This window comes from Mya arenaria, chromosome 1 (assembly GCF_026914265.1).
Source record: "Mya arenaria isolate MELC-2E11 chromosome 1, ASM2691426v1".
Taxonomy (NCBI): Eukaryota; Metazoa; Mollusca; class Bivalvia; order Myida; family Myidae; genus Mya; species Mya arenaria.
In genome coordinates, this window is record NC_069122.1 from 19,861,473 (window position 1) to 20,071,964 (window position 210,492).

General features: G+C 34.0%; 7 protein-coding genes, 2 long non-coding RNA genes and 1 pseudogene across 14 annotated transcripts; 5 read left to right on the forward strand and 5 right to left on the reverse strand.

Moving 5' to 3' along the window:
- Nucleotides 1-4,457, forward strand: part of LOC128225397 (zinc finger protein 862-like) — a 6,922-nt pseudogene extending 2,465 nt beyond the window's left edge.
- A 12,365-nt stretch (nt 4,458-16,822) lies between these two features.
- Nucleotides 16,823-22,026, reverse strand: LOC128241026 (uncharacterized). Its single transcript, XM_052958014.1, has 6 exons — nt 21,994-22,026; nt 20,609-21,407; nt 20,426-20,453; nt 19,826-20,264; nt 19,390-19,559; nt 16,823-19,123 (listed from the first exon to the last, which is right to left on the reverse strand). The coding sequence occupies exons 2-6, from the start codon at nt 21,400-21,402 to the stop codon at nt 17,825-17,827; spliced, it is 2,730 nt and encodes a 909-aa protein (XP_052813974.1). The 5' UTR covers nt 21,403-21,407; nt 21,994-22,026; the 3' UTR covers nt 16,823-17,824.
- Nucleotides 22,027-38,979: 16,953 nt separating this feature from the next.
- On the forward strand, nt 38,980-48,206 carry LOC128229809 (UMP-CMP kinase 2, mitochondrial-like). The gene is made up of 5 exons (XM_052941668.1): nt 38,980-39,719; nt 40,528-40,657; nt 41,546-41,747; nt 42,933-43,160; nt 44,260-48,206. The coding sequence occupies exons 1-5, from the start codon at nt 38,994-38,996 to the stop codon at nt 44,396-44,398; spliced, it is 1,425 nt and encodes a 474-aa protein (XP_052797628.1). The 5' UTR covers nt 38,980-38,993; the 3' UTR covers nt 44,399-48,206.
- Nucleotides 48,207-51,792: 3,586 nt separating this feature from the next.
- Nucleotides 51,793-130,339, forward strand: LOC128230886 (reversion-inducing cysteine-rich protein with Kazal motifs-like). Its single transcript, XM_052943316.1, has 23 exons — nt 51,793-51,970; nt 54,045-54,100; nt 62,117-62,191; nt 64,051-64,087; nt 92,576-92,658; nt 98,685-98,769; nt 99,179-99,382; nt 99,751-99,881; nt 108,620-108,754; nt 109,502-109,604; nt 110,928-111,104; nt 111,505-111,601; nt 113,639-113,772; nt 114,167-114,316; nt 114,929-115,129; nt 117,222-117,338; nt 120,620-120,788; nt 121,239-121,303; nt 121,677-121,798; nt 122,064-122,205; nt 122,612-122,716; nt 123,080-123,285; nt 123,733-130,339. The coding sequence occupies exons 1-23, from the start codon at nt 51,898-51,900 to the stop codon at nt 123,970-123,972; spliced, it is 2,907 nt and encodes a 968-aa protein (XP_052799276.1). The 5' UTR covers nt 51,793-51,897; the 3' UTR covers nt 123,973-130,339.
- Nucleotides 130,340-136,460: 6,121 nt separating this feature from the next.
- On the reverse strand, nt 136,461-165,289 carry LOC128230238 (transcriptional repressor NF-X1-like). 2 transcript variants are annotated; one of them, XM_052942350.1, is made up of 24 exons: nt 165,247-165,289; nt 163,575-164,741; nt 162,284-162,473; nt 160,460-160,603; nt 159,634-159,882; nt 159,094-159,196; nt 158,579-158,650; nt 157,312-157,451; nt 155,823-155,913; nt 153,437-153,645; nt 152,492-152,623; nt 152,169-152,254; nt 150,954-151,062; nt 150,451-150,570; nt 150,052-150,131; nt 149,284-149,388; nt 148,430-148,558; nt 143,535-143,611; nt 142,748-142,852; nt 141,773-141,907; nt 140,517-140,583; nt 139,668-139,813; nt 139,317-139,424; nt 136,461-138,124 (listed from the first exon to the last, which is right to left on the reverse strand). In XM_052942350.1, exons 2-24 carry the CDS (start codon nt 164,733-164,735, stop codon nt 137,845-137,847), a joined length of 4,038 nt encoding a protein of 1,345 aa, XP_052798310.1. In that variant the 5' UTR covers nt 164,736-164,741; nt 165,247-165,289; the 3' UTR covers nt 136,461-137,844. The 2 variants fall into 2 exon arrangements, with proteins under 2 accessions (XP_052798310.1, XP_052798300.1); XM_052942340.1 differs by lacking the exon at nt 165,247-165,289 and adding an exon at nt 165,054-165,234.
- On the reverse strand, nt 145,937-147,283 carry LOC128230246 (DNA ligase 1-like). The gene is made up of 2 exons (XM_052942360.1): nt 147,097-147,283; nt 145,937-146,466 (listed from the first exon to the last, which is right to left on the reverse strand). Exons 1-2 carry the CDS (start codon nt 147,266-147,268, stop codon nt 145,937-145,939), a joined length of 702 nt encoding a protein of 233 aa, XP_052798320.1. The 5' UTR covers nt 147,269-147,283.
- A 169-nt stretch (nt 165,290-165,458) lies between the features above and the next one.
- LOC128229186 (UPF0538 protein C2orf76 homolog) lies at nt 165,459-181,753 on the forward strand. Its single transcript, XM_052940918.1, has 6 exons — nt 165,459-165,544; nt 172,400-172,568; nt 175,007-175,057; nt 177,977-178,014; nt 178,706-178,787; nt 180,349-181,753. Exons 2-6 carry the CDS (start codon nt 172,436-172,438, stop codon nt 180,423-180,425), a joined length of 381 nt encoding a protein of 126 aa, XP_052796878.1. The 5' UTR covers nt 165,459-165,544; nt 172,400-172,435; the 3' UTR covers nt 180,426-181,753.
- A 1,007-nt stretch (nt 181,754-182,760) lies between these two features.
- On the reverse strand, nt 182,761-191,326 carry LOC128229203 (uncharacterized). Of its 2 annotated transcripts, none has more exons than XR_008260053.1 (3): nt 190,948-191,326; nt 190,714-190,822; nt 182,761-190,567 (listed from the first exon to the last, which is right to left on the reverse strand). It is a non-coding gene; the product is annotated as an uncharacterized LOC128229203 (long non-coding RNA). The 2 variants fall into 2 exon arrangements; XR_008260052.1 differs by having other exon boundaries at nt 182,761-189,445; nt 190,453-190,567; nt 190,714-191,326.
- A 46-nt stretch (nt 191,327-191,372) lies between these two features.
- Nucleotides 191,373-193,744, reverse strand: LOC128229190 (uncharacterized). Of its 4 annotated transcripts, none has more exons than XR_008260051.1 (6): nt 193,420-193,744; nt 193,204-193,323; nt 192,462-193,073; nt 191,972-192,332; nt 191,737-191,854; nt 191,373-191,452 (listed from the first exon to the last, which is right to left on the reverse strand). It is a non-coding gene; the product is annotated as an uncharacterized LOC128229190 (long non-coding RNA). The 4 variants fall into 4 exon arrangements; XR_008260049.1 differs by having other exon boundaries at nt 191,972-193,073; nt 193,420-193,511; nt 193,629-193,661; XR_008260045.1 differs by having other exon boundaries at nt 191,972-193,073.
- Nucleotides 193,745-206,848: 13,104 nt separating this feature from the next.
- Nucleotides 206,849-208,805, forward strand: LOC128240326 (uncharacterized). Its single transcript, XM_052956930.1, has one exon. It carries the CDS (start codon nt 206,888-206,890, stop codon nt 207,821-207,823), a length of 936 nt encoding a protein of 311 aa, XP_052812890.1. The 5' UTR covers nt 206,849-206,887; the 3' UTR covers nt 207,824-208,805.
- The last annotated feature ends 1,687 nt before the right edge of the window (nt 208,806-210,492 follow it).

The window sequence follows — 210,492 nt, forward strand, 5'->3', positions numbered from 1 at the left end:
ACATTATAAATAAAACAAAGTTTTTGAATACAAATTTTAGAAACTTAAAACATATTCTAGATACAAAACTAGGTACAAATAGGTTTGAGATTAAACATATTACCCCTTATGAAGTCCATACTATTATTGATAAATTAAATGTTGGAAAGGCCACAGGCATAGATGGAGTAGGCCCCAAAATTTTGAAGCAATGTGGTGATACTATTACACCTTGTATAGCATCAATTATCAACAGTAGTATAGCGCATGGAGTTTTCCCTGATAAACTGAAAGAAGCACGAGTAATACCAATTTTCAAGTCGGGCAACAAAGAGGACCCCAATAATTACCGCCCCATTTCAATACTCCCAACTATATCAAAAATCTTTGAAAGGCATATAGCGACACAGGTACAGCTGTACTTTGAGAAAACCGATGTCATACACAAAACACAATCTGGATTTAGAAAACACCATTCATGTAACACTGCTCTAATAAGACTTATAGATACTTGGCTTAAAGATGTTGACAGTGGTAAACTAGTTGGTGCGATATTTTTGGATTTGAGAAAAGCTTTCGATTTAGTTGATCATGAAATTCTTCTTTATAAATTGAAACTGTATCATTTTTCTGAAATAGCATTGAATTTGTTTAAATCATATCTTGAAAATAGAAACCAAATTGTAAAGATTGGCAAAATTAAATCGCAAAAACTCACTGTTACATCTGGGGTACCCCAGGGTTCCATACTGGGACCCTTGCTTTTTATTTTATACATAAATGATATTGCAGTTATGCATCCAACATTAAATATAGATCTATATGCAGATGACTCAACACTTTATGAATCTGGATATCAGTTGACGGATATTCAAAATAAATTACAACATCATTTAAATTATGTTAATAAGTGGTGTCAACTAAATAATATGTCATTGCATCCTTCCAAGACTAAATGCATGTTAATAGGGTCTGCAAATAAATTAAAAAACACTGGGAATCTTGAACTTTGTATTAATGATGTTCAAATAGTTAATGTTGTTGTGCAAAAGTTATTAGGGTTGTATATAGATAATACACTAAACTGGCATGTGCAAATCGATTATGTTTGTAAAAATCTGAATAAGAAAATTGCACTTCTAAAAAATATAATATATTTCCTCACACCTGATACTAAACGAATGTTTTACAATGCATATATTCTGCCAAATTTTGATTACGGCTGCTTGGTCTGGGGCAAGGGAACCAATTCATATGTGAATAAAATAAATAACTTACAAAAACGAATTGCAAAAATCATACTTGGTAAATCTAAACGAGATTCATCAACAAATCTATTTAAAGAACTAAAATGGCTAAACTTCTCGGATAGATGTAAATACCACGCAGCAGTATTAGTTTACAAGACGTTGAATAGCATGGCTCCATCATATATGTCAGAATTAGTAACAGTTTCAGACAATAATGTATATATGCTAAGATCAATGGCACACAAAGATATTGTTTTACAAACTAGACCTCGTACTAATTATATGAAAGCATCGTTTACATATTACAGCAGAATTGTTTGGAATAATATACCTTTGGAAATACGAGAATCAAAAAACTTTAATACGTATAAAATAAAGGTCAAACAGTACCTCATAGGAAACTTGTGATTATACAAATTGTGATGTTTTATTCATAATTATATTTAACTGAGAGTATCTGTCTAATATTGATTCAACATCATCATCATGTCATCATATGCATCATTATCGTCAGCATCAACAGCATACTTATAATCATCATCATCATCGTCATCGTTGTTAGCATCGTCTTCATGTTTGTCTTATGATTATTTGCCATATTTTCATTCTGGTTCAGAGGGCCATATCGAAAATAAGATTCTGTAGTTTTGTACATGATCTTAATATGTCACCTTCTTAAAAGAAAGATATTATTATTATTATTATTATTATTAAATGCATGAATACATGTAAATCAAATTTGTAAGTTAACTCAGTACTTCAGGAATTCTAACATTTTTGTTTTGTTTAACTATTGATTTTGTTGCAGGAGATGCACTGCCACGACCAGTTCCTGCATGTTCTATTTTCGCAAATAACTATCGACGAATTCGGGCATTTCGCATAAACATAATGTTTTTATTTTGAAAGTCTTAGGGATCGCGACTTTTCATTTTCTTTATGAACCGGATTTTTTATTGATTTTCTAGACAGCTTACTAAATGTTCCCTCAGTTCACTTACAACGAGTTTGACATTAGTATTTACGCAGCCATTCTTAAAACAAAATTCTACAGCATTCGCAATTGCAAAGACACAACAGGCATGTCCATTTGGTTGTTGTAAACAGGCGCGTAGGAAGGAAATTGAAATTGGGGCCGCGGAAGGGGTGTGCTGGGTAGGGGTGTCCCTCCCATCGAGATTTTATTTCAATTTTAAGCATTGAAGGACTCGATTTCCAGTGAGTTCAGGTTTTATTTTCGTGTTTTTATCTAAACCTTTTTTCGGTTAAAATAACATTGTAAGCAACAGCGACATGTTAATTATTGTGCAATCATAAATTATTATAAACACCAGTATTTATTTACCTTCAAATATTCATATTTGCACAGTCTCACAGTGTATGTTAAATAACTAATTAGCACAGTTTACCTCTTCATAGTGAAGCCACGAGTGACTTTGGAACCATTGCGAGTTGAATGCCCCGTGTTCGTTTTTTTAGTGCCAAAAGATCTCTTTGGAAATTTAAAACTTTTATGCAGATTTGGAACGTCCATTTTAAAGTCAAACTTTAATGTGACTAGTTTGAAATAATACATATTGCTGGCTATTTAATGACAATTCTATTTTAACGATCATGACGACTTTAAATAAAGATTCTTGTGTCTTGTAAGTTATATTTCATTTGTAAAATAGCCTTCTGAATATTTCAGTAGTTTATTAATTATTATTATACTTATTATATTTTGTAAAGGAACTCTTCATAACAGGTTTATGACAAACACAATAATGTCATACCATGAAAGGTGCAAATGCATTGTACAACGCGTGTCAGAGATTAGCGCATGTCCCTCGTTAAGGACATGATAAACGGATTAGCCAGTTTTATTACACACGCACGGCTTCTGTTCGGTTCATACCTTAAAAATATGGTTGTTTATTATAAAGGCAATTTTATAGAATAAATGATTGTTATGCAAAGGCTCTAATAAAGTTTAGAAATAATACGATAATAACATACAACCAAATTCAAAAATATTCAGCGTCAGATTTCTTAAACAGTTAGAGATTTATTGCAAACTTCAAGTTGACAAATAAAATATATTCTGCTAAAGTTGTGTAATAATGACGAAGGTATCGAATTTATTCAATGTTAGCGAATCGCCGTTCACACTAATAGCTGGACTGCTTAAACAATATAATGTCTGTTTGTTTTTAAACAGAAGAGGAAGAACAATAAACCAACTTGACAAAACATAATTTAAAAGGTGCAATTCTAAGTTACTTCATACTCTAGCCGTCCTCAATCCTTTATTAAAAAACATGAGCATTTTTATTGCCATCGCATCTTTCTCTACACCTTTAACAAATTGCATAAATAGTTTAGACCTATAACAAATTGCATAAATTAAGACATTATGTTTATATATTTTGTTACATATAAAAGCAAATAAGATTGTCAAATTAGGTTTACAAACATCGGCAACACAATCCGTTGCCTGGGGCCATAAGTTATGAACAGGGAATTATGAGACCGGATGAGACCGGATTTTACGAGGAGAGACCGGGAAATAGTTTCGCCCGTTATAACGGCTTTATTTTTACATATTGTTAAATAAGCATTTCAAAGAGTCCCCTACGTCACCTTTCCTACAAAAATATAAATCGGAACATCCGGCCATTATCGATCATATGTCTATCTCGAAGTTTTCCGGGGATTAGTTTAAACATATTATTATTATGCAGAAAAACAACAATACAGCATTTGTTACAAACATATAAAATACAGGATTGGAACGGTAGAATTAACTAATAAAGTTCCTTTCCTTGAATGGTTATTTGCAATAGTATTAAATACAGGTTTTACTAAATAAAGGATTAATATGATAGCTCTCAGAGTAGTAAGATGATGTTAGATAGAACGGTGGTAAAATTTCAAATTTAAAGGAATTTAATATCAGATAATGAAAAAAAAAGCAAAAGAAGATAATGATAAGCTATGTTGAGATAGGAGAAGGAAAGAAGAAAGGCAGAGTAATAGTCATAGGATGGATTTAAACTGGAGTCGATTAATCAAATATTTTTGTTAAGTGAATATATTGTCGGACTGCATCAAACAGTTTGAAATTCTGTTCTTCAGTCAGAGTGTCAGCACCATACAATAGTGAACGAAGAGTTACTTCAGTCAGTGCTTCCACTGAGTCGATCAGAGAAAGTCTATGATCGGAGTAGAGTGGACATAAAGAACTAACTGACTTGAGATACTCTTTGAAACCAGACACGGTATCTAAAGAAGATGCCTTAGCTGGAAGACTATTCCAGGAAGAGATAGCCGAAGGAAGGAAAGAGTTCATATACAATGATGTGCGAGTTCTAGGAATGGAAATTTTAGATGAATTTCTGAGAGATCTTGTTGATACTTGCCCTACTGTTGGGGGGTACCAAGTTTGAAAGATAATCAGGAGTGAACCCATTTTTCATTTTAAAGAAAAGGAGAAGTTTGTGCTTTTCGCGCTTAGTTTGTAAACTTTCCAAGCCAGTTTCAACTTCGAGAAGACGTAAGAAAACCAAACGTGTACAACCAGTTACAATTCTGGCACACTCGGTCTGGATTTTATCTAATTCATTCTTTTCATGTTGGGTGCAATTACTCCAAATAACGTCTGCATATTGAAGGATTGGTCTGACAAAAGATAAATAAATAACTTCTAAAGATCGCCTGTCTAATTGAAATCTTAGCCGTTTCATCACGTTGATCCGAGCCCAAGCTTTATCTTTAATATAATCAATATGAACATGCCAACTACAATCTTCAGATATATGTATTCCGAGATGTTTATGGGATTCAACAGAGGGTATCACTGTATTAAACATTTGCAAAGGAGGATGAAGGGGCTTTAATCTTTTTTTGGTTAGCACCATAGATTCGGATTTAGATGGATTAAATTTCACAAGCCACTTGTCAGCCCAATGAGATAACTTGTTGATATCGGACTGTAGTTGCTCAGCTGCAACTTGGGGTGTTTCGACTATGACAAATAGACTAGTATCATCAGCAAATAAATTGATGTTAGAACTGATATCATTTACAATATCATTAATGTATATAAGAAACAAAAGGGTGCCTAAAATAGAGCCTTGGGGTACACCAGCCTTAATCTCAAAAAATGATGAAGAGGCTCCTGGAATAACCACTCTTTGTCGACGGTTTTCCAAGTAATTTGAAAACCAAGAAAGAAGTGAACCACATATGCCTGCATGTTCGAGTTTGTACAAAAGGCCACGGTGCCAAACCTTGTCAAAAGCTTTACTTATATCAAAGAAAACAACTCTTATTTCAAGACCTTCATCAAGGGCATGGCAGAACTTATTATAGATATATGTTAGTTGATTAACGGTAGAGTCACCGGGCATGAAACCGGATTGAAAACATGTAAAGAAGTGAGTATCACGGAGAAAGTTAAAGACATGTTTAAATATAATCCGTTCAAAGACCTTTTCCATAGTATTTAAGAGTGATATTGGACGATAATTTGATGGGTCTGAAGGATCACCCTTTTTGAAAATTGCACAAACATTTGAACACTTCCAACTTGACGGCATAATAGAAGTATTTAATGAATCATTAAACAGATCACACAAAGGCTGACTGAGTTGAGCAGAGGCTTCGAGAAGAATGCGATTGCTTACTCCGTCAGGACCAGATGCTTTACCCACAACCAGGCAACTTATCGCATCTTTTACTTCAGATGGCGTAATGTGGATGTTATTAAGAATATCATGAGTAGGATTTGAATCAAGCAGAGGCAAAGTTTGACTGGATTCGTCAATGTATGTTTGACGAACAAAAAAATCGTTCAGAATATCGGCCTTATCTTGTTCGTCTGTCTTTAGTTCTCCATCAGCTGGGTTAAGGAGTGGAGGAATAGCTTTGGATGTATCCGGACTAATGAAGGATTTAAGAGTTTTCCACCAATCTTTCGAACTAATTTCGCTGGATTTGAGTTTGGAAACAAGATTATCAAAATACAAGGATTTGGACCGACGAATCAGAGCAACAACTTCATTTCTAAGACCACGGAACATTAACCAGTGTACTGGATTATTACTGGACCTAGCCTTTCTGAACGCCCTTTTGCGTTTTCGAATTTTTTTTCCGGGGATTGAAGAGTTGTTACGACTGCCAAAATTTAACTTTTTGCAGAAAGAGTATTTCATTTCTCTTAATCCTTATTACCGATTTGACTAAAAGCGGAAATCGAACTCTTACCGAGGACTAACTTGTCTAGTTGACCTGACAGTTGTTTTTGTTTTTTAAAGTCACTAATTTTAACAAATAATATATTATATTTTGAAGGAAGACTCTTTTACAGTATTGTGACTTACTGTAAGATGTTCACATGTTTGACTGCCTTTGTCATTAATCCCAAATATCCTACGTTACAGCAGGTTAGTGTGGCTCGTTTGCAATGTTACGTAATTTGTACGTTGCGGTTATATGTAATTTACCAGGGTAAACCCTAAGGAATTGGACTGGGTGTTTGGCTAAAATATGATCAAGAATCACAAAAACCTAAATATCAACCCAAAAGTACACGAAAAAAGCAATTCTCAATAAATATTATTACCACGGACCTATAAACCATGGATTGACAACTCTCGTCTGTGTTAATGCGATTAGCTTAAACTCATGCATGCAGCGCGATTTCATTCCGATATCTTACTGTGTGGTCATTTTCGAGACGTCCGAAAATTTACTCAAATGCGCGGTACGTTCATTTGAGTTGATAATAGTCCAATGGAATCTGATTAAAATCACAGTTATTAATTAAAATTAAATCTATAACGAACAAGGCATAACTGTGAGGTTGATTATAGGTATCTGTGTTTGAAGATGTACTGGCTTTAAAAGGACGACTATTTGATTTCTAAATAATGATCGATACATCATTTATCCTAATATTAATTTAATCAGGTACATATTAGGTTCTGATTAATACTTCGATAATTAGAGAAAATAACGACAAACTACAAACATATTACATGCGACATGTCGGTGTTAAAAAATAATTATCATCAGAGCTGGCAGAAATAACCGAAGATCGCCGTTAATCACCGATCGGAGATTCGGCGGAATTTTCCGATATTTGCTGAGCGCGCGCAAAGGATTGTGGGTAAATTATTATTTCTTATCGTTTCACCGATATTAGGCAATTGCCAATCCATGGTTTTTAGGTCCGTGTTATTACTTATTATAAATATTATAAGTAATAAGGCTCAAGACCACAGTTATCTGCCCCCCGTTTACCAAGATCCGGATTTGAATACAGAAAAAAGAGTGCTCGTGTTCAAGTATCAATATTTTATTAAAATTGAATGAAAAAGAAGCCAAAAATGTTCTTTTTGCAGAGAACTTGACTGAATTTGACACTCTATTGCTGAAATTGATAGTTTTCAGTGTAAATATTGGAAAAATCATAGCTTGTGGAAGTCTGAAAATTAGTTGTTTGTAGCCGATTGACTCCTTGGCGGAAGGGTTATGTATTTGAAGTCAATTTTGACAGTCGGGTCAATGGTCAACATGGTGTTTTCTTGTGATTATATTTCGTGTCTTGAATTGTTCTGGAGATGCCATGTCCTTGTTTTTTCAATTGGGATGTGTATAAAGTCAAAAGCCAGGTTAGTGTCTATATGAAACATATAGTAAAAATACCTGTGGTCTCACGCCATAAGGCTACCAGCATACAAATTGGCCTCTTACCAAATCGGCCCCTAGTTGAAACGGTAACCTTTTCGGCCTCTTACCAAATCAGCCCCACCGTGTAGACATTTCGGCCTCTGATTACGGAGACGTTTCGGCCCTTATTTTCTTTATTAATGTTACATGGTATATAAATATGTTTTTGTTAAAACTGTTAAATAGATGTAGATTAATTAAAAATAGAAAAATGGTCGTTGACCATTGAAGGCATTGTTTGTCAGGCAAACCATACCTAACTGTGTTTGAGTGTGAACAAGAGGCATTCAAAGACGTGTGAATGAATTAGTGTCTTTAAGTAGTAGGGAAATGGGGGGGGGTAAATTAACCAGGGGCCGTAAACCAGGAGCCGTAAACCAGGGGCCATAAACCAGAGGTCGTAAACCAGGGGCCATAAATCAGGGGCCGAAAACCAGGATTTTTTTAAAGCAAATTTCCATCATGATACAAGTATGACGTAGTCGAGCTAACCCTTACTCGAGTCCTTAACCCCGACCTTAACCCTAGAGGTGGGGTGTATATTGTCATACATGACGGGCGCTATACCAGGAGAGGCAACTGTATACTTCGTTTTCGCTTTACGCGCGATAGAGTCGCTTATCTTAGATCATATAGCTTATGAGCTCTGCTGGTCATTGACTCGGTATATAACTGGGATTTAAGTCAGCAATATCATCATTATACCGTTGAACATGGCTGACACAGAAAGGGGTGATATTTTACGACGGTATTATTTTAACAGTAGAAACCCTGCCGCATTTGCTGGACCTCAGAAGCTGTTTGACGCGATTGAGCAAAAGCATCCTGGAATTTTTACGAAGAAGTACGTTAAACAATGGTTAAATGATCAGGATGCATATTCTCTCCAGAGGCCGAGACGTCATAAATTTAAGACAGCAAATGTACGTGTGTCAGCCATCGGTGAGCAGTTAGATATAGATCTTTTGTCGGTGTTTAACCTAGCCGAGCAGAATGATGACGTTCGATATCTGCTTTGTGCAATTGACATACTATCGAGAAGGCTTTGGGTGCAATCGCTAAAAAGGAAGACTGCAAAAGAGGTTTTAAGCGCTATGAAGAAACTATTTTAAGGGGCAACGAGGGCGATGATGCGATAATTTTTTCGTACGAAGTCATACAATAGCAAAGGGTTTAAGAATATGAGATAGTATTTTGAGTATTACTCATACTTTGTAAAATGTGTATTGACCCAGTTGTCATGTTATCTATTCATACTACTTTCTACGGTTACGTTTACCTTGGTTTTAAACACTAAACAGTGTTAAGTTTCTTTACTCATTGATAAAACAGATTCGGTTGAAAGGTATTGAACGAGTTATTATAAATTAATGTTTATGTTAAAATATAAGCGATTGTTTCCCGTAAAACGAAGGAAAAATGCAATGTATAACAGTGGAATCTAAACAGCCGTTTTAAACTAACCTAATGGTATTATTTCCGGGTTTAGGTTTAATAAAGGAACATAATTATACGGCTGTTTAAAACGTATCTTAGGCTAAAGTTAATACTTATAATACATTAACCAAATCAGACGTCTAATTTCGATTCGAGTATTTGGTATTTCAGAATGATATTTGCGTGATAAGCTTTCATGACTCAACGATACTTATGATTTCGTTTTCGCACGTATACGCATTTGTATTCAATTATACTTATTTAATAATTGTAATGATATTCTCGGTTTCCTTTTTTTGAATGTTATAACACGATGGAATGACGCAACTTACGTTGATTTCGCGATATTAATCGTGCCACAAAGGGCATATAAAGATGAATTAGTTTTAAAACAGTAACGATATCTGATGTTATGTTTACAGCGACAGTTTTAGCAATTGTGTGTATGTATGAGGAGGGTGCATTTTCAGTCTCGTTAACGAAGACGTTTCTCAGTTATGTTATATAAAACGTTTTTAGTCTTTATGAGAAAGCATAAGGTTAGTTAAGGAGTGAGAGGTCAGGAAGCGAGGCATGGCTCTCTATTGCCTGTCTCCTCATTGCCTCCGCATTGTTTCATCACTACCTCATCATTGCCTCCTCATCCCTCCTCATTGCATTCTCATCCCTCCATATTGCCTCCTCATGCCTCCTCATTGCCTCTTCATCCCTCCTCATTGCCTTCTCATCCCTCCTCATTGCCTCCTCATACCTCCTCTTTGCCTCCTCATTGCATCCTCATTGCATCCTCATTGCCTCCTCATTGCCTTCTCATTGCCTCCTCATTGCCTCCTCATTGTTTCATCATAACAATGAGATGGACTTTTGAGGGATAGAAAACGTCCGCAAAGATGGAACGAAATGCGCAAGAAAATAGCATATTTCAATGTCCCAAATGCGCCTACGTGTTCTTCTTTTCGAGAAATCTTTTGCATCATTTAAGAATATGGCATACTAGCGCGTATTATTCTAATAAATGCGTATGCTGCGATAAAACGTTTCAAGATAGGAGAACATTTTTTGATCATTTGAAACTTGAGACTGGAAACTAAAATCTCGTGACACAATACTGGCGGATGTCGAGAGGTGAAGACGTGTATTTAAAAATGAATTTGTTCGATAAAAATAACAAGACGGCGAACAGGAAGTTTAAAAAGGGTGTTCGCAAAACAAATCAGGTGCCTTATTCTAAAATGGTGATTAGAATGGTTTTACCAGCTGAGCAGACGACGGCTATCGCCAAGAGTATGCTAAAACGTCAGTCAAAGCCTACCCGGACATTGATATATCTGGAGTTACAGCGAATGGCGGAAGCCAGTAAAAGACGAAATCGCAAAAGTCCCGGGGCCAAGTCGGAAAGCCTTCGTAAGAAGAACAACAAGCGATCTAGAAAAGAGGCGTCCTCTAAGGAAGAAAAGCCCAGGCAGAACTCCAACAAGCTCGAGTCCATCACGACCATTGGAGAAATATTAAGCTGAATGCTGTCCCGACTCCTCCTCAGTATCGTTCGAGACGTTGAGGACAATGCACCAGTGCGATATTTGTTTAAAATATTTTTGGAAGGCAAGATAATATGTTACGACACATAAAATCTGCTCATTCCGACGTGGACTCTGAAGAAGACGCGATGTCGGATACTAGTGTTCAAGAGGATATTTTTGGACCGGTCCCCGAAACCGTTTCCGATAGCAGCGACGACGAAGACGATGACGTATCTATTACCTCTGAGGACTCTGTCGATATTGATCCCTGGCAAGACATTGGTGAGGAAACGTTTGATAAGTGTCAGTCACAATTCGAGGCTGATGTAAATGGACTTATGGAGGAGGATGCAAATATGAGTGAGCGTGAAGCTAAGGTTTGAATTTGAAAAGACATAAGATACACTTAACCATAATAAAATATAGCCGAACTACTCATCTTTAAAATACTAGGTTATATTGCCAGGTGGGTTTCGCAATGTTTTAAACACAAAAGATGAATTTGCTTGTGGGTATTAGCTTTTCACAATCATTTTCACACATTATCCTTTGGAAAGATATTATATTGACATCATTTCTATGAATAGCTAGTAAATATTTTCTTCTTTCATTTGCAAAGTGTGTGCATTTCAGAATGTAATGAAATTCATCGCCAATGTTATTTAAGTTACATAAAGTACATGTTCGGTCATTTCTTTGAATACCATGCCAGCGACCCGTCACAACGGGCAAATAATTATTGCAAAGTCTGAAATTTATGAGCGGCTTGATAAACATTTCTGGAATTAAACCATAAAATCTTCAAACTTATGATCCGTTTTGTAAATCCTATAATTGTAACACTTTTGAGACTCATTTACAGTACTATTTCAAGATTGCTTGTATTGATCATTTAGCGAATTTTCAACAATATTTAACAAAATATTCCTTTGTACCGTCAAAGTACTGGTTTTTGCCATATAAAACTAAGTCCACATTCATCAAAAATATTCTTAACAACTAGCCACATATAATGCCTATTATTTCTAATTGAGTCATCATAAAGTAGTTTATACAATATCGACGATAAATTGTAGTTATTGTGAGTAAGTTTATACCAGAATCCTATAATCCGTTTCTTAATTAAAATACTGAGTGGAAATCTACCTAAGTCGCCATACAGCATAACATTAGGTGTGCCTTTCATTACTTTTAAAATATGCTTCATACAATCAGTTTGAATGTTTTCAATTGTGCTAAGGTCTCCAAATCCCCACACTTCACAACCATATAACAACATTGGTGCAACAGTATTATCAAACAATTTTAATTGGCAATCAATTGCTATATCTAAATTTCTTATTTTAACATACAGACTAAATAAAGCTTTTCTCGCTTGATCAACAACATGTTTTTGGCATTTGCAAATTTTCTATTCTTTGAAAATATAACACCAAGGTATTTAAAAGTTTCTACAACTTCAAACCTTTGACCTAACACTGTAATATTTCTATCCCTTCTAGCTCTATCGCCAAATACTAATATCTTCTTTTTATCTACATGTATACCTAACTTCTACATTTTGCTATAGTTAACAAAGTTTGCCATTGACAATATAAAATCGTTTTCATTTTTGCATCTGATAACTGTATCATCAGCATATAGAAGTACAACAAGTTTAAGATACACATCTAGGTTATCATCATCAATTTTCACACTGTGAGTAAATCTACCTAACATAAAATGCTCTAAATCATTCAGAAAGAGAGAAACAAAACAGGCGATAAATTTTCTTGGTGTTATTGTTCAACAATAGGCAAAAATTAATACCTTGGTACATGTTCTTAATAACTGATAACAGTTTTCCATTGACATCATATTTAATAAGTTTTGCCCAGAGGCCAGCACGCCAGACCAAATCAAATGCTTTCTTAAAATCTATAAAAGCACAGAATAAGTTATCTTTCTTATTCTTACAGTATTCTGCTAGCATATGGAGTACAAATACACTATCAACAGTACTTTGATTTTTTCTAAAACCTGCTTGGTTTTTATTGAGGAGTTTATTCTCTTCGACATAACTGGTAAGTCTTTGATATAAAATAGCCGTGAACAATTTGCCTAGGCAGCTCAATAATGTGATAGAATTCATTTTCATCAACTTCAACAGTTTTGGTTTTAGTATTAAGACTATTAATGTATTTCCAATATTCCCTGGGCGATTAACTTCTCATTTGTCTTATTTTCGTTTTAAATGACCGTCGGAAATTTGCGTTACGAATAACCTTTTAATATATTCTGCTAGCATTTAACATTTCATTTTTATGAGTATTTGTCTTAGATGCCGAGTATCTGTTTTTACTTCTATGAAAATCAGCTCTAGCTGCTTTACAATTCTGGTCAAACCACTTTTATGTATGAATTTCTTCTTATTATTATTTGTGCATTGCTTTTAACATAAATCAAAGCGCTTAAAGCGTTGAATGGCTTTCGGCATTGAGTAATTCTCAATATCATATAAAACCTTATCTAGAGCTTTGGTTTCATACACAATGCACTGCCACGGATAAAGCATTATGAAATTTTTAGTAAAATCTACTCTACACTTCAAACTTGACATAGGCGTATTTAATTTACTACCAGCGTATGGCAACTAAACCAAATGCATTGGACATATTAATTAGGTTTATGTTTAAGGCTTCTTTCTACAAAAATTCCTCTGGATCGAATCACCCACATACTATTTATTCCTTGTATGTTTGATGTACATGTATCTTAATAATGCGCTCAACATCTGTTACTCGAGGACAAAATGAACAGATTTATATCAGTTGCTTTTTAAATATTCATATGCGTTATGCTACATGCTCAAGATATTGGATTGAAATTACTGAGACAACTGAGAAATATTTACATACTTTCCGTTTCATTCGGCATTACATGACTATGACAACAAATGTAGCAGGTCGATAGCCTGTTCAACGCTTTACGCGATTTGATTTGAATGATAAAAGTGTATATTATTTATTATATTCATTTAGTAATGGTTGTTAGAACATGTATGAACTTATACAAGAGAATGGTTTTCATGATGCTACCACACATTTTACAAACACGAGTAAAAAGTAACAATCTCAATAAAAAAAAGGTCAAGTAATAGCCGATTTAGGCAATTTAAAACATAGAAAATATTCTTATAAATGAACTACAATCACAAAGAAACTGATTGTACGATAAAATGAAGTATCATAATTTAATTTAAAATATTATTAATTGGTACTTTATGCCGAATTAGCATTTAATTGCATCATAATAATCATAATACGATCCATATTTTTAGCGGATTTTAACTACTTCTCAGAGTTTATTTCCGGGGAATTAACCTGTCCGAATGCTATGACCCACATTCTATTCTCAACTACAATGTACATGTAGATAGTATCCTCAGCCGAAGCAAAATCTTAACACAGGTATACAATACATGTACTCATTTGATTCAGCACGCGTTCATTTGAAACTATTTGCGGGTTCTGCTTTTTTATATTGCGTTCTGTAACTCGCCGATAATAAAATAATTGCTTTTTGTACAATTTCAATTGCATTATATTACGCAAAACGCATCTTATCCGAACTATATTAACCGCATTACATAGACTGATAACTCATTACAGCGCTATTTATAGAAAGCTAATTAATATGCAGAACGCAGTCCATAGCAATAAGAGCAGATTGCTTACTAGGTATTTTCGATGTAAATGTTAATGTAAATTAGGTCGGTGACCACCGCGGTTCTAACCGCGCTGGGATTGATACGCCCGTGCGCGCATTAATTCGCCAAAAGTTAAAAATGTTATGTCGATCTGCCGATGCGATTTCCGAGATACGGTTATAAAAGTCTGCAGGCCTAGCGGCCTACAGCCTAAAAACCAAACGTATTCTTAGCTGACTCGACCAGTACATCGCCAAGCATTGAAACACTCTCGTTTATTATACGCTTATCATCTAGTATGTTATTGTTATCTAATAAAATGTTGATATCTTTGATCTTCTGGCCATCTAAATTGGCTAGAAAATCATCCTTTTTACTATCATCCCAAGATTTTGATTTTTCTAATTCATCAATATTAGCACTTTCAGGTAGCAAACCTCTAATTTTAAATCTTATTGAACATTGCACATCAGAGAGTATAGGACAATATTCTAAAACTACAAACTCAGAAAAAATACCAATAACACTTTTAAATATTATAGTATAGTCTACAACGGATGCATTTTTACATGTAAATTTGCCTATATCTTTATCAAATGAAGATCTACCATTTGTTATGACAAGCTCATGACCCTTGCAAAAATCGACAAGGGTTGTGCCATATCTTTTTATAATAATATCTTGGGACGTCCTCTTCATTGAAATTTTATTCGATATAAGAGACTGGCTAATAGAGTCATCAAAGACATCATTGGGATCTATATTAACTTGGTCATAGAGAAATCCATCGACGTTAGAAACGTCTTGCATTAAAATCTCCCATTAGAACTACATATTTATTATTTGTAGTAAAACTTTCAATTTCTTCGAAGAACAATTAATATATATCCCTTGAGTAATATTTGCTATTATCTGGTGGTACATAGACCACTCCGAAAAATATATCTTCGTTTATATTGAATAATAGTCTGTTACCTTTAAACCATTGAATATATTCGCAGTCAGTTTCAATGCTAGTAAAATTTTCAAAAATATCGTTCTTAACAAAAACACCTATTCCACCAGACTTTCTCATAGATTTCTGTTTGCGGCTTTTGGAAATAAATGTATAATTATTTATATCAATCCTATCATAACTGTCAAGTTTTGTTTCGGCGCATCCTACAATGTCGTACTTTGAAATATTATCGCAAAAATCTGGACATTCTACTTTAAACTTTAACCCACAAACATTAACAAAAGAGAATGACAACTGATCAGTCCTGTGTGCTTTGCCACCTTGGCTGTCCTATAGGTGCGTATCAATGGTCTCTTGACGATGCTGGTCTCGTTGGTGCTGGCGTGGAATGTCGTCCGGGTTGACTGCTTTCCCATTGACGGGGAGCTTGTTCCGGACCAACACAGCGCGTTGGATCTCCCTGCGTAATTGGCGCAACAGCCGTTAGAGCGCCTTGCGTTTATGTTCGATTTCCTCCGCAAACTGTTCATTTATGCCAAATCTAGACCCGTTCAGTTTGCACCCAGAACGGCGCACTATTTCACGTTCTTTAAATAATGTAAATTTCGCCACAAATGGTCGGGGGTCGGGGGTCAGGGCCGCGTTGACTCGGATGCTTGGCAGGACCCATTCGATGCACACGCTCAAACTTAATATCTTGAAGCTGATATTTGTTGCGTAGAAAATTGCACAATTCAAGCTCTGTATTTTCCTATATATATATATATATATATATATATATATATATATATATATATATATATATATATATATATATATATATATATATATGGCCCTTTATAATTCGACTTAGAAATTCTGGTGAAGGTTTTGCAAGTAACCATATTTAAGTCAATATTTCAGCAAATACATCATGTATTGCATTGGAACTTTTCAAGGGCTCCAAACAATCCAATAATGTTATATCATCAAGTTAGATAACTCTTTCTTGCATTTAATATAAATTTTGCTCATTTATCTGTTTTTTAAACTAAGAAATCTGGTTTAGGTTTTGCATGTTATTTAATTTTTCAGTGACCCATGCATGTTTTATATAAGTTTGCAATCCTTAAACTTAAAAGCGGCGTAATAGTTGAGCGCGCTGTCTCTGTGACACCTCTTGTTTAAAGAGCAGTAAATCTGATACAGTTTCGCGAAAATCAATCATGCAAAAATATGAAATGGATGTTTAAAAACGCTCAGAAGTCACATTTAAATTTGAATTAAAATACTTTTATTTCAGAAACACTCAAAATAGGTAACAATATATGATGAATAGATTTGGAAAGGAGTTCTTTTTCAAACGTTACCTAAACCCAAATAAAATCGAAATGCCTTCGTGATATTGTTAAAGCATGGTATTTTAGGGTATTTATTGCAGAGAAGTAAACTTTAGAGATCGAGTTTATTTAGAACAACACTTACATGAGGAATCAAAACGATAATACATTTTTCTGTAATAATTGGTACAACAACAAAAATAATCAAAAAGAATAAACACCTGTATAACTTTTAATAGTAACAGAAGTCATTAGCATAATGTTATATGAAAATACCCGAATGATCATATGAACTATGTGATTTCGAAGTGTATTTCTCAAACATGGAAATCAGAATCGAGACAAGAAGCAATGAACTAAATGGCATTCATTTGAGTCTTAAAAAATTGTTGATTCCGTGAATAGCCCAGTAGTGTTTCGAAAATCAATTATTTGATCACACTTTCGTCAAACGTCTTCGGAAATTCATCCGTCATTATTTCAAAATCACTTTCCACTAAACTTGACCTCCTCTCGTGCAATATTCGGATTTTACCCGAAGCAACGGTTAAAACATTACGAGATTAAAATTAATGATCGTACGTGTCATATTTTAGCCCAGATATCCTCGTACTGATCATTGTGATCGCACAGACCTTGTATCAAAATGTATGTTTATAGAGTTTGCTTAAATTTTGACATCGTCTTTCTTTTAATTCACCTTTACGTAATCACGTAAATGCGTGTCAAAATTATATATCGCCGTTCGCTGTGGATGCTAATTTCAAAATCACATATCGCCGTTCGCTCTGGATGCTAATTTTAAAATCACATATCGCCGTTCGCTCTGGATGCTAATTTCAAAATCATGTATCGCCGTTCGCTGTGGATGCTAATTTTAAAATCATATATCGCCGTTCGCTGTGGATGCTAATTTCAAAATTCTATATCGCCGTTCGCTGTGGATGCTAATTTCAAAATCATATATCGCCGTTCGCTCTGGATGCTAATTTCAAAAACGAACCAGCATTTTGTAGGGCACCTAACTGACTTTTTAATGTATTTAATCTGCTTATTGTTTCTAAGAAACGATGGGATTTAAGCATCTTTTCGTTTTCAATCATTATCTCTATCATTTCTTTGGCAAGTTTCGAATGTGGTGCAAGAGCCATCCTTTCCAAAGAATTTTCAAGCTCATCATGCTGTGCAATTAAGCGTTCTATCTCTGTTCGGCATCGTTGTAGCTGTGTATATGTATCACTTATTAAAGTTTGTAAATTCTTAGTTGTGTCAACAGCTTTCATGTTGCTTTCATACATTCGCTGATTCTTGCATCTTTGTTCCCTCTTAAGCATTTCATATACATCGGATGATGTTATGTGTGAATTCCATACGCAGCGACCAGGACATATTGTGCAGTACCCACTAATGTTCATAACATCGCATTGACGTTTCTGATGATCAAAAACGACAGTACAGATTTTGTGGCATGTCACGTTACAGTTTGAGCAAAAGGTAGACTGTTTGCCTGGAGGTAATTTTATATGATTTTGGTATTCAACGTAATGGACCGTTTCATAATTCATGCTAAGTTCTGTGTCCTTTTTGCTTTGTGCAATATCCCGTTTTAAGGTCTGCATTGTTTCAACAAGACTGAAACCATTGTCAACATAGGGCTGCAATTGTGTAAGCAGGCTAGAAATTCGCCTTCTTTCTTGCAAAACGTCTATCGTCAAGTTGAGTGTCGGTCCCTCGTTCCTTTCAAGTGTACCAAAAAAATCAAAAAAGCTTTTTAATCCAATTTCCCAAAAGAGTTTTAAAACCTCGCATATGCATGTTTCTGACTTATTTCCCGCAAATAGGCTTGAGTTGTTGAAAATGAAATGTCTTGCAAAACTAAATCCGGAGGCCTTTAATGATGCCAAAACAGGCGGGTCGTGGCTGGAACTTGTATCGGCAAATGTGATGAAAGCGTATACATTTTTTTCCATATCTTTCCCAAACAAAGACATAATAGAATCAAACACATATCTTTGTGAAACGGACAATCTTGCGTCTGGTGACTTGACAACAAATCCTACGGCATCAATACTGTAAATTCCCAACTTGTTACAGTTTTGAAAAAGCTCGCCAATTTGATGGACTATTTCCATGTCCCTTTCGATGCCTCGAGTGTCCGCAAAGCCGGGCGTGTCTATAATATTTACTTGATACTGAACTCTCCCACTATTTCCAGGGAACAAATGGTAGCAATTGATCCATTGTGTTTGGGATGAAGCCTGAAATATTAAAGTGTCATTTTGATAAAAATAACATGATGATGATGATGATGATGATGATGATGATGATGATGATGATGATGGTGATGTTTGTGGTGGTGGTATAAGTGATGATGATGATGATGATGATGATGATGATGATGATGATGACGACGTCGATGATGATGAGGAGGAGGAGGAAGAGGCGGAGAAGAAGGATGGATGCGATGTTATTGTTCAGTAGTGATCAAGTTGGTGGGTAGATACATGTAGGTTTTATTGATTACCTGGCTTTGTGTTGCAGTTAAATGTTCACCGACGGTAAAACGAACAGGATCCTTCCATTCTACCCCAAGAGCAAAGTTTACAATCCCATCAACCATTGTGCTTTTTCCCGTACCTGTTTCACCAATAAGCAGAATAGTCCTTTCTTGTACTGACTGGCATACAGCGTCACCTTTAACATTTCATTTGGTGATCAGTGATGTAAATACTAAGTAACTTGGATATAAGATACTATGATGTACCTATAGATAGCCTTTATATTGTTGAGTGTTCACTTTAAACAAGTGTAATATGAACCCAAGGTATCATCATCCCACACCGCCTAACGTATTGAACATTATTTAGTATTATTTGTGTATTTTATTTCTTTACATGTAAAACACTGTTGGTAAGGATTGCATAAATTTATAGCATAAATATTATGTATCATGTACTTACAACTTCCAATGGAGTATGCTTTAATTCGACCTCCGCTGTCAGTATTGACAGTGACCTCAGACATTGGCACAATATATTTCGCAGGCTCTAAGTTTGACTCGCTCGGTATTTCTATTGCCTGTTTGGCTAATTTTGAAACCTCAGATTCTTTCGTAACGACCCATTCACTTTCCCGGCTGTGAAAACTTTCATTCTCATTGAAAACTAAAGTGACTTTAAACCGATACTTCCTGTTTTCAGTTAAATCTTCCACTTTAACATTCTCATTACGCTCGATGCCTTCATCGTAGACTGACCACTGTTTTACACCAGGAGTGTTTGTGCTGATGCGATATCTGCCATTGTGAGGAAGTATAACTGGCTGGTTCCAAGAAAGTCTGACATGGTTTACCCCAACACCATCAATAGTGGGAATACCAGGAATAAAGAAACCATCACACTGAAAAAGAACGCTGTATTTGTTCATAACGTCAAGTTTGTGTTTGTAAATCCAGAAGAAATATGCCTGCAAATGGCTTGTTGTAGAAAATGTAAAAAGAAGTCAAAAACGAACTGCATTTCATTATAATGTACTACCCATACTCATATGTTTACACTCACCGTTCGTGTTTCCTTTGCTATTTCCAATCTGAAAAAAGGATGTTTTCGAACTTATTTTTTGTCTTTCCGTATGCTCAAACACTGATGAAAGTTTCCTGTTTATACTCATGAATGCCGTATTACAATGCCACAGAATGATTGATATCGTCACATTTCAATTTTAGTTAATATAAATTTATTTACCTTTCAATTTCCGAATCAATGTTTTCCATGTCTGTATGTAATTCATGGGAAAGTGCAATTTTTTGCCGCCCGTGGTACTTTGCACAGTCTTCACAAAACAGTTCAAAGTCGCAGGAAGTGCAGTAAAAAACTGCTTTGTTGATCTGTCTTCTGAGAAAACATGGCCCACAGGGAAAGATCCTACTGCATGTACGAGTGTTAACGTTGATATGCTTGCTTGGCCATTCGTTCTCGTGGTTCTTGGTGAAGCATGCTTCACAAAACACACATTTACAATGTGTACAGTACGTGAACGGTGGGTGTGCATGCGACCTTTGTTCAGTTTCGCCACACCCGCTGCATACATGCTTTGAGTGATCTTTGTTCACTCTATCAAGTATGTGTGTCTTGAGCACTTTGTTTCTTGTATGATACAATGAGCACTCTTTACAAAGGTAGTAACCACACTCAGTGCAATGCCTAAAAGCAATTCCCATTTTGCCACTTGTTTTGCAGATACTACAAAATTGAGACATGAGAACTGAACCCTCAAGACAATTTTTCAATCCATACAATTCATGGCAATCTTGACATTCAATGCAAAATAAGGTTTTGCAGATGTTGCAATAAAAGTTTGCTAGCTTGTACGTGCCTCCCCTCCTTTTGCAATGTTCACACCATGGTCCATCGACGAATAGCCATCGAATGATCGAGAAAAACAAAATTTTGATATGATAAAGCCACAGCCGAGAATTTCTCTGCAACCGTTGGTTTGAAAATGTTATGAATTTCACTATGCACTCCTCGAGAACCATGTTCACTGTAGAACACCAATTACGTTATACATGTACATGCATAATATCTGTGAACCAATTAAAGTAAAGGCCTTCCGTCTTACATTTACGGTCTGAAAATCAGTGCAAAACATTGAAAAATGCATATTAAAATGCTGATGTTTTTAATACATTACTCATGCACTTGCCAAAATGTACTTGAGTTGAATCTGGTAAACAGTTCCATAAGTGACCTAATCGCAACATGAGAATATTGATTGCATGTGTCAGAACAAAATCAAGGTTTGAAACTGTTTTAACGCAAGTTTGTAATTTGATATTATTTGTATAATTACTAATAATATATTGTCATAATTGTCCAAATGTTTAGACGATGTTTCATATGTCATATTTGATTTAATGATACAAGACGTTACCTCATTTTGAGAAGCGAAAGTAATCCGCCAAATGCCCTCAGTTTATCATTTAAGCCGATACATTTTGTACATTCAATAGGATAGTTCCTGTATGTTCCACTACAACGTATTGAGAATCGAATATAACAGTTAATATCATTATCACCCACGCATTCTGATACCGATAAATGTAAAAAAGAAGAAAAAGGCAACCTACCGTTGTTGTTAATGATCTCAAAGCGAAAGTAGCATACATTTTCCATATCACAGTTTCGATTCGTGCTCATGTTATATAAAACCCGCTTACTCAGCAATTATCGATATCGTCTATTTTTTGAAAACATGTGATGTCTCATTCAGATAAACAAATATTGTTCATCTAAGGAATGCGTTCAATGATGTCGCGAGGTGTTTTTAGGAGGATGTTGATACGCGGTATTCAGGGGGCTTTTTACGGAGTTTACAACATAATTGTGTACGCAGATATCAAATTAATTTAATATTATTTGTAACGCGTGATTCTAGTAGAAGATAAAGCAGTATTGGAATGTCTAAATAGATAATATTATAGACATTTCGAGATTTTCTGACTTTGTGAAAGTGCAGTAATTCATAGTTATCTAGCATAAAATAGTTGGTAGGAGTGACCCCTTTGATGAATCTGAAGAAAAAAATATATTATAGGTTAAATGTTACTAATTTTTTTACAGGTCAAATGACACCAAATAGCGGGCGCTCATTCCCACCAAATCACTGTTAGGGCGGCGACCTTGATCCATCATTTGCCATAACTAGGTTTACACTCCATATCCACTACATGATTTACGGCATGTTTAAGTGATCGAGCTCTGTTCCATCGTTGATTTAGTTTTACACCATACAATATGACCTTCATTCTTTACGGCTCGGCTAAGTTAAGTTGTAGCATAATTTTCCTTTGGTTTCATTAACACGCCATGTTTTCTACAACTGCTCACAGCTTGGCTTTATTTACACGCCTTGCTATTCAAAATTTTACTTGGGGTACATGGGTCAGATTATACATTTCCCCTTCAAGTGTTTCTCAACTATTCAAATATGACTCTCACTAATGACGGTCAATTTACGCCCTTGGCTATGATTTCAGACTTCTTTACCTTTTACCAATGTCTGGGTTCATAATTAGTTTATGAACCGCAACACATTATAATTAAATTTGGGAACCCTCTTTGGTGGTATCCATTTCTCAACATTTAACTTTCCTGTTCCTTTCAGATGACACCTACTGACAATCAAAGACAGGCACCACCTACTTCCTCGCCAAGTTCTTCGGAATCTTCTTGCCAAAGATACAAACAGGGGAAACAACCTTTTGTTCACATGATTGCACAGCCCCAATACACACGGACTGTTACCCATGCCACTACCACCTGCAGGGCTGGCCACACTATTTCGCTGTCACCAGTCTTCCCACCGGGACCTGTACTTCCTGAGACCACTACCAGGTTACATGGTTCTATTCCAGCTGGTGACAAACATGCACCAGCTCCGTCAATTTGCCCTCCTCAAGTCCCTTGTCTAAAACCCTCTCCCGGTGCTACGCTTCCACTCTGTGGTCAACCTCTTCATGATCTACAGAACATTCCAGTTGTTTCACACTCTCAACATCGCCTGACATTGAGTCAACCTCTCCCGCGTCATTTGCAGATCGACAGTGCTTCCGATTCTGATGATTCCATCACTAATGATTTTCAACACGCCATTCCCAATCACACAGCCATGCTGACAATTAATGGCATTCAATACACTGAGTTAATTACTACACCCATCCTCAACCAAATCAAGAGGTCAATCTGCTAAGATATTTGGAGAAATAAATTCTTCGACTTTTCTTCTCTACTACCCTCTTTCCCTTCGTCTACCTGCGATCCCCAATTCTCATTTCAACTCGATCAACACTCGAACTTTACACTCCGACCTTCCACCCGCGCCCAGAAAATCATAAACATAGAGTCCTGGACATCAGCTTTTATCAAATTCACAGCAGGGTATACAACCAAATTTCCCCATGAAACTGCACTGCTTATGAAGTACGCTGAAATCGTCGGGGACATTGCAGCTCGTTGTCCTGGTCTTGCTTTTTCCCATTACAACATCCATTTCAGAAGGTTTAGCGAGTCCGTCCCCCTCCCCTGGGATAGATTGCATACTGAGTTTTGGCTTAAGGCGTGTACATCTTTCCACCATCAACCCACTCCGTTTTCACCTCCCCCTCATACATCTTTTCATAGCTCGCACCGCCCCCGTATCCATAGGTTCCGTGACAAGACCTGCTGGAATTTCGACAAAAGAACGCTTTTTCACAATGCCAAATGCCCGCACCCTCACATCTGCGGTTTCTGCAGGGGGTCACACGCAGCCTACCTCTGCAAGTTCTCAAGTAAACGAGACACCGTCAAATTACCATGACACAGTATAACCAATTTTATTGGTCAAACATAAATTGCCCCCCCCCCATGTTTCAGGTGAACACTACATTGTGCTTAGTTCAGGCACTAAAAATTACGCTATTTACTCAAACCTCACTTTTCAATGCTCCTCTCTTTTTTGCCCTGTTCTGGTATACAGGTCACCAGCTTTGCATGCACCAACAACATCACTATTTCCCATATCTAATAACCTTGCCAGCGGCATTCCGCTGCTTCTCAATAATACAGGTCAACTCTCACACGTTGAAACTCTCCCCTCATGCTTACATTCCTACTTACACGGTTTTGGTCTGTCGGTTAAAGGCAGCAGATCTCCTCATCACTCTAAGTATTCCAGCTTATTGAATGCCATTACCATCGGTTAACACTACCCTTTGCATAAACACATTCTCACCGACGGTTTAAGGCCGCGGTGGTTTTTCAATTTATATTTTCCTGCTGTTATTTGCTGTATTAACATTAGAACCATTTCGCCGACGGTTTAAGGCCGATGTGCTCATTTTTATATGTTCGTTCACTGTTGGCTCAAGACCACAGTTATCTGCCCCCCGTTGATCCGGATGTGAATACAGAAACAAAGAGTGCTTGTGTTCAAGTATCAATATTTTATTAAAATTGAATGAAAAAGAAGCCAAAAATGTTCTTTTTGCAGAGAACTTGACTGAATTTGACTCTCTATTGCAGAAATTGATAGTTTTCAATGTAAATATTGGAAAAATGATAGCTTGTGGAAGTCTGAAAATTAGTTGTTTGTAGCCGATTGACTCCCTGGCGGAAGGGTTATGTATTTGAACTCAATTTTGACAGTCGGGTCAATGGTCAACATGGTGTTTTCTTGTGATTATATTTTGTGTCTTGAATTGTTCTAGAGATGCCATGTCCTTGTTTTTCAATTGGGGTGTGTATAAAGTCAAAAGCCAGGTTAGTGTCTATATGAAACATATAGTAAAAATAACTGTGGTCTCACGCCTGATATAGAGGAAGCTTTTGGAGGGGTGGCCTATTTTAAATTGTTATAAATTCTTAATTTATACAGCTATCTGGTTGAAATTTGGCCAGTTGATAGTGCTTAGCCATAGAATATTGGTGTTTGAGTATGAAATGTGAAAATCTTATATTACATAATATAAATTAATAATATATAATTTTCTTATATATTTTTGACATTTTTAAAATAAACTACTTTCACTTTCAATTTAATGTTTGGAAATAGTTCCAAATGATGGTAACTAATGAATGAAAGCCTCACTTTCAATTCCAAAGTATAAATGGAGGGATTTTTTTAACATAGGAAGCAGACCCAGGAGGAACTGTCTGTTGAAGACCCCCCCCCCCCCCACCAAGCTGCCCACCAGAGGCCAAGCTGTACTTGGTGTTTGCCAACATGCTGTAATTTGTAAGTACTTCAAGATAATATATTAGAAAATGGTATCCAAACTGAAGTACAAAGTGAGACAGTTTGGTCATAAAAGCCCATTGAGACTGTTTGTTCCATTCCTAAATGAATTTCTTTCATGTTGTCAATCATTTCTGATGTGGCTTTGATAATAATATTATGTTCTAATGAAACTGCTGACTTGTATCAGTCTTTGGTCTGTATTGTGCATCTATTCACACATTGTGTTTGCTCTTTTAAGCAAACATTACAATAATGGCAAATTCTATAAGCAATTAAACAAAACTTACTGCACATAGGATGCAGAATGATGTTTTATTTAGTGTGCATATGATTTTCAGCTTATGGACAAGAAAACATATACTTTAACAATCACAGCAACACAATGAGATCCCAATTTTAAAGAAATAATGCCACCTTTCATTAATTCATTCTATCAATCATTCATATATATTCATTAATTCATTCATTTATTCAGTTTATTTATTGAAAAACTTGACATTTCTCAAGGCAAAATAAATAAAAAGTGAGCAGCTTTCATAAAGAATAGAGCCTTTTCCCTTAATGCATTAAAAAACACAACCTTAATACAGTATAAATGTTTTAAAAACCCTAATTTATTGCTTATTTTAATAGCCAGCCTGGTTGCTGTAGCCACAGAGGAATTTTCAAGGACAAGAACCAGTGCTGGTAAAACTGTGGTCTCGTGTGGTTTTCCATACCGGCTCTCGGCAAGGATTTTCAAGAAAGGAATACCATCTCCAAGTAAGAAGAAATTCCAAGCATGTCTGGTTTGAATGCTTGCAAAATGCATCTGGGTACTCAATAAGATGAGATTTACCTTTGAGTTGTTAAAAACTGATTGCAAAATGTCCAAAAGACTATATATTCTATTAAATTTGTCCTGAAAATCTTTGAATTCATGAACTTTTCTGCATATTTATCACATTTATGACTATATTAAAGGTTGTGTATGCCTCAAATGAGTGTTTACAGGCCTTTTTCAAACTTTAACAGTAGTGGCAGATAGTTTTATTTGTGTAAAACATTGCTTTTGTGTCTTGCTTGCAGATCATGATGTGCCAATAAGCTCCAGTTAGCTGCGGCCTTTTCCCCAGGCGGTAGTCCTGCAATCTGAATCCAGGAGATGCAGCTCTGAATCCAATATTTCAGAAGAATGAAGATGTTAGTCAACTCTGTAGTGCTTGTTTGTGTGTAAATGATTCCAATGAGTGAGATTTATAGCAAATCAGGTGTAAATAAGCATCTTATAGACAATAGTGAAGTGCTGTACTCTGAATTTAATGCCAAATCTAGCCTTCAAAACAGATTCTTAAAGTAAAAATTTTTTAAAAATGGGCATAATAATGCTATCTCTGCATTTTCTACATCATGTAGCCACCTCATACATGAAAACACTAGCAGTTGTCATGAATCTTTAAGTTTTGGTGTGTTTTTTGCCATTTCCTTTGTTGCGCCATTTGTCCCGGAAGCCAACAATTTGGCATATAGTGTTGTTTAGACTGTCTATTAACACATTATCACTAAATTTCTTGTGTTAAACTGAACAGTTCTGTTACCTTTGTATATAAGTGGACCAGAAAAGCAAAATTTTGACAAGTTGAGGCATTTCAGTTGGGCTCTATGTCATTTTTTATATAAAACACTAAGCCGATGAAGTGGAAAAACCTTATTTTGTTTAGAAAAAAATCTTAAAAGAGTAGGCAGGCCAGTTTTGTGGTGCTGTTCTATAGACACCATTAAAAGCTACAAGGAAAACTTTACTTGGTCAAATTATTCCAATGCATAAGGAAATAATGGCTCTTCAAAGGTTTGCGGCTTAACATTTGAGGGAAATGGCTGTTTCTGCTTTTTATGAAAATACCACAGGTGCTAATACTTGTCTCATTCATTTAGTGTTTGATATATCATTGCCAAACTTTCAGTATGTGTTGCATATAGCCTGAAGCTGAACTATAGGAGTTTTGAAGTCTGTTTCTGAAAAAATGTTGCTTAAATAGGCTCAAGACCACAGTTATCTGCCCCCCGTTGACCAAGATCCGGATGTGAATACAGAAACAAAGAGTGCTTGTGTTCAAGTATCAATATTTTATTAAAATTGAATGAAAAAGAAGCAAAAAATGTTCTTTTTGCAGAGAACTTGACTGAATTTGACTCTCTATTGCAGAAATTGATAGTTTTCAATGTAAATATTGGAAAAATGATAGCTTGTGGAAGTCTGAAAATTAGTTGTTTGTAGCCGATTGACTCCCTGGCGGAAGGGTTATGTATTTGAACTCAATTTTGACAGTCGGGTCAATGGTCAACATGGTGTTTTCTTGTGATTATATTTTGTGTCTTGAATTGTTCTAGAGATGCCATGTCCTTGTTTTTCAATTGGGGTGTGTATAAAGTCAAAAGCCAGGTTAGTGTCTATATGAAACATATAGTAAAAATAACTGTGGTCTCACGCCTGTTGTAGTTCTAAAGATACACTAGTACTGGTTTACCCGACGGTTTAAGGCCGCGGTGCTCTTTTTTATGTGTACGTTGACTGATGTAGTTCTAAAGATACATTGGTTTTACCGACGGTTTAAGGCCGCGGTGCACTTTTTTATGTACATGTACGTTTACTGATATAATTCTATGAATTACACTGGTTTAACCGACAGTTTAAGGCCGCGGTAAACCTGTGCTAAATGTTTTACCACAACTGTTGTACACAGTAACACTTAATTGCTGTATTTATTTTGCTTTAAAGTATGGCTGTTTTGCTTTTTGTTTTTGTGTTTATAGTCTGACGGTTCAATTTTGCTTTAAAGTATTGCGTTTTTGTTTTTGTGTTTATAGTCTGACGGTTCAATGCCGCAGTTTTGATAAAGTGCCATGTAACCTTCTTTTACCTTTGATCTCAAACAGCATCTAAGGCCAAATTGTCATTCTTGCCAATTTTTTGTACAATCTCTGACGGTTAAAGGCCGCAGTTTTTATTTTTCATGCTTTTGCTTTCACCTTGTTGTTCTAGGCCGCAATCACTGTATCTATACTTTTTATTTATTTAGATGGTACAGTGTCGCATCTATATGCTTTCACTTATAAATGTTAATTTGTGATAATACTATACAATTTCTGACGGTTTAAGGCCGCAGTCGGATTGCATTGCTGTTGTTTTTATAGCATTTTCCTCATGTTCTCGACCACATCAATGTAATTGAATATGCAGTAAGCACATTGTGTCTGTTCGTTTTCCAGTGTTTTACCATTAATCATTTCAACTTTTTCTGCCTTTTTCTGTTTGCATTCACGAGCTGGGTTGAACTCGTAGTAATCTCAGTCCGGTCTCTCTGAGTGGCGGCGGAGGATTCTCCTTGTGGCGGTTTTTTCCACCCAGATATGTATTTCGGGAAATGTTATTATACACATGCTATTGACACTTATGTTTTATTTTACGATATTTCGTACAAACACTTTTATGGCATTAATTAATGCCCTATTTTCATTCAAAGCTTGTGTTACGTTTTCCCTTCATCCATACGAGTTCGACCCGGCCTGTCACTTAGTACCTTGACGTTGGGCAATACATAAAAATAATGGCTGTATGAACGGTATGTGCAATAAAACTTGTGTACAAATGGTATGTGTAATATAATATTGTATATGAAATGTATCCGTTATAGCTGGTATACGCGTTAAGGCTGATATGCGTTATAGCTTGTATGCGTTAAAGATTGTATGCGTTACAGCCGATGTGCGTTATAGCTGGTATGTGTTATAGCTGGTATGTGTTTTAGCTGGTATGTGTTATAGCTGGTATACGTTATAGCTGGTATGCGTTATAGCCGATATACTCATTATAGCTGGTATGCCACGTCATAGCTGGTATGTGTTTTAGCTGGTATGCGTATACGATAGTACGTTATAGCCAGTATGCGTATATGCCAACAACACCCCCTTAACGTGATCCTAGATCTGCATCTATCACCACCGCAAAGTACATATACAATCTATTAGTATGTGGGAGCTTCTCTCATAGATTTGGCCTTTATTCAAGAAACTAATTCCACTTTATAGAAGATGTATTATTGTTTTGTTTTCGTATGCGATCTTTGAAACTTCAGATGTTTGTACATGTATACTAGCTTCAATATTGCGACCTTACCTCTTTAATTAGTTCATGGTTTCTTAGACAATGTTTACAATTTCAATTCGAGTTCTTTATATAGGCAGATAAAATAATTAATTTTGTATTCAGCTTCATTTTACTTGACATTTACTATAAAACAGAAATTTGTATTTATTGGAAATCTTATTTGTTTGGTACCAAATTGCGACCCATTCCGTAACTCTCGATTCAAAATATCGATATATGTTTCAGATCAAAATAATATTTCACTTCATTTATCATATCGCATAATAATATTACAACACGGTCCATGAAAAACTATAGTAAAGAAGATTTTCAATCAAACTTGTTAGCTGCATGGTGATTGGAAAGGTATTATTCTTTGTGACAATGCATCTGTAGCTTTGAAACTTTTTAAGAATACTTTAATTTTATGTCAGTTATTGATAATATTGCACCAGTTAAACAACTGCGTATTAAACAAAGAACAGAACCTTGGATAAATTCTGATATCCTAAATACAATAAAACGGTGAGAGTCAGCTTTTGAATAGTAAGGAAAAGTCAGAAGTGACGAAAATTATAGTACTTCTAAATTATTACGTTACAAAACACAGTATTTGATTGATTGATCCAAGAAAAGCTTTTTTACTGAGACTCTGGAAGACAACAAAAATGATTCCAAGTCCATGTGGTCTATTCTTAAAGATCTTGGCTTACCTTCTAAGAAAGGGTTGTCTTCTTCAAATTCCAATATTTGTCTTAATATTGTAGTGTTTGTTTTGATAAGAAAACTATTGCCGACTCTTTTAACTCATTGCATACCACAGTTGCCTCGAAGTTGTTGATAAATTGCCAGTTTCTGTAAATAAGTTTGGAAAATATTTTGTGACAAAATTGTATGCCAATTTATGTGTGTTGTTAAAAAGCTATTCTTTTTCATTGGTTTCTGAAAATCAGATTTTGAAATATTTTACTCAATTAAGTGCTAATAAGGCTATGGGATTTAGATGGTATGTCTTCCCGTTTTATAAATGATGGAGCTTCCATAATTGCCGAACCTCTTGCTCATGTCATAAATTTATCCCTTATTCAAGGTGTGGTACTAGATTATCTAAAATCAACCAGAGTAGTTCCCATATTTAAATAGAATGACAAAACTTCTGTAGGTAACTACCGCCCGGTTTCTATTCTAAGTATTGTATCAAAGATTTATGAAATGGTTGTATATGACCAAGCTGAATCATACTTCAAGGTAGACAAGTTATTGTATAAATTTCAGTCCGGGTCTGAAGTGGTTTCTCAACAGTTTCAAGTCTAATTCATTTAACATATTTCATAAAGATGGAGAAGGACAAAGGTCACATAGTAGGTATATGATTCTTTTAGACCCTTAAAAGGCTTGCGATACAGTCGACCACTTCATCTATCTTATGAAGCTTTGATCATCAGGACTTGGCGATGACATTTTAAGATGGTTCGAATCCTATCTTTGAGACAGAAAGCAACTGGTCGATGTCTCAAGTACACATTCTACTACTTCTACTATTACATGTGGAGTTCCACAGGGTTCCATACTAGGCCCTATTTTATTTTTGATTTATGTTAACGATATGTTAGCCGTGGTTAAAAACAAACTCTTGTTATATGCTGATGATTCTGGCATACTTGTTTTAGGTAAATGTAAGTTTTCTCTGGAATCATCATTGAAAGATGACCTGCATATTGTCAGTCAATGGTTGGTTGATAATAAGTTGTCACTTCATTTAGGTAAAAACATAAAATAAGGTCAAACTCGACCCTTGATATAACATGTAATGGTATCACTATTGAACCAACTTCTGCTGTTAAATATCTTGGAGCAACTTTTGATCAGACCCCATATTTTGTTTATATGGCTCGTTCCATATTAAAAAAGGCTTATGCAAGGTTCAATTTCAGTAAATATCAATATCGGAAGGAAGGTTACCTTACAAAACACACCAAGAAACTCTTTGCCATGTCCTTATTTCAATATCATTTTGATTATGTCTGTTCTATGTGGTAACATGGTCTGACCAAGTTACTTAAAACCAAGCTTCAAATTACACAAATAAATTGATGCAAGATCGCTCATTGGCACAGAACACTTTAAATCACTCAACTGGTTACCTGTCAACAAACGTGTAGACCAGATTTTTCTGGGTCATGTCTTTAGAATAAATCAAAGCGCTGATAGCGCTGCATGAAGAGGGTTTTATACGGGTTTTCACCATAATGATTCACGATCATGTATGTATTAATAAGGTGCTGATATGTTGCACAGTGAATCTGAGAGTCCCCGTGTAAAACAACCTCATATGAACAAGCTAGGTCACTCCAACTTTAAATTTATTGTTTTTATTTTGGGCACAGCAATTTAATAAAGTTTGTTATCAAGGGTTACAGTGATGAGTTATTGTAATGCTAGCAAGACCAAGATTGTTCGATACATGGTGAAAGTCACCATATAATTCTTACCATATAACAACTAGTTATTTATCACATGTAATGATATTTTTATATTTTTCTATCATTGTAGAAGTGTATAGTGTTATTTTGTTCCCATGTAATCACCTCTAGTCAAATATCTAGTCCTTCTTATATGTACTTCATGTTTGACGTATTATAGGTTTATATATTTTGAAAATATTGTGTTTTTTATCGGTTTAAATTGTTTAAGGGATCACATGTACAAATACTGCATAGTAATTGCAACTTGTCCATTTGTTGTGTTTTTTCATCTGAAGTTGGATGTAAAATTAATTTTTTGCAATTATTGACGGCCGAAGATGCATCTATGTTATATCCTGTTGGCATAATGTCAACATTTTATTTCTTTATTCCCTTTAAATTGATATTAAATAATATGGGATCACAAGGAATCAAATTTCACATATTTGATGGTCAGATACCTTAAACTTTATAAGGAGTAAATTAGCATCAAATAATATTATTTATTTGAAAACAATCCAAGATTGAACTCTTGTTTTAAACGATGGAAAGGCTGAAAATCTAATTTTGCCTTTTTCCTGATTTTTGACATTAAGTCAAAATCATTAGCTTCCACTTTGGAAATAGTATGTGTTTTCATTTGTTTGGTGTCATTTGTACAGTTTGTTCAAGTTGTTTGTTTTACTGTGATCACTTTAAAACATAACATGAATATTTTCAGTGAATCAGCTGATTTTGCAGTGTTCATTTTAAAATGTTTTGTAATTGATCTGAAATGTTCAGAATTTATTAACTTTTTGTGAGCTGAAAGAGGGTGATTCCATTTTCAACAGGTTTTGTTCTCATGCCTGTAGATATCGTTCAAAGCCTTAACTTTACTTGATAAATACTTTAACTTTGAGCAACACTATCTAAATGTAGTGTAAACTATCACACCCTATAAACATAGATAAATTCCAACACTTTATTTTCAATGTGTATGATAGTCGTATCCATTTTAGCTCGACTATTGGAAGAATAAGGAGAGCTATAGTACTTTACCCTGGCGTCGGCGTCAATCATCGGTTAAGGTTTTGCGTGCAAGTACCAATTACATTATAACTTATTATCTACCATATGTATTGCATAGGAACCTTATGCAAGGCTTCCCAACCATCACACCAACTGCAATAATCAAGTATGATTACTCAATAGTGCATTTAATGCAAATTATGGCTCTTTATTTTTGTACTTCAAAACATATGGTTTAAGTTTTGTGTGTAACTATATCTCAGTAGCCACTTGATTTATCACAACAACTGAACTTATCAAGAAATATAACTCTTAATGCAAATTATGGCCCTTTCTAAAATTATTTATGCATTCATTTCAAAGACAAAGCGGCGTAGTGTCGAGCGAACAGCTCTTGATGGCATCTTTTTTATTCATTTCACTATGTGCATTTTTAAATGGGATGTTCTTTGTTGTAAGATGAGATGATGTGTAAAAGTATATGCTGTTGTCTTAATAAACTACCGTTTTTACAAAAACTTTGTTTCTCTTTGTAATTGAGGTTTAATCAAGCTTGTTACGAGCATTTAAAATGCTGGAATTTTGGTGAAAAAAAAAATGTGAAATAATTATTTCGGTGATTTTTGACGTAAATCATTAAAGTGATGATAAAAGGAGTATCGGACCTTTGACGGACAAATGCATTAAGTGATGTCTGCCCGATAACGACCCTGTGTATTGCCGACATTAATTTAGAATAGCCAAGATATCGGTCCGACTTGTAAGCAATATCGGATGAATACAGGACCAATGACGGATAGACGACTATATTTATAATATGCCCGATAACATGCCGACAAAATATTGGTCCGACTTGAATCCGATAGGCAAAGCGATATCAGATAGATATCGTATCTATCCGATATTAAATGTATATCGGCCCTACATCGGGTAGATATGAGTTTGCTGGTTGGGTTTAAGATACATAACATGGTGTGCGCATGCCCTATGTAGCTGACGATATTGTCATTATTTCTTATGTAAAAAGGGGTCTCGATGAACTTTTAGATGTCTGTTTTTACCATGCCGGAAAGGAAAGATATTATAATCTATCAAAATGTAAATTTGTAGTATTTAATGAAAATAAAAAGAACCCTAGGACCTGGAAACTTGGCGATTATTTAATTGATGAATCCGAATTGGAATACTTTGTAATAAACAATTAAATATCAAGGAAAACATTACAGAAAGCTGCCATAAGCTTCGCAAACGTTTTTCAGTGTGACCAATTGCGGAATCGGTAAAAACGGACTAAACCCAATCACCTCAAAACGCATTTACGAAACGAAAGTTCTCTCAGCCGCTCTATACGGGAGCGATCTCTGGAGCGGTGTCACTTCGAACCAGTTGCTCCCCTCGGAAAGAATCCACCGGCAATGCATTAAGTGGACCCAAGGGGTCCCAAAAGAATCACGCACACACTTTTTACTCAGTTGTCTTGGAATCCAACCAATGCAAAATATCATTGATTCGAAAAAAATAGAATTCTTATGTAAATTATGTCACGCTGATCCAAATATGAAATGAAATTGTTCTGCATAAGGTGTTCTTTTGTCCATATTTTGAAAATGAACGATGCCTGCTATGGTCCAAACTTATAAACCTCTTAGGTGAAAAAACAATTTAAACGCTTGATTTTATTAAATCTGAACCATCTACTTGTTGAGATGTTAAGAGGATTCACCGATCACGACATCACTGATGAATGTCGAATCCAGTGCTGTTATTGTCGTCAAATTTTGCAAGAAATATAAATTGACAATAAATGCCATTGTAGCCATTGTAACCACAATGGTAAACAGACTTTAATTCAAACAAACGATAAGCGTCAGTTCCTGTCAAATGTCAGAGCCAAGGTATTGTTTGTGTATATTGTAAATAACCCCATGCTTTATATGTGTCCATAACGCGGGTGTGTTTATTTGTTTTTGTTGTTATTTTTCAATGTCTATACATTGTATTGTATTGTTTATATTTGTGTATGTGTATAAGCTCTTCTTCTCCTCACATTTTGGAGGATAAACAGATTAAACTAAACTAAACTTACGCACACACACATGAACGTACGTATACGCTGAAACACACGTACGCACACACGCGCCACACGCACAAGCACGCATTCACATTAAGATAATATATATTTCAAATGGTTAGAATGATGATATTAATGTTTATGTTATTAGTGCAGTAAAATGCTGTTTTATTGTGTTAATCAACGTATTGTTTGTTGCCACTCTTTAATACCTTGTTATTCTGTTTTCCAGACCTTACCATGCACTAAAAGTCTCTGTTGCGCGTAAAGGCAATTTCATGAAACATTGTAGCAACGTTAAATGTCACACCAACGCAAATGTCGCAAGGCTGAAATGTCACAACCAAAGCTAAATGTCGCAAAACCGACTGACGTTATATGTCGCATCTGTAACCACGGGTGATGAACAAAAAAAGTATTGTGTATTGTTGAGGGTATACGTGTGTGTATTGTTGAGGGTATGCTTATGTGTATTGCTGAGGGTATGCTTATGTGTATTGTTTAGGGTATGCTTGTGTGTATTGTTGATGGTATGCTTATGTGTATTGTTGAGGGTATGCTTATGTGTATTGTTTAGGGTATGCTTATGTGTATTGTTGAGGGTATGCTTATGTGTATTGTTGGTGGTATGCTTATGTGTATTGTTGAGGGTATGCTTGCGTGTATTGCTGAGGGTATGCTTGTGTGTATTGTTAAGGGTATGTTTGTGTGTATTGTTGACGGTATGCTTATGTGTATTGTTGAGGGTATGCTTATGTGTATTGTTGAGGGTATGCTTATGTGTATTATTTAGGGTATGCTTATGTGTATTGTTGAGGGTATGCTTATGTGTATTGTTGGTGGTATGCTTATATGTACTGTTGAGGGTATGATTGCGTGTATTGTTGAGGGTATGCTTGTGTGTATTGTTGAGGGTATGCTTGTGTGTATTGTTGACGGTATGCTTATGTGTATTGTTGAGGGTATGCTTTTGTGAATTGTTGAAGGTATGCTTATGTATATTGTTGAGGGTATGCTTATGTGTATTGTTGAGGGTATGTTTATGTGTATTGTTGAGGGTATGTTTATGTATATTGTTGAGGGTATGCTTATGTGTATTGTTGAGGGTATGCTTTTGTGTATTGTTGAAGGTATGCTTATGTATATTGTTGAGGGTATGCTTATGTGTATTGTTGAGGTTATGTTTATGTGTATTGTTGAGGGTATTCTTAGGTGTATTGTTGAGGGTATGTTTATGTATATTGTTGCGGGTATGCTTATGTATATTGTTGAGGGTATGCTTGATATTTAGAAAATGACGTGAAAATCGTGGTTGGCCGTGCTTAGTTGAAAAACAAAATACCAATACAATTTAGCAACTTCACCCTGATGAAAAGGTTTTCATTCATTCATTCGTTCGTTCGTTCGTTCGTTCGTTCGTTCGTTTATTCATTCATTCATTCATTCATTCATTCATTCATTCATTCATTCATTCATTCATTCATTCATTCATTCATTCATTCATTCATTCATTCACTCACTTATTCACTCACTCATTCATTCATTCATTTATTCATTTGAGCATTCGTTTGATATTTCGTTCTTTTGTTCGTTCGTTCGTTCGTTCATCCATTCATACATTCATTCATTCATGCATGTTTTCATATATGCCCTAATTATATTGTTAAACACCTCACCCTTTTGTTGTTGTCAAGTAACTAATCAGTATAATCTATGGCGTTTCTAGTGGTATATATATATATCCTTTTTTCGAGTATAGGCCTTGAAGATGAGTAACTTAAACATATGAATATTTTTTTTATGATTCGTATAGCTTATATATAAGTTAGTATAGCCGACTCACTCTATAGTTATGATTTTTTACGAAGTATACCCTGAAAACGCATCTATTCTGTTAAAAGGATTTGTTTTATACTAAATAAGGTTGCAATGAAGTGGCCAGTGCCTATTTACAAGCCGCGGCACAAAAAAAAATGTTTCTAAATAAAGCCGCACGTTCTTGGAATGCGCCATAGTCTCATCCACACGTTCTTACAACAGTAGACATAGTGCTGGAAATTTTAAAGTGCCGCAGGCTGACAGTTTTAAATTAAATACTTTCTCTTATCAAGCAATCCAGGACTGGGCCAGTCTTCCAATAAAGTTAAAAGAATTGAAAAATAAGAATGCTTTTAAAAAAGAAGTGAAATCACATCTCATTGTTAGAATGAAGTGTGCAGAATTGGAAGATTTCATATTTTATTAATTTTTAATGTTATTCATTTAGTTTTTAAGCTTACATATCAGTTCTAAGATTTTTGTCATATTGTGTTAAAGTGTCATATGTTTTTTTACAGTCGGTTGCATTATAACTGTAAAAGAATTTCAATCCAAAACATTTAATAATTCTTTAACTAGTCAGAGTACATGTATGTTATTTTTTTGTATAAGAAAACCTAACTAGATCTTGGCAAATAATTATATTTGTCATAAGGACCCCATTGGAAATAAGTTGAATAACTTTAATGGGTTATCCTGTGTTATATATTTGTCACACTGAATTAAGTCTTTATTAACGCACGTGTGTATCCAAAGCATTCTATGTATGTACTTTTTGACGTCAAGATCTTTTTTTCCGACGTCGTGCTCCGGGTGTCCTTTATGTACTGTATTAATTCCAGTGTTTTTTGTAAACCATTTGATGTAACTTTAATTTGTTTTCTGTATTATATTTTATTGATGTTGATAATCATGCCCATATAAATTTCATAACGATATTCAGTTGTTTTTACCTTCTATAAACGTAGTCCGCGAATTCATCATACAGCCCTCGTAAGTCACCCCCAATAGACGAACTTTATCATTACTTGGAAAATATCACTGACAACGTCATTCACGCGAATGATACCGGATAATAACAACCCTTCTTAGGGGCTGAAACTGATGTGTTGAATAGGCCAATAGAACATGATGAAGTTAAAAAAATGATACTAAAAAGTAAGAATGGTAAAACATCGTCGCAGTTTGATAATATTATCAATGAATACTTTAAAGCCACACGCGTCGGTATGATCCAAACCTTCTGTACACTTTTCAATATAATCATTGACACTGGTATATTCCCAGACGTATGGCGTTTAAGGACAATAAAGCCAATTTTTAAAAACAAGGGCTCTCATTAAGCAAAGTGTGAACAAAAATACAAATCCTGTTTTCCCTAAAAAAATCTTATTCAGTCAATGAAGTGTTTTTCTTGATATAAGTCATAAAAAATAATATTTTAATGACTTGCTAAAATTAAACTTCAAAGCCAATGTTTTGCTCTTATTCTATATTGTATGCGTTTCTCAACACCTTCTTTGTGTATGTTGTATGAAAGGTTGAAAACCCTTCTTCGCCTTTGTTGTATGCATTACTACATCTATATGTTGTATGCTAATTAGTTTGTACCACAATGCAGAAGGGATAACAAACTGCATGAAAATAATGTTTTAAGTCAAACTTAACCATAAAAATAAAGTGTTTGATCTTTTTCAGTATACACTGAAGATTAGGAAATAAACACTTAATGGGAACAATATCACACTGATATTTTATAACGACAAGGGATTCTCTGTGTTTGTGTGCATCCCAAATTCCTGCTATTTGACATTAATCGATTAACTGAATTGTGAAAGTCGTGAATCGAGGTCAGCCCGATGTTTACACTGTTGTCCCGCGCGCTTCAAACTATTCTAATATATCCTATCAGGAAATGCAATTTTGTAAATATGTCTTCGACAGGCTACTCTTCAAATGGTGATTTATGGAAATATATTTACATTGGCTGTCCGGATCTACCAGTGTACCTAAAAAGGACACGTCAAAGCGAAATCGAAAATGAAAGTTCAAGAGTAGGCGTGTCAACTTTTTTTAAAACTGGTTCAATATTGCTGTTTCCAAACAATGAACAGTGTGACAACTCTACCAAGTTTTATTTACATTCAGCATGTGAATCCTATGAACTTTACAGAAAGTTAAATTTACAGAAATCCCTTTCTGTTGCACACAGTTTGATGTTCACCTCATTTTCAGAAAATGAAAACTGTCTCAAGCATGGTGTATTTGTCAACTGCCTTTCAGGGAAAGAGGAAAATGAATTGAAAGATATAGTTATGAAGCAATGCAAGGAAAATCCAAATATCAGAATATACGAACTTGTAGCAAATGTCAAATCCAACTGTCTCACATTGAAAAAAGTGCCTGACGATGTTGAAAGTATCGGTGATGGTGATGAAGAAAGAACATTTGAATTGGTTGATAGGAAAGATTTGCAAAGAGATATAGAAGGAAATGTACCTATTTATGAGTCTCCAATATTTAGACAACAAAACTTAACACCAGTTTACCATGACTTTCTGCGATCAAAGTCAATACTTCAAATGGTGAGCTGATTTGTAATTACTGTAAATGCCCTATTAGACAATGATGTCCTAATAGATGTGCAGGGGGTCTATTTTCCAATTCTGTGTCTTGAACAATGCTTTACTTAAGTCTTAAACTTAAGTAAAATGCAAACTGTTTTGCTGTAAAGCATTACATTGGTAATATTTGTTAATAGGTAGATTTACGGTATCACACTTTCAGGGGTTTTCCGTTACTAAAAATAGGTAGGCAGTCAAACTTTCGATAATCTGCATTACATAATATGATAATTAATAGTTGCATGTTTGTTTGATAACTATGATGTTGAAAAAATGTATTCTTAGGCTGCTGATATCATGCATACAATCCAATACCCTATAATACAATTTATGTTACACAATACATAACATAAATTGTGTGATTGGGTATTGGATTGTTGCATGACACCTACCTTCACAACTGAGCAAAACTAATAGGACATTTATGGTAATATGACTGGTGTGGGAAGAACTTAATCAAACTTAAAAGAATAAAATGATATAAACTGCCATTTAGGAAATCCTGGTATATTTTGGCAGTATTTTAAAAAAAATACTGTTCTGTGAGCTTAATGCTTTTAGTTGTTAGATTCATTCATGAAGCATTTCTGTCAAAAAGTCAGGTTGAGGAAGATGGTCTTATAGATATATGCAGTTGATATAGTTTTAATAATAAAATAAATATGTACATTACAAGCTTAAGCATTCTATTTTCCATACAAGTAAAACTATTTCTTCAAAAAAATAATATATATATATTTATATTTAGTTTGTACATGATACATTTTAGCTTAAATCGACCACAGAGGTTGAAGAGTTATTGAAGATTGCAGACCATCATGTTATACAGTCGAAGGTCACCGAAGCAGAGCAAGATCTGAAGTTTCCATTCATTGTTGTCGAAGGAATGGATGCAACGGGTAAAAATCACATAAAAGCATTCGTTAAATTGATTAGCACAAATAATCTGAGTGGCCATTTTGATCAATCAATGATTTCATATTTGAAACTGAATCATATGGAACATATTGAATGCATGGCACCTTCTACTGTTATTTTTGTTGTTTATGAAGGATGTAAAAGCATTATGTAAAAAGTTCTTTGGCAAATCATCAATATAATCTTAGGATAATAGGAAATATGTTTATCCTTCACCTTTGTTGTGAGAGCTGTCAATTGCAAGTTAAAGGTTAAAAAGTTGATAAAGTAAACAACCTATCAAAATCATCCATTCTAATCATTGATTCTAATGATAGTATAAACAGCTTATTAATACATGTATATGGAATTGTAAAAGACAAACTCTTAATGTTCACTTCTACAAAATTTTGCAAAACTAAGTTGTGAATATGACAACCAAAATGTGCTAAACCAAAAATAGTTGTGAATATGACAACCAAAATGTGCTAAACCAAAAATAGTTGTGAATATGACAACCAAAATGTGCTAAACCAAAAATAGTTTTGTGCAATATATTCTGACAGCAATATCAAAAACAAAGTAACTTTGTTGGTGCGTGCATATGTGCAAAATTAAGTGGAAGTGAACATTGCCATTTTAGATTCTAACTTTACAAAATGATATTATACCCTTTTTATAGCTTTTTATATCTTTATACTAAATTACAAGTATTATCATGTTTTTTTTAAGACCTGTATTGATTATCGGCCACCTCCATGGCAATGTTTTTACAACAGGACAACATTTATACTAGCATTTGAACTTATTATAAAAAATAATCTATCTAGTAAGCCCAATCACCTCCTTGATTGATGAAGAATTATAACCAGCTGTTAAACTATGTGTAGGAAAGACGACATTAACTGAAACAATAGAGAAAAAGATGGGTGCAGCCCGATACTTTACCCCACCACCCCAGATCCTGCAGCTCCGATCTCATTTCGACCAATACCCGGAAATAGTTAGACGGGCGTACTACAGTGTGGGCAACTACATCGTGGCTATGGATATCATTAAGACGTGTCAGACCCGGCCTGTCATCATGGACAGGTATTTTTTTATAAACAAGTTGAGGTAGTTAATGGGTACATTCTATCCATGTTTAAAGATATTTTATGGTTTCTGGTTACTCTGATTCCATGCTAATCAACAAAGTTCATTTTAAGCTTATCTCAATTGCGATGAAAGTCAAGGTGTTGACATTTCCTTGGTGCCAAGTTTCCTGCACTTTGAATTTGATTATGAAATTGTAGCAAGCCCTACAGAAATTGAGCATATCCTTCAATCATTTACTTGCGAGAGGTCTGTTTAGTATTTTTACTTTTTTGTCCATTATATCTGTCTTATAGAACTTTTCTTGAACAAGCCTGTATGCCAGTGCATCTAAAAACTGACAATTTGCCGGTCTGGACCGATTTTAACCTCACTGGACCATTTCAGGAGCAGAAAATGGTTTGAAAATTAGTCTGAAATGTGTTTTTTCTTGGGGGGGGGGGCGGTTCGATGCATGCCTGGTCTTATTGAAGTTTCAAACTTTTAGTAGGACCCCTGCTGAATTTATTATAAGATTATAACACTCATGTGTGAAAATATAATCATGTAAAAATCTCTATTATTTACAAGCCTAGGTTTGGTATGAGCTCGGAGGCATGGCTGTTTTTGACTTATGTTGTGTTAGTTTTGACCCCTTATTGATTTTCTGTTCAAGCTATTAACATGAATCATGTTAAAGCTGCACTCTCACAGATTGACCATTTTGACAACTTTTTTTGTCTTGGAATGAGCAGTTTTTTTGTGAAATTGCATGGTAACCAGTGATAAACGACTGCTGACAAAAAATCAGATCGCAGGTTAGGTTTTCATATTTAGGTTATAAAATTGATGTTTTATGCTTTTTTCTTTAAGCATTAGTAATGCTTTTAGCCATAAGCATTAGTAATGCTTTAAGCCATAAACATTAATTTTCGATTAAAATAGGAAAAACTATGATCAGATCTATTGTCAGCAGTCTTATAACACTGGTTTGAAGACATTTACTCAAAAATTGGCTCATTCCAAACTGATTTTTGAACAAACAAAACACATGCAATTATAGGCCCATATTCCAGTAAGGTTCTGGAACAGAACAGCTGCTGCAGGGTTTAATTATATATATTTGACCAGACTCACCTTAATTTTACCACACTTGCCGGCCAGTCAGTCAAATGAAAAATGAAATGATCTCTAAAATTCCAGGTTTTGGCACAGCACAGCAGCTTACGGCATTGCAAACGAGTCCAGCAGTGGAGACTTACCGAGGGCAGACCACTCCGTGTACACGTGGCCGAGTGACCTGCTAAAACCATCCCTAGTCCTGTTCCTGTCGGTATCAGAGGAGGTGAGACAACAGCGCATGGCCGGACGTAGACTCGTGGAGACATTCGAGGAAAAGAGTCTTGATCGGGATCAGCTATTCCGACAGAGGTAATCAAGGATGTTATTGGTCGAAGGATTCGCAGAATTCCTCGGATTTAGTGGCTCTGGGGACAAAACAACTGATACTAAAAAGGAAGCTGGTTACTTTTGGTTGTTGCTTTCATTGTTGTTAGTATTGACACTAAAGTTTGCTTCAAATTTGAAGTCAGGAGAGCCCTAAAAAGCCAGTTTTACTTATGCAGCAGGGTGATTCACTCCCTTTAGGGGACTTAAACACCCTCAGTACCCATTGCTGAAATGGTTTCAGCACTTCAGCTGCCAGGTCAATCACATCCCTGGGTAACTTGTATTTTGTTATGCTCTTTAACTCATATCAAAATTAATCTTTTGGATGAACAAGCCCGAATTCATATACTCCTGCTTGGCATTACATTTTTGAACAAGCCCTGCTGTATAAAACCCAGAATTTGATCAAGCCCGGAAAGCATTGACAATACAATTGTAGTTGCAAGACCCATATAACTCTGGCTAAGAAATGAGTTATGCGCATAATATGTTGAAAAGTCCAATCACTTTAACCATGGCCATATCTCCAAGTCATTCAATCTATGACTAATAATGAGTAGTTGTGCTCTAGTTAGACTATAAAGTTTCAACAGAATTTGTTGGAGCCAGCCGAAATATTGCCAATACACATAGTTGTAGCTTGATCTGTCATTGTAAATACAGTTTTATCTTAGATAGTTGCCAGCAGGAAATAACGTCATTATATGTTTTTGATATAATACAACTGTAATAACTTTTTATGTGACATCACCATCATAAATGCATAGCATTAATAAGAAATTTGTGTGCTATAAAGTGATGTATTGTGTATTTAGCGCTGTAAAAAAATGTATGTTAGTATGTTTGATATGAAAAAAAGCATCACTGTGGTGATTATTTAATACTAAATTATTAATCTTGCCACGGCATGTTAGTTTCAACTTTAAAAATCTTGTTTAATAAATTATCACCTATCAATGGCCTCACTTCCAAATGTTGAAGCTATGAAATCCCATGTTTCCATCACTTATTTAATATCCCCTGTGTGTATTAAATAGTTTTGGTGATATCTCGACAAATGCGTTTTCAATATATTTTCCAGATTGTGTGATGCTTACAGGCTTATGAGCAACCCTTCTGTCGTGGAAATAGACGCTAGCGGGACTATAGAGGAAGTTAGGGACGCGGCTATAGATGTTTTACAGAAACGTGGTATTAGCTTGCAATCTGAGCCGAAGTGAAAACTGTAGAATTTGAGAGCATTGTGTCTTTCAATGGGATTTTAAGCTTGTGAGTTATTGTGATATGCTTGGCTTTGGGAAGTAACCACACTTAACCAGTCTATGACGTATTCTAGTGGATTCATAAAACAACTTTCTGTTGTTAGTTGACATTTAACACTTTTTAATATTTTTGTTTTATTTTTGTTTTACAATGACATGGGTTTTGACAAGATGCTTACAATATTTTGGGTGATTTTAAGTTCATGTGTTTTTACTTCTTTGATGTTATTTTCTGTAAATGTTTGTTTTGATATTTTAAGCGTTTGTTATGGGAAAGTAGCCTTTGTTTTATACTTCACTGCAGTTTTGAGTGTTTTTTGTCTTGGATTTTCATGTTAAAATGCGCGACTACCAAATATAGATTGCTGCAAAAGCATTTTTTTTTTAAATGCATTATCATGTTACCTCATTTGACATTAATGATAAAAACAAAACAAAAAATGCATATAATGATAAACTTGGCCACAAATTCACAGTTATTTAAGGACCTAAATCTGCCAATGTTTTTTTTTTTTCTGTACTCTACAAATGATACGTTTTTTGTTTTTTTTCATGAAAGTCAAATGAGTTAAACATAATAATGCATTGAAATTAAAAAAAAAAAATATATATTTATTTGCATCAACCTATCTTGTGGTATCTTTTTAAAGTATACTTTTTTACCTGGTTTGTATTGTAACTGTTTATATATTAAAGACATTATTTGCAAAAAAAATCTGTAACTTTATTGTCATAGGCTACTCTACATTAAAGTATGAGGCCAAGAAATATTTATCTTTAGTTGCTCAGAAATTATTTTATTTTAAATTGTGAGGGGTGCAGGGGATTTATGTTTTTTAAGAAATATTTTAATTTTTAAAGCTGAAGTCATTTATGTATTTAAAGTATGTTAATATAACACAAACTAAACACATATAGGTGTTGAACAAAACAAAATATGTATGTTTTACATAGTTATCTTGAATTTTATAAGATTGATCTCATAATCATTTGTTTTAAATATTCTTTCATAAAATCATACCGAGTGTTTGGGCTCAAGAAAGTATAAAAATACATTCTGTGGAATAAAGTAAATGAGACTGCCTAGAAACATAACTTATTAATTTGGCCTTATTATGATTATAACTTTAGTTCTATTTTCTTATTAAGACTGTCAAAAATGTAATTCATAATTATCTAGTCGTTTCTGCATGGTTTGAAAATCATTTAAATTTATATTTTTATTAACTCCGTTTAAAAGCTGACTTTTAGAAAAAAGATTGAAACTAAGGAATCGGTTGTTAGTTCTTTTTTCTGTTGGATTGAAATCTTGTGTCTAACAATAACGCATTCACTCAGTCACTTTTCATTTTGCTCATGGTAGGAAATGTTTTTATTGAAGAGGTTACTATAATCTACTTTTAATTGCCTCAGAAATATAAATGGTTGTATTTGTTTTAAAAATATTTATTAAGTAATGGTTGTTAGTATGTCCTTAAAAAATTAATTGCTTGATACCATGCAGTCGCATTTCATTTATTTTGTTTGAGTACATATGAACAACCTTTGAAAATGTAGTGGTCTACATACCATTGTGTAAACTAACCATTAAGTGGGCCAGCCACTGTTTATATCTACCAGTTCACCTGATTATAATCTTTTACAGCTGACTGCCAATTTACTGAAATACATGTATTGGCAAATTTGAAGTATGGTATACTGCCCATTCATTGGACAAAAAAATATGTTGATCACTAATACTGCATATTGTAACACTGAATATTGGATAATGCTTTGGTGTCTGTAATATTTGTTATTTTCTATAGTTTGATAACAATCAATAACTAGTCCATTGATGTAAAACGCAGAAGACATATGTATATATAGTAATGCAGATGAGATTGGCAAATAAGTGTATTAAGAAATGCAGGTAACATGCACGTTGAAGGTATTGTAAAAGGCAGATAACATATACTATGTATTGTTCTTAAATTCAGTACTTAATAAATCAAATTTTATTATTCATTAAAGAACTCTACATTGAGACACTTGCAAAGATTTCTCAGTGACATCAATGCTATGCATAAGCATATTTATCTCTTGTATATTTATAATACTACATTTTTACTATGCATATACATGTACTGTTTTGATGATGTTGTTTTTGTTACTTTCATAATATTACCTGTAGCTAGTATTTGTTGTAATATACATGTTTTTATACCATAATACATAATCAAGAATATAGTACAATTGGTCTATTTTTTCCCTACAACATTAAAGGGACCAGACACCAGATGATACAAATGCAAGAAAAAAAGAAAATTGTCAAAAACGTACATAAAATTGACATTGTTGTATATAAAACATTGAATTTTACTAACTGATTTATCATATTGCTTACAACACAAGTAGCTTTTTCAGTTTTTACGTATTTTTTCCAATTCGAAATTTACTGGGTCTGTCTACCATGTAAATCCCAATTAATTTAAAAACAGTGTCAGTATGTGTATCTGTACTAATCATGTGATTTTCACATGCTAAATGTACACACTATAAACTGGTAAACCAGTATGCGCTATTTAAAACAGGTTAACTCAGCTGAGACAGCAACAAAATACTCATATAATCATATAAAATGATGTATGATCGGCCTCATACTAGCTCATATTGACAAATCTTGGCTCGTCTTGTGGAAATAATGTATTTGCCGATTTTGGGACAATCTGGTGTCTAGCCCCTTTAAAGGGATACCCTTTCGGGATTAATTTTCATTTCAAGTTCATTTCATTTTATGCATCCCTTTTGTTTGTTTTAGGGCCAGGCTTCATCGGAAGCTGGTTTAAACTTATTTACTTTTACAATGATTGTGAAACAAGTTATTGCAACTTATATTAATTACTCTTCATTTGCACAATGTTGTGTGAAAGTGTGGTCTTGTGTTGTGGGGGAAACCAGAGCGCCAGGAGAAAACCCACTTGTCTTACTTATGGTGACCACAAACCAAACTCGCATGCAGCCAAGCCGGAAATTGAATCTGGGTGACTTAGATAAGAAGGAAGTGCACTTACCACTGAGCTAACCGGACAACCCATCTGAAGTTAAAATATGAAATCTTTAATTCATAAATATTTGAAAATGTAGCAAAAGTAAGGTAGTAATTTTGTGGTTTTGAATTTTCAGAACTATAATTGTATGTTCAAAATAGCATATTTAAGGGGTTTAAAGATGCACTCTTACTTCCAAATAAGATGTACCAGATGGTCATCCTATTAAAGGGGCACAAAAAAAAAATGCAGTTTTATTTAATTTTTTTAATTTTCATGCTTGAATATGTTTGACTTCTGACTTTAATGATCAGAACAAAAAAGCATAGGATTCGTGTCGAGTTAAAAAACATAGTAACCTTTATAAATGAGGTTTACAGTTAATTGTATTATGTGGCCACAAATTCCCCAGTCAAAAAAGCGCCAAAATATTGCAAATATTTTTTATTGGTACACAAACCATATGTTTAGTTTTTGTTTTGATCATTAATGTCAAATGAGTTAAACATGATAATGCTTTGAAAAAGTATAAAAATATTGGATTAACCTATTTTGTGCCTCTTTTAAATATGCGCTCTTACTCCCAAATAAGATTTACCACAATCAATTATTTTTTCAATATACCAAAAAGGAAGAATAAATGTTGAAAACAATGAAGCATACCATGTTTTGTTTGAAAGAAAGGTGCAGCAAACACGTATTTCTACCTTATGAGACGATAGAAGATCTTTTAGCATTCACCAATCATTTAATATTTTGGCGTTTTCAGCTATTAAATACACTGTAATACAATCTTGTTATCATTAATTAAAATTTAACATAAATGCATTATTTAATAAGTAGTTTAAGGTTTATCACTCAAAATTGATGTTTGTTTTACAATCGTATGTATTGATTTTGAATAAGAGTGTCACTTTAAAGTATTTCATTTTGTTGATGATGATAAAAACAAACAAGTTGAAACAGCATTCCTTTTTAAACATATAAATTAGCAACACTAAATATGGTAGAATTTCCTAAGAGACGCTTATCAATAATTGAACTTCTCATATCTGTATCTTTTGGTTTCTATGTCCACAACTCAGTTCATCTACCACCAGACTGTCATAAGCCTATTAATTAGTTAATTTCACTTAAGGTATTTCCATGCTGGGACGCTGTATTTAGATAGAAGACATATTGACAAGCAAAATGCGCTTAAGGCGATAAGCATTAAAGATAAATATTTTACACATGTAATTTCAATGTGGTAGGTCTGTTACGAACAAAAGACATTGTTAAATGAAATGCAATAGACATTCAAATATCACACAGTATGTATTGTTTTCTATTCAAAAAAATACAAAGATAAAAATGCTACAAGTAAATTATTGCAAATATTTGCACATGCAGCAGACATTAAATCTGGGTCAATATTTATAAAACTTTTTGTTAAGTCATTTCTTAACTTGAGTTCATTTCCTAACATTTTCGCTATCAAATTTTAAGAAAAGCATAAAGATGCACTCTTACTCCCAAAGAAGATTTTCCACAATTGATACAATTGTTTTAATATACCAAAAAGGATTGTTTTAATATACCAAAAAGGATGAATAAATATTGAAAACAATGGTTCTTATGAAGGATATTGAGTTTAATTTGAAAGAAAGGTGCAGAAACAACGGTACTTCTACCTTATGAGAATGATAAATTACAGTAAATCTTTTAGCACTCACCAGTCATTTATTATTTTTTGCGTTTTCATCTATTAATGTATAAACTAAAAATTATAATACCGAATATGTGAAAAAATATTGAAAAATATTGTTTTTTTAAATATGCTCTTTGTACTGTATATTATACTAACAATTATACAGTACAAAGTGCATATTTAAAAAAAATTATATTTTTTAATATTTTTTTTACATATTCGGTATTATAATTTTTAGTGAGGAATTATAAGATTTTTTTTTATTTTTAAAAAAAATGAGTGAGTTTGAAAATCCGGTGCCAGTGGAAAGCCTTATTAATTAAGTATTATCAATACCAGCCCAGCTCCACTTTCTATTATTTCCCTTTAATGGCCTGCAATGTCATTTACATTTTCTTTTGAATCATTTTCAAATGAACTTGTTTGTTGAATAATAATTCAGGTTTCACGGTTAGGCATTTCATGTGCCTTTACTTTCCGATGAGTTTTTCAAGTTTAGCCTGTTCATTCGTACACGGTCTATAATTTGTTGTGAATTGTCAGTCTTTTAAACGCATAAAGAAAACTCATCCCGTTCATTTAACATTTGATGAACATAATAATGTAATAGAATAATTTCTATCATAAATCTATTCAGTATCATTAAACCGTAAACTTGATAAATTGAATAAGGCGGCTCATTTTCGTCGCATGGTTTACCGTGGAAAATCATATTTTATTACCACTGGTATAGAACTACGCTACAAGAAATGGTGTTCAATCTCCTCATTTTAGATGGTGTGTTTTTGAAGAATAAAAGTTGAGGTATTGGGATAGGTTTGGTGTTCTTGTCAGTGGTGGAAGTAGTGGCATTATTGTCATGGAAACACTTTCACCTTGGTCATAACTCAAAATAAGGTCAAGGCATTCAAACAAAACTTGGTAAACATGTTGTCACAGACAATACTAGCTCAAAGGCCCATAACTCCGGTTTCAATGATTATATACATTATATAAGTTTTATATTTTATATGAATTTCAAATGAATCGGGGAAAGTGTAGCATATGAATAAAAAAATCTTAAACCTACTTTACATGTCATTTATAAGATATATTCATGTCATATATCAAATCAGCATGTCATTTCTAAAATCTACATGTCATTTCTCAAATATACATGTCATATCTCAGATCTAAATGTCATATCTCAAATAAACATGTCTTATCTCAGATCTACATGTCATATCTCAAATATACATGTCATATCTCAGAACTACATGTCATATATCAGATCTACATGCCATATATCAGATCTTCATGTCATATCTCACATATACATGTCATATCTCAGATCAACATGTCATGTCTCAGATCTTCATGTCATATCTCAGATCTTCATGTCATATCTCAGATCTACATGTCATATCTCAGATCTACATGTCATATCTCAGATCTACATGTCATATCTCAGATCTTCATGTCATATCTCAGATTTACATGTCTTATCTCAGATCTTCATGTCATATCTCAGATCTACATGTCATATCTCAGATCTACATGTCATATCTCAGATCTACATGTTATATCTCAGATCTTCATGTCATATCTCAGATTTACATGTCTTATCTCAGATCTACATGTCATATCTCAGAAATACTTGCCATATATCAGATCTTCATGTCATATCTCAGAAATACTTGCCATATCTCAGATTTACATGTCTTATCTCAGAACTACATGTCATATCTCATACCTACATGTCATATCTCAGATCTTCATGTCATATCTCAGATCTACATGTCATATCTCAGAAATACTTGCCATATCTCAGATCTTCATGTCATATCTCAGATTTACATGTCTTATCTCAGATCTACATGTCATATCTCAGATCTACATGTCATATCTCAGATCTACATGTCATATCTCAGAAATACTTGCCATATTTCAGATCTACATGTCTTATCTCAGAACTACATGTCATATCTCATACCTACATGTCATATCTCAGATCTACATGTCATGTCACAGATCTTCATGTCATATCTCAGATATTCATGTCATATCTCAGATATTCATGTCATATCTCGAATCGATGTCATATATCAAATTGACATGTCATACATCAAATTGACATGTCATATATCAAATCGACATGTCATAATTTATATTGAATCTACTTTTTTAATCCGCAAACTTAAAGTTATAAAATGTGTGTAAAGGTGAATAAGCACATACATATATTTCTTACATAATTAAGTATTAACTTTTATGTTGAATCATAAATAAAATGGTATTTAAGTTAAGTCTCTGGTTTAGGCCATTGTTAGATAGTTAAGTTCATCACATATATTAACCCTTGTTTTAGGCACATGATGATTCCAATTATTTTGTCATGAATATAGAAAAGAATGACAATGACAGCAAAAATAATAAAAAAAAAAATTGCCGAAATATTTCCTGAAATTCTCACTTATGACTAACACCCGTGCATAAGAGTACTGCACGCCAAAACCGCGTTGCACGTGCATCCCTTTTGCGCAAAAAAACCCCATTGAGAACCAACTTCTATTAGAGCGCAGTTCATATCCAGTGAGTACTACGGTTCGATGCACAGTCAGCTATACTCAAGGGAGTGAATAGGAACAGCCGTGCTATATTGTTATTCGGAACTCAATAATGTTTTAGACCACAATTTGTTTAGCCGTCCAGTTGTGAATTTCAGTTTGTATGTATTGGATATGATATGTGAAACGTGAGAAATGAAAGTTCCAGAATGGATTACACTGTTAATTTTCTGTGACTTTGTGCTTTTGCATACAGTTTCTTCGAACGGTAAGATCAAAAGGGTTTCGGTTTCTTTGTAGTTAAAGTTAATACTGTTAAATGGGTCACGATAAAGTTTGAGTAAAGAAGTTATTAAACAGGCTTTTTCCCCAGCCTGAATACACAATATTAATTGTTATTCGCATATTATGAAAAGGTTTTATACCGATAATCGAAAAAATATCTCTAATGTTTAATACTTCTCCTATTTTGTATGATATTATGAGTTATTTCAGTAAGTATTATTCACAATACATTAAACAACATTGTTCAGTATGTTTGTGTATTCGTAAGAGCTATGTCGTTTAAAGTGGATGCAACATACTTTATTTATTTTGCTTATTCTAATACCAATGTTTTCACACTCAAAAAACGTAGGTAATTTTTAATCGAATTACAAGTGATTTTAATCACTTTTATACCTGGACTTACATTTTGTCTTTGATCTTGATGTCGGCACCTTTGATCTGTAATACACACACACACACAGACAAAGATAACGGTCATTAAAGGAGACTGTCGAATAAAACTTCTTGCATTTTTTAGCTAGGATTACCTGAGCTATTCTTAAGCTTTGTTTTACATTTTGTGTATTTGAATAAATACGGTCAAAATTTGCCAGCCAGAATAATTGCATAACATTGTAAGTTATGAGATAATGAGAGGTGATCTATTTGATTAGGATTATTGAAACCTTTGATGTCATTAAATTTCGATTATTATTCAGAATTTCAGTACTGTCATATTCCCACTAATGTAATAATATGTAATCTAATAAATTCCATAAGTTGCTGTGGGTATGTGTTAATTAAGATTTCTGAGAAATACAAATGTTAACACCTTAGGCTTGGTATTGTATAACATACAATCTCCGATGGCATTTCAAGTCGGAGATGAAAGGTGAACATTTTTTTATATTATTTATAAACATACAAAATATAATATGTATTTTAAATTATTTCAAAAACAGTTTTTTCACCAGCTCATAATTTTAACTGCCAATACTAATTCTAATTTAAAAGAGGTAATTAAACGAGCTGCAGCCACAGGTACCTGGTGTTTGGACTGCAGTTTTGGCCATTTGAGCTCTCTGATTCGAGCGATTAGGTCCCAGAGGTGATCTCTTGGTCTGAGAATTATATGTATAAAAAAGGTGTTCTTGAACTCTATGATACAATAATCCACCTTTGGGTGTATATTTTTATATATATTGGAAATTTTGGTATTTCATACAATCCTTAGGTCCCTAGGGACCGAATCACTCAAATCAGATAGTTCGACTGGTCAAAACTGCAGTCCAAATACCTGAGGTAACTGTGCCCTAGACAGGGGACGTTAAACCAATAGGGGAATTATCCAGGCATCATTCTCAGAACTAACAGCATTGATAATAAAATTATTGTACCAGTACCTGTATAATATTTGATCAGTGATTCATACATCTATTTAAGTGCCATTTGCAGGATTACTGAAGGTGAAAGAAATGTATGACAAAACTGTTATTTCAGACTTCTTGAATGTTTTTTTCTGCGGGGATTTTTTTTTATGGGGATGTTTAAAGTTATTACTGAGGCCAAAATTTGGCCCTTATATAAAAGGGCATATTTTTGCCCCTTTCCCTAGTGTTTGGAATTGATTCCAGATTAACCATCGATAAATTCAACTGACTGATTATTGATATTACAATTGGTTTTTGACAATACCTTAATTGTAGATTTATTCTTGTCATATATAACTCGTAATTCTTAATTATATATATGCTTATGTCATGTGTATGTTTTAAGTTATTTCGTGTTGCTGTTGCTTTCGGCCATATTGTTAACATAACAATTGAACACTTCCGGATTAATAATTGAACTTGAAACAATCGGTGGCAATTAACCGAAGGCAAATAACTAGAGGAGAAAAGAAAAACAACTCACCGGATGAATCGATTATCGATTATGACCAATTACAATCGATTGTTACCAATTTCAGGCCCAACCAACAATTTTTCTATTTGATCATCGGAACATCTTTACCTTTCACATACATGTAGTACTAGCTACAGTATAATCTTGTATTTTTGATTCTTGTTTTTCAGACTGTTGTGTGGGCCTCCCAGAAGATGAATCAAGCTGCCGGGACATCTGTTTTAAGGTTTGGGGCCATTACTGCTCATTTTTTCATCTTTGTAAGTTTTGTAGGGCGGTTTGGGGGCGGTTCTCAGGGCCCATTTATTTATAAATACACATGTATGCAGTTGCATAATTATAACATTCAGGGGCATATATTTATAGCACTCCATTAAAAACACATGTGAACGTTTTGTCTCATTTTTTGCATTATAATTAGTAGCAGAACTGTTTATTTAAGAGGTAATGTTATGATATTCAAATATCTATTAAACAAGGTTCAAAACGGGAAATTAATTTTGAAACGAAAAAAAAATAAAATCTGTGACTTGTAATTAAACTGGGAGATTTTCTCAATCATATACTAATGAAGTAGGAAATAAATGGTATAAAAAATATATGTATTTATTTGATTGGATGCATTATATGTTTTATAACTCCAGTTGATACAGAAATATTCAATTTCTGCTGGATAATCAAATAAGCTGCAAATTATTAATTCTCATCTTCCAAATTCATAAAATATTAAACAGCATTGCCAGATGGATAATTTCAAGACTTGATCGACTCAGCCCAAGTCAGATCATAACCATAAAATTTGGCTTCTGGAGAGAGGAATCATCTATTTGAAATGAAAAAAGAGCGAAAAAATAAATTACTGCAAAAAAAATAATGCATCACTGCCATATTATTACGAACTCTGACACTTGCCCTAGGGTTTTGAATCTAACTGGTGCCTGAATTGGCAGATGAAATAAATTGAAACATTTTTTTGTAGATAGTAAAATGCCTTACATTAAACATTATCATTTCAATGTTTAGACCATAGGCTGCAGTATAGTTCACCAAACCTGATAGACATAGACACCTCTGGTTTCCGACTTAAAAATGCCAAAGTTTTAATTTTCGGGTACTCAAGTAGTCCACCCTTTTGAATCCAGAGTACTCCTAAAAATTCCTGAATACTGAGTACCTAAGGATGGGGGAATCTATGTCTTTAATGTTACTCGTCTATTTTAAAATTTTAACAGTCAGACTTGGAAATCTGGCTTCATAACACATGTATCAAGAATGCTGGAAAGTCTTGCAAAACATAATGAGATTTGAAAAAAGAACTAAAAACATCATGAAGATTTGTAATCTTTCTGTTGAATAAAGTTAACAGGGAGCACGGCATGTCAAAACTGACAAAACATGACAGAGGTATGGGGATAATTAATGTTTCAATTAAAAGTAAACTGGTTAAGAGTTAAACACAACCTCGATTTTTTTTTGTTTTTTTTCTAGAGTTGCATTTTTGAGGATAAAAAGGGTCGCTTAGGCAACACTTATAATAAATAGTGTGTCTTTTGTTACCCGACCAACTAAAGTAATTGCTAACCGAAAGATTTTTGCCTTTCTTGGTAAGCCCTAATAAAAAAATACATTTGGTTCGGGGTAACCCGACCCTACCTACGAAATAGGCGCCGATCCTACCGTTCTTATAGTCAGTTTGAAAAAGAAAGTGCACGCTTTTTAAGTGCTTTTCAATATGTAGTTTAAAACCTTGGATGCTTTATACAGAAGATTCTCATTTCTCTAATGATAAAAATAACATTATAATGTAAAGCCTAATAAAAAAATAAATAAAAGCCCACCTTAATTCCCTACCTATTTTTTAAAAGGTTGTAACCCTAACGAAACCATTTTTTACAGGCCTAAGAAAATTTACTACAAAAGTCACCACCTACCTACCCTACACTCAAAATGTGGGCAGGGTTTGACATTAAGGCTCGAACAAATAAAATTCACTAGTTGATAGATTGTCTGGTCTAGCTATTGTCCGAGCCCAGCTAGCTGGATTGGTTTGAAAATTTTACGCTTTTCCAAAATGTTGATCAGAAATCAGTACATACTATATTTAGAACCAGCCTCAATATGGGATCACTTCAGTTTAATATCATAACATATATATTGTAACGTTCCGCTGTAGGTGGAAGTGCGTTCATAGTGTAACGTTCCGCTGTGGGTGGAAGTGCATTCATAGCGGAAGTGCGTTCATAGTAAATTGATATTTCTGGTTGGTAATATGCAAATTGGCATAATTATCCACTCCTCTCAGTGTGGATGGAGAATATATATATATGTATATATTAAGAGCAGTCGATCCCTTCAGGGTTGAGCATGTTTTCTCTGAAGGGATCTGTTGGCCTTGTTGGCCTCGCATGTTACAGTATCATAGTTACTTAACTTTATTGGTATATTATTGCAAAATGTTTAAAACCATTGTTAATCATACTGTATTTATGCTAAGGGCATGCAAATGCTGAAATTTGTGAATTAGAAGTAATGGTAATGTTAATCGAAGTATGACTTTGTATGTTATTTTATTTTTTTATACCTTTTTGTATGGTATTATGGGTTTTACACTTTGGTCTAGTTCAGTATTGGTCAGGTCTGGGAGGTTTTCAATGATACTGGACCACTGGTCCAGTTCTCAAAAAAGTTCATGTCAAAGTTCCTGGTGGGTTGGGCTACATCCAAAGAATGTATTATTTAATGGAGGCTTTACTTAGTAGTAACTGGTTAATTTATCAGTCAGTTTTGAATTTGGTAATTTTTTATAATGTCATTAATTGTGATTTTTAAATATTATTTCTCATGGAAGATTTATAGCTTACATTTTAAGTTCTGAAACACTTGTATATTCTTAAGGATGTAAGTCATAATGAACTGTTGTTTTAGGGCCGCTATCCTTTTGCAAATTACTTGGTCTTAATGTGTTAAGCAGTTTAGTAAATTACAAAATATTGTACTTAATACCCACTTTAATACCTCTTTTCAATTATATTTTCCGCTCGAGTTATTTTTATCTATTTGGGGGGCAATGTTAAAATTACGGTTAGTAAGTAACAACATTGCAATTTTATGGCGATATGGTGTGTTATTTTCTATTTTACACACAAATTTATATTATTTCACATGCTTTAGATCATAGACTGGCTCAATAGGTTATTGTCAAACTAAGAAAGTACTATCATAAACGCCAGCTTTTACGATTATTGACATTCAAAATCAACCGTTTTATTTCCATATTATTAAACATGATAAGTGACTCTGAATTTTCATTGTGATGTGAAAAAAATAATTGAGCATTCAAATAGGTTTTCAAATAGATGAAATGATAATTTATTATAATAATTTGGTGTTAATTGTTTTATAAAATTAATATGTTTTCTGATATATAGATCTGCAGTTACTATTTCAAACATGACAATGGGGGGGGGGGGGGTTCATTCAACTGCTGAACCATTGATTTTAGTTGGGAAGAGGGGGAAATATTTTATATCTATTTTGCTATAGCTGACCCATTCTAAATAAACATTTTGGAAAATCAAGCTTTATACATCTGACAGGTATTTTCTCGAAAAGTTTAAATGTAACAAGGTTTAAACCCTTTACAAAAACTTCGCTAAAAATAATTATGTTATTAAAACCCAATTTCACAAAGAAATTGGAGTTGAGATATATTCTGTTATTTTACTTAAAAAGTGCAATACTCTTAAAATGGAGAACAATAAGTAAGTTTTAAAATAATGGGATTAAATCTTGATCTTGAAATTAACTGGATTAATGCGGATAAGCAGCTTTAACGAGTTTAAGATTGTTTGAAAAGTCAGGCCCTTAGGCTTAAAATCGAGGCAAGAGTCGTGTAATTTCATTTTCAAATACACTGTCAAGTAGTTTGTATATTATACTGCAGATGATTTATGATCGAAACATCTCAAGAAATAATCATACTGCTTGTAGTCAGGTAAATTGTGCACGATATTGACAAAACCTGTTGTTGTATATCAAGTGAAAGTGGAATCCATCTTTGTTTAAATGATATAAATGTCATCTCGCTAAAAATGTACACAAAGCTGAGGGAATTTTAATGTTACAATCAATCATTTTTGTTTGTACATGAAAGGTCTTTAGACTGATTATTAAAGGGACTCGCTCATGTTTTTTCATAAAATGCACTGTAGTACGAAATAAAGTGTGGCAAATCATTAGGAGTGTTAAAATTAAGATACCGAAAGCTGGAACCTTTTAGCATTCATGTATGTTGATATTTGCTCAAATATCGTCTTTGAAGACCACAATTTTCATTAGTGTTAACAACACAATTTATCACTTAATTAGGCATGATTAACAGACTTTGTTGTTGCGTGATTGGTTGATTGACATTATCATGTGATGTTATCGATGTATTCTTAAGAGGTCAAAATATCAGCAACTTATGTAAAAGTCCTTGTGGTCTTGTGGTTTAAGCCTCGGTTGACTAGTGTTTTTGGCTTTTAAAAAAAACATTGATTCTAATACTGATTGTATGGATTGTCTTTAAAGCATATCATTAATATAGCTTTTGGTTATGGAAAAATCTCGAGAAACAATTTGCGTAATAAAAAAATAGAAAAAAGAAAGGTAAAATAGATTTTCTGACCTACCAGTACCAACCCTATTTTTGGGGGGCCATGAAACCTAAAACAAATTTACTATTTTTTTTAAGCCGAAGATGTTAATATAAGTTCAAATGAGAGATAAATTGTGCAAATGTAACAGGAATTTTTTTACATTTTGCAGAAAAGCGTTAGTAGCACTATGGAAAATTAGATGATTTGAATCATTAATTTACTAGTTTCTGTTTTAATAAGTATTAAGTCAGTTGATAATGAGTTGGTGTTTGTTCTTCATCAATGATAAACAAAAAAAAACTTCATTTACACATTTTGAATTTTTGTGTCATTTAAACATTTTGAATTTTTGTGTCACCAACATGAAGTCTGTAAGAAACTGTCCCTTTAAAGTAACAATCAGTCACAATTGTCTTTACATGAGAGCTATAAAAAGCTGATTCATTAGTTTATGTTGAAAAAAAGGTATGCAGATTTTTTACAATATTTCTTAATGAAAAAAATAAGAAAAAAATGTTAAAAGCAGTTTAATGTCATCCTTACATTACTGGCACAACCGGTTAACATACCATTTAATTCATGTAATTCTTTTGAAAACTAAGTTATGAAAATTGATGTTTCTCCAACGTTTTATAAAAAAGAGGTTTGAAACTTTCATACCCAAGCAAAGTTGCAAACTTCTTTTACAAGTTGTTCTTTTTGAAATCTCCCGAAATCTTGGAAACGCTAGAATTTAATTAATGCAAAGATATGGGACCCTAAATTGACAGTCGTTTCTTTCATATTTTGTCCATTTCGCCCGAATATGGGCACCATATTGAATTTCATGGGCCGGAGAAATAAAAGGGGAACTTGATAACATCTCTTTGAAGTGACGATTCCCTTCACTGAGGTTAAATATTCCTTTGACTTCCGAAAAATTAATATGAAAATAAAATGTTTGTTATCAAATTTAATGTATTTATGTTGTTCACTTATGTGACGTTATGGTTTTCAGTATCCCAGTATCCTGGTGCGTTAACAAAGAATGGAATTTAATATTAACTTTTTTCATGATATCGTTGTTCTGACACAAGTGCTTGACTAATATAAATTTCTGAAAACAAAATATAAGAACAATGAGAATGGGTTTATGAAAGCAAACGCCTTAAGGTTCTTTATCATTTTTATCCTTTAATGCATTTTTGGGCTACAATGAATCTTTAACGTGATACTTCAAAATCATATTTTATGGTCTGCTTTGCATAGAAACCATTGAAAACTTCCAAATTAATCTCCAAACAGTTTCTAATTTATCAGAGGTTCAGAGAACTTTTTATAAAAAAATATTGTAAAGTTGCATAATAAACGTATTCACGTTTTTACTTTCATCAACTGTTATCACATGTTTGGGCTTCTATAATGTTGATCACAGGGGCTTCTCAATAGCCCACGGGTATCGAAGATAGATAGTAGACCCCCATGTCATGAGTTTATCGGCTATCATGTTTTTTCTTTCAATACCTTATACTACCTGCCAGTTTTTATCATCGCTAATCATTATTGCAGCAGTGTATTTGTGATCATTCTTTGCAGAGGCCAGAAAGAGTTTTTAGATAAAATAGGTTGTCATCCACATCGGCCATTGGCCTTTTCTTGAACTCCAGATTTTTTTCATTTGACAAAAAGTTTGGCATGGTGGAAAAAGTTGTTGAATATGGAGGAAGAAAATTCGAATGTACCACGGCACATACTTCATTATTTAAAGAAAAGAGTTTAATCCTCCCAATAGTCACATTTCATTTGAAAATGAGGGCGAGAATCTAAAAATTATTTGTCCCTGGCCTATTTGTGATCATTTTCTGCGGATCTCTCTCACGCATTCCTGTGTTGCCCCATGGGAAAGTGTCAAATGAGATCAGGGCTTAAGATATTTTGACAATATTTTTTCACATCAGTAATAAATATGATAAGGGTTATTGTTAGAATTGATCCTGGGTCCATCAGTGTTTTCCCTGTGTCATTAGCCCATTTTTTTAATACCTTTTTGTGCCTTGCTGAGCGATTTTTTTATCATTAATCTTAAAAGTCAATAAATTTTAACATTCTGACTAATTGCATATAAATAAGCTCAAGAAGTTCAGCTTACACATACCTGTAGCGTGCAAATCAAACAATTTAAGAAACAATTTATATTTTAAGATGATGTTACATGTTTTATGAAATTTAAAATCTCGAATTTCTGTAAATATTGACAGATTTGCTTGCCTGCCATTATTGATGTGTGTCACGGTATCGTTTACATCATCACGCTTCCATACCAGCCCAAAAGGCGGAGTAGATGCGAGATACAATCTCGTTCAAATGTCCCGCTTCATTAGCGTACAGCAATCTACGTTATTATTAAACTTGTCAATGAATAATCGTTTTAACCTCACATTTTTTTTACGAACCACCCCTGAGTTAATTGTGCTGTAACAATATGTTATTCTTAAATAGCGCAGAGCTTTTCAAAAGAGTCTAAAAAGTCGTTCAGATTGTAAAATATGGGTCCACATTCGGTAGATTAACGAGACTGATTTGTGGCCACTTAAAACAGTGTTACGTCCATAAAGGTTTTATTATCGACTGCTTGCTTTCGCATTGTGTATAAAAGTTCGCGTCAATCAAAATAGTCTGTCAGGCAGTGGAAATTCAATGCCAGATATGGCAAGTTTACTTTACTTTATTTTGGCAGGTATATTGTCCTCTGGGTTTATAATGGTCGTGTCAGGGTATCGAAAAGTGGTGAGAGTTACGATTTAGCAAATAGCTTAAGTTGGTTGTAAACTACACAATGTATGTGGTAGAATTTTAGAGTACATAATAAATAAAATATTTCAAAAAGGCCAGGTTACACTATACTATAGGCCAGTTTTGGCTTAAAATTATGAAATAATAAAAACTGAAAATAACATAACATAAATTTATAATATAAAAAAAATCAAGTACACATTTGAGCTCTAAATGACTCGAAATAAACATTTATTTGCATGTTTGAGGCCTTCAAAAAGAGTTGATTTGTAAAAGGAATATGATGACTCAAAGTGTATGATTTGATGCATTTAGCACTGAGTTAAAAAAAAACTTTTACCCATCCTGAAAATACAGTACATTTATGCATGTGTTATATTATAAATACACAAAGTACATGTATTAAACAGTCTTTTTGTGGCTGAAAAATGTAAATGATAGAGTGGTCTAGTGGTTAAGGTGTCTGAATCTCGACCAAGTGGTCATGGTTCAAGGCATACCTGTGCACATTCTCTTGGTCGCTTAGAAAAGGCAACCACTGCTGGCTTCTTCAAAAAAAAATAACCCAGGCTCTAGGCTGAATCATATATATCTGTAAGCTTGTAGCTGCCTTCACAATTGATAATAAACTTTTAAAAAACGCCTCTGTTTCAATCTTCGCAACTCAATGAACCTTGTTACAAATGCCCATATTTTTTTCATCATTGAGTATAAACGTTTGAACAAATGTCTATGTTCTTTGCAATTGAGTATAAACTTTTAAACTTATGCTTCTCCTTTTTTTCACCATTGAATATTAATATTTAAACAAATAACTATGTTTTTTCCAGGTGTCGGAGGCAACAAATCAGGTTGACCAGATCTCCATGCTGGCGTCAGCTCCGTCACAATGTCCACATCACCTGGTGAGTTGTTAACCCTTCAGTCAGAAGTTCCTCTCCCTTTAACAAGGGGTATGTCAATAACATGGGCTCCATATCTCCCACACTCATTTAAGGATTGTGATGAAATTTTGTAGAACCATTTCGCAATGTTTTGGTCTATGTCATAGTTCAAGGTCATTTAACTGGCTTGACCCTTGATTTCAAGTCTTATCCTTATTTCCTACAACCCTTGCAGGATCCTAATGAAGCTTTGTCCACATGTTCTAGTCACATAGGCAATGTGCAGAACCCATGTTGCAACACTGTCCAGTCAAGGTCACAGTAAAAGGTCATTGGATTAAGCCTTGATTGTATGTCCCATCCTTTTCCTAAACCACTTGCAGGATTTTGATGAAACTTTGTCCACATTTCCATATTTGTCCAATTGAGACATTGTGCAGAACCCATGTTACAACATTGTCCAGTCAAGGTCACAGTAGAAGGTCAAGCTGGCTTGAGCAGGTGCTGTCGTTTCAACTGCCATCTTTTCATGATTCAGCATATTTTTGTCAAAATTGATCAATGCCCCGAGTTGCAAGGAATTGGTGATTCTCCATTTAAGTTTAATTTGTATCTGCTAATGGATACGTCATTTAAAATACTCAAGACTCTTGAATACAATATGCCATATAACAATGATGAGTAACATCATAAATGAATCCCGACAATCGTGATATACCATAAGCTGATCAAACTTAAAATCTGCCGTCTGTAAATATTTCAAAGCACTTTGGTGAAACCTTGGATACGCTTCTTTTGAAATTTTGACGTCTTTAAGTCTTTCGGACAATAAATGCAATTCAAACAAAGCTCTTTTTCCTTTGATTATGTTTTAAAGGATAACTCTTAAAGAATTCATTATGAATCATGCAGTCTTAAAATTGACAAATGTTGAATATTCAGCTTTAAAGAAATGCATGGTGTTGTTGAAAAAATTCTCTTAAGCAGCGGTTGTCAGTTTAAGTTTTTCGTATCAAAAATAAAATGCTATTAACTCCTTGCATTTCATCGGAGGTTATTCAAATCGTAATTCATAATTTGATATTTTATAAAATGAAAAGAAGCGAATTATAAGCTTTTAGATTAGCCATGTTTTAGTTCAGTGAAACGGCATTAATACTTGGCACGTTGAAATGTTCGCTCTAAAGAAGACCCAATAATTAACTGTTTTGTGTTTTTCTTCCATATTCAAATGTGAATGTATAGCTCAGCGTTGCAGTCAATAATTCATATTAATTGAAAAAGGGTTACCGAGGTCAGTGAAAATGGATTTTATCATGACGATGGTCTAATCTATAGACGTACCATACTAAGGCCCTCGTGAACTAAATATGAGTTTGCAGTTCCCAAAACAACTCCTTAAAAATACCCGCCCTTTAGGGAAGCAGAGAAAATGTATACAATGTTGTTTCCTACACCATTTTGAGTATTTGGCGGGGCCTATTTGATTGGGAATGTGATTAAGTTTATAATAACATAATATTTATACTTTTCAAACAAAAACTTGGGATTTTTTTTTCACATTTGGGAAAAAGTATATGTTTTAGCATTGAGTTGGGGCTGAAGTTTGGCTTCAAATTGTTAAGAAAAAAATCCCAATTTAAAGGGACTTAATTTTCAATATCGTTCCTTCCACTTACCGGTGAATGAAAATAAGAATGAAAAAATTAAATCACACTTTGTCAGTCAATCACAGATGAAGTGTTAAAGAGTTCATTAACTGCATGACCAACATATGAATGGCATTAACAAATACTGTAAGAAATTATTTTTTTTAAGGCTTTCTTCACAAACCAGTTGAGTTGAGTTGAGTTTTTAAATTATTTTTATTAACATTTCAGATGGAGTTTTGGCGCTGTATAGAACAGGCAGTACCAGGTAGGATCCTATTTCAGTTTGGTGGTCAACATTATATTTTGTCCAATGAGAAGGCAATATTTATCAATACTTTCAATACATTTATTTCAGTAAATCAGCAGTCAGTCTTCTCTTTTAATCAGGTGAAGCAGTACATATAAACAGTGGCTGGCCCAGTTATGTGGTAATTGCATATGTTTGTAGAAATTAAACCAATACACCGGCTTAAATATTTTGCATCATCCCATGTGATATTTCTCAAAGTACATTTAACAATGTGCTAATTAATTCAACTATTTTTCATTAGTATCTTAAAGTTATAATTAAAGTGATACTTGTATTTAAAATCAATACATTCACATGTATAACCAACATAAATTTGAGTGATAAACCTTAATTTACTACTTACTAAATAATGCATTTAAGGAAAATATTAATAACTTAAAAAACAAGTTGTTTCCATGTATTTGATAGTTTTCCGCACCTTTATTTCAAATTAAACACGGTGTCCTAAGAACCATTGTTTTTGATATAAATTTATTCATCCTTTTGATAAATTAGAACAATTGTATTAATTGTGGTATCTCTTATTTGGGAGTTAAAGAGTGCATCTTTAAATAGTTATTAATACATCAAACTAAAAACTTGACGATCCTACTTTAAAATTACCTTTCTGAATGGTGATTGTAGATTGTTATAGTTTTGTGAAAGTTTGATTTCTGCATATTGATCAGGCCGTAAAATTCAAAACCTATGAAAATTACCTATACAGTGTTGCTTTGGAATGATAACATACCGTTTGTGCAAAATTAAACGTTGTGAAATTGACTCACTAAAAGCCCATAAAACACAGGAGAAAAAAAACGCCCGCAAATAAAGCCCAACTACTGTAGCTTAATGTTAAAAAAGGAGAAATTAGAGGCTATATTTAGCGTTGAAGCATTTTGAATTTCCAACAATGATAGATGATTATTGAATTTTGGGATTAACTTTTACAGAGTGATTAACAAACGGTATTAAGCTAATAAAATTGTTTGTTAAAGGAATAAGGATTAATTTGCTTTTATGTCGAGATTGAAATCTTAATTCACAGTCAATATGTCTGATTAACTGTGTGATAACTTTTGAACAACATTTATAATGTTTGATTAAGACGAACTGGCCACCCAACTTTCGTAAACTTAACTATTTTGAATTTTAGAATCTTTTGGTAAAATAATACCGTAAGTCTGGGAATTTTCACCAAGGATTTTAAAATTGGTGAAATATGCTGTGTGTATTTGTTTAAGAAACAATATTGCGTGCAAAAAGGTAAATTAGTCTCCAATGGCTTAAAGCTGCCCTCTCACAGATTTACCGTTTTGACAACTTTTTTATTTTTTGTCTTAGAACGAGCCAATTTTTGCGAAAATCCATGGAAACCAGTGATATAAGACTGCTGACAAAAAAATAGATCGCAGATTTTTATAATTAAGTTCAAAAATTGATGTTTTATGCATTTTTTTATAACCGTTAGTACCGGTTCAAGCCAAAAAACATTAATTTTCAAACGGAAGCCACAAAACATTAATTTTTCAAACGGAAATATGAACATCTACGATCTGATTTTTTTGTCAGCAATCTTATATGATTGGTTTGCAGATATTTACGCAAAAATTTGCTCTTTCCAAGACAAAAGATAAAAAAGTTGTAAAAATGGTATATCTGTGAGAGTGCAGCTTTAAGCCATTCACAGCTGACATGCTAAGTTTTTTAAATAAACTGTGTTGTATGTAAAAAAGAAAAAGCATATGTTTTGTGTACAGATAAAAAACATTAATGATATTTTGGCACATTTTTTAATTGGGGAAATTTCCACATTGGAAACCCCATTTATAAAGGCTAACACTTTTTTTTAAAAGTATGCAAATTAAATGCTTTATTTTGATCATTAAATTCAAATGAGTTAAACATAATAATGCTTAGAAATTAGTGCCCCTTTTTTTAGCCAAAGTTAACCTTTGACAATGCTTGTTAATATGAGCATATTATAAATAATAATACCATATTCCCAAATATTCCCCTCCCCTGAATGCCCGCCACCAGCAAATCCTAGTACTGATAAAAGCTCCAATAACCTCAGACTCAAACAAATGAACATGATTGACATTTCATACAAGGATTCTTTTTTTCAACATGCCTTTGAAAATGTTCACGGGGAAATAAAGCTGTTGTTGTTTTTTACATTTTAACGATTTTCTTCTTAATGGCACAGCCCAAGTGGTGTGCTTAAAGATGGAATAATTCAAACTTTGTTTAAACTGTGAGCTTACAAAATTGGCGGTCTTTCTTTGGGATATTTGTAAAGTAAACATGACCAAGGGGTATTGCATTCAACGTCTCGACAAACAGGTTTTCAACGGCTTTTTGGTCAATATGGAGACAATTCTTCTATAAATGATCGCTTTCGTTCGCAAACAAAATAATTCTAATGGATACCTCCATTAATGGAGAGCGATACTTCAAATTTGAAAAGATACAGCGGTTTTTGTACTATTATTGAACAAGTGGCGATAAAATAGAAGGCTAATTGACGCCTCGGTCAATATTTAGATTTGAAATATAAAAATGTGAAGTTTTTTTCGTTTTTGAGAAAGTCAAAAGGAAATGAGAAAGTCACTTGCGGTCAATTTTCACCTTGTTGACAAAAGGTAACATGAGACTCAATTCAATAGTTAAGTTCAGCAAGGGTTAAACATTAAAATTTTCGCGCTTCGGTACATTTGATATACAATTTTAAAGATAACATCTCATGCAATATTTAAGTGAATCATTAATGCACAAATTTAAGATTTTTGACAAAAAACTGAAGAGTATTTGTGGTATAAAGCAAAATAATACACTTGGGAAATATTTAAAAAATAACAAAACATTAACAATACATATATAAGGCCACAATTGATGTAAAATTTGTTTCTGGTTTAATGACTGATTAACGAAAATACCTGCAACATGATTTTTTTTTTAAGGCTCTCCGTTTGTCATAACTCTTTTATTGATTTTTCGTAATTTGTTAAGGAATAAAGGGGCTGGAAAGAAAAAAAAATAAATAATAATAATAAAAAAAATACCAACACCTGAAAAGAACAAGCATAATATTCTTGAATAAATGTAGATTAAATGTTACTTATGACTAATTACAATTGTTGTAAAGTATTTAATTTAGACAGCTAGTTTGTAACATACAGGAACTAAAAATGCAGAATTTAAAGGGTTTTTCACACAAATTTTATGATGGCAAGATTTGTTTTCAACTGTTTAAAATGATTTATTTTACTTACTTTTATGAACAAACACCAAACAACAACTGGCAGATCATAAATCATTTGAAGAAATTCTGATAATCTATGTGTGACTGTTTAAAACAGAGCACTAAGTAATGGTTAAAGGTTGTTAGTTGCAGTCGTACAACCATTTTTAAGTACATACAAACCATCTTTTACCTTTTAGTGGTCTACATAATATTGTGTAATCTACCTACTAAATGGGCCAGCCACTGTTTATAACTACTAATTTACCTGATTAAACTCAACAATGGCAGTGAGTGATCAACTGATTTACTGAAATAAATGTATTGGAAAATTTTATGTAAATTGCTTTCTCATTTGACAAAATATTATGGTAATCACTAATTTGAACACGATGATGTTTTAATACAACTTTTTTTTGCAAAGTCTGACCCTGTAAAACGTGAAAGGGGGCCCTTTAGACATCCAGCTGGCAGTGTAATTATAAAAGACCTGTACCAGAATGAAACCGTTAAACACCAGCATTCATTCCCAGACTAGCAGTCGGCTTTTATTTCTTGATTACAGTTTCCTGTGGAACATTTATTGAAATTTTTATAACCATGACAATTTGATTGCCTGTATAAGGCTAATGTAAAAAAAGTTTTACTGCGATGGTAATGTGATTATTTTTCTGATGGAAGCCGTACATTTGATATTTCCTAGTGGAGATATGATTTACCGGAAATTATTATTATTTTCTCAGAATTTAAGCATACTGTATCGTATTTCGAGACATACTGTATTTTAAGCAGGGTATAATATTATATAGTTCAATGAAGTAAATATGCGTTTATATATATTGGCAATTTTTTATGGAAAATAAAGTAAAAACTGCTGTTATATTGTGAAGTATAGGTTATATTAATGTGCTACAAATTGAACAAATTTATTTCAGAAGCAAATGCGAAATAAGTTTGATTATTTTGTAATATACATGAACTGAATGATAAGTGGCTGATAAGCCTATCAAGAAGTCTCCTTCGCTAAGCGTGACCACACAGACCAAGGCTGTAAATAAATTAAATTAAATCGACTCTGTCATGTAAGCTGATAACCAAAATACAGTGCACAAAGTATTTTGCTGTGATAATGGCCCGTTCACAAGCCATGAATGATAAATTTTGACTCTAATTCCAGACTTAAAGGGGGTGTTCAAGATTTAATAGTCAAACATAAAAAAATAATTTTTTAACAGTGGCAGTAAATGCTTTATATTGATAAAAAGCATCAGTAACGCGTTTAAACAAATTCAATCTTGAATTTATTTGCGTTGCTTTAAAAAACAAATGAGTTAGAAATGAAGTTACATGAGTCAACATTTTAATTTCTTTTCTTGGGATTCAACCAATTGCGAAATGGATCCATAAACTGTTTTTACCCAGTCACAATTATTCATCAATTTTGAATTTCACTTGATTTTTGCTTTTTATTGTTTTATTACGAGACAGAAATAAAACCTTGATTTAATGATCAGTTGACTTGATTTTTCAATATAATTTCTTTTTTCCTTTTTATTACAAGATGGAAATAAAAGCTTGATTTAATGTCATTATCGAGAAGAAATGTCACAGTGGGTATATCGATTCTGAGCCAGCGTATAATGTGTTTTAAGATAATGAGGGGAATTGGCTGTATTGATTTGTAATTAGTGAGCCAACAGGGAAAAAAATAATGTAAACTAATTATTGAAACAAGAATTTCTAAATTATTGCATGTGCTATCAAGGAAAACATCAATGGGCAAACTATATGGAAGTTTAATCTTTATTTTGTTAGGAAAACCATACTTAATTTAATGGAAAAAGAGGTTGATGTATAAATATTTGAACAATCATTTTTATAAATAATTATATTTGTGTATTAATGTACCATGTTCAAGATTTTTTTCTTTGTTTTTTGTCTTTCATAACATTAACTCCCATTTCGAATGGTAACAAATAGGAGGAGCTTAACAGTGCAATAAGTATTTTTAGCTTGTAGATAAATTTCAAAGCTATTTACTTATATGAATGCTAGTTATCGAATTTGTTGTTTACAACAATTTGTGGTACAAATCAGATTCTTCACATCAACCCCATCATTGGATACCCCCCCCCCCCCCCCCCCCCGATACACTTTTTCACTATATGTAGTTGAGTAGCGTGAATGATTTTTGTGGGTAAATATCTTAATCATGTATAATTAATGAGGCAGTTTGATTTGTTCCGCAAAGAACCAATGTGGAAATATGTACAGTCACTGAAAAAATATTCTGGCGATAGTTGGAATTGAACTCTATTTTATAATTGCGTTGTCCAACACACACCCATGGATAAAACTGACAATACAGGGTTATTGAACAGTATTTAATTGTAATATCTATTTCATTGGAAGAAGAGTTGTCTCCCCGGCCTTATTCATATTCATTAAAAGCAGAACTTTTCAGTCAATTTAGCATAGAGTGTAACGGAAGAAAGTATCCGGGTAGCATCAACCCTCGCAATGGAAATTATACAACTTGCACTACGCTCTTGTGTGCAATTTCAATAACTAGGGCAGCGGGTAACTATTACTTAAATACTGTAAACAAAATGTTTTTAAAAAAAATAGATATTGCAGTAAAATTTCTAATTCAGACGCTAATGCATGGAAAATCAGGAATTCAGGAATATTCTTTGTTAAACATGGGAAAACAATTATTAGTTTAATTTGGAAACAAATATTCCACAAGCAGTGTCAACAGTGTGATTTACATTTTGATAGGAATCCAATAAAAAAATTAATGCAAGTCGTGTCAAAATAAGGATGTCTAGTGTTTAAAACAATAAACGCAATCTTAACAAGGTCTTGGTTGTTTGAACATGGCTTTAGATAATTTGCGAAATTAAGGATTTCCCTCTCAAAATCAATGGTAAACAATTACAACTGTGTTACTGAATTATCACAGGTTGGCTGCGTATTGTTAGCAATGATGTTTCTTTCAATTAAACAATATTGACCAAAATGAAACACGTAACAAGCTTTAAACCATGGATTTTGCACATCCTGATTGAGATTTGTCAAATTAATTATTATTGCCAATTAGTAAAGATGTTGGAGTTATGTCCTATGTGAACAAGTCTCAGAAAACAAAAAGCCTCAATTTACAGTAAATTGAGATTTTTTTACTGAGACTTGTTGAATTGTGTCCCTTTGTAAACTGAGACTTGTTAAATTATGTCCCTTTGTAAAGTGATACTTTTTGAATGATGTCCCTTTGTAAACTGAGACTTTGAATGATGTCCCTTTGTAAACTGAGATTTGTTAAATTATGCCCCTTTGTAAAGTAAGACTTGTTAAATTATGTTCCATGGTGAACTGAAACTGTTTAATTATGTCCCTTTGTAATCAGAGACTTGTTGAATTAAGTCCCTTTGTAAACTGAGACTTGTTAAATTATGCCCTTTTGTAAAGTGAGACTTTTGGAGTAGTTCCCTTGGTGAACTGAGACTTGTTAAATTATGTCCCTTGGTGAACTAAGACTTGTTGAGTTATGTCCCTTTGAAAAGTGATTCTTGTTGAGCTGTGACCCTTGGTGAATTAAGACTTGTTTGTTATGCCCAATAGTAAACTAAGACTTAATGATGAGCTATGCCCATTGGTCAATAACATTAGCATCATTTTGTGTTGTTTTTTCCAAAGTCTTGACAATGTCAAAATTGTCTTGTTCAAAGCCATTAAAACCAGTCCGTCTTATTTCATTTTGTTTTCTGAGACTTTGTTTGAAGTTCCATTAACGAAAACGATGTTAATGTGTACAGATATTAATGTTTCTGATAATTATGAGATGTCTGGAATATTTCTTTTCAAAAGTAAATATGTCCTTATGGTCTGCACTGATTGTAAAGTTTCACTTTTTGCATTTTGTTTGAATATTGTGCCAGGCATTAATGTCTTGATGATATTTAAACAGAGGCAAAACAAAAACAGTCCAAACATTTTAATCTGTGGCAATCTTGGATGAATTTTTTGTCCAGTCATTGCCCTTTTTCTGAGGAAAATGAATGAGTGTTGACATTTTGGCTTGCTTTGCTTTTGTGAGACGCATACAATGGCTGTGGTTCTGTTTTCACATTTTTGCTTGGCAAGAAAAAAGGCACCAATTGGCGATCAAAAATGTGCCAAGTGGCAGGCAACAATGCGAAAATATGCCAAGTGGCAGGTCAAAAACTCAAAATGGCAGGAACCAGCAACCTTAAAATGGATAAAAGGTTTTCAAAGATTAAGCAAAAAAAGCAGTAAGGAGTTAATATGTCCAAGGTCTGTATGCCATAACCATCTTAGATTTCCCTTGAATTTAAAATTAGAATTCCAGAGTTTTTATTGGACAGCAAAAATAACTCAGGCCAATGGACTGAATGGAATTGCTGAAGCTATCTAAGGACATGGATAAGAACAACATTGAATTATATTATTTGCCCAAAATTTGATAGGCAATTTTGAGCTTTACCAATGGAAAAAAATTCTGTAGTGTACGTAAGATTAGATTTATTTCCTTTTTAAAAAACAAACAGAACTATTAATTCCACGAAGCATATTTTCAATTTTGACTCTGCATGCACATACACAAAATGTTCCACTATTTATAAAATCAGCTCCAATTTTTTAAGCATTTTCTGTTATTGAAATCGATTGGTCTTGGTCCAAATCGGTCAAAACTGGCAAATTGTCAGAGTTAAGCAGCCCTGTATTTAATTATGAGTAAAAACAAAAATAACATTCTCACAACATAGAAGTGGTCTACAGTAATTATCCTCAAGCATTAAGGGGACATAATAAATCTAAAAACAAATGCATAATGAGAAATAACAATTAAGCTTAGTATCTCTTAAGCTAAAAGCTTAAGTGTCAAGCTTTTCTTGTAAATGATATCTGTCATGCAAACCCACAAGAGAAATTATCTCCCGCTAATGTTTTCTTAGAAAAAGAGTGAAAATTCTGATAACGTACAGCTGCCATTTAATAGTGTGTTGCATGCGAAGTATCATACTGTAAACAAAATATTCGGGAAATTGCTTTTAACGATTATATTGATGTTATTTTAAATGTGTAATTTGGGATAAAATATCTGTTTCATGACTAATTTGTCAATTAATAATTTATATAGATTACAATGATTACATTTTGTTGGAAAACAAATGGGACTCATTTATTTCATTATTCATTTAACTGTTGAAAGGGCTCCGGTCACCTGCAACAATTTGGTTCAAATTTAGATCTGTATACACTGGTTTGCAAGTGTTGTAAAGTGTACATCTCGGATGAGTTGTGTATGCAATAGTACTACAGTCGAACCTCGCTATGTCGACGTCGGATAAGTCGACTTTCTGGTTATGCCGATTTTTTTTTCCGGTCCTGAATTTATTCCTTCTTATTCTATATAAAATAAATCTGTTTGTGTCAATTTTTTATCTCGATTTTTTCGCTATGTCGATCTCGTTTTTCAGTCCCAGTGGTCAAATTTCACACATTTCCTATGTTCTTTATGTCGAACTGTAGATCGAGACGTAGGTGTGAAAATATTCATGACGGTTTGTGGCATGTCGCAAAATACCGTGAGTGTCAATATAACAAACTGTCATAATTGAGAGATACAAAAATGTAATTGGTAAGTGCGAATAATTAAAGTTGTTTGTTTATGTATTTTATTAAAGAGACACTTATTGCTCAAGCTCTTTGGTATTGTATAAAACATAAACATTTTATTGATTAGATATCAATCCTGAATGGGAACAGAAAGAATAACTTCAAAATGTCAAATGTTAGTTCCACTGCTCTGGTCGACCTATTCATAGAAGGACCCGGTATAAAATCTTACAATGTACAAATGTATGCAATTGTGGTTTTATATGGGTTTTGTGTGATCCATAAACGTAAAAGAAATAAATTTGACACAAATAATTATTCTTTTGTTTCGCTTTATTTTTCAATAATAAGTTTGCTGTTTTCACGACAAAAATATTTAACAAGACCGTTCAATTGTTGATGTAAACATCATACAATCCAACTCAAACGTGTGATTGGTGATATTTTTTGTAATTCGGATGAGTCGACTTTTCGTTATCTCGACTTTTTTCACTTGGTCCCGAAAAAGTCGACATAACGAGGTTCGACTGTATATGATGGTACAAGAGAACAGCTAGCCCTTGTTACCTAAGCAATAAACTAAATCAAAATATTGCTAAATATGTATGCTTGAAATAGAAAATGTTAACCTATAAAAAATTGGAGGAATTTTAAGCCCTGCCCACCCGGTTTTTAACATGCAGATTTTTACGTAAAGACCTAAACTGGAATAAATGCTTACAGTGAGGCAGAAGAATTTCTTGACCAGGGATATATGTGACACTCTTCCATGAACTTACCATTGCATAGGATTTGACTTTAGAGCACTCCCCAAAAACAGCTTAAGCTGTGCACCCCTGAATTTGTTACAATACAATCTGGACTTAAATGGATCTAAGAATGATGTAGCTAATCGGATTGCTTGATAACGGACAACACAGTGAATGGAGTCAGCAATGTATTACAAAAAGATTGACTTCATTTGCATATTGAATTCCACCACACCACACCATAATGGCTACTTAATTCCCCCCTTTTTTTGAATGCATGATTTTATTTTCTCATCTTAAACTATTTAAAATCTGTGGTGTTATTTTTGTTCTGGCCTTGCAGGAACATGCATGCCTGCTAACAAGACCACTGGCAGTAAAGTGTCTAAGAAATACTTGTGTCAGGTAGTGAGTGATTTATTACAGCCTGTATTATTCTCGGAAGTATATATGTCAGGGAAAATATTTGCCTAGGTACAGCTCACATTTTTTTTAATAGTCCCAAGGCAGTAAAAGCCCTATTGTGTTTTCTTCAAGTAATGTTTTGTAGGTTTTTTGCACTCACACGTACAGTAACTCATGTTTTGTTTTTTGCCGGGTTATTTTCGTAGCATTTTCCAGAGAGAAAAAAAAAAATCTGAAGTCTTAAGAGCAACAAAGTGAATTTTCGTCTCCTGCCTATTTTTAGCAGAAAGAGATTTTTGTTTATCTTTGATTAATAACGGACAAATGAATGTTAACACTTACAATATGTTGGTGTTAGCGCATATTTGTGGGCCAATGACAATGGAGGATTTACCCTATTTAATTTAGCTCCATAAAATGTTTGATAATTGTTTCTATGTGTTTTTGCATTCTAAAATTAGAAAATTACTTTAATATTTAATCAGCCTCTAAAAAGTGTATATTATAAATAATAATGTTTTTCTGCATTCTTATGTTGAAAATACGACCTCATATAATTAATTATAAACCCAGAAAAATTGTAAATGTAAACTACAAAGCCTGGCTTCTTGGCAGTATGGATTAATGGCTGACATTAGGTATGCATTTCCTTGCACAATCTGCATTGTCTGGTTTGCATTTTTAATGCGACTGTTTCACGGATGCCATTTTTAATTATTTCCCATTCTGCAGACGGCGAAGAAATGCAGTTGTTCTTTTCATTCTGTTTTGAGTGGTGATACAACATGCAAGATATAATAAATAGCTCCTGCTTCTGTTAATTAGTCATATTGTAATTGAAGCGAGTAATGTTTGAGGCGCACCAGTGGTCGAAATTAGCGGAAACCATCAAACCAGGCACTGCTAAAATGCTGTCATGAGGCTTACTTAAAGCTGCACTCTCACAGATTGACCGTTTTGACAACATTTTTCTATTAGAATGAGCCAATTTTTGCTAAATGTCTGAGAACCAGTAATATAAGACTGCATGCTGACAAAGGATGAGTTCGCAGTTTTTCATTTTTACATTAAAAAAGGTGATGTTTTATGCCGAAAAACGTTAGTAACTCTTTTATAAAAAAAACTTCAATTTTGAAAGGTAAATATTAAAAATTGCAATCTGATATTTTGTCACCAGTCTAATATATCACAGGTTTACAGATATTTACGCAAAGATTGGTTCATTCCAAGACAATCTGTGAGAAGGCAGCTTTGAATAGTGGGGCTTGTTTAAAATTTGATGCCAGGCATTAGTAAAAGAATTCAGGCTTGTTCATCCAAAAGACTAATTCCAATGCCTGCTGCACCGTAGGTCAATTATCAAAGACTTATGTCTTCAAATATAGTTTGTTAATAAAGTTGATTTTCAAGAAAGCCCTCATAGAATGGTTGAAATATTAAAAAAAAAAAGATGTACTGTTAAAGTAAAAATTTGCCCTGGTTGTAACATATTTAATAACGGTCCGCCGCATTGCTCCATCTCATAAATACACTGCAAATTCTGTTATTCTAAAAACTATTGCTATGACATGTTAAAATTTATATAGCTTAGCAGGAATATTGGTAACAAAAAATACTCCAAAAAATTGAACATGGCTATGCACTATAAATATTTTAGATTTTCACACACTGCCTTTTAAAGAGTGAGAAAAAATGGTTAGGCTGTGCGTCATTGTAATATAAACATGATTAACAATTTTAAAAAAACGGCTTACATTTTTTGTTGAAAATGGCAGTTAGTTGTATAGACATCATCAATCTCTTGGTAAAGATGTATTTAACTACCATCTTGTCAACGATTGTGCAAACTTGGCATACAATAGGCTGTTTGGTGAAACTTTATATTATCAAACAATAAATAATTGCCCCGGATCTGGTAACATTTCGGCTGACTGGTTTCGTCCTTTTTAACAGCATCTCTCCTACTGTGACTTTGTAAAAAAGTAGGGCTGCTTGTGACCCAGTCTTTTTTCCATTACACCTGCATTGTTTTTGATCAAGTATCATCCAAAGAGCAGCAAAAAATGTATAATGAACGTGCTGATTTACCCCAAAAATTGTGATATAAATACATATCTTATGTCATTGAAATGTTGCAACTTTTTTTTTTTTATCTCCCTTTGATATAATTTACTACTACTACAGCTTTTCTAAGCGATGAATATTTTCAATGCCTTTTGCGTAGTAACAATTGAAAAGAATATTGTAAGGAATGTGTCAAGATTTTTTAGGGAAAATGTCTATTTTTTTACCACATTTCATGCTTAACAGAAAAGCATTTAAAATTTATCATTGTCAAGGCAATGTTCACACATAATTTAAGAAAAGATCTAAATGTTGTTAATTTAGTTCAGTTTTTGGGTGGACATGATTCAATGTATCATGTATTGCATTCGTTATAGATGGTAAAAACAACTTACCTTGTATGGGAAATTTAGTGATGTGATTCAGTGTTGCGCTGGTACTGACTGGTCAACATTTGACACTTCTTATATAGTAGGAATTGTAGGATTGTTACATTAAGTTACCATATGGTACATTATTTTTTTAGCACTGGTTTAGAATATTTGTTTAATAAATATTATTATAAGTGCCATAAACATGTTACAAAATTACAAAAAGTATATTTTTGAACACAGAGAACCTAATATGACAATTGTGATGATTGTTTTTTTTTAATATTATAAGTTATGGGGTCTGTTAGTAGGTGACCTAATATATTGATTATATGGGGCAATTAGGTAACCTTTTGCTCTCTTCCGAATATGGTTTGCTGCGGCCAGAGTGTATACCCCATATCGAGTCACATACTTTATAACCTTGTAATGTATATATCACGTTGAAAACCTGTTTACGTCGATTAATTTATTGGAAACCTTTCATTTCATTGGAAATGAAGTCATTTTGGTAAAATATATTTCAATGACCAAATATGGAACGATATGGGGTCAACACATGACCAGTCCTGGACCAATGGCGTTGTGTCATTCATATTGGAGGCGTAAAATAGTACATTATTGCCTCCCTTGTTTAAAGTGACTCATGAGAATATTTGATGTAATCATATTTAAAAAGATAATTCAAATTTGAAACTATTGGCATCCCGAAATACCAAAAGATATTTAAAAGTGCCTTTGTGGCTTTTTTTATATAGATAATAAATTTGCAGGTGTTTTGAGGCTGCGTGAGTTTGAACAAAAATGAGGTTGCATAAATCTGTTGAAATTTTGACTTTATTTGCATGTTTGAAATATATTCTGATATTATTTTCCCAGCATGAAACATGAACATTTAAATGGATTAGAAGCCGTAGGAAGGGAAATCGGAACTCTGTTAATTAAACTTGATTGGACTGCATAGACCCCGATAATTAATCCCTTTTGTGCATTTATTGACAAGCCTTTTATACATTTGTAAGACATATTTTGACATTTTAAAAGCTATTATGCTTTGACTCTTGACATTTGAATGGAAGTTATGTTATTGACTTAAAATCTATACTCACCTTATTCAGAATTACGAAAAAAATATAAATAAACAGGACCAGACTGTTCGTAAAAGGTTTTAAATTGGTTGTATGAATCAAACTTTAAATACAGAATACAAAAAAAGTTAATAAAATATTAATTTTGGAAGTCAAATATTGTCTTTCAATGCCTTTCATTTAATTCTATAGTGTCAGACTGCAGCAGCATTTTTAGTCATCGACTATTTAGAATTTATCGACAGTAACTGAACTTAAAGCTGCACTCTCACAGATTGAACGTTTTGACAATTTTTTATTGTTTGTCTTGGAAGGAGCCATTTTTTGGCGAAAATGCATGCAAACCAGTGATATTATAAGGCTGCTGACAAAAATCAGATGTCAGGTTTTCATATTTTTAATAGGTTCAAAAATTGATGTTTTAATCATTTTTTCTAAATGTTTGTTTTTTTAAGCCATAAAAGATAAGTTTTCAAACGTAAATATGAAAAACTCTGATCTGATCTTTTGTCAGCTGTCTTATATCATTGGTTAGCAGATATTTACGCACAAATTAGCTTATTCCAAGACAAAACTAAAAAAAGTTGTCAAAACAGTAAATCTGTGAGAGTGCACCTTTAAAGCTAGTTTAGGCTAATGCCTCCACCATTTGGGTTGTCTGACAGATTCACATCTAATCATTTAGAAGAGCTCTGACAACCAAAAGCCCATTAAGCATATTACAAGCTAAATTTCCTTTTAGGTACGAAAACATCTGCCAAATTTCTATTCAGTCATAAATTGATTGCGCCAAGTCTGCAGACTTTATTGTTTAGAAAACCAAAAATAAACATTAACTATTACTTATAGGCTATTTGTAGCAGTTTTTGAGAGAGAAAAACATCTGAAAAAATATTTGAATTCGATATTTATTGAAATAATGCATTTATGTAAGAGTCAATCATATATGGGTTGTAAATATGTATGAGATCAACTGTGATGGCTGATAATAGGCTGTTTAAGGGCATAAACTACATGTAATGATCATTCTGCATGATGCAGATGCCATCAACTTATTTAGAATTGCATGGAGCATGCCTAATATTGTATCAACATAACATGAGGATATGTAAAACAATCAGTATCAAATAATGTGAAAATCTGTTACAATTGAGGATATGTAAAACAATCAGTAACAAAGAATACAAAAATCTGTTACATGAGGATATGTTAAATAATAAGTATCAAAGAATACAAAAATCTGTTACATGAGGATATGTTAATCAATAAGTATCAAAGAATTCAAAAATCTGTTACATGAGGATATGTAAAACAATAAGTATCAAAGAATACAAAAATCTGTTACATGAGGATATGTTAAATAATAAGTATCAAAATCTGTTACATGAGGATATGTAAAACAATTAAGTATCAAAATCTGTTACATGAGGACATGTAAAACAATAAGTATCAAAATCTGTTACATGAGGATATGTAAAACAATAAGTATCAAAATCTGTTACATGAGGATATGTAAAACAATAAGTATCAAAATCTGTTACATGAGGATATGTAAAACAATAAGTATCAAAATCTGTTACATGAGGACATGTAAAACAATAAGTATCAAAATCTGTTACATGAGGACATGTAAAACAATAAGTATCAAAATCTGTTACATGAGGATATGTAAAACAATAAGTATCAAAATCTGTTACATGAGGACATGTAAAACAATAAGTATCAAAATCTGTTACATGAGGATATGTAAAACAATAAGTATCAAAATCAGTTACATGAGGACATGTAAAACAATAAGTATCAAAATCTGTTACATGAGGATATGTAAAACAATAAGTATCAAAATCTGTTACATGAGGACATGTAAAACAATTAAGTATCAAAATCTGTTACATGAGGATATGTAAAACAATAAGTATCAAAATCTGTTACATGAGGATATGTAAAACAATAAGTATCAAAATCTGTTACATGAGGATATGTTAAACAATAAGTATCAAAATCTGTTACATGAGGACATGTAAAACAATTAAGTATCAAAATCTGTTACATGAGGATATGTAAAACAATAAGTATCAAAATCTGTTACATGAGGATATGTAAAACAATAAGTATCAAAATCTGTTACATGAGGACATGTAAAACAATAAGTATCAAAATCTGTTACATGAGGATATGTAAAACAATAAGTATCAAAATCAGTTACATGAGGACATGTAAAACAATAAGTATCAAAATCTGTTACATGAGGATATGTAAAACAATAAGTATCAAAATCTGTTACATGAGGACATGTAAAACAATTAAGTATCAAAATCTGTTACATGAGGATATGTAAAACAATAAGTATCAAAATCTGTTACATGAGGATATGTAAAACAATAAGTATCAAAATCTGTTACATGAGAATATGTAAAACAATAAGTATCAAAATCTGTTACATGAGGATATGTAAAACAATAAGTATCAAAATCTGTTACATGAGGATATGTAAAACAATAAGTATCAAAATCTGTTACATGAGGATATGTAAAACAATAAGTATCAAAATCTGTTACATGAGGATATGTAAAACAATAAGTATCAAAATCTGTTACATGAGGATATGTAAAACAATAAGTATCAAAATCTGTTACATGAGGATATGTAAAACAATAAGTATCAAAATCTGTTACATGAGGATATGTAAAACAATAAGTATCAAAATCTGTTACATGAGGACATGTAAAACAATAAGTATCAAAATCTGTTACATGAGGATATGTAAAACAATAAGTATCAAAATCTGTTACATGAGGATATGTAAAACAATAAGTATCAAAATCTGTTACATGAGGATATGTAAAACAATAAGTATCAAAATCTGTTACATGAGAATATGTAAAACAATAAGTATCAAAATCTGTTACATGAGGATATGTAAAACAATAAGTATCAAAATCTGTTACATGAGGATATGTAAAACAATAAGTATCAAAATCTGTTACATGAGGACATGTAAAACAATAAGTATCAAAATCTGTTACATGAGGATATGTAAAACAATAAGTATCAAAATCTGTTACATGAGGACATGAAAAACAATAAGTATCAAAATCTGTTACATGAGGACATGAAAAACAATAAGTATCAAAATCTGTTACATGAGGATATGAAAAACAATTAAGTATCAAAATCTGTTACATGAGGATATGTAAAACAATAAGTATCAAAATCTGTTACATGAGGACATGTAAAACAATAAGTATCAAAATCTGTTACATGAGGACATGTAAAACAATAAGTATCAAAATCTGTTACATGAGGACATGTAAAACAATAAGTATCAAAATCTGTTACATGAGGACATGTAAAACAATAAGTATCAAAATCTGTTACATGAGGATATGTAAAACAATAAGTATCAAAATCTGTTACATGAGGACATGAAAAACAATAAGTATCAAAATCTGTTACATGAGGATATGAAAAACAATAAGTATCAAAATCTGTTACATGAGGACATGAAAAACAATAAGTATCAAAATCTGTTACATGAGGACATGTAAAACAATAAGTATCAAAATCTGTTACATGAGGACATGTAAAACAATAAGTATCAAAATCTGTTACATGAGGACATGTAAAACAATAAGTATCAAAATCTGTTACATGAGGACATGTAAAACAATAAGTATCAAAATCTGTTACATGAGGATATGTAAAACAATAAGTATCAAAATCTGTTACATGAGGATATGTAAAACAATAAGTATCAAAATCTGTTACATGAGGATATGTAAAACAATAAGTATCAAAATCTGTTACATGAGGATATGAAAAACAATAAGTATCAAAATCTGTTACATGAGGACATGTAAAACAATAAGTATCAAAATCTGTTACATGAGGATATGAAAAACAATAAGTATCAAAATCTGTTACATGAGGACATGTAAAACAATAAGTATCAAAATCTGTTACATGAGGACATGTAAAACAATAAGTATCAAAATCTGTTACATGAGGACATGTAAAACAATAAGTATCAAAATCTGTTACATGAGGACATGTAAAACAATAAGTATCAAAATCTGTTACATGAGGATATGTAAAACAATAAGTATCAAAATCTGTTACATGAGGACATGTAAAACAATAAGTATCAAAATCTGTTACATGAGGACATGTAAAACAATAAGTATCAAAATCTGTTACATGAGGATATGAAAAACAATAAGTATCAAAATCTGTTACATGAGGACATGTAAAACAATAAGTATCAAAATCTGTTACATGAGGACATGTAAAACAATAAGTATCAAAATCTGTTACATGAGGACATGTAAAACAATAAGTATCAAAATCTGTTACATGAGGACATGTAAAACAATAAGTATCAAAATCTGTTACATGAGGATATGTAAAACAATAAGTATCAAAATCTGTTACATGAGGATATGTAAAACAATAAGTATCAAAATCTGTTACATGAGGATATGTAAAACAATAAGTATCAAAATCTGTTACATGAGGATATGTAAAACAATAAGTATCAAAATCTGTTACATGAGGACATGTAAAACAATAAGTATCAAAATCTGTTACATGAGGACATGTAAAACAATAAGTATCAAAATCTGTTACATGAGGACATGTAAAACAATAAGTATCAAAATCTGTTACATGAGGATATGTAAAACAATAAGTATCAAAATCTGTTACATGAGGACATGTAAAACAATAAGTATCAAAATCTGTTACATGAGGATATGAAAAACAATAAGTATCAAAATCTGTTACATGAGGACATGTAAAACAATAAGTATCAAAATCTGTTACATGAGGACATGTAAAACAATAAGTATCAAAATCTGTTACATGAGGACATGTAAAACAATAAGTATCAAAATCTGTTACATGAGGACATGTAAAACAATAAGTATCAAAATCAGTTACATGAGGACATGTAAAACAATAAGTATCAAAATCTGTTACATGAGGATATGAAAAACAATTAAGTATCAAAATCAGTTACATGAGAATATGTATAAAATTAGGCCGATTGTTTAAATATACCTGTATGTAGTAAAAATGAACAACGTTGTTAATGTTATCATTGTTGACTTTTAGATCCTTGCTAGCTTTCTTCTGGAATTTTAATGGATACACCTTTTATCTGCTGTATTTCTAACAAAATTTGAAATGGCTGTTTCAGCTGTTCTCGTTATTATTTAGATATGTGAGCAAATTATCAAATATTTCATGTTTTAAAATAAACAGCGAAGCTGTCAACTACATTGTTAACTTAAACAAAGTTCTGAACAATCGGCCTAAAAAATATCAAGAATATCAACTTTTATTACATGAGAATATGTAAAACATTTTCTTTGTGTTATAAAAAAAGGAAGCATAAAAGTGTATCGTTGATTTCCACATAAGTTTGCAAAGTGTTTATAGGTTGAGTAGGTGGTCCTAAAAAATGTCCTCAGCAGCAATTGACTTAACATCCCAATTTAAAAAAAGTAGTGTTTTTTTTTTTGAATTTACTGCATAAACAGATCTTAAATAATTTAACACATCATTTAATTCTCTTGATGAACATTCAGCCAGCCTTTACATGGATTTTATGTTCTCGGTTAATGATCCTTCACTTTCCATGATGGTCGTTTTAGGTGGATAATAGTATTTTAATGGTGGCGCAGTAGAATTGAAAATTGAATATGTGGTAATGCTGGTATGGAGATGAATTCAACAGTGTAAACGTATATTGTTATTAAAATTGTCAACCGGTTATGTTTACGAGGGTAAAATGAATGATAGCACGAAGGATAAGGGTGTTGAATTTAATTCTGCGGTGTTTTAAACTAGGAGACTGCGTAAAATCATTTGTTTTTTTATGGTTGAGTGAATTTAAAAGTTTTATATCTGGATATTTAAATTCATCATGTGTTTTTGATTCTTTGATATTATTTAACATTGTTCGTGGTAATGTCTGTCTTAATGTCAATTAAAACACAGTGGAAATCAATCAAGTTCAAAAAATTGAAAGAAAACATGATTTTTTGCAATTTAATGCAGTTCATGAACTCTTTAAGCTACCTAACTTCAATAGAGATTTTTTTAGATATTCAAACAAAAGATGCCTTTTATTAAAAAAAGGGTAACAACAGCAAATGACATTAATTTATACAAATGACTAATTTGGTTCTTTAATTTGTAATTTTTATAATAGCCCACGGTAAGATAATCCAATCTTATCACTTCTAAACCTTAGACAAAAACCTTAGCCTAATGACAAAGTACCTTAGACCTATACTAAAACCTTAGACTTAGACAAAGAACTTTAGGCAAAGAACCTTAGACTTAGACAAAGTACCTTACACTTAGACATACCTTAAGTTAAACAACCTAAGATAAAGAACCTTAGATAAAAAAAACCTTAGACAAAGATTCAAATAGACTTAGACAAAGAACCTTAGACAAAGAACCTTAGACTTAGACAAAGAACTTTAGGCAAAGAACCTTAGACTTGGACAAAGAACCTTAGACTTAGACTAAGAAGCTTACACAAGACCAACATTAAGTTAAACAACCTTAAGAGATAAAGAACCTTAGACAAAGAACCTTAGACAAAGATTCAAATAGGCTTAGACGAAGAATCTTAGACAAAGAACATTAAACAAAGAACTTGAGACAAAAAACTCAGTCAATGAATCTTAGACAAAGTACTTTAGACTTAGACAAAGGACCTTAGACAAAGGACCTTAGACTTAGACAAAGGACCTGAGACTTAGACTAAGGACCTTAGACTTAGACAAAGGACCTGAGACTTAGACAAAGGACCTTAGACTTAGACAAAGGACCTTAGACTTAGACAAAGGACCTTAGACAAAGGACCTTAGACAAGAACCTAAGAAAAAATACTTAGACAGAGAACCTGAGACAAACAATGAGTTGTTGCTACAAACATTTAGTGCTGTGGCTTATTGCCAAGGTATATAAGGAGAGAAATATCCAAGATATAATAGGTTGTCTGATTTGGCAAGTAGCATTGCTGAGGAAGAAATAAGACAAAACAGCATCATACTTTATTTATGCCAAAATATTCCAAAAACAATTCCAAAATCGCAGTTTGAAAGAAATAACAATTATGATTAGTGTATTGGAACACATAGGCAGAAACAACGGCAGCAGTCTCTCTGTATATAAGTTGCTGTCATCACCGCCCAGCGTGAAATCATTAGTGTTGCATTACATGCAGATTCTGTCTAAAATGCTTGGGGAGAGTTTCAGCGATAGATTACTTTTGTGTCTGGGAAATATATTGCTGAAAGCTAAAGCCAAAAAGCTCTGAGTGAGAAATTTCTTGCACCCACAGTTTGGATTTGTACATAATAGATAAAATCATAATGGATAAAATATGAACTGGCCTTGATAGTTGAGTATCATGGATCAACTGTATGTCACATATCACTAATGCAAAAATTTGAGGCCCGAGTTTCAGTGTCTTAAATACACATATGAATAATAAAACGAAAATTGGATGGAAACTTTTATTCCAGTGGTATACCATTGGTTAAAATAATTCCACTGGATATTTGCCTTGTTCCAATTTCACTACACCTTGTCCACTGGAAATACAGTGGTATACCACTAAGAAAACATTTTACCAGTTGCATACCACTATTGATTATTGGTTACCAGTGGTATTTCACTGGAATACCAGTGTATTTATGTTTACCGCTTCAACGTAGTGGTATTTCACTGGTATTATGTGGTATTTCACACGAATACCATTGCATTTATGTTTACCACTGGAAGGTAGTGGTATTGCACTGGTATTATGTGGTATTCCACTCACTGGAATACCATTGCATTATGTTTACCACCGGAAGGTAGTGGTATTTCACTGGTATTATGTGGTATATCACTGGAATACCAGTGCATTTAAGTTTGCCACTGAAAAGCAGTGGTATTCCACTGGTATTATGTAGTGTTCCACTCACTGGAATACCATTGCATTTATGTTTACCACTGGAAGGTAGTGGTATTGCACTGGTATTATGTGGTATATCACTGGAATACCAGTGCATTTAAGTTTGCCACTTAAAAGCAGTGGTATTCCACTGGTATTATATAGTGTTCCACTCACTGGAATACCATTGCATTATGTTTACCACTGGAAGGTAGTACGGTATTCCACTGGTATTCTGAAATAACAATTTAACTGAGTACATAGGTGATTTATGTAGATATCCTTTCATTAAACAATGGAAACAGCCCATAACTTCCAAACAATTCAGTCTAGCAATATGTTTTTTATCAGGGCCTCACAAAGAGTGCTGTAAATATATTTTGCATTTAACGGTAAAAACTATTAGCTATAAAAGAAAAATAAATCTCAGTGATATTTCTCTTTGATTTTTCTTAATTTCTAAACTCATAAAAAATAATGGAATTCATGTAACATTTTAAGAAGTAAGAGCTTTATTTGAATAAAATGTTTTGTTCTGAAAATTAATTAATTAAATACCCATTACTCATTTCATCATTTCCAATTCACAGGATTCGAAATTGCATGTAGGCATTTCTTTAGACATTTTAATTGTTTTGAACTTATATATGACAGCCCTTCAGTAAAATACAATCATTGAAGTATTTGTTTCAAAATAATTTATTGAGCTAGTAATAAATGAGAAATTAAGTCCAGTTGATATGAAATGTCACCAGAAGTAATGTTTATTTTAAGATGTCAGATACAAAATAAATGTCATCACTGCCTAAAGATATTCAACTTTTTAAACAATGTTTGTAGAGTTTATGTCATTGTTTTAAATAAGACATTTATCAGTAAAAAAATGTTGGTTTGGTATGATTGTCCCTCATCTGAAGGTTGTTGGTTTGGTATGATTGTCCCTCATCTGAAGGTTGTTGGTTTGGTATGATTGTCCCTCATCTGAAGGTTGTTGGTTTGGTATGATTGTCCCTCATCTGAAGGTTGTTGGTTTGGTATGATTGTCCCTCATCTGAAGGTTGTTGGTTTGGTATGATTGTCCCTCATCTGAAGGTTGTTGGTTTGGTATGATTGTCCCTCATCTGAAGGTTGTTGGTTTGGTATGATTGTCCCTCATCTGAAGGTTGTTGGTTTGGTATGATTGTCCCTCATCTGAAGGTTGTTGGTTTGGTATGATTGTCCCTCATCTGAAGGTTGTTGGTTTGGACTTTATATTTTTAAAAGGTCACCAGTATTTGAGTATACCCTATAAAGATTGCCATTACCAGGGTATACCAAAAATAAATCGCCATAACCAGGGTATATTCAAAAAAGATTACTACCAGGGTATTTCTCAAAAGAATACCATAACCGGGGTATACCTAAAAAGATTGCCATAACCAGGGTTTACCTAAAAAGATTGCCATTACCGGGATATACTGTGAAATCATTTATATTCGTTGGCATGAAATTTCGTGGTTTGCCGAAAAAATACATTTTCGTGGGTACTTAAATTCGTGGTTTTTCATTTATAAAAAAAACAACGAATATGCGATTGTCCTATTCGTCTGCATAATCTCTACGCGCTGGCCCGTGATTTCCGTCTTCTACGTCACACGGTTTATGACACTCGCTAAGTGGTACGAGATGCCAATTAGTGCATATACCCATGTCAATTATCGATTTAATTGGGAATTAAGGTCATAAAAGAAGATGCACCCTTATAATAAATACAGATAGGGGAAATTTGAATACCAATTCAGAATCTTGCAAACTGTGAACACCGAAAAGGTGCGTATATTTGAGTAAACAAGATCATTTCAATATTTATTCACACGTTTTTGTTTAATAAACATATTGAACGCGTGGTTTTGTACTTTGTTGGGTGCATAGTAACCTCCAATGTAATCGATTAATTATTTCATTAAATAAAACAATCGAGTACCGACACTCATCACGCACATCTTGTAAATCTGGAGATTTTCATTAACAGCACACGTTTAACCACGTGCTTCTGTCATTTGGTTCATAAAAACACATTTAATTGATTTGGTTTATTATTTGTTAAAGGCAGATATAATATATTAACAAAACAAAGATAGTAATATATACAGTGAGACAGGTATAAACGCTGTATACTGCGACTTCTGTAACGTATAAACTAGTATGTACATAACATGGCAGTTGAAAAAGTGAATAAAGGGTCTATATTTCGTGGGATCTTAAATTCATGGATCGCCCTACCCACGAAAACCACGAACATTAATGCCCCACGAACATTAATGATTTCACAGTACCTAAAAAGATCGCCATTACCAGGGTATACTTAAAAATATGACCATTACCAGTGTATACCTAAAAAGATAGCAATTACCAGGATATCCCAAAAAAAGATCGCCATTATCAGGGTATACCCCAAAATATCACCAGTACCGGGGTATGTCCAAAAAGATGGCCATAACCAGAATACGAATATACCCTAAAATGATCACAAGAACTGGGTATACTCCTAAATATCACCAGAACTCGGGAATACCTCAAATAATCCCCCCCCCTCCCTCCCCAACAAAAAAAATAAATCACCAGAAATTAGGGTATATTCCAAAAGATCACTAGCTGGGTAAGATACCAAGGAAAATACCTGAGTGTGACTGTAAGCTATCAGATTAAGTCAAAATCAAGCTTTAAAATAAAATGTGTAAACAGCACTTTGTTACCCTATGTACACTTAGATCTATTTGTCACAGTATTGAAATGACATCCATGCAGCATCAAAAAACATCAGCATTATTTTCTCATTATTTAAAGTAAAGATGTCAAGGCGTGTTTTTAATTGAAAGTGTCAGATTTTTTAAATTTCTTTTCTATTGTTTCAATGGAAAAGGACTGAAATAACCCATTTATGCAATGTCGTGTCATTTGTGTCAAGAAAACAATGCACTTTGTAGTTATTTAATCACCTAGAAAAATCACTCAAAAGTATATCTTAATCTAGATCTGAACTGATGTATTGTTAATGTTTTTGGGAATACCTATTGCATGCATACAGCAAGTATAATATAAATGCAAGGCTTTATTGACTTAATGCTTTAATTAAGAATGATTTTAAGTGAAAAATGAGACTGGGGTGGGGGTGGGGTTGGGGGTTTGCAATTCCCTCATTCATCCTGTCAAAGCATTTAAAGGGAAAGTTCTGTGGGATAGGGTTTCCTTCTAATTATCTAAAGAAACAGGGACTGCATTCAATTGAATGTTTTCTATGTTAAATGTGCTGTAAGTCCATCAGGGGTGTAGCTAGAGCTAATTTGACGTGCAGGCTCAAAAGTAGGGGGGTCTGGGGTATTGTGCATTTTGATGTGTATCAGGAGTGAAAATAGGCTTAAAAAATTGAAGACAAATAAAGACTTTTGAGAAGTTTATACAAATCAATTGAACGAAATTTACTTTGTTTTTAAAGGAAAGGCAAGTTGGTGTGCAGGACTGGGCCTTATGGCCTAGCGGAAGCTACGTCGCTGTCCATGATCATAATTGTTGCACTGTGCCTTTTGAGGCCCTGATAAAATATATTTGTTGATTAATGTGTTTGAAAAGTGTGACCTTATATTCAAATATGATATCTGGGTAAATGAACTAAGAAGACCTCAAATATTTGAATAAGAGAGTTAGCAATGTATCGTTGTATTTTACTGATACACTATAATATAACTACACTATGCTTCATTGTGTACCATGGGTGATTTGGCTCGGAAAATTATGATAAATTAAAGAGGCAGTTTCATTGGTTCCCCAATGAACCAGATGCTTTACCATTGAAAAATATTCTGGGGCAAGCCGGAATTGAACCGGGTCTGACTTTTCAGTACAATAATATTTGTCAGCAGTTAAGACGAATAGGCAATGGAGGCTACTGGCACTTCTGGGCTATTGAAGAATATTTGATTGTAAGAGGTTTATTAATTGGAAAAAGAGTTGTCTCCCCTGCCTCATGCATTTTCATTTAAAGGAGATTTTGTCAGTCAGTTGTCCCATGGTATCTATGAAGTACAACGAAACTAAGTACCGAGATTGCTGACGATGTTTGCAATGAGGCTGTCCTGATTACGAAAGACACAATGTTTTGGTTTCCCTTGAAGAAAAATAATTTCTTTGTAATTGTTTTTTTTATCAAAGGTTTGTTATATTGCTATCAGCTTCTGGCTGAACTCCGGCTTAATTGTCAGTGTGCTTGTGACATCTTATAATATTGGACATTGTGAAATGTTTCCTTTACTCTAAAATACCATTAATATTTTCTTTCATCTTCTGTTTTTAATATGTCTGCTAAAGATGTTAAAATAATTTTGTCATAAAGTATGACAATATTGTTCTTTGAACTTTGATAAACACAATTATTTGTACCATTAAGTAGAATGGTTGGTTTTATAATATAATGTCTCTCTAAAACCATTTTAACCGTAAAGACATGGATGCCTAAGGACTTTTCTTGGGAATGCATTTAATAAATCCTTCAGTAATTCCATCACATTTATTGTATGATGCCTTAAACTTACCAGCCAAATGTTGTTAAGCAACATCTCTATGTTCACGCAGACTTATTTTGAGCTAGTCTGTTTTCGGAGGTATTGTAATCAGCAAGTTAATATTCAAAGCCTTGGTTTCATTGTTATTGGTAAGTGCCAAAGCTTTGGTGAAATTGTCATCGGCAAGTGTCATAGCTTTGGTGAAATTATTAATCGGCAAGTATCAACACTTTGGTGAAATTGTCATCGGCAAGTGTCATAGCTTTGGTGAAATTGTCATTGGCAAGTGTCAAAGCTTTGGTGAAATTGTCATCGGCAAGCATCAAAGCTTTGGTGAAATTGTCATCGGCAAGTGTCAAAGTTTTGGTGAAATTGTCATCGGCAAGTGTCATAGCTTTGGTTTTATTGTTATCAGCAAGTGTCATAGCCTTGGTGAAATTGTTTACGGCAAGTGGCAAAGCCTTTGGTTTCATTGTTATCGGCAAGTGTCAAAACTCTTGTGTAATTGTCATCGGCAAGTGTCAAAGCCTTGGTTTCATTGTTATCGGCAAGTGTCAAAGCTCTTGTGTAATTATCATCGGCAAGTGTCAAAGCCTTGGTTTCATTGTTATCGGCAAGTGTCAAAGCTCTTGTGTAACTGTCTTCGGCAATTGTCAAAACCTTTGTGGAATTGTCATCATCAAGTGTCAAGGATATGGTGTCATTTTTGTCAGCGAGGGTAGATCATAGTCTCGGTTTCAACGTTGTTTGAAGCATCAGCATATGCGTTGTGCATAAGCTTAAACCTTGGCCATAACTCAAAAAGCCGATTGAGATATTTAGTTTATATTGCAAGGCCCATAACTCTGGCTTTGATGAATGCCACATAACCTTATATCTTAAGTTCAATCTGAATAAATATATATCTTATTATTACGGTTTTCATTCAGTTTGTTTGTCAGTTAATATATACATACATAAACATGAATATTAATAATAAAATTATAGTGATAAGTCTTGGCTATTTATTAATGTTGAGCCATATCTTGAAGGTGTAATGTACATGATTCTGAAGTGAAATTTCATTCAGGTTTTGATCATAAACCTGTCAAGTTATAAAACATTGTCATACAGTTTATAATACTTGTTTTACAAAGCGCCAGTGTTAAGTGATATAATATTCGCTGTTTTTGAAATGTTTAATTGCGATGAATGTTGAAATCCCAGCAGGTTTTATTTATTTTGGTGTTCTTAATGTCTGTTTAAGATGATGCGAAGTGTTTTACAAACGTCAAACCTGTATTTAGTGACAGGAGCATGACTTGTTTTTTTTGTTCATATCGCAGTTAGGTATTATATTTAATAAAAAAAAAAGAAATCGCATGCTAAAATATTATAATCACACTTTCATCCATAGATTTTAGCTGCCTTAGAAATTGATCATTTCCAGAGGTAGAAAAAATGACTGACCCATGATAATGCATTATAAAAATCATGTTTAGATTTGTAGAAAAAAAGTATTTTATAGTTATAAAGAACACATGGTGTAAAATCTTAACGATTAAAAAGGGCGCCCTGAGCGAAACCTTGCACAAAGTGACTTTAGGTTAGACAGCATTTTCAACTTAAGTCTCTGGCCCATTAAATTTGATAAAAAAAAAGGATATTAAATTTTACTCAATCAAATTCACAATAAATGTTTTTTGACACCAAAAATTAATGCGCAATTATTTACTCAATATTCCAATTCATTTTTGCTCCAACAACCATTCTATAACAATGAAACATGGTGAGGGTGCTTATTGGAGGCCAATAGGCAATCTCATTAAAACATAAATGTAGGTTTTTATCGAAATATAAGGAACAGATACGGCACTAGACAAGACAACCAGACACATTTTTATACACAATTTTTATACACATCAACTATTTTTTTTGTGATAATTATTTTACACATACTGATAGTATATGGGTGATATCTTGTCTGAGATAATAATATCAAACACAAAAAACACTGGCAGAGAGATTGCTTTATTTGAAGACAAAAGATGATAGCTTAGGCCACTAGTTCAAAAATATAAGTTTTGGCCCACCCTACCATCATTTTCTGTGGTGGATTATATAGTTTGGCCTTTTTCGTAACTCCTAGCATTGAAGCTGCACAGATTGATAGTTTTTACCTGATTTTTTTGTCAATTTTTGCGTTAATATCAGCTAGCCAGTGATATAATACTGCTGACAAAAGAAAAAAAGAATAGCACATGGCTGAACACTGAAAATAACTTAAACAAACATCCTAATGGACCAACAACTTTAGACACACAGTCAAACAGGCAACATACCATTTTGTGCAATTGTCAGAGATATCTTTCACTATATTTCGAATATTGCCATGCATTCTATCCCCGTTTTTTGTCTCATTTCAGCCATACTGGACATGGGAGCGTTTTCTGGACGTCCATGCTGTAATCTTACCAAGACGAAAGCGTGCCGGGAATCTTGTGTAAAGGTACACTTTCTTAGTTTGAACCTTGTGGGAACGTAAACTTTATTATTGGTAAAAGTCTGTAAAGGTATCCTTTATTCTTTTTAAAGCTTGTGGGAAGGAACATTTTATTAATGGGAAACATCTGTAAAGGTACGCTTTATTAATGTGAAGCTTGTGGGTTTTAGGTACCCTTTATTATTTGGAACATCTGTAAAGGTACGCTTTATTAATGTGAAGCTCGTGGGTTTTAGGTACACTTTATTATTGGGAACATCTGTAAAGGTACGCTTTATTAATGTGAAGCTCGTGGGATTTAGGTACACTTTATTATTTGGAACAACTGTAAAGGTACGCTTTATTAATGTGAAGCTTGTGGGTTTTAGGTACACTTTATTATTGGGAACATCTGTAAAGGTACGCTTTATTAATGTGAAGCTCGTGGGATTTAGGTACACTTTATTATTTGGAACATCTGTAAAGGTACGCTTTATTAATGTGAAGCTTGTGGGTTTTAGGTACACTTTATTATTTGGAACATCTGTAAAGGTACGCTTTATTAATGTGAAGCTCGTGGGTTTTAGGTACACTTTATTATTGGGAACATCTGTAAAGGTACGCTTTATTAATGTGAAGCTCGTGGGATTTAGGTACGCTTTATTATTGGAAACATCTGTAAAGGTACGCTTTATTAATGTGAAGCTCGTGGGATTTAGGTACACTTTATTATTGGGAACATCTGTAAAGGTATGCTTTATTTATGTGAAGCTCGTGGGATTTAGGTATACTTTAGTATTGAAACTTCTGTAAAGGTATGCTTTATTAATGTGAAGCTTGTGGGAAGGTACACTTTATTATTAGAAACATCTGTAAAGGTACGCTTTATTTATGTGAAGGTTGTGGTAAGGTAACCCTTCATGATTCGGAAACAATCACTCTGCCCATTTTTAATCATTAAGATTTTACTTCATGTCATCTTACTTTTACGTAACATCCCAATAAATTCTAGCTATTAATGTACCAGGGTCACAGAAATCATGCAGAGTTGGATTCCAACCAGGATAAGAGAGATGCTCCTTGATTAAATAATACAGCTATACAATAAAATGGAGTGAGGCATAAAATAGCATCTCTTTCCCAGAAAATACACAAAAATCATATGAAAAAAATCTTGGGTTTTAAAGATTTATGAGTTTTTGGATAAAATTTATGGGGTTTGTTCTTTAGGAATCAAGTGTGTTTATCAATATTTATCAATATGTATGAGGAATGAAATATTTCTGAGAGTTTTCGGAGCAAAAAATATGGGGTCTATGCATTCCTGGGCTTAAATAAAATTGTCATGGTTTTGCAATGGTTTTGCAATATTTGTTCTTGTTTCAATGTTATATTTTAACATGTTTAAAAATACACATTATATTTACCGGTCTAAATGTCTAAACGGCCAATGCAGATAAAGTGAAACATGGAAATATTTCAGCTTAGTCATAATTAAGCACTTTAAAGACAGGTGTTTTCTGTGTTAATCATTGTTAAGACGAATGAGGCGGGTTAGAGTGGTCTAGTGGTAATGCAATATGGAGGTGTCTGTTTCTCATCCATTAGGTTATGAGTATGAGCCCCACCTGGGCAAGTATTCAATCTTATCCTTATCCTTAAACATGCCTCAGTGATGCCATTCAGCCTATTGGTGATACAGGCCAATCAAAACACTTCGTTTCTTATATCAATTTTAAGTTCAATCTAAGTTACTTATTGAATACGGCCCCAGGGCTCTTTTTTTTTCTCATTTATTTTTTACATAGATACATATATCAGTACAGTTTTAAATTCTCAACATATACAACATATCTATGTATGTTGATAGGAAATACATATATTCAGAAACAATAATGCTCTCACACATGCACACGCACAAACACTCGCTCCCACACGCGCACACACGCACGCACACATACACATTTCATACACACCCGATCGTATGATGTTTATACGATCGGTGTCCCCTGTATTAGATTCCATTAATGTTGTTGTTGTTTTTTTAAGTCTAAGAGTTCTTTGTATGGCTAATTGTGTCTTTTTATTGTTGAATTATATTGTATGTTTAAGTACTTCCCATTTTTTGTTGTGGGTTTCAAGTTTGTCATTGTTCAACGCAATTTGTTCTTCTATTTTAATCCTTAATCTCAAATACGTCAGGTATGCATCAAAGGATAGTGTTCTTTTATTATACTTGGTTGAATGTATATAAAATTTCATAAGAATAATAAGAAAGTTGCATATGTTGCTGTATTTGGCTCTTGGCCTCAGGATTTCATGTAAGAGGGGGCATAACTTAGGGGCGTAACCTTTTGACTTGCGTCCCTCCCTCAGAACCGATTTCTATTTGGTTAAAAGTGTTGGCAGGGAGGGGGGGGGGGATGACGGGGTGGTTGGTGACCTCGAAGAATTTTTTTACAATTTCTAGTCCAAAATGGTGCTTTTTGGGCATATTTTATTTGAGGGGGGGAGGGGGGAAGCCCCTGGCGTGCGCCCTAAGACCTTTATTTTATGTAAAAGAATTTCTTAAAAAAAATAAAATTAAAGGAATTGACTAGTGAAGTTTACTCCTCAAGTATGAATGCACGGCTGTACTTTTAGCTTACTCCAACAAAAAATAAAAAAACCTGCGAATTGTTTAGTTGAAAGTTTTTAAGTAATTGATAGATATCATTACAAGCAAACATAATCATAAAATCAAGGCATAAAATAGATCTTTAAAAATTGCACGTTTCGTTTCGTATTCAGGGAAAATAGATTATCCAGTTAAAATGTAATAACATAAAGCAACTACAGTTTCAGGTTTGGTTTTTTAACACGCAATTACGTAATTACAGCTTTTCTCTGTGTAGTAAATCTAAAGAAATGGTTCATACGCCAGAACATTAATTAAAAAACAAAACCAGGCAAGCCCTCCCATTCTGACTTTGGAGAAACTTGCAGCCAGTTATCAGAATTAACACTAAAATTTGGAATCCAAATCCGCTCTTAAACCAAAGTATCTTAGCCATAAACGTGAGCGCATTTAATGCAGTTTTGCAAAGCCTAGCTTAGCTCAAGAATATTCCACCTTTACAGAAATTGTGAGCAGTGAAAAAGTCATAAAACATAAATAAAGCCACTCGTAAAAATGCGCTAAAACGAGTTAAGAATGGGAAACTCCTAAGAGCACTAAGCTATTTGTTGGCATTTAAGTCAAAGAATATGAGTGTGTTATGTTGTTTTGTGTGTAAAATGATGCACTATTATTGTTCCGATGGCTTATAATATGTTTACTTATGTTAAAAAAAAACTGCCATTACTAAGAACATTTTTTTGGCTTGTGACATTTTAACGAGGCGAGCTGCTTCAGAATTGTAACATTCCAAATTCTGGTAACGATTTGCACTTGTTGAAAAATTAGCAAAAAATGGTCTGCCTCATCATTCTTGGCAGAAAAATTATATCTTATAAGAGTAGTTATACAGTTATATGAAGATTGATTACAGCATTCGTAAAGCATTGAAAGGCATGTTAATTCCAACATAAAATATCATTATGCTGTTTCCATGTGAATAAAATGACACCTGAATGTCAATGTTAAAAATTGAACCTGATTTTTGTACATTTTTTTGTTTTATCACCCATTGCCAAATTGTACAATATGCTGCAAAGCAAGCACTTATGTCTTACTATGAAATATTGGGCTGATTGCTCAAAACTGTGTTACAGTTAACAATATTGTTAACATCATCGTTGTTAACATGGGCTGATTGTTCAGAACTTTGTTAAAGTTAAAAATGAGATTAACGACATCGTTGTTAACTTTTAAATGTGAACTATTTGACGATGTTTCCATATATTATATAAAACAAGTACAACCGAAACAGTTGTCTCAACTCTTGTTAGGAATACTACAGATCATAAGTGTGTCTGTGAAACTTACAGAGCGATTTCGATTTGAAAGTTCACAATGATGACGTTAATAACATTGTTAACTTTAACAAAGTTCTGTCCCGTCCATCGTAACATCATCGTTGTTAACATTCAAATCAATACTGCTCTGCAAATTTAATGGTTGCACTTGTAATCTGCAGTGTTTCTAACTAGATTTGAGACAACTATTTCAGCTGTTCTTGTTTTATTTAAAAACACGAGCACATCGTCAATCATTCACATTTTAAAGTAAACAACGATCTAGTTAATAATATTTTTAACTTAAACAAAGTTTTGAACAATTGACCCATTAATATTTTGCATTTTCTACTTGCTGAAAAAATACATTATATTGCAATTACTCATTCAGACAGACCCCATAAAAGAGGTTTCTGTTCATAAAGTGATGTACACTAAGCCGGTCGGGTCTATCTGTAAAAACCATCGTCTAAACCACCATTTTTATGCAGATGACTCCCAACTCTATCTTTCGTTTAAACCAACTGACCAAGCATCAAAGGTAGTCACAATCACGCGAGTTGAACAATGCCTAAAAGAAATCATATCATGGATGAATTCAAACATGTTAAAATTGAATGCAGACAAAACTGAATTAATTATTTTTTCAAGTCAAAAACACTCCAAACTTGTTGAAAATCTAGAACTGGAAATTGGTGATACGAGCATAAAACCATCAAAAACTGTTCGAAACCTTGGTGTTACGCTTGATTCGAACATGCACATGGACCAGCATGTTAATTCGGTGACTCGAACATGCTATGGTCAGATACGACAGATTGGTCACATTCGGCCATATTTGACCGCTGATGCCACCAAGACTCTCATAAACTCGCTTGTGACATCACGGTTAGATTATTGCAATGCTCTCTTGTATGGCGTGCCGAAATCAACAACGAACAAACTGCAAATTGTTCAAAACACAGCTGCACGTATCATTACGAAAACAAGCCGTTTTGAACACATAACACCAATCCTTAAAGACCTTCACTGGCTTCAAATACAAGATAGAATTAAATATAAAATTATCATTCAAACTTTCAAGACTTTGCATGGTCAGTCACCGGTTTACATGAGCGACTTAGTAGAGGTTTACGTGCCAACTAGAAACCTGAGATCAGCAAGTGCAGCAACCACCCTTGTGCCACAAAAATGTCGACTGGTCTCTTACGGTGATAGGAGTTTCAAAGTTGCTGCCGCAAAACTATGGAATTCTCTCCCGGACACTCTCAGAAAAGAATCATCACTTAATTCATTCAAAAGAGCTCTCAAAACACAACTTTTCAAAACTTCCTACAACGTATAGATAACAACTGTGGCTGTTTTTATCCCTTCTTATTTTTACGATACAGAACTACAGTAACTGTATATGTATATATATATATGTATATATATATATATTTGGTTTCATGTTGTTGATTTCTTATTCTTATTTTACTTTTTTATGCTTATTTTATTGCATATAGCATTTTAGACACTTTATGTGTGTGTTTTTTTTTTTTGACAACATATGAGTTTCACTTGAATTGTTTTAATATGTTAAAATATGTCACTTTTGGTGATTTCCACATATCTGCGATATGTCACATGTTTAATTGTAAAGCGCCCTTGAACGTATTTTTTTTATGAAAAGGGCGCTCAACAAATCTGGTCTAATAATAATAATAATAATAAAAAATAAAATGAGACAGTAACAAATTGAACTTGAACAGTGAGGCACAATATTATTTATTGCGATGAACAGTAAGACTAAGTGTTAAATATATCCCTGTATTCATGCACCTATCAATGTTTTATCTCATCGACCATAATTTCTAGGGATTTTTCAGGCCTTGATAATCCTTTAATAAAAAACCTGATAAAAAATACTAATTCTCACATTGTGGTTGCACCAGGCTTGTCAAAATCACCTGTTGTTTAAAATCCACTACATGCGCCCCCCTCCCCTTCAAAAAAGAACAAAATTTGACCCCCCCCCCCCCACCGCCACCCCTGTGGGGTAAAAGGGTAAAACCTTGATAAAGGCAACATGGTTATATGACTTATTATATTCATTTCCTTATTGTTTGTGGTTTCAGGCCAAGTCAATGGACGACATAGAACAGCACTGTAGTCAGAGTACAGAGGACACGAGACTGTTCGACTGCATCGAAAGACAAAAAGGTATTTTTAAGAGACATTGGGCCGACTGTTCAGAACTTTGTTAAAGTTAACAATGTTGTTAACGTCATCATTGTTAACTTCAAAATCTTTACAGCTCTGATCTGCGCAGTACTTCTATAGTACAAGATATGTGAAAACTCGTTCAGTTGTACCTGTTTTGAAGGTGTACCTGTGGGAGCACACCATCATACAATTCATGTTTAAAAGTTAACAACGATATCGTTTATCACATTGTTAATTGAACAAAGTTCTGAACATACAGCACATTGTGATATTCAATAACAAGTGCAGGACAAAAAAACAATGCATACATCATACTGCCTAGCAGATTTTTAGCTGAAGAGAATGAAAAGACAAAGAACATGTTTCTTGTGATATTGCTTATAATATGCAAGTTTTGATGTTTCAGCGGGAGAGAAATGCTGTGGCAAGGCTACATCACAGGATGGGCTACTCTGCAAGGCAACGTGTTGGAACATGTACCTAACAAACACGATAGCCTCTTCTGACGCAAAACGCCAGCTTCGACACCATTGCACTGGGCGGAATCATGAGGTCGATAGATGTGTGCACAAGCAGACACGCACCACTAGACAGAGTAGTAGCCTAGAGAGTGAGTTCAGCTGCATATGTTTATATCACGCCTCCAAAATGAATGACTCAATGCCATTGGTCCAGGACTGGTCACATGATGACCCCATATTTTTCCATATTGGGTCACCAAAATGGTGTCTTTTTTCTGATTGCAATAAATAAATGAAACATTTCCCATATGTTGACCAATGTGACATGGTTGTCACCATGATATATACGTTAACGGGGTTTGTAGGTGACCTGATATGGGATATATACAGGGCGCAAGAAAGCATGTTTATTATTGTGATATGAAAGTATCAATTGTTGCAATATTACAGCTATTTATTATTGTGATATTTCGGTATCCATCATCGTGATATTCAGGTATCTAATGTGACATTTCAGCGATCCATTGCTGTGACTTGTCTACAGACGATGCCTGCCGTACAGTTTGTAAAGCCGCTCTGCAAAGTGATGATAATCAAGATGCGAAAATGAATCGAATGATCGAGACGTGCGGAACAGTTGACCTGGTGGTAAGTCGATTGAGGGTTTTTTACTTTCATTGTCAGCTTAGACAGTCTTTTGTCTATTCACACTTGCCTTACATCCATTAGAACAGTGAAACAAGACTGTTGCCAAATATGAAAATAATGAGTATGAAATAATAGGGCAGAGGCAGGCTAAGGTCCTTCACCCTGTAAATGTCTAAGCCATAAGTCCTTGATTATTTCAGAAATAACAAAATGGGTGAAATGTTAAGTGCCTAATCTAAGTTAATTATCATAGTTATACCCCCACAAACGAAGCATAGGAGTGAGCTTGTCGGTCGGTCGGTCGGTCGGTCGGTCTATCGGTCGGTCAGTCTGTCGGTTTTCATGGTTTCCGGACGATAACTCATGAAAGGCTAGACAGATTTGAAAATTTTTTGGTACACAGGTGTAACATCAGAGATACAGGTCAAGTTCGATATTGGGGCTGGTGGGGCCAAGGTCAAGGTCACTGTTACTAAAAATAGAAAAACGGTTTCCGGACGATAATTCATGAAAGGCTTGACAGATTTGAACATTTTTTGGCAGTAACCTTGGAGTTATGGCCTCTTTTCAAAGGAATGGTTTGCCATTCCTGTGTCCAGGCGGCATTTGGGGGTATTCGTCACTCTTGTGACAGCTCTAGTTTCACTTAGTTTCATTGATTTAGATTAATTATTGTAGGTTAACCCAAAAATGCAGGTGATTGCCCTAAGTTGCATTCCTGCATTAGAAGAGCAAAATTATATGCAAAAAAACTGATTGCTTGATTTTTCAGCTGTTGCTTGGATACAAACAAATTGTGCACCAGAAATGTAATTTTCAGACAAATATAAACTACAGAAAGTTTTAGGTGGTAAATGTTATATCATTAAAAACATTAAAAGAGCTTATATCCATTGTCTTAGCCTGGTCTTCTCCACAGATGCCTATTCTTGAAACCGGTTTAACAGATAATGAGCATTGAATCAAGACGGTTTTATGTCTTTTGGCGGATTTTGTGATAATAAAATGAAATGAAGCCACATGATAGATATAGTTGAAGCAGGTATTTTGCAATAAATTCCGAATTCTTTTGCCAAAATCCATTATTTTCTAATGACCTGTCTGTTAGTTATTTAGGTTTTCAAAATGAAAAAAAAAATAATTTGGTACATCATTAAACATAATTTTAATTAAACTTAAATGATTTAATGTTTTATATGGTACATGATAATAGACTGAAATTTGCATCTAGAAAACTTCCAAAATTCTTAATGGGTTAATTATTATTTTCATTATCCTCCAAAAATGGTCAGAAAAATCCATGGTTCAAGTTCGAAACATCTAAAAAAATACTCAGTTTATTGCTACAAAACAGACCAATCAGAGTGAAGCATTTTTCGTGCACTCATTTCTGTTTAATACACTACATGATGCAGTCAATATTTTTTTTTGATTGTGACGTAAATCTTAATTAGATACTTAACCAGAGTTTCAACAATAAACTACACAGTCGCTTTCGCTCCCATGGAATTAAAATTTGTTTAATTAGTTATGTATAAACAATAAACATATAACAGTGTCAGGCTTTTAACAAAGGTAACAAAAAGCTTGTGGTAGCGCAATCATATAAAACATATTTTGTGATTATTGTCTAGGAATATTATCTGGAAGTGTAGGCATATGGTCATGGCGAGGGGGGGGGGGGGGGAATGTTGTATATTGTTTCCTGTCATGAGTTGATGGTAAGCAGGTGCATATTCTCATTACCAAAAGCCATTAGTGTGCAAGTATGAAATATGGGTGCAGACAACAGTGGCTTAAAGCCTCACTTTATAGGTTGATGCAAAAAAAGGTTTTTCATTTTTATGCATATCACATTGGACTGTTATGATCTTAACAAAAAATGTATATGCTTTAGGTACAGATAGAAAATTGTATCAAGTTACGCAAGTTGTAGAAGTGTTGTCGTCGTGGTGTTTAAGCTTGGATTGAAAATTCACCGAAATAGAACAGTCATGTGACAGGAATCTGATTAGCTCTTTTCCAATTTCCCGATTCAGGTACTTTCGCTTTAGGAAATGATCTCATAATTCAAATGTATGCAGTAAGCTAAACAGATTGCTTATTTTATTAAAATCCCTTACAAAAAAAAAAATAAAACATTCTATCCAAACTAATGCAGGCCCTTAAAAACACCTTAGTTTATCATCTCCTGCTCTTTCTCCAAATTAATGAGCTGAATATTATTTTTGCTGAAAGTCGGCATTCTTTCTTTAACTGTATTATTCACACTAATACGGAACTCTTTAAATTGTGTTTAAGAATATTAAAAAATATTGTCTCCTGCTATTTTTTTTCCAAATTAATGTGCTGAATATTGTTTTTGCTTAAAGTTAGTTTCTATTTATCTTCGATCACAGTGGTTACTTATTTGTACTCAGGTTAAAAATCACAATTCAGCTTTAAAAAAAAAAATAGTATTTCATGGTATTAAAGCACAGTTAAAAAAGTTATCGTGGAATTTTCAGGAAAAAACCCTCAGCACCTGAGCTGAACTCGGATGCCAGTGTATATTTTATTATAAACAATTCAAACTGAATATAAACACATGCCAACGATCTTGATGCGCTGAATTCAACCCCTTTCTTGAAGAAATCTTCATTTCCACATGTTAGTTTTATGTGTTTTAATCTCATTGTTTATAAACAAAATCAAATTTTATATTAGTTCGTCAGACAAAAATTGACTGGTTTTATATAGAGAAAATCGTTATGTTGCATAAGCTTTTTCTGTACGCATGAACAATGCTTCATAATTTTGTAACAAAATCATTGAAACCATATGGCATTAGTGACTTTTAAAGTAAATGATCATTTGTTCATAATGACTCATTTTATGAATTGCATAATTAATTTAGTAGTGCAATTAATTTAGGAAGGCAAAAACAAGAATATTCACAAAGGAACATCAATTTGCACATTAAAATATTCTTCAATAGAACGTTTTTGCACCAACGTAATAACTCAAAAATAACACTTTTTTGCTTCCAACGTTATATTCATCAATATATATCGTTTTTGCATCCAACATAAGTAAAGTCTGCCAATCAAGATAACGATTGCGAAGGATACACAGCTGATTTTGAACAGAAAAAAATAAATTGCCTAAGTCAAAAACTGAAATCTGAAACAACAGACAAAGCCAGAGCTAATTTCTTGTAAGCCACTGGGTGCTAGGCATCCTAAGCCCTGATGGTGCAAGTTAGACCCATATTCATGACTGTGTTAATTAAACCTGACAGGTAAGGGTAAATTGATTAATTTCCAGATAATGAGCTAAACTAGCTGTCTGAATCTCCTGCCAGAGAGTGACTGACAGACAATTCTGTGAACTGTGCTTGATTTTTTTTTTCTCCCAGAAGGGGGCATTCTTGATTGTGCTGTGATTGCTTTAGAACCGGTTTAGCCGACAGGGGTATGTAATATGGGCGGAAAACTGGTTTCTATCTAGGAACAATGCCGTAGTTGAAGCTCTGACTGACAGCTTGTTAGCACACAGGCATGCAAAAAATGGCAACATGGCATGAGAAATACCGGAAAAACCTACAAAAGTCAAATGCCATGTACATCATGGCTAAGCCAAACGTGAGAAAAAAGGCTATGATATCCATTGGGATGCTTTTGGATATGCATGTATTTAACAAATCAGTTGGAAAAATAGCTGCAATTAGTAGATGTTTGTACAAATGCCATGCAATCTTTGCTTATGGCTAAATATATATCTTCGTTTGGTTATATTGTTCTAAATTTTCAGTGTTTTCCTACAAATTTCTACCAATCAAAAACATCCCTTCGAAACTACCGGTACATCAGTGGTTCGATTAAAATGAATGAACATGGAATGGACAATAAAACTGAAATAATATCTCAAGTTTTGAAGTTTTACAGAATTGTGCAACATTTTCTGTTAATAAAAAGTACAAGCAAACTTGTATATAAAACAACGATATCCAGATGTAGAAAAATGTTGGCTGCCTGGTGTCAGCAGCATCCGGTCTCTCAGAATTTGACACCATACTGTTCAGTTTCATGAAAAACCTGCCCCCACCCCCCACCCACCTATTGTGACTGTTAATCAGCTGCATACAGACTTCATGCCTATAATATCATTAGCAGTTTGCAGGAAATACCACAGGCCCAGAGCCCGATGATGTTATTATCTCTTCTGGGCTTAAAAAATAATCCAGTTATACATGTCTGGCACAGGCCCATATTTGGCACACTACAAACATTTATTCATTTTTGGCCCTCTACATACAATTCATACATTTTTTGCACACTAAATACAATTCACGCATCTGGGCATTCTACATACATTCATTCATCTTTGACATTCTAAATACAATTGAAACACTTTCAACACTCTAAATACAATTCAAACAGTGTTGGCACTCTAAATACAATTCATACAGTTTTGGCACTCTACTTACAATCCATACAGTTTTGGCACTATACATACAATTCATACAGTGTTGGCACTCTAAAATACAATTTGTACATTTTTGGCACTCTAAATACAATTCACGCATCTGGGCATTCTACATACATTCATTATACAATTCAAACAGTTTTGGCACTCTAAATACAATTCATACAGTTTTGGCACTAAACATACAATTCATACAGTGTTGGCACTTTAAAATACAATTCATACAATTTTGGCACTCTGAAATACAATTTAACCAGTATATGATGTTTGTAGTTAAAATCCAATAACAATTTTGCTAATTTGAAGTTAAAAGTGTGTATTGTATGCATATAAATATATTCTCCCATATAGACATTAACAAGTTCACTTGGACAAATTAGGGGGGATATAAGTGTGTAATTTCAGTAGACAATTAATTTTTATTCTTGACAGTTTTCAAGAGTGAATTTAAGTTTTAACTTCACGGTTTGTTCTTAATTTTTTTTATGATATTAATGAACAAATAAAATATAAATAATACTGACTTTTATTTTCTAAGAGAAGGTTGAATACTAAACAATGGATATCACTTAACATCATCAGTATCGGTCTTTTAGAAACTGAGAACTTGGTTCCAATCAATCAATATAAAAATACATATTATTTTTAAGTAGAAATTTTCATTTAGTCCAATTATCATGAGAAAGATGTTTGAGTTGAAAATCAAATTAAATATCAACTTCATATTAAAGTTATTAATAAATTGTCAGGGTTAAAAGTGATAGAAAACTAAAATACATAATATATACAAAATTAATATCAAACTTTATACTTTAAAGGAAAAATTAAAACCATACCCATCCAGAAATCAGGCTTCGCTTGTCCTGCTTATAAAAACATAAGGTCGCAAAATGTGGACCCACATTTACAGTATCATGACAAAAGACATAAAAGATGTTTGCGTCATTTACTTGAATTCACATTATTGATACTCAATTAGAAAATCATTTATTTTTACTGAAACACATTATGTCGTGTGTGATACACCCACCAGTAGGATGGAAACTTGGCGAAAGAGATTAAATTTGAATATCTGGATGCATAAAATTTAGCAAGATAAGCTTATCTCCTACTCCTTGTGATTAATTAATAGATTGATGATATAGATAGGCCCATCTTTCTAAGATAGATTAGTTTGATAAGAATTGATGGTTGCATAATAAAATCTGAATCAGTTAAGTTGAGGCACTGAATCAAGCACAGACATTTGCCTGTCTGATTAACATGATTGTGATGAAATATGGACAGAATTTGAAATGATTTTGATCATGTATTTGAAATTTATAATCTAAATTTGTTGGTAATTTTGATAAGAGGCTTATAATGGCTGGATGTCTTCTTTCTGGAAAATCTCAGATGTAATGGCTGTTGAATGTTTTAGTTTGTGAGGTCCTTAATTTGGAACTCCTTAATTTTCGCTATCTAATTGTTTTGACCACAGGTACTTGACACACACTTTTTTTAATGTTCTAAAACGGCTATATACTATAATAAGATATAAAGATCTAAAAATACATATATAGGCCGATTTTGTAAAATATTTGATTATGTGACTAGCGCCTGTGGTTTTGACCAATTTCATTAAATTTAGTGTTTGTGAAGATTTGATAATAAGAATCACATCTGTATAAACTAAAGGTTTTCATGTCCTCTGTGTAGCACAGCAGTTCTATCGGTATCATGTTGTCTGACAACGGCATCATCATCTGTATGATGTCGTTGTATGCACCATCACACTTAATTTGTTTCCACTCTTTAACTTATTTAGCATTTTGTTATCCAATCTTTACCAAACTTGGTTAGGATGTATTTAAATTATCTTTAAAGTGGGTTTGATCAACTGCCAGATTGCTCTCATTAAACTGCACAGTTTTGGCACTTGATTTGTCAGAATTTGATCAAATTCACAATTGAAAAGATGGGGCTCGCAGTAGACAACATATTTCATTCATGGAATTCTAGTTCTAAAACTTCAGTTACTGATTTAGCACTTGTAGCATGATTAAAAGGCAAATATTAGTGCAAATAAACTCCTCGTGTAATTAGGGATATCAACAGTATAAAAGATAATCAAATTAAAAAAAGGAGCACTTTAATTTTTTTAATGTCAAATTCCAATTTGTGGATAATCTTTATTGAATTTTGAATCTATTCAATGATCATAAAGAAGATTTAATATTCAGAAATACTGTTTAAAGTACATCATACAGGTACTGTAAAAATAGTAAACTGTCTGGTTTTTGAAAGAGTTTTTTTTTTGGCCAATTTCGTTTCTATGACAGTGTCGTTTATTAAGTTTGCAATAAAAAAAACGTTGTTTTGAAATATTATGGCCATTTTACTGAAAAAGATGAGGGAGACATAAAAAATCATAGAGAACAACCCTCTTTTTTCTGGCGTGAAACACGCTAAATATTTTGTAGGCATTATGAAGGTATTAAATGAATGGACCACCCAAGATTTTTTTTTCGTTGAGACAAAGTTAGATTGTTTAAAATTACAAAATAATTCTAGCTTTCATTTGCACTCCCATATATAGACCGTTTGACAACATTTTTTATTTTTTGGCTTGGAATGAGCCAATTTTTACGTAAATATCTGGAAACCAGTGATTCAAGATTGCTGATAAACGATCAGATTGCAGTTTTTCATATTTACGTCGAAAATTAATATTTTATGGCTAAAAGCATTACTAACGTTTTAGGAAAAATGAGTTTTTCGGCTGTTTTCCAAACAATTTAGATATGTTCTTAATAATTGTTTGTTATATTATATGACTGAATTGAAGGCATTGATACCAACATCAGCTGATTCTGACACAAAAACTAAAAAAATGTCAAAACTGTCAATCTGTGAGAGTGCAGCTTTAATGAAGCCGTTACAGATCGCTCTACTTCTGACAGTTTTAATGACGCTGATATTAATAGAATCAGAAAAAAAATTTTTTTTTGCTTAATTATCCAGAAATAATGAAAACTAATTGATAGTTTTACCCTTGTGTAAAGGCAAATAACGTCTAGTTTCTACACATGCAAACCATTTCACTTTATTTATAACCATTTCTGTCAATCATTAGAAATGTGAGAACATTTTATAGCCATGCGTTCCAACATTTTACTTCATTATTAAATGTTTTTGGAAATTTTATGTACATATTTCAGATATAATCTTGATGCTTGAGATATAAGTTTCAATAAAATGAACAGTTTATGAATTCAGATGCAGGCAGAATTGACATAGCGCAAAGATTAGGGTTGTTCTTAATATTTGAAACTTGAAAGCCAATTTTAGCTGGCTCTTTTTAGTTTAAACTTTATTTTTTTGCAACGATTGTTAAAAAGTTAAGTTAACTTATGCTTCGTCACTCTCATTGGCATGATGTTGCACAAAAGTGTGGTCTGGTATTGTGGGGGAAACCGGAGAACCAGGGAAAACACACTTGTCTGGCTTGGTGACCACTTACAAACTCACAGGCTTGGAATCAAACCTGGGTCGCCTTGGTGAGAAGTGAGTGCGCTAAGCAGACAGCAGTTGCAGTTTTTATGCCTACAAAATAGAGGCATATAGTAGTTTCACTGTCCTACTGTCTGTCCATCTTGATGTGACTGTCTGTCCGTAATTGTCGTGTCTCAGCTGTAAATAACTCAATTTTATTTAAATTTTGCTCAAACTCTTCATAAATGTGCATCAGTATGGGAATTTGACGTGTAATGAGCTGGACACCTGAGGCCAAGATTTTGAACAGCCTCAAGTCTATTAGTCTAGGCCAAGATTCAGAAAAGCACTTTAATTAAATTACAAAGAATCATCTTTATTCCATTCATTTTACAATAATAAATGTGAATAATTGTACAAATTTAAATACTTATAAAATTCATCAAAACTCAACTAGAAAGAAAATATCAATGAAAATTTGCAGTTTTGCAACTTGAGCCTGCACTCAGACTTGAGACTGTTCGTAATCATTGCTCCAGCTTTCTCCTCGAAAGATCAAGGTCACATTTAAAGGTCAATTAGATATCACTCTGACAAGGCCAAATCAGGGGAGTTAGTCACTTTCCAGTGACAGCTCTTGTTTTAAGAAGAATGTCAATGTGTATATACATCTGAAGCTGAGATGTCTTTGCGTCAGCTTTGGTGTTGTCAGGCAGACTCTGTGCAGTGTAATGTCAATGACAATATAACACATAACCACATGGAATCCATTAACATATTTGTATTTATTCTTTCAGGACCCTCTGTACACGTGTTTCCTGAAGTATGACGATGGAAACAACCAGGCCCAGGACCCGGCGGGAATCGACACAGCCAAACTACACTGTTGTCAGAAGGCCAAATCGGAAAGATGTGGATCACTCTGCGTTAAGGTTTGTGCTAGATCCTAAGAAATTAGGATTTGAATAATCTCCACCTCATGTCAGAAAGCCACGTATGGTAGATGCGATTCCCTCTGTGTTAAGGTTTGTGCTAGATTCTAAAAAATTAGGATGTGAATAATCTCCACCTTATGTAAAAAAGCAGCGTATAGTAGATGTGATTCTGTCTGTGTTAAGGTATATGTGCTAGAGTCTAAGAAATTTGGATTGATTAAATAATTTGCACCCTATGTCAGAAATCAATGTTTGATAAATGTGATTCTTTCTATGGCGGATTGTTTAGAAATTTGTAAAAGTTAACAATGTTGTTAATGTTATCTTTGTTAACATTCAGATCGTTACTGCTCTGGATACACTTGTGATCTGCTGTATTTGTAACAAGATTTGAGATAAACTTTACAGCCGTACTTGCTTATGTTTAACAAAGTCAGCATGATCAAGAATGTTTAAAAGTAAACAACAATGTTGTTAATCACATTGTTTACTTTAACAAAGTTCTGAAAAATCGGCTCTTTGTTTGTTAAGGAAGGGTGCATGCTCAGTGTTCCTGAGTTTAAGCTTTACCATCGGCACTTTCATTCTCTTATGTATTCCCGCCACCCCCCTAGTGTTTGCCATGTTCAATTGAAAGCCATTAAGATATTAATATGAAATTGATAACACATAAATATTTCGGATTCAAGCAAAGGAAACTTTTATATGGCTATGATATGGTACACATACATGTTGTATTTACAGACTCATGGCTGGAAGTGGGGCACCATTCGCAAGTTTGAGCAGCACTGCGTCTACCAGACCTCTCCTGTCATGGAGACTAACATGCTCAGCTGCCTCAAAGATGGTAGGTACTTGGTAGTCAGTAGTCAGTATTTGGTAGTCCTGGGTAGTCTACACTGTAGTTGGGAAGTGCTAACTGCCCTAGATTAAGCACCACTGTGTCCACCAGATCTTTTTAATTATGGAGAAAAGCATGTTTAACTGCCTCAAAGATGATTGTTACTTGCTAGTCAGTACTCAGTAGTCAGTACTCAGTAGTATATCATAATCAATATAGGGTAGTCAATACTGGAAAGTCAGTACTCCTGATTTAATACAGAATAGTCAGTACTCGGTAGTCAGTACTCAGTAGTATATTCAATACATGGTAGTCAATACTGGAAAGTCAGTACTCCTGATTTAATACAGAATAGTCAGTACTCGGTAGTCAGTACTCAGTAGTATATTCAATACATGGTAGTCAATACTGGAAAGTCAGTACTCCTGATTCAAAACAGAATAGTCAGTTCTTGGTAGTCAGTACTCAGTAGTATATTCAATACAGGGTAGTCAATACTGGAAAGTAAGAACCATGGATTCAATTAAGAGTAGTCAGTACTCAGGATTTAATACAGGATAGTCATTATTGGGTAGTCATTACTCCAAATTTAATACAGGGTAGTCAATATAGCGTAGTCAATGCTCTATATTCAAGACTCGTAGTAAGTTTGCAAGTTATTACTGTCCAAGTATGAGATGTATTGACACTTGACCCATCATGGAACCAAAGGTGTTAAGCCTACTTAATGAGGGTTCATCATACACTTTTATAAGCTTGTCCGTGTTTCAACCAAAGAGGTATTGTCATAGCGGATGTCATTGTCCTTGTGAAAAAGACTTAAACCCTTGGCCATATATCAGAAACTGTTCAAGATATTTCCATGAAACTTTTAACACATGTTTGCCAGTGGCATGAGTATGGTTGTGCAGAGCAAAACTCATAGCTTGTTATGCCCATTGATTGGCTGCAAAAAACCCATATTATTTGATGCTCGTGCACAGCTTCAAAACTGGCCTACAGGACTCTACATTTGCCATTAGGTCACAGGGTATCAAAATTAACTAAAACAGTCAAAACCTGTTGGCTTGATATCCCAGGGACCAGCAAAATAACTTCAAGCCTCGCAAATATCAAGCCAAGCGGGGATGCTAACGTAGAGTAGAAAAAGTCAGTTCTTAAACATCAAGTTCGAGCCAACGAGGAAATCGTGCCAAGCAATATTGAGCCAACACGTTTTGACTGTAATTATCTTCATGTAATAATCATTTTGCATTAAAATGCTTAATTGCTAATTACATGAATTTACAATAATCATTATAATCTCAATTCATTATATTCTTTTCCCAGTTGAAGAGCCATGTCAGTTAGGCTGTAGCGGTTTGAACTTCTGTACAAACCTTAACAATCGACCGACAGAGCACTTCCGCTCGTGTAATAGTGATGCAGATGAAGCTGCGAGAAAGGACATACAGATGTGGCAGGAGGGCCAGATATCACTACCAAACTTTGATGTCCCTGTTAAAGGTATGCTTGGTAGTTTGCGAATCAAATTAGGCACACGCTGTTTGAAATTTAATGATGTTTTATTGTAATAGTGATTGGTGAACCAGTTTAGAAAAAATATCATATTTTTCTTGAATGTATAGTTATTGTTTCATTGCTAAAATTTGAGACCAGCCTAAACTCATTTGAAAAAAAAGAGGGCAGGTGGCAAATTTTAGTTTTCATATGAAGTTAACCATGCTGAATGTTAGCATATTGGTGCTCTTTCTCCAATTATCGGCCATAATTTCCATTTGATGTGGAGACAATTTTTTTTTCCATTTGGGTGGGCAAATTATTTTTTTGTATGGCTGGAATTTTTTTTACCAGGATTTTATGATATTTTTGTATTAGAATTTAAAAGAAATCATTTGTATTTCAGATATCCGTACTTGTGAACCAGAAATGTGGAAAGCCATAGCGTGTACATATCAGATCAAGCCATGCTTCCGAAAACCTGTGGCCCTCGAAATATGCAGGTAATAAATAAAAAAAAAGAGAAGTTTTTAATAAATAATCGTATTGACATTGTTTCTATTGTTTCTAAAAAATATTGTATTGACCTGCCACAAATGCAAAGGCATCTTTATGAGAGATTATAATTTATATGTATAGAGAAAATTACACGAGTGGTCATTCAAAATGGAATTTATTCAACAGTCTTCTTAAAAAGGAAGCTTTGCATACTTTAGTAATAAATACCATTATGAATTACAGTGCTAAATACATAAAACATGCTTATTTTAAGAGCTATTTATTTATGAAATCAGCATCAAAAGTTATTACGGTATTTATAAATAAAAAATATAGAATTATGTTATTTTTTGACGGCAATCTATTGTATGGTATAAAAAATGATATTAACATTACAACCATCAGTCAGTTTTCCTGAGTAAAAAAAATAAAGAATGTTATGTATAAATGTAATATAAATATTGCAATGAAAATTACAGTGACAAGGCCAATTACTTTTCAAAAGTCTTACGATTTTTTACACTGATTTTCAAAGAAAATTAGTTGAGGTGTTGCAATAGCCTTGGTGTCGTTGTCATCTGCGTAGGGTCTATTGGCGTCGTTGCGCAAAAACTTTGATCTTGGCTAAATGATTGTTCAGGATATTGATATAAAACTTTGTACACATTCTGCCAGAGAAGATGCACACATGGTTTTTAAAGTCCATGATAAACTCTTGCTTTGATAATTGTCAAATAACGCCCCTTTTTTCAAATGAAAAAAAGCAAACAGAGGAGTGTAAGCATTCGATTCGTGGGGCTCTTGTTGTGTTATCAGGGAATATAAGGAAGAATACAATGATACCTGGAAATAATAGATGTGAAGGCTTATTGATTAAAATTACTTGATGCTATTCTGCTAATGAGAAATAGGATATTTCTTAAGAGCATTACCCGAGGAAAAGTACATTCTCTTGAACAATTCGTACATAGAGTGCACTTGTGGTTATTTATAGTCGTAGTGGTATAAGTTTTAAAGGCGAACAATAGAGGTTAATGCCAATATCATTATTTTTTAATGCATTCTTATGTTTTACTAATTTGAATCTTATGATCCAAACAAAGAAAAGCGTATGATTTCTTTACTGATAAAAAAAATATATAGCGATATTTTGGCGCTTTTTTTTAACTTTGAAGTGTTTTGCCATGTAGCTATTAATTAAATATAACATTTATAATTTGCGGCATTGAAAGTGTTCAAAATTAGCACAAGCCTGCACACACTGTTTAACTCTTCGCCATGAGCTATAACATATGGTACTAATACAATATTGACTGAATAGTCACTATTGAAATCTAGTTCAAGAATAAACTGACATTTAAACTTAAGAATGCTACCCCGGTACTTTGTTTTAGCTGAATTGAAGATAGCTATATGACACACTCTCAACTCTGTTTTCTAGATAGAAAATAGTTCTGTTGATGGTTTATACTTATTTAATTTAGCTCAATTTTGAAGACAGTTGAAAGTGGGTATGAATCAAGCTCAAATCCTGGGCTGGAATCAGTTCTGTGTCGTTTTTGACTAAATAAACAATTTCCCTGGCGGTGATCAAACCCACAACCTCTTGGGTGAGAGGTGGACCCCTTGACCATTAGGCAACCTTTACCTTTACCATTAGACCACCAGTTCTAGAGTTCTCTTTTAAAGGCTAGGAGAACATATCCCTGGTCTGGCTCGAATGAGGACCTCTTAGGGTTGGCTAGTTTATACCACTAAACTTGTCACACAGTGGTGCTACTAAAACACATAGCCGTATGGGTGGGAGTGGTCCAGTAGTATAGGTGTCTGCCCTACACCCAAGAGGTTGGGGTTGGATCCTCACCATACACTAAAGGACACACTGGGTTCTAGTTTCTATTGAGAAAAGAACTTGAGAACGATTCATATCATCTTTCATCTGCCTTCACAATCAAGCTAAAACAATTAGTATAAACTAACCCATAACCTTCGTTGAGAGGCTGAGATCGAGTCCATTCTCACTCCTTTTCTTATCTTTTCAGGGAGGATTGTGTGTATATTATCAACAAGTGTGTGGACACTTCAAGGTTGGAGGATGGTCAATTAGTGCTTGACCGCTGTAAAAGACTAGCATTAGCCAGTAGCGGAGAATGTATTTCTGTTGGCAAGTATACAGGTAGGCATGGGATATATATGTCTTTACTTTTTGATGTCCAGTTAAACTGTGTCAATAGTCAGTTGCTGACCACTGTCCAGTTAAAACAAGTCAATAGTCAGTTGTTGACCACTGTCCAGTTAACCCCTATCAATAGTAAGTTGTTGACCAGCACTGTCCAGTTAAAACCAGTCAATAGTCATTTGTTATCATTTTAATAACCTTCTCTATTTTAATTGAAATTATGCATGAAAAGCAGGATAAAACACTGAAATTGTCAAATGTGAGGAAAAGGTTGCAATTAAACTTAAGATGCTTCTGAAGTATGGTCCCCGTAACTCAAGAACTTAAGGCTATCCATGTTATTATATAACAACCTTTTCAAAGATTTTATTTTCCATTTCATTATTTCCAGTTGAGGGCTCACATATGCCTCAAACTGGGACAGAGATCGAGGTAAACCACCCATGTCGATCAAACCCGTGTAAGGAAGATGAGGTTTGCGAAATTCGTCGAAAGAATTGCAGACATTCCGCCACCTGTCCACACTACATTTGCAAAAAAGGTACATTGCAGAAAATTTGTTAAAAATTCCATTCATAGAATCTCATCAGACATTTTCCTTTATTCTTTCTTATATTACACTTTACATTTTTACCTAGAAAATATTAAGCATCTAAAATACCGGTTCTGCATGGTTTATTTCTAAGGTATGTATTTCACACTGCGTTTTCGGATTCCTTATGACATTGTAGTTATATACCCATGCCGAAAAAAAGTTGAATGCTTAAATTAGATCAAATTTAATGCTATTTCAGGTAAATTTATTTATTATTTTTTTAAATAGAAAAATTTGAAATTGTATTCCATTCAGGTTGTAAGATGAGCTGAATTTCAAAATATACTAGTCCCCCATGGCAGTAACATTCTGATTCTGGTATTTCAGAACGGAGGAGTTGACAAAACGTGTTCCTTGACGTATTTTTAGTTATTTTCTCATGTTTAAAAATATTTAAACAATTATGTTTCTTTCAGGTTGTAAGAATGATCAGATATCAATGACACTAGTCCACCATGGCAGTAACATTCTGGTCTCTATAGAGTTGATGAGACTTGTTCCTCATTGTATTTCAAAGTTGTTTCCTCATGTTTTAACATATTTAAACATTTCTCTCAGGTTGCAAGATGGGCCAAGTATCAAAGGTCTTAGTGCCCCATGGCAGTAATGTTCTTATTCCCGTATATCGGAACGGAGAAATTGACGAGATGTGCACCGACTTCAAAGTCTGCCATTGTGGAAGTGAGGGAAGCCTCGGACACTGTCAGGACATCACATGTGTGGCCAACACCCACTGCAGGATAGAACATACCATGAAAAGTAAGTTGAGGGGTAAAAAATGGTTGAAGGTGGGGAGTCCGGAGATTAAGGGGTGAGGGAAGCCTCGGGCATTTGGGACACACTTTTATTTCAAGAGGTTTCGGGCACGCCTCTCTCCCAAGATGTTTTGGGGCACACCTCTCTCCCATGATGTTTTGGGGCATGCCTCTCTTCCAAGAGGTTTTGGGTACATCTCTATCCCAAGATGTTTTGGGCATGCCTCTCTACCAAGAGGTTTTGGGTACATTCTTATCCCAAGTGGTTTTTGGGATTGCCTCTCTCAAAAGTTGTTATGGGGCATGCCTCTAAGAGATTTGGGGCTCGCCTCTCTTTCAAGAATTTTTGGGTACATCTCTATCCCAAGTGGTTTTGGGCAGCGCCTCTCTCCCAAGTGGTTTTGGGCAGCGCCTCTCTCCCAAGTGGTTTTGGGGCACGCCTCTCTTCCAAATGGTTTGGGGCATGCCTCTCTCCCAAATGGTTTTGGGGCACGCCTCTCTCCCAAATGGTTTTGGGGCACGCCTCCCTCCCAAGTGGTTTTGGGGCACGCTTCTCTCCCAAATGGTTTGGGGCACGCCTCTCTCTCAAATAGTTTTGGGGCACGCCTCTCTTCCAAAAGGTTTTGGGGCACGCCTCTCTCCCAAGTGGTTTTGGGGCACGCCTCTCTCCCAAATGGTTTGGGGCACGCCTCTCTCTCAAATGGTTTTGGGGCACGCCTCTCTCCCAAATGGTTTGGGGCACGCCTCTCTCTCAAATGGTTTTGGGGCATGCCTCTCTCCCAAATGGTTTTGGGGCACGCCTCTCTCCCAAATGGTTTTGGGGCACGCCTCCCTCCCAAGTGGTTTTGGGGCACGCCTCTCTCCCAAGTGGTTTTGGGGCACGCCTCTCTCCCAAATGGTTTGGGGCACGCCTCTCTCTCAAATGGTTTTGGGGCATGCCTCTCTCCCAAATGGTTTGGGGCACGCCTCTCTCTCAAATGGTTTTGGGGCATGCCTCTCTCCCAAATGGTTTTGGGGCACGCCTCTCTCCCAAATGGTTTTGGGGCACGCCTCCCTCCCAAGTGGTTTTGGGGCACGCCTCTCTCCCAAATGGTTTGGGGCACGCCTCTCTCTCAAATGGTTTTGGGGCACGCCTCTCTCCCAAATGGTTTGGGGCACGCCTCTCTCTCAAATGGTTTTGGGGCACGCCTCTCTCCCAAATGGTTTGGGGCACGCCTCTCTCTCAAATGGTTTTGGGGCACGCCTCTCTCCCAAATGGTTTTGGGGCACGCCTCTCTCCCAAATGGTTTGGGGCACGCCTCTCTCTCAAATGGTTTTGGGGCACGCCTCTCTCTCAAATGGTTTTGGGGCACGCCTCCCTCCCAAGTGGTTTTGGGGCACGCCTCTCTCCCAAATGGTTTGGGGCACGCCTCTCTCTCAAATGGTTTTGGGGCACGCCTCTCTCCCAAATGGTTTGGGGCACGCCTCTCTCTCAAATGGTTTTGGGGCACGCCTCTCTCCCAAATGGTTTGGGGCACGCCTCTCTCTCAAATGGTTTTGGGGCACGCCTCTCTCCCAAATGGTTTGGGGCACGCCTCTCTCTCAAATGGTTTTGGGGCACGCCTCTCTCCCAAATGGTTTTGGGGCACGCCTCTCTCCCAAATGGTTTGGGGCACGCCTCTCTCTCAAATGGTTTTGGGGCACGCCTCTCTCTCAAATGGTTTTGGGGCACGCCTCCCTCCCAAGTGGTTTTGGGGCACGCCTCTCTCCCAAATGGTTTGGGGCACGCCTCTCTCTCAAATGGTTTTGGGGCACGCCTCTCTCCCAAATGGTTTGGGGCACGCCTCTCTCTCAAATGGTTTTGGGGCACGCCTCTCTCCCAAATGGTTTTGGGATTGAGCCTCACCAAATTGGGTTATGTTCTAACAGGGTTGGATGTCCACCTGTCTCCATCTGACAGTAGTATAGGAGCTCAGATCAACAGAACAAAACAATATAGGATGATATTTTTATTAACAACTGAACTTTATTAATATGTTATGATATAAAATGTTGATGGTGCATTGAATAATGTACATATCTCTTTGTATGTTTCAAACTTTGGCCTTTATTTTCAGCGCATGAGCACGGAGCTTACTACACACAGGGCTGTAATGACTGCGTGTGTTTTGCTGGAAAAGACGTCTGCAGCAGACGACAGTGTTCAGCCAGCACATCAGAAAATAAGTTCACAGGTAAGGAAGACTTACTTAAGACAGTAAAAATGTTGAGTGCAAAAATTCAGTACCAGTTATTAATGAAGTAATGCTTTCTCTATATGCCGTCCAAATTAGCTGATTTTTAGGGGATAAAAAGATGAGCTTTTATCATCATTCATTTGCTTAATTTGTTAAATTTTATATTTTATTTGATTTCAAAAAACTTCACTAATGACTTTTTAACCATAGGCAGTCCACTTTTTAAAATTTTAGTTATCAAGTTAAAGAAAAAAATAATTACAACAACAGTATTGGGAATTGGCCTGGACCAAGAATAATTTCGGCCTTGACATTAATTACATACAAACAATTTTGACTAAAATGACTAAATATTAATTTTGAAATTGAAAATCTATGTGTCTACAAACATTTTCAATTCATCTTTATAAAACATTTTCAGCATTCTCTTGCATTCTGACAACCTATATGAAACATATAAATTCACAAATTATAGGATTCCTGCATGTTAACATTCAAATAATATCCAGATTACATCAATAAATTGGAATAAAACACAAATGTGACATCATCTAATACTTGAATACTTGGATATTTAATGTTTGATCTTTTCTTAATACAGGAAGATTATTTTAACTGGAAATTGATTTGTGCACTGCCAATTGATTTGTGACTCAAACTAATAACTGCTTTGCATGCTATGACAATTTCTAAAAATAATTCTAAACAAGGAAACTTTACATACAATTTAGGCTTAAAAGAAGAAATGTTGGTTTCAGGTTTCCCGACCTCCCCTGTTTTTCTTCTCGACCCCAGACCTTAGGAAAAATTTTTTATACCGTAATTCAATTTAATTTTTTTCTCTTAAAGGTTAGGAATGAAATGTTTTTGGCTTATAAAAATACCATTCATGCTAACATGGATATTAACGGTGTTCCTACGCATAAACTTTTTAGTTTTTTGGTATCAGAAAAATCTTTTAAAAAATATTGCCTAGTAAGAAGAATAAAAATAAATGTTACCTACCTACCCTATTTCTTTCCGCATGAAACCTGAAACAAACATATTATTTATTTACATCTTATCTGAGCTTTGACTAGGAAATTACTAGGCATTTAGAAAATTAAGCCCTAAGTGGTTTCAAAGTCAGCCTGGTTCGTGCTACTGCCTTTTGACATGAACTTAGATAATTAACTTTGACTTAAGAACAGTCAGGCGTACCAAAAACACATGTTTTTTTCTTTATTTCGTGGCCTACCCTAATTTTTTGGACAGGACCCTTAAATTTCTTGCAAGTGAAAGATGCATATTAATGTATCCGGTCGAAATGGTGATTTTGTTTCAATCTGATATTAGGGCACAAGTTCACTAAACATTTCAAAAATCCTGACCTACAGAATGTCAGGTACTTTCCCTTCTTTGGAGTGAATGAAATCAGAATATTTTTTTATGCCCCCGAAGGTGGGCATATTAAAATCGCACCGTCCGTCCGTCCGACTCAATAACTCAGAATATTATGGACAGATTTTAAAATAACTTGCCACATGCGTTCGGATACCAAGACGATGTGTGGCATGCAAGAACCGTGTCCCTACCTCTAAGGTCATAGAGTATAGGTTGTCGTGTCCGGGCTGTAACTTTCCCTTGTATGGACAGATTTTAAAATAACTTGCCACATGTGTTCAGCATACCAAGACAACGTGTCGCGTGCAAGAACCCTGTCCCTACCTCTAAGGTCAAGGTCACACTTGGGTGTTTATTCACAATGGAATGCTGCATATAAGGACATAGAGTATAGGTTGTCGTGTCCGGGCTGTAACTTTCCCTTGTATGGACAGATTTTAAAATAACTTGCCACATGTGTTCGGCATACCAAGACAAAGTGTCGCGTGCAAGACCCGTGTCCCTACCTCTTAGGTCAAGGTCACACTTAGGTATTTATTCACAATGGAATGTTGCATATAATGACATAGAGTATAGATTGTCGTGTCCGGGCTGTAACTTTCCCTTGTATGGACAGATTTTAAAATAACTTGCCACATTTGTTTGAATTACCAAGACGACGTGTCGCATGCAAGAACCGTGTCCCTACCTCTAAGGTCAAGGTCACACTTGGGTGTTTATTCACAATGGAATGCTGCATATAAGGACATAGAGTATAGGTTGTCGTGTCCGGGCTGTAACTTTCCCTTGTATGGACAGATTTTAAAATAACTTGCCACATGTGTTCGGCATACCAAGACGACGTGTCGCGTGCAAGATCCGTGTCCCTATTTCTTAGGTCAAGGTCACACTTTCTGTTTATTCACAATGGAATGCTGCATATAACGACATAGAGTATAGGTTGTCGTGTCCGGGCTGTAACTTTCCCTTGTATGGACAGATTATAAAATAACTTGGCACATGTGTTTGAATTACCAAGACGATGTGTCGGGTGCAAGACCCGTGTCCCTACCTCTAAGGTCAAGGTCACACTTAGGTGTTTATTCACAATGGAATGCTGCATATAAGGACATAGAGTATAGATTGTCGTGTCTGGGCTGTAACTTTCCCTTGTATGGACAGAATTTAAAATAACTTGCCACATGTGTTCGACATACCAAGACAACGTGTAGCGTGCAAGAACCGTGTCCCTACCTCTAAGGTCAAGGTCACACCTAGGTGTTTATTCACAATGGAGTGCTGCATATAAGGATACAGAGTATTTGTTGTTATGTCCGGGCTGTAACTTTTTTTTGTATGGACAGATTTTAAAATTACTTGCCACATGTGTTGGACATACCAAGACGACGTGTCACGTGCAAGACCCATGTCCCTACCTCTAAGGTGAAAGATACACTTTGTGTTTATTCACAATGGAATGCTGAATATAAGGACATAAGAATGTAGGTTGTCAAGTATGGGTGGTATTTTTTTATGTTTAGAGGCAATTTAAAATAACTTGCCACATGTATTTGTTTGATCTTTAACTTTTCATGTACTGACCTTGTTCATAGGTCAATGTCACATTCAGGGGCATTCGTCACATACTGTGACAGCTCTTGTTTTATTTGTTTTTATTTGATAATTGTATATTTGTCACACTCCACCTATATCTTTAGATTTTCAATAAGTTATATGCAAAGCTGTAAGTAATCCTTTCATATGCTAAAACTTCCCGCTCTCATATAGTGAACAAGATACTTGAACTTTGAAATTTCTTATTGCTGTAACTGAAATAACCAAGCAATTACATCAAACAGTAAACATCAACAAGAGAATTCATCATTATGTATCTGTTTTACTTTTTCTTCCACCAGGCATCCAGAACTGCAACTGTGTTCATGAGTTCCGACCAGTGTGTGCAGCGAATGGACGAACCTATCCGAGCGCATGTATAGCTGTTTGTGCGGGACAGACTGTGTTCATCGATGGGGCATGTAGCCAGCACTCCCCATGCACCCCGAATCCCTGTCAACAGGGCTACAAGTAAGTATTTTCACAGACTTGTTCTGTATGACCTATTTTGAAAGTGCTGAGCTTTGATATTTTCATTATAGAAAAGGTTTGAAAAGCTATAAGGAATAGGTCATTGTCACATATTTATGTGTCTTATTTTATGAGAAGAAAAAAAAAAACTCTTGGAATTTTCATAGTATCTTAGGCATCATCTGAAACCTATCATGTAAACTGTTGCAAAATAGTCATGGAATTTGGTAAACAATGAAACAATAAACAATCTTGTCTTACCACATTGTAAGAACTTGACATGTAGAAATTACACTTTTTTGTATTCTTGCATTTAGATGCTATATGCCCATGTGTGGCCCTATGTCTAAATTGTTTGTTGAGGGATACACCTTCTCCTTGGTCAATATTGATGACAGTTGTTGCCTGCTAATTTAGCTCTTGTTCCATATTAAGTTCATCTGTTTTCAGGTGTGTCGCAAATCGTCAGGTGTGTTTTGGTCACAAGAACAGCCCCTGTCCCCAGTACCAATGTGGTGAGTTGACATTTCTTCTATACATAGACAAAATATAAATACCAGGAGTAAAAATTGTTGCATGAAAAAGAATTTCATTTCTTTCGTATGTTCACAAAGACTTGCAAAGTCAAATAAACTTTTTGTAGAGTGAACTGCAAAACAATATGTGTCCAAATATTTACATGGAGTTTGTGGAGTGTTTCAGCAGAGCTTTACAGTGTTAATGTTTGCTTCAATTTTCAGTCAACTAATGCATATTTTGATAAATATTTTCCACATATTAATGTAATTTAGTAGCAGTCAACAGTTTTTTCCACATTTCTGTGTTGTGTTTCTTCAAAATTTTCTTGAACATTAATTAGCAGTCATCAGTTTGTGTATTGTGTTTCAGTGTCCCAGGAATGCAACCCACATCAACATGAGCCTGTTTGTGATAGCACAGGGAAGGAGTTCACTAATGTCTGTATCATGATGTCGAAGGGGCGCACAGAGGGGTACAAAGGACATTGTGTGGTAAGAACAGTTTTTAACCTTGTTTTCAACAAAAACCAGGTTATTAGAACAGGGATGTTGTTGGGTGTGTTCACTATTACCAATAGGATAACTACATGTGTATGTAACAGACCAAGCCGTGTGCCTCCAGGCGGTCAGTATGTGGTCAGGATGGTAGACATACTCTTGTGATTGTGCAACCATGGCGGCTCGGACAGCTGGAGATGATATTTGTATGACTTTATTCTTTATCTTAACATGTTAACATGTCTCTTGTATGTTTCAGACCCAGCCTTGTGCCTCCAGTGAGTCAGTATGTGGCCAAGATGGGGAGACCTACTCTAGTGAATGTGCAGCCCTAGCGGCCCGGACAGCTGTAGACTACAAAGGACCATGTGCTGCCCTACCGGATCATTTCCAACTGCCGGGTAGGTTGAACTTTGTAAACAAAGGTCCGAAACTATGACGCAAAACAAAAGTAAAAAAGTACAAGGCCTACCACCATAATTTAAGCTCAAGTTGGTTTGTACGGAAATAGGCTAGTTACAGACCATTAATTTTAATGGATTTTTCCCATCACAGTAGTGTTAATATTTTTCCAGGCAAGAATACTCAGAGCTGAGCTCTGAGCCTATGTGAATGGGTTGAAAGGCCAGTTCACATTTCTAAATGTCAGAATTATCCTTGTCAATACTTGCCAGAGGAGGCATCCAGTTTCTGCTTGTGTTGAAGACTGAAGTGTAGGCGGAATTTTGGTCACTTGGTGTCAGAGAGTTTTCACTGATATGGCTTAGTCATTGTGTTGTAAATAATAGATTATCTGTTAATTTTCAGGGGAGGTATCAAGATTGAGTCTATGTGAAGGAGTGGAATGTAGGCCAGTTGCGGTTCCTGGTTGTCAGGGAATTATCCCCCCTGGTGCTTGTTGCCCAATTTGTGGTATGTTAGAAGTTATTTTCATTTTTCCTTTATAAAAACAGTCAAACAGCACATTTAGCTCTTTATTATATTATAACAAAGTTTGTGCTTTTAATGTTTTTGTCTGAATCTTAACATTATTTTATTGTGTAAAATAAACTCATACTTAAAATTTTACACATTATTACACATTTTTATAGTTGGTCACATATATTTATACTTGATAAGATCTATTCTTAGCTCGAGACAGTTATTACTTGGTTTATTTATAGCTCTATTAATTTCAATAGTGTTCTATTTATAGATGCAGGTATATTTAAAGCAATGGACCTTCTGAATCATTTTATTCAAAACAGCTGACATTAACACTTATTCTATTTATAGCTGCTGAACTGCGGGTCCTACCCAGCGAGTCCCTAGCCTACATACCAATTCAGGTTCGTAAGGGCCCGCTGACAATGCGAAACATTCTACGTGAGTTGTCGGCACTAGTCACTGTAACGGAATGTGATGTGTTTGGATACCTTGGGTTGAACGGGGATATTGTAGTGCTGCTGACAACCGTGGTGGAAAGACCCACACCGCTGCAGGTACGTCGAACATTGTGGAAATCTTTGTCTTGAAAATAAAACAGTATTTTTTAAAGGGAATTGAAATTAACGATTAAGATTTTTTTTTATTTAACAAGGGAAAATATTGACAATTATCTTTCAAATATTTTTAGAATAATACGTTGGCTCGATATCGTTTGGCTCGATTTCCTAGTTGGCTTGAACTGGATGTAAAAGATCTATTTTGATAAACTCTTTGTAAACAATACCGCTTTGCTCGATATTTGTGAGGCTCAAAGTATTTTTGCCGGTCCATTGGATATCGAGTCAGCAGGTTTCAACTGTATATATATATATATTATTTCCTCAAATTATTTTCCTCAATTATTATTGAATTGAAAGTTGAACTTAATAAAAATTGAATTTTTAATAAATGAACTATACCCATGTGATAATAAACTAAAATCATGTTTCTGTATATTCCAGGTGACAGCGTGTATAAAAGAGGCGGAGCGATTAGAATACTTGATTCAATCACGAAGTGCAACAATCACGTCAAACATGATATTAAATCCCTTACTTTATGCAAAATTACGAACTCCTAGTTTAGTTGTAACTTCTGGAGTGCCACCATTTTATACTCAAAACTTATTGGCTGTTGTGATTCTAGCCGTGTTACATTTTTCTAGGCTATTTTTTTCTCATAGACCATTTGAAATTGTCTGATCAGTTCCTGGAGTTCAATAGATGACAATTTCATTGTTAAATAAGTAATAGTGATGCATGGCACCAAGTGTGAACTTGATTAGCTACTGGCTATGTGAAATCGAGCTAAACCGGTTCGACAGATGCAATGTAGAAGGGATTAAGTGGGCCTCAATTGCTTGATAAAGCTACAGTTCCATAAATTGTGAATTAAGGTTAAGCTGGTTTATAATCCTGCTGACCAGAAGATAACTAGTATCAACAGCAAACACATTGTCAGAGTCAAGGCTGCAAGACTCAACCAAGCCTGGTTTAATCGATTAACAAATTTGACCTTTGGAATCAGGCACATACAATTTGTTGGCTCTAAGCTTACAGTTATTAAGAAATCCTGGCTTACTTGATTAACCTATGATATATTGGCCAATCAAATCCAGTGCAACCGGTTTGCCGGATTCTGAGTTTGTATGAATCTCAGCCAAAATGAAACAAAAGGATGGCAACAGGATTCTTCAAATGGGAAATTTGGAAGAAGAAACCTTATATTGTTATGATGTGCCAAAACATAATATTTGGAGTCAAGAATTTCAACAGTTCAAAATATTAGTTTGTAGTTTGTTGTAATTATGAGTACAGAGAATTTTGAATATTCAAAAGTAAATTTTATGCTGAAAAAGTATTTTGCTAAAATAGCTGATCTTTAAATATCTATAGAATATTTAATATATAATAAAAAAGGCAACTTAAAAATTACTAAATTAATTGAAAAACAGTAATTTTTTTTTACATTTTTAAGCTATAAAAAAATTATGTTGCTTTCGCATTCAGTTATAAATAAAAACATTTTTTTGTGTCAAAATTGTATAAGTATGGTGAGTATAGTATTTGGAATATTTATAACTCATAGTATTCTTTTGTGACTGTGATATTATTGTTGCCAAGGTAAATATTCAGTTGCCATGGTGACAAATTTGCCATATTTAGGTAGTAAATTGATAGCTTTAAAGCGGGCTGAAAAACAAGATAGTTTGATAGAAAAACATGAAATTGAAACTTTGAGGTTGAAGATCAAACAAATTATTCCAATGAAATTATAAAATTATTCCAATGAAATTATAAAAGATTTGCATTTTTTTTCTGCAATTATGAAATATATGAATTAATTATCAGCCCTATTGAAAGTCAGCATTAATTTTATGGTTTTATATGCTTTGTATATATTGTATTATATAATTTTTGTATTTTAATGAAGTTGATTAATTGATTGTATTATTTGCTTTGAAAAGATGTCAAATTATCATTTACAGAAGCATTTATTGTTTATTTTTCATGTTATGATACAATGTTAACAGTGTATTTTCTGCTTTTTGTTAAGTAATTCTGATGTTTGAGAAGAAATTAAGACATTTAGGGGCTGTATTCACTTGAAGCCTGAATTTAAGACTCTGACTCAAAAAAGCTATATTTTAATTTTGTTGTAAAAATGCTATTATAAGAAAAAAGATGGTAAAACCTTTCGTATATGGTATGTTACAAATAATTTGCTCTACAATCAGACACCCATCTTTTGTCATATTTGTTATATCTTAGATATTTTGAAACATTTAAGAATGCAGTTTTCTGAACCTGTGTCTAAAACTCGGACTGAAGACTTTAGTAAATACGGGCTCCTTGCTTATGCCGTTAGCTCTAGAGCCCTCTAAAGCTCAATCCTAAGCAATATAAGGCCTTAAAAAAAATAGGTCTGTTTCGGGTAACCCAACCCTACCTATAAAAATGCGCCGACCCTAACTATTTTTTTCCGTTTTTGAGCAAAAAAATATTCGTTAGCGAATAGAGAGGTACGAAGGGCGGATAAATGCAGATTTTAATCAGAATTATTGTTTATATGATAAAACAAAGTCAGGCAATGACAATTATGTAGGAAAGACTGCCATGTGCAAGAAAACACTCTGAACTTACAACAGATTTTGAAAAAAAAAATAAAAAAATAAAAAAAACCATCCCTACCTACCCTACCTAGAAATTTTGGGAAGGTTACCCTAAACAAACATTTTTTTTTTTTTTTGGCCTAAGTAATTTGTAGTTTACTCCTAAAGCACACTTTTCAGTGACTTGTCATAACAAACATCTTAAATGAAACTGTTAGAACCGTTTGGACTTTCTGGAAACTTGTTTTGACCTTGTCTTCTCTTTTGGTTCAAGACTAACTTCTCTTATAACAGAAAGTGCTTTTAGTAAGTGCATCATTGCTTAAGTATTTAGACCTTTTTGCATACCATCTTAATGGCACCCTGCGTATGCAACTCACCCCAGATATTTGCTAAACTAAAGTTCATTATCTAGTACACAAGTTAGCGCTTTGTCATGAGGTATTATTTTATAGAAACACAGAATTAATTCTCTACAAATGTAACAAGATCATTGAGGCCATGTTATCAACACACGAAGTGTATGAGAGCTTTTTCGAAATCGATATTAAGAGTGGTTATAATATATGCTTAAAAGCTAATGTCTTTGCTTTTAAATTAAGGCAAGTTTTGTTGGATTTTGTTAGTAAAAATTTCATATATAAATTTGTGATCTTGCGATATTTCGTTGATGAAATGTCCCATAATGTACATGTTCATGATGTTTAATTATAAACGGATTATTTAAATAACACATTGCAATATTCACTTAATTATTGTAATACTCCGGACACTGTCAAAATTGCATGAAATTCATTTCGTTGATGTTTATTCATTATTTCAAACTATTCATGATCATATTCTTAAATTATTATTACTCATAATTGCAAGAATATTTGAAAATATTGGGTAAATTTTATAAGTGTTTTTTTGTAGTATCATTCACAAAATCATTTAGTGTTTCATGGCATCATTTTATTTTTTGACACAGGACTTAAAAAAGGGTAAATTTCGTATGTTTTCAAACGGGAAAACATATTTGTAATGTAGCGACACAAAAAATTTATACAGTTTTATACAGTTTGAAGTTTCAGTTTGTCATGGTTGTGTATGCTAGACTTTTAATATTGTAAGTTTGTTACAAACAAAAATAAATGCCTTATAAAAAGAAGACATCATACATATGGTCATACAATACAGAATTTATTAAATGATTTAAAAAAAAGAGGAGATAAAAACGAGCCTTGTTGATGTGTTTTTAACAATTTTAGTGATCTATAATTATTATTATAATTATTTCAGGTTGGATGACCGCTATACTATTTTGAGTTTTTTATAGTTAAATACATAAAACGACGCTTTATAGGGCATATTTTCAATGCTGTTTATTTTCGGTGCCTCGTCAAATGTTATTACACTTGTTATGAATCAATTTTTTCATGATGGCAATTTCTTTAATGATATATTAAAAATAAATACAGCATGATTTGAAATACATGCAATACCAGTTTTTTGCAAACATTGAATAGATAGGAGAAATATAATTCTTTGGTGAAAATAATAATCATGTAAAATAATATAACGTTGTTTAAAATTATATTAAGATGACATGAAGTAAAATCATACTGATTAAGCATGGGCAGAGTAAGCTGAGCAAATGAGCCCTTCTTAATCAATAAGATTTTACTTCATATCATTTAACTGACTTAGAATACAACCTTTAATTGGCTGACTCTTTGTGGATGCTAAATCTGACACAGGGATTGTGTATTGGATGAGTGGCAGTAGGCCACCGGTAGAACTTAGTGATTGCCTATCAGCAATTTAATTGGCTGAAAGTGTTGGTTGTATTCTAAAGTAAATTCAACAAAACAGTTCAATAAACACCGTGTTAAAGATATAAGGGAGATGTACCAAATAATTATGGAAAAAAGACTATTGATGATTATCAGTCTAATTACGATCCACTTTTATTGTATGTATTATTTACTTGCATTAATTGTTCATGAAATGTATACATTGAATTATATTATAGTGTATACCTTTCGTTATTAATATTTTTGTGCCTGCGCGAAAAAAGGTAAAACTAAGCCATCATCATGCTAGGTAGTAGTTAATTAGGAAAACCATTTCAATTTCATTGTTTTAATACATGTATTTCTCTTGTGAAAGTCTTAATCAAAAGTATGGCTGAGGATATTTAAGTATATTTGAGGTATTATATGCATTTTTTTTGTGTTAAGTGTATATTATCATGTGTATTGCTTTATATTGGCGTTAAATTAAGAAAGGTGCTACAGTTGTGAAATGGAAAGTAATAAGTGTGTTAGTTCGATACTGTACATTTTTTTTAGTTTTGCGATGTCACAATTTTGTCACAAATATTTTGTTTTGGACAGTTTTGCAAGGTTTGACATTCAGGACTAATCATTGTAAGAATATAAAAAATGAAGTCACTATAATAATCAATTCGGGAGAAAAAAAAACATCTCAAAATTTAAATAGTCTATAGTAAGTTAAAAGACTTCTTATATATATATATAAATTTAAATTAACTTAAATCTGTTCATCGCAAAAAAGAAATGTAAATTGCCTTTAATCTTTAAATAACACCATTGGACTGCAGCCATTTTAAGAAAGAATCATATTTTCTGCCTACATTTTATGTCATATTCAATATAAGGCTTATCTCTGCTTGTTACAGTTCTGTTTCACTTGATGGCTGGGTCTGGTGCTTACAAAGGATATGTTTGATGTCTTGTTAATACTTGTCTTATTACTAAAATACAAGAAAACAAGCTAAATTTTATAGTCATATTATGATGTGTATGCTTTTAATATCAGATTTTAAGGAGCCGTTCACTCTTTATTACAAAGTGAATCTTATTTAATATTATAAACCATATTTTCTCCATTATTTTTAACTAGAAAAGACATAACATTTCAATCAATAAACAAACAAATGTAATTGAAATAATAGTTCCTGAAGCAGTTTGTTATGACTAAATGTGAATTTTAAATGTGTCAATTTCAAGTGTGTTATGTTAAATAAGTCAGTGTTAAGTGTTTTTTCCTGTTTGGTGTCAATGTCAATGTATTGTCTCAGGTTTTTTCTAGTCATACTCCTAAGCTATCTTGTATTATGCAAGCATTTTTATAATGCTCCTCTGTTGGTTTTTTAGTGGAAATATTGTCATAGCCTTGGCGATGTTGTGCAAACCTTCCTACGTTGGTCAGATTGTTCAGAACTTTGTTTAAGTTAACTTCATTCTTGTTAACTTTTTAAGGTAACATATTTTATGATGTGCTGATATATCTAAGTATATCTAAGTAAAACAAGCATAGTTGAATCATTTGTGTCAATATTTGTGTCAAGTACGGCAGATCTTTACAGTATTAAAGATTTGGAAGTTTACAACGATCCAGTTAACAATATTGTTAACTTTAACAATATTGTGAACAATCTACCCAATGTTTGCAGTGGCTTCACTGATAAATCTCTATTAACGCCCGGTAAGCATATATGGTAATTAATGTTTACCGTGTTTCTTATGACAAAAGCCAAATATATAGATATATCTCGCCTTTGATCCACCAAAAAAAAAGCAAAAAACAGTTGAGCTATGTTGTCAGCTTGGGTCGATTTCATTCAGCATTGCATTGTTGTCATTAAAAAAACATTATTTGTTGCTATGGTAACAGAGTAGGGTTGTAAATACAATTATTAAGTAGGCCATCCTTAAAAAATTGCTTGTTTCCATGAAATGTCCAAAAAAAACTTTTCGTGTTTATTACCACTAGAATCAAATAAACGTATGTTCGTATGTTACTAGAGAAATTAAACCATATTTTATAGCCAGAGCTGTGGGACCACTCTAGATGTCATTCATCGCAGGTCTTGCAGCATTTTGGGTACAAAATTAATCCTTTGGCAATCCCATCAAATAGTGGGGGTAAAACTCCCCATTTGGCTTCAAAATTTTGTTTATAAAGTAAAACTTTGGGATGTGACGGGGTCAAGCCATTATAAATGCAGCCACTATAAGGGGCCGGCAGACCTTTATGAACATAACAACAAAATTAGTTACTGTCACTAATAGTTTTGTCAGAATTTTAAACAATATGTTCATGACAACTGAAAAAATCTTGGTCAAACACTGGCAACATAGAATTTTTTAAGATGGCCTAATATTTTGAGTTGCGGAAATCTCATGCATAATTTAGAAATCTCATTGTTTGAATGATATATGGCCGATGACTTTAATAGTGCTGTTAAATTTCACTTTGTGCTATAAATTGTAAATATTTTCAGTAGTGCTATATGTGAAAATTGTAGATTTCAACGCTTTACATGTGAATTTGTACCAATCTATTTATATGTGTATAGAAAATGTCATTTTGTTCATGGTTTATATTAGTATTATTCACTTCTGTCTTGTTAAGTGATATTGAAAAAGGATAAATAAAACTGTTAAGAAATAAAACATCTATTCTTGTATTTTCTGTAGATATATATATATTTATTATATGCTTATCAATTTTCTTTCCTTTATTAAACAGTGAAAATACAGCACGCCATGGAAAAATCCATATCTCGCTACTGACATTTACCAAACTTGATCAGTATACCATAGTAGCATAAGTATATATTATAATGTATTGAATTGTGCAAACAGAATGGGAACAAAATACATTTAGGAATGGTTGTATAATACTTATATGTTTAATAGCAAACTGACTTCCTTAACAAAGATGATCAGGTAATGAGCTTGAGGAAGACCCAGAAGTACATAAGTGACCTTTCTTTGTCAAACTAATCCCAAAATGAGCTATAGGAGTTAACCACAAAAAGAATGGGGTCAAATGAGAACCCCAAAATGAACTGGGATGAATTAATAAGTTTACACCATAATGCATTGGGTAAAATGAGGTAACCCATTAATGAATGTTTTCAAACAAGCAACTTTGTTGAAGTGATTGATATCCCTGCCAGATTTGGCAAAGAAGATGGCATGGAAATCATGTGTTGGTGAAATGTTCCACCCTTAACTTGCAATATGGCTGCAGAGTGATGAACATTTATGATTATTGTTTATGAGATATGAGTGTGTCTGCAACTGTTTGAAATAAAAGAATATAGTATATATTGTAGCATTAAGATAAAACCTAGTTACCTAGTTTTTGACTCCACATTACTCTGTTTCAAAAACAAAACATCAAGGCAAACATTCAGATTAAGTTTCATTAAACCTTGACCAGAAATATTGCAAAAATATAGCCTCTAGAGTATTCCCAAGGTTTCTCTAAGATTTGACCTAGCGACCTTAATTTTGAATTCATGTGACATTGTTTTAAACTATGCCAAGAATTCATGAAGGCAAATATTCTGATTAAGTTTCATGAAGACTGGAACGGATATATTTCTCAAAGGTTTGACCTTATGACTAGTTATACCCCATGTTACCTCCTTTTGAAGTCTACCAATATTACCAGTACATCAGGGGACCATTCTGACCAAGGTTTGAACAAAGTCTGACCAATCAATACCAATATTTGGTTCCGGACATGATTTGACCTAGTGACCAAGTTTTTGCTCTCATGTGGCCCAGTTTCAAGCTTGTCATTGTACATCAAGGAAAACATTCTGATTAAATTTCATAAATATTGAATCAAATGTATTGCCTCCAGTATTTTTGCAAGATTTTTCTAAAATTTTACCTAATGACATAGTTTCTGACCCCATGTGACCCACTTTTTTAAATTTGTGAGATTTCATCTTGGGGGAACTTTTCTTCACCGTTTGAACATAATCTGACCAATCTAAGATCTATTTCTAAGATTTCACTGACCAGTAGTGACCAAATTTTTTATAACATGTGATCCAGTTTTAAATTTGTCTGAAAGTTCATCAAGGAGAAACATTCTGATTAAGTTTAATAAGACTTGATTGAGGGGATCATTCTGACCAAGTTTGAACATAACTAACCAATCCCTATCTAAATGTGGTTGTGATGATATGGTTTCAGACAAAAAAAGTCTTAGATTTGACATAGTTTTTGACACCTCATGATCTAGTTTCAAACTAATCAAAGAGTTCACCAAGGAACACATTCTGATTAAGTTTCGTGAATACTGGACGAAATATAATGTCTCTGGTGTATTCCAATGTTGTTTTTTTAGATTTGACCTAGTGACCTAATTTCTGACCCATATAACCCAGTTCTATATGCGGTGTGATTTCATCAAGGGAAACATTATGACCAAGTTGGAACATTATCTGACCAATCCCTACCAAAAAATGGTTCTGGACAGAAAAAAAAGTGGATGGAAGGACAATGCAAACAATATCCCACTCCCAAAACCTTTGGTTTGGCGGAGGATAATAACCTAAATGAGGTAACCGCAAAATGAAAGGGTCAAATAAAGTAAACCAGGTAATCCCAAAATGAATAGGGTCTGATAAACAGAGTAACCATTAAAATGAAGGGGTCAAACTACCAGAGGTAAAATATTTGTTCAACCATGCTACAGAAAAATACTACCGGACTTAGAGACAAGGCCCCTGCAGTTTAAAACTTTATCTATGTTTAATCTAGTTTGTTTTTTTACATTAAATGCCCTTTATAGTGTATTTTAAAAAGAAAATCAGCAAGAGTACATCCTATAAAGTGAAATGTTTCTTACATCTGGAAAATTGAACTGCTCCCTGACCATCATATATTCCTCGACACAGATCATTGTCATTTTGACTATTTGGGAAAAAAACATATTTCTCAACTTAATTTTGATTAATCTGGATCTTTGACTTGTTAAATCTGAAGCAAATATCACCTTTTAAGGCCAACCACTATTTAAACAAGACAGTTCAATAGACGGCTATATCCCCTGCCTCTGTTTTTCAGAACCTTTCGTTTTTCTCTTTACCCGACTGGTACGTTGAATCTGACAATAGTTTTACACTACCACTGGTCAAGAGTGAGAAAACAGGAAATACAAGTTGTTTGATCGGTAAGCTTAATATTCTTGGATATATGAACATGTTATAAAAGGATATTATTATGTCAATGTTATTTTGGCTAATAAATAAGAAGGAAAATGAGTCTTGACATCTTTGCGGACCATGCATGTGTACTCTGACCTTTTAATGTCTCGTGTCACTCGATCTTTGAGGTATGGACCCGGGTCAAGGTCACAGAGCATTGTTTCAATGGGAACAACATTTGTACCAAGTTAGATGGTGATCCATCAATGCATAAGTAAGTTATAGTCCGGACATGAAATGTTTGGGATAGACAGACGGACGAAGTGCATTCGTATAATCCCCTCCCCACTCGGTGGCGGGGGATTAATAATTCAAGAGCAAAGTGCCAATGTTCCTTTCCCTTGGTGAAAGTATAACAAGACATCTTTATAACTCCCCAGCAACAATTTATTACGTCAGCTTAGATAATGATAATAATATTCTGATATTTCAGAATACAGAAACAAGGCATGCAAAGCATATTGGATTATACTTATATCTTTTAGCTCAATTGTGATGAAAGCTGATAGCTTAAATAATCACATTCGAGTCTCTCCTTTCCTGGATAGGAAGAACCAGTATTGGGTCCATATTTACTAACGTCTTGAACCTGAGTTTGAGAATCGGGCTCAGAAAACTGAATTCTTAAAATGTTTTCAAATATTCAAATACAGTAAAACTGCGGTCGTTCGAACAAGCGGTCTTCGAGAACCGGCGTTCCCTCGAGGTCAGAGCTTGGTCCCGAAATTTTTTTCTTCTATTTTCATATAAAATATACCTTCGGCTCCCTCGAGGTCATAATTTCACAGTTGGCACGCGTGTTCCAAAATAAACAAACAATTGCTAGGTATCAAAATTTCACAAGTTGTAAAAATTGCAATGACAGTTATAAGGCAATTGATAAGGTGTGAAAAAACGTTTAACACTGTTAACGCCTGACGGATATTAGTTGATTATGGGCATTTTAGAGGATAATTATAAAAAGTAAATGACGAGAAGTTAATTGTGAGAAATGTAAATGAGTAATAAAAATATGAATAAACACTACCGTATCGATCCAACATCAGAATCTCTGAAAAGAATTCCTTTTTGTTTCTTTGCTTTGCAATATGGCCATTTTGTATAAACAAAAATAGATTTATAGATATATTTTTTTTACATTTTTTATTTAGTATACATATAGTAAACGACAGCCTTTGAACATGAGCAATTTCCACAATGCAACACATAATTGGTGTCTTAGTAAACAGACTACTTCATACATGAAATACACTGAAATATATATCATAACAGACTGAGAATTGAAAATCGGGTCGTTCGAAACATCGGTTCCCTCGAAGTTAGGCTCGGTCCCCTGCGACCTTGAGCGATCGCAGTTTTACTGTATTGCTTTTCTGATTCAAAGTCCCAAACTTAGACTCAAAATGTTTGTGAATATAGACCAAGGTGTCCAATTAATAAAAAGAGAAAGTACAACTTGTTGTGATCAAACCTACAACCTCTTGAGTGGGAGGCACACACCTTTACCACTAACCCACTCCGACATACAAGGCATACAAGGACATATATGTAAATAAATGTGAAATCTTTTTTAATTGAAAGCTCATGTCTCTATAAATTAACCAATTTGAGTGTTGAGCACAACACAGACCTAACTCAAGATTACAATAAAAGGAGTTAGGTCCATTTTGTGCTGGGCGCTCGATTTATCAGTGACAAATGAGCTAACAAATGCATAAAGTTTTCAGTAAATAAAGTACAGCAGTTTAATGACAACATTTTTTTTAATTACAAAATTACTACAATGTATATAGTATTTAGAACATACCGTACATTTCCGTACTATAAATTACAGAATCCTTATAGGTCTACCCCGATCCTGCTCCTGGCCTTTTGAAAATGTGTAAAAAAACAAAATGGTATTTGTTTGTTAAATGTTGCATCAACTTGTTATATTTTCATAGAACATTTATATGGTAAGACCTCTTGGAAGTCAATAAAAAAGACACGCAGATGCAACAATAAATATCACGTTTCTTTTTCTCCAAACTTTATAAAAAAATGCATCAAAGTAAATGTCAAATCTCATATCTTTTTTTATTGAATTTCAAATGAAAACAGAAAAGTTTTCGAAGACAAAGTACATTAAATTTTAAAGAAAATAGATGCGAAATTCTAGCAAACAAATAGCAATTGTTTTTTGTGTGGCCAGTTACAAAAGGCAAGTGGCGGGATCATGATGGCCCTAATAGGATTCCATAATAAATACTGCATGTCACTGGAAAATACCACAAGGTAATATATAACCAAATCACATGTCATTCGAAACATAACAGCTAGCTTTTTGATAACAGTTAGCTGTTTGATAATAAATAAAATCAAATATTTTATTTTTCTGAATATCACTGATACAACATTTGAACTCTTACAAAGTTATTATACAACTCTTATTTAGCCAAGATCAGCATAAAGTCAAAACACATTTTGATGCACAAATTTCAATGCATTGTGCTATGCTACTGTAAAAATAGAGATGCTTTCTTGATAAAGGCTGAACAGCCTGTTTTTAAAAAAAGCAGTGTTACATTTTTTATATACATTCCTTTTTGGAACAAGTTATTATTGTGGCATTGCTAGAATTTGTTAAACCACTCCATGCACCAATAAAACACATCTTAAATTTAAAAGCCATTCCAAATTTATTACATGTTAAGCTTCAGGTTCCAATTTTAAAACCATTCTACCTGGCAGCAAACAGTGCAATAGAAAAATCAAATCTTTTTTTTTTACAACAAATGCCCTTAAAGGCAGGGTTTAACAATGCAAATCAGAAAGTAAACATCCTATACAGTGAAAGGTTTCTTTCATCTAGAAAAAAGAAGTTCTTCTTTACACAGATCATTATTATTTCAACTATTTGGGTAAAAATTACATTTCCAATGTTGTATTTTTTTTCTTTTTCTATTAATAACACTAAAAACCTGTCTGCCTGATAAAGTTAATCATAGAATCAATTTCGCATTGCCTTAATGATAACAAAAGTTTTCTCATTTGAAAGGAAACTACATGACTTCAGTCAGGGTTTAATATTTATAAAATACTAATATTTGTTCTTGATTTTTATGTACCATTCTAGTTGACAAAAAAGAATGTGTCTCAAAAATCATTTACAATAATGAGTATAAAACCATTGATCAATATAATTTCATGATTCTACACAAAAATAAAATATCAGAACAAGATAGGTCAGGGAAGATAAATTTTTTTTAGAAATAACTATATGTACAGGTTTATTGACAAATATATATAGCTATCAAAGAAATGATAACTATCCCCGCACACCGCTACGACACAATACATTATTAATTCAAACTAGAGCTATCACAGAAGTGATCACCTACCCCCACTGGCTGCCATGACACAAGGTATTTTTTTAACAGTCGTCATCTTAATGCAAGAACACGTTAACTGCTTGTATTTCTATATGCATTTACTGCGTTCCTGACTGTAAAAGCACTATATGTATTGCATTCAAACTAAAGCTATCACCGAAATGATAACTACCCCCCCCCCCCCCCCACAGGGCACCATGACAAATGATAACTACCCCCCACAGGGCACCATGACACAAGATATCATTATTAACTGTGAAAGCACTATATGTACATATTCATTCATTGCAACTAACCAGTCACCAAAGCAAATACTTTATATATTTTGACATTACTTGTCGAGATGATTTGTCAGAGGTTTTCCAGGTAATTCATTGGATAATGCAACAATGAACCTATATCTAATTAAAAAATATAATCACATCATTGGTCAACTGATTGTTTGATTGACAAGTGATGACTGGTTAATTGTGACTGTGAACTAAGTTCAAACTAGAGCTGTCACAGAAGTTATGTCTACCCTCACACAGTGCCCTAACAAGAAATTATTATTAACTGTGATAGTAGTTTGCTTGACTTGACTTGCAACAGACGAGGTTGCCTGACAAATCGACAAGCCAACTGTATGGTGACTCCAGTATAACCCCCCTACAATCTGTGTGTAGCTATAGTTACCAATTGAAAAAATAAACACAAGGTAGTACAATTCATATACATTAAATTTTGGTACATTGATACATGAAAAAAATGTTTTCTGTTTAAAAATCTAGTACTTTAATAAACATCCTACAGATAAAAAAATAACAAAGAATCTGTTAGGGATATTTTCAATAATAACATACAGTTTTTAAATAAATGACAGTATCAATTATTATTTTACTTTTTTCTAAATAATAAAATGTACTGGGAAAGTCAATGAGTAAGCTGATTGATTTTTTCATGTCATTCCTTCAGAAAACTGAAAAATGCACATCATTCACAATAACGAATACGGCAAAAAATCTGGATGACGAGGTTAACAAATTCAAATAATTTCACCAAATAATCCTAGAATATTGTAAACTGCAACTATCCAATGAAAACATAATTGAGTCTTGATACAAGATATAATCAATGAAATATCCAAATATCAACGCTTCATACATTTTTAAATCAGTCAGCCAATCAAATCTCTTTTAACAAAACATCACTTTTCAAACTTGACAAAAATAAAAAATCATTCAGTAAGCCCAAAACCAGAAACCGTCTTAATCCTCTGCGATATCAAACCCGAAATTCATCGTATCTAACAAATGATATCGGTAGCAACAAAATGACTTCTTAGACTCCGTAAAAAAACACGCCCGCACAACAGCAAATCTTGCAAAAGCTGAACCTAATTCGCCAGAAACCATTCTAACAAATATCTTAACTATTCAACAACACGCTCTAAACTTCAATGAATTTAAACATCAAACAAAAACTCTCATAGTGCATCAATCAAGTTGTGAAACAAGACTTATAGCTCTCAAATTATACATGTGAGTATACAAATAAAGGTTTAACGTGCAAACTGCAACTCAAACTTAAATCAGTTCACGGTAAAATCAAAATAATCTACAACAGGCTCAGACTTCAATGCTTCCTTGCTCTGAAAACTCAGAGACTCGTAATTTATTGCTCCGGCTGAGCAAATCTCGGCCAAATTTGACTCAAACTTATCGATTGTCCCGATTGCCGATTTGGGTGTGGCCTGGGTTCCAGGTTTGCGTGTTTTCTTGCCAATTATTTTCCAGCCCTCTGCCAGGGTGGGTGAGCTTTCTCGTTCTCCAAGCAACAGGGTTGACTGCTTGGAAGCTAGGTTTGTTTGTCTGCAATATGACGGATATAAGCACATATAAATACTCTCAGACTAGCTGTTTTTCATCTGCGTAACTTAACAATTTGAATTCTAAAATTTTAAAAACCTGTTTGTCAAAGTAGAAATTGGCCTAAAACAGACAACTATGCATTATATTGATTAAATGAACAACGAAAAGTGCAACTTGGTTGTTTTAATATTTTGTACAAACATCTCTCATAACCAAACATCCCACATACACAAACATCCCACACAACATACACAAACATCCCTCATATACAAACATCCTGCCTTCAAACATTCCTCATATACAAACATCCTGCCTTCAAACATCCCTCATATACAAACATCCTGCCTTCAAATATCCCTCATACACAAACACCCCACATCCACAAACATGCCACACACACATACATCCCGCATTCACAAACATTTTACATACAAATATCCCTCATACACAAACACCCCACATCCACAAACACATACATCCCGCATTCACAAACATTTCACATACAAATATCCCTCATACACAAACACCCCACATCCACAAACATGCCACACACACATACATCCCACATTCACAAACATTTCACATACAAATATCCCTCATACACAAACACCCCACATCCACAAACATGCCACACACACATACATCCCACATTCACAAACATTTCACATACAAATATCCCTCATACACTAACATCCACAATCATCCCAAGTACACAAACTCTTTACATACAAACATCCTGCCTTCAAACATCCTGCATAAAAACATCCCATAAACACAAATATCCCTCATACACAAACATCCACAAACATTTCACATACAAATATCCCACATATACAAACACCCCACATACACAAACATGCCAAACACACGTACATCCCACACTCACAAACATAAATATACAAACATCCCATATACACAAACATCAACAATCATCCCAAGTACACACACATTTCACATACAAATATCCCTCATACACAAACACCCCACATACACAAACATGCCACACACACGTACATCCCGCATTCACAAACATAAATATACAAACATCCCATATACACAAAAATCCCTCTTTCCAACATCCCACATAACAAACCTCCAAGATATACAAACATCCCTCATAAAAAACTTCCCACACCCACAAACATTCCTCATGTAAGCATCCTACAATCACAAACATTCCTCATATTCAAACCTTAATGTTTCCTCCTTATGAACATGAGGTATGGGGGGCGGGGCTTTGGGGTGGAGTTCCCTCTGAACCATGGCAGTCAGGGTGATGGAAGGCAACCAGCATTTATCCCTGCAATAAATAGCCATAGCTCAGAAAAAATAGCCATCCCTTTACCATCAGAAACTATTCAACTAAAAAAAGCCATACTTTTTCAATCAGAAATCATCCGGCAAGAATAAGACATACTTTTACAGTTATAAATCATCTGAGAAGAAATCGCCATAAATTTTACCATGAGACATACAGTAATCTGGCAAGAAACTTTACCATCAGACATTTTCAAAAAAAATAATTGCTCAGCTAGCGACATACCTAGTGGCACTTGCGACCACATTTTTTTTTGGCTCATAGTCGTAACTCTGTGTGGTGCAGCCATAAAACTCAGCCAGCTCATGTACTAGACGGCGCTGGTTCATGTTCATACTGGCGAAGGCATGACTTCTAGAGGACTGCTTCGACTGGAATTTAATACATGTATGAACTGTATGAACAGAACTCATATACTTATAGTTTTAACTCTCTCTAAAAATGCCATAAATCTCAGCCTTTTCATGAACAGGACATAAAATGATAAATGTTTTTTAAACTTTGAAAAGGCATATATTTTGAAACGCATGATGTTGAACTTATGGGTTGGACCTCTATACTTGCTGTTGTTTTATGGAATGATGATGAAACAGACAAAAATACAAGTCTGACAAACAGTTATCGAGTAAAAAAGGGGGTACATTATATGATGCAATGCTTTTTTAATTTTAATGCATTTTTATTTTTGACTGATTTGACTTTCATGATCAACGCAAAAACATGATTTGTGTACAGATGAAAAATATAGATGATATTTTGGCGCTTTTAAACTGGGGGATTCGCTATTCATTGGAATACCCCATTTATATTTAGACTTATATTTTTTAACTGTACCTAAATCATGTGCATTTTTTGTTTTGATCAAAAAAGTCAAATGAGTTAAAAAAATATGTTTTGTATTAACCTTTTTTCATGCCCCTGACAGACACCAGATATCAATCCAATGTAGGTTAATTGCCATGGAATAGGAAATACTTCAAACAATTGTGAAAGAAAACGTTTAAGCTTGGTTGCAAAATATGGCAAGACTTGGAACATTAATAAGATGGCTGTTCAAAAAATGCAGTCTCTTACCTGTTTGGCAGATTGCACTATATCACTCAATGCTTTCTCAATTCCAGCTACAAATGGTGGATCTTTCCTGAAAAAAGGAAACAACTTATTAACTTAAATGAATGAATGTGATTTCATTTTAGAAGTGTAGTGTGACTACTCCTGCTAATAAATGTGTAAGACATGCTACGCCCCTATAACTTCAGCCCTCACAAACTTCCTACAGATAAAATGTTTGCATACACTAGGACGTAACAAAGAAATAATTGTTTCCAGTTCCTCGACCTACCCTAGTTTAAACACCAGAGCCTATTTTTTGTCAGCAGAATTTTTTTTCCCCGACGATTACATATATTTTGCTCTTCTATTGGGAAGATATTATGCATAATGTAGCAAGATAGAATGGCTTGGTTTTCAGTGTGAAAATGATATGAAGACACAACTTTATAAATTAATAATTATCTAACCTACCAACAATTTACTTTTGGCACTGGAAATGAAATGGACGCAGAGTTATTTTTTTGCCTAATAAAACACAAATACTTCATTCTAATTAATTCCATGATTGTGTTCATTGCAAAATGACACATCTGGAACAAGATTAATCTTTTGCAAATAGCATTTCAAGCTGCCCTCTCACAGATTAAACATTTTGACAACTTTTTTATTTTTTGTCTTGGAACGAGCCAATTTTGGGGAAAATCCATGGAAACCAGTTATAAAAGACTGCTGACAAAAAATAAGATGGCAGATTTTTATATTTACGTTCACAAACTGATTTTTTTATGCATTTTTCTTAAAGTGTTAGTAACGGTTTAAGCCATGAAACATTAATTTTCGAACAGAAATATGGAAATCTACAATCTGATTTTTTGTCAGCAATCTTAGATCATTGGATTGCAGATATTTATGCAAAAATTTGCCATTTCCAAGAAAAAAAATAAAAAAGTTATAAAAATGGTATATCTGTGAGAGTGCAGCTTTAAGAAATAGCATGCATAACCAGCTGTACACCGTAACGACAAAAACATTTTTCTTTCTATATTTAGTACCAAAGACCTAATCTTTGATCTTATGGGCCCCAAACTCATTCCCATGAAGGGTTTCCATAATCTCTTCCTATATACCAAATTTGGTCACAATATGTCAGCCCTAATTCAAATCATTCAGTTTCATAGGTGCGTTTGAGCCCGCCCGAACAATGACATACAACATTCTAATAATCAAGTTCCACCATGTGCAAACCTGTATAAAAAGTGCCCATTACTCGGCCTCACCTTGCAAAGTCCCTGAGAAAGTCGCTATATGAGGGGTTCCCCAGCTTGGCTGTGAGGTCTGGATTCTGTATCTCCAGAGCCAGGGCTAAACGCCGGTTCCTTTCAAGTAATGCACATTCTTCATTGCACTCAAGGCTGTAAAATAAAACAGTACGCAATGACAGAGTTTAAACTGTACTTGGAACAACAGACCAAAATCTGTGGGTTCATACAAAAAGTTATTTTTTTAAGACATACATTTATATGCGTCTATTATACATATTAATATTTTAGGTGTACAAACGTAAGTTTTCTTTAGTTAAATAGAAAAAAGGTAATTTTCCTCTATGTTTAAATTTTTAAACGTTGATTTAAAAGTTGTTGTCTCACACACAATACACCATGATATTTTTAGTTGGAAGTAATTGAAACAATCCCATATCCTTTTCATACCAATTTTCTGTCAGACTTACTTTATACTGTAATATTTCAGCAATCATTCTTTTAATATACAATTTTTTTATACTAATTTATTTAAGCCTGATTTTGATGACAGCTGAAGCTGATATAAAGAAGTCTTAGAGTCAATTTCCCAAAAAGAAACCAGTATCGGCCCAAATTTCTCAAAACTTCGTAAGGTTAACAGGCTAAAGTAGGCTTTATTTCAATAAGCCAAAATACATACTTAAATTTGATTTTGATAAATGAAAAATGGTTTAAAGTCTTAAAAGAGTAAATATAACACAAATTATAGATAAATAAATAAATAGTGAGCTTTTCTTAATCCTGTTATAAGAGACTTAAAAGAAATTGGAGCCTGATGTCCTTAAACAGAGGGCGTGAGCAAGCACCCCTTGTGGGAATCAAATCCACAACCTCTTAGGTGAAAGGTGGCCACCTATACCACTTGACTGATCATCCTCTTTATATATGTCTTACATGCTCATGTACCAATAAACATGTAACATAGCTATCTTACTATCTTAGCTATCTTACTATCTATTCTGGCCCAGTTTTGACTGGTTGTATTTTCCGATGTTGACGGATGAAGAGTTTCCCATATTCCCCTCAATGGAGTCTTTTAAACTTTGTAACGTCATCCTGAAATAACAATGCACATTAACCCATCTGAAAGGTTTTCTCAGTTGACAAATGGCCACTAATCAACAAACATTTAAGCTACAGTATGTTTAAAATAAACAGACAATGAGGGATCATATCATTTCAATGAAACACAAGCTTTGCTGAAGATGACCAACTGAATATATTCATTTGCCTGTATTAAAGCTGCACTCTCAAAGATTTACTGTTTTAACAACTTTTTTTAATTTTTTTGTCTTGGAATGAGCCAATTTTGGCATTAATATCTGAAAACCAGTGATATTATACTGCTGACAAAAGGTCAAATCGCAGTTTTTCATATTTACAATTGAAAATTAATGATTTATGGCTAAAAGCATTACTAACGCTTTAAGTAGTGTTACTTATGCTTTAAGAAAAAATGTATAAAACATCAATTTTTTATCATAAATATATAAAAATCTGTGATCTGATTTTTTGACAGCAGTCTTATATCACTGGTTTCCATGCATTTTGTAAAAATGGCTCGTCAACAAGTTTGATGACTCTTTACCAAGTTGTTAAAAAGTTATTGATCTGAAACCAAAGTGTGATGATGACGCCAACACAGAATAAGATGAGAATGACAGACAAAGTAATTCCTGTGTGTGCCAAAGACAACACAAAAAACAGACAAAATAAAAGATATCCCAAAACAACATACCTCTGAAACTCTGAACTTTCCTGGCTGGAACACATCGTCTCACTCTCCCTGTTTCCACAGGCACACTTCACCATGAACTATGTGTAAAAGAATACACACATCTCAAACTTTCTTCTTAAGCTTACACAGCGGATGTATCTTATTCAAGTTTCAAGTGTAAAAACAGCTTGTAGATGATGTCAATGAATCTTGAGTCTATTATTTGAGTAATCAATCAAATTGAAAAGTTTATTATGAATCATTAACATGTTTACGGCTAAAACACGGTATTTGTCCACCTAAGTGTCTCACCAAGGTGGAAAAATGAACTTCCATGCAGGGCCATGAAATTTTGTCCATTTTTAGTTTAAAGTTTCAGTCATTGGAAATGATATTTGTTTTCCTACAGTCGCTTTTATAAATTTATTTTTTTGGCGACTTTTACATACAGGTCAGTGTAAGGTTACAGACACTACAACAGGCATATAACAACAAAGATTTTAATGGAAACAAGTCTGTATTATTCAGGTTAACACAGAAAACTAACAATTAGAATGTTAACAAACAAATGCATAAAATCTCTGCTTGAGATAAGCATAAAAAAAAACATATTTCATCCCAGTTGCGATGAACTCTAAAAATTGACAAAAATGATCACACAACTTTAACTGTAACTTTTAAAGTTTGTAGAACCAAGTGCCCCAAGCACATTGTTTTTCTAAAATAAACACTTTTCCTATCAAGTATAGTCAGTTTCTGCTGTTTATATCAATAGAACATATTTTTTTGTATGAGATAGAAATAGACTGCACTACGGTTACGGACTCTACACATTGTAAGAACCAACACATGCTCAACATTGTCTATTTGAAATACACATGTTTGTGTATTTTCAACAGATTAACTTTAACTTTGCTGAGTTCCTGTGTATTGAATTTAAAATGACCTCTTTCATTGACAAGTTCAGGAGCTTCTAGCTTTGAAATGATATGTTCTGTTGGCTCCTGAGAAACGTCAGACTTCTCAGGCCACACATATGCGTTTCCAGCTTTCTTCATATATTTAAGCCCATATTCTGTTTCAGATTTACTTGTAATTTCAGCAACGTAAACACTTATGGGTCCTTTTCTCGGTTTGAGCCCAACGGTAACAAATCACCAGGTTGAAAGGCTGTATCTTGTTGGGATGTTGTTGCTGCTGTCTCTTCTATTTTTCTCCTCTTGGCTTTTGGTTGCTTGGTCTCCGATTTTCTTTTCAAAGTTATTTGTTTCTGTCCTTTTGTTTGTTCTTTGCAGGTTGCTTTAGGCTGCTCCTTGTTAGATGGTTGTTTCTTCTTTACATTTAGTTTTTCTTGGACTTTACTAATAACATCAAGGTTTCTTTTCTCCCACTTATTAACTATGTCTACATTCTCACATTTTGATGTTACACCATTCACACAAGCATCACAGTAACAACTAAGTTTCCTTGAGTTCAGCTCATATAGTCTTTACCAACAGACTTAACAGAGTGCAGCTTCCGTGTTCCAGTTAATGTTTGTACATTTGTTTCTGGTCGGTTTCTATTCACATTTTCAACAAATACAAATTCTCTTCTCGACAGAGTGCTTTTTACAGTGTCCACTACTTCCATATTCAGAGTTTCTTGACAAAATTGGTAAACGTCTTCAGCATTACCAAGAACTTTCCTGTTACTTATTACAGCACGATAACAAGCATTCTTTACAGTTGCACCCAACCCATCACAGACATTCTTTCCATGAGACGTTTCAAAGTAGTTTCGAGTCATTTTGGGCTGCTTTCTGAGACTGATATCAGCAAACGCCTTTTTCCCCTTGTACTGGGCTGCACAAGTCCTATTTTATGATTTGGGTTTCTTGTTTTGTATAACTTGTGTGCTTCTTCTAGTGTCATTGTCATCACATGTTTCTGTAGTGTTTCTTTCATACCAGTCTGAGTTTTGATTCTAACAACATCACGTTTGGATGGCACCTCTCTGCTAATTTCAGCACTCAGGTAGAACTCTTTCACTGATTGTTTCACATGATCACTTATCACATCACATCTTGTTTTTCTCTGTTTCTTTTTCCACCATTCATTTCTCATCTTCTTTGTCTTGTAAGACACATTGAAATATTTACTAACAGTGATCTTTTTGTATTTCCTTAGTACTGATTCACGTATTACATCATATGCATGTTTCTTTTCTCTGTCTTTTCGAACACCAATGTTTACTTCGGAAATACTTTCTTTCAAGGAATTCACTATAGCATCTGCTACTTCAAGTTTCTTCTTACAAGCTGGTGTCATTGTTACTCCTTGGTCAGAAAGTACTTTGGATGTTGAAGGTGACTCAATAAGCTTCTTTAAAATGGCGGCTTTCTTCTTTGGTGTCCTAGGCAGAATGCCTTTCACCATTTGCGCTCATCTGTATACTGTTGCACGGGATAAGTTACTTTTGTTCTGTCTGCTTTCTCCATGACTGTCATTTTCATCAACTGTGTTAACAATTGGAATTGTAGGAGACTTAAGTTTAATTCGCATTCTCCAGGCTTGTGTTCGCTTCACAGCTTTTTTCTTTTTTTCTTCCAGAGCCGGTTTCTTACTCTTTTTAACACCAGGATCTTCAGAAGAACATGTTGTTTTCATCTTTTTTCTCTGTTTGTATCTTTTCATTTCTTCAGCTTTTTTCTTTCTTAAGGAGGCTTTTAATTCAGGATCTGAATTGGCCATGAGTTTCACTTTCATTCGAGCTTCCTTCTTTCTTTCTGTGTCTTTCTTTTTGATTTCAGAATATTTTGTGGAGTTTTCTGTTTTCTGACGCATTCTCCATGCCTTGACTTTCAGCCTGTTTTTCTCCTTTTGCTTCTTTTCTATGTCTTCATTCTTTTCAGCATTCATTTCAGCATTTTTTTTAAGTTTCCGGGATCGCAGTGATGATTTTCGGCTCTCTTCTGTAAAAAGACATTCTGAATATTAATTAACCTTAAACGGTTGGGTTCAATGTATACCTTAGAATATTAATATATATGGTATATAAATCTTCATATAAAGACAGGTTTTGTGAAAAGAAAAACCTCAAAAGGTATAAATGTCCCTATATGGTTCAATTGTATTGTTTCTGTTCATTAAAATGTTTTTGAACATACTTACAGTAGACTTAGAAACAAGTGGCCGTATTTTGTAGAGTCTGTAACCTGAGTACAAGTACAAATCAAATATTACTTAAGCTTCAATTCTGTACATTTAACAAGTATCCACTGTGTCTGTGATCTGTATATTATTACACTGATTGTATTCATTGGCATACACGCCAATCTTTATGTAAAAATATTTCATCTCGGCTCCGTAATAGGCTACACAAAATGAAATTGTGTGTCATACTGTCATAGGATTTCCATTAAACAACCTGTTAAGACCATTTTAGTTTGTTATATGTTGGGCATGGCAATTTCAACAAATAAGCATCACAACATGTGCATTTCATGTGGACATTAATTCAGGGTATCATGTACAGACATATGGTTTTGGTTACGGACCCTACGTAACATAGCATGGAATGTTTAGATAAGGATAATACATACCTAGAGCATCACTGGAACCAACACCTTTAGTGTTTTCCATTTGAAAGGACTTCTTGCTGGAATCTGACCGACTATTACCAAAATTAGCCATTTTCTTAGCTGATTCCATCATTACAGCTGGACTGTTGTATTTCTTAGAAAGGCGGTTGTTTTGGATGATGCAATAATTCATCACAAATATTGTTGCATCAGCTGTTTTATTGGTATTTTCCAATAGTTAAAAGATGATGCAATATTGCACAATAAAAAAATTGCTTTTACCATGAAAAAATATAAGGAAATATGCTATTGAAAACAATGGAAATTTCAAATCAAAATTTGAAGGCAGATTTTGTAGTGTCCGTAACATTAAATATGTAAAAAAATGCAACTTAAAATCAAAATATTCCAAAAATATTTCAGCCATTAAACATACTCATACAGAGGTTTTTATTTGTGGAATGCCACATTTCTGTCATTAATACATATGTAGATACAAACCCATGGTTACGGACTCTACAGATTTTTTAACCCTGAAAATCTTACAGGTGAACCTCCTTCTTTTTAAGAATGTGAATCATGAATGCCCAAAGCAACAAAAAATTGGAAGTTTGATTAATAATCAGTCTTGCAAAACAGTTATCACTTGTAAATGGGTGAATTTTCAATGTTTTTCATGCATATAACAAGGGATACTTATTGTGATTTTGAAAAATTGGCAAAAGCACCACTTTATGTTAATAAGTCATATTTTCTGTAATAATTTGTCTATTTTCTTGATTTACCCACCAAAATTTAGCACTTGAAATTTTCTATAAGCTGAGGTAATGCATTTTTTCCAAATCATCATGCAAAATAGATATATAACAGTTTGAATATATAAAAAAATCAAATGAGACAGCATAACGCTTGAAAATGGCCATTTTTGGGATAGGTTTTTTGCTGTTACTCGAATACAAATTGATATTTTCACTTGAAATTTGGAGGCCAGCAGGAGTGGACTAGGTTACATGCTTTGGCTGCAAAGAATTAAGTTTGAAATCACACACTTTCCTTCAATCTATGTATAACAACCAAAAAATATAAAATGGACAAATACCGTGTTTTAGCCGTTAGCATTCAAGAATTATAAACCTTCCATAGCATAGCTTTGTATTTTAAGTTTTACATTGTTGTTTTTCCATGGCGTGCTGTAAAAATCTCAAAGTAGATTCAATTAAGGATAATCTTCTTGTTTTTCTCTCGACATAATATGTTTTTCCATGTCCATTTAGAAGGTTTTGAAATTGGAACCTAATGCAAAAGCATGGAGCCAATGTGTTATGTGTGTGGCATTATATACACATTTAAATACCTTAGTCCTACAAGGAGTATTAGGACACGGTGTATCGCCATGACAGGGCGCAGAACATGGGTGTTCACAGAAATCCCTTCTCTTGGTACATGGCTGCACGCAGGTCTGGCCTTCCTCCAAACAAGGGCCCTTAATCATAGCAGAACATTATAATACTGTATCATGCTTTTAAAAAAATGGCTCCTTTTCTTTAAAAACAGCTTTGTTCCACAATAGTTTTTTTTACATTATAAAGCGAAGAATTCAATTAGGCATTTTCTCGAAGATGCTCCTATTGTTTTGGGTGAGTTCCATATTGGAAAAGTGATTGAATAACGAATGTGGCAAAGGGAACTCACCCAAAACAACAAGAGTGTCGTAGAGCAAATGCCAAATCTTTGTTTTTTAGTTGATAAAGAGTCATATCTCAACAATTATAAGTCAGAGCTATCAGCTTAGCTGTAAATGTGCATATTGTCTCTGACAACATTTATATCATATTTTAGTTGAAAATGTTGAACACATTTTGAGTTATCAAGGGTCAAGTTTTTGCATTCCACCAATGTCCAGGCCCCAATTTCTCGAAACTTCTTAAGCTTAACAGGCTTAAGTCGCTTATTTCAGTTAGCCAAAATACATACTAATAATGGATTTTGATCAATGAAAAATGTTTTTTCTAATTAGCATACAGATTTTTCTTATATAATTTATAAAAACTCTTAAAGAAGTAAATATAACGCATATTATAGAACAACAAAATAGTGAGTTTAGCTTAATCCTGTTATAAGGGACTTAAGAAGTTTCGAGAAATTGGGGCCAGGTTATGAAAATACCCCCCAAACAGACCAGCTAACCAACTTGACACTGTTATATACCTTGTGACATGTACGTATACAGCAATGTTTGCCGCATGGCAGTGGCTTACTGCACTTCATTCCACACGAGATGTCCGACAGATGGCAGGCAATGTTAGAACGCATCTGAAACAGGTCAATAAACATTTTTCTATTTTTGTTTTTCTGGTAGAAACCAGTAAACACAATACATACTGTCTTCGAAATTAAGGATTTACTTGGAACAATCCAGAATACTTTATGATTATAAAAGAACAACTACAAATAGTTCAATATAATATCAGTGTTTTATTATAACAAGAGTGCTGCAGAGGGAACGCTAATCTGTAGTTGTTTTTCAGTAAATCTGGGGACATAACTCAATAATTATTAAAGCCAGAGTTATGCTCCTTGTTATACATGTGCATATTGTCTCTGACAACATTTAAACTAAGTTTGATTTGAATACCCAAAATGGCTTTTGTGTTATGGCCAAGGATAACAAATTTGAATGACAACAACACAAAAGCTATCCCAATAGTGCAACTATTCTGATATGAATACTTTTTAACTAATGGATGGATTGACTAGTCATGTTATAACATGACACTTAACTTCCCTCACATAAATATTCACAACTGTGAAATCAATTGAGAGATTTATCAGTCATTTGATAACCCTGGTCAAACAAATGCACGAGGAATGGGATGCAATATATTCTTTTGTTAAACAAAGTAGGTAATTATCGAGGTCAGTTGGTTCTGATTAATTGTCATGTCGATTGTTTATCAAAGTGGCGATAGCACTCACCACATGGTTTCCCATACACATCTTCTTGGTGAGCTCTGTACACGGTGGACAGATCTCATCACTGTGGCAGTTGTGGCGAACTGTAACACACAAAATAGATACAGCTTTACTTAATAGCCCATGATATACTGTAAGAAAATGTAAGAAGTGTAAATGTAAGAAATTGACAGACAAAGTCTCGTTTTAATGAATATGCATGCGGCAGGGGAGAGAACTCACCATCCAATGAAATCACATGTTAAAATGAAATACTCTCCAATTACCCTTTATTGTCAGTTGTCTCCACAGGCGAGTGGTCTACCTAGCTCTTTTAGCATTTTTAGTAATAGTGAGTATCAGGTGTATTCGATGATGAGGACAAACAGACATACAGACTGGGTGATAATTATAGGGGCTTACCTTGGTGGTTGCAGCCATGCTCTCTCGTACAAGGTCTGTGACACTCTGGGGGCTTGGTGCCACAAGGTATTGGAGGGTACATTACTTCAGTACCACAATGACAGGTCAGTTCATCAAAACCTGCAAGCAATAAACATGGATACGTACAATCAGAGACAAACAAATTAATACAATACTGCCTTCTGACTTCAATTAACGGCACATATTTCATGTCCCGCCCAGATGATGGTTAGTCATTTGAGAAAAGGTAAGGTAACCACTGGATTTAAAGTTATGTTTTGAAACTAAACCACAGTATGACCTCTAACGTTGATACCCTCTATTTGAAGAATATGCTGTTTAAAGATACATTTACACAATTTGGTAAAACCCTGATGGGGAAAAGTTTTTCACTCAGAATTCTGAAAAAAAAGAGTTCTAAAACCTGAAAAAAATGTAGCTTTAACATTTCGACTTTTTTTGTCATTAATATGTAACTTGTATCAAAATAATAATATACATACTGGCCATGAGACAGGGCGGGCAGTTATTCTTGTGGCAGGGTTCATCACACTTGTGGAGCCCACAGCTCAGTTTACGCCCACACACCATATCACATGAATGTTCCTCCAGCTGTTGAAGGAAACAAGATGTTGTTTAATGCCAGTGGGTATCAAGCCACATTAAATGTAAAAGGTTTGGCACATTCTGGCTTTAACCCAATGAAATTGTCTGTGAGCAAATCTATACCTTTTCTCAACTAGTTATCTAGCATCAGCCTCAGTTTCTAATAGTTTAATTATTGCTAGATTGAGAGCGTAGCGGTATGAACAGAATTCATCAATACTGTAGCGGTATACTGTAGCAGTATGAACAGAATTCATCAATACTGTAGCGGTATACTGTAGCGGTATGAACAGAATTCATCAATACTGTAGCGGTATACTGTAGCGGTATGAACAGAATTCATCAATACTGTAGCGGTATACTGTAGCGGTATGAACTTAATTCATCAATACTGTAGCGGTATACTGTAGCGGTATGAACAGAATTCATCAATACTGCAGCGGTATATAATACTGTAGCGGTATGAACAGAATTCATCAATACTGTAGCGGTATACTGAAGCGGTATGAACATAATTCATCAATACTGTAGCGGTATACTGTAGCGGTATGAACAGAATTTATCAATACTGCAGCGGTATACTGTAGTGGTATGAACAGAATTCATCAATACTGCAGCGGTATATTGTAGCAGTATCAAAAGAATTCATCAATACTGCAGCGGTATGAACAGAATTCATCAATACTGCAGCGGTATACTGTAGCAGTATCAAAAGAATTCATCAATACTGCAGCGGTATACTGTAGCGGTATGAACAGAATTCATCAATACTGCAGCGGTATACTGTAGCAGTATGAAAAGAATTCATCAATACTGTAGCAGTATGAAAGAATTCATCAATACTGCAGCGGTATGAACAGAATTTATCAATACTGCAGCAGTATACTGTAGCAGTATTAAAAGAATTCATCAATACTGCAGCAGTATACTGTAGCGGTATGAACAGAATTCATCAATACTGCAGCGGTATACTGTAGCAGTATGAAAAGAATTCATCAATACTGTAGCAGTATGAAAGAATTCATCAATACTGTAGCAGTATGAAAAGAATTCATCAATACTGCACAAATCAGATATAATAATCGGCTAGATAACATGAACATTTAACATACCACACAACAAGGCTGGCCACATTTGTGACGACCACAGGTTTTTTTCCTATTGCATCGTCTATCACACAGGAAAACATGATCAGACCCTGAAATTGTTAAAACAATTAATAATTTAGTCAAATATTCAACATTTCCAAGTTGAAAACAACAATGAAACAATGACTAAGGAGGTATCAATACACTAAATATTTTGAAAAAAATGTTAACAATTCTTTGATATTCAATGATCCATGAGCAACTCACATTTTTGTGCACACACTGATACCAACAAGGAGAACAAGGCAACGACATCTTTGTAAGAGTTAGAAATAAAAAAAACTTACCAGTTTTCTCATTGATTTCCGTGCACTTGAATTCCTGGTCTTTGAAGAGGCACCTACATGACAGCATGGTGAAGCCTGTACATGGCCCACACGGCCCCTCGTGACACGGCAGTGTACAGTGGTGGGGGGAATCTGTAATAGTGCATGATGTCAAAGTATGTGACGCAATCCACGAAAAACCAGGCCACAGGTGAAAACTTCGTAATGCAAGATAGCATATGTGATTTTTTCACAAGCTGATTTTTTAAGCTAGACAGCATTTTTTTTACTGTCAATTAACAAAGAAACAGTAAAGGTATAACCAATGTTATGCATAATAAATAGGCATGTCAAGAATACGTGATTGCTCACACATTACATAATTTTCCCCTATGGCCTTGTTTCCCCAGATTGGTCATATAATAAAATTTTACATACAGTCGAAACCGGTTGGCTCGATATCCCAGAGACTGGCCAAAATACTTCAAGCCTTGCAAATATTTAGCCAAGCAGGAATGCTAACAAAGAGTTAAACGAAATGGGTCCTTTAAAACCAGTTTGACCAAATGAGGAAATAATGAGCCAACGGGTTTTCAATAATACATTTTAAGGGCACCTTAATCATTAAATTTCTAAACTCTTTTTTCTTCAGTTATTGATCTGGGGCTCCTTTCAATGAAGGATATAAGTCATAACTTTAAATATCTGAATATCATGGGAACGTCACAAATGGCAACACATTGATTTTTATTATTTCCTTTTGACGTTTTTCGCTTTGACCTTGGTCCAAGTTGAATTCACACAAATTATAGCAAATAATGACAATATTTCAATTGAATGTCAAAAACATTTCAAAAAACATCCATCTAGAGGTAGGTTTGGGGTTGGTACAGGAAATGTAAGGCTTTAAAATCCAGCTTCTTTAAATCAGTTTGTTTTTTAACCATACACTACAATAACACCAACCTTTCGGTCCACAATCCAAAGCCTTATTACACACAGCACCACAAGTTGGTATGGCATCATAGCAGGAAATTCTGGGCTCTAACCCCAGCTCAGAGATGTCTCGGGCTCCACAAGGGCACTTGGTCACATTGGCAGGCAGTCGAGTGCAGCTTCCACAGTCGCCGGGATGACAAGAATTTTCACAGGTGTGGTTACCACAATCAAGCGTTCTGGGAGAAAAAGAGCTGACTTAAAATATCAGTATATCAAGCCTCCAACATAAATGATGCAATGCCATTGGTCCAGGACTGGTCATGCAGTGACCCAATATTTTTCCATAATGGATCACCAAATTATATCATACCAAAATGGCATCTACTTTCCAATTCCAATAAATGAAACATGTCCCATAAATTGATCAATATAAACGGGTTGTCAACGTGATATATACGTTACAGGGTTAGTGGGTGACCAGATATAGGATATAGGTCGAGATTCGCTCTCAAACCTGATATGGTTTCCATTGCCCTGTATATCCCATATCGGGTCACCTACTGACCCCTGAACTCATAATAATTTGCAATCACAGAAGTGATTAATACCCCCAGATGATATCTAGACACATGAATGGTGAAATGTCATATTACTTTAACTAAGTCCAGGGCCAAGTTTATTTTTTGACCAAGTTAAATGTCAACACTGACCAACATTCCTACAAAGTTTCATGAGTACAGATGAAATAATTTTAGTACTACATGCAACACAAGATTTTTCAGTGAGCATAAGTGACAAGACAGGAGAGAACATGACGCGGCACATGCAACTCCTTTTTATATACCTGGGGAAGTATTCATTTCCTAACTTGAGTCAAATTCCTAAATTTTTCATAGTCAAATTAAAAGATAGTATAAGAGTTCTGAACATGAAAGTGTGTATTTCAGATATTATGTTATATATTTAGTAAATATATCATAAGTGAGAAACTTAAGGAAATGATGTAAGTTGTTTTATGAATAGCGCTACTTGGGGTATTATATGAAATTCTATTGTAAAATAAAGTATCAATGAAAATGAAATAAAAATTTACAAAGTCTAATGACTTATTTGTCACATAAATTTAAATGGTTTCTTTCCATATGTATAGAACTCTCTTAACCCTTTAGCGCATGTATACGAGATAGGCCGACATAGCTCATTACCAGATGTATACGCATTTGGCCGACCGTATTCATTACTGGATGTAAACGCATGGCCCGCATATTTCAATAGGGTCATTTCAATATTTCAATTTTGCATCTTTCTTTTTGTAAACAATATCCCGGATGTTCATAAAATTAAAGTTTAACCTTTTGTGTATTGATTTTTCCTTGAAAATATCGTCTGCTAAATTGAGAAGGTGTTTATACTCCCAATCGCAGGTGTGATATCCCATTGTGACGTAATAAGACCACGAGCTAAGTACTGTATGGAATTTCCCCCAAATTCATTGATGCGTAAATCATTAAATATATTACGTCAGTTCAGTTTACCATTAAAATCAATTGAGATTATATTTACTTAAAGGTAATATTTTGTTTACAAACAAAAGAAACAATTAGTAAATGAGAAAATGATGGGTAAATTTTCTGTGAAGCTTATATAATGTCCATCATAGTTTTGGCTGTAAAATAGGTCATGTGCAAGCGTTTTGTTTGATCTAGATCTTTTTATTCATACCGGAAAATCATTTATCGGCTTTCTTTTTTTGTAAACAATTTTATGAGGGGGTAATAAAGTTAAACAGACACCTTGGACTGGATCTCTCAGCTGGATGACACCGGATATTCCTGACATTTTTCTGTGTATTAATACACAAGAACATAAATTGTCGGCTTTTTAATCCAGATGGGTCTTTTTTATGATAGGGGTAATAAAAATTAGATCGATCCCAGCATTTTATTACCCTTTGATTTAATGCAATTATGACATTTCAAAGAAATGTTACAAATCCATCTTGAAAATACATTCACAGCTGAAATAAAATAATTTAATATTTCATCATTGACACCATTTATTAGATAATTTAATTATCTATAATAAATGAATTCACATAAAAAAGATTTGGACACAATTATTTGGAGTAACATTGATTTTAAGGTCATACTGCTGTATTCATTTTCTCATTTTCAAATATCCAGAAAAGTACCTATGCAGATAAGGACTGCTTATCAGTATGATGGCTATTGACTGGGAGGTGTAATCTGGCCACTTGTCTATGTGCTAAAGGGTTAAGAATGATAACAATGACTTGTTAAAGACATTGTTTCATGAGAAGGTATCATTTGAAAAGAGAGATTTGATGTGAAGTGAACAAATATGCAACCAATGTTAGGAACTCAAACAAAAGTCAAAGGAGAATTGTCCATACTTGTTACAAGGAGTGTCACAGCTGTAGGATTCCTGGAAGGATTCCTCACTGCCACAGACAACCTCACGACTCCCATGGCCTCCGTAACACTCTGGAAATGAAAGAAAAGGTTGGTTACGAATTTGAGGAAAGTATTTCCAACATGTTACAAGGTGCATCACAGCTATAATATTCCTGGATGGATTCCTCGCTGCCACAGACCACCTCACGATTACCATGGCCTTCGTAACACTCTGCCTATGAAATAATAATAACAAGCATTTTCAGTGAAAAGATATCCCCCGCCAACCATGGCTTGTTTGTGCTTGATGGCTTGTTTGTGCTTGAAGGTTAAAAAAAATCTCAGAAAGAATAAGATAAGCACATTGGTTTATCCCTTTCCGAGCCAAATTATAAAATATTGACTACTTTAAGATAATTTTTTTTAACAAAATAAATCAGAGAGATGATTAAATAAAACTGTCTTTTCCGAAACTGCTTACTCGGAAACATCAATCATTGCAAAATAGTACTCAATAGTTGAGATAAAAATGTAGCCGTAGAAATTCACCGAAGAAGTTCATTGCAGGATGTTGGTTCATATAACATTCAAGTTTCATTAAATTCTAGCAGCTAGTTACTGAGAAACGGCTGCAAACAATGATTTTTTTTATAAATCAAGGGCAATAACTCTAAGGAAAATTGACCAATCCAAAAGAAAAATAGACAGGCATCATCACAGTATGTTGGTTCTTATTTATTCCAAGTGTCATGAAATTCTACCAGCTAGTTGCATAGAAAAGGCTGCAAACATGGATCTTTTAATAAATCAAGGGCAAATAACTCATATAGAAATTACACAATCCAAAATATAAATAAACAGGCATCATCGCAGTATGTTGGTTCATATTTATTTCAAGTTTCAAGAATTTCTACCAACTAGTTACTGAGAAATGGCTGTAAATGAGAATTTTCAAAAAATCAAGGGCAATAACTCCAAATACAATTGACCAATCCAAAAAAAATGAACAGGCATCATCCCAGTATAGTAATTCATATTTATGAAGTTTCATGAAATTCTGCCAGCTAGTGACTGAGAAATGGCTGTGAATGTGCATTTTTCAAAAAATCAAGGGCAATAACTCCAAGGACAATTGACCAATCAAATTATTTTTTGGACGGGCATCATTCCAGTATAGTGGTTCATATTTATTTTAAGTTTCATGAAATTCTACCAGCTAGTTACTGAGAAAACGCAGGTGACGGACGGACGGACGGAAGGAAGGAAGAACGGACAAGGCCCTTTCAATATCCCCCTCCCTATTTCATAGGCGGGGGATAAAAAAAGGTTGCTTTTTGTGTCTTTTATCAAAAACATTTTTTTTGTTTTGTCCCTGTAACCATTAGATCTGCAGTAATCGAATAATCCACAGACAAATCACATCCATGACTATTCATTCATTCACAAAATCACATGTTCAGATGGCACCAAAAGCCTTGTTGAACTGACCTTGTTTAATCGTAACTTCACATTTATCACAGGGTCCGGAGTGGCACTTCGCCTGGCAGAAATGTTGACCACAGTTTAGTTGCCTCTCACAGGTTAACTCGCACTTGATCGTCATGGATTGACAGCATTTTGCCGTCTGTCTAGAAAAAATAAAAATTAATACATGAATTTTACATTACTTTTTTATAATTGTTTTTCAAATGTATGCCTAACAAGAGCTGTCACAGTATGTGACGAATGACCCCGAATATGACATTGACCTATGAACAAGGTCAGTACATAAAAAATTAAAGATAAAACACTGACCTTTGATGTATGCATGTGGATCTTGCATACAACACACAATCTTTATATGCCAAACACATTTGCCAAGTTTTTGTTGTAAATCTGTCATATCCATGACAAAATTACAGCCTGGCTATGACATCTATGTGCATATATGCAGCATTACATAATAATATAAAGTAAGGAATGCTTATGAACAAGTAGAATAATTACAAAAACACAAATTACCTGTCATTGATGTTTTGAAACACCACATGAGACCCATGCATGGTCACTGTTATATGTCAGTGTTGTTTTTGGTCTTATGCCAACTAACCCAGAGATATAGATATGGTCAAGACAAGAACCTGATGTGGGCAAGTTGTACACTGCTATCACATACATTGTGTCCTTTGATGTCATTACAAGTTGACACGTAAGGGTTTGTAGTAAATTTTGTAATGTCAAGGCAGCATTGAACAGAGGTAGGGACATGGGTCTTGCACATGACACGTCGTCTTGGTATGTCGAACACATGTGGCAAAATATTTTAAAATCTGTCCATACAAGAGAAAGTAACAGCCCGGACACGAGTTATTGAGCTGGACACACAGACGGACGATCAGACAGACGGACTGTGCGATTTTAATATGCCCACCTTTGGGGGGCATAAAAATTAATATTCACTACTATTTTCCTTACGATAACAAATACACACGTGCAAGTAACTTGAACTTTCTATAAATTGTTTTGGACTGCTTTTCTACGAAACAATAATAAATGTAAAACAGAACTTGAGGAGCACCACAAATAGGTATGATATGATTGTCCCACTGACATTGGAATAGTTGAAGAAAATGACCTCACATCTTTAATGATATAGGTCAAGAAAACCAACATCTTCTTGTTGCTTGATAATACTCAAACACACTAAAGAGGAAAACAATTAGACTTTCACCTTAATGTACATCATGTTATTAAATAATTAGTAGCTAGTTCATACTTGGTTTTCCCACAGTCACATGACTTGGTTACCATGGCGTTACACTCCGGACAGGGGCCAGGGTGACACAATCTAGAAAATAACACTCACATCTATAAACTTGTAAATTTAGGAAAATAAACGAAATAATGAGACCAATATATTATAAAAGGTAATTTACAAATACAATAAACTTTCACATCGCTCTACACATAGTTTTAGAATACAGACTAATATGTTCATTGTAAGTACTGCTATCACAATCTACATATACAGTCAAAACCGGCTGGCTCGATGTCGCAAATACTTCAAGCCTCACGAATATCAAAGTGGGCATGCTTGCAAAAAGAAAAACAAAATTGATCCTTTACATCCTGCAAGCCAAGCAATATGGAGCCAACAGGTTTCGACTATAGTAAACTGGACCCATATGTATTCAATGGAAAAAAGATTCTTTTCAAAGAGGCAACGAGGCCAAATTACGGCCCGCTATTAAACTCATTGTAAGCATCAAATTGAAGGAACAGCTGCCTCACATGTTACATGAGTGTTTACATCCCTCCCCTCGATCCTTCTGACAAACGTCTCCACAACTATGGGGTGTGTCCATTCTACTGGGTTCTGGGTCTCTAACTTTGCCTGTAATAAATGTTTAAGTCTCATTATGTTTTAGTGATGTAAACTTTTTTTTGTATGTATATCCAAATGACTTCTCTTAACCCTTTTTTAACCCTGAGAATGATAAAATAAAGCGCACAATATCATTACCGGTACGCAATTTGTATATCATGTGTCTTTCTACATACCTAAAATTCTATGTTGCTTTATGAACTAATGATTTGCATTTTTTAACTAAGAAGTTACCCCAGTAATGCATCTGCAACTCTTATTTGATCATAATTTACTCCATGATATCCATTGCAGAAATAAAACAATTAAAGCATAATTTGTTTTTTGTTTTTAGTGGGGTGCAAACCCACGCCAGTCAAGTCTAAATAAAGATAGACTAAATGGCTCATATTTTTCTAAACCTTACCAACATCAATAAATAGCAAAATATTTTGAGTTAAATTTACCACAGAAGCAGCGGTACTGGTTAGGGAATTTGAATGAGAGATTCTGGCATGCCGGGCATCGCCAGCCCTCTTTCTCCGTGCCTGATCCTGTGACAATGGAGTTGGGCGATCGAGCCCATTTCTTGATACATCTGAGGTGGAACACATGGTAACAGTTGGCGCAACTCCAAACAGCGTTCTGGGCTCGGACAGTCTCACAGCATACCATACACTCGTAGCTTCCTCGAGATAGTTGCTCTATCAATGCTCCTGGAAAAAAGACCAAATTGATTCTATGTTAAACTTCAGGTTTCATTTACCCAATGAAAAAAGGGCAAAAAGCACCCTGATGAAAACATTTTCTTTAAGTATCTTCCATTAGAAGTGAGCAGTTTTCATCATGAAATCTAAAGGATAAAAATCTTAGTAGCGCCATGTATGACCAGAAATTTATTAATTACAGCAAACACTATTTATCACATTTTATCATAATCAACTCCTTAAATCTGATTCTAATGGTTCAATTATTCTTGACCAGAAACTTCAACTTTTCACAGCAAACACTTTATCATTGACTCATTTCATCAGAATCACCTCCTTTTTATAATTTTATTCCATTGCTGCAATTTTTTATTGACCTGAAATTTAATTGACTTTTCACACCAAACACTATTTTCTTTGACTCATTTTATTATAATACAATCCTTCAATTTGATTCTATGGTTCATTTTTTACTTTTTGTAATTATTTTTGTATCTTATGATTTGGAAGAGATGAAAACCTACCAAGCTTAAAATCAATTTGTCTCTAATTTCGACCACTAAAAGAAACACCCTCCCCCTCTCACCTCTCTGGCTCTCATCCACTTTGGCTGGTTTTCTCTGTCTAGTTCCCCTCCCTGGGCCTCCCGGTTTCCGGCCTGGACCCGCATAAGTTCCGGTTTGCTCCCCTGAATCCTCAACATCATCAGTGTTATCTCCCTTGGCAACTCCTAGAAGGAGAGGATTATCTTTTAATGGGCTTACCATAGTAGTTTCATTTATATCCAGATATATTGTACCCAAAATAGAACGCAAGTCCTACTCTAAGTACACTTAGAGCAAACAAGAGTCTAAATTAGTTATACATTTAAGTATGATATAGTTAAGAGCTCTATAACTCGTATGAATAAGCCTAAGTCCATTTCTTGTGTCCATTTTGAGGTCATGAAAAAGTAATGCAAGCAATATTTGAACCCAGGATCACATTAATCTGTAGGTGAAAGGCAGACACATATTCTAGCTCACTCATAGAAACCACTTCTTGCACTTACAGACAAGCCATTACCATACATGTGATAATTTCTTGGGTCGATTCCGGGACACTTTTTGTAATGTCTGAATTTTTTTAAATGGGGAACGTCTATGGTGCATTCTAGAGCATATCTGGGGCTATTTTAGTAGTTTTTAATGTCGGGAAAATGTACCTATTTTGACTGCCAAGACTTATTTTTTACCTGATATGGTTTGTTTTTTTCTGCATTTTCTTGAAAAAATAAAACCACCAGATATTTTCCCAGGCTTTAAATGAAGTGCTAACCAGGAGGATATGCAGTCTACTTATGGTTTCATCAAAACAGGAAATAAACATCTATACGGGCACCTGTTTTCCCGCGCTTTTGAGAACACATCAGGAGAAAGACCCGCGGTTTTTGCAGGGTGTGATATTTGTGGGTTTAAACAAGAACATCGACTGAAGGATTTCAATTTTATTGCATTTTATAATCATACCAGCATGAATTAATAAAACTGAATAAATAATACAATAGACTTTCTATGTGTAATATGTATTTCAATATACACAACGATAGTTCGAAAAAAAAGTTCAAAACATTAAAATTCCTTATGGACGCGTAAGTTGTTTAAAGTATAACGACGTATCGACTTTGAAATTTGAATGGAATATGGGATGTTTTCCATGTTTTAATTTTGTTTTTTTACTCATTTTGTCACTTTCTTTGAACTTACCTTCATGCTCGTTTGTCAGTAAAATGTGTGAAAAATATCAATTCATCAATTAAAAACTATCATTCACAAGACCAAACAAATCCATATGAAAACAATGAAATTGTACACAAGAACCCTCCCCGACTCGTTAAGCATAACAATAGGCCAATAGATCAGTTATCGGGTGTTTGACGATGACCTGGACGACACACGTACCAATTAACTGATTAGTGTCAACATGTCCTGTGTTTTACGACCAGTGTCCCGGACAGGCAAAATAGCTGACTTACATTGGTAAAATTAAGATAATCGATTCCAAGATTATTTTTTTCGTTTTTTTTTTATGACTTTCTGGGACAAACATGCACCCTCCGTGACTTCGTGACAGAAATACGATTTCTGGGATAATCCCGGATGTCTGGGACAGTATCACATGTATGCCATTACATACAACCAGTTTCACAACAGGACAAAAATATTTGAGGCACTATTACACTTCATGGTGATCATATTTAGTACCAAGTTTCTGAAGCTCTTTATAAACATATTATATTTTGGCTCTAAGATAAACAAAAGTTTTTTTGGACGGGATTTTTTTATTAACAATTTGACATTTTTGGCATTGGGAACATTATCGCTTATCAGCTACAATAAGTACCAAAAAGCACCCCGACATTCCGGCCTACCTTGGGATTCATCCGAACTTCCAGTCAGTTTAGTCCTATCCCCTCCGCGCTCCAAGCCAAGGGCAGGGAACTCCTTGTGCCTCTTGTTGTAGTCCTGACCCCGGTAGTTGTAGCGATCATACGCCTCTCGTTGGCTGTTGTAGCCGGATGCTCGGCCCTGCCGCTCACGAGGACTGCTGGATGAATAGACCTGTAATAGACAAACGGATCGTGTAATATATTTATTTGAAATCATTTTTATTTTTGGAACATTCATTTTCGTGAATTTCCAGGGAAGGGCAAACCACTAGGTTAAGATACCAACAAAACATTTGGTCCAAAAATTGTAAATCATGTACACTTACTTACCAACATCAAAACCTAATGTCATTACATGTATTAAAGAACTATTCTCCAAACTTTCAATTATTATTTTTTTGTTATATTGTCCTCGAAATGTCTGTTGGGAAATATTGGTATTTCTGTTTTTAACGAAATCTGTTAATGTATTATGATTCTTTAATACTTAAACACAAAGGCTTCCACATATTTTTTCAGACCAAAAGCACATTCAAGCTAGGTGACTGAATTTTTTACTAGGCTGAGGCCATAGTTACTAGGCCAAAATTTATTGGCTTCATTATTTGGCTTAACCAAACATGAATCACTACGTGGAACATTTTAATAGTACACTTGCAAAATCCACTCTCTTGTAGACCAATTTCAGCAAACCTGCTTCAAACAGTTTAATCTTAGAGTAAAAAGTATTATTTTTTTTTAAATCTGATTAAATAGAAGAGGACTGAAATATATTGCTAAACTTTTGACGCTTTTATCTAATACATTTCTGAACAAGTAATGAATTCCCTATGAAGTTAGATTGGGACAAAATTAATTCTGTACCTCGTGTCAACATAAAGTGTACCCTGTGTCTTCTAAATGATATTGGCGATGAAATGCATCACCTTTTAACCTGTCCAGTTTTTAATTTTCATTGAATTAAATATTTACCAAGTTGAATTAAATATTTACCAAGTCATTTTTATAATGGACCAAATATGTTGAAGTTTAGAGACATTTAATATGTTAAGAACAAAGATATTCTAAGAAGTACAGCAATTTTTGTAAATCTGCTAGTTAATCACATTAAAGTGAATTGACAAAGAAAATGTTTATGAGTATGTTATTGTATCTGGTGTTTAAGTTTGGTTTTTCAATGTTTTGAAACAGTGGGATATGAATTGTTTCAAGCTGATACATTTCTATAAACCACCATAAAGCATAATGATACTAAGTCAATAAAATACAATACCTGTAATTCCTTTTTCTTTTTTCTGCCCCCTCCACTACCTTCCCGGTCACTTCCCGACTTTGACTCGCTTGACACTTTTTTCTCTCCTTCTGACAGAACATCATCTTCAACATTTGTATCACCCTTTCTTTCATTATTTCTTGTACTACCACCTTTATTTTGCAAGCTCTCCTTCCCTCCATCTTTACCATCTGACTTGGTCTTTACAGCAGAGTCATTCTTATATCCACTCTTTTTATTGTTACCATACCTGTCATTATATGCACTGCTTTTACTATCTTTGAAAGACTTTGGCTTAGCACCATTACGATCTTCTTTTTGATTAGCATTAGCTTTCTCCTTTACCTGATGATTATCATTATCACCAGTATTAGAATTATCACTTTTAACCACTGTTTCAGAGTTAGTGTCACCAACAGTAGTTTTATCAGACTTGTAAGATGTGTTATAAGTTCGTCTTCGATCTAACTGTTGACGTTCCCTGTCAAATTCTCTAGTCCGAGAATCAGATCCCTGAAACCTCCCACCCCTATACTTTGATTTATCAGGTGGCTTAGTTCTTGAAATATTTTGATTATCTTGTACAGAGTAAAATACTTCAGAACCTGAATGTAATGTTTTCTTTTCACTTTTATTATTAACACTTGTTGTACCTTTACTTTCATCAGAATTATTATTAACATTTAAATTAGCAACCACATCTGATGCAGTTTCAATGGTAGCGTCAGTCTTATTACCAGCATTATTGTCACTTTGATTTGCTTGTCTTGTCTCTGGTCGTTGTCTATTTTTATTTCTATTCTGAGAGTAAGAATACTTGCTTCGTTTTCCTGAGGATTCCTGAGACAATCCTTGCCCTTGACCTTGATAAGGATTATTCTGAAAAGAACGGGCATTCCCACTTCCCATGTTACCGTTATATCCATTAGCCTCATCATAAGAGTAGTCATATTCATAAGCCATTGGATGGTAGCCCCCATAAAATGCCTGACCGTGTCCTTGAGCTCCATGAGGGTTGTAACCTTGCCAACCCCAGTTGCCATAGTGTTGGACTGGGCCCTGGTTGCCATAGTAACCTTGCTGCATAGCAGGATCGTAGTATACCTGGTTACTGTTATATCCATAGCCATACCCATCCACAAAATCTTCTCTGTTTTCCATGCTTCTCTACAATTGAACAAATTTATAACATTGATTTCAAGAGCTTAGTTTCCAATATTGAATAACTTATCTCTGAGTGTAACAGACCAAAGTTCAACTACATTATAGTAAATGGAATATTAAGTTTAATATATAGAAAGTAACTGTTTTTTTTGGCCGGTTATTTTTAGAACTCTTTTAACTGATAAAGTTATTACTATAGTTTTGTTCATTTTGCGAATTTATTAATATGTTTTTTTAAGACCTGTGCCTTAAACAATGACCATTGACGATTTCTATCAGAGATATGTTTTATGCAAGTAAACGATTTCAGCTTACTGCACATTGTAGCTCCATTTTCATGGACATTTCTGAAAAGTGATTTTCTAAAAAGCACTGTCCTTTGATATTTACGTTTATAATACACAAACACTACAAATTATTTGCTCTGTATATAATTTTATGATTATTATATATCAACTTTTCGTCCAAGAATAAGTATGAGATAATGAAAAACGGACAAAAATAGTACCAAAGACTTGTGAAATGTTCCCAGGTTGTTGAGCAACTTTTTGACAGCCACGCAGAAAACAAGCATTAAACGAAATTTATATTAAATCAATTGAAATAATTTCATGGGGGACATATTAAAATTCTGAATTGTTATATTCGTTGATAAAAAATATACATTAGACTTTGCTTTCTTTGCTCCTTTTAAAATAATTTTGAAATATACTTTTATTGGATTTCGTTTGAACATTCTCAATTTTTGATCTGTTAGTCGGAAATGCAGGACGGGTTTCCTGAAACGCATAACTGTCACTAAAAAGGTAATATAAGCAACACTGTACAGTGTATTTGTTAAATATGAATACCTTAATCCTGTTTCATGATATTAGAGTGACATTGACGATATTTGTTGGAAAGTCAAATTGTCACATATTTTCGTGATATCAAATTTTCCAGTAGAAACTCCTCAATCACAATCACAGCACCATTGACAATTAATTGCTGTACATTTCATGGCGTTCGAAAGGGTGTTAAATGTCCAACGTTTTACATCTACTTTTTATTCTGGAAATGTCTTAAGCAAGACAAAAGATATCATATAATAAATTTATCAAAAATTAACTTCCTTGTTGGCTTCTTCCTAGTATAAAGTAATAGACGTTTGAGTTTGAGAAATATTGAAATTGTATTTAGTGAAGTATTTTATGTTTGAAATGGATAATAAAAGTTTATATTCATATTTTACCATGTAAGTACAAAGCTGTTTTGCACTAAACAAGCATAAAAAGCATTAAAACACATGATCTATCTTTCCAATAAAACGAAACTTGACTGACACAGACAACAACTATGCCAAGCGGAACAACTCGACCAAATCGTAAACACTCAGCCACCTCCTACAAGCTTCGTGATAGACCTCATAAATACAATCGTAACAATGCGGCCATGACCGACTGTGAAACTGTGAACTGCAGCCAGTGTTATGTTTTGACATAATGAAATGAAGAAAACCCCATCAAACTCATAATTATTCGTTGGATAATTATTGTTTGTGTACGGAACTAATATAACAGGGCTTTTTCAATAGTATCCACGGGTCCGACTATGCGACTATCGGACCCATTCCCAAAGCAAAATATAAGATATTTTTCCCAATCTTCAGAAAAAAATCGCAATCCAAAAAAAAAATCTTTTTTTTTTTTTTAGAAATTCTTTTTACCTGTACTGGTTCATTTTCAACATCCTATTAAATTATGTAATGTGAAGTTTTTTTGGTAATTCAACTCAGAAATCATTGATTTTCATCACATTCAGAGATATGAAATATTATCTGTCATGATTTATTGCAATAGATATTTACACCCCAAGGTTTGATATTTCAGCCATTGTGGGTCTTTTAAAGGGAAAATAAACTAATATTAAATAATTTCCTAATTCACAGGAGACTAGACAGCTTTTTCTTTTCACTGTAAAATTTCCCAATTTCCGCATTTTCATGACGCAAAATTTCCCAAAATGGGCAGAAAAAGCCCTGTATAAGATAACATTATCTTGTAACATTTCTTATTTTTATGATATTCTATGGACGCAATATGCTTTAACCCGGAATCCTGATAAGATCAACTACCCACTTTTGGTGCAAAACAATTTGTACATGAAGGATATGCCATATCAAAAATCGTAAAAAAAATCCCTCAACGTACAATTATTTGGACTAGCTTCTTCCTAGTGTCTTCAGAGTGTTTGACGATTTTGGAGACTCTACATGTCCATATCCCACTTGTTGTTTTCCTAGCTAAGACTGACAGATCCCAGCACTTAGTATCAGGGCTTTATCTATAGTACCCACGGGTCCGATTATCGGATCCATTCCCAAAACTAATTATAAGATATTTTTCCCAATCCTCAGAAAAAATCCCAATCAAAAGTAAAAAGAAATAAAAAAAAAATATGGAAGTCTTTTCATCTGTACTGGTTCATTTTCAACATCCTAATAAACTATGAGATGTAAAATTTGATAATTGAATTCAGAAATCATTGATTTTTATCACATTCAGAGATCAGTATGAAATATTTATAATCTGTCATAATTTATTTCAATAGATATGTACACCCCTAGGATTGATATTTCAGCCATTTTGGTCTTTTAAAAGTTAAAGAAACTTATATTCAATAATTTCCTCATTCACAGGAGACTAGACAGCTTGTTCTTTTAACTGTAAAATTTCCTGATTTCGGCATTTTTGCGACACAAATTTTTCCAAAATGTCTCGGGTCTTTTTCCCAAAATGGGCAGAAAAAGCCCATAGTATTTTGTGTGGCAAGATAAAGCTCACCTGCTAGATAGTTCCAAAATGGCGATGCTTTGTTGGCAGAAACCGATCTGAATAAGTGTTTCATAAAACACTAATGTAATAAGAGAAATAAGAGAAAGGTATTGGTTTAAAATAAGTTATGTATAACTTTTGTGTTTTTATTCAAAAGTGCAGTGTCAAATATAGTGGAGTTACAGTCTTAAGAATATATTTTACATTGGTATGAATCAGTCGACTTGTGGCGTTATTGGAACAAAAAGAATATCCAGATGTTAAAAAAGTTGCCTAATTGTGCATTATTGTGGCTACCTTCTTTCCTTCCTAAATGAATACATAGAGCAATTCTGAATGTACTTAAAATATGTACTATTTGTTCTATAACCCTTGTCAAAATCAGATAATTGCACCACCATGAATATACAGGAAGTCAAGAAAATGAGGTTCCTATTGCTGATAGTTCTAAATTGTTCTGTTTAATAAGTGGCATTGTTATTTAATAGAACTTGACTGTATTCAGACAATGACTGCACGAGGTACTTTTAACAGTTCTATTTTCACTTTCTTACAAAACAGGAAGTAAACAATAAACTGTTTCCCCTTGCAGTTTAGGTTACTGCTGTTACACATTTAATTGTTTTAAAGATTTAAAGTAAAAAAATAAAATAAAAAATAAACGAAATATATAAAAAGACAGTTTTGATATTTCAGCATTATTATTTTTGACAGCCGTCCTAGTAAGTAAAAACTACTAATGGAATCCATTAGTTTTCATAAAAGGCAATGTTATTGCCATCTTTGAATTTAACTGCTGCTGAAATTGGCACGGTTACTGATCTGATCCATATCAACATAGCTGTCAATGCTAAAATGAGCCTTAGAGTGTGAAAACCTTCTAGGGGCCTTCGTACATCGGTTTCATTGGTCAAACACAACTAACACATGAACTAATATTTTTACTGATTTATTCATTCAACAAAAACCATACTTTTTATTTTTGTGAATTTTGTTTTAATTGAAATGCGTGAGAAATTACATACCGGTAGTCAGCGTGAGACCTTGATTTCATTGCCAAAAGTGTGAGACTAAATGACACGGTGAAACCGTGGAACGCGCATGGTATGTAGTTGAAGTAATTTAGTTGAAGCCTGGCAGATGCTATGCCTTGCATATAACATTTGTTTTTAGCAATATACACAAGTTGTCATCACAAAGTAGCTATAAGCAGGCACATGCTTTACCAGGGTTCACACAGTCACGGAAAAGTCATGGAATTTCGAAATTGGTCTGGGAAAAAAGATTTTTTGGCAAAAGTCAGGGAATTTTATGATGAAGGGGCATTTGTCGTACAAGTACTCGCATATAGTGACAAAAGGCCAAAGCAGTTTCTTCCATTTTGTATTATTGTTGTCATTATTAATATATTCAAACATTTTGTACCTTATTAACCAATAGCTTGATATTGCTTTATATGCTTGTGTTAAAGTACTTGTGGTATAAGCTCATGCACTTTATTTTTATATCACAGGGAGTTTTTAAATTTTTGAGCAGTTTCTATGCATATAACACTTAAGAGCTTGATTTGTATGTTTATGATTCTCTTTATTCATTCCTAAGTATGAGTAGCAGTATTTAATAGCTTTTACTGAAATGACCTTTAAGGAGAATTTCTATGATTATTATTTGTAGTTTTGTGTTGAATCCATCTAAAAAAAATCATACAGAGAAAAAAATTACAATTAAGGGCAGGGGATTTGTTTTCTTAATTTGATTGTTTGTCTTGTTTTATACTACCAGTAGATACAAACATTTCATTGGCTGGATTTTTTTTACAATACTAATTGAATCTATGTGATAATTTTTTAGATAATACTTAGGATGAAGAGGGAAATTACAAAAAAGAAAGAAAAAAAAGAATAAACATAAAAATTATTGAAATAGTACAAGGAGGTAAGGGTTGGCTATGGGGAAGGAAGGAGGCCAACATGTTAAGTACATTTCATGCTCATATATGATCTGTTTTGAGCATGTGAATTGGTCAGGGAGAATTGAATTTAGTCAGGGAAAAGTCAGTGAAAAGTCAGGGAATTTTGTTTTGCCATCTTTGTGGGAACCCTGTTAACCTTAGTAGTTCTGCCTTCGGAGGGTGATGTCAGCAAGTTATTAGCCAATCAGCTTTTGGATTGTAACTAGCTTAATCAGCTTTTGATAAAAGTGGGGTGCTGATTGGCTAGCTTTCTGGTGCTGTCATTTTGGAAAATGACCTCATTTATTGATCTATGTTTGCACAGAAATTCCCCCGAGTTAAGGTTGTTGCTGGGTACAAATTGATAATGAGTCAAATTTGGTTCATAAGGTTGTTGCTGGGTACAAATTGATAATGAGTCAAATTTGGTTCATGTCGAAAGTTTAGATCTCACGTCAACTGAAATTATATAACCTAGATTAAAAGACCAGTTTCTCAACAATGAAAGAACATACGCTCCATATTATCCTTTATACAAATTATGGCCCCTTATAGACTTTGGAACTTAGGTTAAAGTTTCAGGGCAGGTTGGGATATTTATTAATAACTTCTATACCCTTCATTCTATTGACTTGATACTTCACACAGTTGTTCAGGACCATCACACAATGAGGTTACATAACTCCATATTATCCTTAATACAAGTTATGGCCCCTGATTGACTTAGGAACTTACATTAAAGTTTCAGGGCAAGTTTGGATTTTAATAAAAAAACTTCTATACCCTTCATTCAATTGACTTAATACTTCACACAATTAATGACAACCATCTTACAATAAGGTTACATAACTCCATTTAAACCCTAAATACCAATTATGGCCCTTGATTGTCTTTTCTTTTTTTTTAGCGCAATTTTATTTTTCACAAAGGGAAAACAAGTTATAAGAATGCCTTGTGTCATTGAATGCCTTGTGTCATTGTTTGGGCGGGCTGGTGGGAGGGCAGCGTCAAAGTCACCTGTATGTATCGAATAATTTTAGCTAGGTTTGACATCTAGTGACCAAAGTTGCTATATAGGAAGAGGTTATGGAGACCTTTCATGGGATTGTGTTTTGTGGCCCATAGGGCCAAGGTCAAGGTCAAGGCTACTATAAATAGAAAAATGGTTGGTATTGAATAACTTAAGTAAGGGTTGACATATTGCGAGCAGACTTGGTATATGTAAAGAGTTTATAGAGACCTTTCATGAGATTGTGTTTTGGGCCCCCGAGAGTTATGGTCACTGTTCACTTTTTAATTTGATTTTTTTGCTTTTGACAGGCACATACATCATTATTGTATTCACTTTTAAGTTAAAGCGGTGTAGTTGAGCGCGTTGTCTTATGACAGCTCTTGTTAATCTGGGTCATACACAATGGTCTGCCAATAAGGGCTGTAAGGTCTACTGGCCTTTATATCTATGTTGTATAATTGGTGAATCTGGGGTATATGGTCTTCCAATTTTGGCCAGATCATCTTTTAAATTGGGCTGTATCATGGTTTTCCAATCTGGGCTATATATATACTGTGATTGGCCATTTTTAGCTCTACTGGCCAAAGGCCAGAAGAGCTTATGCGATGGTAATGTGTACATAGTATGTGCGTTCGTGCGTCCGTGCGTCTGTAAACTATTGCTTGTGAACACGATACAGTCTTCAGTTTTGATTGTATCTCGATGAAACTTGTACAGTATCTAGATATCCATTAGAGCTCGGTTCCTTTCGAAAACCAGCCAGATCCGCCCATGCATGCCTAGATTATGGCCTTTGATTGTATAAAAAAATGCTCTTGTGTATACAATTGGTTGTGAACACGATACAGTCTTCAGTTTTGATTGTATCTCGATGAAACTTGTACAGTATCTAGATATCCATTAGAGCTCGGTTCCTTTCGAAAACCAGCAAGATTCGCCCATGAATGCCTAGATTATGGGCCATGCAAGATTTAAAGAAATGCTTTCTATTTTTAGCCAGGTCTGCATGAGCGAATTCTATTTTTAGCCATGTTGACATGTACATGTAAATTCAAGTCTAGAGTTAAGGGAGACAATTTGCAAGTCTAGGATTTAGAGAGACAATTTGCTTTTTGCTTCTGCAGTTGATTTTGTGAATTACTCTGCCTTGTTCTAGTTGAAAGCCCAAAGGCCATTTTTAGCTTTAAGTTCTGTAGTTTGCGCATTCATCTTAACAAAATTGGTTGTGAATGTTTAAGTTATGCACCTGGTGTCATTACTGGCCACACCCACGGTTCACAGGTTTGGTAAACATAAATCTGGAAAGGTTTGAAAATCTTTTTGTGTGTTTGTGCATCCATCTCAGCACAATTGATTTTGAATGTTTGTTCAAATTGATCAATGTTGTCCTAGGATGCCCTTGACTTTGACCTTTTGTCCAACTTTTTTAACATTTAAAACTACAGAAATTTTTACTATGAGTACAGTTTTGAAAGTATTTTTTTTTTTTGTCAGATGACTTTTACTTGGCACATATTAAAATAGTTCATGCAACTAATCTGCTTACAATACTTTCTGGGCTCAAATGTTGAACGTGCTATGTTTTCAGGTAACCCATACACAGAACATAAACTATATGTCTGTTGCCTTTTACCCATACATACATGCTCTGGATTGATATGACCACAAAAGCCATGCCAGTAGAGCATAGGCCCTTTTGGGCCTCTTGTTTAATACCTATACACAAAATTGCATGTATTCTCTTTATGTAAAACTTTCAATTAAAAATACTATATCATGATATTCAAGTTTCAGTTATGATATGGGTTTTAAAGTATGTTACTTGTACTGGTATATATACATTATATTAGTTTCTTTGTAAATCTATTTTTCTGTGTGTTTCCAGGAATAAATTCATACCTGTTACTGGGCTGCTGATGAAATGAGCACAGAAAGAGCTGTAGTAACTGTCCGTTTGATTCGGTCGTTTGAACAACGTAACATCAAACACGTCGTTTATAAGGATGTAGACCTGTCACAGACAACGGCAGATTTCATTCAGTACTTGCTCAATGGTATGTCTTGTGTTTAAGGCAACACCAAACATATGTTTCATTTGTCCGATTTACTATTCCTTTTGTATAGAAAATACTTTTTTTAAAGCTGCATTCTCACAGAATTACTGCTTTGACAAAAAAATAAAATTGTCTCGTCATTTACAAATATGCATGAAACATTTTTTAACATAAATTTGGAAACCTGATGTCTGAATTTTTGTCTGCAGTCTTTTATCACTGGTTTCCATGCAGTTTCGCCAAAAATTCCATTCCATTCCAAGACCAGAAATAAAGAAGTTATAAAAATGTTCAATTTGTGAGAGTGCAGCTTTAAGCAACCTGTTCTATTTTTCACTATAGAAATTGCCATAAATGCTCTCTTGTGAAGCTATGTTGTATCAAACAACACAAAAACATGTTATTATTATGTCTCTGACATGTTCCTGAAGTCTAAAACAGTGATATTAAATGAACAATTTATTTGGTATATCCTTAACCCTTAGGCTGCTGATGGCGATTTTAAAGGCTTTGCAAACAGCTTGGAACCAGACCAGCGGCGCCTGGTCAGGTTCCAAGCTGTTTGCCACTCAGTCAATATATGCCCAAAGTTTTAAGGAAATTGAAAGAAATTTAGAATAAACCAGACGACATTTTTGAGCAGACGACAATTTACCCAGCATGCAAAGGGTTAAATTACATTGAGATAAAGTTATAATTGTTCAGGATAATTATTTTTATTATTATTTATGTAACATAGACATACATGCCATATCTCCCGGTGGGGGAAAAAATCCCCACGGAATTTTGATGCATCCCCCGGACTCCCGGCGAGATAAAAATCCCCCTGAATTTTTGAAAAAAAATAATATTTTTTTAAATAGGTTTTACAACAGGCAATAATGATAAAGTGAAACCGCTGTATGTGAGTGAAACTGAATGTAAACAAACAACACCACAGGGAAATAATGACGGTATAAATTATAATGAATAAATTTAAAAAAGGTTTGATCAATGCCAAAAGGTAACTTTTACAAGAAGTGATTAATTTATTTGTAGTAATGATCAAAGGCAAGAAATATTACAATTTGGGAAATGGAAGAAATTAATAATATTTATTTCGTTCTAAAAAACAGAAATTGTAACACACAAAGAGTGTTTGTCATACCACATTCTTAACAACCAGGGGACATCCTTGAGAACATAATTGCATACCACATCCTTAACAACCAGGGGACATCCTATTGTAGCTAGGGGACATCCTTGAGAACATAATTGTCTGTGTTAATTGACTTCTCTGTTGTCATTACATCAAAGTGTTGTAAGATTAGCTGTCTTTTCTCATTGAAACAATTGTCACACATTTGCTACGAAAATCCATTATCATTTATTATATAATTAAATTTATTTTTGTTAATGCGCGAAAGCATTAAAAAACCGAATTAATTAAACATAGTTGTGCCTTAATTCTATGGGATATCAACAGCGACATGCGTGATTAACTACAGAGTCTGAAATCTGAGATTGCCGCTTACATCATTTTAAGGTAATGTAATGAAAAATTTGTTTTCATATCAATCTTATAGAAGACCTGATTATGCAAATATATCTGTTTTTAAAAGATTCTCCGTTGAATGTTGATCCACTGTAGTCGCAAATTAATAACAACACTGATTACTTTTTGTCGTCTGACCACTTTCTGCCGGCCGCTATAAATTATTGTCGCAGCGTTCCTTATTAGAAACATGGTAGATTATTTGATCTCATTCAAAATTAACTTTGTATCAATTACTATCTTTATCACCTATGATGGCATAAAGCACCGCTAACGAATGGCCACATCGCGATAAAATATGGACAGAATACACATCGCAAAAATGTATAACATAGTTCTTGGAATATTTCTATAACCGGCCTTTCTTTAAGGGAGGCGGGGAGTGGGTATTTTTGTGGGTATTTTTTAGGGGGGGTGGGGGGTGGTTGAAACCTGAACATGCGTCTTGTTGTAGAAATATTTTCAAGCTTCCGAATGTAACCCAAAAAAATCTCAACACAGTGATCCTGTTCACTGATCAACACTATGTTCATTTTAAAGGGACTGTACTCCTGACCCTTTTAATGACTGTAGTTTTGATCAGTCAACTTTTCTTTTGGTTACTTTCGTGTTTTTCGTACTTAAAACCTTTCAATCAAATTTAAGTTACTGTCAGATTTTGAGGCCTTTTCAGATTTTCTGACATTTGTTCAACTGCAGTAATTCATAGTTATTTTATACTAGATCATACTAGGAGTGACCCCTTTGATAAATCTGAAGAAAATATAAATATTTTAGGTTAAATGTCACTAATTTTTACAGGTCATATGACAATTATGCAGGACTTCATTCCCATCAAACTACTATGCATAAAACAATTTTGTATTCTGTGTACTGTACATATAATGCTTGCATCTCATTTCAGATTTGAAATCCAGGCCTGGAATTTCTCCACCTTTCAAGATGTTTACTTTTGGTGAGATGGTATTTTGTTTAGAATTTCCTTGCTGGTTATGACTTTGTGCTGTATTTCTTTAATTTGACATTATGCTGTATAGCGCTTTAAATTTACACGATGTACTAGAGATCCCGAGGAAACCAACATGTCTAGCTTGGTGTCCACAAAGCAAACTCATGTGCCCCTAGGCCGGAAAATTGAACCCAGGATACATTATGAGAGGCGAGTGTGCTAATTATACAACCAAATATTGCAGAAACATTTAGAGCAATATAGGAGATATGTAAGACTGGGTCCCTAGACTTACCGAAATACGATTATTTACCGAAAGACGGATAAAATTATCGAAATATGCATGAAAGTTACCGAAAGACGCCTTCTAATGCATTTTATTTTTAATAATCTTGTATATATAATGATTATACGCATTGTAGCCAAAAACTATAAAAAAATATTTACAAATAATGACTTTATTGACAAAAGAATTTCCCTTTTTTAGTCAAATACAGTTATCTCCCGTCGTCAACCGAAATACGTTTTATGGATATGGTTAAACTGGAGTAAACATGATAGAAATTTACCGAAAGACGCTTGCTATTGTATTTATTTTTAATATTCATATATATTTGATGATTTTACACATTGTAGCCAAAAATTATAAAATAATATCTAGAAATAATGAGTTTTTTGACAAAAGAATTTCCTGTATTTAGCCAATAAGAGTATTCTCCTGTTCTCAACCGAAATACGATTTATTGATATGTTTTTGGTGAAGTAAGAACATGACAAATATATACAGTTAACTAAATTTTTATTTTATTTTTCATAATTTCTCTACATACATGACATATACATCTGATTAACATCGAACATGGAAGGCTGCATAAAACATAATTCATACACATAATAAAATTACATGAAATATTGAACGCTGCAAATACAAAATAAAATGATTAACTTACACCATGTATTTAAACTATTGACAAAGACATATACATGTTAATGACAAAAGCTATGGTAAATGTACATTGAAAATTCACCTTGTGTTACAAACAAATGTGTCAGACATACAAACAATAAAATTGAGATAGAGTTAGAAGAAACCAATTCCTACAACTTAAACAATGTATGCATTGATCACTACTACAGTCAACAGCACATATAGCACAAGGAAACTCATCCATCATTAATGATCTCAGAATGTAAAGTTCTATTAATTTGGACTTCTTTAATACTTACAGCAATAACTTACCTTTTTACTCGCGATTGTTATTTATGAATCTTCAAATGAAGCCGTCAATTTGTGTGAAAATCACCCGCAATTATAAATGTACACGTAATGCGGTCCTTTAATGCGTAATTATTATGGTATTTACTCAACACGTGTCACAGAGCCGAAAAGGGTTAACCCAAATTAACACACTTTCAATAATACCAAACTGTCCCCCAAAAAACGTGCCGCTACTTTGTGGGGTGTCATATACCGGGTGATAATTATGTTGTTTTAAACATCGCCTGATTTTGTGTATTTGGTGTGGTCTGGTTAATATTGTCCATAAGTAGGCTAATTTATCTGATGATGAGAACTTCGCTGTTTAAAAACTTCTTTTTTCAAATTTCGTATAAACAAAAATTAAAATTTGAAAGCCCTGAATTATATTGTAGATCTAAGATCTAAGTTAGTTTAAAAGAAAATGATTTTAGCGACATTTTCGACCTATTTCAAAGGCAATCTTTCAAATATATCCCAAAATACTTTCAAATGCTGTATATTGATCTAACATTTCCATAAGAATATAAATGCTATTATTTGAATCCAAATTCATAATCATTTTCATAATACAACAACTAATAAGTTATTTTTACCTGCGTTAAATCGTCTTTCGGTTGGCGAAGGGAGACAACTATTTCACTGACATATTGTCTTTATTCAATTGAACAATAAGTAAATATTTTCATGAACTTTTTCATTTTTATAGTGTGTTTTAGTTATATGAATATTATGAGATCATCATTAATTGGAATAATTGATTATTTTGGAAGCTTTTATCTGTCTTTCGGTTGGCGAGTCGGCACGCGGAATTCGATCTCGAACACTGAAATTTCAACTTACTGCCTATTACATCATTATATTTTAATATTTTTCTCTAAAATTTGGTTTGGTAAAGTATTTGTATAACATTAATATAAAAACAATAAAATAAATGCATTAGAAGGCGTCTTTCGGTAACTTTCATGCGTATTTCGGTAATTTTATCCGTCTTTCGGTAAATAATCGTATTTCGGTAAGTCTAGGGACCGTGTAAGACTTTTGGTCAGACAGACTAAAACATACCTGTGTCTGTATTCACTAAAGCCTTTGTCTGAGTTTGAGACTTAAAGGGGCTAGATACCAGATGGTTCCAAAATTTGCAAATACATTCTTTCCACAAAACAAGCCTAGAATTGTCAAAACGAGCTAGTATGTGGCCAATAATACATCATGTTACTTGATAAAAACAATATTGCCGCTATATACAACACCTTTATGATGCTATCAATTTATGACTTAATGTCAAGAGTAATTGCTCTTGTTATGTTTATGATCGTGTTATATCATGATGTACATGTCATTAATGATATAAATATTACCAATCTGTAACATATTTGTGAAGTATTTAAATAAAGTATCATTTAGTAAACACTGGAAACTACAGGGACAGGCCCACTGATAAACCAATATCTTGTTTAAAGGGACTCGCTCATGTTTTGGCAAATAAAAAAATAGTGGTTATGACATGTGACAATGTCTCTCAACCAATCATAATACAACCTTTTAATGAATTCCGTTATTAAGGATTTTCAAAAAATGGGCTTAACAAAAACAATATTTAAACATATATCAACATTTTTAGTTAACAGTTATAATTGTAAAATCTGTTTTCTTTTGTTTTTCAGATACCTTGAAAATCTCTCACCAGCCGTTTGGTTCAAAGGTAATTTACATGGAAAAGTTGTTTATCAACAGATGAACACAATAGTCGCAAGTTTTTCCAAACAGGAATATCATTTTTATGGTCAATTAGTTAAGTTAAAGGAGCATGGATACATGCATTTTTTTATTTTTTTTTAATGCATTTTATGTTTAACTCACTTAATTTAACACTCCTGAATAACTTGTACACTTTGGTGGGAATCGAACCTACAACACCTGGCTCTGCAGGCAGACACTTAACAGCATTGCTATAAATTCTGTTCCAATAGGGAGATGTTGTAAGTCATACTACATTCATATCAAATACCCGATAACATATACAATGTACACTTGGTTGGGAATCGAGCCCACAACCACTGGCTAAGAAGGGAGACACTCAACAGCATCGCTATAAAAGCTGTCCTAATAAGGAGAAATGAGTGCTGCTATATACATATCAAATACATGATAACATTTACACTCTGGGTGATATCAAACCCACGACCCCTCATGCTGCAGGTCTACACAACAGCATCGCTATAAAAGCTGTCCCTAAAGGGAGACGTTATGAGTCCTGCTATATACATATCAACTACCTGATAACATAATACACTTTGGTTTAAATCAAACCCACGAGCCCTTTTTCTGAAGCGCATCGCTATAAAAGCAGTATTATATATAACTGTATTAACTCCAAATTTTATCCTCAACAGACCACTGACCCAGTGATCAACAGAGAAAATGATGAGGTGCTAGTGTTAAAGCCAGAAGCCACTTTAAAGGAGTCAAAAATAGGTATGCACAACAGATTGTTAAAAAATATTCATTATTTTGGGTGTCCAATGTACATATAATGTTTTGTTTTATTGTACTTATCGGCAGTCATGTTTAATTTTAATTCATTTCTTACTGATTATTATTATGTAAAACAAATGACTGAAAAATCAGTATGGATAAAGTTTTTGCAGTTTGTGTTTTTAAGCTTGTTTGTTTTTCAAGTATTGTCATGGCTTTGATATTGTTGACATCAACATTCTCTGCATAATAGTAGTTGAATAAGGCCCATAACTAAAGGTTTAATAATTGTGGAGTGATGACCCTTTAATAACAGGAAAGGGTTGAAGTATATACTGCGTGGCTCTAAATAATAATGTTTATTTGTTTTAACTGAAAATATAAACAACTCAACTTCCATATCTCAATTGAACAGCCTTACGGCAATTGCAGATATTTAAATGTATGTAAGGTTTGTATGGGGTTTGATTACCTTTAAGATGCATGTCATACAGATTTAAAATGTTTTATGCCTCTTTAAAAAAGGGGCCTTAATGGTTTGAACTTGTACCATGAAATTTATTTAGCTGAAAATGACATGTTATGTTTTGATGGTCAGTGATCAAGGTCAATGTCACTTTGTCTTCACAATAACTTGAGAATGGCTCACCCTAGGACCATGAAACTTTACTGGTAGGTTCACCTTGACCAGTAAATGATCTAATAAGTTTTGAGGTCAGTAGGTCAAAGTCACAGTCAACAATCTTATGAGATCTATCGCATAAAAACATGATAGCAGTTACACCTATGGTAGGATTATAAACTTAAGTTGTAGGTTATCCTTGACCAGTAGTAGACCTAATTTGTTTTTGTCGGCAGATTTTAACAGATTTAGGCCACAGTCAACAATCTTTTAAACTCGTTGTCATAACAATAACTTGAAGGGTTGATGTCGACAACTTACAGGGTTTGATATTTGACCATGAAACGCGACAAGTAGATGGCGCATATTTTTTTTTTTGTGGTCATTAAGTCAAAGGTGAAGGACACAGTTCAAAGGTTTATATGTTTGTCATAAATTTCCAATGCTTGCCAAATAAATTTATTTTAACACCTTTACTTAATCTTTCACATGTTTGTGACAAAGCAGTGTTCAGTGGGCGTTATGTTTGTCAAACATCTATAGTTCATGTTAAAATTTGTACTTGGCAACAGCTAACTTGCAGGGTTTACTCCTTGTTAGAACTTGCTAAGCAAATTTCTTTAAACACACATGGCAGTGTACATGATGCTGAACCAATATATAAATATTCATAACTGGTAGGCCAACGGAGAGATTTACTAGTCACATGATAATACTGGATGTGGACGTAGTCTAATACAACCATTTGTTAAACAAAGTTGGTCATTATTGAATGTGTTCATAATCCGATTAAAGTGTTGTATCAATTTTATAAATAATGGAAATTATGTATTAGTTTACACATACATGTAACCGTTAATGTTAAAATATATTTTCAATTACAAAAATGTATATACAATGAGCCAAAAAGGTATACATATGTTTTCTTTTTCTTTTTAGTGAATGAGACAGAGTTATCTTTCTTCAAGCTTGAAGACTATAGAGCCTACCAACAAAACCCCCAACTTGTCTGGTGATGTCATCGGTCCTGGTGATGTCATCGACCCTGTTGATGTCATGCGTCTTTGTGATGTCATGTGTCCTAGTGGTGTCATCTGCCCAAGTGATGTCATCTGCCCCGGGGGTGTCATCTGCCCCATTGATGTCATCTGCCCAAGTGATGTCATCTGACAAGCTGGCTGGTCTATCAGTGAAATGAAGAAGAGTGCTACTGAAATCATTGTAAGGTCTACACATCATAAGAGTTGAATCCAGTTCGGTTGATGTATATTTATATGCATTCATAGTTCTGTACATATAATTATGAGAATGCCATTATGTCAACCCCTAGGCCATATGAAATTGATTCTAGGATAAGTGTCGGGTTCTAATTTAAAAATCAACCTACTTGATTAAAAAAATGAGTCATGCAAAATACAAGTTTTATTCTCTTGATATATATCAGTTTTCTCAAAAGATAACATCTCATATATACATTTCCATTTCCATACAGTTAGATATTTGAACTTCTCTTATTATCATTGTGATATATTTCCTTACTGAGATCACTGTTCTTTCAAGTATTTAGTTTTTTTTTAGATTTTGTTAGATTTTGTTTTTTTATCCTGTTTGGCTGAAAAATTGCCCACTTGATGATGCTAAACATAGATTCAATCTGGCTTGGCCATACATGTTATTGATGTTAAGTGTTACACATGATTCTGGTTATAGTTTATCTTTCTAATTAGAATGTACCGTATTATAATTTTCTAATGGCCATATGGTTTTTTGTCATTTAATTAGTCCTTCGAACGCATAGTTGTTTGACCATTACGCCCACTTAAATAGGGGAGGAGGTACATAGATTTGTTCTTGTCTGTTTATCAGGAATAGTGTAACACAGACTGCTCCTAAAGGGTAACAACTCTATTGTAACTGTAACCTTTGTGTCAGCTTTCATTTGAGAGTTATGTCCCTTGCATTGACAAGAATTTTTTTTATATAATATATATTATATAAAGATATATAAATCTAGGGGTGCCTGCAAGACTGGAGTATGTCCTTCTATGAATTCATGAAATTCATGCAATCCTGCAGGCACCCCTTGACAAACATGTAGGATGTTTTTGCACACATGGTTTCGAATATGTCTAAAAGGTTTGACATATGCAGTTATTTAAAGTGACACTCTTATTCAAAATCAATACATACACATGTATAACAAACATAAATTTTGAGTGTTAAACCTTTAACCTCTTACTAAATAATGCACTTATGGAAAATATTAATTACTGATAACAAGATTGTAAAAGTGTGTTTAATAGTTAAAAATGCAAAAATATTAAATGCTTGGTGAGTGCTAAAAGATTGACTGTGATCTACAATTGTCTCATAAGGTAGAAATACCATGTTTTCTGCACCTTTCTTTCAAATTTAACTTGGTATCGTTCATAATACCCATTGTTTTCGACATTTATTCATTATTTTTGATATTTTAAAACAATTGCATTAATTGTGGTAAATCTTATTTGGGAAGGAGAGTGCATCTTTAAGTTTGGCACCTGGAGGCTTATTCATTAAGAATCCTAGATTTGATTTCACACCACTTCTTCAATGTTATAATTTCAACAGTGCAGGCCTACTGTTTTTTTTCCTTCATGCTGTAAGGATTTCAGGCTTCTTAACCAAACAGGCCTCTTATCATTGATAGAACATGCAGTTAACCAGAGTTGTGACCATTGACTACTTGAAAATGAATTGCAAAATCTTTTGTCTTTTTGAAAACTTGTTCTTTTGAGTGATGAGACTGTACATTCAGAAGGTGTACTGTATAAAGAGTTTGACATAAAACTTGGTAGGTTTGTTGTTCAGCATTGTTCAGCAAGTGCAAGGGGCTTTGCTCACCATTTTCATGATGTTTGACAATAGTTATTGTCATTAAAATGTTGATAACTAGACTCTACACTTAACTCCACAAGTACAATTGTAAATAATTTGAACTAGGTAATGAAACTTTGAACTTACCCCTTTAAGTTCAATAGTTATAAATAATTTGAACTAGGCTCATAAAACTTAGCTTTATATACCATTGTTAATAATTTGACCTGGGCCAATTGAACTGTACAATTGTTAAAAAAAATGACTACCACCAATGAAACTTCAGTTACTTTGGAGAACTTTCATATTATGTTAAAGAATAGAGCGCTGGATGTTTTTAAGCAATCATGATATGAAGGGATAAGCAATAGTAGTACTCTATGCACATATGAACTGGTTGAGGTACATATTGAAATTGAACTTTAATTAGACCTTTTACCAAAGAAACTAAGAATGTCTTTGTCTATGCTAAGATTATCATCTCATAAACTTCATATAGAAACTTTCCAATATGGCCGAAATAGAATAGATAGAGCTCAACGCTATTGTACTGTGTGTAACTGAATTAGAAGTCGAATAGCATTTTATCATATCTACCACAGAGTTTTTTTAATTAAATCATATTATATTAGAAACCCAAGTGCGTACAAGTTTTTTTAACTTATGTTATCAAAAAACATATATGCATACTAATTAGCTTAGGTAAATTTATAAATCAAGCATTTTTGTTAAGAAATTCTTATATAAATAACATCTTTAGATCTTCCAAGTAATATGACACTTGTAAAAAGCCGCCCATACTATTTCATTTCTCTATTTATTATATATCTCACAGTTCGATTTTGATATGTATCTCTTTCTTCTCTTTTCTTTTTTGATACTTTCTAAAGTTTCTTGTATGTTCTTTAACTTAACTTACCACTACTTATACTTTTTTCTTTGTGTTTATGCCATGCATTGTTGTGACCATACCTACTATTTATATATATAATCATATTCATTTTACTTTGTCAAGGAACTGTTATATATAACCTGTTTATGACAATAAACATTTCTGTCTGTCTGTCTGCCTTTCTGCTAATGAAACAAATAACTCAGTATGTACAATTGTTAATAATTTGACCAAGGCCGATGAAACTTTGAACTTAAATCCATATGTTAATTATTTGACCTAGGCTTATGAAACTTAACTTTATATTGTTGTTAATAATTTGATGAAGGCCGATGAATCTTTGAATTTAACACCATACCTTGATTAATTGACCAAGGCTAATTAAACTTAACTCAGTATGTACAATTGTTAATAATTTTACTGATCAATGCTGATGAATCTTTGAACTTAAATCCACATGCAAAATATTTTACCTAGACTTATGAAACTTAACTCTATATGTACAACATCATCTAACTTAGCATACACTGCAAACCAAATTGCAAATGTTAACCAAAGCATGTTACTGAGCACAGGTCTTTCTGCTCTGTAAGTATCCTGTTTTTGTTTCTATTATTAAATTATTTTCCTTTTTTACAAAGCTTACTTCATAGGCTAAGATTATAATAATTTTAAAACAAATAAAACAAACTTTTGTGTGGCAGTCTTGTAGGATTTGTTGAACAGTTGTTGCTTTTATGTTTTTTATGTGAAAGATAATATAGAAAGTATTCGTGAAGGAGAATGATAGTTTTTATGTTTAAGTGAAATTTAAGGATAAACATGTGAAATATTAATTTATATATTTTTTTTTACTTAAAATGTCCACTTTCGAAAAGGCCAACTGCCACATACTGACTTTTTACATGACCTTGAAAAAAAAGACAAGATGTTAAGGTCCAAGAATTGAGATGCAAGACTCTGTATTTGAAGTTGATATATGAGAAAATATGAATATGCTAGATGAGCCATTTTACAATAACACCATTTTGTATGCTGAAAATAAAAGCATGACATTTTTATAGATGAAAACAAACGTTCAGATGATACAAAAAGAAACTTGATTATAATGAAGACCCGGTAAAATGACTTAAATGTCTCTTTAAATGATTTATTTCTGAACCATTGTTCTAGAGAAATCATAGTTTAATATACATCTTTATACCTTTCTGGCGCCTGTTCTACTTTCTCCTCCACTACCTTCTCAACCTTCGTCTGCCCTATTTCTAGTCTTCAGTTGCCCTGTTCAGTGTGTAACAAAGAAATTAAATATAAAAAAGAAACAAGATAAACATTAATCTAAATAAATTTAACTATAATAAAAAAAATCGGATTCAGTGTACCGTAACTTAAATTAATTATGTCGTATTGATACAAACCTAGGCAAAATTTTCAGTGTATCATACTTTTAAATTCTATCGAGTTGAAATTTTGGCCAAGGGTTGCATCATTTAAATACAAGCAAATCTAAAATATTTCACTGTGTAGAAGCGGAAAATAGTATAGTCTTTTATAGGCTAAGAAATATATTCATATATTTTCTGTCTAGAAAGTTATTTAGAAATTAACGTCACTGAATTGTTTGTTTACATTGGTTGTGATCCGTGTTGACCAATGTGAGAACCCCTTTAGGTCACGTGATTCCTCAACCTGTAAATACAGCCCCTGTCTTGAATCTAGTTAATCAAAGTGGTGTTCAAATCCACATTGACAGTTGCATGGGTACACATTGACTCAGCGTTCTCAATAAGTTTCGGTTTAACCGTCTCAATTAGTAAACTAACCGAACGGCTACTAATTATTCAACTATTATAAATATATATAAATTAATTTATTTTTTCAGATTTGAACCGACCCAAATGTCATTTGAACTGTCCATTTTGGCCGGCAGCCGGTTCTTATTGAGAACACTGCATGGTCCTTCTCTGATACAGTGATGCATTATCAAAGACATTGATCAGCAGATTCTTGTTAGTTCTGATGAAGCAACTGCATGTAACTGCTTGCAGTTGCAGTCTCTCAAAGAGTTGTGTTACAGCCTGTCTGTTTCTAGGGATTTCTGGTATTTTTCAACATTTTCTCTCACATTTCTTACCAAATGCTATAATTTCTACCAAACCAGTAAAACAATAACACAGTGATAAAAACAATTTGTTTCCTAATATTTTAGACAAACTGGCAGCATAGAAATTTCCTGGAAATGATTATTCGTTCAACCATATTGTTAACATACTTGTTTAGGCTTGTCTGTTTTCAGGCCTTTCTCGTACTTTTGCCCATGAGGCTCAAGATCATCTTTTTAATAGGTACTCGCTCATGTTTTTTTTTGAAATGCACTTTTTGCAAATATTGCCTTTGATTAGACACTTCATTAGCGTTAAGAATGCTAATAATCTTAATAATACTTTAGCAAGTAGTAATCTGTTTTTATCTTCTTTGACTTCTTTGACCGTTTTGAAACCATGATCTTAATTAAGTGTATCTGTGCATTCCCTTTAACAAACTTCCAGCAATACCCTGACAATCCAAGAAAAGAATGAAGACTTTCCACATCAATGGGTTGGCCACTCTTTGACCGCCGATTTCATAGCACGGTTCGTCGAAATACTATTTTTGGGTGGTTTTAATTTCAAACTATTTGGATCAAGATGTTGGAAATGAGAATTAAGACGTTTGATATGTTTTTCAAATGTGGATGTGAAAATCAATCATCAAGGAAAATCGAACATTCACGAACATGCATATCTACCATGCATTGCTTTTGCTAAAATATAACAGGAGCACTCGTTAAACCAATGCCCATCCAGTTCCATTCGTAAAGCCAAAGCGGACCTACACTAGATGCAGTCTTCCCAATATCAGCATCAAATGTAGTAAAATATATTTCCACTTTCATTAAAAGTACCAACTGTCTAAAGCAGTATTCACGTCGCTCGGAATATCAAACTTGTCAACATCAAATGAATCATTCTTGACACAGTCTCAAATCATTAGTACAAACAACCACTGGGCAATTCTTGTTAAAATCCTTAATTAGAACAATCAAAATAGGACCATTCAATTTAAAATCAGCTTAAAGCGGAATTTCAATTAGAGACTTAAATTACCTAAGTGCACTAACTCAATATCTGCTTCTATTCCTATATGCAGTTATTGAGTTATTGCACAAAGGTGACGTAATGTATCCAAGATACTTCATGTTTGAACTATTAACAATGTGAAGTAATAAAACCAGGATTATCCAACTTCAAAACTGGCAAATTTTTTATAAGGGATTCATAGCGGATAAGACAAAGTTGTATCCACTGACCCTTGACCGAACAAAAATATTAAATGAAGTTTCCTCAAAACCTCAAAAAATCAGATGCACGCAAAATACGAGTCAGGCTTTTGCCTACAATCTTCAAAATGTCACTATCAACAGCACCGACCTCAGTAAAGCCTATTACAAAGGTGGTTTTATCTTTTGACTGACCCTTATAGGATGTGTTCCCTCTCTATCTCTACTGGATCTCTGCCAACTATCCACAATGTGCGCCACAACGGGTCCTCCAGTTCTTAAAAGTGTTGTTATAACACTCACATCCTTTTAACAGCAGAACTTGAATAAAGGTTGAAAACCAATTTTCATTCTTTCTTGAGAGGTTTCAATTAATTTACTCTATTACATAATCAATGAATGTGCATTACGATGGGAATGATTTACAGATGGTGTTTGGTCATTTAACAATCTTTTCTCTGAATATTGCATATTAGTGTATTGCAGGGATTCTAGGCATTTGCCACGATCAAAACGTTTTTTACGAACACTGGAAATAGGCAAAGACAATTTTCTACAATTAAATATCTGGTAGTAAAAGGGTCCAAAGATGAAATAGCTTTTTATCTCCGTAGTGTTTGCATCAACTATTAATTTAGTTTATAGTGTTTACTGCATTATTGTTGTTTTTTATATAACAAATGCAATTTGGTCAACAGTGATGACTTAGAGTAGGCAGGAGGAGACTCATCTTCACCACAGTCTTTATATCCGTAATCCATGTAGATGCACATTCGGGAAATGTTGCAGCAAAACCAGTCCATTTGAAGGCAAACACCAATGGCTGTAATGAATTGAAAATGACATTATCGAATGTTATAAAGTAGAAAAAAACGCATTATCGTTTGGTAATTTGCTATAAACTGTGACGGTCAAGCGATTATTTGGTAGCATGGCGTATTCCATTTGACCCTAGACACATAGATATTAGTACAAAGTCTGGCATTACAGTTCATATTTGTAATTTATTCGCATATTACTCATTAAATATTACTTTCAGCAATTTATATTATGCTAATATCAATATCATTTCATCAGTTATTTCAGTCTTAGAAATAAAAATTAAATCTCAAAGTCAAGCCAAAATCCCAATGTAATCCCATTACATTACTATGCATACAGCATAGGAGTTCCGCTTACTCTGTAAACCTAAATACTAAATATGCACCTTGGCTCAATAAAATCTCTTGCCAGAACTCCTGATGTAAGAACACATAATGTTATAAACAGGAAATCAAGTTCCGCTCAAATTAGCGTAACTTGGCGGAAGATAGCGTGAAACTGCAAGATTTTGGAATAAAAGAACTTGAGGCTGCGAAAAATTGAGGAATTATAAGTAGCGGAATTCCGCAAGTCATGGCAGAGCTATCTGGCAGAATTGACCAAATTAAGTTAATTAACAATACACTAATACATCAATTTCCTGTTTAAAGGCATATTTTAACAAGATGGAAATATATAAAAATTCATCAATTAATAAGTTGACAGCTACAATAATATCATATATACATGTATGGTCGGAGGTAAAGAAACAAATCGTCAACACACGAAGTGATGACGCAACAGCAAATATCACAAGTTAAAGATGGCGGACACTATGAAACAATATGAAACTGTATCGGAATTTACAACTATAGTGGAACATTACTTAAAGACAGTTAACAATGGATTGGTATAACAACATCCCGGAGGTCAGTTAAATGTATAGTAATAGCGGTTTGTACATAAATCCTAAATAATCATAAAAAACGTAAAATGCTGTTACCGTAAACATTTTGGACATTCTGATTCAGAAAAAGCCTTTTCTCACATTACCCCCCGCCTAATAAATTGTTGTGTCATCACATCAGACAAATATAACAAATACCTGAACAAATACAACTATTTAACATAAAGTATGATGGACAACAGCACAAATATACTGTTTAATCTAAACAACTTGGTTTTAAAAAACTGTAGTGTTTGTTGTACCTCTGGTGGTTGGGGTTGTTGGACTTGAAGTAACTGTTTTCCGATTAAAGTTATTTTGGCGGTTGCTGTAGTTTTCCTTGTTTTCAAACAAGTTTTTCAAAGTTTTTAGTTCTTCTAGAACAGCTTCTAGCGCTAAACCCATGGTCTTTACGTCATTTTTTTAGCATGTCCATATCCTCTTTCACCACTGCACAGGTTTGGCAGGCATTATTAGATGGAATCTCGGGAGGGACATCGGATATGGCTGTAGATAAGTCGCTTGAAGAAGACGAACTCGATGACGAAGATGATGAAGAAGATGTAGAGGGGGAATACGGGGGCGAGGGCATCTTCTTTGATGGAACCAGATTGCACAATCTGGTGTCTGTGAGTGGTGATGAAAGGGGTGTTTGAAGCACACTGGCTGAAAATAGGCCATCACGGACAAAGAAATTGATGGAGATGGGATGCCCACATCTCCCAGCATATTTGGGATGACACTTTCCAAAGGCTCATCAATATCGCTGCCCGCTAAGTTTGCGGCACTGGACAAAATGTCCACGGATTGATTTATCTGAGAAGATGGCCTCTTCCTAGAACTAAATATGTGTTCACTTTCTTCCTTAGATAGTCTGACTACTTCACATTCACTTGTTAAATAGTGCTTTCAATTTTGGAGCAATGAATGTTTTACATTAACTGAATCTCCAGCACTAATCATTGTGTTCACTGTTAACTGGTGTGCCGGGTACACCTTAGGATCTACTTGCTTTTCCAATTTAGTCTTGCACGTTGTTACAAACTTACAAATTGAGCAGTAGAAAGGCACTTGGTCCATTGTAACGTATTTTCTGTAAAAGTGTAGCATAACCTTCCCGCGTTCTCCTTGGTGAGGTATTGTATCGCATTTACCACACCTTTAAACACGGCACCATGTGTGTGTTGTAGCAATAGGGCGTGTGTTGCCATTGACCGACATTCTGCAAATATAAACAAACCTATATTATAGTCCATGAGTCCCTAAACAACATTAATTTGTTATTATTATATATTATACCTTTTGACTGTTCAAACACTTTGTTGTAACCAGAAATGGACCGCAGTATGGCATTTGTAGTTTTAGACAATCAATGTCTGTGCGGGGATTATCAAGTACCAGACTATGCTTCCTTTTTTGTATTTTGTGAATGATTGTTATGTATCGTCGTTATCTTTCTGTCGTTTTGCCTTGATGTGTAAGTTTTGACGACATACATTATGTGCCCTCTGCATTTTTGATTTCAATTTTTCAACATATTCTTCATATGATGATACTTGCTCTTTTGTGCATGTTCCACTGCCAAATACAATTCGGCGGGTAATCTGACCTCACGCCCAAGCAATAATGGATTTGGAGTGATTTTGGTGCTATCATTTGGTGTTGTCCTGTATGCAGCTGCTAAACAGCCTAAATTCAGATCCCAATCTGATTGCTCTTTTGATAAATACGCTCCAATCATTCGAGTTAAAGTTTTCATAAATCTCTCTGACCATTACATTTTGGAGATCTCGTGGTGGTTCTTATTTTCTTGATCTCTTATAACTGACAAAGTTCTAGCAATATTTTACTCACGATTGATTAACGGTAATCAATGTTTAAGATGGTCGATAGGCAGGTGGAGGTGCATTACAATGGAAATTATTTACAAATGGTCTTTGGTCATTTAGCAATTTCTTCTCTGAATTTGCATATTAGTGTTTTGAAGGGATTCTAGGTATTTGCCACAATTGAAACGTTTTTGACAAACACTGGAACTAGCCAAAGACAGTTCCCTACAATTGCATATCTGGTAGTAAAATGGTCTAAAGTTAAAAGAGCTTTTCATCTATCATTTATGTTCCTCATGTACAGTTTTTGCTTAAACTATTACATTAGTTCACAAGGTGTTCTGCATTATTATTATTTTCGTTAATAACAAATTCCATTTGGTCGACATAGATGCCGTACAGCAGGCGGTAGGAGCCTCATCTTCACCGTTATGACAGTCTTTATTTCCGTCATCCATGTAGATGCACACATGGGAAATGTTGCAACAGGTCCCTTTGAAGGCATACACCATTGGCTGTAATGAAATGAAAATGGCTTTATCGAATGATAATACTAGAAATAATCGCAATACCGCTTGGTTGTTTGCAATGCTATTTACGATTAATGGTATTAATTATTTGAGATGGTTGACCAAGATGAACTACTGTAGGTAAAACGAACCTCATCTGCATCGTTACAATAGTCATTATCTCCATCATCCCTGAAAATGCACACCTCGGAAACGTTGCAGAAAAACCTGCCCCTTTGAAGGCATTCATCCATGGCTGAACTGAGATGAAAATGGCATTATCGAATGTTAATAGTAGGAAGAACCGCATTATCATTTGGTTATTTGCAATGTATTATACGATTTATAGCATTAGTTGTTTGAGATGATCGACCTAGATGACTTACTTAAGGCAGATGGAGTCTCATCTTCACCGTTACCACAGTCATTATCTCCGTCATCCCTGTAAATGCAAACTTCGGAAACGTTGTGGAAGAAACAGTCTTTATGAAGGCACATGTCAATGTCTGAAATGAAATGAAAATGCCTTTATCGAATGATCAAAATAGTAAATAACGCATAATTTGGATAACTTAGTGCAGGCAGGAGGAGTCTCATCTTCACCTTGACCACAGTCATTATCTCTGTCATCCCTCTAGATGTACACATGGGAAACCTTGCAAAGAACCGGTCTTTTCGGAGGCATACATTAATGGCTGTAATGAAATGAAAATGAAAAGGTCTTTATCGAATGGTTAAAGTAGTAATTAACACATGATAATAACCAAATAAATGGTATTAATTGTTTAAGATGGTCGACATGGATGACTTACTGCAGACAGGAGGAGTCTCATCTTCACCTTGACCACAGTCATTATCTCTGTCATCCTTCTAGATGTACACATGGGAAACCTCTTGCAAAGAACCATTGTTTTTGGAGGCATACATTAATGGCTTAATGAAATGAAAATGAAAAGGTCTTTATCGAATGATTAAAATAGTAATTAACACATGATAATAACAAATAAATGCAAATAACCTTGCAAAGAACCAGTCTTTTTGGAGGCATACATCAATGGCTGTAATGAAATGAAAATGAAAAGGTCTTTATCGAATGATTAAAGTAGTAATTAACACATGATAATAACCAAATAAATGGTATTAATTGTTTAAGATGGTCGACATGGATGACTTACTGCAGGCAGGAGGAGACTCATCTTCACCTTGACCACAGTCATTATCCTGTCATCCCTCTAGATGTACACATGGGAAACCTTGCAAAGAACCGGTCTTTTTGGAGGCATACATCAATGGCTGTAATGAAATGAAAATGAAAAGGTCTTTATCAAATGATTAAAATAGTAATTAACACATGATCATAACCAAATAAATGGTATTAATTGTTTAAGATGGTCGACATGGATGACTTACTGCAGACAGGAGGAGTCTCATCTTCACCTTGACAACAGTCATTATCTCTGTCATCCCTCTAGATGTACACATGGGAAACCTTGCAAAGAACCAGTGTTTTTTGGAGGCATACATCAATGGCTGTAATGAAATGAAAATGAAAAGGTCTTTATCGAATGATTGAAATAGTAATTAACACATGATAATAACCAATAAATGGTATTAATTGTTTAAGATGGTCGACATGAATGACTAACTGCAGGCAGGTGGAGTCTCATCTTCCCCTTGACCACATTCATTATCTCCATCATCCCTGAAGATGCACACCTGGAAAGCGCTGCAGAACAACCTGTCCTTCTTAAACCATTCATCCATGGCTGAACTGAGATGAAAATGGCATTATCGAATGTTAAATATAGGAATAAACGAATGTTAGTTTGGTAATTTGCAACGCAATGTTCGATTGATTGATGTGATTCATTGTTTAAGATGGTCGACATGGATGACTTACTGCAGGCAGGAGGAGTCTCATCTTCACCTTTACCAGAGTCATTTTCTCTGTCATCCCTCTAGATGCACACATGGGAAACGTTACAGAAGAACCAGTCTTTTTGAAGACATACAGCAATGGCTTGATGAAATTAAAATGTCTTTAACAAATGATTAATATATTAATCAACGCATGATCATTTGGTTAATTGCAATGCTTTATAATATACAATAAATGGTATAAATTGATTAAGATGGTCGACATAATTGATTTACTGCAGTCAGGAGGAGTCTCATCTTCACATTGACCACAGTCATTATCTCTGTCATCCCTCTAGATGTACACCTGGTTTCGGAAAAACCTGCCCTTTTGAAGGCATTCATCCCTGACTGAAATAAGATGATAATGGTATAAACGAATGTTAAAAGAAGGAATACACGCATTACCGCTTGGTTGTTTGCAATGCTATTTACGATTAATGGTATTAATTGTTTGAGATGGTCGACCTAGATGACTTACAGCAGGCAGGAGGAACCTCATCTGCACGATAGTAATAAACTCCGTCATCCCTGAAGATGCACACCTCGGAAACATTGCAAAAAAACTTGCCCTTTTGAAGGCAATTATCCATGGCTGAAATGAGATGAAAATGGCATTATCGAATGTTAATAGTAGGAAGAACCGCATTATCATTTGGTTATTTGCAATGTATTATACGATTTATAGCATTAGTTGTTTGAGATGGTCGACCAAGATGACTTACTGCAGGCAGGAGAAGCCTCATCTTCACCGTTACCACAGTCATTATCTCCGTCATCCCTGTAAATGCAAACTTCGGAAACGTTGTGGAAGAAACAGTCTTTTTGAAGGCACATGTCAATGTCTGAAATGAAATGAAAATGCCTTTATCGAATGATTAAAATAGTAAATAACGCATATTTGGATAACTTACTGCAGGCAGGAGGAGTCTCATTTTCACCTTGACCACAGTCATTATCTCTGTCATCCCTCTAGATGTACACATGGGAAACCTTGCAAAGAACCGGTCTTTTCGGAGGCATACATCAATGGCTGTAATGAAATGAAAATGAAAAGGTCTTTATCGAATGATTAAAGTTGTAATTAACACATGATAATAACCAAATAAATGGTATTAATTGTTTAAGATGGTCGACATGGATGACTTACTGCAGACAGGAGGAGTCTCATCTTCACCTTGACCACAGTCATTATCTCTGTCATCCTTCTAGATGTACACATGGGAAACCTTGCAAAGAACCAGTGTTTTTTTGGAGGCATACATTAATGGCTTAATGAAATGAAAATGAAAAGGTCTTTATCGAATGATTAAAATAGTAATTAACACATGATAATAACAAATAAATGCAAATAACCTTGCAAAGAACCAGTCTTTTTGGAGGCATACATCAATGGCTGTAATGAAATGAAAATGAAAAGGTCTTTATCGAATGATTAAAGTTGTAATTAACACATGATAATAACCAAATAAATGGTATTAATTGTTTAAGATGGTCGACATGGATGACTTACTGCAGACAGGAGGAGTCTCATCTTCACCTTGACCACAGTCATTATCTCTGTCATCCTTCTAGATGTACACATGGGAAACCTTGCAAAGAACCAGTGTTTTTTTGGAGGCATACATTAATGGCTTAATGAAATGAAAATGAAAAGGTCTTTATCGAATGATTAAAATAGTAATTAACACATGATAATAACAAATAAATGCAAATAACCTTGCAAAGAGCCAGTCTTTTTGGAGGCATACATCAATGGCTGTAATGAAATGAAAATGAAAAGGTCTTTATCGAATGATTAAAGTAGTAATTAACACATGATAATAACCAAATAAATGGTATTAATTGTTTAAGATGGTCGACATGGATGACTTACTGCAGGCAGGAGGAGACTCATCTTCACCTTGACCACAGTCATTATCCTGTCATCCCTCTAGATGTACACATGGGAAACCTTGCAAAGAACCGGTCTTTTTGGAGGCATACATCAATGGCTGTAATGAAATGAAAATGAAAAGGTCTTTATCAAATGATTTAAATAGTAATTAACACATGATAATAACCAAATACATGGTATTAATTGTTTAAGATGGTCGACATGGATGACTTACTGCAGACAGGAGGAGTCTCATCTTCACCTTGACAACAGTCATTATCTCTGTCATCCCTCTAGATGTACACATGGGAAACCTTGCAAAGAACCAGTGTTTTGGGGGGGAATTCATCACTGGCTGTAATAAAACGAAAATGAAAAGGTCTTTATCGAATGATTAAAATAGTAATTAACACATGATAATAACCAATAAATGGTATTAATTGTTTAAGATGGTCGACATGAATGACTAACTGCAGGCAGGTGGAGTCTCATCTTCCCCTTGACCACAGTCATTATCTCCATCATCCCTGAAGATGCACACCTGGAAAGCGCTGCAGAAGACCCTGTCCTTTTTAAACCATTCATCCATGGCTGAACTGAGATGAAAATGGCATTATCGAATGTTAAATATAGGAATAAACTAACGATAGTTTGGTAATTTGCAACGCAATGTTCGATTGATTGATGTGATTCATTGTTTAAGATGGTCGACATGGATGACTTACTGCAGGCAGGAGGAGTCTCATCTCCACCTTTACCAGAGTCATTTTCTCTGTCATCCCTCTAGATGCACACATGGGAAACGTTACAGAAGAACCAGTCTTTTTGAAGACATACAGCAATGGCTTGATGAAATTAAAATGTCTTTAACAAATGATTAATATATTAATCAACGCATGATCATTTGGTTATTTGCAATGCTTTATAATATACAATAAATGGTATATATTGATTAAGATGGTCGACATAATTGATTTACTGTAGTCAGAAGGATTCTCATCTTCACATTGACCACAGTCATTATCTCTGTCATCCCTCTAGATGTACACCTGGTTGCGGAAAAACCTGCCCTTTTGAAGGCATTCATCCCTGACTGAAATAAGATGATAATGGCATAAACGAATGTTAAAAGAAGGAGTAAACGCATTACCGCTTGGTTGTTTGCAATGCTATTTACGATTAATGGTATTAATTGTTTGAGATGGTCGACCTAGATGACTTACAGCAGGCAGGAGGAACCTCATCTGCACCGTTACGATAGTAATAAACTCCGTCATCCCTGAAGATGCACCTCGGAAACGTTGCAAAAAACTTGCCCTTTTGAAGGCAATTATCCATGGCTGAAATGAGATGAAAATGGCATTATCGAATGTTAATAGTAGGAAGAACCGCATTATCATTTGGTTATTTGCAATGTATTATACGATTTATAGCATTAGTTGTTTGAGATGGTCGACCAAGATGACTTACTGCAGGCAGGAGAAGCCTCATCTTCACCGTTACCACAGTCATTATCTCCGTCATCCCTGTAAATGCAAACTTCGGAAACGTTGTTATCTCTGTCATCCCTCTAGATGCACATCTGAAAAGTGTTGCGGAAGAACAAGTCTATTTGAAATCATTCATCTATGGTTTAAATGAGATGAAAATGACATTGTCGAATGTTAAATATAGGAATAAATGAATGATAGTTTGGTAATTTGCAACGCTATGTACGATTGATTGATGTGATTCATTGTTTAAGATGGTTGACCTACATGACTTACTGCAGGCAGGAGGAGTCTCATATTCACCTTTACCACAGTCATTATCTTTGTCATCCCTCTAGATGCACACATGGGAAACGTTGCAGAAGAACCAGTCTTTTTGAAGGCAAACATAAATGGCTTAATGAAATGAAATGGCGTTACTAAATGTAAATAGTAGGAATAACCGCATTATTGTTTGGTTATTTGCAATGCTATATACGATGAAAAGCATGAAATGTTTAAGATGGTCGACATGGATGACTGACTGCAGACAGGAAGAGTCTCACCTTCACCTTTACCACAGTCATTATCTATGTCATTCCTCTAGATGTGCACATGGGAAACGTTGTAAAAGAATCAGTCCTTTTGAAAGCATACATCAATGGCTGTAATGAAATGAAAATGGCATTATCGAATTAATAGTAGGAATTAACGCATAATCGTTTGGTAATTTGCAATACTATATACGATTGACTAATGGTATACACTTTTTAAGATGTACGACATAGATGACTAATTGACTTATTGCAGGCAGGAGGAGTCTCATCTTCACCGTGATGACAGTCATTATCTCTGTTATCCCTCTAGGTGTACATCTGGAAAACCTTGCGGAAGAACAAGTCTATTTGAAAGCATTCATCTATGGTTTAAATGAGATAAAAATGGCATTGTCGAAAAATATAGGAATAAACGAATGATAGTTTGGTAATTTGCAACGCTATGTACGATTGATTGATGTGATTCATTGTTTAAGATGGTTGACCTACATGACTTACTGCAGGCAGGAGGAGTCTCATCTTCACCTTTACCACAGTCATTATCTCTTTCATCCCTCTAGATGCACACATGGGAAACGTTGTAGAAGAACCAGTCTTTTTGAAGGTATACATAAATGGCTTAATGAAATGAAAATGGCGTTACTAAATGTAAATAGTAGGAATAACCGCATTATTGTTTGGTTATTTGCAATGCTATATACGATGAAAAGCATGAAATGTTTAAGATGGTCGACATGGATGACTTACTGCAGACAGGAAGAGTCTCACCTTCACCTTTACCACAGTCATTATCTATGTCATTCCTCTAGATGTACACATGTAAAACGTTGCAAAAGAATCAGTCCTTTTGAAAGCATACATCAATGGCTGTAATGAAATGCAAACGGCATTATCGAATTTTTAAAGTAGAAATAAACGCATAATCGTTTGGTTATTTACAATGCTATATACGACTGATTAATGTTATACATTTTTTAAGATGTACGACATAGATGACTTATTGAGATACTGCAGGCAGGAGGAGTCTCATCTTCACCTTAAACACAGTCGTTTTCTCCATTATCCCTGTAGATGCACATTTGGAAAGTGTTGCGGAAGAACAAGTCTATTTAAAAGCATTCATCCATGGCTGATTTGAGATGAAAATGGCATTATCGAATGTGAAAAGTATGAAATACACTAAATGGTCTTCATTGATTAAGATGGTCGACATAGATGATTTATGTTCACCGTTCAGACAATCATTTTCACTCTCATGTTTATCATCCTTGTGGGAGCACTTTGCAGGAGAAGTTGTCGTTTAGAGTGCATCAATTGTAGAAGGGCATCATGTGAAAAAGGGAATAAGCCTATGCGTTAGGATAGGAATAAACGAATTATCGGTTGGAAATTTTCAACGATTTAACGATTGGTTTATTATTTCAGATAAAACCATCAAACACTTTTAAAAGGTATTGTTGCAAAAAAAAGCATTTGCTGTAGTATTATTTATCTAAAATAAGTTAATATATACTATATATAGCAATAATATTTTATAAAGGATTAATTTGAGAAACAATATGCGTATTTGTGCAACTGGCCCTATGGTCTGAAGATTTTCAGAGTTCCATGTTATATAACCGGCTTGGCTTACACAGTTTATCACCTGTCTTTGTAATGCATGAGTAATATGGTTAAACAAATCACGTGTACCCAGAAGTTTCGGTTCTGCTTGTTTGGAAATGAAGTGTCTCTAGCACTGTGCTATAAAAGTGATAATCCAACCAATCATTTTCCTGGTTAAGTAGATTCTGTAGCGTTTCGTGTTCAATAAAATATTATAGTTGGGAAATTCTAGAAGTTGATAATAAATCATGTCATTTATGTACAGTTTTTGCTTAAAATATTGAAAAAGTTCACAATGTGTACTGCATTGTTGGTATCATTGTTTTTAATAAATACAATATGGTCGACAGTGATTACAGGCAGGAGGAGACTCATCTTCACCTTAAGCACAGTCCTTTTCTCCGTCACATACACAATCCTTGTGGATACACTTGAGGGAAGCGTGGCAGTAGAATCTTCCTTTTTTGAAGCCATATATCTATGGCTGTAAAAATGGCAGCATCAAATATAAATAATGAATGAAATGACTTAAACGTTAGAATTGAAAAACTCTCATTTTGTTTCGTAATTTACGACTATCTATAAGCCATTGATTAATGGTCTAACATACTTCTAAAACATTTAAAAGTATATCGTTACAAATACAGCCTGTAGTGCAAATACGGCCTATAGTGTTATTAATATAGAATTTCTTTTAATATATAAAACAATATAAGTGAGTATAGTTTTACCTCTTTCATAAAGTTAAAATCCAATATGCGTAACTAGTCCTATTGTTTGAGGAGTTTCAGCAGCATCTGTACATAACAATGATGGTGGATAGAAATATTTTGCGTTTGTTTCTAGGTTTTTCCAAATTCAAAATTGGTTGCATGCGCACACTTGGTTGCAGCTAGGTCTTTTGCAGATGGTGCAGTGATGAATTATCCGAAAACCCACTCATTTGATTTTTGATAGTTCTAATGAAGCATCTGCATGCAACTGAAGCACTTTCTTAAAAACCTTTTTAAGCCTATTTGTTCCAGGGCTTTCCATGACTATCTGGTACTTTACATTATTTGGAATCTGATGCTCAACATCACTTAGTCATCCACAACCGCTTAGAAACAATGTGGTGTATTACTTCTTTTGATAAGGTATATGCTACAATGTTTTGAATATAAGAAAACAAATCCAATAATGCACCCCACTGACAGTTACGAGCCACCAATATGATCCAGGCTCTTGAACGATCATTATGTCTAGGCGTGTAATCTTTTTTTTACTGCATGTCTATGCAGCGCATTGTATTTGTTTGGCTTTTACACTATATTTATATATCCATTTTAGGAAATCCTCATGTAAAGACATATTTCTACAGCCGTTTGAAAGAGAACATTTAACCTATTGTTCCTGTATTTCCCTATCATAGACTTATCGTTGTTGTTGTTGCTGTTGTTGATATTTTTAACAATAAGAGATGGTCGACAGTGGTGACTTACTGCAGGCAAGAGAAGCTTCGCCTTCACCGTAAGGACAGTCCTTTACTCCGTCACATACCCAATCCTTGTTGATGCACTTTCGGGAAGCGTTACAGAAGAACCAGTCTTTTGAAGCCATACATCCATGGTAGTATAAAATACATGGTTGCATCGAATGTTACAGACACATTATCGTTTGGATTTTTACGACGATATATGTTATGATTGTTGAATGACCTTACATACTTAAATCGGTTCAGGCTGACCACTTCACCAAAAATGTAAACATTTATACTATTCCTGTATTATTTAAAAATATATAACACTTTACTTTTGTATTTCATCACATTTATCAAATGCATTACTCACCTGGCTTAAACGCAGTTTCTCACAGGACTTAGTATTGCATGAGTTAACATTATGTTTGAACAAATGATCGTTTTCAAGATATGTTTAAGCTGCTACTTTTCGCATTTTTCCCATTCCGACTCTGATGAAATAGCCGATGATTCACATTGCATGCATGGCAGCATAGAAAGACAAGCAGATCAGTATCTCCAATTACAATGATTAATGAATTTTTAACATTTCCAATGTTAACGGCTTAATGGTGATTGGAAATGAAGTTTTTCTGTCAATGTGTAATGCAAGTGATAATCCAACATACTATATTGCTGGATTAGTAAAACTTGTCGCAATTGGTGTTAATTCCTGGGTTCGATTCCAAGCATTGGTTGATGAGAGTTTAGTTTGCGGTCATTTATCTTGAAAAGTACGTCATAAGACCACCCCTTCGCTTAATACCGTGCGTGTTTTTTATACCCTATTACAAAAGAAAATATGTTTTTTTTTTGGTTTTAGTATTTATAAACTCGTGATCACCAAATGTGTGTGTGTGAGAGAGAGACATTCTTATTACCTTCTTAATGCAGAGACATACGTACATAATAGTAACCGGACATATACCAAGTGCATACTTTTCATGCTAAAAACATACAAACAAACATGAACAAAGTTAATTGAAAGTAAAGAAATACATAGTATGTAATTACAATTAACCAAATATACATAAATACATAATTGTAACATTCTCGAATTTCACATGCAGCCAGGTATAATATAAAACCAATAAACTTTTTGGTTTGGTCAAAATTAGCCGAAATGTTTATTGAATGATCATTATTTAACATTAATGCATTGCATGTGAAAACGAACCAAAAGGTAACATACCAATAACTTATCCAGTGTTATACAAATGACACTTGGTGGTTAGTTTCGCTTTGAAAGGCATTTGGCCTGAGACATCGGAATGATAAGTAATAATATATCGTATAAAAGGGGTTATCCTATTGAAGGCCTGCTGCTGATTAAATGCTTTAAGGTCAAGCAAAGATAAATATCTCTGTGACGGCGTAAATGCCACCTAGCAGAATCATTTTCGTCCGCAGTTTCCTAAATTTCTATATCTGAATCTGCCATCGTTGGTTCTAATTGTACCAACACCACAACACTTACCTCGCCACATGTCCTTTTGTACTTGATCTGCTTCGGTATCAATACAAAATAAACCGAGGGTTTTGAAGTTTTTAACATGAACATTCCGTTCGAATCACAAATTTGATTCCATGTTTTCCCCTATGTTTTCCCAAGGATCTAAGCCAGTTTTTACATCAGTTATCAACCACCATTTTCATACCGAGAGAGGACTTTTAGACACATCGGTTGGAATGATTGTCTTTGTCATTTCCGAGCTTCATATGAAATTTATTCAGTTTCGTACTATCTATTAACTCAGCATGTTTTGAGACATATCTTTGTGATATCATTTTTTGCTGAATAAAGTTTGAATAAGCTGCCAATGTGCACTGCATTGTAAGTATTGTTTTTAAAAAAAACAATGGTCAACAGAAATAACTAAATGCAGGCAGAATGTACTTCCTCTTCACCGTTAGGACAATCATCTGTCCCTATAGTCATCCCTGTGGATGCACACTCGGGAAACGTTGCAGAAAAAACTGCCCTTTTGAAGACATCTATCCATGGCTGTAATAAAGATGAAATATGTTACAAATCTATGCAATGAACAAATGCGTTCGAATATGCATATACGCAGTATCATTTGGAAGTTGATACAATAGTTTTGACTATTTCCTATACTACAATTAATATAAATATGTATAGCTCATATGAATATATATATGTGGTGGTCAGTTTCGCTCGTCCGCTTTATCGTTACAACCCAGTCTACTTTCAGTTTCAAACATTGTGACAGTGAGTGGAGTTTGGTCCAGGACACCCATTTTGGGGGTTCACATTTTTGTGTTGTCCTGAGGAATACATAATAAAATAGTATGAAATAGCATTTGATGGATGCATGCCGGCTGTTGATTCCATTGTTTAAATTAAAAATGGGTAATTACGATCTCAGTTTTGGTCGGATGTATTTTTAAAAAAGATCCTTTGACGAACCGCTGGAAAACTCAAGTAGTAAAACCACTGAGTGAAAGTTTTGGCGGTTGTTTTCGACTGAAATTTTCTAGTCGATTAAATCTGGCGTCTGTTGCTTTATTTGCACCAACACCCCAGCTCCTACTTTTCGCCATCTGTCCTTATGTACTTGGTTCGCTACTGTAACCATTAAATGATACAACGGTGTTATCATGGTTTAAGCAAGAACTTTCAGTTCGTTTCACCTATTTGATTGCATGTTTTTCCCTCCCGTGTCTAAGCTAGAGCGTTTATCATGATCCACCACAAATGGCATACAAAGAGCTTCTGTGCTGTCATTGTTACACTCTTATCATTTGATTTACCAATGGTGCATTCTTTGGCACTTTTAGAATGTGTTCTGATTTAAAGAATGAATGTTAGATGGTGCACAATCCGTGTTCAAAAGTATATCAGTCTAAAAAATTATTTTCTTTATCCCTGTTCAACTGGACTCGCTGAACGATTAGTTAAGGACCAATACACTTTCTTGCAGTGTTGTTCCCATGTCGGATTATTAGTAAAATGGATCAGCGGAAAGGTCAACAGTAGCGGTTTTGTCTTAATCCATTTTAATAATCAAAGCATTGTCTTCGATTACTTTGGCCAAATGAATTGTATTCCGCTCAAATTATATACAATTTTACCCTTCCCTTTCCCTCTTCCTTTTAATTGTGTCCTGTAGTGTGTATTATTTAGTTTTTAGGTTCAAAATTGTCCTTTAGCCTACTTGGGTTAAGTGCTGTGTCGTTCTGGTTTTTTTTTGCACCCTCGTGTTTAGTTGTGTCCTTATGTATTTTTTGAACGTCTTTGGTTCAGAAGTGATTTATGATTTGCGTTAGCTTCATTGGGTTAAGTAGAATAATTATGTGTGTTTTAGTTTCCTTTGGTTAAAACATTTTTTTTGTATTTCTTTAGCTTCTTTAGGTTAAGAAGTGTCCTTATGTATATCTTGAGTTTCCTTTAGTTTAGATTCATAAGTGCTATGTGTTTTTTAAGCTTCCTTACGCGATTTTTCTAAAATTTCTTATATTGAGAAGTGTCCTAATGTGTTTCTTTGTTTTGTTTTTTAAAGTGTATTCTGAATCACATTTAATTACTTAAAGCTGCACTCTCACAGATTTACCTTTTTTCCAATCATTTATTTTTTGTCTTGAAAAGAGCAAATTTTTGCGTAAATATCTGCAAACCAATGATATAATATTGCTGACAAAATATCAGATCGCAGATTTACATATTTCCGTTTGAAAATTGAATGTTTTATGGCGTTACTAACGGTTTAAGAAATGGGCATTAAACATCAATTTTTGAACTTTTATATAAAAATCTGCGTTCTAATTTTTTGTCAGCAGTCTTATATAACTGCCTTCCTTGGATTTTCGCAAACATTGGCTCGTTCCAAGACAAAAAAAAAGTTGTTAAAACGTTCAATCTGTGAGAGTGCAGCATTAAAGGGAACTCCGAACGGTGTTGAAAAATAATATGACAGTCTCATGGATTGGCTGTATTTCATGCATCATTGAATCAAAGGTTTGAGCCCTCATAGTCATATAGAATTTTATTTATGTATTATGAGTTATGAATCTAATATCCCTAGCTAGTAAGTAAACAACAATCGACCAGCCTGGCATTATACAAAAATAATGTTATCAGGGCCTCACGAGGTGAACCACAATTATGGTCATGGACCTTGGGCCTTCTACATTAACAACTACGAATACACTGTTTTCATGAGATATAGAAGAAGTCCCAATCCCACTGAACTGCCTGATACGGTAATTAGTGAATGAACATAAAAACCACTGATGTATTTTAAAGATGCACGCCTTCTCCCAAAAGATTTACCACAACTAATGCAATTGGTTTAATTAACCGAAAAGGATGAAGAAGTATCGAAAAGAGTGATTCTTATGAAAGATACCGTGTTTACTTTGAAAGAAAGGTTCAGATAACACGGTACTCTACATTATGAGACGATAGTTAATTACTTTCAATATTTTAGGCTCTAACAGTCATTTGATAATTGTGCATTTTCAGCTATTAAATACACGGTTACCATCTTGTTATCAGTAGACAATAATTATCATAAGTGCATTCTTTTGTAGGTGCAATATTTAGTAAGTAGTTAAAGGTTTATCATTCAAAATCAGTGTTTGTTATACATGCGTATGTTTTAATTTTGAAAACGAGTGAAACTTTAACTTATTTGTGTTGAATTCAAACCATGTACACGTGTATGCTATATTTGTTGTCAGAATGGTTTCATTGTTTATTGAACATGCAGACTCATAACTTTGGGATAAGTCCGGTCCAATTGACAGTACATGTACTCTGTAATGGTGATAGTGTTTTTCTTTATTTAGATTTATCCATTATGATTTGTGTCTAGAATAATGTCATTGTTATCATTTTTGTACATGCTATGTATTGATATATGTATATCACAAAATAGTACATTGTAAATAAACGAAACTTTTATATATTGTTTTCCATTTTATTTCTTTACAAGAAGTACATTTGCTGTATCATATTGGAGAATTTCTTTGTTTTCGCCTATACATAACCCCCATATCAGAACGATTATCAAGAAGGTGGTGCTCAAAGGTGCAACAAACGACGTGCGTATAAATTTCAACGATTGTCATTTATGCCCGGCCACGCTTCTTATACAACTCTTACAGTGACAACCTTGTATATACAGTAACTACACCAACAACCCTCGTGACTAAAATAATACAACTAGTGATCGCGCTTGTTTGTAATTTCAATAACTCGATTTCAGTTCTGTAAACACGAGGGTGCTAACAATAAATCCAGAAACTGTTACAGTTTATAGTTGATAACAATAACATAAAAACTTGGCTTGACAATAACAGTTAAATGCGAGAGTGCATATACATATCGAAAAAAGTTTGGTCGAATATCCGACTGGCGAATGTAAAAATGATAGTGATTCTTATAGTGTTTGTTACAAATATACACCTGTGTACATGCACAAAATTACGACATATTAAGCCAATGTTTCTTGTGCCCTACCTCCAAGGTCAAGTTCACACTTAGTTTTCTATGCGATGCTGCATATATTTTCCACTTGTTCGTAAGTATGTTTTTCTTTATCCACATATTCCATTGCTATTTTACCCCTTTCTAAATGACCTTTGTATCACACCTTCGTACCATATCGGTGGGATTCGTCTCTTACAGCTTTTTACATTCGTCTCTACAGTTTTTTCACTTTTCCTTTACACAACAAAGGTAAAAAAAGGTAAAACAGAAAACTAGAAGGTACAAAATAGCTAGGGTACGAAACGAATGTTAACCAAATTAAGTTTCTATATATTAATTCTTTAATTCATTGACCAATTGCACGCGAAATAAATTGGACTTATTTCTAGTGTTTCACGGCCTCAAACACAATATATTGGAATGAAAATCCACCTTTGTACAAAACATTAAACAACGCTAGAAAAAAGATGACATTACTTCTAAGAAAAAAATGAAATTGGTAACCACTATGTATTCGATTAAGTGATTCAAACGATGCAAGAGTTCAAACAATGAGGTAAAAATGTAAACTAAGATGGCAGACCAAGTAGATCCAGCATGTTCAGCACGCCTTTGTTTTAGAATCACAACCCATTCAGGTTCAAAACTTACACAGATTGAAAGTAGCCAAAGGTTTTATATGGTAAAACCATAATTTGATCCATTGTCATGTGCTATAAAAGGACAATTACACATGTTACAATGAGTAGTCAATTTCGAATTGGTGCAAATTGCCCTTTATGTGAATTATTTGGAACGCAAGTTCAGTGTCCTCGACGATCAGCTGTTTCTTAAACGTGCACCGGGAGGACTAAAATGACTTGATCCAGTCATTATGTTATACTAGTATAAAAGCACTGTTTGTTCTGAAAAAACCCATCCTTTCGGCATAAAAGTGTTCATAAGTGCACCTTTTTGTGTGAAACGCACTAGTATTAGGGGTCGAAGCTCCAACATCTCTGGCGAGGCAATACAATTGCTGTTTTTGGATCTGAGTCTATACTAAGACTTGAGACTGTTAATCATGATCCATTGACCTAGTGCTCTATCAACTAGCATTGCAAGTATGTATCATTTGAAAGCAAATCAACATATATCCAGATTTTAACACATAAAAGAGTTAATTGGAAGTGCTTAAATATATAAGATTATGAATCAGCTAGACAGAAATCGATCACTCGATTCAAATTAAGCTTAATAGCGACACGCTCTACAACTTACACCAATACATAATGTTTACTCGACAGAACAGGTTGGCATTGCAGTTTTTGTAATCAAACTTTTTTATGATTTTTTTTACAAATAATAAGTTTTTATCCCAAAATAATCTCATTCGCAGTAAACTTCAGACATGTCAAGGTCACACTAAAATGCAGCAATTTGCCAACAGATAGTACTGCTTTTTGTGATAGAAAAGTTCCTTGATTGTTTACCCCTGTCTACAGGTCCGTGTACGTGTAGACTTCTTTTGTTTGTCCTACAGTATTCATGTTAATTAATTTTGTCAATAAAATGGCATTCAACGGAATGGTATCATATATTTTATTAACTGCCGGTTATAGTTTATTAAATGATTCAAGTATTTTCTTGATAATCAAGATATGTCTGCTGTAATTGAAGATTAATTTCCAGACGTCCTCTTTTAAACGTAAACAAAAATACTCTTGCTTAAAACATATTCATGAATGCATTTAAGCCGGTTTACCATATCGATTTAAAAGTAAATGAAAGCAGTTTCATTGATTGAATGAATGACAGCGTGTGATCTTTACAGTATCCCAATTTACGAATTTTAAAAGAACTACCATGGTCTGGTAATTTTGGGGGCGATGCATGAAATTAATTTTTACCATTTGCATTTTTCATTTTGATAGAAAAAGTCGTTTTTGATTCTTCATAAATGTATCAAAATGATGTGCGTTACCCGAAACAATTGGCTTCGGTATCTAACTATTATTCTTATAATTCTGTGCGTTTTCTTTGTTAATATTTATGTAAGAGATAACATCAAAAATGAAGCATTAGAAAAAGAATCTTTCTTGAAACAAAGACAGGATCGACACGATAAAAGAAACTCTGTTTCCAATGTTGCGGATAATTTGCACACGCCAGTCTCGAATGCTGGAGATGAAACAAAGGGAGCTCATGAAGAAGAATGTCGCTATGTATATTTGGACCTTGGATCTAACAAAGGCGTACAAATTCGAAAACTGTTTGAACCAGCGCTATACCCTGGAGCTGAGATCCTCCCTTATTTCGACAAAATATTTGGAAACGTTGAACAAAGGCGAAAATATGCGTGTGCTTTTGGATTTGAGGCAAATCCACGGCATTTTACAAGGTTGAAGTACATTGAAGATGCCTACAAACGAAAAGGGTTTCGTGTTACTTTCTTCAAAAATGCAGTTTCAAATGAACAAAACAAAAACGTGACAATTTTTTCGGAGACTAATTTTGACCTAGACTGGGGTGCAGGGATTCTTGATGTCGCTATTCATAACAAAGCAAACATGACTAGATACGAAGTACCAACAGTTGATATTGTGAAATTCATTAACGAGGAAATTAAACCACTAAATCCCAAAGCAGTTTTTGTTAAAATGGATATTGAAGGGTCAGAGTACACAGTACTACCTCACATGGTCAAAAACAAAGTTTTGTGCAAAAACGTTCTAACCTCGATGGTTGTTGAAATGCATGGATGGGCAAAAGAACAAATGAAATCAGAATTGGACCTTAAGAAATTGAAACAGAGCATGAAGGCACAAATATGTGCGCCTACAGAAATTGTGCCAGTTGATGACGAGTCATACAAAGATGACGTGGAAGTCGATCCTGGCGCTTAAAATAGAAACGGAAATTGCTATTACCACCACGATACTATTTGAACACGACCAGTGGACACCTACAGTAACATAAATGAAGCAACACGATTCGAGTATAAATACACAGATCAAGTGTTCTGGATTTATTGTCTACGAGACTAATGGATATAGAAAAAGTGCTTTAAGTCCAATACGTATCACACCTAGTTTGACATGTAATGACTTTCAAGTATAATGTCAAAAAACAACAGAAAATGCTCGATGGTGTGTGTTTTCTAGCAGATCGTAATGAATCTGTATTATCTGTATGCCTCATATTTTTCCACCTGAAAATAATAAGTGTGTTTATGTGAAAATGGAATAAAATCTATTGAGACACGTCACTGTTTTTATCTCCTTTAAACTAAATACAACAATAGAATCAACAAGGACATGCTCAGCCTCAAACCTGAACAACATCTCGTCTAAAGGCACACCGATTAAAGCCAAACATACACCAATCGTGATTTCGGTAACACCATTACTGAAATGTTAGTACTCTTTAAAACAGCACTCTTTCCAAGGGTATGGTCAATGGCGAACTAGAAGGTAGTGATTTCCACAAGTGTTTGGAATCTATGCACATTGGATGACTTATGTTTACATAGGGAATATCACGTGGCCGCAAAACCAAATCAAAAATGCCTCTTTTTTACGTTTATCCCGGACACACACACATAGTTCTAGAAAAATATAATTGAATATTACCACAAAGTTATACAATGCATAGGAATTGGACAATTATCTAAAAATAGTATTTGTTATTTCGTTGTGGTACCTTTGTCAGAACGTTATTTTGTTTTATAAATTGTATAAAATCACTTTTAATTTCTTTCTATACTTTGTATGAATTTGCTTATGTAAGATACCAATATATTTGATTTAAAAGATTTGTTCAACTCATTTTGCATAACCTTGGGGTCGTCGTAGTGCAAACGTTTTTCTACAAAATATAAAATAAAATGTGAGAAAAATAAACCTTGACCATTACGCAAAAAAATCGTTTACATTTTTTTCAAATGAAACTTGTGAGGCATATGTTGCTAGAGACAATATAACAAGACTTATAACTCTGATTTAAATATTGTCGAGTTATGCCCACTTTTCGACAAACATAACATGCACGAACTTGAAACTTGACCATATCTCAAATATTTAAAAGAAATCAATAGAAATTTGGGTTTATATGGTTCAAGAGACAAATCATTTCTATATGTAAAGCAATTGTCATAATTCTGATTTGAATACATGTTGAGTTATGTCCCTTTTTCGGGATGACAAACATGCACATCACCTTGAAACTATTTGTATTTACATGTAAAAGTACAGAAACAAGTCCAGTAGTCAACAGTTCAAACCCCGTTCAATGACACAGGGTCAACGCCAATGATATGACAGAAAAACAAAGATTAAGATTAAATAACTCGGGGCAACACCACGAAACACTACAGAAACACACTTAATATATATTATACAACTATGTGTATTTACTAAGGATAGCTAGGTACTTGAAAACCGTTCAAGAGAATGAAATTAAACTTACTACACATGTTTCTAGAGACAAAACGCACATGTATACAGCAAGGCCATTACACTGACTGTATAAAAAAAATTACCAAAATACAGAGGAGCGTTGACGTTCGCTCCGATACTCTGTTGTCTGTATTTTAGTAAAGCCTACATCATCCAAATAACCTTGAGTTTGGAGATATTTTCATGTCGCCTTTGATTCCAAATCACAAACCATTCCAAAATTGCCCAAAACTCAGAAATAAGTACATTTATGACTTGCTTATAATTTATAGGTTCGAAGTGACCAAGATTATATTAAAGTACATGACCACTTCAGGTCTATAAAAAATCAAATTGTCGACCTTATTACATGGGAAACAATGAAAGAAACGTCTTAATAGGTGGGTGTTATTGTGTCGTGTATATCCACTTTCTATATATTGGTGTCATTTCTTTCAAATAAGTTGTCAGTTGAAATACGTTCATATGGCTGCACAATTCATTTGTAATTATCTTTATTAATTTATAGCCCTATGGAAAACATATTAACCTATCTTTATCTGACGGGCAAGAAATGTTTTGAAATATTGAGCGAAATTTAGTTAGCAGAGTTGCCCCATATATTTCAATTCGGTACGAATCGTTGGTTACTGTTTACTTGTTTATGCATAATTTACAAAATGTACAAAACTGGAGAAATTAATGAATAAATTTCATGGCCAATAGACTATTTGATATCATGGTTATCATATCAGTAATATTTAATGAATATTAGTTTTAAAAAGTGTATTATCGTCAATGTGACAACATTTTTAGCAAGTTAGGAGAAATTTATCTACATATTAAGAGTATGTCGTTAATTGAGAACATCACCATTCTTTACTTGCTCTGTCAACTATTCGGTAAATTTAGTTTTTATTTATCTCGTCAACAATATATATTTAAAACTAACGTTGGGTTAACATACTAACATACAATGCATATATATATAACGGTGTTTAATTAGATTCGTCGTGTCTCCGTCCTTACGCAAAAGAGCGAGGTCGCGAAGAGATGACGGCGGTATTTCGCTCCTTCGGCTACGTACTTTTGCGTGTTCGCCTTCGTGTTTTCAACCAAGGAGTAAAGGGACAAGTAAA

What these genes read in the sequence shown, in the direction of transcription:
- LOC128241026 (XM_052958014.1), bottom strand. Translation starts at nt 21,402, where the DNA reads ATGGTTCTCGAGGAGTGCATAGTGAAATTCATAACATTTTCAAACCAA. An exon ending in ATTGATTCGGAAATTGAAAG is followed by an intron (nt 20,454 to 20,608) that starts GTAAATAAATTT and finishes TCCTTTTTTCAG; the next exon opens with ATTGGAAATAGCAAAGGAAA. An exon ending in AGCATACTCCATTGGAAGTT is followed by an intron (nt 19,560 to 19,825) that starts GTAAGTACATGA and finishes GAAATGTTAAAG; the next exon opens with GTGACGCTGTATGCCAGTCA.
- LOC128229809 (XM_052941668.1), top strand. Translation starts at nt 38,994, where the DNA reads ATGTTTACACTGTTGTCCCGCGCGCTTCAAACTATTCTAATATATCCT. An exon ending in CGGCCTGTCATCATGGACAG is followed by an intron (nt 41,748 to 42,932) that starts GTATTTTTTTAT and finishes CTAAAATTCCAG; the next exon opens with GTTTTGGCACAGCACAGCAG. An exon ending in GATCAGCTATTCCGACAGAG is followed by an intron (nt 43,161 to 44,259) that starts GTAATCAAGGAT and finishes TATATTTTCCAG; the next exon opens with ATTGTGTGATGCTTACAGGC.
- LOC128230886 (XM_052943316.1), top strand. Translation starts at nt 51,898, where the DNA reads ATGAAAGTTCCAGAATGGATTACACTGTTAATTTTCTGTGACTTTGTG. An exon ending in CACAATGTCCACATCACCTG is followed by an intron (nt 62,192 to 64,050) that starts GTGAGTTGTTAA and finishes TTAACATTTCAG; the next exon opens with ATGGAGTTTTGGCGCTGTAT. An exon ending in GCTCAGCTGCCTCAAAGATG is followed by an intron (nt 109,605 to 110,927) that starts GTAGGTACTTGG and finishes TTCTTTTCCCAG; the next exon opens with TTGAAGAGCCATGTCAGTTA.
- LOC128230246 (XM_052942360.1), bottom strand. Translation starts at nt 147,268, where the DNA reads ATGAATTATTGCATCATCCAAAACAACCGCCTTTCTAAGAAATACAAC. An exon ending in TGGTTCCAGTGATGCTCTAG is followed by an intron (nt 146,467 to 147,096) that starts GTATGTATTATC and finishes GTCTTTTTACAG; the next exon opens with AAGAGAGCCGAAAATCATCA.
- LOC128230238 (XM_052942340.1), bottom strand. Translation starts at nt 165,083, where the DNA reads ATGTCCATGAAAATGGAGCTACAATGTGCA. An exon ending in GCATGGCTGCAACCACCAAG is followed by an intron (nt 150,132 to 150,450) that starts GTAAGCCCCTAT and finishes TGTGTGTTACAG; the next exon opens with TTCGCCACAACTGCCACAGT. An exon ending in GTATACGTACATGTCACAAG is followed by an intron (nt 148,559 to 149,283) that starts GTATATAACAGT and finishes GCTATGATTAAG; the next exon opens with GGCCCTTGTTTGGAGGAAGG.
- LOC128229186 (XM_052940918.1), top strand. Translation starts at nt 172,436, where the DNA reads ATGAGCACAGAAAGAGCTGTAGTAACTGTCCGTTTGATTCGGTCGTTT. An exon ending in ACCAGCCGTTTGGTTCAAAG is followed by an intron (nt 178,015 to 178,705) that starts GTAATTTACATG and finishes TATCCTCAACAG; the next exon opens with ACCACTGACCCAGTGATCAA. An exon ending in TTTAAAGGAGTCAAAAATAG is followed by an intron (nt 178,788 to 180,348) that starts GTATGCACAACA and finishes TTTTCTTTTTAG; the next exon opens with TGAATGAGACAGAGTTATCT.
- LOC128240326 (XM_052956930.1), top strand. Translation starts at nt 206,888, where the DNA reads ATGATGTGCGTTACCCGAAACAATTGGCTTCGGTATCTAACTATTATT.